At 40.5% G+C, this 284,405-nt stretch overlaps 2 protein-coding genes across 2 annotated transcripts; both read right to left on the bottom strand.

Moving 5' to 3' along the window:
- Window positions 1–16,817: 16,817 nt before the first annotated feature.
- Window positions 16,818–73,537, bottom strand: PTPRB (protein tyrosine phosphatase receptor type B). The gene is made up of 33 exons (XM_074165270.1): window positions 73,439–73,537; window positions 71,753–72,145; window positions 62,949–63,187; window positions 57,373–57,655; window positions 51,321–51,599; window positions 50,715–50,972; window positions 48,878–49,141; window positions 46,186–46,455; window positions 43,755–44,015; window positions 41,322–41,588; window positions 40,186–40,449; window positions 38,930–39,193; window positions 37,706–37,969; window positions 36,717–36,980; window positions 35,576–35,845; window positions 34,678–34,941; window positions 33,580–33,843; window positions 32,916–33,197; window positions 31,428–31,706; window positions 30,450–30,599; window positions 28,952–29,195; window positions 28,133–28,239; window positions 27,521–27,620; window positions 26,107–26,190; window positions 25,975–25,992; window positions 25,787–25,868; window positions 25,285–25,375; window positions 24,001–24,077; window positions 23,051–23,185; window positions 21,858–21,980; window positions 21,439–21,602; window positions 20,064–20,199; window positions 16,818–16,964 (listed from the first exon to the last, which is right to left on the bottom strand). The coding sequence occupies exons 1-33, from the start codon at window positions 73,491–73,493 to the stop codon at window positions 16,818–16,820; spliced, it is 6,642 nt and encodes a 2,213-aa protein (XP_074021371.1). The 5' UTR covers window positions 73,494–73,537.
- Window positions 73,538–75,381: 1,844 nt separating this feature from the next.
- On the bottom strand, window positions 75,382–231,584 carry PTPRR (protein tyrosine phosphatase receptor type R). The gene is made up of 14 exons (XM_074167596.1): window positions 231,398–231,584; window positions 218,713–219,017; window positions 152,395–152,508; window positions 148,954–149,109; window positions 140,743–140,853; window positions 133,869–134,131; window positions 110,450–110,636; window positions 103,441–103,525; window positions 96,542–96,621; window positions 94,204–94,341; window positions 87,336–87,446; window positions 85,994–86,151; window positions 81,934–82,047; window positions 75,382–75,475 (listed from the first exon to the last, which is right to left on the bottom strand). Exons 1-14 carry the CDS (start codon window positions 231,582–231,584, stop codon window positions 75,382–75,384), a joined length of 2,103 nt encoding a protein of 700 aa, XP_074023697.1.
- Window positions 231,585–284,405: the final 52,821 nt, after the last annotated feature.

Here is a 284,405-nt window from a genome sequence, read left to right as displayed (position 1 = left end):
TTTGCATGCCAATTGCCATTCACTAAAAGCAGTTGGGAAAAATCAACTATTAAGGTCTTTCATATAACTGCTTGTTCAGGCACTGACAGCAACCGATGGTTTCTGGACAAAACACTTCAACTATTTGGACCCCACACAGCAGGATCAATTCGAAAAGAGATGCAAGCTGCAAATGTTTTGTTTCAAAAGCAAGCCCCAAAGAGCCAACTTTTGGGCCATTTCCATTCCCTCACTGTGAGAGTAGGACAAATCCAGACTTCAGATAAGGAGCAATGTCTGGTCATACTTATCAGTGCCAGGTCTGCTGAGGTCGGAGGCAACATCCTCTCTGGGATGTAATATTTGGCATTTGCTGGAGGCCTGGATAGTGGAAACCCTGCCAGGGTGTGGGGTGAGAGTACGACCCGGAGCCATCGCAGAGAGTGCTCCCACCTAAGGGCAAATGTGAAACGCTGGAAGGGGCAACCAGTGAAATCTTTTATGAAATTAAAAGGGCTGAACTACATTTTCCTGCACCGTTCCTCTGAAGAATAATGTTTGAGATGATTAAAAATGAAGCATGAAACTGTCAGGAAGTCTGTTTTTAGGCAGGGGAAGACTAGTTTGGAAGGACTGAATATACAGCAGTCAGTCCTTCTAAATGGCAGGTAACCTAGATCCTAACCATTTTTTTTTCTGAAAAATTGGTCTGATCCCAAGGGGAAAAAAAAATGATATGGCAATTCTGGAGTTAGCTAGTGTCCCTTGCTTTTGATGGATTAATTTTCAATCCTTATCGAAAATAGAGAGCATATGCTATGAATCTACAAGTGTCCAGACAAGTGAATCACAGGCTGTAAATGATTCTGGTGTATTTAAAGCAAATAGTGTCCTGTGAACTTTGCCGCTTTTTTACAGCCAAACTGGAGATTAATGGAGACATATATGGGAAGCAATACACTGTAGGAAGCATTTTAAATAATGCCTCGAGATCTTATTAAAAAAATTAATTCAGATCAAGCTGGCAACAAGCAAGGGGAGATTGAAAATGGGCTGAAGAACTGTCAACACAAAGCAATAATGAACAGCGAGATACTGAGCGCAGGTGTGGAGTGAGGTGTCTTGGTAGCTTTATTCATGATATGAAATGGCAAGGTAAAGGGCAAATTAATTGAATTTTTAAAAATATGCCAGATCAGGAGGTTTGCAAGCTCTGGTTTGATGTGCAGGTGATTCAACAGCAAATATGAGGAACTAAGAATATTAGCAGAAGAATAAAATGTCTTTTCTATTCCAGAAAAAAATACAAGGTAATAAATGAGGACTGGAGGGACATAGCAAATATAATGTTTGGTGGGAAGAAACATCTTGGCAAGCAAAAATATGACTGTAAAGCCTTCAGATAGATGCAAGACAGCACTCTGGTGCCATCGCCGCTGGCTAACCCTGGCTTTGATGGCATTTAGCTGGTGTCTTGGGCTGAAACCCTTTTCTCCAGTGGCTGTCACTTCATGATTTCTTGGGGGAATATGTGAGTACCACCTTGGTTTGTTTAACCTGTTTTAACTTATTTGTTTTTCTTAGAGCACAGTGTATTTCCCATTCTTTTTACATGGAAATTGCTCGGAAGTTTAGAGGAGCGTTGCATAGGATTTTTGCAGCAATTTGAGTAGTTTCTGGTCCTTGAGGCTGTGTGTTGGGGAAAGCATGGGGGAAATGGACCTGAAGCCATCACCGCTGGGCTCTGCCGGCTTCAAGTCCATCATTGCGGCATCAGGACCATCACACTGACTTTTCTTTCCAAAAAGCAATGTGTGCTGCAAATTTGTGCATGGCTGCAGAGTTTGCATGACTCAATGTCAATGGGCTTGAGGTTAGGTGGGGTTTTCTTGCAGAGATACTTTGGGAATAAAACACGTAGTCATGCACACAAATTACTTGACAGTAATGTATTTTCCTCACTTAAGGAGATGCATGCATGCCCAAGGAGTTCTTGCTGTGCAAAGTGAGAAAAATTAAAGAAGTTTTAGGTGAAATTCCATATTTCAACTCAGTTTTTAATGTCCTACTCTTCAAATTATGTCTTGACCTATCTTGAAACTTTGTGGGAATTATTTCTTTTTGCCCATAATACCTGTACAGATTTACAGCCCATTTTGTAGCAACAGGGCAGCTAATGTATGGCCGCATAATGGAAGCTGGTTGCAGCTTTAACTCTGTCTTCAAATACGATAGATTGGGAGTTGTTCCTTCCTTCCATCCTGTTATTGGAGTGATGCACATTCTTTTTGATTTCACCCTATGGTTTCCTTCTTAAGGACCCATTCTCCAGGCTCACAAATACATATGTATTGAGTGGTAAAGGGTTGCCAATCTCATCATTATTCTGTGTTCATGCACATTGAACTGTGTCTCTCAATAATTAGCTTTATAATGATCGAAGACATTCTGTACCAACTTACATTCCTCCTCATTTTATTGTTCCTCTCTCACTCCTGTATAATGTTTCCTATGTTGCATTTTCAAAGTTGCTTTTATTGGTAACCAAAAAAAAAAGGCAAAATAAAATTGAAAAGCCAAATTGATTAGCTTTGTATTTATTTTGCAGACATATTAAAAGTAACTTTTTTTTTTAATGTACATTCTGTGCTTTGCTAAATAACCTTCAAGACTGTGTTGCCAAATCAAGCATTGCTATTAGTAATATTCATTATGCAGTTCCAAAACGTTCTGATAATTTGGCCCTCTCCATTTAAACACTACCTATTATCCCCTATGAAATCTGAGAAAAAAACATGTAAGAAGTGCTGCACCTTTTATGACAATGAAGGTCTTGTTTGCTTCCCCTTTCAAGAGAGTACATTTCTGGCAAATGTACCATATTAAAATCTGCTCCATCCTTGGGTGAGGAAGAAGAGGGCTGGCAGCATGATTATTTTTAATAGCATTTCTCAAACAGGGATTTTAATTGGACTATAAGTCTCTTCACCTCTGGGGGAAGTGAGAATATCTTTTACAGGCAGCTGAACTGCTGCCTGCAGAGGTAAGTGTTATGCACAGGGTTGGACGGTGAAACAGAGACGGATATGAAATGCAGGAATCCTGGTTCCTCAGTCTCTACTCCAGCTGCTAGCCCAGTTCCTCCTGCTTTGCTGAAAACATCCGCAGGAAGATGCAGGCATTTCTGCAAATCAGTGGCCCCATTAAATGCTAATAATGCTCTGGGGGAGCCAACTCTGCAGGCCTGGATGTGTGATTGCAAATGACAGTGCTTGCTTCTGCATCCACTGCAAGGGCTGGATGCCGGTTTGGCGATGAAGCAGCAGTTGACCATGCGAGCCGGGGATGGCACTTGTGCGTCCGAAGGAAGGGAGACACCTTTTCCTTCTCTCCCTCCCTCCCCCAGTCACTTTATCCCTGACTGTTTCTCTGAACAATGCCATCGCAGTTTGATCTAATTTTCTTTGAACTGCAGGCACTGCATAACTCATACTTTTGCCTGTTATTGCTTCCCTAAACATCTGCTGTTATTTATCCGGATGGTTTAAACTCTTTATGTTCAATTTATTAGTCTCTCTGAGAATTACCTCCAGCTTTGTGTGGAAATATACTCAGTGGTGGAAACAGCTGCCAGCCGTAGGGCTCCTCTAGCTCCTCTTGTGATGGTTTTCATTACAAGGCGATCTCCGGCACTGTTTCAGAGGGTGGGATTTGATGACCATGCCATTCTCCTGGAAAGCAACAGCAGCCCCATTCAGCACAAGCTAGCACAATCTCTTTTACCATCTAACTTCTGAGTGAAGACATTTTTAATGCTGATCCAGAGGCAAATGCCATTGGCAAACCCCTTTCCTCAGTGATGCTGCAAAAGAGCTCCCCTTCTCCTTTTCCGCTGGGCTTACAGTGGCCAAGAGGCAGTAGTGGGGTCCCACCACATGGTACTTCGCCAGCAGATCTGAGGACGTGGCAGTCACGCTGCCAGCAGCTGCGGCACCTGGTCCTTACCCAGCCCTGCCCCATCGAATCATGCCATGGTCTTAAATGTAAAGCAAGGAGGACAGTGGGAGAATGGACTTACAGCCTCTCAGAGATTAATTAATGATCTACTCTTTTTTGTGTCATTCACTTTTACTTTTCAGCCTAGTGTTAGGCTAAACTGCTTGCTCCAAGATCTTTGTCTTGCCCAAATTCCATATTTCCTAGCATTGACATTTACCGGGAGCCATGGTTAGGTCACAGCAGTTTGTGTGGCAAATTAGACTGGACACAATGTGCAGGGAAAAGCTTGATTTTAATACTTAATTGTGAGTTTCAGGTTGGAGGCTAGAGGGCCATTCATTTCTTCTGGTTAAAGGCCATTGCACAAGCAGCCTTTGAAGTTCAATTACTTCAAGGCCCATATACCACCCAAATCTGTCTGTGTCTCCGCTGTAAGGTTTAAAATGCACCGCTGTTTTCTATAGCATCTTGCATGCCATCTGTTTTCCAAATCGCTTTCCTCAGCTGCATAATTTAATTACCAAGATAAGAACTAGAGGGCAGAGGATATGGAGGTGTAGGTAAGGGAAATTTGGTTGTGAATTCTCTGCACTAAATTCTTCCTTTCAGTGTGCAGGTACTAGAAGATGAAAAGTGGCATTTCAGGAGCAAAGGGGACCTGGTCACACTAACAAGACTGTCACCTTGCCCGTTTCCCTGGAAGAGGTCCATGCAGGGAACAAAGTCCCACCACGCTGGGCTTTCATACACTTGGCATAACACAGGACATGAACCAATATCCATCGTTCTGCTGTCCAGAACGTTCCTTTCCTTTTCTCTGGTCCCCTATTCTTCAAGGCTGGTTCCCAGCTATTGGCCATATTTGCACCTATGGGAAAGCCAGGGTTAGGCCCACATTTTTTTCAAATCCAACATTCTTGTTTTTCATGGCTGTAGGTGGCAGGCTGAGGACAGAGCTGGGTCTGAGCCTTGTTTTCTGAGGGGCAGCCTGATGGGGCTTGTGAGGGGCAGGTCAGACTCTGCCAGAGCAGGTGGGCTAAAGGAGTGGGGAAAGGCCCGAGAAACAAAAAGAGCTATGTCTGACAACCTGTGGCCTGCCAGAAAACAAAACAAAACAAAACAAAACAAAAACCCTCAGATGCTCTCTCCTGCAACAGACTGGGGAGATTAAAAATAGCCATTTGTTTTTGTTGATGACAAGATAATTTTAACACGGATCACTTCCCTGGTCTGTTGCACCGAGTAGCAACAGGCAGAGGGACGTGGGAAAGAATGGGCGGCACAGAGGCCGGAACGGAGGAGGCAGGCGAGAGCCGCTTCCCTGGGGACAACAGCAGCTCACACAGATGATTCAAGTGTGTTTTCCCCTGGTGAGGCTGAGTGAGAAAGGAGGAGTAGGTCCCACCTCGGCACGAGGACTTCCTGGGCAAGGTGCACGTGGTCCTGCTTGCACTGCATGGTCTTGGCATCTCAGCCCCCCCTGCTCAGATCACAACTAGGTCTAGCCCCCTGTGATCGCGCTTTATGGTTCTTCACAGGCTTTTCTTTCATCTGGTCTTGGACAGCGTGTGAAACGGAGAAGGGAAATTAAACAACTGATGTCACCACAAAGCTGGCGGAGGTCTTTGGCGGCTTTACCCTTCTTCCTAGTCACCTTCCCATCCCAACATGGATGTATGTGCATTTTTCCCCACTGAAATGAATGTGTCTTCCCTAGACAAGAGCAGTAGAAGTTCACTCACCATATTTTCTGTCTTTTGTCCTTTTCCTCCAATGGACTCAGTAAAACAAAAAGTTTAGGTCTAATCCCACCAAAGCAAACAGAAATCCATGCTGAAGAATACTGCCAAGTCAAGGATCTGAAATTTTCCTACCTGCCCTGGTTCATCAACCACAATATACTTGACATCAGCTCTTCCTTTTGCTTTTTTTCCTCCTCCATTTTTGCCATTGAAATTCTGAGCCTCATAAAGGCAAGATTTCAGCCACCCTGGGACCTGCCAGTGGGGGCTGGAGTAGTTGCTTGCTCACCAGAATGTTTACAGAAAACTTGTGACAGCCTGACCGGATCTAATTGCCATGATGTGTAAGAAACAGGCCCCTTGGATATTTTTAGTAGTTTCCAACCTTTCTAGCACAGATCTGTAGGGCATTAATTAATTCCAGTTGTCTGCCAGTTCATTCTCTTGAAGTCGGACTCTCACAAATAATTTGGCTCCAGGTGTCTTTTAGATCCAGTGATAAGATAACAGGATGCTGGCATTTATCATGCTTGGTGTCTCGAGCATATCTTTTCTGATCTGTTTGATACTTTGGACGTTATATAGCTCTTTATTGCCTTTGCAAGAACCCACCTTTTTCTCCTAGTGGTTTTGTTACTGCTATTTTAGTCATTGACAGGTGGGAGAAATGCCCCCAATTAACACATGGACCTTTCTATATCTGTCCTTTATTTGCATAATATTTTCTTCCCTAGCCAAGCTGAATGGAGCATTCTGACCATCTTCACTTTGCTTTCTGCATCCAATTATTTTTACTTTGTGTTTTTTTTACAGTGTAGCTCAGCTCATACCAAATCTATTTGGGTACCTTTACTATGTGCCATCTGATCTGTGTTTGATTTTCCAGGAGGTTTGGGCTTTCTTATCTGTAATACCACTAGTCTTTTTTTTAATTTCAGGATTCTTTACTCTCTGTGGGATAGAAAACAAAATTGAAGGGCATTCTTTCTGTGCTGGCTGAGCTACAGCCTCAAACTTGGTCCAGGCAAAAAACAGTCGCGTTTGTGCCATGTATCCAATGGGAGCAGGAGAGACCTCAAGATTATAGTGGGAACAGATAATATTTAAAACTTCTTATAATAAATTTGCAAAGTGGAAATGATTTTCATAACTTTGCATCTACCGGTAGACGTGTGACAACACAAGCAAATAGATTAGAAATATATCCCCATCCCTACTGACGTGTGTGTGTATGTCTATGCCAGGGACAGGAAGAATTTCTAAAGGAGTAAGTATTCCCTGCTGATTCCTTCATGACTGTAGACTGATGTACGGATCTAAGTGCTAGTGTCCTGTGAAGCCACCCAAAGTAGTTGCTTTCCCCTCTGACAGTGCCCAGAGGCCTCTGGCACTATTTTCACCAGCACTTTGTTATTCTGATGGTTAGTGACAATGCTTCAGCTGCAGATCTCTCTCTCGGGCTCACAAGTCACAGGCCTGGGGAAGAAGCAGAACTAGTGTGAGAACTGGGGCTGGGTCTTAGTTTTGCGCAAGAAGGAAGGACTTGACCAAAGCCAAATTTATACTCCTGATAACCCACCAAAGGATTTTTACGGAGATGGTATATTAGCCCTATCAACAGCTTTCTTCTGCCCAGGTTTTGGACCTATGCAGGAAGGTGCACTTGGACATCGCATAGCAAACACATCTCTAATTTTAAGGCCTGGTGCAGACAAGCCCAGTCAAGTGTGTAGAAAAAGCATCCATAAGAGCCAGCACGTGAAACAGGTCTGCTGTGAGACCCTTCCCCGCAGGAGGGGCTGACTCAGCTCCCCCCTTTCTGCCTGTACCCCATCTTTTAGAGAGGCCAGTACCTCTCCTTCAACAATGGGAAAAGATTTGTGGGGGCAGAAATACCTGGGTTTGGGCTCCTTCTTCTCCTGAGAGGATTCAAATTGCCAGTCTCAGGTGGCACCTGGTGACCAGGTTGTGTGGCCTCACCACAGCAGGGAGAGCAGGAAAACTTTGCCTTTCTGCTCGGCAAGAGGTGGCTGCTCCAGCTGCTCTCCTCTATTGATTTGGCACATAAGCAGGCCTGGGTGCTTGAGCACCAAAGACAAGCAAGGACACGGCGTGTCATTTGCCAGGGATTTTGGCATGAGCGCGGGGAAGGCTGTGTACAAAAATGTCTGGCCCAGCCACCGCAGCACTTGCCAGCGACACTCGGTGCCCGGCATTCAGCTGCTGCACAAGGCCATGGCTGTTGCTCCCTCGGCCCGGCTCTTGGCAGCAGTCTCATGCTCTGGGTCCTCTGGAGCGTGCAGATGGGGACTGGAGGGGCAGTGTGTCCCCATGGGAGGGGACGCAGTGGTTGCACAGCACTGATGGCTGGCTGAGCCAGAGAGCCCCCATCATGCGCATCTGCAGTCACGCCCACGTGCTGTGGCCCCACAGCTCAGGGACGGAAGGTCTCAGCACAGAGGGAAGAACCATGGCGGTGCTGAGCCCCAGCTGGGCTTTCTTATAGTTTCTTCTCTCTTTGACCCCTGAAGCTGTGTGCACCCATCTGGAGCTTCTCTGAGGGACAGAACATGCTTCTGCCACCCTTTCCAGCTAGGAATTTGGGTCAGGAGGGGTGGGGAGGGCAGCCTGCAACTGGGCTCAGTATGGACCCTCCCTGTGCTGATGGTGGGGACCCTGCCTGGTTACTGACGGCCCTCGGGGATTTTTGCCTCTTTTGGGGGCCCCAGAACCTCTGCAACAGCAAAGCTGTAGGTGCTAAGGTAATGTTTTACCTGGAGACTTCAAGACTTTGAGGTCTGCAAAAAACTTTGTCCTCTTGGACCTCGTCACCTCCATGCCTGCTTGGTGCTGCTGACTACTCCAAGCCTCCGGAAGCAAGGGCCATCCCCCGTCACAAGCAAAGCTGCTTGTTGCAGTGAGGTTTTGCATGATGCAAACTGACAGTCAGCATCTAACTTGGGTATAAAGAGGAGATCAGGCACCTGCAAGAGCCAGATCCCAAAAAGTGTGAGGCACGCGGAATCACAGAATGGTAGGGGCTGGAAGAGACCTTTGGAGGTCATCTAGTCCAACCCCCCTGCCAAAGCAGGTTCACCTAGAGCAGGTTGGACAGCATCGCATCCAGGTGGGTTTTGAATATCTCCAGAGAAGGAAACTCCACAACCTCTCTGGGCAGCCTGTTCCAGTGCTGCCACCCTCAACGTAAAGAAGTTTTTCCTCATTTTCAGCTGGAACTTTCTGTGCTCCAGTTTGTGCCCATTGCCCCTTGTCCTGTCCCCAGGCACCACTGAGAAGAGCTTGACTCCATCCTCTTGACACCTGTCCTCTAACTATTGACAAGCATTGATAAGATCCCCTCTCAGTCTTCTTTTCTCCAGGCTAAACAGACCCAGGTCTCTCAGCCTTTCCTTATAAGAGAGATTCTCCAGTCATCTTCATATCCTTCAGCTGGACTCTCTCCAGCAGTTTCTTGTCTTTCTTGAAATGGGGAGCTCAGAACTGGACACAGTACTCTGGATGTGGCTGGCAGAGTAGCGGGGGAGGATCACCTCCCTTGACCTGCCGGCCACATTCTTTTTAATGCACCCCAGGAGACCATTCAGAGGCCCTCTTGACTGCAAGGGTATGTTGGTGGTCCTGCAGATACAAGCAGCAATGAAGGGCTATTTGTGCCTGAAGACCCTCACCTGCCAACGCTACTGGGTCCTGCTCTGTCCTGGGCACTTGTGGACATGCACCCAGTGTGGCTGCACACCCAGAGAGCAGAGACAGCACCTGCGGCCACTGCGTGATGAAAATCAGCAGATCAATTCAAAAGGGCGGCCATCAGCAGCTCAGCGATCGATACAGCCCAGCCACTGTGGCGGTGACTGTGGCATCCCTGCCACCTCCCTTGGCAATCAGGCATCCATGCATGGCCTGTCGGCAGCTGCTGCGGAGCACATCCCCCATCCACACGCACCACTGGCCCCGAGAACAGGGAAAGTGGGTCTGGCTTTTGCAGCTCCTCCAAACGCGACATTTTCCACAAATTAATTGGAGTGTTGTTTTTCTTTCTCTCTCTCTCTTTTTTTTTTTCCTTCTTTTGTTGCTGCTGGGGTTTTTTGCACAGGTTGGGGCTGGTATTGTACATGAGTGATGTGCAAAGACTTGGTTAATAATACTTGAAATTTTCCCTTGTGGTATTTGCTGACAGATCAGTATTGTCACGTCACGCCTGCCGTAAGATGTCTGACACCAGCAGCTATTTCTAGGGCTTAGCATCCAACTGATAGTGAAGACCAGGACTGGCAGAAAATGGAAATTATTATCTAGCACTGGTATAGGAAATGATTTACCAGACAAAACAGCCAGCTCACAGGTGTGAAGCCCAGGTACAAATCAGGTGTATTTTATAAAAATAACAAGGTTAAAAACTTGATTCTGGCAATATTTTAACAGGAACCAACCGCCATGTTCTTGCTAAACTAGAAGAGACCCTCTGTGTTTCAGTTTCTGTGCTGTACCTCCTAAAAACATCTGTATTTCTTCTTGCCTGCAATGCTGGCCATGTTTCTCCTGCATGGAGATATTAAATGTACATTATTTTATCTTTATTACTGCTCTTTGTGTCTGCGTTGGCTTCAGGACAGAGTACGGCTCAGAGGTAAGCTTTTATAACACAAAGAGAAAATCTAACAACTCCCTCAGCCTTCAGTGCACATCCCCTCAGCAAATAGCTCACAGTAGAAAATATAAGCTAATAAATCAGTCTTTTAAATAAACAGCATTAACTTGTCCTAAAAACTTCTGATGACAAATAAGGAATAATTGAGACACAGAGTATTGGCAATGAGAACGCTACTGCCAAGCACCCTGAACCCACAGGAATGCTAATGGTTTTTAAGCATTGTGGAGAGCGGGAGGGGAAGAAATATATTTGTCAAAAAGCACGATTCAGATCCTCGGGTGGTAGGCAGGGATGGAGCTCCAGCGCAGTGTTAATTGGTACAACTGCCTGGCAAAATGTCTCTAAAATAACAGGCACTCAAGTTCAAGATGCGCTGCTGTTTCAAATACACATTGTATAACCCAGAGAGGATTTGGTTTATTAAAGGAGGAGGGCACAGAACCGGGGAGGAGAGGGGAACAACGGTATCTTTCCGCATGGGCACTAATCCGGCCAGCGGGCAACAGCAGAGCCCCTTTTCCCCCAACAGGCTGAGGCTTCTGATGAATTTAATGATCTCTGAAGACTGTCTCACTTGAAATCAAACTCACTTATGACCTTTTCTCTGAGCAGCAGGACAACAAAATCCATAATGCAAAGGCAGTCAAACAGAAGATGAGGACATGATTTTTTTAAAATGAATGTTTTATTCATGAACTATTTATAAAAATGTGTAAAATACACTCAAATATATTTGATTTGTTGACTGTAGCTAAAAATATAAAAATATACTTAACAAATGCATAAATTAAATTGACAATAGTGGCACAATTCTGTGTTCACCCAGTGTTTGTTAGGAACACAAATATAAGTAATTATATAGCATATGAGAATGGAATATGTGCTGAAGATGTTTTTCAGACACTTTACTCCAGGCACTGGCAAAGAGTTTATGGCTAACCACATTTCAAAATCATGGGTTTCTTCACTATAAGATACTGCCCTGCTGTAGAGCAACATATATTTAGCTACTTGACATTACTTACAGTATTTATTTAGCTTTCAAATAAATCAAGAACCAACCACATAATCAGGCATATCGACCTACCAGCATCATTGACACGGTTATGTGCCCAAATTCCACAGTCTTTGCTAAATTTAGCTTGTCCCTAGCCTCCAGTATTTCCTGCCAGTCTTAAAAACCCAATCCCAGTCCGAACCAGCTGTTGATCTGTGAGGTCACTAATAACAGACCAGTTTGGCCATAGCGATGCTAGCAACAGGTCAGGAGTTTGACGTCGTCAGGCTGAGAGGGACAGTCGAGGGCAGGGGTACCCCAGTGAGATGTTTAAATATGAAGGTGCACACTCATCTTCTATTCAAAGTTGCAGCCTCCTGGGACCACAGGTCCCAGAGCTCACAGCTCCACAGCCTGCACGGCTGTGACAGGGTCAGCAGGGAAGTGGTTGCCATTTCATGTTGCATTATATTCACACAAACTGCATGTCTGAAGTAAACTGCAAAAAATCTGACTAAAATGTAAGTGCCTGCCATGGGACTGCTCGGCAGCGAAGCTGTGGCTGCAGGAGGCTGTATCTCTGAATGTCAGATGCGTTTCTCCGATCTGTGGCCCTGGGAGGAGATGCTAACATAGTGATTAGATGGTTATTGTTCTCATCCCTCTAGCCCATATATTAACTCCCAGGCTGAGGAGCACGCCTAAGTGCTCATGCACTCCTGCCTGTCTAGTATTTAACTTTTTGCTTTCAAAGTCAAAGCGTAAATAACCATATGCAATACATAATATAAACTTAAAGCTCACACATTTTCTTTTTTCTGTTCTACAACTGAAAGGAAATTCATAGTATATCATGGCATAAAATAATATTTCTGGCAATTTTAGGCACGTATATAAGCTGTATAAATAACCATAGCAGCAGAGAAAAATGTATAAAGTTGCACTTTTATGACATCTTCACAGTATGCCTATTTCTCTCACCCACTTTTGTGTTCCATTAGTAACAAAAAATATCATTTATCAACTCCAGCTATGCAAAATCTTTTTTTTTTTTCTACAATCGGTATTGGATCTTGTAATTGTATTGCACAGATTAAAAAAACATTTATTACAATTTTTTTCCATTATTAAATAACTTTCAATATAAAAAATTTGAATTAACCTAAAAGCCCAACCCTGCAAGTGCTTCAGAAGTGGAATGGTATTCTTCAGGTAAGCATTCCAGTTGACTTTCACGAAAGTACTCAGGTAGCTTTGCGGACAATGCAGAGATTTGCAGGACTGGGCTCCAAGTGTGCAAATCTTAGCTTATGGATCAGTGACAACACCAACCTTGCTTTATAACATTATTATTGGGAAACATCAAGAAGGGAATTCTGAGCATCATTCCTGGACATTCAAAAGAGAAACATCCTCTTCAGCGAGAGATGTCTTTTTCCTTAAGAGTTCTCTTTGCTCCTTCAAGTCCATTCTTGTTACAATAACAATTTCCCATCAGTCCTGTTATTCAGCTTAGAGGCACAGTAAATATAATTAATTATACTGATAAGTAGGTGTCTTATATTAACGAAATGCTACATCGATACTTTTTACCTATTCTCAGTGGATTTACACTGGTTTCATATGACCAGAATTGGCTAGAAAGCAGAACCAGAGCAATAATGTGTGTGTACAGTCTCACGTGTGACCTAGCTAGGCAGAGATATAAAGCTGCTCAAGAGCATTGTGCCAGTGTTTAAGGTCATCTGTCACGTTATTAAGTGACGAGGAGGAAGAAGCTTATGAACTGTGTTCATTATCAGCTGAGAGAAAAGATGAAAATAGCTGTCTGCTAAGACATCATCATTTTGGGTGCAGATTTGTGAACTCTATTAGTGCAGAGGAGGGAGCCGAGAAACAACGTCAAAATAAAGAGCAGAATGATGTGTGTCTTTCTGGAAATGATGAACAACTTGCATACAGAGTATACAATCAGACTTTTGCCCTCAGATCATATATTATTGAGTGAGTTCCATTTCTCTCAGCATAAAAAATGACACAGTGATATATAGCGTGAGATAATTTATAGGGTATATATGGTACGTCTTCACAGCGTAATTGTACTGCTGGTAACTAACAAGGTAATCTTCATTCCTCAGCTACCGCTGCAAAATAAAAGGACTAAATACAGTGCATGTAACACAACAGCAATTTTCATGATGCCCTAAGTTTGGCTCTTATTAGCAGGGTCAATGATCGATCTAAAGCTGCTATGCTTGTTCGTCCTTGCTTGCTAACCTAGAGTCTGTCTAGCAAAGGAAACACAGAAAAAGGGGGAAACGTGCAGAAAATGTGCACGTTTCTTTGTGGTTTTGCTTAGATTTCCCTCTGTGAAAATGGCTTCCACTACAATGCTAGTTCTCTTTTTCTTCAGATCCCACTAAGGGTAGTGAATCTTGAGGTTTGTGTGGGGCCAAAGAGGATGTACAAGATGAAGGAGCAGTATTTTCATACAGAGACACCTGAAAGCTGATAAGAAGGGTGGCTTCTGAGGCACATGATGATATTCAGTCAAGAAAGGATGAGACTCCAGATGGAGTAAGAAGGAAGAGAGACTATCAGGCTGTTTGCTTTTCTCTAGGAAAACTAGAGTGACATGGCCATGCATAGTCCTGCTGGTTCAGCTTTGGAATGATTTAAGAAAACTACGCCAGAGTTGCTTTGCAGATTTCTCCAGCCATCGTCAGGCAGGTGTTCCTACTGCAAGGAGAGTATGGCTCCAGTAAGTCATGGTGAAATTACAGTAGTCTTGGCCCAGGGCCACAGCAGTTCTTCACTTAGGCACTTAGGTGTATTGGTTGGTTCTCTGGAGGCATTCAGAAGTATTCATTTCTCTTCAAAATGAAAACGAAATTTAGGCACTTGTTTTCAGCAGCAGGCTAAGTTTTCTCTAGGCAAAGTATGAGTAGATATATATAAAAGGAAAACTATCAAGTCCTTCTTTTTGTAATGGAGAACGACTGCGTACTGCCTCTTCTCTATTTGCTTGAGGAGCATTTTATCAAGACAAAGAATACCTGAACAGAGCGTTCAAATCAGTCCCTTGAATGAGAAGCCTCTTTGCAGAGGAGAGAGGATGTGCCTAATCCGCTTGGCTGGGCAGGGTACCTGGTGAGTGCTCTTCGATTGTACCTCTTGCTAATCACAAAATGCTTTTGAGTCATCCGGTGATTAGCAGAGTCTTGCCAGCCTACATCCCCTGGTTTACTGATGAGCCTTTTTCTGTTCCAACTGCCCTTGTGGTGGTGACATCAGGCAACATCTAAGCAGAGTAGTCTTTCTATGCGGACATGCTGGGGCCATGCTTTCCCTTTGTGAAAGCAAGTGGCATTCGAAGGAGTTCAACACTTAGGCCAAGGCAGCCATGCGGCTAGCAGCTTAAGGCCGAAGCCAGTTGTGTAAACTTTACCTATCTTTATTTCAATATGTTTATAACCTACTTTTTTAGCTGTTGCGATACAGCATTGTTTTTAACGAGCTATGGAAGTTGCCAGATTTCACATCCTTACAGGTCTGTTAATCTAAATGTCTGAGGCGTTTCCTCGAACACCTTTCTCATGATAATTGTATGTAAGTGAAAATGCACAGACACAGGCTGTGGTCTGATTCTGCTCTCTTAAACCAGTATAAAGAAATTAGGATGTGACCTGTCTCCCCTCAACGCATGTAAGGGGGAGGAAGGTCTGCTAGACTTCACGGCAGCATGTGTTGTTTGATATTTTTCTATGTCACATTAGACTGAAACAGTTGCTTCTAGTGAGGTGGACTTGTTTTGTTTGGCTGTTGATGAGTTCTGTACAAGGTATGTCATTGTGTTATGGGTTATAACCATTTTCTTCAGATCACAAGCAGTTAAGTTTAAAGTGTAGAGTAGCATTGTAATTCCTATACAGGACTACTGTTCCCTTGCTTAATCGTAGCTTATTTCATCTCACAAACACTGAACTAGTTAAAAAAAAAAAAAAATGAGGTTCTCCTTATAGGATTTTTTCCTGTGTGTTACATGCCAATACATAACCTGCCCCAAACGCAGCAGTCCTGTTAGCCCTACAATTTAAAATAGTTTATGTAGAACAGTTCATAAAAACTGTGATAAGAAAAAAAAATAGTATTATCTGAAGCTTAATATTAATATAAACAATATAGAAAAAATACATATTTACATAATGCCAAAATACAATTATATACATTAATATCTATTACACTTAAATTATATATCTTTTTAAAAAATCACCAGACCAATAAATTATACACAGTCTCAATAGAAAGGTCTGGTGCCTTTCTAGTGCATGAAATACATACATTAAAAAACCCAAACCAAACCCCTAGTTAACAAATGTGGTCACAAAAGCAGTTGTCTGTAACATTCTTAGTGCCTTGAATAAACAGCATCTGAAAGCAAGGAAAACTGAGATTAGAAAAAAATTAAACAACCTGGGTGGCTTCACATTCAACTCTGCCAGCTGACTACAGCGCTCTGAAAGGTGGTTGTGTGGCAGCAGCACTGGCTGGTGACTGATGTGACAGTCCCACCTCTGCTTCTGCTAGCACGCCCAGTTTGTGGAACTCAAGTTATTTCAGGCTTTGGCCTCCTCCAAGCCTGCTCTACCTGTTGATGACAACTCTGATTTCTACAGGCTAGATCAAGAAAACTATTTTGATCTCTCATCATATAATCTCAATTCCAAATGTCCAAATTTGAGGAGCTACCGAGATCCTCCTGACTGACTCTGAAAACTCCTACAACCCTTAGGAATCAGCTCTACCAGGACACATAAGCCATCTCTGCTTACACCTTCTCCACACTGGTCCTCCGGCCATGAGAGCAGGAGGTGAAGGGCAGTTCTATTGCCAGGTTTACTACTCTGGCAAGTCTTGTCTCCAGGGGACTGGATACAGGATAGGAAAAAGAGCCCAGAAGGGTGGAGAGCTGGCGGAGAAAGAAAGAGCACAACCTTGGACACCTACATTATCAATTTAAGGCAGATGAAAAACCTCCTTAGGCCACCTATGTGGTCAACAGAAAATAACGGGAATTCAGGACAGAAATGGAACTCCATGAATGACAGAAGAGCCAGTGATCCCAGCCAATGGCCTCAGTGTGGTGTAAACACCGCTGAGGTAAAGGAAGAAGCCAATATCATGGTAGGGAAGGGATTCAGTTTCCCCAGCAGCATAGGAATCAGGAAGTGTGAGATAGGTAAGGTAGGTGCAGAAAGAGATGGTATAATGACTACTAACAGAGGAAATAAAGATGCAATTGCAAGAGTGACAAGAGCAGAGGAGTGAAGAAATGAAAGTCCAGGAAGAGAACAAATATTGATGGCAAAGGATCGCACAGTTTTTCGCCTCAATTACATTGTCAATGATCTACTGCATTTGAAACATTTTACAATTTGATAAACTTGCACTTACCTCTGTGATACTCTGGATTCACATTTTCATATATTGGAAACAAGGGATTTTCTTGTTCACTGCGAAGTTTTCTGGCTCTTAACACATCTCTCACACATTGATGTAGATACACATATTGACACTGCAAAAGAATTTTTTTTAAGTCACTGGGAAATTTTGTAATTTAATTTTCTGTATTGTGAGAAATCATTACAGGCTAACTCCCTCACACAAAATCAAGGGTGATGTTAAAAATGAAAATATACTTCTAGAATTAATCTCCTTTTCACACTATTAATACAAGAAACTTTTGTGATCACTTGTTTTTAGAAATGTTACCAGTAAAACATAAACCAACATAATATGTTCTGACGGATCACGCCACGAGTGAAAGCTCTATCAACTGTAAGACATAATTTGATGTGACGCTGTGTTGGATAGTTACTACTTCTGAATGCTTTGGTATAAAGTCTGTGTAAAAGAATTAGTATGTACAGGGAAGCACACAGAAGAGACAAACAGTTTCCTGATTTTTCTCTCTGAAAGGAAATATCTTCCACAGAATTTTATCACAATATATGAATATTTTATAGCACTTTGGTGAACCCAAATTTTCTGGCAAAAAGCAAAATTTATTTGATCCAATCTATGTTATAAGATTGCTTCTGACTACGCAGCAAATGACAAACTGTCTTTTCTGAAGAGTGCCTTTCCTAGAAGGGAGTTAAGATGACATTCACAATCAAAGTAGGGAGGGTCAGCATGTTATTGACCATTTATCAAATGACCTTGATAGAATAGATTGTTGAATCCCCATGTTTTGCTACTCTTTGTGGTTTACAACATGTCATTATCGTTTTTTTGATTAGTGTAGCATGGAACCCCAAAATTAGGCTGAGCACCTTTATAGATCAAGGTGTACCGTTTTAATATTACTTTCTCTCAAAGACATAATTTCTCCAATAAGCATATGCGTTTTCTCCCTGCACATCTTCTATTTGATTTTCACAAGGGTTATTGCTCTGTGCATTTTTCTCAGTGCTCTGGCTCTGGGAAAGTGAGGATAAAAGCATATACAGCACATACAGCTGCTGTCTCTGTGAAGAAATTCTGCACCCCACCCATCCACCCATTTGGTAGAAAGTTGGCCAAGGCATGGAGACTTCCTTTGGCAGAGACCGTTTGGGACTGAAAGGGTGGACAGCTTCTCTGCCTGTGTTACAGCTGCTGTGCTGAGCCCACTGCCTTTTGAGCTGACAGAGTTTTCTGTTACTCGCCTTTACGTCTCCAGCTGCAGTCTCTTGTCTTAAACAGCTTCAGCCAAGTCTGAAGCAGGGGGAGCATTTTGTTGCTGCTGTTTTACTGTGACTGTGTAATGTCGAGCAGGACGGTGCTGGGACCTTTGGCTGGAGCATGTCACTGCAAACAGTCCTGTCTGCTGGCCTGCGCTCCCCAGTGCAGGGATTTGGCTTCCACCACATCAACAGATGGGGACCTAGCTTTTCTGTCAACCCCCAGACAGATTGTGGAAGCCAAGACAAGAACAATAACACCAGGAACTAGGGTCCTCACACACATCAAATGGAGTTTGTGGAGCAGATCTTTTCTTTCCCCTCTCCCCATCTCCTCTATGTTTTTTTTCAAAGATGTGTAAGAATTACTTCATAATTCACGGTTCGTTGAAAACTTTGAATCATCATAAAACTCCAGGATAAACTGACTTCATTTTCTTGCATGAGGATGAGAGATTATATTGCTTAGGCTCCCAGCTACCTTGATGAAAGACAGTTCCAAATCAGAAGCCATATACAGATGCAACTGACAGTTCAGATTAATAAGACTTGCTGAGAACACAGCAGCTCAGTGGCTGTTCACTGACACAGCTACATGGTCAGTCTACAAGCCCATCACAGCTCAAGTGGGGCGAGTACGTGTGAGCTGCAAAAGCTTTCTGTCAATCTGTCTCTGGGACGCTGCTTGTGAACTATTCCAGTGGCAGGACTGGTTACAAGAGGGATCTGGGTAAGTCTGGAGCCACTGCTCGTTTGGGACAGAAGTGTATGTATTGCTGGCAGTAGCATAGTGGGGTGCTTCTCACTATTGCTGTAGATATTTTGCTCGGGTCCTTTTGACTTAGATGTCACGTCAAGCTCAGGCCAAAGTTCAGCTTTGTAACACATAACTTTAGTTGTCCATAAGCCCGGTGCCAAAGCTAGATTCTTGAGATAGTTGCTTCCAATTAGGGAAAAAGAACCACCCTCCTGAAAGCCTGTTTGCTTTTGCTGACTACAGCTGATGGGAATGTAGAAGGTGAGATGGATCTGTCTCCCCTCCAACAGGAGGTCTTCTGTGATTAAGAGAGTTCCAGGAAATCTCTCTTTTGCATTCCCAGCTAAACCCACGTGTGACTTTTACATCTATCAGGAAGCTCAGTCACTGATATTTTCATTTCCAAATTGCACCAAAGAGCACCATTAGTACCAAGCTACAGGCAGACCCATAAAACCTGTCCTCTGTTAACAGTTTGCAGGGAAAATGTGAAGACTGCCTCCACAACTCGCCTATATTAAATCAGCTCCTAAGTGTTAAGCTGCTATTAGTGTAAAGTGATTTTCTTGCAGTTCTAAAAGCACAGAAAGAAATCCCAAACACGTACGTTTTCTGCACTTTAAGAATAAATGTACTTGCTTCTGCATAGTATGTTAGGAGAATGCTGATCAACTTTCCAATACCGTTAATGAAAATGGACAGAGCAGCTCAATAAAAAATGAACTGCAAAGCCACAAGGTCACAGTGCCTAGAGTTTTAAAATTATGTACATCTAATTTTTTCTGCCCTCCATTCCTTTTCTCTATTATGTCAGCCTATCTGTCTGGTTTAGGCTTGTCTTCCAAGATCATCCCTGAAGGACCTATCTCTGCTCAAAGCTCACTTACAGGACACTTCATTAGCACAACAATGTGCTTGTTAAGTGTCTGCTGCATAACACTGCTGGGGTGTTCGTGGGCCAGTGCCAAAAGGAGAAATCTATAAGAAGCATAGCTACCAACTTGTTACAGTTTGGACCTGCTGTATGAGAGCCAATGGAAACAATCTTGAACTAGAAATTCTCACAGAGCTAAAATATATCTAACTGGTATTTCACAGTGGAGTAGCTGTGAAGTGCTTTAAGAGCCTTTAAGATGAGAGACTAATTATACTGCAGCTGGTGTTGCTGGATTGTAGGCTATCCAAAACTTACCTCTGTCTGAACCATGTGAACCCGGTGAAGCCTTAGATCATGCACTGCTGCATAAATGTCGACAGTGTCCTTTGAATCCAGCTGCTGCAGAATCCGATCCAGTGCAATGAATGTGCCAGTCCTGCCAACACCAGCACTGGAAAAAAAAAACAAACATCCTAAAGATTTAAAAGGAGATGGATCAAAGCATTCACTCTCTTCACGTGATAATTCCGTAAAGATCGGATCTCTAGGGTGAGAAGCTCTTTGTTTAAATGGCATCTCTGGGACTTCAAACACTTTATAGTGGAATTTGTTTAGAAAGGAGGAAAGGATAGTGATGGTAGCAGTATCTCTGCTACTGCCCATACTGCTTTCTGCTTTGGATTAACTCAGTCATCGAGATACACTGAGAGACTGCACCTGACCGTAACTTCTAAACCTCTTCTCTCCAGGGCTGAACCAGTAGGCTTGATTCTAGAAGATCAGTTGACTTGTGCCTTGTGAAAGGGCAGGGTAAGGCAAAGTATCTCACAGACCCCAGCAGCTGAAATGTTGGGAGGTGGGGTTTGGAGACAGGAGGCTGGGAAGCGGAAAGTTGACCTGCCAGTGATACAGTAGACATCTAACATGTTGTAGCACATGATGTACAGGCAGACACAGGTGGTCTAATGTAAGATATATGTCTCAGCCCATATAAAGGGTGGAGGGCTCAGATACTACATTCAGGTAGTACCAGTGAGCACATGGCTTTATCAGAAGATCTGCACAGCACCATGCTGCACTGTCTCTTGCACTCTGTAACCCTATGGCCTGCTGCAGCTGGCCAGTGGATCACAGATTAGGCAGTCCACTTTTGCTTTTTTACATGTGTAAGGGCAGATCAGGGAGCAGAGGAAAAAAACTGCAGCCTTATGGCTGCCAGAGACGGCACAACAGCAGAAGAGCATGAGAAAGTAAGCAAAGGGAGTTTCAGTCAGAACAGGGGGAAAGATGGCTCTGCCAGCTAGTCTCAACTTCCATATGTAGTCAGATTCACCCCTGGGTGAACACCCTTTGCTGATTCAGATGTTGGGCTGCAACAGCAGCACACAGGCAATTTAAGAATGCAAAAGCATGTGAACAGTGGCAGCTGCTAACACCTTTAGTGCTGCCCAGTGGTCCAACAGACACACAGTGGTTCCCTGAGAATCATTTTCGGGGCATCTCCAGGGTGAGGTTGTGAATAAGCGTATGTGCTTTGGGAATGCTGCTCTGATGTATACTGAGACTTAAGCCCATCAGCTATCTCTCGGGTTCTGTGGCTGCCCGTGGCCTAACAGGGATGAATATTTGGGATCTTCCCAACAGTACGCACAAAGGCTCTGTGCCACTGACCTTTTGCTGCTGCACATACCTGCAGTGCACGATAGCTGGTCCTGTGTCTGGGGTCCTGTTGATATAATCCCTTACGGTTCTGACAAACTGGATCAGGGACTGGGTGGTCTCTGGCACACCATGATCTGGCCAGACAGTATAGTGGAAATGACGAATGAGCCTTGTTGAGTCAAGCTGCTCTTCCTGTCAGGATACAAAAGTGTGGGTCATCAGAACAGATGAGAGAGGAGGGGATGCACACAGCATGTACCTTCAGAGCAAATGCTATAGCTGCCACCAGAGATGAGCTGGGCATGATGTAACTGTGCTACAGCAGAACAATCCTTCCTAATTTAGCCCTGTCATTGTTTTTAAGCCAATTTATTAAAGAAATATGACATTGTTTTAAAGCCAATTAATTAAAGAAATTAAAAAAAAAAAAGATGAACACAAACATACACTGCAGATTTTAAACTCTCGTATTGTCCATTCTGGCAGCACTGATTCAGACAGCATCTCAACAATCAGGTCTCCATAGTACAAGGAATCCTGGTCAAGAGGCCAGTAGTGATCACACTTCACCTGCAGGGACACAGAAAAAGACAGATTTAGTGTCAGTAACAGCTGTAAACATCCATCCAGCACTGGCAGAAGCAGATTTCAGACCTCCTGTGCCTGAGGATGAAGGAAGATTGACAGCAGCTGAATTCAGGGAGAGATACCACCTCCTGCTGTGTCAGCTCAACAAACAGGGCCTGGGATGGGAACGGGCTAGGATGGGGCCAGGAAGTGGAAGGTCTCATCATAGATGTTTGTGATGGGGGGAATGGGAAGGACCTCACTGATGCCCTCTTCTGGATGCCACAACATATTCTGCGCCAGCTCTTCTCAGAGCTCTGCTTGGATGACAGCTAGGCCTACAGTGCCCACTTCCCCACCTCTTGCTGAGACATGTCCCACTCAGAGTCAGTGTGCAGGAGGAGACAAGCGGCTGCCTGTCCTGCGTCCATTTTCACAGTCTCCTCAAGAAAAAATGGTAAACTAAAAGGAAATATCCCCATATGTGCCACTAGATGATCGCTACTTCAAGTTGGTTTAATCTTTTTACAGATCTAGTGCCTGTCTTACACAAGGTGCAGGATGTGGTCATACCTGGGGAGGTGGATTGTTGAGACAGCTAAAAAACCTATCTACATTTGCACTCAGTAAGACTGTTAGGTGCATGAGTGATCTCTTTGCTTACTACATCAGGGTTTATGCATCAGAGAGAATTCCATGTATTTAATGATCAACATTGGCTCTCTAGAGCTTACATTTAAAGTAGTAGTTGATTGCAGTTGATGTGACAGGCATTTTTTTTGCTGGTAGTTGTCTTCTGCCTACTTAAAGGGATTATATTAGTACTAGTGAGCAGAAGCATTGTTCCTAACTCTAGCCTTGATGTGCTGCATGATCTTGAGATAGTCACGGCATCCCCACTTCACAGCCTTAATCTGTCTCCAGTCTTTAGATTATACCTCCTACATCTTGCTGTATATCTCCTTGACTGGGGCCTTTAGCATTATTGTGATGCAAATAATAAACATAAACTTTTAATAGATGTTAAAACAGTCATTAATAATATAGAGTAATATAGAAGAGTCACTGCTCACCCGGCCCTTCTCAACACACTGGGTTACCATGACAATATTGTGAACATTTTGTTCCCATGCCATCTTCCAGAACTCATCTTTGGTACCAGGCAAAGGGCCCTGAGTTGCTATGTATTCCCTGCGGAAATTATTGCCCTGCAAGTAAAGAGAACTCCATTAGTTTCCATAAAGAGAGAAAAAAAAGATCTTCTAACAACTGTACAAGCCATGGGGTTGCATCCAGGGCTCTGCAGCAGCAATGCCCTTGCTGGGACAATAGTTTTGAGAGCTAAATTGTTGTCTTGGACCTGGAAGCAGAAGGCTGTCTGGAGCAGAGAGAAGGAATAGACTGCGGCAGTGTATCTAAATACTGTTCCTCTTGTGGCAGTCAAAGCTTTTCTTCATTCTATTGTGTTCAGCACAGTCTCAAGCAATTTTGGATCTACTAGGGGTTTTTGTTTTATTTACTGTTTTTAATAAATTAGCTGAGCTCTGGCTTAAAATCTGGATTGCTAAAGCCACTGCTGTTATCAATCACAACTCTCTGGCAAAGGGCATTATTGTAATCTCTGCCAGTTTCACCATCCTGCAAAGTGCCAACACTGTCAGGATGAGCTACAGCTCCACAATGAGGATGCCACCTGCAGTGATAGCTACAGTTGTTGTGGACACTGTATAAAATCAGTGACCTTTAAAAATGTGTCCTTGGACAATTAGATGTGCTATCTTACATAAATATAGCAATTCAAGAAAGTGTCCTTAAGTGCTGGCTAAATCACTCACAGTTAACTTAATGGCAGCCAGACACAGCCTTTCAGCACACCCACAAAATGAGTTCTCAGACTTTTAGCTCAAGTGAATAAATGAAGGGGGAGGGGAGCCTTAAGCATCCAGCTTTATATTCAGTTTTAGATGAAGGACAAATTACCACTGGAGGGAGGACTGTAAAATACCATCCTTGAGTCACTTACTGGTATGTAGCTTGCATTAATGTAGTCTGAGCAAGGGTCATCGTCCACATTGGAAAGCTTTACTCTTGATGTATCATCTAGGAAGAAATTGATTACAAAAGGCTTATGGCTGGGTCTTAATTTTCAACCCCTCTCCCATTTACAGAAATGCATTCGTGAAAGGACTGGCAGCCTTATTACAAGGATTTTATATGGAGGGCTAATTTAGAGGAATAACTGTCTATATTTGTACTGCCTCTTTCATCCATAAGTGCTGTGGAGTGTTCCAAAGACTAGGAGATGGATGGATGGATGGATGGATGAGAAGGAAGGAGTGAAAATCCAAGAATTCCTCTGCTGAGTTGCATAGGACTTGTTATGGCAACAGAAGAGCCACAAGAGCATCCTCCTTTGACCCCGACAGCAGTGTGCTGTACTGGAGAGCAGTGCCCAGTGCTGCCATTAGAACAGTGGTAGTGCTTCAGCTAACATGTGCGAGCAGGCCAGCCCTCTTCCCTGGGACCAGTGGCATCTCCTGTACTGCAGAGTGGTACAGAGTGCCTAAGCTACCAGGCGACTGATTTGTGAGATAATGCTGTGTTAGATCTCAGTCAGGCCTTGTTTCTTGTACATCGTAGACATGATCCCCAGCTCCGCATGGCAGGCACAACACAGGAGATGCTGTGAGGCTGTGCTCCAAGCGCATACCACATCTAGCAGCAGGGTGGCATGTGGAGCAGTGAGTCAGGTGGTGTTCCTCCTTGATGCACAGCGTGAGTCACCTCCAAAACTGGCAGAAAGGAGATTAAAGGGGGAAACTCTCAACGACAGGTCTTGCCTCAGGAGAAGAGGGCTAACCTCACGCGTGTGTCTTACCATGCAGAACCACACTAGTGCTAGATCGTGTAGTGGGTTTGCTGTGTCTTCTGAAGACGTAAGATTTGGAAAGGTTGTCAAAAAGCACTGAACGGATGACATCCTATATGTAAACAGTCCTACTGTTATTTCTACTACCCTTGTTAGCAGCAGTGACTGAATGCCCAGAATAGCTGGAGCTTTTTCTCTCCAGAATGAATGCTAGTCATTACATCTCTAGAGTGAAATGAAATCACTGGTCTGTGTGAAACCATTCAGGGCCATACATCATCTGCCTCCAAGCACCAGAACCTGAGATGGCAGAGGTATTTCATCTCTGACAGGAAGGAGGGAAGGGATTGGCTGCACTCTCTTTTCCACTAGGCTTGCTGAAAAAAGTGAAAAATAGCTGTTGTGATGTAACATTACACAACCAAACCTAAAACTCACAGGGCAATATATTATTGTATCGATTCTTCCCTCTGTTCTCTGGCAGAAGTGCTATGTCACATGTCTGGTTTCGACCCACATCTTTTAAGTCCTGCAAAAAAACGTAGGAATAAAATGTGCGGTGAAAATAATTAAAGGACAAGACAACACAGAGGAACACAGTGCTTATCAGCTCTCAAAGGCCATGGACAGAGAATGGGTGTTTTTTAACAAGAACAAACTGAATTTAAATAGCTAATCATAATGGTTCAAAGCAAGCACATGGCTGGCAGGTGCTCCAGCCAGATAGGTATCAGGCAGAGGCTGCCAACCAGAAGATGCTATGCCAGATGAAGAGCTGCTTTCTGCATTAGGACAAGTGGAGTTCAGGTCAGACTCTCAAACTCATCTGGATTTGTGTGAATAAGACAAACAGATGCAGGCCTTTCTAACGCATTAACCCATTGATTCAGCCAGCCCACCCCTTCATAAAACAGGTCCTTTGCCTGGATTAGGATCCTACCTCATACTCCTTGGACAGGAGGTAGTTGGAGTCTGCTTGAAGTTTGGTGAAGTGTGCTTCAAAATGACTGACTTTGATCGGACTAAAACATTCAACAGGAGGAAGAAAATCACAGGATGAATCACAGTCACAATTTATCCAGTTGGTTATCAAGAAGCTTTTTTAGGTACTAATTTTTTTCTTTTTACCTGGAAGTTTTCCGGTTCCTAGAAATGATTTCAAAAAGAAGAAATACTTCATTAGTGAGTGACTAGATGTGACTGTTTATCCATGATGCCATGTTAAAACAGTGCTTTTAGAAAAAAAAATTTTGATTTTACCCTTTTTGCCCCAAGTTCAGATGGACTGAGAGTGGCCTGTCCCTGCGAATGCTCAGCCTTGCTGTAGATCTTTCATGACCATTGCTGGAATAAAAAGGAAGGTATTCTGAGTTACCATTATGTTCTCATACTGATAAGAGCTACCAGTAACATAACTTACATTTTTAAGTTGGAAAAAGGAATTTAAGAAAGTCTATTTTGATTTGTGGCTCTGATCATGTGACATTGCTCTTAGACGTGGCACAGAGTTTTCTTGTATTTTAGTTTGGTAACAGTGATGCGGAATGTATGCATGTGCACAGGCAGTAAGACTTTTTTCTTGCTCTGAAACATTCACAACCCAGCCTATCGTTAAGGAAGGTGTCCTGTGTTAAATTGGCTGATTTTCCATATGCAAAGAGGAACATGGAGATACATTTCCAGAGTCTGCAGACCAGGCTTCTACGACATGCCCAGGTTCACAGCAGGAGTAAGTGGCAGCAACACAGCGGGCTTTGGGAAAGCCACAGAGGTGGTACTGACTCCATACAGTTAGTGCTGCCTTTCATCTTCTCACTGCCATCTCCTCCTTCAATACACCTCCCTTAAAGAACACTTTCTCTTTATGCATGATAAGGGAAAACCATACCAGTACTGGCAGTCCTGCTGGCTATATAACTCACAACAAGAAATCACACTGTCTCTGAAGTTTATCTACACCAAAAAACTGCAATGAGATGTGCAAGGTGGAAAACACAACAATCCGCGCTCCATTCATGCCCTATATGTCACTATGTACTGAGACAGTTAGGAGTGCACAAGCCTATACATGCAAAAGCAGACTTTATTTACTATTGCAAAATGCTTTAAATGGATAAAGCTTTTTCCAAAGTTAAGCAAATTATTTCACCATTTAAGATTCATCTATAATGCAAAAATATACAACTATAATTGAAAAAAACAAAGAGAAGTAAAATTTGAACTAATCTTTTGGACACTGAGGTAACGTCACAGCTTAAGATTTTTGAACTGAAATGATAAAGTCTAAACGAACAGTTTCAAGAGTTTCCCGTCTACAGCAGATTAATTTAATTTGAAACATTTCATTTTTGACCAAAGACATTCAGTTTGAATGATAAACCAGTTTTTCAGAAATACTCAGACTCCTGCTGAAAACTAAAAGTTACAAGAATCTTCTTGATATAATCCTGACTAACATCAGTAGGTATTTGAATCAAGAATATAGAGATCTCTTAACATGTAAGTCATTAGTTCTATACTTAGTGTATACAGATGTTGGGGGACATACATTTTATCCGTTGAATAGTTCAGTACATTCCTCCAATTTTACAGTTACACTTCAAATATTTTATTACTTAAATGAATATAATTTGACCTGACCAGTACCAGAAACTCATAAAGGGAATCAACTTACCTAACTTTTTGTCTGCAGACAAATAAAGCAGTAACAGCAACTAACATCACAATCAGAAACAAGCCAGCACTCACACCTTCAATAACTCCAAACAAAGGCTCTAGAAACAAAACAGTGCATTTATGTATCTTGAGGAAAAGATACGAAGAATCAAAGAATCAACAATGTTCAGGGGATATGTTATTATCAGCTAAAGAAAATAGTTAAAAACGAGGAAACGTAAGGCATTTAAACACTTAGCTAAAACCTGGCCTTGATTTTCTGTCCTTACTTTTTCCAAACATTACGCAAAATCTTTCACTCCCAAATACAGCAAAAGAAAGCACAGTCCCACTATATGGGAGTTTGGTTCTCTTGCACTTTGAACTTTTCTTGGGGATAGCTTCACAGAGCTTTCACTGTTTCCTCTACTGCGAGCAGCTCTGTCAAGCAGTCCTCTGAATTTTCAAACCAAGCCATGGCTCCAGCCTCATTTCAGAGCAGCCTTCAGGACATATACACAACAATCTGGTTTTGTTCTACTCCTTGAAAATAGTTCTAAATACAGGAGTGTTCTGAAGCACAATATATAATCATGTGCTACAGTCATTGAAAAACAAGCCTGAAACTAACCTGCCTCTGTAGTGATTGGTAAAGAGAAGAAGGTGTCTGCAAAGAGCGGTTTAGGGAGTTCCTTCGGGTCTTCACTGAAGAGCTGGGTAAAAGCCCGTACGCTGATCCTAAAAAAAAGTACTGTTATAGTTAGAGCTCATCAGACATTCAGAACCAACAGCAGAAAAGTAAGAACTCATTTGCTCCTTAGAGACGACTAAAACCTTTCCACTGATCACAGACAGATCTTAATGCAGGCGCCCGAGTTAAATACTACAGTGGGGAGAGAGCCCAGCGAGTACAGATGGGGCCTCTGGGGTACCCTGGCAGAGGTAACGGATGGGGCTTTGGCTGCTGGCACACACAGCTAACCTGGGCAAAGCTCTGGAGCCTGGAGATGGTGCCACAGGTTAGAATAACCTCCAGGTATTTCTAGCATGTTCCAAAGAACTGGTGTGGGGTAGTGGTGCCAAACAGACTGAATGAGGCATGCATGCCTTTTCCTGTTAAGTAGTCTGCTGGCTAAGCTGATGGTCTTCAGTCTTTCCAAAGACAGATTCAGCAGCTACACGAGAGGTTCCCATCAAGTTGAGGGAAATAAATAAGCCGATTCACTGCACTGAGTTTTGTGCATAATTAATTGTATCATTCCCATGCTAGTGAAGGACTGGTTCATACCTATGGAATGCAGGCATGGATAAAGCTTTTATAAATTCACAGTGAAACAAAAGGACATCGTACAACCCAGTTATTAATCTACAGAAGCTCAAGTGTATCAGGCATCCAAACTGCACCATACCTAATAATGTGACAGAGCACAACTACCAACATAAATCTAACCTATAAGCAGTCCGAGGCTTTAGAGGTCCATCGCAGAATCTTTGCTGATCTGGATCACACTTTCCTCCCAAATTTTCCATTTCTCCTCCAAGCTTAATGTCAAAGCTTTTATAGTCGCTGTCAGGGTTTTCAGCACATCTACTTGCAAAATAATTTGTCTGGTAGATGCGTATGGAGTCATTGTGTTTGTATTCCAGGTAGGAAGGTAATGGGTGCTGCTCATCAGGCTTTGGTCCTTCACTACCTACATCATGTGCAGAGAAAGAGAGAAGGTTCACATATCACAGCCATTGATGTGATGCAATTTGTAAGCTCAAGCTGTTGACAGACATATTCTTATCCAACTTCCTAGCATTCCTTTGAGGCTGCACAGGCTACCTTGTTGAATACAAAGCTAAAGAGGTTAGGGCGCCTTGTTTCTAGTACCAATCTTGGTATTATTTTACTGGGGAACATCAGACAGATATCCTCACAAGAACTTAGCGTAACTTTTCCAGACACAATGCTGCAATAGGCAGGCATGCATTGAATTCAATGCCATGACATTTTTTTCCTGTGCTGTTGGTGGGAATCTCTGTGATCCAGAATCCTGGATCCTATCACCAGCTATTTCAAAAAGCAAGTGAAAAAAAAAAAAATCCACACACTGACAAGTCTTTTGCATAGACAGAAAAGCTGCAATAAGAAACAACAGGAGTCCCCTGAATAGAAACTCACGATAATGTGTAAAAGACTGAGGTAGGCAAAACCATGACAATGAGTAGTCCCTTTCTCAAGGAGCTTCATAACGTGCATAAACAGAGTAGACAGTGGAAATATTATCTGTGCTTTTTCCCCCCTAAGGGCTGATGGACAGAGAGATTAAGAAACTTTCTCAGGGGTCACAAAATATGTCTTGGCATGCCAGTAAATGAAGCCACTTCTAAAAACAAAGTATTAATTGTTGAGACATCCATCTGTTTTGTCACATATAGGTCAACTGCAGAAAGGCAAGTCTACATGCATGCTACAAGGGCAATTTCTGTTCCATTTCACCATGCTGCAAGCAAAATTGTTTTCTTCAGTAAGCAAACACCACCTGGGAGATGCTACCTTTGCCTTCTCAGCAGAGGTTCTCCAAAAGTGTTGCCTTAGTGTTCTCACCTAACATTTAAACTACCTTTTGAGATCTGTGCACAGCAAGGCAGTTTCTTCTGTGTCTGCTGCCAATGGCATTCAACATAAGTCTCCTACTGTGGAAATTTCCTGAACATACGTGAGGCCGCTAACCTAGAGTACAGAAACTAACTACTGCTTCTGGCTCTGCAGTTGCTACTGACCCTCTCAGGAGAAGACTGAGTTCCTAAGTCCTCAGGCTAGGGAGCAGGTATAGATTCAAAACCTCTACGAAACTCAGCCACTAGATCAGAAGCTCCTTTGCTGTGTAGTGATGGGGGTGTACCTCCCTGTGTAACACCTGTAGGCTACAGAGAAAACGGTATTAAATCATGACACTTACCATCGGCCTCTCTCACAACCACAGTAAAGTACTTCACAGCTCCATTGGTATCACTAAACCAGCTGCAGTTAAAAGTAAAGTTGATGGAGGATTTGGTGATCAGCACCTCTTTTTTGTTCACCCGTATGTCTGGAGGTGGCTGAGGGGGACCTGAGTAATTAAAAAAAAAAAAAAAAAAGAAAAGAAAAGAAAAAAGAGAAAAGCATTATCTATGCATTTGCTGTGAGCTAGACCTAGTAAGGGAAATGCAATTCTTAATAAAGCTCAGCTGACTGGACCCAAGTCTCTGATCCTATTCTCTTTGCAATCAAGAAAGTGTCTTCACCTCCCACAGGGAAACTGCCAAAGGATGAAACAAGCCAGCAGTGAATTAACTATAATAACAGTGGCAGCTCCTCAGTAGGAATTCCTGCAGAAGCCCACGTGGAAATGCATTAAAGTCTTGCTAAATCTACAAAATCAGAAATTGTAGGTGCTAAAAATGACACAGGTCTAAGTCACGTATCTGGAGGTCACATAGCACACTCACTGCAGGAAGTTACTTATTTTAAGCACCTAAATTTCTGCTTCCTTTTCCAGAAGAACAGCCCTGAGTCAGCCAGACACAGCATTCAACTATAGAGTACCACCTTCCAGACTGACTGCAGAATTTCCATAGGAAATGTTCTTCATATGACAGAAAGCTATACCTCAAACAGGGACACAGCAGAACTAACCTGGAAAGTGAAGTACATACGGAAAAATCTTCAGAGAACCAGTGCAGCAAAAGTGGGGATTTTAAGGATCTACACTGGTGAATCTTTTAAAAATCTGTATTACTGAAACTATATTGCATTCACCCTGTTTTGGCCACCGGATTACGAGTGCCACGCACTGGCAACTGTGGAGTTCAGAACTCCTTTTGCTGTCTAACCAACACGAGCCATTGATTATTGCTGCTCACTGCCTCCCTTCCCATCAACTCTGAATTCCACTTACGGTCAATCATTGTGATGGTGCTGTCTTCCACTACTTCACTCGTCATGTCTGCAGAATGCACCTTGATGGACACCAGGTATCGCTTGTGGGGAACGAGAGTCATGATATTAAGCAGAGATTTGTCTTTTTCTATCCTTTTAGAAAATTCCACTTCGTGGGTGTCCAGTTTTTTGCATTCAACGCTATACCCATCAAAGTCAGAATCAGGAGGAGTCCAGGAACACGCAATGGCAGTAGAGGTCTGGGGCCGACAATGAAGGCTTTGTATCTTGTCTGGTTCTAGAGGAATGTTGAGAAGTTGAAGCTCAGTGGGAAAAGGGAGAGGCATCATATACTCTCTGCTCACCCTATGGCCCCTAGATCCTGCATCAACCATTTGATCAGAGCAGGAGGCTGGGAGACAGAATTCCCACCTCTCCTGCAAATGTGCACTGCCTGATTATTAGGCGAGGCTGTCTAACTCATTTTAGCCATCTGAAATCGGATCTAGCGACATCAGCCTCATCCGGTTTGTGAAGCTTCAGTATTTACTTGTGAAAACAAGCAAACAAAACTACTTGTTGAAGTCTTAACAAGAAAAGCGACACCGGAAAGTAACACTGGATTTCTAGAACTCTGTTACAACTTTTTTGGAGGTTACATGTGGTCAACGGTATCAGTCAGTACTGATACTGTCATCCCCAGACTGATCTGGTTTCCTGGGTAGCATGTGGTGTGTCCGTATTACTAAAGCATACCACAGAAGTATGCTTTATTCATGTAATATTGGAGCACCATTTATAACATGTGACATGTAACAAGAATGGGATTTCACTTTCAGATGGCAGACATCTACAATTAAGTGATTAAATACAGGTGACAGGTAGCTATGCTCTCATTATAATTAATATGCTGAATGAGGTCTAAAGAGCTACTCAGCTTACTCAACATAGATGTCAAGTTGGAGCTGAATCCCACCTCAAGTGACATGAGGGTTTGCCAAGGCTCAGTTGTTTTAACAATTCCAGGTCACTTTTTCAAATCAGCCTGCTACTGAGGCTGCCAGAGACAGCTACAGATGATATGGATCCACAGACACAGACAGAAACCCAGAGCAGTGAAACACACTGATTCCAGTTTCAAATCTAGTACAGCAGGGTTTCATTCATCCTTCCTGTCTGATTGTTCAGAAACATTTTGATTACTTCAATATCCTACTGTCAGAGAAGTATGGATATTCAGCCTTATTTTACCCCCAAAACTGATTGATTCGGGCTCTGCAACTAAACAGCCCCACTCTGCATGTGAAGATTGCAAACGTATGTCCATTTTCAATCTTTAAACGGTTGACCTTGTGCACAGCAATGGCTTAGAGTCTAGCGGAATTCATCGCCTGTCATTCATGAATTTATTAATGGAAATTACTGACTGCGACAGGAATTGGTAAGCTTTAACAGTTTTGCATCTTCTCCAGCTGAGTGCTGGGGTGCAATGGAAATTGTTACTTACTTGTTCTCACGCTTGCAGCCTGTGACTGACTGTATGTCTTCCAGCTGTCGCCACTGACCGTTCTGACACTGAACTCATAGAGTCTGCCTGGTCGCAGGCCATAGATGATGCGTACTTTTGATTTGCTGCTGCTGTAGGGATTGAATACTGTGAGGGGATCTTTTGGAAGCCACTGCAACTCAAAATCGTCATAGTCTGTCCAGTCTGGAGGACCCAGCCAAGTGATTGATAAAGAAGTATTTGCAACATCTGTAAACGACACAGTGTTTGGAGGGCTGGGTGCTACAAAAAAGGGGGAGGAAAAAAGAAAAGAAAAAAAAGAGATTCTTAACAAATTTTTACAGTAGACAAGATGAAACATGAGTTATTTTCTTCATGTATCACAAAGTGGTTTATATTATCCTGTGTACAGTCAGTTATTGCACCTGCGCCAATGGTGGCAACTTTCACAGACATTACGTGTTCCTGAGCCTTTGAAAGAAACATGGTGCTGAACAAATCACACTCTATTGGTTTAATACCCTTAGAGATATCCTTCATCTTTACACCTTCAGTGACTCTTATAATAAATACTCCCTCAGAATGTCTGTTGCATAGTTGTAAACTAATATGAATTCTGACAGATAGGACTAGACAAAAATCCCAAAGCTTTTGTGTCTTTTACCTGTTCTTCCTTCAGCGTTTGCTGTGTTGGTCAGGTCACCACTGTGAGTCACCACAACCAGAGTGTACTTTCTGCCAGGAATGAGCCCCTGGAAATGCCACTCTTTCAGGTCTTTCCTGTGCCATGTTTCTTTCTGTGTCCCATTTGGGTTGTAAAGATTCAGCTCATAGAAGTCAACATCTCCTGCTGCTGGACCCCAGGTGAACCACAGACTGTCTGTCATGTTTCGGTTGGATGCCTTGAGACCAACAACTGGGGCTGGTACTGAAAAAAAGAGAATGGGTATTATGTTGTGTAGAAGACTGTTAGGGTTAGAAGCAACGAGGTCAAGCAGACCTTACACTTATCCCACAATGACAGCCATGTAATAATCTAGAAAGCCATCACAGCTGGCCAAAAAGCCAGAAAGCATAAGGAAGTATATCTCAATAGTTTGTTTTCTTATTTCGAACTGCCACTGTCCCAAAAAGAAGATGAAATGTTCATAACAGACAGTTTTGCAAATGTTAAGCAGCTTTTTCCCAGTCAGTGTCTGGAAAAATCTAATTCTGAGGCAGCTGAAGAAAGTGCACCACTGTCCAGAGGCAGTGGTACACAGGAGTTACTCTAGGGTGCCTCAGAGGATAAAGAAAGGTTTCACAGAGTGTCAGGGTTGCTACAGCTGCTTAGGAAACTCTGCTTCCCATGTGTGGCTGAACAAACATGGAGCTGCAGCCAGAGCTCCCCATGGGAAACAAGCTTTATTTCACTGGTAGATTGTCTACCTCATTAACCCTACTTGCTTTGCCTTTCTGTCTTTTCCACTCAGACAAATATTGCTTTTAGGATGGGAGGCAGCTGTTTCCTTTAAGGCTTATGCAGCATACATTGGGATGTTCTTCTCCTGACCTGAGTACCTATGAACTATTGCTTCATTTTTCCGCTTGTAACCACATCATTCAGAATTTACTTTCTTCTTTTTCTAGTGCTTTTCATGTATAAGAGCCAATTTTCATATTTCTAATAGTTGCTCTGATCCAGCATGAGCATCAGACCAGCTCATTGATGTCTCTCATTAGCACCACACTGGAGACAGATGATTTTCTTAGATGTTCTTGCCTGTTCTTCCAAAGACAGATGACTCATTAGTGAGGTCTCCGCTGTGTGTAACAATCACCATTCGATACATCCTGCCTTGCCGCAGGTTCTGGAATGAACATTTCTGGAGGTGCTGCTCTCCTGAAATCCTGTCATGAAGGGATTTGTCTGGGTTGTATAGGAAGATGTCATATGAATCGAGCTCCCCTTGTGAGGTGGTCCAGCTGAAGGACAGTCGGTCAGTGGTGTTCTCTGTGACCTTCAGATTTGTGACAGCTGCTGGAACTGAAAAGAATAAACACAAGAGTAAATATCAAAGTGTCTAGACACTAAGCTGAACCTTTAATAAAGTAAGAACTCATGGCTGGAATATACTTCAATTAAGCCACAAGTAGCTAAGTAATGTCAACAGCAACTTTCAGAAGCAAGGGGAAAGCGTTTATGAGGTGCCGCTGAGTCTCTCCAATACAATGTTTGTATTTCTCAGCAGGCCTGGTTCTCCAGCCTGTGCTCACACAGAACTGTCCATTAGTTTCTACACGAAGCGCTAATTGAGTAAAGACTGCAGAACTTGGCTCCAAGTTTAGCGGTGTGTATTCACATCAAATCCTGCACTAAGAGCCTTAAGATTGTGAATTAAAAACTTGATGATAATAAAGCATTCATTTAGTTCCATAACAGATAGACTGAAGGAAGCATTCATCACTTTGCTTTAATATCCTTATTAGGAACCATGGCCACATTATTATGCTAACAAATCTCAGATTCACATACCAAGCACATAACAGGGAAAATGACGCATAAATATCTGGAGTCTGTTCTTATTGGAATCATTCCAGAATCAAGACACACAGATGATTCATGTATTTAATGATATCTGACTGAGGGAGCTATAAATAAACCAAGATGTTCTAATTACCTGTTCGGCCAACAGTTTCTGCTCGTTTACTGAAAAGCCCGCCACTGACTGTCAAAACTTGTATTTTATACTTCTTGCCGGCTAATAAATCTTCAAATTTGTGCTGTTTGGCAGTAGCTGGCTCTGATTTGTTGCTCAGGAGGATTCCTTGCTCATTCAAGAGCAGAATGTCATATCTTTCAGCTACACCAGGAGCTTTCTGCCAGGTTACTAACAAGGAATGACTGCTGTAAGCATGATGGGCTAATAATTCCTGGACCGAGGCTGGAACTGGAAGCAACAATTAAAGACAGGACGTTACCAGGTGAAATATAGAACATTCAATACACCACTGTGAATACAGTAATTAATAGAGAATATCTTTATACATTTGCATTTTCACTTGTGAGAAAAAGGATATCTATGCATGTGTTTGCACAAGCAAATAATTTCTAGACATAAATACAGTCAGATTAAGTTACAGGACATCATGGACAGCTGAACTGAGCATGGAGAAGCAAGAGATATACATAAATTATCATGAAAAGAGGGAGGAGAGTGAGATGAACTGACCAAAACAGTGAAGAAAGGCACGTGAAAAAGAACTGAAAAATAAAGAAGTTGGTGCAAAATAGCAGCACAGAATAGAAAACATAAGCCAGCAGCTGTTGCACAAAGTCAGGCCACAGCAAACACATCTAGATACTAAAGAGAGAAGATGGATTAAAAACAAGGTGTTCCACTGTTTGTGTGCCCTGACACACAGAATATTGAGGCAATACATTCTCTAACAAGACTTGACCATGCAATGGGCTCTGCTAGAACATGGTATTTGACTGCATGGAGCCCTGCAGATGTATGTGTTGGATGGGTACGGGCACCGGACTGGGGAGGGCAGGAATTGCATTTGTCCTGTAAAGGCATGCTTTGGGCTGGGACCTGAACTCCACACACATTTACCCAGGTAAAGCTACTCATGTGACAGATCTCACTGGTATTAACAGAGCCATGCGTAACTACTTGCAAGAGGACTCATACTCTTTGAGACAAAAACTTCTCATGAATCTGAGTCTTCCCATACTCAATGGTACATTCATAAACATTACTAAAAAAGGGTCATAAGACATAATGCAACTTGCTCCTTGTCTCAAAAGAAACGCACTTGTTCTCCCAAAAGCTGCTAAGCTGTTGTGCAAGGTGCCACTATTCGATTGCACCACCACCCGGTACTGCTCCCCAGCTTCCAGCTTGTGAAACGTGTGCTCAGAGACGTGTTTGGAGACACTCTGGGAATCAAGCTGATGGTTTTGCTGAAAGATAGTCACTGTGTAGGAATCCACATCTCCACTTCCAGGAGTCCAGCTCACTTTCAGGCTGTTTGTCAGGCCGTTAGGTGACACATGAATGTTTCTGACCGCACTGGGAACTGGGAAAAAAAATTAACACAAAGGCACCTGCTTACAGATTTCCTGTTTGATTCAGATTTTTTAATTCCTACTTTTTTAATGGTGACAGCAAATGATTCAAAGGACAAAGAGCATTTATATGCACAAGTAATTTCACTTATGGGTAAACACAAGTAAAGTTGAAGACATTTGTGTAGGATTGTGCCATTTTAGAAAAGCAATTCTATGTGTTTACAAGAAGAAAAGTAAAGAAAATGTAAGTTAAACAGAAAAAAAAGTTTGTATGTTTTTTATCTGGATAACCTCCCTCTTCTCTGAATGATGCTTTAGAACACCTCAGAAAATCAAATCTCTTTATGTACACTTACTTAGTAGACATTTTGCAGTCTTAATCTCACCCTTTCATTTTAGGTGTAAAATAGCTTAAGCGATTTAGCTAGAGATACTAAGCAAACAGCTGGCATTCATAGGGATAACAGAAACCCAAACACTGACATCTCAATACCATTTCTATGCAACAAATCAAATTATCTGCCAATAATAAAATATTAGTGCCTGTGACATTTGTTTATTAAGCACAGATCAAGTTGGCTGTAGTACTACTGTGATTTTCAATGAGATCTGCTGTCTTTGTGCCAGTGTTGTGCCAGCTCAAATAAGATCGGATTCTCCCTTGATTTTCTGCCCCTCATTCTTTCCTCTAGAGAAGCCTCAACACATTTTTAAATACCACATTATTTCTTACTTGTCAGTCCTTCTATGAAAGTGGCACGTTGTGCATCTCCACTGATTGTCAAGACAAGAATTTTGTATAGACGTCCTGGAGTCAGAGCTGTGAACCAATACTCCTCAATCGTGTTCCCAAGGAAAATGGGTGGGAAGATCTTCATATCATTGAAGAGGAGCTGAATCTCATATTTATCAACATCCCCCTCAGCCTTTGACCAAGTTACCTGCAGATCTTCTGTGCTCCTGTTACTAAGAGTCAGTTCCTTCACTGACTCTGGCACTGAAGAGGTGAGAAGAAAGATAGGAAACTTCTCAGTACTTATTACCAGATCAACAGCAGAAAGATAACAGTTCTGAATCCATGCTCCTGAGCTAAAACTTTTCATTCAGTTCCCTAGGAAAGCAGTAGATTGCACTTATTTCAAGGGTTGCTGTTTGTGGTCTGCACCATATCTAACACTGGAAGGTCCCATTTAAGAACAGGGAGTCCACAGTCTATCAGCATAAGAATAATAAATAATAACAGAGCCTGCAGGGTGTTTGCACAGCCAACAAAAATTGACTAGGGTCTGCATGTACAACAAATGTGGTGCGAAAAGGCCTGAGCTAGTGGAGACCTGAGGCGAGCTGTCTGTGTGAAGCAGCACCACACTGCGCAGTTCCCAACTCCCGCCAGACGCAGGTCAGTTGTTTTTGCCCAGCGCTACACCTGTGTTAATAAGCTTGGTTTCTTAGCACGGCACATTAGCTTACATGCGGCGCTAGATGAAGACAGGCAGATTTCATCCAGATGACTGCTGGCTCACAACTAGCCACCTTACCACTCTTGCCCCATGCTCTCCAAATCCTGTTCTTGGAGTAATTTGAGTAGAGTGAGGTCTAGCCTATCTTCTTCCTTATACATTTCCATGACCAGAAAAACACTATGTCTTGTACCTTCTGGCCAAGCTTAAGCATAAATACTAAGTTGATCTGGAAATCTGTACGATTTTGGTTTTCAGTTTTCCATGTTTCAAGGTTTAGCTTTCCAAGTTCACACCACAGGTCTCTTGTTTTACTTTCTATATGTCTGTAACTTAAACTTTGGTCATAAACTAAATACTGCTTTCCATAGTTAGAATGACACACAGTCGAAGAGTCACACTCAACATTCTATGTTAAAATCATATGAGATTTTTGAGCAAGGTAAATAGAAAAAAATCCTGGAGCATCTCAGGATGTTTCCAGGGTCTTTACTTACTTGTTCTGCCGTAGACTCTTTCACTAGTTTCATATTTCCCACTCCTTGTGCTGACCGTGACACTGTACTGTCTCCCTGGGACCAGATTAGTGAACACACATTCATTTTCATCCTTTGGGACACTTTTTGTTTGGATGAAGTCATTGTTGTTCTTGATGATCACTTCATAATTATCAAAATATCCAGAGGCATGTAACCAGGACACCTTCAAGTAGTCACTCCTGGCTGAATTGCTGACAGTAAGTCCCTGAACACTTGAAGGGACTGAAAGGAAAAAAAAAACAACACAATTAAAGATTCAGAAAGTAATAACTTCCTGAAGTAACAGGAGTTGCTGCAGTGGACAATACTTGTGGTAACTACCACTTTTCTGAGGAAGTTGCAAAAAGACCACAATGTGGATTTAAGCAATACCCTACCCTCTAAAACAGTAACTGAAGTTTCCAGGCTGCTTTATGTCATATGATAATAGTTTGCCTTTCCAATTTTTGGTCTTTTGGAACTTAGTCAGTTTTGCTTATAGAAATGACTTCCATAGGTTCACGCTAGTCCTGAATTTGCTTCTCCTCATTTAAATGGCTTTCCCTTCAATTTGCATTTACATCATGAGAAGACTAAAATGGCACTAACTTTATGATACTCTGTCGTTTTAAGACTCCTTACCATCTTCTTTTATTCTATTGGTTTACTAAGTGGAAAATCTCAGTCTTTTCAATCTTTGAGGAAGTTTTAAAAAGTTTTCCATCATTATTGCCACCCTTCTTTGAAATTTCTCTATTCCTGTTATAATATTCTTGAACACTGCATTACCAAAACCATAGACATGGGTGTTATATGACCAAAAAGAATAGACAAGGGTGTTATTCATTTATGTGACAGCTTACTAATATTTTAGTAGTTAACTCCTACCCCATTCTTTCAGTGTTTGAGTAAATTTTTGGGGGGATGCTCTGCAGGATATGCTTGAACATCCAAGTAGAGGGGCCAAGGGCAGGAAAGTGCATTAGAGTCAAAACTGATACGTGATTTCTGCTCACTCACAAGGATTGACACATGACTTTTACGCATGCTAAAGTAATTTTGTATGACATAAAGCAGCAGTTAAGGCATAAGAATAAGACTAAGTCTGTAAGTTTTATGGTTTGACCCTCCAACCCCTACTCACACATCCCAGTTTGGCCAGATATTAATCCATCATTGCTAATGGCTATACAACGTGGTTATGGTGACTGGATTCACTAAGAGGCTCTCTTTACCTGTTCGTTCCTGGCTGAAGGAATAATTTTCATACTTTCCACTCTTCGTGGTTATCATCACATTGTAAAGTGTCCCAGGAGTAAGGCTACTGAAGGAGCATTCACTGAAGGATTTGGAAATGGTGAGAGTCTGAACAATCTTGTCATCGTGAGAGAGTGTTACCAAATAATTGTCTACATCTCCAGAAGCTGGCAGCCAAGAGACACTGAGGTAGTCACTGCGACCTGAGTTATTTACTGTTACTCCAGTCACGCTGGAAGGAACTGTGCAACAAAGAGGAAAAACCAGAAGAGCTTTAACTAGCCAATTCCTACTGTCGTGAGAATGTCTGGAATGCCACCCTGCAAAATAAGCAGTCTGGGACTCCTGAGAAGCTCTGCACTGACTCCACTCAGCAGCAGTCATCGGCTTTTTGAAAATTGTCTTTGGTGACACAATCCCAGCACTTCTAAAATCCCTGAAGATGAGTTATCCTCTCGAGTCGCCATTCATCAGTAATAGCGATAACTACTGAGGCCGGTATGAAGCTGAGGCTCATAGAAGAATGTGTTTCATTTACAATGAGTTCTCTGACGCCTAGTGGCCAAAACATGAATGCAATTTATTTTTTCAAGCCAGCAAGGTGAGCTCAAAGGCTCCACACTGCCAGAACTACCATTGCTCAGGTATACAAAATTATTAGGGTTATTACAGGGGCAGACCTTAATCATAATTAACTGCCACATTTTCATAGGACTCTGATGCACTGAACTGACATCTGTAGAAGGGCTGCCCATCAGCTGTCAGAGTCAAAAATATTGGAAGATTTTACAAAATATGTCTATGTATTTTAAGCCTTTTAGTGTTATTCTTTGAAAACTGTTTTTCTTTTTCCTGAAAATAGTTGTTTTCAAGGAGAACATTGGAGCAAACCGCAGAATCCCTGTTATACAGAGTTCATGTTGAAGGCAGAGCAGTTAGCTCCCACAGTGAATCTGGACCCACAGTGTGCCTGAGGTCACACACAGGAATTATATGGCCGAAACTCCTGTATTTCTGAATTCTCAGCCCAGTGGCTTATTCACAAGACCATTCTCTTTAACACATTTAGCTTTTAGGAACTGACAAAAGACGTGCTGGAGTATTTCCTTTTTACCTGTCCTCCCCTCTGCGATCGTTTGCCTTGAAGATATTCCCCCACTGACAGTGGTGACAACAACTGAATAGAGTCCTCCAGGTTTCAGGGGATAAAAGTGGTATCTATTGGTTTCACTGGGAACAGTCTCATTTTTAATGACAACATTCTCATGAATCAGTAGCACTTGGTATGAGTCTACATCTCCCAGCGCTCTTGTCCAGTTGGTGAATAAGCTGTTGGTTGATCCCTCACTTGCCACGGTCAGACCAGTCACTTGGGCTGGCACTGCAAAGAAAATTGTCATAATGTTACTGAGGAGAAACAAAACAAAACAAAACAAGATCCCCCAAATAACCCAAGTTTAGTCACACTGAGGAAGTGCATCAAAACAACATTCCAATTTGCAGCCAGACTCAACAGGACTAAAAATAACCCAACTGTGCACTGCTTCCTGTCTGGTGGGATGTGGTCTATGGGAAACTATCTAAGGCACAGAAAGGTCTTTCAGGCTTTAGCACAGCTTTTCTCAGTCAGAATAAAATGATTCAAGATCAGTGAATGGGAAGAGATAGCATTTCCTAAATACCATTAAACAAAAGCCATCAATTTAGAAAATAACTTGTTTTTTTGATGACTGTTTCAATTATAGTCTGTGTTTTCCATTCTCCCTTTCCTCTCCTATTCCCCATCTCTCATTCATATAAATAGCAAACTAGTTTGATGAACGCCTCAGGCGCAATCATCTATACCCCAGAGAAACGTCAGACCCTTTAATTTTAGGGGTAACTGAGATCAATGAGTTTGGTTTTACTTTTTATGTCAGAAGATCTGCAGGATACTAACTTTTTTGGCATCAAAAGATGAATTAATTGCTAAACAAATAACATTTATAAAAGTATAAGCTTAAATAACTTAGACCAAAAAGGAAAAAGAAAGTACAAAGGGAATGAAGTATCTAGCACAAATTTTACCCAAAATCTTGTTGTTGTTTTTTTTTTTTTAATTTGACAATATTTGGTCAAAGCAAGGGAATACAGTTGCTTCTTTCTAAGTATTTCTGCTTACATGACCAAGCACAACTGAAATCAAGAACACTCTGACCTTACAAAATGTGATTGCAAGCTTCATCTCTTGTTTTGTATTAACTTTTTTGCACACTTAGTACTGGATTAGCAATCATTAGCAAAAGCTAGAAAATTAGGCACATAGCTGAAAAAATGTAATGTTGATAAAAAACTTAATAAAAAATCCCACCTGTTTTATAATATTGTCATAATGTAGTAAGCCCCAACAAGACACTGTGCCACATTTCTGTGCTAAAGGCACTTTTAGTGATACCTCAGGTTCCACTAGAAGCTGACCAATCTGGGATGTATCCAAGACCTATTTCTGTCATATTTACAGCAATATTTTGCAATCCTAGTAAGCTGTCCTACTGCAGAAAAGATTCAGAGGTTTGGGATGCTTATTAAGACCCATGTTCAAATTCAGTGATGTTTGTTCCTTATCACTTTGAATGTAATGCTGGCACGCTACCCCAGCCTGATGTGTTGTCAAGCATTGATTTATACTGGTGAAGTGGGACGCTGTAACCTTTATGCCTGAATAGGCCTCCTAAAGGGGCGCAAGGCAGAAGGAAGTGAAATCCCAGCTATCTAATTGCATAGCAGAGAAATGAAAGTGTAAGTCAAAGGCCTTGGAAGGAGTTACAACATTTAAGTAAGGACCACTATCAAGCCATAGGCATGATTAGATTTAAACACCAGCAGCTTGTTTTTTCCCTGTGCTGTGCCAGACCAGAGCTACATTTTAAGACTTTTCTTGCACTGGAGATTGCGTAAGTCAAGCAGAGTGAAGCAACACATATGGTTTAAAACTTGCACACGTGCACAAAATTAGCACCCTGCAGGGGGTGGGAATGGGACCTTCCTTGTGTCACAGTCATCATCCTGAATAACAGATACAGATTCTGGAATCAGAAGAGCAGAGAAATTAAAAATAAATTTTCAAGGTCACATATGTTTTGTGTCTGTCAACCTTGGAATGTTCTCCCTAAAGCAACATTTTCCTGTGTGGTGGTGGTATTTTTTGTTTCCAGATGATGAATGCTTTGAATCAAGGAAGTGACCTTCCTGAAGATACCCAGTGAAAATTGTTCTTCGTATGTGGAATCTTGTGCTAATGTAGATTGATCAGATGTGACATAATATTTCAGAAAACCGCTTTGCCGGGAATTACATATCCATTTCCCCAAAACCTTAAATAAATACTTCAAGATAACTGACAGTCAGAAACAGGAGACTCAGAAACATAACTTTTCTATTGAGGAAACACAGGTAAATTCAAGACTTTTGAGATTTAGCCACTGAGTTCATTCACTTCACTACAAAGCAAAGAAAGTTGTTAATGGTTAACAGAAGTAAAGATTAAAATAGTTTGGCAGGATGATACCTGTTCTTCCCTCCACTGAAGTCCAGTTGCTTAAAATCCCACTAATGGTAGTGACGGTAGCTGTATATTTTCTTCCAGGTACCAAGTCAGTGAAAGTGAATTCCTTAGCTTCTTTTGCAAGCCCTTTTTTTATGACAGTAAGATCCCTGTCTCCCAGTGAAACCACGTAGCTGTCCCATTCCGCCACAGGGGTCATCCACATGACACTAAGTGAAGATTCATTAGCATGCTTCACACGGAGCTGGAGAACAGGCTCTGGAGCTGTAAAAGTACACAAATATCACAATGAGAACAGGACCTTGTAGTGAACGCACAAACCATATCTCAAGCTGCTGTAAGGAATCTGTTCTGTTAGACAGAAATGTGACCACAACAGAGAATTTGTAATCAAGAGGAGATTCTTTACCTTTCTCTAGGAAGCCAATCTTACAAATCTAATATTTGTGCTACTCTTCCAGTAAAGGCCTGTAGCGGCAGATTTCAGCAATGCATTATGGCTGTAATGCTTAGGTTTAAACTCATGTCAGGATATATATTTTAGCATGAATGGAAATGCAGTGAAGTCAGTGAGCTTCCTCTTGAACTGTAGGTGCTAGACAGGGCTATAAAACATTTGTACCATAAAACAGATCTACACCAATTTAGCTGTAACAAACAAGGATGCAAATTATAGGGTCAGAGTGACATTGATTTTGCAATGGTTTATATCTCTGTCAAGTTGGGAGACACTCCAAACTTACAGTGGTACAAAAGAAAGAATTTGATCGGAGAATTTCTCTGTGTGTGTTCATATATGTGTGTGTGTGTGCATGCATGCACACAGAGGGCATCTGTCACCTAACGTAGTCCCCGATCTGATTTTGTCCATGTTACGTTGAAATAGAATCATAGAATTGTCTAGGTTGGAAGGGACCTTTCAGATCATCTAGTCCAACCATCGACCTAACACTGACCATAAAAACCACCATTAAACCATATCACTAAACACTACGTCTACCCATCCTTTAAAAACCTCCAAGGATGGTGATTCCACCACTTCCCTGGGCAGCCTGTTCCAACGCTTGATAACCCTTTCAGTGTAAAATTTTTTCTTAATATCCAATCTAAACCTTCCCTGGTGCAACTTGAGGTCGTTTCCTCTTGTTCTATCACCTGTTACTTGGGAGAAGAGACTGACCCCCACCTCGCTACAACCTCCTTTCAGGTAATTGTAGAGAGCAATAAGGTCTCCCTTCAGCCTCCTTTTCTCCAGAGTGAACAACCCCCATTTTCCAAGACTGTGGGTTTATCTAAGGGAAAATTAAGTCAGAAGAGGGCCTAATACCTATGCTTCATAACAGGTACGTTATGTACCTGACTGTGGGTCAAACACACTTGTGATATACCCACTCTTGGATATTATTTACTGGACCATGTTCTAATTGCTTAGGTGCACCAATTAAAAGTAACACCATCGATTTAAATTAAGTTATTTGTCATGTATATCAAAGTAAGTAAGAAGAGAATGTGCCTTGCTCTGATCAAGTTGGCTAGAAGTTAGAGAAAGCTTCAGTTCTGTAGCTTCTACTGGTCTTGTCGTTGTGCAATATTAACAAAACGAAGGCCTCGGGGAATGACAGGTAGGGGTGTAGCAGGAAAGGCGCACACAAGGAAGGATGAGGATAAAGTAGGGTGGCCCATTCTTATCTCACATTCTCCAGTGAGATAAGGCTCAGGCTAGAGCCTTGCCTCCTCCAAGTCTTCTTTTCCTCTGAGTTACACTTATTTTGCATTCATAGAGCAGAACTATTAACAATTACATTGCAATTATTTTTTAAGTTTAAAGCAATCAGATATGGCTTTGACTAACGCTGCAAAAGAATTCCACTCACATCCTTGCAGTGTATATGGAATTCCTTTGGAAAGGCTGACTTGAACAGACTAACCCCATTTTCTTTCTGGAGCATGAGAACAAGAACTGAGATGTTATGGAACAGCCACACTAACATACACCTCAAGCAGCTTTGGTTAATACCATTGATACCCTTTACACAGGCTGGGAAGGAAATCAGTTTGCCACAGAAAATACTGATGAACAATACAGGAAGATCTATATTGCTCTCTTTAAGAAGTACATAGGGTGCCTACAATCAGCTATAAAATGTAACAGTGAAATGTAGTACATGTAGTGTAATGCCTCAGTCATGACAGAATGGTGAAATAATTCCCACAACTTTCACTAACAAACACCACAAAAATAACCCTGAGAACTGCTAAAAATAATATATAAAAATATTCCTATTGCTTTCAAGGGAGTTCCTTTTTACTGCATTAATTACTGTATTAATAGAGAAATTAATCTGTGGATTCCCAAGCACTCCTTCTTTCTCATTGTCCACAGAGCCCAGCTGAACATTTTGCACTTTCCCGCTTCCCGGACGATCACGCTGACCTGTTCTCCCCGTGCAGCTGGTCTTGCTCTGCAAATCGCCACTCTCCACAACGACGTCCACGCCGTACTGCCTCCCCGGGATGAGGCCCTCGTCCTGGACGAGGTACTCCGTGGTGTCCTTCTCCAGGGTGGCGTTGAGCAGCAGGGCCGAGCCGTTCCACAGCAGCAGGCGGTACCTCTCCCAGTCTCCCGCAGGGGGCAGCCAGGTCACTCGCAGAGACCTCAGCCAGCCACCACCACCGGCTTTCAGCTCGGAAACTTTCTGGGGAACTGAAATGCAGAGATTGAGAGGGTAACTCTGAAGTGGGGTGTATCTGGTAAGACCTAACTGCACTCTGGCGAAACCTGTCTCGCAGCACAGCTATTGCAGAAGTACTCGGATCAGTTAGAGCAACGGGAGGTATCTTGTTACAAAGGTTGGCGTTCATTTTAGGATAATTTTTACTCTCCCACACACAATCCACTCCCTTCTCACTGTTAGTTTCTGCCATCAGAAATGGGGAACCCTTCTTAGGGCAGGAAAAATCTCCCCCGTGCACTTCTCGGATGCATCTTGCAGTTTTCAGTTAGCTTCCCAGCTGCTTCCTGGACTTAAGTTCACTTAGAAACTGTCGGCCAGTTTCTCAAAGCTAAGGCCAAAACTTCAGCTTCTGTGGGCCAAATTCTGGTCTCAGCAGCAGAAATGCAAAACCTGATGGCTTCTTGCACAAAGGCCTTGTATGTCCTAGTCCCTCCCAGCTGAAGGGCACCAAGACTCAAACTGAAGTTCATTAAAGCATCCACTCAGTCCTGTCCTTCACTTCAAGGGTCCTGAATTTACATGCCCAACCTTCCTGCCCTACTGCTTGCAGGTCACACTGGACCACTGAAGCTTTCTGATTTTCACAGAATAATTAAATACCAACCACACCAAGCAGAGATTGGAAGACAGATGCAGACCCTTAGGTTAGGACACCTGTAGCTCAGTGTTAAGATACTCTACATGAGATCAGCGTTGGAGCCCTGAGACCATCAGCAAGTATTAACCGTAAACTGCAAGGCTAGAATCATGCTCTCACGTTTTTTCTGGCTTAGCTAGTATTTAATTGGTCAGCAACTAGTAAAGGATTGAGAGATACCAGTTTCACTTCCCACAGGCATAGCTGGGTATCAAACTTAGATCTCCCACACGCCAGTGAATATGAGAGATGTGCTTCGACTGCTGAGTGAGTGGATAAAAGCACACAGTGTTTTGGTAGGAAGCTTGGATGTACTTGTATCATAACAGATAAAATTAGACTGGCTGGACATCATTACACCCTTATGGTGCAAAGTTTCAGTCCCTGAGATGTCCATATTCCTTGCCACAACACTCCTAAGCAGGTTCTGCTGCCGTAGGCACCTTCGCAATACATAGTGAGGTAGATAATGTTCTTGGGCACCTGGCTTGCTTTGTGAGTTACAGAGGGATGCTAGGAGTCTAACCCCTTCAGCATCTGTAGACCTGACAGCCTGGATTTAGAAATTTATCTTTAGGCCACACAGCTTCTGCTGAAATGACTCTGTTTCCAAAGCTCTTGGTATCTACGGAAAAGTCAAGGGAAGGAATTGCACATGATCGTTGGAAATGGGACTTCTAGATCTCCAACTTTGAAAGTAACGGGTCTAGGTCACAAATCTGGGGATCAGTGGTTTCAGTGAAGGCCTGAAGCTCTCCCTTCAGATGGAAATGGTAATCTTAAAGGTCTTTAATGGTAGGCTAGACAAACAAAAAAGACATGTATGTAACCAGTCCAGCTTTGTACTTACTGGACATGAAAGGCTTTTCAGGTCTCTTCCAGCTTGCACTGAGAATGGGGTGGCAGCTAGATATGTCAAGGGTGTGCCTTTTACTTGAGATGTTTAGTTGCAGATGATGAATATTCTCTAAAATAAATACTCTGCTCTCTCTCTCACACACACATTTTATAATTTTTGGCTCTGAGTCTACTAACAATTTATGTATGTATTCTTCACCCACTTATATACTTTTTCCCATCTAAATTTAGCTTGGGCTAGGCTGATGTGGAGAAGATGACATGCCTTTGTGGTCAGTAATGCTGTAGGAGAATTATGTCAGGATTTTTCAGGTTCAGAACTGCTACAACAGATACCTGGAAGAAAATTCTACTCCTGAAAGAAGATAAACAAGACATAACCCAGCTCTACCCAGGCTGCCACATGCCTTCCTTAATCCATGCTGTTGGTAGCAAAGACAGCCGAGACGTAATCTTTTCCTATTTGTAGATTTAAGCCTGGAGGAAAGGATAATATTAGACCTTGCAAAATTACTTAAAAATCCATTAACAATTTGACTACATGCGGACCTCCCCATAATGTAACTAATTTTATATACTATGCTGAGTTGAATTCAAGATAATAAAGTTGGTCAGAAGTGGAGTAGTGTGGAACATTTTTGTAACAGACTCACCCAACTATAAGGTCCAAACCTCATTATTGTTTCCTGCTCCCAAGCTATGCTGGAGCTGCTTTTGGCTGCCAGATTAACTGTTGCCAGAGAGTCAGGAAGGGGTACTCCCGGAACAAAATTGTGCTCTTTATCTTATTTTGCCTGGAATCCAAATCATTTTGTCTCCTACAATGATTTTCTACAAGGCCAGCATAGGCAAAAGTAGCATTGGTTACAATGTTCTTACTGAAGCAGAAGACTTACACGTCCTGCCAGTTGCCATCCGATCGGTAAACAGTTCACCACTGACTGTGCGGGCAGTAACCTGATAAAGACGTCCTGGAGTTAGCTTGTCAAAGTGAGTCTCTGTGACCGGTGGCTGTAGAGTTTTGACTTCTTTAACTGATCCAAGATGAGACAGAGTGATATTATAGAAATTGAGGTTTCCTGAAGGTCTTCGCCACTTAACTTTTAAAGCCTCTAAGCTGTCATCGTTAGTCACCGTCAAATCTAAAACTTCAGCTGGGGCTAGAAGAAGAAAGTAAGAAAGAGAATAAAATATTTCCACCACAGAACATGTAAGACCTGCTGCCTCCAAACTGCAACAGTTAAGTTTTGCTTTTAAATGGTTATATGAGATCGAATATGAACGATTGTGCCTGAACAGTGAGAGGGCAAAGCCTGATCACACTGAAACTGAACCCAGACCTGTTTAAGATATTCTGCTGCTGAGAATGGCACCTCTTACGATGACCACTCTCATTTCAGAGAGTAGAAGATCTGTTAGCCATGTCTGCACTCACCCTAGTCATTTTGACTATAAAACAGACCAGGCACATGCTCCTAAGACCAGAGGTGCCTCTAAACATTTTGGTAGAATAAACATTACAGCATCATTGGAGCTATGCCTGATTTATACTAGCGTAGATGGGATTGGAATCAAACTCCTTTATTCAAATGCTCCACCAGAAGAAAAGCACAGCCACCTCCAATATCTTCACTTTTCAGGCTTGGGACACAGTAGGTACTGAAACGGAGGGCCATGCTGCAAGCTAGACAGAGTGCTTTTATGTTCTGAGAAAACCTGTGAGATTTAAAATTTTTGCACCCCACAACAGGAAGAAATAAAAAAAAATCTGAAGAAATAAATGAAACAAGAGAATAATCCCCAGAACAGCCAGTGCTAGGTGACAATAACACTCATCTGTGTGCCCTAGACATCACAATATTGCTTACTTAATATTTAATTACCTCTACATAGTGAGGTTTGTGTAGGATAAACTGCACCTTACGTTTACCAGAAATTAAGGAAAGAAAAGGCATGACCTTGTTTTTGCCTACATGAGTGTTTTAACCACTGGGCTTTAGTAGGATGTCATCTTTCTCTCTATGACCACAGAACTGAAAAGCCTCCCTGGAAAAAAACCCTTCATTTTGAAAACTCTGGTTCTGCAAAACAATACTTCTTAGGGGGAAAAAAGAACAAAACCAAACAAAAAAACCATTCAATTTTAAACTTCTTAACCTATTCTACTTCTCTTTCTTTCAATTCCTTTTCAGAAGCGCAGCTATTTTACAATCCAGAGAAAAAGACACAAGAAATATATTTTTGCAAAACTCACAAGCTCTGCACCTCCCATTCAGCTAAGTAAGAATCACTGGAGTTACACTGTCTTCAATGCTGTGAAATAACCAGGCTATACACTGCCTCAATTCACTGAACAGGTCAGATGAACTTCTCTCACAGGTATGAGGTGATACCATGGCACTTGGGCTCAGACTGTTAACACCTAACTTTACATGTTTAATGGAGCTACCTACATTAAGCAGTGCAGCTAATTTAGCTGCAAACATCCTAAAAGCTAATTTAGCTTCTAACTTTGCTGCAATGGTAACTTAGGGAATGAAATAAGCTTATGGTGTCTCTAGCTCACCTCTATAGCCTTTGGAGAGAAATACCTGCCAAGAGCAATTCAGCCACTGAAGTCTGGCAATATAGACTTGGAACACAAATCATTTATTATTCTGAAATACATCCTGTAATATTATGAGATTATGGCCTTAGCTTCTTGTCCTGTTGTGATGAATTCTGAAATCATACCTGTCCTGACAGTTTGAAAACTGCTGCTCTCCAATCCTGCAGCCTGGGTTATGATAGAGAGATTATACACATGGCCCGCTGTAAGTCCTGAAAAAGTGTAGGAGGTCAGAGGATCTTCTTGGTGAACCTCATGAACTGGGGCATGATTATCCAGCAACACCAGCCTGTAACGATCCACGTGCCCAGAGCCAGGAGACCATGAAGCGTGAATAGAGTCTGTCTTGACACTGACCTGAATATTTTTCACAGGGGACGGCACTGTTGGAATAAAAACCACATGCTTGAGGCCTAATGGTTATCTCCACAATTTCAGCAATTTTGAACATACGTACTTTTGAAATGGATTGAGTTTCTTTAGGGTTAGTGAAAAATCAACCCCAAATTTATGTCCAAATACATCACAACAACATGCCTCCATTCCTAGCAAACAAACCTTTAAGTTAGTCAGAGATTCATATTTTGTTTAGTTCTATGTATAATCAATAGATACTTAGATATCTATATCTTTCCAGGTAGAAGAATTACATATATTTGTTAATTTCAAAATGCAGAACTGCAAAATACTGTAAGTAGCTTTATTTAAATTAACTACAGTAAAAGTCCTACCAGTAGATCCACTTATGTGAAGTTCTGGGGTACTCTTGTTTCCAGCAACTGCACTGAGGACAATGTTGTATTTGTTCCCAGGGATGAGACTGGAAAAAGTGTTTTCCGTTTTTGAAATTCTTCCTGGTATGGAGACTTCTTGTATCTTTTTATTACTGTGATCAAATAATACCAGGTTATACAAGTCCACCTTTCCTGAGGAAGGATCCCACTGAACCTGTAGGCTTGTGAGTGTAGTTTTTTCCTTATTAACTTCAAAACGAGGTGGTGGTAAGGGATCTGTAGTTAAAAAGAAAAAAAAAAAAAAAGAAAAGAAAACATAAACCACTATTTCTTGCACTGGAATTGTCTGAAGTTTTACACAGCAGCACAAAAAAGCTTCCAAACCTCTCCCTTTATATCATCATGTTGCCAGTGCTTTTCAAAGTCTTTTTCTTTACATTTATAAACATACGACTGAAACCTGTCTACAAGAGAGTCCTGCAGAATTCAGAAATGTTACTTCTGGATATATGTGTACACAATCACTCAGACACACACACACACATATAGAAAAACACTTCCAGTTGTGGATGTAAGTAACAAGCTGGGAAATCTGCTGATAGTAAAACTGTAACAACTTTAATAAGAAACAGCCAACATGAAAATCTGGAAAATTACACTCAATGTCTCAGTGTAATGTAACTTTATAGATACAGTGGTACCAATGGCTTCCATTTCCTAGCACTCACTTCAGCATCAAACTTCAGGCCAAATATTTAAAACTTCATCCAGCTACAGCAATTGAGATGGGAGGTTTTAATGAAAAGTGTCAGGAAATCTTAACAATAGGCTTGACTACCAGCTCCACCTATAATATATACTAAGCCACTAAAGACTATTATGCTGGCAAAAGTGAATAGTGGGGGTATAAACTTGTTCCTTGAAGGCAATTGTTCCAATCAGAAAGGTCAAACTTTGGGAGTCAGAAATAAATTCCACCACTATATATGGTCAGATGCACAGACAGATGAAAAAGTTTTAATTTGACCAATAGCAAGAGAACAGTCATGATAACTATCAAGAAGTTTAACTCTCTGTCTGACAAAGTTAGGATAGGGCTGACTGCTCATTAGTCCTGCAAAAATCAACAAAGTCATCAGCATTATTTGCCAAATTCTACAGAAGGAGACAACCCTTAAATTTTTAGAAGCACTTTTACTGTCCTGGGCAATCTGTCTTGTAAGGTACATTAGCAAAGAGAAGAGTTGCGTGCCTAGAAGGTGAAGTTCAGAAAATCAGACTTTATCTAATCTATCTGGTCCAGAAAACAAAACACTCAGTGCTTTGTACATCCGCTAGAACAAAGGAACAATGAGATTGGGAAGTGCCTGGGCTGCAAGAGCCCTGGATGGAAACAAACACTTAAAAAGCCATTTACATTGTTATACAAGTCTCTGCTGGCAACGGTACAACACCGATATATCACAGAAATAAAATATGTTCACAAAGGTATTTTTATACCATTTGATACTATATGAATTAATGTCTCCTGGTCTACAAAGGAGTCGTCCAGAAAACTTCAGGTTGTTTGAATTATATTGCACCTCCATTTTCACTTTGTGTCCATAGCTGCTATAGATACATTTTATAGAAGTGATAGATATGGTTACCTTCAATCCCAACGACATGACTCCCAAATACAGCCTGTAAGCACAGAAACACCCCTGCCTTACACAGGAGAAAAATGGTAACTGAGATACACAAGCCCAGGACTGAGTAATGGGCAATTCCCGACTTCCAGTCTCAGCCATCTTCCTACCAAATCATCCAGTTTTTTCCTAGATTTCCCTTTTCATAAAACAGTAACCTACATTACAAGGCCTTTTCTGAAGATTAAGTGAAGAGAGTTGATTTCATTTTTCTTATTAAATACAAATATTCATTTCTTTGGGATGATATGCAACCTAGAAAATCTTTAAAACAGGCTACACGGTTATTTATATTCATCTTGTACTCTGCCTTTTGAGACAATGATCATAACCATTACATGATTATGGATTATAGGATTATACAGCCTATAGTCAGAGCCATGTCACAGTAGTTGTTCCTACAGACGCCTAATAAATCAGATTTGTCCCAAATAATTTGAAATTTAGAGGGGTGAACACATGGCCAAGCCATGCTTCTGTCATTTACAGTTATATATTACAATGGAAAAATACTCTACCAGACTGTTTCTTGGAAGGTAGAATTTTTGACCTCTTTTCATTCAAATATTTAGACATTTTTCTGACAAAATATGTACTTACTTGTTAGTTCTCTCAGTATAGGTGGCTTCGGTTAGGTGGTAACAAAATACACCACTGCAATATTTTTATAGAGAATAATGCTGAAAATGGCATTTATAACCCTATTTTAGAAGATATATTTGAAAGCAGGGGAATTGCCGAGTTGCTTTTCATGGATCTCAAGACCAGTATTTCACATCTGAATTTCAATTCAGAACTGAAATTCATAAATTTAACTGTAATTTAGGATCTATTCATATACTGTTGTTTTTAACTAGCATTTTAAATAAAGACATAGTCATTCACTGAAAATACGCCGCTGAAATACACAGTTAAGCTGGTGCACAGACATTTGGAGAACTGAGAAATTAAAAAGTATTTTATTTGAAATCAAGCAAGATACAACCCTATTATCTTTTATCATAGAGTAGCTCTCAGTCACAGTAACAGTTTTACTAAGCACACTAAAGTAGATAATGTGAAAGGATCGCAGGTGCATGTGTTGGCCCAACTTTACAATGTCAAGCATGCTGACTGGTTTTATGGTTCTATGTGATGTTTTAGGTATACATATTCAAAAAACAAAACAAAAGGTAAATATTAATCAGAAAAAAATATACAGACTTGTGCCTGCTAACATCTGTAATCTCAGGCTTGCAGGGGAAAATGTATCTGTAGCTCAGAGCTGATAAATGGTGTTATCAGCTTTTTCTTCATTTCCTATTCTACCAAAATAGCACAACTGCCAACACTGTATGTGTGTTTGCATGCCTGTGTATACCTGGCTTAGATAGTGCAGATGTGATCGTATTTTCCATCGTTTTGCAGGACCTATTTCAGTCCTGCTCTAGAGGATTAAATACTTGCCATTTTAAATAGTAACTCATAGATCAAAATTTCTTGAGTAAAGAGACATAACAGACTCCACCCTGGTGGACTAGTGAGGATTACTGTACCAGTATTCTATACTTTAATAGATTTCAGATCTACTCATACACAAGTGAAATAGCAGCTGCTTCTCTACTCAAAGATTCGCGAAGAGTCTCGTGTTACTTGAGAGTTCAGGCAGTCTTGGTGAGCTGTGTACTTACTCTATCGGAATATCAAACTTGCAAACAACATAGACTTAACTCATTGTCATAACTATGATTTTAATGTGAAATTAAATACTCGAAAGGTCAAATTAAGTTAGGGATTTGGTCCTCTCCAAGCCTTCACATTACAACTGCAACCACAGTACACATTATTCATTGCTTTCACCTTAAGTCCTTAATCAGAACAGATCACGCTCAAAATCTGTAACGAAATATTTTGGATTTTATAGGCTTAGCATTTCTTTGTATAAGAAACAGGATGATAAGTGAACTTGTAACAGGAGCAAGCACACGAAAATTGTAACAGGATTGAATATGATCAAAAGTTAAAGCTTCTGAACTAGGTATATAAACAAATCTGTGACTTTATCTGTGTACATTTATTGCATCGGGACAATACAGATGTTTAAAGCCTCATTTTGCAAAAGTAAACACATGAGATGGGATTCCTCTCACTTCAACCATCTAAACTTCAGGTGCCTGGTTTAACCTAGGCTCCTTTTATAGCCAGCGGAGAAAGCTGGGCACCTCCAAAGGACAGCTTAACCCATCTTTCTTAGACAAAGGACTCAGGAGGGGAACCTCTCTGAGTACCATGCTCAGACATCATATTTTCAGACGGCTCATGATAGCTCAGTTCCACTACCATTCAAATCACTGGGAATTTTGTTTACAATATGGCTGAAAATACTGCTCATACTTCCATATTCACAGGATAGTTTCCAGGAACACATGCCTATGGACATTCAGGCTTGGTAGAGCGTAAAACAAAACTACTGACATCAAGTTACAAAGGAACAGGTGAAAAGGGGCTTCCAGAATGCGGGTTTAAAATGCTGCCCCTAGTGGAATTGTACAGAGGAATAATCCTCCCTCATTCTGCATTGAAATGCATAGTATTGACAGTGCAACATGGCTTGTTGACAGGCATAACAAACCCTGTATATTCTTAAGGAAAAAATAAATTCACAAATTTGGGAGCTAATTGTGTATTTTAAACATGATCATGCAATGCAATGGATGTAACTGAATCAAGGGAATTGAGGAACCATGGACAATCCAGGTAGCTGTCTTTGCAGGAAACCTACATGGTTCCTCTGTTCTTATTTCATGCTCTCGACCGATCTCTGCTATACAAAATCCAAACATAAACCTCACGTCAATTATGGTCCAATAATTTGCAGTATTTCAGCTCAGACTTCAATCAAGCTTTTCACTCTGACATCAGTTACATAATATGACTATAATCAGCAGTTTCTTCCAATTCCTTTTATCATCTCATATTCTTGCAAAATCTATTTACTGATTAAAAAAAGTCATAATGACATGTACAAGGTACTGTCTAAATTATTATGTACTAATCAAAATGTGGTCTAAAGTGGTATCTTTTTCTCTACTTCTACGCAACTGCTCAATAATAGATCTCTACTATCCTGCAATGGTGGTGATTTATACCTGTCACCGATAACGGTTGATTTATTCCTTCAATTTTCAAATTACAAATCATCGATATTAAAAACAGCTCTCACGATGCATGACACTGTTTTAAATCACTGTCTGCATAGAAACTATTACTCATTTTTACCGAGTGACATGACTTGTCCTTACCGTATGGCTATCACACCAGCACACTTGTCACTAGACTTTTTTAAACTTGAATTACCAAAGCAAAGTAATGGAGGCTATTTAATGCATCTGCACAGTTAATGCAGATAAAAGGGTCTGACAGTAAATGATGTCTCTGAACCGGTAATTGTTAAGTATTTGGCTGCTGTAATCTTCAATACTAATACCGCAAAATAACCTCTCCGAAGCTAAGATATAAGGAGCAAATCAGGGAGGCGTTTCATGATGGACCTCTTTTAAGACATCTCTGTTTTGTGTGTTACCACCAGTCTGATGTTGGACAATATTATATTTCATCAACTTTAAGAAAACACTAATACAGGTAGGAAGAGTCCAATTCTGCCACTACAGCCAGTGGCCCTATGTCGTTCATTGCCTCACAGCTGAGTTGTTCACATGCACACACAAACACACACGCAGAAAGGCGGCTTTCCTTGGCTGCACTCTGGCAGGCTGCTGGAACGTTTTTACAGCCAGTCATGGACACTGTAAGTGCGCTGCACGCAACTGTGTATCGTAGCACCTGACTGGTTGTATTCAAGGAAAACATACAAGCAAAAAGTTTCAGCCTTACTTTCTGACTTTTAGACTCTGGTTAGATAGAATAAAAGTATAGAAATGGGCTGAAACACTAAGCTGCCCTTGAACAGGATCTGCTTGCCATGAAATAGATTGTATTTTAAACACAATAAATAAGCTCTCACCTGAGGAACTACAATGCCAATAGTAGGAAGGTTTGTATGAGCACAAGGGATGCTACGGGCTACTACTTCTTAAAGCGCTCTGCTGGATGGCAGCTTAAGGGATTGAGGAGAGGCAGAAACGTACTCCCAGCACACACCTACTCTCTCTGCACAGCACCTTCTCCTTTCAAGCCTGCTGGGTTAACTTTAGGCAGTGGGGTAAAGAGACTTCAAACCCAGGACGTTCAGCAAGCCCTGTAAGTTTACAGTAGCTGTAAATGCATCACCCTCCTCCTCCCCGAAGCCAGGGGGGCGGGTAGGAAAAGGCCTGCGTCCCTCCCGTCCCCCGAGCACCTGCCGTGCCGCGCTCCGCCCGTACCTGTCTGCAGGGAGATGTTGAGAGGCTCCCCGTCGGCCAGCGGCTCGATGCGGAGGTGGTACCAGGTGCCGGCCTCCAAGCCCCGCAGGCTGCAGCCGTAGGAGCCGTTGCCCGTGGGGGCGGGCTGGCAGCCGGCCGCCTCCCCGTCCTCCGAGCGCCCGCTCAGGCTGAAGTTGCAGGCGCGGCCGGCGGCGTCCCACCGCAGCCGGAGGCTCTGCCCGGCGACCCGCCGCTCCGTCAGGTTGGCGCTGCATCCCGGTCCCGCCGCCTCCCCCGGCGCGGCCTGCGGAGAGAGCGGGGAAAGCTCGGGGGGAGCCGCCGGGCACCGCCGGCGTCCCCCTGGGCTCGCCTCCCAAACCCGTCCCCGGTGCGTGCGGTGCCGGTGCGGGGCAAACCCGTCTGTGCCCATCCCCTCCGGCTCGGTTGGGACCTGAGAGGGCCGACCCCCCGCACCGACACCCCCCTCCCCCCCCCCCAGCTCACCTTGGTCAGGGCCAACGCCGTCCACAGGGCGAATCCCGCTCCATAGCTCAGCATCGCCGACAGTTTTTAACCCCGAAAACCCTCGCGGGGAGGGGAAGAGGGGAAGGGAGGCGGCAGGCGGTGGGGTGCGGTGGGATGGGGGGGGTGATGAAGAAGAGAAGTGGCCGCGGCGGGCCCCGGGGGCCCCCCCGCTCCGCGGCCCGGGCTCCCCGCGGCGGCCGCCGAGCCCTCTGCCGGGCCGCCCGCTTGCTGCATGCGATCGGGGCTGCCCCGGCCGCCTTCGCCGCCTCCCGGCCACCGGGGTGGGGTGGGGTGGGGTGGGATGGGGTGTGGGGGGGGTTGCCCGTCGCCCGCCCGCCCGCAGTTGAGGAGGAGCGGAGGAGGCGGGGGAGGCGGCGGCCGCTTCCCAGGCTGCCATTCTGACCCGGGCTGACTCTGCCGGAGCCCTTCCCGCCGACTTCCGCAATCAAGAGGCGATTTCCTCGCCCATCGCTGCGGGGGGCGAAGCCAGGCGACCCCCCCGCCGGGACCCGCCGCCCGCCGCCGCCCCCGCGCCCTCGGCGGGGCGGGCGGCGGGTCCCGGGATGCTGCCCCTCGCTCCTTGTGGGTCCCACCTTCCTCCTGGCTCCTCTCCCACCCCACATCCCTTCCTTCCTCGCCGCTTCCTCCCTGTGTCAGCTCTCCCCTGGGGCTTCTGTCCCTCTGCTCCTCCTAGCTCTTGGGGGACCTTCGCCCCCTCAAGCTGGTGCCCTTGTGGGAGGGGGCGGCAGCCTCACCCTGGCTGCATCTCACTCGACGCCGCCTTAGCTAGCCCCATGGCTGCCTCGCCTCATGCTTGCCTTGCTTCATGGCCATCTCGCCTGGCAAGCTGCCTTCTCCTCATGCCTGCCACCCCTCACACCCGCCCTATCTCCTGGCCCACCCTCCTCTTGGCCTCAGCCATCCCTAAGCCGCAATTCTAGCTCCTGTGTCCCAAACATTGACGTTTTTAAGGGTTAGCCATGGACCGCCAAGGCCTCCATCCTCTCCCCCGCCCCATGGCACCATGACCAGAGGCATTGCGGCAAGAAGACTCCCGGCAGAGCCCAACTCCGAACTGCTTCCCGCGGCCCCACACGCGGGCGAAGGAGAAGCCCGTCTGTCAGTGGCCAAGTTATCTCAGCTTTCCGTTTTGTTCCGCATGGGCTTGTGTCCTTGAAACAATTCCTTCCCACATCCCCTGAAAAACTCCCAAGCTAAAATTACACACACCACGGAAAGCAAGAAACTCTCCCTGTTTTCAGGCTGCCCCAAACGAGCTGCGCGCAGCTCCGAATTCGGCTGCAGCCGCCGCACAGCTCTCCATTTCTGTCATGCGTGTCCTTTTCCTTCTTGTTTAGGTTTCAGCCTCTTAAAACTCACATGTATGTGTATGTGGGTTGGTGTAATGGAGAGGAAACATAACCAGAAGGGTTTGGGACCTTCAGATACCCAGACAGACAATAAACTAGTGGCCATGGGGTAAATTTGGGATTACATAAAGGGGGAGGAATTTGACATTTCTTCGATGGGAATGGCATCTTTCTGTACGGCGTGATACATGTGGGATTTTAACTTTTAAAAGCAGCACTGCAAGCAAATTTGCCATTTCCATTTTACTTTTTCCACATTTTAGGGAGAAAAAGGTGCTGTCTTTTAGGGGAGCTGCTGCTTACATCAGCCTATCAAACAAGATACAAATGTCTAAAAAACCTTAACTCTCTTTTTTCTGTTCAGAAACTGATGGTCTGAGCACTTGTGGGTGGTACCTGCACCTGTCGAAACCTTCATCTCTCCCAGTGGAGCCCCATATCTGGTCCTAGCAACATGGCACTTGAAAGTGTTGGGCTTTTTGGATTACTAATAACTTTATGAACATCACCTTAAATGATGACATTGGTTATTATGCTATTTTCAAGCTCATTGCAGAATAAGATCTCTCTTGGAAGAGATGTTTTACGCACTTCAGACAAAAGGAGGGACTGTGCCCCAGAGAGCTAGTACAGTGATAAACAAATGATGGAAAATATGAGGTGTGTATTAGACCTAAACTCGGACTAAAATGACATAGTTGTCTTGTAATCAGTTCAAGGTGAGAGAGTTTTACAGTGTAAATTCAACTTTAGATGATCATGCTTTTTGGACCTGATGGCATAAACCATACCAATATTTTACCAGCAATGGAGAAGAGCAAATCTGAAGGCTTATCGGCATGTTTGGATTACTTCAAACCCCTCGCTGAAAAGGGTAATATTTGGAGTAATCTGCCTTTTCTTGAAAAGTGCAGCTCACATAGTAAGGATTTTTGAAAACATCTGTAATCTGAATTTGCAGGGAAGATATAATTCAGATATGTAGGTGTAAGTTAGTTAAGTAGATGTAAAATGTGAAAGGAAAAAGAAACTCCAAGAGTGCAGACTTAAAATTCAGAAAAGAAATTGAACCTACCACAAGTACAATTTAAAGATTCTTGGAAATGTCTGTCTGTCTCTTCCAGCTAACATAAGATAATGTGTGGAGAAAAGGGATGTTGCTGCTTCTCAGCATTGCCCATAATTTAGAAGTTCCTATTTTATTACTCTTATTCTTGCTATTGTAAAATCTTTGAAACCGCTGTGCTATATTAGTGAGAAAGTACTGGTTTATTAAAGGTCCTGAGACTTCCTTCAGTACGTTATCCAGAACAAAGCTGCTGTCAGGGTAAGGTCTGACACAGATGTCTATGCCAGCACTGGAATAAAACAGGAGGGCTCCACAATTCACTGGTGGCAAGATACTTATGTAGAATAGCCAACATAATACGAATAATTATTTCCAGACTGGTATTGAATAAATGGGCTTTTAGCAAATCAGCAGTCACGCAGCCTTTAACACTTACTGATCTGCGTGGCAAGCCAAGAAACTATTTAAAAAAGAAAAAAGAAAAAAAAAAAGAACTGGAAGTGAGTTTTGGGAGTGGCCGGACGTGTCTCTAATAGCAGGCTCCAAAGTCCCTTTCAGACACTTTCCCAAGGTTTCCTGACTTTTTTTTTTTTTTTTTTTTTAACACCAGCCTCTCTGTGTGTCTCTCTAATCAAGAGGAAATGGGCTTTGCATAGCTTTTGTCATGGCTTGAAAGTGCAAGCTGCGGTTTTACTTGAAATCCAAGGCTGCCCTAAACCAAACATTTTGTTCAATTGAAGTGTCACCGTTGTGTCCCGCCCCAAAAAAACGGGTACGCTCACAGCCAAATAACATCAAGGCTTTACTTCTACAAACAAGAGGACCTAGCCTGGGCAAATGCTCTTCATAGAAAGTATTGTCTTCCTAACAATACTCAGCACTTAGTCTATGTGTTTTCAAAGTATCAAGTTAAATCCGGTTAATCCTTTAAACGTCCCTGCTAGTTTGACAAAAATGTTTTAAACTCCACTCTAAAGACAGGGAAACTGAGAGATGGAGGCCAAAGACGTTAAGCTTGTGTATCTAGATTCAAATGTCCAGACCCATCTGGAGGCTCTAAGGGACAGATATTAATGATTTTTTTTCCTGTGGACATGCTTGGAGTGCTTGTCACCAGGATTCTGGTTTGAAAGCTTTAACCTAAGCAACTTACTCAGTGTGAATCATGTGAATCAGAGGGTGAACTGGGGTAGGAACACAGGAGGCAGTAGCTTCAGTTCAAACGGTGCCATTTCTCTAGCAGTGGTGGGATTATTCAGTAGGAGTGCTGGAGGCAGTTTGGATAATACCGTATTATATAGGACATTTCCATTTGGAGACTGGAATTCTGTGCAGGAGGTATGCATTTGGACAGAGGGCATGGGGAAATTAGCTCAGCCTGCCTGCACCAAAGCAGAGTAATCATATTTTAAAAGAAACATCTCCATCAGCCTGGAACAGGGTGCAGTGCATCCACCATCAGCTCAGTCCCTGCTGCTCATCAGAACTAGAACAGCAGTGTCAGGGTCCGTAAACCTTCGAGTTGGTTATTTGGGTCAACTTAGTGCTGGGTGACACTACTTCTCCTTTCTCCCTGTCTCTAGTGATGTTGTTCATACCAGATTGCACAGATTGCTCTGTCCACAGCCCTCCCAAATACAAAACACATTTTTTAGTCTCATCCACAGTAACACTGACACCCAAAGTAATAACTGAAGCAATATGTTTGCCTGCCCCAATATATTGAGTGCAGTGTGGTCTCCTGGACAAGAAGCCACAGGGAATTTAGGGATTTTCAGTTCTAAACCACTGCTGAAGTCAATGCAGTGACCAATAATGTCCTGCATGCTTTAGCTTGTGCACTTTTTGCCAATGACGATTCCAGATTTGCTCTCAAATTACTAAACTATGCTTTGCCCCCACAAAAAAATGAGACTGGAAACTGATGCAGAGGTACCGAATGCCCACTGTTAGCTATGTCTATGGAGGGGGCTGGCACTCCTGTTCCCCTCCTCTGCCAGGGCTCTTTGTGGTTGGAGAGAGCAGAGATCAAGAAGCAGCTGTGTGTCTCAGCTCTGCCTGTCGGTCAGTAGATAAGCTGACCAGGGTCAAGGACAGGGTTCCTTGTAAGGCAAGTTAAAGCATTCAGATTTCACTTGCTTTGATCTGTAAAACCATGTATGTAATTTTAGGACTCAATTATGCTAATTAAGTTCATAAAACGTACTGCGATTCTTAGAGAGTAATTAGAGCTAGACCCTCACGTCATGCAACAAACCAATGGCAGAGCCTAAGTCACTGAGAGCAGTGAGCCCCAGGCTCCTGTGGCTCCTGCGGCTCCTGCTACATCCATGAGCTTTCCACTGCTCCTCACACATCCTGAGCATTTCCCTCGAGCTTAGAGATTTTCCCAATGCATTGTGCACACTAGGGCTGTGCTGCTGCACAGAGGACGAAGAGCTTTTCTGCAGCTGTGCTTCTAGCAAAGGGCACTATCAGCATGAACAAAGCATCCCATCGAAATAAAGAACAAAGCTTAGTCCTGTAACTGTTTTTTTTTTTTGAGTTCACAGAACATCCACCTGTAATAGCTATCAGGCTCCACAGAGTGGAGCAGGCTTAATAAAAATCAATCAATAATTCTTCTGCCTTACCTCTTCTGTAGTGCTAAAGTACTGAAGAGTAGTTGTTGGAATCCAGGCTCTCTCTGTTACCGCAGATTTCAAGTCAAGGTAGAGGTTCTCAATGAGATTTTTACTCAAGTGTTCAGTCACGTTTCTGATGAACATCTCTGTGCTGCTCTTCAGCAGATTTTCAGGCCCAGAGGTAACAGCGTTTAAAGGGGGGGATGTAGTTCTAGTACTCCATATGGAAGTGTCTGCATCTTGGAGATCTAAGATACGTGAAGGAAAGTAATTAAAAGCAGCTCTACAATTTTATGAACAGTTCTTTATATGCCAATGAATGTGGCTGATGAGTCCTAAGTAGGTTAAGTGCACCTGTCAGTTCTATAGTTTTTCATTTTCAGCGCAAATCTGTATTTTGCATCAATACCAAAGTTTGTGCAAAACAAAAGCAGAAAAAAACATATTTTCCCTGAACATTCATAACATTCTTTTTAAATACAGTCCATCAATGATTCTGAAGTGAAGAGAAAGGTTGTACTTTGTCATTAACACCACAATGTTTTCACTCATAGCTTTTTCACTTGCTGAGTCTATCAAACAGCACACAGTTTCAGCTTTATATAGTCAACTCCACCCCCCCTTTATAAGTACATAGGCCAGACCCTCATCTGCCTCTTGTAGGTGTAAGTTCAAAATACGGCTTTGTTCAAGACAATTTTTCAAGATCATTTGTTCGAGATATTTTTTTTGTTCAAGATAATATTTGTTCAAGATAAGTTCCATGTGCCCACATGGGACATTCCTCTTGCATTTTTAAACCAGTCCCATGCAGAGACCATACTAACCCCTGACTGCTCCCTTTCCGAGGTTCAGCTAACAATCGTATCAGTTAACTGAAGTGTCTGCAAATATAATGGTGGATTTGCTTTTTTAGTCACGTATCCTTCAGAGAACGCCAAAGTTGCAATTAGAGCGCAGGAAAGATTTTACTACACATTTTTCCTCCACATTTTCATGGCTCTTCCTCCCCATTGGTATGTATTTAATATCCTTTCTTTGTGGCTGTGAGGGCAGGGTTCAAGCTGTTGTGGCCTCTACATCTGGTAGCATCACATTTCAGAAAAGCAATTGGAATTACTCACTGGCCCCTTCTCCTCACAAAAAGCTGCCCTGCCATTGCTGGAGTGCAGCTAGTGTGCGTTGGCTCAGCGCCCAAGACACTTTGTCTGTCCTTGAACTGGGGTCTCCAGCATGACAGAACCTTGTTTTGCTGCTGAGCCACTGGGCTGCTTGCCATTTATAACAATTTTAGCTCACAAACCCTCAAAAAAAAAAAAAATTAATGACTGGGTTAAATTGCAGCAGAAACTTCCAAATGTAATTACTTGGTGCGCAATAATGATGTCTTAGCAGGCCAATGTGTGATTACTTCTTACCCAAAGGATCAGTGGGTGAGCTTCCATGAAGACAACATGATGGGGGTTTTGAGTATGTGTAAATATATATGTTAACATGTTTATATAAAGAAACTTGCAGTACTCTCATTTGCATCCAGAAATAAAAGTGACATTGTAAACCCTTGTAAGTGACACTTTAATGCAAGTGTTTCCTGTGCTCAACAGCACAGTGCATTCACCTGGTACACAGTTTTGGATGCTCTTGAAAAGGATTGGTTTGCTGGAGTGGATTGATACCCAGATTAAACGTTTTCCCTCCTTTTATCTAACTGTGCTTCTCTGGGAATAAAAATCTCCAAGTCTCCCATTTAATTACAAAAAATATTGATCAAATATTTTTTCCAAATGAAGGCATTGAAAACAGTACTACAGACCTAGTTCTGCTCTCTCTTACATCTGTGAAAAGGGTTTCATCGAACCCTCAGGTCTGGTCCAACACTGCACGATCACCCTCATGCTGCTGTGTTTGCAGAATCCACTGCAGAGCACCTATGGTGCAGAGTCTGCTGTGGTCCTACGTCACGGCCCCCACCAAACGGACAGGGAACAGTCTGGCAGGGACAGCCTCATGCTCAAGCTGTCTTCACCTGCTGAAATAAACCCATCAGCTGACAAAAGTCCAGCCTGAGCCTAATTCCATGTCAGTCATTGTTCCTGCAGATCTCCTATTTGTCGGGGGTCTCTGAAAGGCTGTGGTAGGCAACTAAAAATGCTAGCCCCAAGGACTTGGAAAGAATTAAGCCTACTGGCTCTGTGCCTCTCAGATATCTCCAAGTTCAGCAGGGAGTAGAACTTACTGATAGAAAGATGGCTAAAAAAAAAGTACATCTGAGTGGTCAGCAGCTGCTTGGAAAAAAAGGCCACTCAATTGGGTTCCTAAATATAGATTTACACACCCAACTTAATAACACATTAAAAAAAAATCTTGGCTTTATTTACAGACAAATAGCAGTGATTCCAACAGGAAGACGTTTGCGTTCCAGTGCAATTGTGCTTCAGGAAAGCTGCTGGTCCATAAAAGGGAAGCTGGTGCTGCCAGCGACATTTACGGGACTCGGCAGCCAGGGGATAACCAACGTTCCTGGTGCAGGAGCCAAGGGGAGAGCTTGACCCTCCTGGAAGCAAAACCCTTGGTCCTCACAAACGTTCCACCAGCCCGAGGAGGTACCATGAACAAGCATCTGGTCACTGCACAACCTGACTCCTCTTGTTAAGCTCAGGGCTACCCTGGGTTTCCAGTTAAAGGATCTTTCCCAGCAAAGACTGACAACAGTCTCTTACCTGTAACCTATGGATGGAAATGGCATGTGCTAAGCACTGTGCCATACCAGAACTTCATATATATATATACCAGCATTTTCCATGTATGCTACGTTGGACTGACTAATAGGGTTCCTATCTGCCCTCACTTCAAGAAAATTGGGATCCAGGTTTATATTCTCTTTTCAAGGAAAGCCACTGTGGTCATACAATAAAGATCCTCATAGACCTTCTTCAATAGCCCTTCTCCAACTTATAAAAGAAAACTGCACATTATAAGACCCAAGCAAACAGATTTATACACAACAAATTTTTAAACCAGAAAAAAACTTACCTCCCATCTGGACATCAGTAAATTACACAGAAATCTCAACAGTGGGATTTTTCAGAAGTGTTTAGCATTGTTCTAGCAGTCTCTTTGGAAATCAGTCATTAAACCGTCCATGGGAACAGAACTGCAGCACTGACACTGACGTTGATCACTAGTGGCTGAATGATATACAGTGTGTGAACATACCATTGTAATCATCAGTAGCACACCCAGGAGAAATTATGACATTCTGACTGAGAGCATATTTCATCCATGGGGTGTCCTGCGGACTGCATCCATCTGCACAGCAGCAGGCTGCTTACGAGGAAAGGAAATCCATACATTTTGCGTGTACGATGAGTAAGAGTGCTGCTTGGTTGTCAAGTACTGAGAACTCTACAGTGCTGCCTTCAGACTCAGACGAGCCGGCATGGTGCAGCTTTCTGAAATAGCTTGCGCCATGTCAATCTGCCTGCCCTATTAAAGTACGGTTTCAGAAAACTAAGGCTGAATTGCTAGTGAAACAGAAATGAATCAGATATCTCTTGTATAAGAAAAAATACTCTGCAAGACTGCATCTAACTTGCCGACAGCAATACTTGAAACTAGAAGGGGTTGTTTGAAGATCCACAGGACAAAATGAATTACCTTTTTAGCTGTCTAACTACTTGTAAATAGGCTGCAAAAATAAAGACTCTATTTTAAAAGCATACTTCAGATTTCTTTTGTACATAGGAGTGTGACAGAAGGACAAAATCCACTAAATGTCCTTTCTTTCCCATTTAATGTAGTCCTTTTAAAAACTGCAAAATCTATGCCACTTGAAATTTTTACCTCCTTCATCTGAAGCGTTGTAGAAGTTAGCGATGTTTGTACCTCATGTCAGAGAGGTCAAATGTCTACCAACTCTGGTCTAATCCTGAGCTGCTCTTTTTCTTCCTTGCTTTTGAAATGCTGAAGTAGCCACTTAAAGGCTCTTTCAGCGCCAGTCCTATCAGAACATCCCAGATAACTATAGTGATAATACCATAGCTCTATCATCAGCCTTATTTCTGACTCTTTGGATAGCCCCAGCTCACCCCGAAGTGGATTTTTGGCCACTTAAAGATCTGGACTCCATTAACTCCGTGGATTACATGTCTACTGAAGAAAACTCAGAACAGGAGCTACTATGTAGACTCCTAGGACCTGGTTCAGTTGCCTAAGCATAGTTACCTAGTGCGATTAAAAGTGCCCTAGGGCATCTGCTCAGGGCTCTCATAGCACCTATGGGACAGCTATGTCTTTCTGTGTAGGCAGTCAGAGGTCAGGTGCGATAACCTAGAGCATCTCAAATGGCAAACAGCACCCATGTTGAGACAAGTGAAATAAGCCCTTCCTTCAGTTGCCCAGATTTAGACATGTAGAAGCTGAAACCCACTCCAGCTTCTACACAGAGATCCATACAAAATAAGGGAAGAGAATGTAATCATGAAAATTACCAGTAGAGTTGTCTGGAATTGGCATTTCTGTTAGCACTCACAGCAGCTGATGAAATAGTAAAGCAGGACTTGCCATCCTCCTGGTCACTCTGGGAACCTGTTTATATCATTCCATTTTTTCCCTATGAAAGTAGCTGAGCTGATTTTGTTCTATACTCTCTGAGCTATGGCTCACTGAGACACAGTTTTCATAAATTTGAAAATTTATGAAAACCAAAGACCTAGATACACTCCATTTCTTTTTACAAAATGTAAAAACACGTTTACCTTTGTGTTTCTGTCAGTATGCTATTGGATTGTGTACAAGGTCTTGTAATTATGTCCAAGGATCTGACATTGATGTCTTTCTTTTTCTAGGTGGAGCTGAGCAAAAGTTGTCAGCCATGTATTGCTTTGACCAAAGAAAGAAGAATCAAGTCCATTTTGGTATTTCATGGGTTCACATAGATGTTGGCAAACTCTTTTACTTACAAAATCCTATAAAATAATAATTCAAGGAGATAAAAATGGGTTTGAGTGATTGTTTTTTAGGAAAGAAGTGGGATCAGCTCAAAGCTGGAATGCAAATATTGATTCTCACTGTTCTAATTTATCCTGGAGAGATTAGTAAAGGTTACACGATCAAAAATCCAACCTGTTGTGAACCTACGGACGGATTGTTGCAGTCATTACAAACACTAAAGGTGTAGAAAAATTAAAGAGATATTAATGTGATCTCAAAAAAAGGTAAGGGTTGCTGCCATTTCTGTGCTTCTTCCAGCTTCCTTGGTGCTCTTCCGCCTTCCTAAGAGTGCCAAGAAGATGCAAGTCTCTTCCCTTACCATGTTCTGCAGTTGCTACTGCTGGTCCGGTGGTTTGGAGCATGCTTGGAGCGTGCACTGCTCTGGTCTCTTCTACCCTCCATCTCACCCACTGAAGTGTCAGCAGTGGGGATGTGAACTCAGTAACCTCAGGTTCTGATATGAAGCAGGCAAACTGGAAACGGGATAAGGGGAATAGAGAAGCTCACATGAAAGCGAATATAGAGCCAGAAACTGGGGTAGAAAAGGAGGAAGGACTGTGGAGGTAACAGTTTGAACATCAGACAGCACATCCAGCTTTGGGTCATGCATAGTGTCTGATATTTTGTCTATTTTAGACTGCAAACAAAACAAGAGATAAAAAAAAATGCTATTTGAATTCCTTGTCCAACTTGTTTTATATCTTTGTAGATCCCACTATGGTTCTTAAGTACTTGGCACATAACAGTAAGTAATAAAACCATTCTCCTCCACAAAATCAGCTACTCTTGAATAGGGCTTTGTCTCGATATCCACAGTTCTAGGGTTTTGCAGCTACAGTTCCTTCAGGAGATGTCCCTACTATGTATGATATGGTAGAAGAGAAATGCATGCAGTGCAGAGCACCATATTAAAAAGCAGTTCATGTCACCTTCTGCATCCAGACTGCTCTACAGGCTGTGTCACAGTCTCTAGATCTCAATGAATAACTGCAGGATACAGCTTGGACTTGTGTCTCCCTATTTGAAGTCATTCTCCGCTTAGTGAACAATCGTTGGTCTGCAATGGTTTTGAGGTTTGTTGGCAATATTCGAGGTGCCACATAGCGTTGCCTCTGTTCTCTAATTGGATATTTTATTGAAACTAACCTACTCAGACCAAGAGAAGCTTTTAAGAATTGCTTACACAACTCAGAATTGACATCAGTGTTAGTGCATTAGCATTAGTGGTGCTCTGGGTACTTTCTAAACAAAAGAAGAGATGACGTTTGTTCCACAAATGTTACTTGGATGCAACAATTTTTTGCTCTTTTCAGTCATCCAGACTTCTACCCCTTTACTTCCCCCATGTTTTCCTCCTCCCTGTTTCCATTCCTGTCCCTTCTCCTGTGTCGTGTGCTTAGAGAAGCTCTGACCCCAGCAGATGGTTAGTGAAAAGGTCTTAGCACTATTGAGACTATTCCACTCTCTGCCCAGAATCTCCTTGTGAATTTGATGAGAACTGAAATCTCACCATCTCAAGGGAGACTGATACCTCGTGTCCCTTCTTCATGTTAGCTCTTTCAGCCAGAGGCCAGATTCAGCCATGGCTCTGTGTGAGAAGGACTGTCTGCTGTTAGATTTAAAGTGATCTCTGATGGAACAGGGGTGGGGTACGTATTTAAACTGATCCTGATTTCCACAAAGAGCCATTTAGGTCAGGACTCTAGCAGAAAATATATATCCAAACACATCTGAGATGGCTGATCTGAAATCCAAATCCAAGCCCAGACTTTATCCAGGCTCAGAAAAATCATACTTGGCATTTGAGTCAGGTCCAGAATAAAAGGTAGTTGCAGCTGTTGGGTTTGGAGCTTGTACTGTATCTGGGCTGATAAGATGTTTGGGATGCAATTCAGTGAGTTACTCCTTTGCCAAAATATAACTATTTTTATGGGTACTATAAAAACAAAGGGTAAATTATATCAAAATACGTTATTAGTAAGGAGTAGAAAAACAGCTATTTCAGCTCAAAAGACTTTGCTCAGTTTTTACTATCTTAGCTAAATATAGACTGGATACGTTATTTTAGGCTGATCCATTGCTGCTCTCACTGAAAGTGGACAGATGTTCTTGGAAAACTAATTTTACACATTCAGCATTGAAAATTTTGACATGCATATGCATGTCAAGACTAGCACTGTGGGCATTAGATTTCATTCCTGTAGTACTTATTATTATTATTTGAAAATTAATCTTTTTGCACTACTTTAACTCTTTATGAGTTTCTTATATTGCTGGAATTCTTAGTTAGGTATTGAGGATCATAATGTCCTGTTGATTTCTTAGCAGAGCTTCCCAGAGCTGTCAAAAAGGAGATAACACAGCGAGACCCTTAAAGTGGATCTACAGGCCTGCCTATGGAGAGAATTTCAGGAAAATTAAGGTAAATTCATTAAAGGACTGATCACAGTAAAGAGATGAGAAGGTGCTTTAATACGCCATGACAATTGTCTTACTCAGTATTCATTGGTCTTAAATTGCCTCTCCTCTGAGGATGATTAAGAAAAGGATGTAAGGTTACTTTAACTCTGTTAAGGCACACATCATCCAGCTATCTAAAGAAAATAACACTGCCTGCATACCTCATCTTAACTTTTCGTGGTGTCTTTGAATAAGCAAGCCATACTCACCCTATACACAGGACTTCAAATGATTTTGCCTTTTTAATCTCTAAAATATATATGAGGGCTGGAATGGCATCTTGGCCAGTTTTCCATTCCAGGATTCTGCAAGCTCTCCTTTCAGACCTCCACTCAGGTGAGTAGCCCTGCTGCTGTGAGCAGAGTTCTGCAAGTGCAAATTTGCTGGAAAGCAATGGTACCCTGCCTTACAATGAATGGGAGGTTAGAAAGGTTAGAAAGAACAAGGATTTGTTTTAAACACTCTGAAAACTTGGCCATATGCAAAAGCATTGGGTCATAAACCGTTTGGTTCTTTTTTTAATTCTGTAAAGACAAGAATAAATTATGTGTTCCCCAATAAAAAACATAAGTCTGCAGGTTTTTCTTATTTACCATGAAGAACTGCTTAATAGTGTGCAAGAAGAATGTCAACAGTACTGTCAGGAAAGATTGACAACAGGATATCAAGTGTTATTAAGCAGTACTCAAACTGTTCTACCTTCCTTTTGTTATAGATATGGAAACATATAACCACACAGGTATATCAACACATCTATAAGTACGTGCACAGACCCACGCATCTCAAAGTGCTATTGCAAGAATTTGAGATTTTTGATTCAGTTAATCATTTTCAGGATTTTGAGTGTTCTTATAATATGTTGCATCTAAGGGCAAAGTGACATTGCAAGCATGTGAATGTGTAAACCATATGTCTGTTCTAATGATGATTTGGGTTAATCAGAGAAATAATTGCACGTGTTGGGTTTTCAGATGTTTTCTTGCTCTTGACAGATTGAATCTGGATTTGTAGGATAAAATAAATAGGGGGGAGAAGGACTTTCACACACCCATAATTTTTAAAAGTACTAGGAATTAGTACCCACAATTCTGTTTAAAAGTGAAAAAGGAAATGAGACAAGATTGGTAGTAGAGCAAAGGAGAGACATCCTGAAAAAATAAAACGGCTTAAAACCCCCACCAGTTGTGACAAGACAGCACTCATCTCAGCTGTTCTTTTTACATTTTTCTGAACTATTTTCAACTATGAAAAACATTTTTCTGTATGAATAAATTATCATAATTTTTAACATTTGAGTTAGCATAAAAGATACATTTTTGTTACCAAAACTTCCAGGATATTTCCCTCAAGGAGTAGCTCACCTTGCTTTGAGCACAGATTTACATAAACAGGTTTTCCCGTCTCGCTGGCTTCTAGCTGCATCCATGTATGAAGGTATTTCTTACTCTGCTTGGCCATTACCTTCTGACCTTGCTTTGTGAGAAAGAGAGAGCTGTTGGCCACCTTCAGGAGCCCATCCTCCTCTTGGCAAGTCCACCTGACTGCCTGGGGACAATCAACAACGATGCTGCGAGATGACAGGGCAGAGCGTGTAGAGATGCTCAGGCACTGGGTGGATTTCACATGGAGGAGCCTGTCATCTGCTGTCCACTGCCACTGCTGGTTGAGGTTGGTCATATTGCACTTTTCCATAATGACTCCTCTCTTTTCTGAAAGACACTGCTGTTTCTGGACATGGATGATCAGAAACCCTTCTGGAAGAGGAAAATTCCAGAAAAATACAATAGATTACACATGGTTATTTAACAAAAAGCAAATTCTTGATGATTTAAAATACATCAGCAAATAAATCTTGCTTCCCACTTTCTATATGTTGAACTTCTCCTGAACTTTCCATGTGTTGAACCTATTTTAAAAAAACCCCAGACGTACAACCCACATGATGCAAGTGCTGGTAATGTAAAGAGTGAGAATGCGAAAAGCAACCTATTGTGGCAAAGGTCACCTTGACCTTCATTAGATATTAGAATGAAAAAAATAATTAAACTGGATATAAAAGAAATCCAAGAACTTTTAACTTTAAATACCAGTTCTAAATACCCCACTTCCCCTGCCTGAAAGCATACAGAGATCTACACAAGACCTCAGTCTTTTTTCTGTTTTATGACACAGTCTTTTTACAATATAATTTACTGCCTGGAAATTGTTTTACTAAAACTCATCGTGTTTCTGAAGAAGACATGTAAGAGTACATTCCCAAATCTGTGTGCCTCTCAGTGCCTGTGCTGTTACAGGAATGGAGGCTCTTTACTGATAGGAAGTACATCTATTTTACTGGATTTACTCCAACACCTCTAGCTGATAGTTTTGTGACCATCCTAATTCATGTTAGATGAGCTCTTTGTGCCACCACACTTAAAGATCAACACCAAACACTCTAATAAAGAGAACTTCAATGCATTAATCAAAATACCCCGAAGTTACCCAAGCAAAAGCTGTACTCGTTACAGAACACGGAATTAGATATTTCAAATGCAGCCTCCCTGCCACATCTTGTTCAGATTTTTCGCTTTTTATAATCTCAGTTACTCAAACATTTCCAGCCTCATTAGTTACAAAGTGCTAAATGCAATGTGTATATTTATTTCCCTTGATTGAGGTTTGTCATCCCCCTGTTTTTACAGACCTGAGTATTTTCTAACTAAGCATCACAGAAAGCTCCTGGCTCTGGGAGTTTCACAAAGTAGGAATGAAAAATAGGAATCTCCCCTTCAAAGAGCTTATCCAAAAGCTCAGCTCCTGGATTGTCTGGCAGGAGACCGTCTTAAAAAAAGATGAGGTATCTCCAGCATAGAAGAAGACAGTTTATTTTCCTTTGGAAAGAAATCTAAACAGAACGGAATACATTGGCCCTGCCCCCCATCCCTCTTGTATGAACCCAAGTGAAGGAGTGACTCGGTTTTTGGAAGTTGCCAGCTGCCCTAGAGGGCTCTGCTCGGCATCAGAAAGAGCAATACAGCGGAGGGGAAGCGGGGAGAGACACTTACCTGAGAATGTCAAGGCAAGACAGGTAGAAACCAGGACGTGAAATAAAGAATCCATTTTCCCTCTAGCAACTCCCCATGCTTCTCTTAAAAAAACCCACCTCAGATAAGTGAAGCGAAGGCTAGGAAGGAAATGTGCCTTCACAGGGGGAAAAAGTCGGTGACGAGCACTTCCTTCTATTCAATTGTTTTGGGGAGTTTTACACCACTTTGTCCTTTTATATGATTCTTCAGAGTTTACAAGTTGCTTTATTTTGGAAAAATACAAGCAAAAGAGAGAGAGGTTTTTTAACACCCGGGGAACTAAAAGAGATGACATTGAATCTCTTTAGACTAGAAGTCTAACAAAAAGGTTTTATATTTTTGTGTAACTCGTTGCTTGTGAAATCTTACAAGTCTGCAGGTGATCTGGATGGTGCTGAATAAGTATGTACTGTATTATGCAGGGAACAGACATATTTTTTTTTTTGTAACTACACATAATCAAGAAAAATCTCAATATTGATATTTCTAACTCCACAAGTTCTAAAAGCCAAGTGGAGAGGGGGAGGCAAGGGGAAGAGGAGGAGGAAAAATCTCTGAAGTCTGCACCGGGTCTTACACAAACTTGCCCCAAGGGATCAAATGATGCTGGTTTTGCCTTCCCATCAGGTAATCCACCTTGCTCCAGGTCAGTGGGAGATTGCCCATGTCCTCTGGATTGGCTCTCCATTGGTCTGAAACCATGGTGGCAGCTAAGCAAATTGTACTTGGCTGTGCCTGTTCATGGGGGTACAAGAGTGTGGGGTGCATTAACTGCTCTAAGAAATAATAGAGACTTCAGTAAATATTTTATACCAACTGTAATTTATTAGCAGTATGAAGCAAAGTCAACATCACTGCATTAAAAACTCATTATACCCTGTAAACAGACCTCCCAGTGCTGTAAGTCATAATGCCAACTTTGCATTTCTCTTAAAAACAAACTCTTACTGAATGTTAAAGGAAACAGTCATAGCAGCATTTTCTTTCTTGTATAACCTGTTGTGGAACAGTTCATATCACTAAAGGCATCTATCTCTTACTGAAAGAGAAAGAGCAGATAAACCACATCAGCAAAAAATCCCGTATTAATAAAAGACAGACAAATATTTAAAATCCTTACCATTTAATATATGCTACAAAGTTTCTTTTAAAAGTGAAATGACTTACACAATTTACAAACACACTGGATCTGGGTCTGTAGCAGAAGCATGTTATAAGACAATCAACAGTATAGGGTAAATACATACACACTGAATAACAGACATTGTGCTCTGCAACTGCTCTGTAAGACAGTAAATACATGTTTAATATAGTATGAAGAACATATATTTCCATATAAAATATTAACTGCTTTTGAATATTTTCAAAAACAAGACTTTTGATTTTTTTATTATCTCATCTTCTTTTTTTAATCCATAATTGAACACTTGCAATTTTAGCAGCAAGAATATTATGTGGCCAAGAAACAAGCTCACCACATAATCAGTAATAGCACTTTACAGTACAGTTGACAGTCCATTCACAAGACAGTTTGCAAACGTTAAAGCATTTATACACTTGATAAACATTTCTTCTGTGGAAGTTCCAGTGTCCATCCAACTGCAGCAGTAGCACATACATACATTCCATATGGCAGATATCAGCATTACAGAATTAAACCCACCTTTAGATATATACGTGAAATCCATGTGTAGTTTCAGTACGGTACCTTCTTTATAAATCATTTTTGGGAAGCTCACAATACATTCATATACAGTAAGGGTCCAGCAATCTCTACACATTTGCCAAACCGACCACAATCCTTTCAGAAGTTGGCCTCAAAGCTGCTCTTGCCACTGCAGTAAACTCCTTGAAGAAGCTGCTGGTAGGTAATGAAAGAAATTACCTCACGAGACTGACATTCGGTTTTACCCTCCTTGGATTCACTCGACAGCTTCTGCAGAAAGTCTGCTTTCATACAGACTCAGTGCATGGTGCACAAATTCATACTGTTCACTGGTCTGAACCATTCCACCCCTGAAAAGGAAACATATTGGAATGAAATGTTATTTCTTAAGAAGGCAACAATTTCCAGCCCCTGCCAACTCCATGACCACCAGATAATACAAGCCCTTTTCTCAATTTTTGACTTAAGAGTTTGCCTGAGTAAGTGAGAAATTTGCTTGAGCAGAAGCACTTTCTTCATAACTTACACCATTCAGCACATGCCCACCATGAGCTACCATTTCTGATTCCATCAGGGTGAGAACTAGAGAAGAAAACATCTGGCATCTACATTGTTTAAATCTACATTTCGAATTCAACACATTCATAGAGAATTTTGCTCAGTCACTTGGGCAAGGAAGGCCAGATACATGGACACAGGATTACCATTGATGGAGCAAGGGAGTATTCAGAATCTGGCCTTTCATTTTCATCCTTTACTAAAAATGTAACCTTTGGTGACCCTCACATCGCCTGTGCAGCAAACAGCTCTTCCTGTCCTCTTTCTAACGCCTACAATGCATCCTGTCTGAACAGCAGCCACCTAAGAAATTTTACAGCAGTGACTCATTTCAGCACCAACAATACAAAAGAGTTTAACTTGACCATAAAAAGGACTAGTTACAGATAGCTCAGATTAGATCCCTGCATTTAATATATTCACCTGATAAGAACCCCTTTTTCAGGTCTAAGTATGAGGACCAAGTCCCACATCTCCAGTGCCAACTGCAGTGTGGTAAGAAGGGGATGATGTCCTACAGGAGGCAGGTGTGATATTTAGTAAAAGTGGTATCATTCAGCTCTGAAATTAAACTGAGTCTCTTTCGGGCAGTACTAAGGTCTCATTTATCATGGAGTGAAGCCTTAAATTTACTGGATTCCACTTTTATTACCTCATCTGCCAGGGTATTCAAATCTGCTTACTCTGCTTCTAAAACCAAGCCCCCAGTTCATCCTCGGTGTGCCCTGGAGCAGCTAGTTACCTCTGGGGGGATGAAAGAGTAAATGGCTGTAGTGGGAAGGAAGACATTAAGATGCGCACTGTATTTGGCTTCAGCTAGATCTTTGTTGAAACAAGCAAATTTGTGGGGGATTTGGATCCAGAGCAATGTTGAAGCCAGGTATCTTACAGGAGAAGGTCTGACAAATCCCCATGTGATCCCTTCAAACCCCCTAGCAAAAAAAGGATCTACTGATACACAAAGCTATATGAAAAATGGTAAAACTGCCTCAACAAGTATTGTCCTTATAGTATTACAGAACACTATCCACAACCATAAAGTCCTTTAATTTTCCTCAGTGCTACTGGATGGTTAAATGGCTGAGGCAAGAAAAACATAATTAAAATAATACCTACTTCTTTAAGTAAGCGATCAGCCCTCTGTGCTCCTCCAGTGAGCTCAGGCAACTGTAGAACACCTTTTACTGAGCTGCACGTCTACTACGATATGCTATTCCTAGGAATTCAATCACAGGCCCTTAAACGGTCCCATCCGGTGCAAAATCCAGCAGCCTCTTAGCTTTGCCAACAAAGACATCCACAAATTCATAACTCTTGGCTGCCTGCTGCCTTCAGCTGCTCTCCTCTTTGCCTGTCCCCTGCCTGAAGATCCAGTGAGAATCTAAAGGTGACAGGAGGGCTTTACTCTGGTCCTCTGTGCTGCTTAGCCTCCTTCCTTCCTCCTCACTGCTGCGTCCTGCCCTGCCCACGCAACCCCTTCCCAGCCAGCTTCCCTCCCTGTCTCCCCCATCAATGTTCCCCCAAGATGTGCTCTAAGGGAGTGCGTTTCCCAGGTTAGATCTGCTGTGTGGAAGGGGTGGAGGAAGAGAACTTATCCAGGGAGAAAGACTTGGCAGCAAGGGCAGGTTAAAACAAATTTGGCTGCACTAGGCTGTTTGTGGGGGTCATCCTTACTCCTTCCTCTTCGGTGCTGAAGTAACACACAAAATCACTGAGAAGGCAGGTATAAGCCTGGCTGGGGCTGAGCCCACTGCTACCGCACTTGGCCTCTGCTCACAAGCACAACCAAGATGTGGTGGTGCTTCTGTACCCTGTATGGGCAAATGAGTGCTCATCCCTGTCAGCTTAGGGGCACCTTAGTCCATAGAGAGGTTCAGACAACTTGGCCCTGTCAGTGCTATTATACCAGGGATTCACAGAACCATAGGATCACAGAATGGTTTGGGTTGGAAGGGACTTTTAGAGATTATTTAATCCAACCCCCTGGCCATGAGCAGGGACATCTTTCACTAGATCAGGTTGCTCAGAGCCCTGTCCAACCTGACCTTGAATGTTTCCAGGGATGTGGCATCCACAACTTCTCTGAGCAACCTGTTCCAGTGTCTCATCACCCTCACAGTAAAAAATTTCTTCCTAATATCTAATCTAAATCTCCCCTCTTTCAGTTTAAAACCGTTATCCCTCATCCTATTGCTACACTCCCTGATAAACCTCACCATCTCTCCTGTAGGCCCCCTTTAGATATTGGAAGGCTGCTATAAGGTATCCCCGGAGCGTTCTCCAGGCTGAACAATACCAACTATCTCAACCTGTCCTCATAGGAGAGGTGCTCCAGCCCTCTGATCATCTTTGTGGCCTCCTGTGGACTCTCTCCAACAGGTTCATGTCCTTCTTAAGCTGGTGGCTCTGGAGCTGGATGCAGGACTCCAGGTGGGATCTCACCAGAGCAGAGTAGAGGGGCAGAATCACCTCCCTCAACGTCCTGGCACCGTTTCTTCTTCTGCAGCCCAGGATACAATTGGCTTTCTGGGCTGTGAGCACACACTGCTGGCTCACGTCCAATTTTTCATCTACTGATAATACCCAAGTCCTTCTCCCCTTTGTTCCTGGGCAAGGCTCACGTTTAATAGCAAGGAATTATCTGTGACCCAAAGACATCAGTTTGTGCAAAAGGCTGCATGGAAGAGTGTTTCAGGAGGAAATCTGCTCAAGGAGGGAGGTTTCCTCTTCCACGTCCCTAGTGCCTAGAAAGGATGTATCCACAGCTACGGCACCTCCGGGTGTGCAGCCTTCGTCCTCTGCCAGCCCACACTGCCAGCAGCCGGGATCTCTGCTTCTTTGGGGCTGTCTGGGGTTGTGCTTGGAAAAAACAGCCTCTGGTACCCTGGGGGCTTGGGGACTGTGACCAGCTCTGCCTGGGCAGCCACAGAGAAGGGAAGGGTCCTTTAGCTTGCCCTCTGGCTTGCTGCTAGTGCAGCTGGATGCAGTCTGCTCCAGAATGAATGTGATTGAGGGTTTGAGATTTTTTTTTTTAACTTGAAGCGATTAGTCAAAACACTTAAACAATGAATTGACGCACACTGGAAACTCTTTTCATCCTGTCTAAGGAGCCAAGAGCAAAGTTATCGGACGTCATTCCAAGAATGTGCCTTTAAGGTTAAGAATGTGCAAAGTTTCTTGATACCACAGTAAGTCTTGAAGATGCCTCACATCAAACATTTCCTGTTTCTGTTGCAAAACATAAAAAATGAACTGGGAAAAAAAGTAAGCTGGGCAGACCTGTGGGCCTATCTTTCTATGAATCCACACCGACAATGGCTGTATCTCCATCCTGGGTCAAGATTTTGAATGGATGGTCATCTCCTCATGTTAGCTCAGCACAGATGATTACTGCCAGATCCATTCACCCCTTAACTTACACTGAACAGCTGAGAAGAAAGTGGCATCTGGCCATACCTTACCTGGGAACAGGTCTCTCCTGTCTCATTCCCTGTTGGAGCTCTATTTTAAACTCTCTTTCGAGAGGGGCTGTTAATTAAATTCCAGTTAATTAAACTATTTTTCAGCATAACTTTTTGCCACCATTTGCAATTTGTCTGGATGCTTGTTTGGTTCTCACTGAGTGTGCTCGGCAATGGGAATGTTTCCGTAAATCACTACAGCATCACGGTGAGCCCTTCAAGCGCAGCTCTTTTCTTACACGGCTTGATTCACTTTGGTAGAAATGTGGCCATGGACCCATCAGACAAAAAGTTCACACACAAGTGGATACCATCGAGTGTGTTTGTTTCATCAGTAGGCCTGCATTTGGATGGTGCAGCTCTGAGAGTGAGCTAGCCTGCCTAGGATCCTAGCGATGAGGTATCAGAGACGAAATGATTCACTGTACCTCTTGGGCAGGTTTCTGGCTCATAGGTGGTCAGATAAAACCATTCTTTTATGATAAACTCTTTTTTTTTTCTGTTTTGTGAGGGCAATCTGATGTACAAAGAATAAATCGGAGCAAGGCTGCTGACCAGCATTGTGAGGAAGACAGCCTCATCTCTGTTCCTGCTCTGCTCCTGGTTGTACCCCATTGTTAATGTTGGCCACGCTGGTAACTGAAGTGAAACACAGGTGTGGCCAGAGCCAGCTCTTGCAGACATATCTAGTGGGATGTTAAGTTCATTTTGCCAGCTTGATGCCACATGTAATGACTCCATCTCACACACCACCTGCCAATAACCACCACGTCAGGAGACTGGGTCATCAGGGGGAGCTGATATCGTGGAGTTTTGTCCACGTAACACTGATACTCACCCACTTTATGAACCTACAATCTAACTGGGCTGGCAGTGGCTACTGTTGTCTTAGGGGTGCTAAGCTCTGCCTTAGCAATCCTTGCTATAAACTGACTGCCAGGTGAGTGAGATCCATTCTGCAATATGGCCAACTGATAAAAGGAAAGAAGGTTACTGAGTTTTGCCCAGAAAAATGGCTTTGAAAATTAAAACACAGATATACTTTTTGTCTCAGGCAATGCCTGAGAATATGAAGACCTGAGGTGCCTTAAGCAAGATCTCTGGAGTCTATTTATATAATCTGAAACTCAAAGAAATACAGAAATGTCCAAATCACAAGACTTAACAATCTTTATAACAAGCTTTGTTTCACTGAGATTGCTGTTACGAATGTTTATATTTGGGTCAGATTTTTATTCTCTTTCCAAGTTTATCCAGGATACTAATATATATAAGAAAGTTCATTAGTCAGACATACTTGATGAAATTTTGTTGTCAGTTATAATGCTGAAAATATGGATTATTTTTTCTATGGCTGAAATAATGACATCAAAAGTAGCGTAGCTGAGATGAGAGTTCGCTTCCACTTCTCTACTGTGAAGTGTAGAAGCAATAAGAAAAAGGTTATCTTATAATAGAAATACTAAAATGGGGGAGAGCACTACAAACCTTTTTCAATAAGATGAACAGATAATCAGAACAGAGTGTTGGAAATTTGGAGTTGATAATTTAAAACAGAGTAAGCATTTTTCCCTCAGCTCTTCCATCTTTTTTGTTGCTGAGATTTTTAGGTCAGGAACTCCCCTTGGAGAATTTTACACTCATGTCGCCCTGTGAGGATCACGTTACAATCTCTGTATGATGAAGGCGCGTGGGAGGGGAAGGCAGAGGAGGTGATCCATAAACATGGTCAACTATATGGATTCTGGTCCTTCTGCAATTTGTTGTTCCAGTACCTTTCAGAGCTCTTCAGACCACAAAAATCCTGTGTTGACCCTTTGACCTGAGCTTTTTTTTGGCATTTGCACCCTTAATGGGTTGTTTCCATTTAAAGAAGAAATGTATGTCAGAAGCAGTTAATGTACTTGCAAGGAGATTATATGATCTGGTACCTACAGCAGGAGAGGAATGAGACCTCTATTCTTGGTCCGACCCTGTTTGTTTACTTTATACAAAATCCTGTTTCCCCAAGCAGAATAAGAAAGAAAAGTACAACCAAACCAGCAGCTTCCATTCTGCACAATACCCGCATCCTCCTTTCCAACACAAATCTCTCTTCAGCCATGGTTTCACAAAACAAAGCACTCTGCAACAATGCTGGCTTACAGTGTTCCTGCTCCCAAGCTGTGAATTCAATCAGGGAATTGATCTGACTTAAGAAAATTCTGCAGCAAATGTCTTGCTATTTTCTTAAGCTGGGCAAGTTTGCCAAACCAATTCAAAAGGACCCCCAGCACAGCTGAGGAAATAGCAACAGCACCAGATCCGGCGCTCTCTGCTGCATAAAGAAACTACACACTGAGTGAGCCTGGATGTCCCTGTCAATTCAGGCTCAAAGACAATCCCTGGCCTCCAGATTGCCCTGTGTCTCTTGTGTCCTAGTGGGATGCTGCAGACAGCAGAAAGCTCTGGGAGGGGAAAAGAGGAGTGCCAAGTGCCCAGCAACCGCAGGGTTGCCATCTCAGGAGAATTTCATTCAGTGGAGTCTCACCCAGTTTTACCCAGAAAACAATATTCCTTACTCAGGATCTAAATACAAATGTTACTTTGAATATTCGGTTAATGCTGTCATAAGAGTCAGCAAAAGTGATGGCAGCCAGTTCATGTAAAGCAACATTCAACTGTGAAAAGGTTTTCAGAATCATTACTGAATCATTATTGAATCATTTCAGTAATGATTTCAGAATAATTTCAGAATCATTAACTGATTTTCAGAATCATTAATTGATTTATGGTTTTCTGGAACTCACCGATCCACTCGTAGCTGGCAGACAATGCTCAATGCATCTACAACTCCCTCTTCCTTCAACTGCTGACAACCAATAGCTGTGGCAATAAAACATCCAGTTCTTCCTATACCAGCACTGAAAAGAAGGCAAAATTTAACAGGGGAATGGAGTCCACAGATCAAAGGAGTTAAGTGGAAAACACTGCATAAATAGGAAAACACTAAAAATACGAAACATGGAATTGCTAGAACCCACAATTCCTGGGTACATGACTAGCAAGGGTAACTCCTCATCTTACTTTCTTAGAGAGAAATGAAAGGGTGCACTGTTCCAGCAGCCCAGTTGTTGTGGGTAATTTGTGAGGCTTACATGTTTCCATTTGCACACAAGTGTACGGTAAGAAAAACAATCTCCATTAGCACCACAACGTCCAAATATTCTCGGTACAGTCCAAGCAAACGATGGAGATATGCACTGAGGTGGGGGAAAATCCCACCTAATGGCAAGTCAGTTGGGCTTTATGTTTGAAGCCCTCAAAGTATACCGGGGTTTTGCTAACCACGCCTCTAACTATGAAGGTAGAAAGGACCTAGAACCATGCTGATGAAGTTAACCCTCTCTCCTATGATTCTGTAAGAGGGAGAAGGATTTCATGCTGTGTCTCTCCAGGTTTTCTTGATGCCTGCTTGGAAACAGCCATTTGGCATTATTTTTACTCCCTGGGCCTCCAACACTTGAGAATCTCTGCCCCACTCTGTTTCTTGCTTAAGTAATGTGGAATTCAGTGCAGCTCATCCCTGTCACGCTTCATGGCAGGAAAATGTGAGGAAAATAGTTAAAACATAGAGTCAGAGATCCAGATCTCCATGCCTGGCTTTATAGTAAATACTTAACCATTTGGTGCCTTGCTTTCTTCATCTCTACAGTGGGTTTGAATGCTACCTGCCTCATAAGAGCACTGCAAGAGTTATTTAAAATAAGGCCAGGAAGAATCAGTTGAGTGTCTCGGATGGAAGCTTGATACATCCGAGTGCCAAGTGTTACCAGGAGTATGTCCATTTGCTACAGCTGAAACAAATTACAACCTACTCACCACAAAACAGAAGATAGGAGTGCTTTAGAGAGTCAAGAGCCCTCCCATCTGGAAGTGAAAATTTCCAAGAGGACTCAGCAAAATTAAATATATGGGGATGTCTAAGCCAACCGTGAGGGGATAATGAGATGTAAAACTGGCAGCGTAAGAAAGGATCGAGTGAGATGAAGATCCTGTGTTGATAGCCTGTCTCCTTGGGCATCAATAACTATGGGATAAAATGTATCCAAAAGGAGGAGGACATAGTTTATAAAGAGGGATTTGGAGAAAGCAATCTAATGCACACCCCCATTCTCTTCCTCAAATATTTTGAAACCCTTGAAAGCGGGGCTAACAAGTTTAAACAATTCAGATGTAAGTGAATTTGGCTATATCGAAGGGTTCTTTTTTCCCTTTTTTTGGGGGTGGATTAAGTGTTCTTGGACAAGTTCTTAATATGTATTAAACAAAGACTAGGGTTTTCTAACATATTTTCTTCCTCAGTTCAGGCGTGCCAGTCCTATCCTATTACATAGCTTTATTTTAGATAGTGCAAGATAAAATTTACATTGTTATTCACTTGCCTGACATTTTTTTCCTGGTATATGTAGAAAATATGGAGAACTACTTACTTTGAAGTATTTTCAAGCAACCAAACGTTCTGTATGTATACTTCTGTTATATATCTTTCTAATTTCCCCTTCTTTTTTAGGAGTTTAAGGTGTAGTAGCTCATTCGTAATGACTGTGGTCTGTTAATTGGGAGTGTGAAATATTGGACTGTTATGATTTCGGGATTAAGAGATGCAGGCAATATGCTTTTTATAGAACTTGTTCATGCACTAGTTGATGAGGAAAGAAAAGCAAAAATTTCCAGCAATAACAGTGTCAAGTTTCTGAGCATGAAAATTTTATCCTTTATTCTCATTTAAGAAACTCTTACAAGTCCTCCAATATGCCAAATTGCTGGTTCTTCTGGGACATAGAAAATGGCATTGTGGTCCAGATTCTCAGGCAACTTGGTTTCAATGGCTAAAGGGGGCTAAATTAGTTTTACATTTGTAGAACATAATTCTGTGTTATAGTTCTTCCTTATTGATTCAATTTAAATAAAAATGTCCTTTCCCTCCATGTTTGAAATCTCTAATTAAAACTTGTATTTGATCCCAAACCACTTAGTTGCCATTAAACCCAAACTTATTTTGATGTACTAACTACACATCTGAAGGCCAGATTAAGGAGATATTTTCCATATTTACCCATGCTTTCAATGAATGACACGAGAGAGGAAACATATACCTTTTCAGTGAAAGCCACTATAAAGTTTGGTAAGAAATGAAAACTTTTCTTCTTTTGGAAATGTGTGTCCTTGGTGTATGTGTGTAATCAGATCTACTGATTTCAAAGATCAAAACAAATGTTTACTCTTTTTCCTACCCTTTTGCAGAACAGGAACTTCTTAGCTAAAATTAGTCAAGTCCTTCTTATATCCTGAATGGGCTCATCACTGAAGTGTGTAAGACAGCACCCTGTGCTAACAGGCTACAAGAAGACATGTACAATAAACTGAATTACTTTTTTTCCACTTGTATCATAGTAAGAGATTATTAAAGCACTTCTGCTTCAGATTAAGATCATTGTTTGAGTGTGCACTGTAATGCTCCTCTGGAAATAGCTGAGAATTGTGCATTTGTATCTGAGGTCCAAATTTAAAAGTGTGCACAGGCTCTCTAAGACCCGGATGACCTCAACTGCAACTCAGACTAAAAGGAAAGAAACTATCCGACTAGGAAACGGAGTGTGAGTGAGTTTACCTATTTTGCAGACCATACTGTAGTGAGCATGTAGATAGTTATCACTGAAGAACTATTAATTTTAATCACAGCCGAGACGATATCTGGGTCTTTAATCATGAATAAACTCCAATTCATGATTAAAAACTTTGTTGTCATATCATTCACCCCGGAAAGACATCCAGTTCTTCTGAAGACCTTCATTACTGAAGATCCTTACTGGATAAATGGGACTCTCAATAGCCATGCACAGATTTGTGGATTACTGAGGGAAACTAAAATTCCTGATAAAAACAGCTGCATAAAATTTGGGAAAGTTCCTTATTCATCACATTCTGGTTTTGCAAAATGATGGCTGGTTCAAATCTGGCTTCTATTTCTCTAAATCTCCAAAATATGGACTTGAAAAGAAGTGGTTGAAGATGAAAAGTTCTGGTTTTGATGTACTTCTAGGAAAAAAAAAAGAGCACTATCCAAACTGTAAGAGATGTATCACCACAGTTATGAGACAAAGCAAGTAAGGAAACATTGATTTTAAATTTTTTTCCTGTTTTGCTTCACCTACTTCTTTGCACCAATATAATGAATCCAGTACTACTCCTGCTACTTAAATTATAACATGGAGCAATGAATCAATATAAAGCAATAAAATGGAATTTAATTAGAATGATGAGAACGACATTCTCTGGTTCATTATAACTCCCGTGAATAACACCCTGCTCTTGAGTACTAAATAATGCTTTGCTCTTGAGTATCAAACCAACTGCCCTTGTGAAAATGTTCACAAATTTTAGTACTGATGTGTTTTGCTCTCCAAATTTGTACCTTATGACTACTGTTCAAAATTGACTTGCTTTACAACATTTTAGCCAACCAGTCACAGGGCACTGCATCTGACTTAGGTATGTAATTATGCAACAAGACTAAAAAGAAAGCAAACCATGAATAAGAAACAGAAAAGAAATAATTTTTCCAGCTGGTCTTTCAAAAACAGAGTTCATTAGCAGAAATGGAGAACGGTTCAGAAACAATTTGCTAGCGACAAGGGAATTCTCTCAAATCCTCAAAGATGAACTGAAAAAGCCAATTAGCATGAAGAGGATCTGGGGAGTTTCACTCTTCCCCGGATATGTTCTTTGTTCAGGAGGAGGACCGTTTGATGTGATTTGCTGTGGCCTTGCTCTGGGCAGTCATTTAAGAGAAAGATTGCAAGTTACCTGCAGTGCACAATGACAGGGCCTCTGCCAGGTGATTCCACCCTGTCCTCTTCTACATCCAGCATGAGCTGCAGCAGAGGCTGAGCGCTGTCAGGGGTCTTGTGGTCCGGCCAGGATGTGTACCAGTAGTGTTTCACACTCCGAGACTGACTCCCTTGCTGAAAATAACATGGAGATTTTATATGCATGCTTGTGGTGAACAATTCTTTTTATTTCTCTCAATGTTATGTTAAAAAGACAGTAAAAATGTTAAGAGAGACTTAACAATTTTTGTTTATTAGACTCGGAGGGTGCAATTGCAGGGGAACAGGCATGCTTCCAGGGACACAGTTGTAAGAAGGGTTTCTGCACCTGAAAACTTAGCTGTTATTTCAGCTATGTAAATTCTACTCTGTCCACCTGACAACTAATTTGCTGACTGTGTTGCCAACTGGGAATTTTCAGCGGTCTGTGTTTGATCAGCAATAAGATCTAGAGAGACTAGCTTGATCTAGGCTTCTGAATCTCTAAATTATTATATATTTCTGCTACCTTTTAAGGACATTATCATAAGGATCTGACTCTAAAATTACAAGAGGATTTAACTTAAAGGTGCAGAAGAACTGCCCTTCTAGATTAATCAAACATTCCAGTTTGTCCAGTTATTCTCTCCGACAGAGGCTGCTACCACTTACTTCAACAAGCCAAGGGGCTAAATAGGGGCTAGGGTAATTTGTGTTGGACGACATGACTTCTGCCCACTTCTCACTGCCTGGGCTGAAACAGAAAACAAATTTTCCCAATTCATTATTTATTGTAATGCTCTGTCAGGAGCAGCACATGATGCAATCTGATAGCACCTAAGTGTAATACGGGGAGTAACTTAGAAGAGGAGCATCTGCCTTATTTTGCACAGTTAATGTTTAGTCAGAACCATGAAAGCATGAAGCTTTCCTTGTGTACTCCTTATATCTTTAGCTTCTCAAATGGGCTATAGATGTACTCAGCATGCAATGTGAGCAGCGTACCTTTTTCAGAATGATGCTACGCTAGTTCTTTCATTAACTAAAATCCCTTTACATCACCTTGGCAATGCTAAAAAGGCCTCAAAGCAAATGTAATCCAAGAGAGTGAAACTTGCACTCTTTTTGAAGCTTTTTTTATTGCCAGCATGATAAAAAGCAGCAATCCAGTAAGCGTTCCAGCACTTTGGTCTCAATCATACCTTGCAGCTGTGAGCTTCGTAGCTCAGTTACTCCTCCTGTAAAAATTTATGCCCTTTAAAAAAACCAACACTTTAAATTCATTTAACATTAAAAAAATACAGCATTTGGAACAATGCTTCTCAGATGCAGATTGTTACCTTTATTGTAAGCTGACGGACAGTATAGTTCTCGCATTCTTGCACACCGTTAACAAGGACTTCAACCTTCCCATATATTCCTCTTTTTTCTGGCCAATAGAGCACGCATTTCTGGAAAGCAAATGTCAGTGGTCATCAACAAACTGGATCCTGGAGCCATATTCATATCTAATTTTTATGCAGAATGTATTTCTCTGGAAAGTTCAGATGAATTCAACCGAGGTGTTATTCACCTCAGAAGCATTCCTAAATAAGATACTGCAGGCCTCTTAAAGACTGACTTAGGCCTGGTTTTCAGGATCTGAGTTTTTCAAATACAGATCTCTATCACTGATCACTTTGAACAACTGGTTTTATTCTTAAAAGCTCAATTAAGTTCAGTTAAAGGAATTATTTTACACATTCAAAATTAAAGATTTTTTTCCTATAATATTCTTTAATTCATAGAATTAAATTTATAAAGTTTACTCTTTCCAAAGGAGATTTCTTCTGAGCAAGACATTTAGAATTTTTCCTGTCCTCATAAGACTTTTTATGCTCTTTACTCTCCTGAGCTCTTATAAAACAAAGCATGTAAATATGCCCTTAGATATTACTGAATTCAATGGGACTTAATCTGAGTTGCCTACTACATAACTTACTGGAAAGGAGCATTAAAAAAAATCCATCAGTCTTGCTACAGCTACACAAAATTATATATAGAATTCTTAATAAATCAGCAGTGTTATACTACTTCAGGACTGTATCTGACAAGCATATACTAAAAAGGAGGTGAAGAAATACTATGAACCATCTTATTTTTCCTCTGCAATAGTTTGCTTATCTTCAAGTTAACTGCAACTTCATATTAATTTCCATAAAAGTATCTATAGTCTACCTGAAAGCAAACTTCCCTACTGTATAAATACTTGTCTAAAAATAGAGTATAAGAGTGTAAGGTGTTTGAAAGCCACATTTTATGAAATAATGCTGGCCAATCTGATCTGTTCATCAAATAAAATAAAACTCTAACAATTAAGGAAAACCTTCTTTTTAATATCCAGTACACAGGTTAAAAAAACCCACCAAGATAACAGACAGTTCTACAATAATAGGAATCCCAGAAAGAACTTGTTTGTATTTTCTCACAAATACTTGCTGAAGAAACTGGTATATATTTAGACAGTAGCCTACATTACACAGCAAAAGGAAACAATCTCTTTAAAATAATTAATTGCCATAAAGCATAACTCCCAGTAAATACTGCTAAAACTGATCCAGAAAAAAATATCAGTGAAATGCAAGGCTTTACCACCAGGTGTGATCTTTAAGCTTCTACGCTACTTGATAACCCAATAGCTGACTGAACCGAATCATCTGTGTTGCATAAATACTTTTCTAAAAATAGATGCTCATTACCTTAAGAGTATAAGGTGTGTGAAAGCCACATTTTCTGAAATAATGCTGGCCAATCTGACTGGTTTCGTTCAAATCCTGTCTTTTGCAGAATTACTCGAACATCCTAAATTTGCTGTGTCCCCGAAGACATCAAGAAGGGCAATAATATACTCAGAAATTTGTATGAAAAAAAGTGTTCACAAGTTCCACAGTCCCCCCATGTGACACATATAGCAACTATCATCTGCCAGATCTGCAATTCATGCCCCTCCCTGGGAGTGTAGTTTTCAGTGCTAATATGGGAAAAAGAAAAGTCTAAATACACAATTGTACCCTGACAATCAACAATAGTTGAGTCAACCCTTGAGACTTCTTGATAAATGTGAGCATGCAACACTCACTACAAAGCCTTCAGGCACTCCAGAAGAGTGTTTTTCTTGACTCTTTCCCAGAACTGGAATTGGCAACTTGCTCTGGGTGGACAATGAAATGGGGCTGTTCATTAAAATAACTTTCATTTAACAGTCCGTCTACATTTAGTGAGATACAATGGATTATTTTTAACACAGTCTCTGTGCATCTTTTTAAAATACCGTTTGTTACTGCTTTAAAAAATAGCCTTGAAAAAAGAGCTGAGATCAGCTGGTCCAGGTACTTCTAAGACGACAGAGAGTTGGAGGAATTAGCATTTTTGGAAGTCAATTGCGATAAAGGGATAAAGATGAAGGTGGGAGGGATAAACGTATCAGACAAACAAAACCAAATATAGAAAATCCAAAGAGCATCAGCAAAAAAGAGTAAATAGATTCAAGCTATTGCTTGAACCTTAGAGAAAAATCCACTGGTCTTAGGTAGGTGTGTTTTAAACCTGTTCAAAAGGCAAACACAATGGTTAAGAAGGTTGCTCTCTAGCCTCATGTCTGTAATCATTAAAAGCTTATCGCCTACGGTATAAATCAGAAAAAAGGAAGAATTCACTCGTTCTTAGTATCATGTAGTCCTCCACCTCCAGTCTTTGTGCTGGTCCCGACTCTATTCCATGCTGTTCTTGCAGACCACATAGTTTCCCTTTCAGCATATTCATATATTACAGCACTTTCTAAATAGGTCACATATTTTGTGAGTTTGGGATTGAATGTACAATCCTCTGTGTAGTCAGCAAACATATAACAGCTATGAGCAGGATTTTTCAAAAGATGCTTAAACTCAAAAAAAGAAAAAAGTAAAGAAAAAAGAAATCCTAAAATCCTAACCAACTTGCATTGAAGCCAAAAGCCTGGGAATCTTCTTCCTTTCATGTGGAAAATCTCATCTTCCTGCCATCTCTCAAAATCCCCCTTGGATTCATTTACATTGGTTAGATTTTTGCTAAAAATGATTATTTATTTCTGATCTGGTCTCTGACCTTTTTTTTTTAAAAAAAAAACAACCAAAACAACATTCCCTGACCCGAACAGGAAGTTTATACAAGAAAGAGTATCTCACATGACCTTTAATTGATTTCGGTCTTTGTCCTTACCCCTGTGACAGGGCTGCAGGCTGAGACTCTCTCCATCCCCTGTCTCCTTAAGTGCCCCATCCTGCTCCCACCAAGCATGTGCTTCATGGAACCTCTCCTGAGATGGATCTCCATAACCGAGTAGGGTCTGGCCCTGCCTCAGACTGGGGCTGGCATCTGCTATTTGCCATGGTCCATCTGTGCTAAGGAACACAGGCTTTTTTAATTTCCCAGAAGTGCTCCTGTTGCAGCCTGGTCCCCCAATTCTGCTGAATGGAGGAAGGCTCTCTCAGCTGACAGGTCATTTACCTGCTTTACTTTCCCTGGATTTGGACCCTCAACAAAATTAGTTTAATAATTCTCAAATATTTGTGAAGTTGCTTTACTTTAGCTCCTCTTCTTATTTATTTTTCCATATAGCCATGCTAACAAATTTACACATTAAATGTCCCAACAAGCAGGCCAACACACAAAAATAATGAATAATTACAACAAAGCTTCAGTTCCAGAATCCCTTTTTACTCCTGACCTCTATTTACTGTCACTACTAACTCAAGCATGAGAAGTATACTTTAAGAGGGCTTGCAGGATTTGCCTTCATATACTAAAATCCTCAAAGTTAGGACCAAATCTTCTTCAGTTTTTCCAAAACCTAAGACATATCTATGGTGCCAATACTCAAATTAACTAATAAGTAATCTTCAAAGAAGCTTATGTGAATTCTGTAAAAGGCAAATTCCAAATTCCAAAATCTACTTTGCTATGTGTAGATAAGGGTGCCTATAGACCGAGGGAAAAAATGGTACATGAAAAATAATATGAGCTTTAAACAGTGAGTTAACAGGATTGTCCTAGATGATTACTGACAACAGGATTTACATTAGCTGAGCTGAATAAACACACATTGTTTAATTCATCTGTCAGTAGTAGTTCTTTCTTCTTGCATAATGCTGCATAACATTCTTCATTTGTGCTTTCCAGAATCTGTTTCCTGGTTAACAGGTAATGTTGCTAGTAAATTTTGAAGGCAAACTAAGTGCGTATTATCTATGGAGTACATAGCATAACTACGAAAAACAGCTGATACAACTGAATTCTATAAACTTCTCTATAAAATTATATATAAATCTATAAAACCCTTACACTCCATATATTTGTCTAATTTTCATTCCTCAGTTGTCTTGACTAAACTCAGTAATATATGAAGCTTGTATGTGCTTCATGGATAAAGCTTTCCAAGATGGTGTCCTAAAATATTACTACAGAATTAGAGATTGTCACCTTCAGTGGGTGATTTATCTTATTCTCTTAGAGTGGTATGGATCACCCTCTGGAGTTGACTACTGCTCTTCAGTGACCAAGGAGGGCACCTAGACCACTAGATGAGATGTGTTATTCCTTGTATTAACCCTAAAATTATAGCCTAGAATGCCAAGTTTCTCACTACTTATTCAGGCAGAAGCTCCTTTCCTGTGGATTCTCCTTGCACAGGTAGATTTCCAATCTGTTCAGATATTGTGTAGTTTTGAGGACTGGATTTACAGATTCTGCTTAAAATACTCACAGCACCCATAGTTCCTTCAGCATTATTCTTGCTTAGAAATCAATCTCCTTTTTTTAAAATCAGAGTTCAAAATGAAAAAGAAAGAAAATCCAATAATTTAATGCTCCAGGGTTTTTTCATACAGCTGAAATGAGTATTTTGCTCAGCACTCTACTTTCATGTTGTATCTTCATCCATCTTGTAAAAAGTGTTACCACAGTGAGTCCTTAATCTTTTTTTCATCTGATGGAAGGAAGTAACTCTATAGAAATCTTTGTTTATCATCACTTCATACAATTCCCATTGTTATTGCAAATTCATCACATAAGCATATTGAACTAGGACACTAATGTCCCAAATAATTTCACTTAGGCTAAATAAATGAATTAATTCTTGAGATTAAGGTTTTTCTGTGTCTCTCATTTGAGAGCTCCCTCATTATACATTACTTTATACATTATAGTACATTATAGCTCAAATGGAGGCTGACTGATGTTATACCAACTGGAATGAGGCCTATACCTGACAGTTAGATGTAGGGCTTTATTTGTGCAGGGCTGGACATGGATCAGTGGATGAATACGCTTTCAAATATGAAGGTATTTGTATGTGTGCGGCAGATGTACCTCCCTGAAAACAATGGAAATAAAGCAGACCACAGAGAAGAAAACATATCAAGTGCTATTGTGCTAAATAACATCTGCTTTTGTCTTCTCTAAAGTTTAACAGTGAAATTAATATGCTGAGCGTAGCCACTAGCTAAGCTGCTTTCTTTTCAATAGCAAGCAAGGTTTCAGGAGGAACTGGCTAACGGTGGGAGAGTTCTTAAGGTTCCTAGACAGGGCAGGACAGCTTGTGCAAACACAGCCTCTCTATATAGCCTGGGAACGACTTGAGATTCCCCACCCTTTCTATTAGGAGGAAATTACCACTGCCAGGCCACAACAATGCGGATAAACACCAGTGCCTAGAGCCTGCGTAACTCAGGTAAACACAGGGCTTCCTGACATGATGGAAACCACTGGGCACTTCTTTCAAGTCATTCTTCTTACACAGTGTCAGATGTGAGTGTTTAAACAGTCAGCATTTCCTCAGTGAAGTTCTTATTCTTTTGGCCAACTAGGCCGGGGTAAGTTTTCTACATTTTCAGGAGTAATCTTTTTAATGTAGGCTTCTGGACGTTTGTTTGAACAGTCTAGTGCAAAATGGCACCTGGTTTGGAAATACGTCTTGGGATATTTTACAGGACCAATGTACTCTTTACATACAGTTTTCTTAAAGTCCACTGGATTTTAAGTTCATGTTAGAAGCCCAAACTCACAGTGACAAAGAGCCAAGCAGTGGTCAGGGAAAAAAGAAAGAACAGTATGTTTACTGAGTCCATATTTAAATGGACCAGTGAGTTTGAGCCCTGGGAACACACTCAGGATCTTGGTCCTTTGATCACTCAGACTGGGAACTTTGCCTGAATAAACTCTGTTTCTCTATCATCACATGTACCTGAGTTTGAAGAGCAGAGGTGTGAGTGGAGCAGGGGCAATATGGCCTTGGTGCTTACCTGGCAAGGTTCTGAGACTCAGTTGAGGCACTCACCTGGGGCTGAGAATTGCTACCAAGTCTAGCAGTTTGGATTCAAGAAAAAAGTCAATCTCCTTCATGTCTGTCTCTCTCTTGCCCACAAGACCTGTAAACCACTTTTTTAACATCCAATTTTTCAGAACAGACCTTTGCGTTGGCCCTCTACATGGGAAAGTGATTTTCATTCCTAATGCCTGGCAGTCACAAATATGGACTCTGGCATTATCAAGAAAAGCCTGGCAACAAGTTACACGAATACTAAATAAAGCTATTGAGATGTAATTGGGAATCGACCCAAAAGTCACAGCATGTGTATCAGGCAGTTAGGTGGCCATTAGCAATTAAAATGCGATTGTGATCTCTACTTGGTACTAAGGTAAAGAGCTACATGTTTCCATTCTGGCTAAGTACCTCCACGGTATTGTCATTTGGGAGTTCAAACTGTATTTCTGGGATTTCTGATTTGTAATATCTGGAATGGATTCAAAACCTGCCATTATAGCAAAGTGCAAACTTCAGCCATGTCAGGAAACCTCTAATTTTAACACTAACCATCTATTCTTTATATACCAGAAAGTAACAAGAAGTACGGAGGTGACCAACAGATAAATGAGGTGTTTCTTTAAAAATTATGAAACCAACAGCACAGATCTAGAAAATGGAATTCCTTTTTGTCTTTTTTAAATACATCTCTTATGATTGCTATGCAATTGCAATTGGTATATTTGGATACTCCAACATTACTTTCCACATTGCCCATTATCAGAGTATTTAAGAGCCAGTTATGTGCCAGCTTCCTTCCATATCTGCTAAGGTTCTTTCTACAGTACACAGCCATAGGAACAATTTCTCAGTTTGGCTAGTTGTCATACCTCATTTTTTTCTTTCAGCTTTGTGATCATAACAATGACAGGGCTGTCTTCTTGCCAAACCATCTGCCAGAAATCATTCACAGTATTAATCATTGGTCCCTGAGTTGCAATGAAAGCCTTCTCTTTACCTCCATATCCCTGGTTTAGAGACAGAAACAAAAGTATTTACTTTAAATTCATGTGGTCGACCAGAATTGCAGGTGAATCTTCTGAAAGAGCAGAAAAACAAATCTGGACTTAAACAAAAAAACAAACAAAAAAAAGAGTTATTTGAACTGAAAGCAGTTATGACTAACAGTAGAGCAGATCAGAAATTTTTCAGTAGAACAGTTTTTCCTCTAGAAACTACTGATTCAATGGACTGAAATGGTCCTGAGAATACATCAATCCCTCTCAAATTTCCCTGCTTACTTGGCCTGTCCTAGCTCACTCTGTTCTTCAAGTTGTTGGGGCTTTCCACCATCCAGTAGTACTTTAATCCATGATTTATATTGCTGCAGTGTTTACAAGATAGTTTACAGCCAACAAGTCACAGGAAAAAAAATAAGAATTATAAAACTAGTTTCTGCAAAGATTCATGACAGGAAAAAAAAATTAAAATACAGGAAGGCTTATGGAGTCAAAGAATCTGCTATGCATCTTTGCTAAGGGAGAAGCATCTTTATGAGACCTTATAGGAGGAACAATATACCAGTATAGGGAGTCCCAAGACACACAAGTGTACAGGAGGGCAAAGAAAGGTCAGGCAAACTGGGGAAGCAGAGGAAAAGGAAAGGCAAAAAGAAATGGGAAAAACAAGAGACTACCTTCTTATTTTTTGGGTGAGAAGTAGAACTTGTAAGTTTGTACAGTGACAAGGTGCCCAACAGTAATTCAGATCAGGTGATCCTGGCAATGTCTGAAGGGGATGAGTGAATGGAGAACAGCTGGAGGTGGTGCAGGAGCCTTTAGTCATGGGTCTTCCTTTTGGGTGCCTTTCTCCCTGACAACTGTTGCTCATTGCATGAACCAATGGGATAAATCCTCAGCTGGTATAAACAATCCTCCCTCTACTCACCAATCTGCCTGAATATACTTTGTCCAAGAGAGGTCTGTCAGGATCCTAGCAAGCCCAATGGTATTGCATGAATAGATGAGAAATTTCATTTTATCACTGGGTTGTATTTTTTCCTGCAGTTGCTAACAGTTCAGCTAGTGTTAGCAGTGGGAGGAATCACCGTATGTTGTCCTGAAGGGTGGTGGTAGGGTGAAAAGGGAGACCTCAGGGGACTCAAAACATGGCTTGGCTGAGGGAAGAGTTGTTCTCCAAAGAGAACTGCTCTGCTTAGTTACACCGTGATGTCTTTTGTACAAAACACTGAAAGTACAGGATGTAAAGTGAGGCAAGCTAAGGGATGTGGGGGATGTGTATGACTATATTCATGTACTGTTATTTAAATAAGCAACATCACTGTAGAGCTCTGGAGAAAAATTTCAGTTGCACTATTACATTTATTCCAGCTGAGGATCTGGTACATAACTCTAATCAAAACATTTAATTTTGCAGGTAGAGCACTAGATTCCTAAAACATGACTGAAGTAACTTAGTAGTCTAGTCAGCATACACTGTGCCACGGGTTCAAGAAAGCTGTGTGTGTGTGCCATCAAGGATTATAATATAGCTGACACTTAGAAATAATGCTTTCCAACAGGGTTCATGTTGGTAAAGTCTTTGTATCGTGTAATCATTCAATATAGGGAGTAAAATGTGAATGAAGGTGTGTGCTGGTGCACATGTGTAATTTAACACATCCGCTTATGCTCCTTTTCACAAACTTGTTACAGTATTTATGTAATTACTTAACCGATGATTTCAGGACTATCAATTGATATAATTATTAATGGAAAAAACCCATCACCACTGAACTTGTTTGTGGATAATATGACTGCAAGGAGCAATCATACAGCTTATACTCCTGTTGACTCTGATCTTCTCTATACCAAAATACTGGTATCTCTGTCACTGTTAAAAGGTAGCCCTCTTTTTCTTCCTATAAGGCAGTAGGACAATAAATGGTAAATACTGAAGTAAACAAACAGTAATGCATGTGTTTCTTAATGTTTTTTATAAACTATTTGATAAATTGTTTTCTTATTGCAACCATTGTAGTACATTCATGGCTATGTGGGCTTTGTTACAAACAAAACTATTTCTATCACATCAATGTAGACAAAAAGATTAGAGATTACCAACAAAGATGGGTAGGAGTAAAATGAGTGGCACCTTGGCAAAATCAGCTATTCACGTGGAAAATCAAATACCATCTCAAAAGTACATGAAGAGTGTACATTTACTTACCCTAATGTAGTTAGCATTTATGTAGGTACTCAAGGAGTCAGATGGATTTTTTGGTTTCAAGTACACTCTGCTTAGAGGATCTAAGAGCACAAGGAAGATGGAAATTGAAAAGAAAACCCATCATTAAAAGATTTCTATAGAGAATGAAACACTAGTTGAAGAAAATAATCTATTGTTATTCAGGGTTGTTAAGGACTAAATCATTATGCATCAAATTCTTCCCTCTGCAAAGGATCATCATGTGTAACTGAGGTACATCTGTACTGCACAATGTTGGGCTGTGTAGAAGTATCTCAGCAAGCCGTGGGCTTTAAAGCCACACTATCAGGTCCAGGGAATGATCAGTAAGGTCTACTCTGCCTGTCTTGAGTAGCAAGCCGGCCTGCCTAAATTGTCTCTGAAACCTGTGTCATACCATCGTATGATGCTAGATAATTACACCAAGTCCTTTTGATTCAACTTTGCTGAAGTTGTACTGTTCCAATGACTAGAGGTGGATTTAAATTAAGAAAAGCTCCCTCTGCCTCGGATGAAATCAGCTATGTGCTTTTATACTGATTTAAGTTCACTGTAAGGGGCTGGACTAGGTAATCCATATCCTTCCCTTCAGTCCTGTGTTGTCATCTGACACAATTTGTGACCATTCATGTATACTAGACTGGAGACGCAATGTCAAAATACAGGAATATTTTCCTTCATGCTGTTCTTTCCTTCACTGTCTTGGATGATATAGAATGGAGTGAGGGACAGTTCTTCTGAGTACAGAGCTGAGGACTACTAAATCCCTCCTGCAAAGGAAGTTTTTGCTTGCTCATTTGTGATTATGTGATCCCTCATGTATTACCCTTTTGGAATTAAAGCCAAAGAAATTCTCAATTACACAGCGTAACAGAAAGGAATAAGGAGGAGTGAGGTGCCTATGTTGTGGCTGTCTAGAGACACACTTGACTCTCTTCACACCTTTTCTGAAAAAATATTCTACTTTAAACAAAATTATATGGAAATATTTCTATACCTATAAAAATAATCGTTTCTTCTGGTAATTTGCTTAAATAATTAAATAGAAGCAGCAGCTTTTTGACAGTATACAGACACTATAGGTTTCAAAATAGCCTCTGCTTTGCTGAGTGCAATCTAGGCAATGTGTTTAAAGATACATACACAGATGTTGAAATGGAGAGTGGTAAAAAAATGTTATTTATTATGTGGTCCTGCTGTTTACACAAGAAATATATAATTGATGTACTTAGGCTGTAGCAAAAACCGGTATTTTCAGAGTTGCTTTTGGATTTCTTTTGTCACTTTTCATCCTGTTCCTAAGAACAAGATAAAACCTTTGCAAATCAAAGGAAGAGGAGGGATGATCCCAAGCATACTTTATGTCCTTTTCCCACTGGAGGTCACAGGAGCATCTTGGACAGGAGTCCTTTGCAGGACCCAGGCTGGTGTTTTGAAAGTGTGTTCCTTAAAATGTGCAAATGAATGCATGACTTCTAGTTCAAAGTCTGGGCATGGAAGTCCTGTCCTCTGTGTTAATAGCACAACATGAACTCTAGTTAGGTTGTGTTAAAATCTCTTTGTACTAGCTTTCCCAACTTTTTCACTTACAGCTTTTTTTTCCTCTTAACAATATGAGAACAGGAAACCTCTCATTCCTTTTCAGCACAGAGTGATTATTAGCCATTTCCACAAATGCCTCAGGCTACGTGGCCTTGAAAAAACACTCACTTCCTCTCGCTCACACAATGCCTCTGATTCTGGTGTAGCTTGACCCCTACCTTAAAAAACCTCTTCCAAGCAGACTCAACATCCAGTTTAATTACCATGTCTTGAGATAAATCCCTCTGTTACTAAAGAGCAGCTAAATCAGTTCTACAGTTTCTCGAGACCTCCTTCCAACTCCAATCAACGAAACAAACACTGCTTCCAAATGGGAATCTTTTATAAATTAACAGTCCTGATCAGTTATGAAATAGGCAAGTGCTGTAAACTCAGCTCTGAAAGGAGGAAAACCTGAGTGCCACTAAAGATCCAGAGCCACTAAGCAATCATCAGACACAAATGGAAGTAATTATCTTCCTCCTGAATGACAAATACCTTGGAGGTAATTATCTTTTCCTCAAGGATGGCAAAGTCTGAGAGTCTGAAGCTACAGCAGAAAGACACAGATGGTGGCTGCAAAGCTGTATTCATCAATGTTTGTAAAGCATCTTGAAACGCAGCAGAGCTGTTAAGCACTTATAATTACTAATAAAAAATGTCTCCTACAATTTTGACTGAGGCAAAATTACTGCTGTTTTCTTCCACGTATCTAGGAAGTCTGGAATAGCTCTCCCATTAGGGTAGAAGAAGCTTCCTCTAACTCCATCTTTAACAAATTAATATTGGCCTGATTTTAGCAGGCTGGAGGAATAGAAGGGTGTTACAGGGGCTGTAGTTTGCCACCATAAGACTGCCCGGCATAGGGAAGAAGCTGGGCTGTATGGTGGCACTGCTGGACAGCTTCCCCCGCTGCCATTGATACTGGAGGTTCATCCACACCATGAACACCACTTTGTCATGAAGACCCAGGGCTTTGTCCCATTGCAAAAGCTGTATTTGTTGTATGGTGGGTATGATGAGCTGTGGTCATTTTTCCTTCTTCCATTTCGACTGCTACTATGTCCTGAATTCTTTAGGCCATGGGTATGTTCGCATTTGCAGCATTTCCAAGATAAGTAATTTGTTACCCCTAGTCCAGTCCTAGTTGCCTTACCAACAGTAGGACTGAAATACTGTGAGAAGGGCTTAAGGTATTTCTGTTTTGTGAGTAGGAAAGGAAGATGAAAATTTTGTGAGTGCTCTCACACTTGCAGCCCAAAAGATTATAAATCTTTCAGATATTGAGACCTTTTGAAATTCATCCACCTCTATTTCTCCTGGTTTTGCTTGCAGTTTATAAATGAGTTACGAATACTGGTATTACTTGGTAAACATTGTAACACACAACGTGGAAGAATCATACCAGACTGCGTTCCCAGTCTCTGCCAGGTGGGGAATAGGCTATTAGACTTGCAAATAATACAACTGCCTCAAAACACCTCATGTATAAAACACTTGTAAACTATGCATCATGTTTTAATCTCATCTGAATCATTCCTGGCACTTCCAATATGATCCAGGATTTCTCAATGGAAAACTTAACAGATTTATCATGGTGAGTGCTTCCGCATTTTAAAACATGCTTGAGCATTACAAAATAAAGTTTCATTCACGCAAAGGGAATCTTTCTTATCTACTAAAAATAAGATCTGCCTAATATCCATTTGCATTTTAACTATGCAGTTTAGCATAGATCAGTTATTATAATACTGGCTATTCACAAATATTATAGACGTTATCATACTGGTGACTACAAGGACACACATTGTCGACTCACATGGATATACATAAAAGATGTGATGAACCCATGTTGAATTCCACTAAGATTAAGCAGTTTTTCTCTGTCTGCTTTGTAAATATGATTTTTCTCTTTAGTCTTTGAAAGCCTGCTGGTGATCCTATTGCCTTCACTAGGGAGCAGGACTGGAGCAAATATGACTGCTTGTAGTCAGGACTATAGTGCAAGGGAGCTTGAAAATTCTAAACATCAAGAGAAAGGTTTTCCTGCATTTGTCTATAAGCTTGCATAATGAAGTGCTTTGTTCATATGATTTAGATTTAATTTTCCCCTTTTTTTTAGCTGGAGTGCCAGAGCCAGTTTTAGCACAAGCACTTCAAGCAACAGCTTGTGGATTTGTGGGTCTCACCTGCCAAGTGCTTTCTACCTTCATGTTACTGTGAATCTGCCGTGAGTGTTTTCATGTAGGCTTTTGCCCTGAGGGTACTCTTCAGAAAGGGGTAAGGAATGACATCCAGGTACCGTGGATGTCTTGCACACACCAAGATACCCACAGTATTAAGATACTTGCTCCTTTGTAAGCAAGAGCCCACACATGCTCTGAAGCACCGCGGGAATTCTGCTTCTGGTTTGAGGTGGAAAAGTGAGACAGGAAGGAGAAAAGATAAAGGGCTTTGAAGCGGAAGTCCTGCTGCGGGGACATGTAGTGGGGACATGTAGTGGAGACACGGGGGCTGCCGGAGACAAGCAGGCAAAGGTGAGGATGTGGAGTAAGAGGATGAGGGGGGAGCAGCAGTGCTGGTGTTCTGCCACAAGGATGTGGCTGTGGTGAGAGACTGAGATCTGTGTGCAGGACTGGGAACTTGCTCTGAGGGAGTGAGAAATGCTGTAGGTGGATGGCAGAGGGAATGCAGTTGAAGATACGGAGCAGGGTTTAACAGGATCCGTGGGTGGGGTCGCAGTCAGGAGGAGGGGTGGAAAAACAGTGATTCTAAGGAACTGTTTAGCCACTTGTCTCTGATCCCACACTGTCGCCTCGTTAGTTGTATTAACGTATTACTATAAAGCAAATAACACTTAGAAAACTTAAAGAGGCATCCCAGTGTTTGCATAAGAGCGTTGCCTATGTTATACTGCAACTAGAAATGTAACATTTCCTGTACTTTGTAGTTTTCCATATAGAATAATTTTCATTAGGCATTCTGTTTATTTCATATGAGTGTGTCTGGCTGGGTAGTATCTCTTAACATGAACCTGCCCTCATGCACCCTGTCACAGAATTATCTTTTAGAAAATGAGAACATCCTCCACAGCGCATAGGGTGGAGCTGGCAGGACTGGACATTTTTAGGAGATAATCCATCAGCTAAAACGTCACTTGTCACCACAGGTGCCCCGATTTGGGAGACGCACCCAGCGCTGGGAATGGAAAAGCTGATGCGGGCGTACGAAGCAGCAGGTTGATATCATCTCAGCAGGAAACCAGGAAGGCTGTTCTATTTAATCACTCAAATCGTTTCCAAACCCTCTCAGACTGGGTGTGGGGTGTGCGAGTATTTATTATGAGCATGTGCCTCAATCCTCAAAATATCTTCCTTGAAACAGCCTGGTGCTAACACACAACAGGCCTTTTGATTTCTGTCAAAGATGGTTACAAAGTGCCTGTCAGTGAGTAGCTGTGGTGCACCGCGGCAGCGTGCTTGGACTGAAAATGTGCCTCGGAGTTAGCGGCACGTCCCAGCTAACTGGAGGTGAAAACACAAAGGCATGCTGGTTCTCAAAGCTCATCAGCATCAACCACGGCCCAGATCTCGTGTCCCAATTCAAAACACATGCTGCAGTGAAATAGGACTCATTGCATTTGCAAGGCATTGCTGAAGGTGAATCTGATGGTGGCTGGGGCAGCTCGGACGCGAGATGCTATGGGAAGGGAGAACTCCTTCCAAAAATCGGCCCGTCAGGCGGAGGGAGGCTTGGCGATATCCTGGCTCCACTGCAGCTGATGGCTGCAGTCCTGCTGTCGTCAAAAGGGTCAGGATTTCACCCTCCATGTACATCCTGTTGACACTGGGCCAGACTCCAAGGGATGCTGAATTTTCTGATTACTTAGTATATAACTTGCATTCAGTTACTTATTTTCTTTAATTCCCTTCAACATTCCTCCATTGAGCTCAGCTGCACACAGCTATTGGTTGCAGTAGATGAACTAACCTTGAAGTCAATGGGAATATTACTGGGGGCTGAAGGGAAGCAAGAACTCCACAAGAGTTTGTTTCCCAGCTACGTATCACATTTCTGAGACTAATCTAGTGGCTGAAGGACATCAGTTTTCATTAATTTAACTGCAAGGCCTTTGTATGATGTGAACAAATTACAATGCATTCAGGGTCGCCGAGGAAAATCTCGTCACTTAAAGTGTGTGAATTTGCACGACTAACATATAACATAGGCCTACAAGGACATTATAGAGATGATTAGAGAACAAATTTCTAGTTGATAGGATATGCTGTCATTTTAAAAGTAATCTTCATTCCAAACCTAAACAAAGGGATATGTTTACATTTTTCTGTGGGAGTGTTCTCCAACATTTTGAATCATTGAACTTTTTCACTTTGGTGATGTCAAAATTTACAAAACCTCAACTCTTCATGTCTATATTTAGTGCAATGTTAAAACTTCTGCAACCTATTTTGAAACTGAAACCAAAATAAAATTATTAATAAAAGAGAAATGGAATATCTCATTATCCACCAACAAATGTTATGCAGAAAAACGTGTATTTTGAGGGAAAACTATTCCACTGAAAAGTTTTCAGTCACCCCTAATTATAATGAAGCGATTGTTACTTGGTCAGAAATAAGGAATTTGGGCCAACAAAAATACAGAAGCAGTATAGCAAAGCAGTAACAAGTTTACAGCAACAATGAGGCAGCACTGTGTTAGGGCGGTTTTCTTACTAATGTAAACAGATTTCCACAAAGCCAGTTGCTGCATGGAGAGTTAAAAAAGTACTCCAGGGGACTTAAGAAGATAGAAGTCCACTACAAGAAAAGATAGGATGAACTTGCTTTTTTAAGTCTGGGCCATTTAATGTTGGACACGATCCCAAGTAGCTTGACCCAACCAGAGAGAATTCAGTGACTGCAAGTTGTGCACTGTGATAGAGGACAGTCTTGGTCCTCTCGTTCTCCAGACTGGGGGAGCTACTATGAGGCATGGCAGATCTCTCTCTACCCATCTTCCTGAGCTGTCCTCCAGAGAAAACCAGCATGCACCCAGGTTGCCTTTCAGTACATGGTTGGGATGCTGTCAAAGTGTGTACCTACTAAAGCATCCAGTAAGACTTCTGCATTCGCCAGTCCTACAGTACTGGGCTTTTGTTGTGTTTCTACATGGCCTATAAATACACTCGTGAACAGGTACACAACAATCAAAGATAAAGACAGCTAGATTTTCACAGCAATATGTTCTCAAAGCAGGACTAAATGTCATAGTAGGAAACCATGGGCTAACTCACTTACTTGGCAAAATTGTTTTATAGCGGTTTTTAGTTCCGTGACTCGGGATGTCAATTTCTTTGGGATCCACAAAATTCATTGGTATTTCCTATAAAAAATAAATTAAATCAGATTGGTGTTTCCAAAGGAGGCATGCAGGAAATTATCACCAGAAGGCCATCTGCTGTTACACAACTGTCTTTTGACATCAAAGTTATTAAGAAAAAAGTGGTTCCCACCTCAAGCCTGTCAACACCCTTCCTTTAATAAACACAGGGAGTTGCATATTGAAGGGGTGACTTCCAAGGAACACTTCTGATGAATTATTAGAAGCAAAGTTTTTACAGGATTAGGAGAGAGGTTAAAATGCACAATAGTTCTAGAAAAGTGGAGTTGAAAAGTGCAGTACTGTAGCAGAAAAGCACAACATTTTACATAATTGGGGGAGGAACTTTCAAAATAATTAAATATTAATATATGGCAAACATTTTTTTAATTTTGTGCAAAGCCCTTAACAATGTCAAAGACCTCACTTGCTTTTTATAGAAACTACTAGAATGAAGTGTCTTAGCCTTTCGCATTCAGTGACTCAAGTGTAATAAAAATCTGAAGTAATATTTCTCTTGATTCTCATTTTGATCTTTTAGTGACTGATCCACATTGTCTTCTTTAAATATGCAGATGTGCAAGTAACTAATGTGGCAGTTTGCTTGAAGTTCCAAAAATTGTTTGTCAGCATGAAAAGTAAAAATCCTCCAATTTTTCATTGAACAAAATGTTTCAATTGGTATAAGGGGCAGGGGGAGAATAATTCTGATTTTGAGGTCCTGAAACATTGTTAGTGTTCTCACAGTTGAATAAAAACAACCCTTTGAAAAAGGCAAGATGAAACAAGTAGGGTGTTTTTTTTTTCCTGATTGTGGGGGATGTTTTACCAACCACAACAATCTGTCAAAAATCACATTAAAAATGCTTCAGTTGACTCAAAACTCCATTTTTACTGAATTTTTTTGGCCTCAATTATTTAAATTTAAGGGTAAGCTGGAATTTGATCTTCAGTAAATTAACACTTCTACTTAAAAGCACAGTCATTACTAGAGACTTGAACACTTCATTGCTAGCCTGGTATATTTGTCCAAAGAGACAGCAGCATATTAAATAATTGCCTCTTACAGACACATAGGAACATGAGGACACACAAAAGGTATGATCCTACCCTATTCAGTGCAAAATCCTTTGACTTGCACCACTGGAAAATTTACTTAAGGATTTTCCTCCAAAATCAGCTGGTTTCTACCTCCACACGCCTCAGGCACAGATGAGATGCATGGCCACTGTCCTTCAGACCCAAGCTCTGGTTCTGTCTAGCATGACTGGCTGCTGCAGGATATTTTTTAGAGGAACAGGGAGAAGGCTCCTAACAGCGTGCCAAGGATGCACCCAACAGCAGATCTTTACACCAAGCAGGGAAGCTACCCTCTTACTTTTCTGGTTGAAGAGAAGGCAAAATTAAGTAAAATTTATATGGGTCATAATGAATTGCTTTATTTCTTTTCTGCTTCCCAACTCAGCTTCTGGACATCTTATTACATAAGACTGCAACTTCTGTGTTGGTTTTTATTTTTCTACCTTAGTAGTGTTTAGTGGACCTTCTTTATTCTTCCTCTCTTCCTTACTCAGTTTCTTCCTCGATCTCTTCCTTGCTCTTCAGCTGATGCCTCAAAAGAATGACTTCCTGCCTCTCATTTCAGTCCAGCCAAAGCGCTACTGCTAAGGTACACCTTCCTTGAAGGTGTTTCACCCAACACTTTTTCAGCTCCTGGTTCTGCCATCCATATGATGCCTGCACTAAGCACAGGAGTTTCTCACTTGTAAGAATCCATTCCTGCATAAACCTCATCTCCATTCCTTCAGGTCAAATCGTCTCACCTCTGTCCTGCTTCTGATGCCCCTTCCTCCTCCATGGAACTACAAAATGAGCTCCCACACCCCCCTCATTCCCACCTCTGACCTTCACCCCTTCCCAGTGATGATCTCTGTGAGACTCTTCCCCTTGGCCCTTGGGCTCTGCATTTTACTGACTGGCTCTGGTACAGGCTAGTGGCTGACCTAGAGCTTCCCTGGTTCAACTCTGGCTTAGTGTAAACACGATGACTGCATGGCTTCTGAAAGGTTTCCCTGCTGAACTGTATATGAACTGAGAGAGAGATATATGTTAAGCCTGTGTTTAATGTGATCTGCATCTGTCATGGAAACATCTGATGGAAAAAGATGTGTGAGGGAGAGTCCTCTGCCTGCACAGTAAGGGATGGTGGTCAGAGCAGCTCTTCCAGCTGCCTGTCTGTCTCCCTCTTGGTGCCTGCTGAAATGTTAAGATAGTTCATCAGTCAGTGAGTTACTGACAGATGCAGAAATGCCACTGAGCTGAAAACAGAAATGCATTTCTCTGAGCCAAAAAAGTCAATCAATAACATTAATAACTTACATCCTGTAAACATTTTCTAGTCAGCGGGCTCCTCCCAGTAGTAAGAACTTGTGGGGACAAGAGCACAGACAGAAATCTGACAATGCACCATGGATCACAGCCACAGACAACTCACTTATTCTGAAACTGGCTGTGAAAAGCAAGTGATTATTCCAGAAAAAAAATCAGGATATTGTGGGCATAAAGTTCCTGCTAACATGGGAGAAAATAAGCCCAGGAGATTGCAAATAGCATGAACATGTGGAAATTAGCATACAAAGTCCATAGTTATATAGGCAATATATAGATTTGTTTTATTAAACATATATACATATATTATATAATTAAACAATTACAAATAATGTATAAGATGCACACATTCATATGCTCAGTTGCATGCATACAATTATAGATGCATATCTATATATGCCTTTGTTCATGGGCTACTTCATCTCTCTGAGCAATACTCTTCTAATAATATTAGAATCATAGAATCATAGGACAGTTTGGGTTCCAAGGGACCTTTAAAGGTCATCTAGTCCAATCCCCCTGCAATGAACAGGGACATCTTCAACTAGATCACATTGCTCAGAGCCCTGTCCAACCTGACCTTGAATGTTTTCAGGGATGGGGCATCTACCTCTTGAATTCTATGGAAAGCATCCTTAACTTTCTGCCAGCTCTGTTCTGCTTCTTTGTCCCTGAGGGCAATTTCCCAGGGGGTCCTATTGAACAATCCCTTGAAGAGCTGGAAGTTCGCTTTCCTAAAATTCAGGGTCCTGACTTTACTCTTCACCTGACCCACATCCCTCAAGACTGGGAACTCCACCAGTGCGTGATCACTACAGCCCAGGCAGCCTCCAATCTTGACATCACTGATTAGCTCACTTGTGTTGGTGACCATCAGCTCCAGTATCACATCCCTTCTGATAGGGCTGTCTATGACCTGGCTTTAGACGTTATTCTCAGTGCACTCCAGGAGTCTCCTGGATGGCCTACAGTTCGCCATGCCACTTTTCCAGCAGATGCTGGGGTGATAGAAGTCCCCAAGCAGGATGAGAGCCTGGGAACATGATGCCTCATGTACCTGGAGTAAGAAGGCTTTGTCTATAGGCTCCCCTTCATGGGGTGGCCTGTAGTAGACACCAACCGCAAGGCTCCTTTTGTTGCCTCCCTCTCTAATTCTTACCCATAAGCTTTCAACCTGCTCGTGGCTATTCTTCAGAGACAACTCTTCATACTCTATCCATTTTTTGATGTCAAGAGCAATGCCTCCGCCTCTCCTTCCTCGCCTGTCCCTTCTGAACAGCCTGTTGCCATCGATATCCGCACTCCGGTCATGAGCTTCATCCCACCAGGTTTCAGTAATGGCAACTACATTTGTAATAACAGCTATTCTGGCTCACATTAGCCTTTAAACGCTACAACTGTTCTACACTCAAAGAGATATGATTTGAGTCTCTGAAAGCGTTCAAGTAAATGTAGGAAATTTAGGAAAATTCAGGCAGATATTCATTATACCCATCTCTCCTTTTTTATTAGAACCAAATTTTGTAGATTTAACAATCTGGCACTTTCCCATGCAGGATTCCGTTTTCTGACATTCCAGTATTTCAGGAATAATGTATTTTTCTGCTCTGTCACCAGCTTTAGACATTCTGTCTTTTGAATAGCTACTAGCTCAGGCTACTAAAGAAGTATAAGCCGGGTAATTTATGTTTCTTCCTCCTTGCAAATCAGGTATGTTCTCCCAGGTAAAAGTAGCCAACTGTTTTTTCAGCATTAAAAAAAAAAGGAAAATAGCTCTTTTTTCTTGATAAATATTATGGGAAAATATTTTGATGGTAACTTACCATTTTTTACAATAAAAAATTAAGTTAATACCCCCTTAATTGTTAATCAAAAAATTAAATGTTAATTAAAGAACTAAACCTGAAACCACTCATGCTTCAGTTTTCCATTGAAAACTGAACATTTCTCCCCTTTTTGCACACTTGGAAGGTTTTCATGGGAACTAATAATTTTAGTCTCAAGAAGACTGTCTTATTTTATTTCTTTAGCTACATAAAACAAGCTGAGCGAGCAGAAAGAGTGAGGGTTATACACTGCGTTCTTTGCATGCCTCAAGTTCCTACTAAAGCTATTATGTCTAGCAAGGAAGATATTAAACAGATACTGTTCAACAGCTTTATCTTAAAACACATTTTAAAAAATGGTTTAAAGATAATGACTTATCTTTTCAATAAAATTCTGTGAAAACACTGAATGGGCAAAGTCATGTTATGCCACCTTGAGGGACAAATGAAATGTCTCTATTGCCCCAAAGCCATGCAAGGATGCCATGTGAGAGGATTTGGGTAAATAGGATTCTATGGAGGTGCCAAGTTGTCTGTACAAACTGACTCCTAACATGGGGGGGGGTTAAGCATGATGAAGGTATTTCTTCTGGCTTTCATGCCTAAGCAGCAGAACAGCAGAGAACCAATGGCATAACTGGTACCCTCTGATAGCAGTTGGTAGCAGGGCATCTGAGGGAACTTAGAACAGGACAAGCTTTACTTTGTGTTGCACTGGCCACCTGAATAACTGGAACCTGAATAATTGCCCCATATTCATCTTCTCCTTGCTATCATGATTTTATAGGCTTCTGTTAGAGCCTCTCACAGTCTCTTTTCTAGGCAGAACAGTCCTGTCTCATCTAGTATCTCCTGATACAGGAGCTGCTCTAGTCTGTGATTACGCTCACTTTAGTTCTGTATGTGCTTCGAGATGGAAAGATCAGAGCAGCATGTAGTTGTGAAAGCAATATAGATTATTCTGATGTCATAAAAATGTTTTCTACATTATTCTCTAGTTCTTTTCTCAAGATTATTAGCTCTGTACTTCAGAATCCACCAAAGTATCCAAAACTGTTTTCTCCCAAATGTAAAACATTTTATATAACAACCCTGAATTTCCTCTGCCTTATCACCATCATAAAATCCTTCTGTAATTTCTTTGAAGTCTATTTTTAATTTTACTACTCTTAGTAATTCAGTGTCACCATCAATTTTTGCCACCTTACTATTTATTCCCTTTTCCAGATGAGTTAAGAGTATCCTGGTCATTATCAGCTCCAGGATAGATGCCTCTGGGACTCCTATGGTGACCATCTCCTTTTATTCTAAGAAGCAACCAATCCTTCCAGTGCTACACTGTGTTGATTATTCCCCATTGTATTGCATTTGTCCATATATTTATTGACTTCTTTCTTTATTAGAATTCCTTCCAATTTCTCTGATTCAAACATCAGATTTCTAGGCCTGCAGTACTCTGGGTCTCTTCTGGAGCCCTTCTGAAGACCTCCTGTTACCTCTGGCCCTCTGATTCCTCAGCTGCTGGGTTCCAAGTGCTAGGTTACACCTGCCCAGTTTATACAGCAATTATTGCATATATGAACTCCTTTAGGATTCCTGGGTGAATATTAGCATATTCCAGTGGGTAGATTTTAGTCATTTTATTGATTTATTCTAGAATCAATTCCATTAACGCTTCAATATCAGATAGATGCTCCAGTCACTTGTTTGAATCTACTCCTGCCACAGAAGTAGGAAATTTTTAAGTTCTTCTGTGATCAACACAGATGCAAATAGTACAGTCACTTCTCTTCTATTGCTTCAGCTTCTCCAAATCCCTTTTCTACCCTTTTGATCATTTATTGCGCTCTTGCACGCTTTGGTAAACTTTGTGCTTTTGATCTATTTAGAAATGAAGTTACAATTATTTTTTTTTTCATTTAAAACCTTTTTTGGCCTGCCTTATTCAGCTTTCACGTTCAACTGGCTTCAGTTTATGCTGTTCTGTTTCCCTTGTAAAGAGTGTCTGCTTATTTCTAATAGCTTATTTCATCTGGCTGTTTTGCAATGCCACTCTTTTTCAGGTCTTCTTAAAGTAATAATGTGTTTTCCATGACTGAGTTTTCCTGCTCTGATTTGTTTCTACCTGGTCACTGTCTTCATTTTAGATTTTTACCCTTTTAAATATTAAATACATTCATAGGATGCTTCAGGTTTTTTGGTCTTGAGCATATTAGGCTTGCTGTATGGAGTGCTTGTTAAAGATATTTTAGACCGACTGACTGTGAGTGTCCCTGTTTACTCCACAGTAATTTATAGTGACTAAAAATTTAATCTTCGAGTTGCAACCATACTTGATGTTTGCACGGGAATAAACAAAATCTACAATTATTACTGTGTTTTCTGTCATCATAGCCTTTATGATCTCTTTGAAACTGTCAGTGTTACAGTCCTGGCTGTTTGCACTGTAGCTCTAATACGACGTTTATCCCATCTATGAATGGGACTTCAAACCAAGAGGAATTTGTATTATCCATGGATATAACTGAGCTACTTATCTGTCTTTAGTGCATAAACATAAAACACCACCTTGGAACTATCTTATCTGCCCTTCAGAAATTATTTGTAACTTGTTATTAAAGTGTTGCCCAATTATTCCTCCCCCCCCCCCCCCCAGTTTCTGTTGTGTCGATTATGTCAAAAATCCTCATTTAGAGCTTGTTGTTAAACTCACCATGAATTCTGTTTGAAGCAAATGAGAACACGCAACTGCTTCTCGAAGCTGCTGCCGTGTCAGGACGCGACCAGCTGACTGTAGGTATTCCATCGCTACTTTTTCTCGTGGGGTTGGCACAGCGACGAAAGGTTCAACACTTCCCAAACTGCTCATATCCAAAGTCAGTGAGACATTGGAGCCTCGTCTGTGTTAGAAAATAATTAAAACAGTTGTATCAGATCTGTGTTACTGTAAGTTCCACACACATGCAGCTGATCCTGAGTTATTTATGCACCCTGACTTTCTGTATAGTCGTTGGGAGATTTGGGTATGCAAAGACTGAAAGACTGATTTTACTGGAAACACTGGGTGGCCAGAAAACCAAGACTTTATATACCATCTTACCTCTTGAATCTATTTGGATTATTCTTAGAAGTAGAAACTGCTCCCTATATGACACTTAATCTTTATGGATGTCAAACATGAAACTGATATGTTAGTAAGGAAGAAATGTTTCACAGAAAAAAAAGGGGATATATTTCTAACTGATACATATAACCACCTGGAAATAAATTCACAGTTATGTCAGCTGTATGTTTAAGAATCTACTCAAATTAAATATACAAAATGGAGGGGAAAAAAGTGATAAAATCAGCAGAAGTAAGTGGAAAGGCAGTGCAAACATCATAACCACCAAGACTGTGGACAGTGTCTCATGTTAGGTAGGAGAGAAGGGAGAGGCAAAAAACCACAATAAACGAGCTGTATCCTGGGAGGAGGAATGGTCACAGACTTAGAGGGGTTATCTGGAAATGCCAAACACCTCTTGCAGGACAATCAAATTAATCAACATTTCACATTTCTACAGGAAAATGAAGTTGGATTTAACAACACTTTTGAGTCATGAAAATACAAATAAAACACACCTCTGTGTGCTTGATATGAGCACTACTCTTTTGTTGCTTTCTCCAAACACCACTTAAGAAAACTGTCTTTTTTTATAGTTTCAACCCATTGATAAACGTTATCTATTCAGCCCTTAACTTTAGACATATTGATTGAAATAAATCCATGCTCTGTGAATTGTGGTGACTAAACACACATTTGTAGGCATTAATGAAAGTTTTTGTGTTTCACTAATCAGAAATCAGCACTATAGTACTGATCTGTATCTGGACTACAGATGCCCAGCTCAGTGTAAGTGTCTCTAACATTTACCAAGCAGCTCTGCACATATCGAGATATGACAATGCAAGTTTTATTCCTACCTCTGCACATTATCATCTCTCCATTAATGTATGCTTACAGGGGTGTTCTTTAAGCTCTTAGGTGCTCTACCATGCTCAGATATATACAACCACAACATAAGATCTCTGTCTCAAGGTTCTCCTAATAGTCGTCCCACCACACTAGAATACAGCTCTACACCTTGCCTATTTTTAAAATCACATATGCCAGTGATTAACCATTTACTGGCTAATCAACTATCTGGTGACTCCAGTTTTCCTGCTAGAATTATATGTGGTTGGGTGCATTTGTTATCGGCAGAAGAACTCCTGCTGGGTGAGTGTGACTGCTCACCACTCTGGACACTGGGTTGCTGTTAAGATACACCTGTCCCTATGACAGTAATACCACACATTGTTATAAATATCATACAGACATCATCAGATAGTATCTGTGAGGCAAGTACTATTAATAGTGGGGGAATGGTTTCCTGTAGTCTGCAGCAAAAGTTGCTTGTGTTAATACTTGCTTTTTACTGCCCTTTCACTATTTACCATTGGCCCACAAGTATTTGTATGCACACATATTTGAGCAAATTACTTGTCTTTTCAGGCACTGTGACTCCTTAGTGCAGGTGTTGCTGTGCTGTTTTCTGATCTTGTTCTGACACCAGAATAAGTAGTCTTAGGGTTTATTGCTTTCTTCTTTGTTTGTAACCATATGAACATAACACCTTTTTTTTTTTTCTTCTGACGCAACTTTGATGCACTTCCCTTCCTCTTATACATGTCAGCAGATCCTTCAGTGATTTTATTTTAAATTAAACCATTTCTATCATGTCAGTCTGCATGAATAGAAATGACTCCAGTCACTCACCCGTCGCTTAGCAAAACACACAGCAACAATGGCCAAGAGACAAGACCACCTGGTGGAATCGGTGAATCTCACACTGTACCATAGTGTCTGTAAACCTATTTCAGCTGAGGCAATGGGTGGGTGATAGCAAGAGCTTGGCTGCCCGGGCCCGCAGATGGTAACAGTGAGTCAGCGACAGAAGCAGAGGTGGAAGAGGCAAGATGGAGCCAAGGTGGCCACCTGCCTCCAGGGGTTGATGAGGACAATTTCTGTTGGCAGAGGGAAGTAAGTGGGGTATGATTCTGCTTATTTTCCTAGGAGGTAGGCTGAAGTGAAGTAGCATCCCAAGTAGAAATGACTAGTAAGTGATATATGCATAGGCTCCCAGTAGTGCTCTGTGGCTCGCTACATACCCTGCGTCATACAAAAGCCCCCGTCAGTGGTGCCAGTGCTCATACCCAAATCCAGAGCCGTGACAGCCTGGGAGGTGGGCATACTGTGAGCTAGCTGCAGTGGCCGCTCTCTGCTGGGCCCTGCGGGAGAGTCCTGGCTCAGGTACCCATCCTAGCTCCCAGGGGACTGCCCCCGCCTGCAGGGGAAACCAGTCCCCCAGCACTGCGCAGGTTCTCAAGGAAAACATCCTGTTACAACGCTTTCTCATAAAAATCCTCCTACGAAAGCACCTCTTCTGACCACAACTAGCAATTTATTCCGCGGAAAATGGCAGTTCCTCAAACAGGTGGCTCTGAGAGTGTATATCACAAACTCAATCTTTTGAAAGCAATCCAGAAATCCACAGAAGAGGTATGCAATGAACACCTCCAAAACTGTTTAGGATACCTTTGTTTGAGAAATGGGTAGCAATTTAGACCCAGACATACTTCTGGGACAGCCTACTGAGATTTCCTAATATAGAGGAAAAGTATTTGCATTGTTCAGTAACAAAGTACAGTGAAAATGTTAATATTTTCTTTGGCTTTTACATTGTTATAACTGACGGTCTTGGCAAAAAGTCTACTTCCTTTTTAACAACAACAAAAAATATACCTGATCTAATTATAACTTTGAGTTTACATCTTTTACCATTTATGGGGATTATTGATGAATACTGATGTTGAGAATCAAGTAACTTACTCTGGAAAGAAGAAATAGTTTTTAGCTGCATATTTTATATATCAAAAGCTACACATTGACTAAAAACTGAAGGCAGGGCAGAAAATAACTACCTAAAAGATAGCAGTTTTTTTAGAAAGTCCATAAGAGGATATACAATAGATAATAGCTCTAAAGGTAGTTCTTCCATAAAAATGGGCACCTCAAAGAACACTTTTGAAGAAGTATGCTTCAGTTAATAAAAATATTTTAATAATGTTTACACTAGCAATACTAACTATTGCCAATATTAACATTCATCATGCAGACTTCTTTATTGCATTCAAGACCATGCTGAGGAATAGGGCTGAAAATGGGACATATTGCCTTGTCTTGAAAGATGAGGGAGGACCTGAACCTATCATACGCTTGTATGTCCTTATAGAAGATGCTTAATCTCAGGTCCTGCTCTGGACTCCTTGTGTTCTCTATGTTCCTCCAACAGCTAAATTCTTTACTTTATGTAGAAAAGAGTAAAAATCAACAATTCACTTCGTTTAGATGTGGTGTTGGGGGATATGATATAGGGGAGAACTTTGTAGTGTAGGGTAGATGGTTGGACTCGATGATCCCAAGGGTCTCTTCCAACCTGGACGATTCTATGATTCTATGATTCTTTATTACTGCCTGGGTGAAAAGAGGTTAGGCAGTGAGCCCACCTTTTCCCACCTTATTGGAGGGACTGCACAAGGCTGGCCATGGAGCAACAAAGAGATACCGCGTAAATCAAAGCCCTTTTTTGCTAACTGTCCCTTGTCTCCAATAGGTTTTGAATCAAGATATCACAATCAGACCAGTGATACTTCAAGTCAGACAACTCATTTTTCTTGGAGATATGTATATGTATTTCTTGACTACACACAGGTATCTTTCCATTTCAAACTAGAGAGATGGAGCCATACAGATGGGTTTCCCCCTAATTCTGAATACTTACAACCCTTTTCTACCTTCTAAATAACTTTATATTCTTTATGTTTCCCATGTTAATAGTCTGTGCCAAATTAAAGAAGACTGTTATGATACACCTCCCCCAGCATCCCCTCGAAGTTGTGCCTTGATGGGGAGGGGCACCATGGGAGTAATCTGACAAATTGTAAACATTTGTGACAACACTGTCATAGAATCATAGAATAACAGATCATTGAATAGTTTGGGTTGGAAGAGACCTTTAAAGGTCATCTAGTCCAATCCCCCCTGCAATGAACAGGGACGTCTTCAACTAGATCACATTGCTCAGAGCCCTGTCCAATCTGACCTTGAATGTTTCCAGGGATGGCACATCTACCACCTCTCTGGGCAACCTCTTCCCGTGTTTCACCACCCTCACTGTAAAAAATTTCTTCCTTATATCTAGTCTAAATATACCCTATTTCAGTTTAAAACCATTATCCCTTGTCCTATCACAACAGGCCTCCTAAAATGTTTGTCCCCATCTTTCTTATAAGCCCCCTTTAAGTACTGAAAGGCTACAATAAGGTCTTCCTGGAGGCTTTTCTTCTCCCTCAGCTTTTCTTCACAGGAAAGGTGCTCCATGCCTCTCATCATTTTTGTGTCCCTCCTCTGAACCTGCTGCAATGGGTCCATGTCTTTCCTGTGCTGAGAGCTCCAGAGCTGGACACCACATTACACATTACATTAAAATCAGCATGAGACTAACTCTTCTGAAGTTTCACCAGCTGGGACAGCCACCTCATCGCTGGGTACATGAATAAGTGCAATCAGGAAACCACTTGTGTCTGTGTATTGTCTAGTATCCCAGAGGGGGGTCTTACTACATACTCACAGCCCTCTTTTCAATTGGGTAATAGGAACAAGTCCACTGATGAGAATCCACTGGCATATTTTTAATAATACATTTATAGAAGCAGATTTTATTACATACCATGATAAAAAAAAAAAAAAGAAGATTAATTCAATGTTTGTTTGAAAACTCTGAAAAGGAAGCTCCACCTGTCCACCTCGGAGGGCCACCAGGTTACTAATGCCTATTAATCATTAGCAAGGTCATTTCCAGGTCTTCCCTGACCCTAAAATTAAGCCATAGCTGGTGATTATGAAAATCCAATTACCTGACACGTTTTCCCAATTGTTTATTTAAGCTGGGTAATTTCTTTAAATACACATTCCCATGTTTATTCAGCACTCCTGAAAAATGCAACGCCCAGATTCCCGGTCCTTGGCTTTTCATCCTCTCTAGTGGTTTTGGGAGCAGCAGTGGCGGCTGCTGCCCTCCAAGAGCCATTGCCCTCCGACCCCGGCATCACAGACGCGGGAGGCGCTTCCTTCTGTGCCCTTGGTCCTCTGTCCCTCTGCCGAGCTTCTGCGCAGCCGAGGCGGGACCTGTGTCAGCCACACAGGTGGAAGGAAGCCATTAATTAGCGGGAAGAGCAGCACTGGCTGTGGCTGCTGGGGAGGGACTTCGCTTTGGGTCCTCAGATCCCACTTGCACCAGGGCACGCTCCGCAGGGCAACTCTCCCTGGGTTTTACTGCAGGGATGATGGGAGAAACACCACAATTCCCCTGTGTGTTTTATTTCTCTAGTGGTCACAGCCTGGGTCTAGACATGGGTCCTGATTCTTTTCCCTTGCTGGTCCATCTCATCAGCAAATGCACTGAATTCAGGTGGATTTTGCACTGCTGCAATTGCACTGGGAGAGCATAATTAGGCACATGGTTTCCACCACTTACTACTTTACCAGTGCCAGACTTCATTTGCTTATCTAGCTTTATGTTTCAGTAGAGTAATTCAAAGGAAAAGAAAAATTTGTAAAAAGGGACAATGGAAAAATATAAGTTTCTGCTTTCCTGCTGCTTTTAGAAAAATAGCTAAGAAAAAACATGGTCAAGTAGATGAATAAATGTGATACATCAAGCTGCAATGGGGTGTGAAAAGCAGAGTAAATCAGAAAAGGACACAATATCGTTGTTGTTAATCCTGTTAATCCTTTGGCAAACAGTAACACAGATCTAATATATGACTGAGACATTTCTTCACAAATCCAGATTTATAATATCCATTACAGTCAGTCCTCAGAAGGTTGAGATGACTGTCATTTGAAGTGAAATATAATTTGATAAATTTTAAAGTAACATTCATAGTTAAATAGTTGCTTCTAACAAGCATAAGAACAGTTTATGTACTTTTCAGAAATGCTTATACATGAGCCTTGCTCTGTACACGCTAGCCTGAAACACATATTATCACCTTGTACTGCTGATATAACAGTATGCCTTGGGAAAACAGGGCTGAATGAGAGTATGGTTGCATTCATGGGTATGGTAATCTCTCGGATTTTTTCTGACCATCAGCATGCTGTCTCAAACAAATCTTCTAAGCATGTGGTAAAAATCCAATATTGACCACCCAAACTTGAAAAAAGAAGATTCATTTTTTTCTTAGGTCTACGTTCTGTTCTTGGAAATGTACAGCTTGTAAGTTTTGGGTTTCTGTTGTGCTGCAGCATATATTGGAGATTATTCCGATAGAAATCCCCACAATTTCTGGTAATATACAATACCCATGAATGTAATTATCCTCTTATTTACTCCTACTTTCAACAAAGGTTTATCAATATAATCAGTAATAGTCTGAGAAAATAATGAATAAAAAATTCATTATGTAACTACATGAGTGTCATCCTAATATATAAATATTTGCACATAGTACTTATTGCATACAATGTACTTTTTTATTTTTACACTCCTAGGTGTCCTATGTAGCATTGTTATATGGATGCTATGCATATGCTATATGCTGTGTTTGGCAGATCTGTGATGAAAACTCAGTTTAGCAAATGATCTATGCTTTGCTTGCTGACAATTTCAGGTTGCAGTTGGTTTTCACTTGAACAAGTGCTGCAGCTCTTAGGATCTCTCTCAGACCTGGGGTTATTGATACTTTTAAACAAACTAAACCTATATCACACCCAAACTGTAGGTATTTAAGAAACATGTAGACACGGCACTTCAGGGCATGCTCTAGTGCCCAAGACTGTTGGTTTGTGTCTGGTTGTGGGTGGTGTGGTGTGTGGTTGTGGGTGTTTGTTTTGGTTTGGTTTTGGTGTTTGGTGTTCTGGGATTTTTTGGGGGTTTTTCTTGGTTTTGGTGGGGTTTTTTTTGGTTTTGGTTTTTTTTTTTTGTTGGTTGGACTCGATCTCAAAGGTCCCATCCAACCAAAAATATTCTATGATTCTGTGATACTTGAGAATCAGAAGGTGCAATCAACCAACAAACAAGGCCAAGGAAGAATTAGTGTTAGAAGCAGGACTAAAACCCCAGGTTCCCTAAGTCTGTGTCATTTATCAAGTTACCTTAAGTCATTTTGCAATCAATTGTCATAGGTACTCTTTTCCAAAGGTAATTTCTCTTCAGCTGATTTCAACATTCAGGATCACTTATGTCAACCATTTACTTAAAAAGCAGAGGGATACAAACTGATTTTGATAGAAAATTAATATAAAATGACTGATTTACTTTGCATTGAAGGATAATATGCATGGTGGCTAGTCTAAATTGATACAGCCCGATACCTTGAAGGACCTGTTCCACTCAACACATTTTCCAGCAACTTTGCTATGCATGAAAATAAAAAATGCAAAACTAGAGTTCCACCTTCAGCATTTGGTTGTGCAGGTGGTCAAAACTTGGTCTTCCCCACTCTTCTGCTATCCCCTGACATACCAGTGCTACTTAAAACACCAGAAGTTACCTACTAACCTCCTGTCATGCTTAGGAACAGTGGACCTCCCTATTTCTATAGGGTCCTGGCCTCATTTTGAAAGCCTCCGATTTTTCCTCTCCAGAGAGGAGATCCTGGACAGACAGGTAGATATTAGCTCAATGTTTCCACAAGCTTGCTTAGAAATTCAATCATTATAATATTACTGGTATTTATAATATTTCTAGTCTGCCTCACAGTCATCTGCAGCCAAGACGAATCCTGCAGTCATTTGTGTGGGCAGCCTGATCTCACCAACCAGAGGACCTCATTTACAGTGCAGAAGGAGTAATCTGGCTATAACCCTGAAGTTAATACCTATCACGAGAAAGCCATAGACGGATGATATTTAAGCTTAGTACTACAGGAGAGGCAATAGGATGAACTATGCTGATCCTATTCTATTATGCATTTTCTTGGAAAGAACATCTGCCATTTCTGCTCATGTTTGCTCTATCACATGGCTCTCCTCATAGTATTCCAGTATCGCATTATTATTTTTTTCCACTTTATTTGCCACTTGAAAAACTGACGCTTCCTGCCTCTCACTCTGAGGAAGGGATCTGGAAGTAATGACAGCAAGCTGTGTGCCTACTGAAAGGAGAAGAGGAGGGATATATGGCTGCTGTGAGGCAAGGTTTCGATTCCTCTGCAGCCTCCTAGCTACAAGAAACTTCCTGGCAGCACCTGGCAGCATCCTCCAGCCCTCTCTGAGTCCATAAAACCTGATCAGGAGCCTCAGCTATAAAGTTTAAATAGCTTTTCTGGAAAGTGGAGGCACTTCATGTTCTCTCCAGAGGGTCTGATCTTGTTCCCACAGCCCCAAGCGAGAGCAGGCCAATACCTCTAGCACTAAATTGCAAACAATTCTCAGGATCTACTCGCAGCTCGGCATGTCAAAATGAGCTAAGGAAATGGTTTTGACAAGTACTTCTGGACTAAGTTTTAAGCAATCAGTATCTGGTTAGGACAGGAATGGCTCAATATCCTGTAGAGGAAAACAGCTGACATGAGAGTAGTTTCAACTTTCCCTCTTTTAATCATGCTTTCTAATGTACTGCCAATTCACTCCTGTTCTGCCCTCGATAAGGCTACGCCGCTCAGCTACGGGAACTGGCTGTTCAAAAACGCAAAGCTTATACAACCTCCCATCTTTTCCTGTAGATTATTTCTACAATCAAATTGCATTTTGTCACGCAAACTTCTCTCTCCAATAAAATTTGAATGGTAACATAAAGCTCTATTTCTGATTCATATTCACATATACATGTTTTCAGCATGACTGAAAACTGAGTTAAATGTTCAGAAATAAAAATAAATGAAGATGCTAATTTCTTATGCTTATTTGAGTTGGTTTTTCAGAGCTGAATAAATGGTTACTAATGTATGGTTAATTTGCTTTGGTAGAGCTTTAATTGAATACAGTCTTGTTTATTGCTATTATTATCTGCTTGCATTACAGCATTACTCTATTTCATACTGGAGGCCTCATTGCACAAACATACTGGATGACCTGTTCTCTCTCCAATTAATGCACACGCTAATTTAAAACAAGCTACAATGAATATAAACAAAAGAGATTAAAAGAATAAGGAAAGAGAAAAGAGAATGGAGAGGAATAACAAATAGCTTCTAGGGCTGCACAGATTAAACAAATGCACAATTTAATGAGCTCAGAAAATGCATTTATTGAAGGTAAACCAACAAGAACTTTTAAAAAATCCTACGTATTCTGTCTGCTGTATCTTTTGCTTGAAAATTAGAAAAAAATAATCAATTTGCAAAATACTTTTTATCACACTTGTATGAGTTGCCCCTCGGTGATTTTAGCTCATAAGTACCTCCATGGTGCCTTGGAGAAGCTGTAGCCAGATACCATCATTTCCCATTTAGATCTCTTGTCCAGGTGCAAAGCCTGATTACTTTTCCCAGCACACACAAGGCTCACTTTTTTGCTGGGCGCCACAGCATGCCCAGAGGGTGCTTGCCTGCAGTATTCAGAGAACTGTAGCCTATCTAAGCAAACTGATCTAATAAATGAGAACAGAGAGGTACAACACTACAGTAATAGCTTCTAGGAAGTGTTTTTTTCAAGACATTTTAACTGAGTTTTTTTGCTATTTAGTTGGTCAGCCCTATGGTAAACAAATAAATAATGGACTGATCTTAGATTTTTCAGCTTTTAGATGAAAAAAAATGTGTGTTGTATTTCTTTTTCATAACAAGAGCCTTATCAATAAGTGAATTTAGCTTCATGTGTTCCATACTAATTAATCTCTTAAGCACAAACTCTACATCCATCCTGCACCTGCTGCTCATTTAAGGAATACATTTTATAACCCTTAAATCCAAACATGCAAATATATAATCTATTCAAGCATTAATGTCCTTCAACACTCTTTCAATCAAAATTGGCTGACCTGGAAAAATCATGAGTAGGAGTATTCTTAATGTAAATGGACAGTATCTTTAGACAGTATCAGTGAGAGAAAATTATTTTTTATTGTGACTTGAAGACTAATCAGTACAATGAGTTCTTTCCTGGTGAGTTTGCCATTTGGGAAAGACAGGAAGGAACATCTGGGAAAAGAGGCGTTTACTACACCCTGTCAACCTTAAGATAATAAAAAAGGACATTTCTTGTTTATTTGACTTGGTCTTCATTATCTTTAAACTACTGCAAGTGTCACACAGAAGATTTCTAAGCGGACAAATGAATTGTTAGTGCACTTTGAAGAAATTACTGAACAGCAGCAGTTCCTGAAGAATGCAAAACCTCCAGACCCACACCATTGCTCAACAGAGCTGCGCCATCTATGGACATTCCTAAAGGCAGCCAGCAAAACTGCTCCACCCAGTCACACAGTGGACAAAGCATCTAAGGCTGCCTGTACAGACTAAAGATCCTTTTATCTTACACACTTCAGAAAGCACAGCCCCATTTCCAGAGTGACTTACGTGCTTAAGTTATACTAAGAGTTGATGGGATTTAGGGTCTTAGAGACAAGAACCATATATGTGCACTTAGGTCTGCCATTTGGCTGCTTCTGAAGTTTCCAGAGCTGACACCTAAGCTAGGTATATAAACCTTTCTCTCTTCCCAGCTTTTTCTTCTTGATTCACTTTAGTATTGTGCCTTTCCAGCCTTTCTTTCTCTGGGAAGGCTTGCTCGAGCAAGTATATTGATGTGTAAAGTGCCTGGATTCCCTTTGAAAATGAAGTTCAGGAAATCCACTTAGGCTTGCGATTTGAAATGGAGCAATGCTTGAATGCTTTTAAAAGACAGCTGTAAATGTCTGCAATACCCAGGTGTAGTTTATCTTGCACTTCAGAGATTAGATAGATTTTTAAAAGAGGTATTGCCAAGTCCCATTTAGGGCTAAGCAGCTGATGAGGAACAGACAGGTAAGTGACCTGGAGCTCCTTTCTACAGAGGTAAGTAGGTCCCTTGAAGCCCACTGCCTGCCTTCATCAGAGATAGTCCTATAGGGGAGTGCACAGGCTGAGCTCTAAAGAAGGAAAATGCATCTGTACTTTTGTCTAGAGATGAAGTCATGGACCAGAGGGAAGGCTTTCTGGATCTACTCTTCCTCATACACACCATCAGTGAGTCAGTACAGATTGGAAATTTCAGAGTGAAATAATAATAATTGCTTCAGATTCACGGTTTTTATTAGCAAAGGATTCATGGTATTATGAAACTTAAATCACTTGATTTAAATTCAGTTTTATGAATTTGAATAGAGGAGGGAAATTCAAGGACTCTGATAAAAGCAGTGTTTCTCTAAATGCACATTGCATTACAAAATAAAGAGAAAGAAGAAGTCTTATCTGAAAGATAAACTGAACTCCCTCCCAATGCCACCTCCACCCCATCTATCTCAGTACAAACGCTCTCAACACACAGGGATCCATACAGCTAATAATGTAACACAGGTTAGATTAACATACATTGAAGGGAGTGATGTAGAAATATGAATGTAAATTTGGCGTACTATTTAAGACCAAAGGTTGACCAGTATCCTGTTTTCAACAATGGCCAGCAAGAGGAGGTTTAGGGAAAGAACACAAGAACAAAGTAAGCAGGAATTACTGATCACTTAATTAACACTGTTACTTATTTTTAGTATACCCTCCAGCTCCTGGCAATCTGTAGTTTAGGAACATCCTGAACCAAAGTTTTCTTCCACATCTTTGTGTCTGGTGTCTTCTCTTCTGTGATTTTTCCTTCAGATCGCTTGCTTAGCCCACCTTATGACCTCTGCACTGTCCCAGGACAATGAGCTCTGTAGCTGGGAGCCAGGCAGTAGTGAAGACTAGACATGGGGACAAGAGGGGTATTTAGGCCATCTACATTTGGGAAAAACCTTGTGATGAAGCAGAAAACATTTATTTTATTCTAATATTATTAGTAAATTGCAAATGCATTCTCTGTAGCCAGAGGATTACCTTTGGGATTAATTACAATACCAGCTTTCTGCTTTCCACAATGCCGCCTTCTTTTGCAGACCTATTCAGTATTGTGCTCTGTGGGCCAAATTCTCTTCCCAGATACCTCTATCAATCCACAGAGGCAAAACAGGCTGAACAGATTCTAAAGTGAAACAAGACCATGCAAATTGGATTTATTAGCTGTTGTGTACTTTCCTGCTGTTCTGATTGTTTTCCTTCATTTGTTGTAAGGCTACGCTGTTACATCCACTATCAAATCCAGCGAAAGGAGCTGAGAAGCCTCTGGACTATGCAGCAGTGCTCCAGTGGAATTTGCCAAAACTCAGGAAGGATTTGAGACATCTCAAAGACAGGAGATGCGGCTGCCAGGGGGACGGTGGGAAGTGGAAGGTCAGGCTCAGCTGCCTCCTGCTCAGCACCGGCCCCATCTCTTGCTGGAAGCACGGCTTTCCAGGGAGCTGCTATTGGTCACCTTGAAGCATCGGGACTGAGTTCCCTAGAGAAACATTGTACTTAACGACATTTTTCTGTGTGGGAATTATATACAGTACTTCCCCTTCTGATGCCTATCGCATATTTGAGCAGTTATTTGAAGTCGCTGTGTTCTGTTTTGCTCCTGTTATCAAATCACAGTATTAACATAACAGGGATAATTATAGCTACCATAAATTAATAACAACAATACACACAGTTTGTTAAGCATCAAAAGTATATTCTTTGATAGGGAGCATAAGGGAAGTCCCTGTCGCAGAAAGAAATATCACCATCGTAGCTTCTTACAGACTCTACCAGTTAGAAAAATGAACGAAGAGTTCAAGAATCCAGGTATTTCATGAAGGTAGGGCACTGATTTGCAATATGGTCTTGGATCAGTCACTTAACCAATTAATGTCTCACTTGCCTTACCATGAGAATAATGAGAAGAGCTCCTGAGGTATGTTGGCCATACTCAGCAAAGGTTCAAAGTCAAACCAAACTGATGCACCAGCTTGAATGTGATGGTATCAAAGCAGACAAACAACTCTAGTAAGAACCTGGCTGAAATGTCAGTGTCGTATGAAATCAGCTGCTGCCTCTGGGCAGTATTTCTTGGCCTGAGCCATTCTCATAGCATACTCTGGGCATCCTCATCTCTGCCATGATGCTATTGCTTCTCTATTTCCTGAGGCTTGCCTGATTGTCCGTACTCATCTCCTACTTTGTCTAATGCTTAGATTGTAAGCTTTTTGGATAGAGAATAACTTCATCTGTTTGTGTGTATACAGAGCCTTGCAGAGAGGAATCCTGATCTGTGACTGGGGATCTTGGGTACTATATTAGCAAAAATGCTAAGGAGGATTTCCCATAAGAGCTGAGAAATAGCCTGACCCACAGATTTACATGCAGTATTCTTTGAGGAAAGGCGTATTTGCAAATAAAGGACATTTCTGCTAGCAATGTTGAGCTTTCTGTATATACTAGCTCTGACTGCATAAGAGATCTCTGGTGAATTTCCAGAACTGTTTCTTTCTGAAAAGTAGCAGTTTAATTAGTCAACTGTCATAATTAATAAGTGTTCTCCTGACAATGCACAGAAATAAAATGAATTATGATTGTATTCAAAGAATAGATTCATGCCCTGGAATACTAACTGATGGCTACAATATAAGCTGGACGCTTAGTAAGTACTGTCCAGTACATGGCTTCCTGCAATTCAAAGATATACTTGGGCATTTTATATTGCAGTTTTGGACGTGCTTTGATGTTTTTCTTTTCTGTCTTCCACTGTGTTCTGTGTCTGTTCCTAACATTTTAAATTAAGGGGAACTGAGCTAAATTCAGCTTTAGGCTACCCTGCAGAACAGTTTACCAGAAGGAATGGCATTATCAGTGAGAAATACATTTCAAAAAAAGGGTAGATTTAGACCAGATATAAGGAAGAAATTCTTTATTATGAGGATGGTGAAACGCTGGAACAGGTTGCCCAGTGAGGTGGTAGATGTGCCATCCCTGGAAACATTCAAGGTCAGATTGGACAGGGCTATGAGCAATGTGATCTAGTTGAAGATGTCCCTGTTCATTGCAGGGGGGGTTAGACTAGATGACCTTTAAAGGTCCCTCCCAACCCAAGCTATTCTGTGATTCTATGATTCAAAACAAGAGGAAAGGTGTATATTTCTGGTTTAATTTGAGGCATTCGCCTTTTTTCAGACATTAATAGGTGCATTCAAGGGGACTTCTACTTCTAAAAAACCAACCTTTTTTGTAAAATTGAAAACCCTGTATATCTGATAAGGATGCTCCCTTCTACATCAGTTGTTTGTTTTACTGAAACCAGTACCTGTGGGTTCTAGTCAAGGACTCATGAGATGCAATCTCATAGTGAAACTGGTTCTCTTCTCCCTCACTTTGTCCCTTAGAATGGCTTTTCCAACCTGCTGATGTGAAAAGGTGATGTATTTTGGTGTAAATGTCCCAGATGGACAGATCCTGCTATGGGCTGAGCCGAGATACTTGGAGCATTCAAGTTCAGTTAATGTGCATCTCCTCACATTCCCAGATGTCCCACCCTGCCTGCACATTAGGACAGCTGGTGAAGCAGTCACAGAAACCCTGCCTGGGATAGTCAACCACAGCAACGAAGCAGAAGCAGTGAAGAGCTGAGGAAATCAGTCACTGGAAAGCTGCGTCAGAATTTAACCCTCTGACCAAATGGTGCTTAAAATCCCAAACCCGCTGCTGGACAAGACAAGGGGATTACTCACACAACTCAAATTACTCATGTGGCCAGGGCAACAACAGCTTGTTGGATCCTAGGCCTAAGAATCATTTAAATATTAACATGGATATTTCCCTTCAGTTTCTTCTGCTGTGTGTTGCTTTTCAAAAGATCAGCTGGACGAATCACTGCAAAACCACCAAAACTGTCTACCAGATGGCGGCCACTGATTAATTTGTCTTAACTTAAGCCAAAAAGGAAGAAAATGCGATGGGTGGAGCACTAAAGACAAGCACAATCAACATCCGACCAAACAGGGTTTCCTGTCACCTTGGGAACGACACTGATTGGCACTGCGGTTTCCTGTGTACAAGCTAAAACCAGTAGCAACTGGAGTAACAAGAATAAACGCCAGATAAGAGACCTGGGAATACAATAAAATTATTACAAAATTCCTGACTAAATCTCACAAGACAGAAAAGGCAAAACCAAGGGTAGGCATGGGCAGCGTGCTAAACTGAGCACTCCCCAGCATCTGGGAGGACCATGAAGTTGCACCAGAAGAATTTCTCCAAATAAGGGTGGGCTAATTTGACCAAATTATCCACTCCCAGAAATGAATGTCACATGCTTTGAAGAGCTTTTAGTTCTTTGCAAGAGTAAAAGAAACAGGAGGCACTACAGACACAGGGAAACAGATTGTGGGTGTAAATTTGGGCAGTGGCACATTATTATTTGCATCTATTTATTTAGATCATAACTCCCACAGAGATTTTCTTCAAAGAGCTCTGAACCACAACCAAAACACCTTCTAAACCAGCCAGGAGTCAAACAGTTAAAATACGGTTTTTAAAGGGTCTTTGTTAGGCTAGTGCCTGAGTTCACTTCCCCTCCAGAGAAAGGGGACAATTCACATTCCTGCCCTCTTCCTACACTGCAGATAAGCAAAGACGTCTGCAATGGGTTGGACAGAACAGACATTTGTGCAACTCAAAGGTCCAGTGCTTGCAAAAAGTTTACAGAGTGACTGTGCACTAACAGAAACACTACACGAAGGCAAGTTGGAGGTAAAGCATTAATCTCTCTCTAGCCATGTATCCCCGTGCTAAAACAAACCCCTCAGGCACTAACCTCACAGACCCTCAGAGCTGGATCCCACTTCATGCTCCCCTTTACTTTGACCGGTTTCTCCCACCTCAGTAGCCCAAGGTTTTCAGCCCTTGCCCTTACCCTGTACCCAAGATGCAGGTGCCAGCAGCCACGGCGTGGCCTTCTGGCTAGTTGAGATCGCCCAAGGGGAAGGGAAGCCACAACGTTGGGCTGTGGGGAGACCCTACACCAAAAGGAGCATTACTAAAAGGCACAGCCCATAAGCAGCTGCCCACAATCAGGACTGCTCCCCTCATGTCAGCTGCTACCCCAGCTGTGTGCTTCTTCATGTGCAAGCTACATCTAGAAAAAGAAATTAAACAGTGCCAGGAAACAATTCCAGGCACTGAAACTTGGTAATCGATATTGTTATGTTTCAAGCCTTGCAGCTCTGGGTTGTTTTTAAGCCTTTGCCAACAAGAGCGCTCCAAAGCAATTCACTGGCACAGTTTGGGAACCAGCACATGCACAATCGATTCCCAGTAGGCAGTCTGCATCCAGCCCCTGCTCTTTTGGAGGTAAAGGGAGCTTGGCAGTATGTACACAAAGTAATCTCTGCTAGCTGGCCTCAGTGCCGTATTTCTGGGGGTATTGAATTCATTAGTGCATCTTACAGACCAGGACAGAATACAGCTGAGAGGTCTGCCAAATGAGAGAAACGCATTTTAAGGTCCTTCAGAAAGTGGTGCAAAGATTTTTTATTTTTTTTTTTTTACTGTATTCAATCACTCTTCTTAAATGCACAAATAGTAGCACGTAGGACTTTTCCTGTACTTCAGGTTAAGTACTTAATCTTTGCTACATCTCCTGAGATGGACACGCCAGCCAGGCAGTCTCTACGCAGTGGTTAGGAGTGCGGCTGGAGGAGGTTTATGTGACATGTCCGAAGTGCTCTTCTAGTGAGTCTGTGGCAGAGACAGACTGGAGCACAAAAATTCCTGCCTCCCCCCTCAAACTCGGTTTACCGGTCCCTGGCGCTTTACAAATTCCTTCTGATAGGCTATCACCCTAAAATTGTTCTCCAGCTAGTGCTTTTGTGTTGGCACATAGCTGGGCTTTGAACAATTAGACTGACATTTTCCTGAAAACAATCCCTAGGATTTAAATTAAGAATGCAGAAAGCATATTCAGCTCCACACAATAGGGTAAATTTATCCTCCAAATCTATGCAAAGCTAGTATATTTTAGCCAGGAAATTCAAGGCCTCTTCCTGTAAATATATTAAGTTCCCATGCTTGTGTCATAAACTACAAAACCTGGCATGTTTACAGTAGTCCAACTGCAAGGTGCTACTCTCTGAGCATTACTTGGAAAGATTACTCACAATGGACGGTTTTATATAAAGATAACAGATCAGCAGCACCATAATTATATTTGCAGCAACTGTGCTCTGTGATCTAAAAATCAGAACAGAACCAGAGATAATTGTTAGAAATTTTTCTCATCTAGTAGAGCAGAGATTTGGTTGAACAGTGATATTCTGAGATGCAGCTGCCGTTATATTAATGAAGCAAAGAGCACATCAGGTTTTTTATCATGTTTCTAACATCTCTTACGAGGTTGAACGAGGGCATTTATTTGGTATACAGTATTGTTAATATAATGATTCATTTTAACAGATATTGTTTTTCTAACACAAGAAAAAAAGGTATTACAATTAGTGTTTGTCATCCGCAGTATTTGTCAACCAGATGGCAATTGACAGGGCACAGAAATCATTAAGGTGGCCGTAACAATAGTTTAATTTGTGTGTCTAGGCAGAATAACTAATAAAAGAGAATAGTCATCAATATTAACATAGGAATTTTCCTCCACCTCCCAAGGTGAAGCCCAAGCTGTCCATGATTTTCTCTGTAACGGTGTCAAATACAAGATGTTTCTGAGGAAGGATGCCAAAGGCAGACAGAGAACAATAACTGCTCTCATTACTTGTGTGACTAGAAGTGTGAGTACCTCTTGCTAATACATTCCTGACTCAAACTTTACCTTTTTTGGCAGTGGGTTCCACAGACTACTGTGGGTTATCTGAAAACATTTTTAAAATTTTTTTTAAAAATGTATTGCCTTTATTTTCCATCAGAATATCTCTTTTTCTCATGTTATAAGGAAGTGGACAGAAGTAAGCATTTAGCAGCTTTATAATGCACATTATTTTAACTTTTATTTCATTATACTTACAGTGAGCTATACTCACTGTATTTCCACTGAATACTGATTGGAACTGGAGAAAAGAATTCTGCTGCCAATTTACAGGACACTTCAGGATGGTAAGAGAAATCTCACTGGTTACAGTCTACCTGTGGCATAGGGTTTTCCAGTATTGCTCTGCTTTGTGGGAAAAAGTAACATCACGCTCTGTTCTCACAGAGTTCAAGCCAAGATTCAATGCTATCTGTCTGGGGGGAGTTACATTTGACATTGATTTAGGTGATTTTCCTCCTACTCTTCTCTATTCTGATGCCTAGTGATTTTCTCTAGAGGTTGCAGACTTGGTTGCACACTTAGAGTAACCAGCGCAGTGTATGGCTGAATGATGTCGTGAGCAGCCCTCTCCCCTCCGGTTTTGCTCACATTGGCATTGCCTGCCTTCCCTTTCCTAGGGTATCTTCTGTTTTCCCGTGTCCCAGCAGTGCTTCCACACCATTGCAGAACTCTTTTATTTCACATTTTAAAATATTTTACTATTTCACTTATCTGCCAGGTTTTCACTCTATTTGCCAAACTTTTTCCCTATTATATTCTCCACTCTCTTGTATTTATTTGCAGAGAAAAAAAATTAGCACCGAGCACATGTAAAATGTTACTTGGTCTGAACAAGAGTCCTGCATGCCCCTAGCATCTCCCTTTTAGACAGAATAATAGTGAATATGTAAGAGATTGAGAAAACATAGTGTTGTGATTTTTCCCACTGATTATTTAGATGTAATAGCCGCAGTTTTAGGTCTTTGTGGCTGGGATAGAATACAAATGCTTGAGAAGAATTTCCAAAGCACTGTTTGTGTTTTTTAACACACGGAGTAGAACAGCTTTCCACATTTTCTTTTCTTCCATGTACTTTTGCATGCTATGCTATCGTGCTATTATGTTAGATAGTAACTAGTTGGAACAAAACAGTATATTGTGCACTAGTTACTTGAAATACAATTATCCTAGTCACAAATAATACCAAAACAAAGACTCACAGCAGCGGTGGCTGGGGAAAAAGTAAATCCAGTTGTAAAACAAGTGAATACTTTGCTAGTGTGGTAACTTATTTATACTTATATCCTCACCATGCTCAGATTTAACAACTCACTGCTTGTTCTAAGAGCTTTCAATGCTTGACGTGTCAGAATGAAATTTAAAATATCACATCCCACTTCACTAGATTCTGATTTTGGCTAAGATCGTTCATATCAAGCTGAATTTTGGGCCAACCAGCAGAATAAAATGAAGCTTTACTCTGCTGAAGGAAAAAGTATATGTTATTCATATGAAACTATAAAAGCCTAACTAGGAAAATAAACCCTGATGCAATATTCATGGATATGCTTAGGGACAAGAAAAAGATCATTTGCATCTCAAATTCAGGTGTTGGCGCTATGATATTGTGACAGTTCATCACTGAAGACACCCACAGAAGAACAACATTAGCTCTCCCGCTCCTCCGGTCAGTTAACAGCACTGCGTGGGTTGCCGATGGAGAATACCTTTGCTGCAAAGGAGCAGCAGTTGTAAAAACACCAGAAGAAAGCAACTCAGAAGCATTCTGGACTGAACGATCTGGAGGATGCCAGGAGGCTCTGAAGACAGCCCTTCACTTGCCTGCCCCAGCATCTGTCATTAATTGTCATAGCAAGGGGTCAGTGCCTTTTTGTTCTAACAACACTTTTACCTCCACACCTGCCGGTCCATCCTCCGCTCTTGGCCACCACCCCTCCCTCCCTTCCCCAACCGCACGCTGCAAGTGGACAGACATCCCTGACCAGCATCCAGGGCAATAACTCGGCTCCTGAGGCCGCTGGGCCAGCTACCACCCTGACTACGTGACCACCTTCCCTATTCCAAGAGCTACAGCCGAAGAGAAGATGCTGGCCACCCCGACGCCAGCTCTGGGGAGACTGCGGCGGGTGCGGGGGGGGGGGGGGGGGGGGGGCGGGGGAGTCGGGGACGGACACACGACATAGTGCCGCCCACCGGCTCTAGGTGTCACCTCTAGCTGTCACCTCTAGGTGTCAGCCTCCCCGCGCCCGGAATCGCTCACAACTGCACTCAGCAAGACACCAAGCATCGGGGGGTGTTTGTGTGCGCGCGTGTGTCACGCACAAGTCACCTGCGGCGTTCTGCCCGTTAAATGTTGCACAATCTGCTGGAGAAGCTGTGTCTTACAGTAATCGCTGAGCAAGAGCCTTTCCAGGTACGCAGCAAAAAACATACATGGACTTGGCTCTTGTATTCAGAAGCACAATACATTTTAAGAAGCTGGACAAACTACCAGAAACATTTTGATCTACGGACAGCTGTCCATTAACAATTCCTCTGCCTCTGTCCCAGCCAATGCTATTCCTATTAAAAATGGAAATGTTGAGAGGGCCAGATGCTGATCTGGTGCTTTGTGAAAACTCAGTTCCACCATATTTTTGCATTTAGATGTGCTCCTCAAAGCAACGCTTCGTGTGCAGAGCAGGGAGAGCTTGAAAGGCAGGCATCATCCGGCTTTTCTGTCCCATCCTTCAGTGACACTGCCACAAACTTCCTGTCTAGACTGCTGGGCACAGCAGTTGGCACACTCCCTGGTTTGGCCCACGGTCCACTGATTTCTTTTTGAAGAGATCTGGATCATACCAGGCATTTCATGACTATGGATCAAAGTTAAGGAATCAAACCAAGGAGTTTGGATAGTTAGAAAATACTACTCAGGAACCACTGTCAAGTCATCTGGCCAAAGGAATCTCAATACTAAGTTTGTCAAGGAGCCCCCGTATCCACCATAGCCTGCCAAGAGCTTCTTCCCCTGGCAGAAAGCAAAATCAGGGTAGCAAACATTATTGAATGGGTGCCCCCAGGCTGTAGCTATGAGCAGGAGGGGACCTCCAGGCTTGATCCCACCACATACTGACAGAAAAAGGGCTGCAGGCAGACTGTTTTGTGCATAGTGCGCTGCTTGCAGTGGGCAGACCCATGCCCATGTGTAATGAGGATGGCCCAAGGTTGCCTAGTGCAATGTTGTTGTGGGGCAGAAAGGTGGAGAGTGGTTTTAAACTGTCTGCATATCTGATCATTAGATGAAGTCTGAGGCAAAATGTGTTGCTGCATTTTTGCTTTTTGCCTCCAATGCTTCTGTGTGTCAAAATGTGTGTAAATTTTTTATAGTATAGGATATAGTCATTAAATAAGAAAGATATATAATAATGGCTGCTTATTTCAAAGGAAGAGAAGACAACCTATTGCCTAAAGTTCTCTGCCTCACATCCCCAGACCTTTGTATCACTGAGCTTGAAATAAACTTAAACCACCATTTCTTAGAAGTGGGCTTGGGCTGATAAAGTGTAACTCTGTTAAACATGACAAAAAAAATCTGCAGAATGGGACGTTATCACAATTGCTTTTACTTTTTCACAATGGCCCATTAGTGTTTTTTTACAGTAGAAACAGAAGTGCTCCGTTCCTTCAACTTCTTTTTCCTTAGTAATAAGCTGAAACACCTATTTTATTTGATCAGACATCAGGCTTAGTTTCCTCTTTGTATCTCAGCTCTCCATTTTGACACATCATCCAAAGGATGAAATTTGGTTTTGGAATATTAAATGCTGATTTCCTATCTGTGGTGGTGGAAATTAAGATCCTAGATCAATAGTTTTTATTTTCTTTGTCTGAGCAATGGAAAAATTTCTTTCCCAATCCTTAAGTACAAACTCCCTCTACAAATTCCTTCACCCCAGTCCCTCTCAACTATTACATATGCTATGTTAAGTGCTAGGTATTATAAACTAGCTATGTGATCCCCATGATCATGTGCTTTATTTTTAGGGTCTTGTAAAATGAGAGCAATTACCAAAACGTATTTATTTGCTTCCTCCATTCCTTATTTTTTTAGCTGCAATGATATCACTACATGTTTTTTGACAGCCCTGCCTCTAGGCAGCTTTTACTCATGGAAGAATCAATCCCCCTCCCTTAGCTCTGTCTGTGCCTCATAAAGTCATTGATAAAATCTCTGTCATTGAAATCCCATGGTTCAAGCTGAATCAGGGTTACTGCTCCACTCTGGGAGCCCTCAGAGACGAGGCTCCGCTTGGTCTCCCTTTCATTCTGATTTCCCCGTCATATCTGCGTGGCGTTTGTTCTTTCATGTATCATCTGTGCCACGGTAGGAGAGTTCAGTCGCAAGGCTCATGCTACGTTAGTTATTCAGAGCACTGATGCTTTATGAAAGCGGCCTGCAGCCATCAGGCAAGAAATTATATAGGTTTCTAAGAGAGGAGAGACAGATGTCAGCGTGCATTCTCCTGTGGGAAGAATAGCTAGTTTTATAAAGAGAGCACTGGCCCAGTTTTTGAAGGTAGAATGAGCAGCAAGGTGTGGTGCCCAAGTATTTCTAAGGAGCTGCACACAAGGGTCAGTTTCATTACTAATCACTTCTTTCTCTTTTTTGTGAAGCCTGTAGACCTTGGACTGTATTCCGACCATCACAGAAAGCTAGATTTAAGAAGAAAAATTATCTAAAGGTGATAATGGAAACACTGTATGAGATTGGGAAATGCACTCAGTTCGTGTAAATATTCCTTCATTCTAAGTTTCCCACATGCTAGGGACTTCCTGACAATGAGAACGTCCTTTGTTGACAAAACATAACCAGCCCTTGTGCCTCTTGCCAGGATCTCCAGAATCAAAATAGGAAAAAATGAATGGAAAATGAAAAATGACTTCTTTGGAGTGATTGTTGGAAAGGGGAAAAAACAAATTAGCAAAAAGAATTCCAGTACTGCAGTTAATCTCAGCCCAAACTTCTGGACCTTCGCTCATATGAAAAGAAAAGGAAAGGAGAGAATACCCACGAGACAGATATTAACACACCGAAATCCCACTTCTCAGATGTCTGTATGACAAAGTCTCCCACTTATTGACAGAAGAGACACATACAAAATCATGCAGCATGAGTATAACAAAGCAGAATAAATCCTGAACATGCCCAGCACCATCCTACCTTTCCTGGAGCCCCACAGGTTTCATTCTGAAAGGAGACGGACTGGCACACAGGGGAGGTTTGAGCTCAGGAACACATTGGCCTTGAGGGTCCACTACAACATTAACAACCTTTGGAGCCTGTTCAGGCTGGACCATGCTGTTGGTGGTCTTATATTCGGACTGAGCTGTTGGCAGGGGAAGGGGGGAGAGGTGGATCTCTTGCTTCTTTTCTTTCTCTTGTCTCAGTGACAACTGGATCTTCTCCTTTAATCTGTACAGAACCTACAGAAATAAAAAGTAAAGTCCAATCTCAATTCCCTGGTAAACAAGGCAAGGAAAGTTCACAAATGCTGGATAAGATTGTTATACGTGGCTTTCATTCCTAGAAGGTAAGCCACAAGTTGTGTTACATGGCGTTTCCCGCAACAGGATAAATATTTTCATTACATAAACCACAGTGTGTACACGTGGGCGGTAGAGATTTTAACAGTTCTCATTGTGAGCCAGTAATTATTTGTAATACCAGCAGTTGTATTATTAAAGGGGCAAATAACATAGAATGGAAAATAGTTAACTGTGAAGAAGGAAATACTGATAAACAGAATAATTGTAGAAAAATTTGTAAGAATTTTAACACAAGAGAGACAATGGCACAAAATATTATAGATGCTTATGATATGTCCAGATACATGTCTCTAATTATAGCAGCCTCAATTTGTTTTAGAGCAGATGTTCTTAATAGCTCTTACTCATTTTGCATGGAGCTGATGGTTGAACAGAGTAACTAGGCCACCTTTGTAATGGTAGGCTGCTGCTACTCTGAAATACTCCTCAGGATAAGGATATCGCTCAATATCCTCAGAGAAACATAACCTGTTCTGGAATAAAACTGAGGCAATGCATGGCACATGAAGGTATTCAAGCATCTGTTCAGAAAAGTGTGTTTTGCAAATCCCAAGGCATTGACGTCTGAACATACTGTAATACCAGGATTCTCGGTCCACCTATTGCTTATGAACTTGGATGTCAGATGTTTGCAAAAGCATTTCTGAAGTTGTAGTGATCCTCTTCCACTGAAATCCACACTAATGTTGCTGTACACAGGCTTAGTGAGGACAGGCAGGTAGTGTGTACTTGGTAACGTCACTCCAGAGGAACCTGTGTTACACCTGTTTAACACATTTTATCTCTCTTGAGGGGAATGCAAAAAATTAATTCTGATCTGTAGCTGTGCCATTTTCAAAATGTGCCTTACAATCTATGAAACTTAAGAGAATTACTATCGTAAGTATGGTGTGCGGAGGTGGGTGAAAGTCACATACACAGGTTTTTAAAGATATCTGCAGATACTCTTATACCTTCTGCCCTGCTTATCTGTGTCCGTAAAACATTCGAATTGAATCCTGGTTTGCAAAGCCGTGAAGACAAAGCCTAGATCAAAGCATTTTTCCGCTGCAAGTCAGAGGCTCTTTGACAGCTGTTGCCTTGCTAGCACCACATAAATATCTATTGCCCCATGGCTTTCCAGTGAAGACTGGATATATGTGATGGATTTGTTTTTTCAAGGATTAGCATTAGAGGTTTAGCTGGGAACTGACCTAATGTCATTAGCAATATACCCATTAAACAAGACTTAGCTACATAAACCATCTGTTCATTCAGAAGAGTTTAGAATTAGATTGCATAGATAAGATAATCTACTCTTTGACATTATTTTTCAGAATAAACTGCCCTGCTGTGAAGCAAGGACAGAGCTATCAGTAAAGATAAACCAGGGGCTTGAAATATTTTAACCTTCTTTTCCTCCAGTGATTGCTTTGGTCTCATTTGTTTCTGGTAACCCACAGATATACAGCTCAGACATTCACAGTCATGACAACGTAAAAAATGGATGACTATTATTTCATATCCTTTTTAATACTTTATTATTAGAGCCTAGGAAAAAGATAGCCTGTCACCAGCAGAAGTTGAAAAAAAACCTAAAGAACCACATTTGATCTAAGAGCTAACATGCTTTCCTTAGAAAGTATGATTAGGCACGTCCATTTTTTAACAAATTCCAGGTAAAAGTCAAGCAAACAGAAATGGCCAAAAAGACAGAGGTCAACCCAATCAGCAAGCTCTGCAAAGGGAACAACTTAGTTATATTTCAAATCAGTTTAAACACATCATGGATGGGAACAGATATGAAGCCCCTAAATTAGGAAAATTGACATTTTACTAACACCTCAGAAGATTCATTGTGCCTCAATCAAGAGGCATGGAACAATGGAACAACATGAAGTACTAGTTTCCAGGAGACACAGGTTGGGTCATCTGTATTTTTTTTTTTTTTTCATATATTAAGACTAGGGTTCAAAGCCACAGTCCAAAAGGAAAATAACTCTTCTTTCTGCCTCCTCTTTGACTCAGCCTATACGGAAGAAAGACAGGGTGCTGACAGCATGACATTCACTCCTTATATCTCTGCTCAGACTTCTGCAAAGGAAAGCTGACACGTTACGTGCTAGCTTGGCCAGTACCTCCTACCTACCCATTCAAAATACCAGTGGAAACTGCTTTTATTCACCTTCAGAGATCTGACAGGAAATCCCAATGAGATAACTGTGTCTCCAGAACAAAGATCTTGGCAATGGTTATGTGGAGCACTGGTTCAAAAACTCATCTGTCCTAAAGATATTTAGGACACCCAGGACTATTTAGTAAAATCTTCCAGAAATCATGAAAATTAAGACAGTTCACTCTAATTAAAAGTGTTCTTTCTAACAAATACTTAACAACACGTGTGTGAGGCTGTGTGCGTATCTCTGCATGAGCAGAGCTATTGTGTGAGTGTATACATGAAAAGAAGACCGACTAATAAAATTTGCTCAAACCCTAGGGAAGGGATAAAAGAACAAAAATGGGACAGGTGTTAGTCATGTTGTTTGATGCATTACTGGGAGCCATTTGCATACCATGATTTGAACACACTATAAAAAGTTCTACAAAAGGAGCATAGAAGAATTCAGACAATCTAGAACTAGTTTATACACAAACCCTCTAACTTCAAATAGGCTTAAACACTCTTGTGATATGATTAAAATATGTACTGTTAATTTTGCTTTAAATCTTTAAACTGGTAAAAGCTTAATTTGATGGGCTGGTATTAGTTCATTGTACATATTCTATCAACAAAGTGTCTTCAGAAGTCCTGCACCATTTTATGAATCCTGAAACTTGTAAGTTTAATAACAAGTGGTAAGTCATATGAAAACTGGATGCTGAAATGCTTTTTTTTGTTATTCAATATTCTTCTTGTTAAAGAAATTCCAAAATACAGTCATGAAGATGAAAAAATATTTATCATTTAAGTAACTATCTCCCCAAAACATCAAACAATTGTTCGTAATTCATAAAACAATGGAGACAGTAGTAAAAATTTAGATCTTCACAATTTGTTGACAAGGCAAAGTTCATTGAGCGATAGATTCATAGAACAGTTTGGGTCAGAAAGGACCTTTAAAGATCACCTAGTCCAACCTTGCTGCTATAAGCAGGGACATCTTTCACAGGCCAAGTTGCACAAAGTTCATGTCTTTTGTTATTTTAAATGAAAAAAAAATCCTACTTCTTGATTATTTTTTTTAGTGGGAAGAAGAAAAACATTTAGAAAACCCTCTTATCACAACTAGTTACAAATATTTCATAATCTGAAGGTGATACTTCCAGACTACTCAACAGATACTTATAGGTACATACACGAAAAAAAAAAAAGGGATATGCAAACATACAGGTTTATTAAAATAGGCAAAATTAGTAAGAAAAATAATAACAAATAATTTAACCTACTGTCAAATATTGTGTTATTAAATTTGGTGATGGCTCAATTTTTTCTCTATGTAAAATAAAAAATATAGAGACCTGTTTCACACGTAGGAGCTCTGAAAATATTTATTCTTACTTAGTACTTTGCTTAGCATACTTTATAAGCGATGTACGATGTTCCCAGTGGAAGTGGGCCCATGGGGCCCCCACTGATGGGGACAGCAATGAGCTGCGTGTTGGCTTCCATGTATGGTGAATCCCCCCTGCAGTCCAAGAGGCTCTCACACCATGCCAATGAGGACTTGCTGAGTAAATATATAGAACAACCTCAGAGGTATAATTTACAAGTCTGAATTTAGCTCTTGTCCTGCTGATCTCAGCAATGTTCAGCAATACTCTACACTGTAGATTTTTATGTATAGAGGCCAGATATTTGTTAAATTCTAGCCAAGCAGTAAGAAGCCTCAAAGCTGCTAATGCACAGTGTGCTCTCAGCACAGGGAAGCATCATGATTTGCAAAACCCAGTTAAAAGACAGAGCTGCACATTTTACAATTTCTGTAGAAATTACACAGAACAAAGCGCTGACACTGACAATTCAGCTGCTTTACACTGAGCACTGTTGAACATCACAACCACCACTTAAACTACTTCTTACTCCACGCTCTAAAGGACACTTCCAAGCCACTACAGATGCAGTCTAAGCTTTCTGCTTTTGGACCCTCTAAACTACAAATAACCACTTATGGACAAACAGGTTTCTACCCTGTAACTTTACAAAAGCAGAGGCATTTTGGTTGCCTGATATAGTTGCTACAGCCAAAGGCACTTAGGATTGGCCCCAACACCTTACGCTAAACCTGAATGGTCTGATAGACTGCAATGGGTGAATTTGAAATACTGAATTCCTACTTTTCATAAATCTGCCACTCTGACACATGTAAGGTGGGATGAAAAACAATGTGTGTTGCTTGTTACCCTTATAGATTGCACGTACTCCATGTATCATCAGGTCAAGGGAAAATTTGAGAGTGTCCATTTCCATGGTCTAAACAGTAGCACACGTAAAGATGGAGGTTGGACCTGGGAGGGGACAGAAAGGCGAATGCCTGCAGAAAAGACCAGGGAGTTCAAGGGGTCTACTAGTCTTTACCTCTGCCCTAACTCCAGATCAGCTATATCCAAACTATTCCTGACAGACACTTGCCCAAAACCTTAATGGGTGAAAACTCCCAAGCTTCCCCAAGCAATGCACTCCAGGGTGTAGTGACCTCTGTGATAATAAAGTTCTATCTAATGAGTGAGCCAAATCACCCTTTCAAAAAACCTGCTTCTTTTCCCATCCACAGTGGAGAAAGTATTATCTTCTTCCTTACCACAGCCTTCGAAAACTTTCCATGTTTGAGAACTATCACATTTCTTCTTTTTTTCTCTTATTTTCTTTCTCATAAGTAAACCAAATTATTTCATGCCTTCTGTATCTCAGATTACTCGTGTCTCCTCCCTCCTGTAACTCACCTACATTTTTCACAAGTGTGAAATGTACCCGCATGAGACCACATAGCATGAGTGAGATGCGATACTAACCGAATAATTACCAGAGCCAAGTCAAATGCAGATCTTAGAGAACATAGCCTCATTTATACATCCCAGGTCAAGAACTGTAATTTTTGCAACAACATGGTGTTACTCATTTACTTCAGTGTGTGGTCTGCAGTACTGCTGGAACCCTTCCTGAAGAACTGTTGCTTTGCCATGTATTTCCTACATTGTTTTGATGCACATGATTAGAGTTCTTGTCCCTTCTGAGCAGCATTCTTGTTCCTTCCCATCTTTTCTCCAGCACCTTAAGAATATTTTAAGTTCTGATACCGCCCTCCGCAGTGTTTACAATTCCCAATGCCATCTACGCATTCCAAATAATTAAAATATTGTGCAGTACTGGGACAAGAACAGACAGCATTTTCTATACCCTTCCAGTTAAACAGTCAGTAATGACTAAAATACATGCTTTTCCAAAGTAAAAAGTTTGAGTAAAAGTTATTACTTCTAGAGTTACCCTCTTATTTTTGAATGATATGGCATGGAGAAATGTAGATGACTAGGAAGTAAAAGTTATATAAACCAACAATTTTTGTGAGAAAAAAAAAGTGTTTTTCAAATCTTAGGGAGACTTCAAAAGCTTAAATAAGATTTTGTTATAAATCTGATAAATTAGTATCTTCAGCTTAGACATTCTTTCCATCTCAAGGCTGCAGGTGGGAAATCCATCTAGGTTAAAGTAAGTTAAATGTATTTGAAAGCAAAATATCTTAAAAAAACTCCAAGATACTATGTGTTCATAAATGCTGAGAATTGCCATAGAAATCAGTAAACCCTTATATTTATGCACCACAGGAGAAACACACAATTCAGAGAAGGAAAACATTGGAAAAAAAATGCAAAAATTATCGTATGAAAGTCAGTGGTGGTGTAGTGTTGTTCATCTTCTATGTGGCCCTTGCACATGTCATATTCAGCATATTAGAATTATGTCTAATGCCCTTAAACCTGTTCACTGAACTCATACAATGTGAATGGCAAAATTATTAAAAATATGATCACTCTTCCATGTACTTACTAGTCATTTCAGTTTAAAAATTGTATATTTGATACATCAATACTGACATGCACTAACAAGTGTGCATTGACAATATTGTATCAATGTGGTGTTGTTTTTACTATCCAATAAAACTGAAATACAGGCAGCTAATGCAACTTCAGGGATTCTGGGGACCTTAGTAAGAAGGTTGAGAAGTCATCACTCATGTCACTACACAGTTACTCTGCAGATTTAAGAGCCCATTATTTATTTCTTCAGCTTCCTTCTAGTTACGTTTGTCAACTGGACTCAAAATATATCAAGAAATGGTGTTCTCGAAACTTTGGCTTCACAGCATTATGAGAGTGATCAACTCTTACCTTGTAGCTAAGTTTTTAATAGCTTTGAGAAAACACTTCTCATGTAAAGAATGTGTGACTCTATCCTTCAGACAGAGAAAAGCATGAAGTAAAGAAGAGCAAAACAAGGTAAAAAGGAAACTTACCATTAAACAAGTTACTAGAATGACAAAGATGCTGAGAAATATGACAACCGCATAAAATCCTTCTTTGCTCCAGATTTTGTCTGCTTCACGCTGGCCTTGCAAAACATTTTTCTTTTTTTAAGCAATAAAACAGAAAGAGGAAGAGAAAAAAAGTTACACAGCAGCGTGCGCAGATTAAATAGCTCTCGTCAGACATTAATCACCCTTCTCAGCTTTGTCACAGTTCACATTCCACAGTCTATGGCACTCACTTTGAACGCTGCTATTTGCATACCCACCTGGGCTACGCACCCCGCCTGCACTCTGTGTGCCTGTAAAGTGCGACCCCAGGGGTCTGAACGCTACCTGAGATGATCTGAGACCTTCTCAGTGGCTGCAGAGATAACCCTCCACCAGGAGTCATGGGCTGATTGAAGGTAAGCAAACAAGACCCGCGGTCTCTCTTGGAAACTGCCTGGCTCAGCAGGTAAAAGGGCAGCATGGGCTGCGGGAACCGCTCGCCCTGCCTCTTTCTCCCCAGGGCTTATCTCCCGCCCCAGCACCCACGCACCAGCCTCGGGACTATTTACACTCGACACAGGAGCGAAGAGCAGGTGACGCGCCGGTTTGCCTTCGTGAGCCGGGAAGCCCCGACACCGTCACCTTTTGAGTACACGCACAATGACATGTGCATACATAAAAAATTCTGACCACCCTGAAAGTAATCTCGTTATCCATCTATCTATAATTCTGATTATGCTTAAAGTAATCTCATTATCTTGGAGTTCCTGCTGATAGTACAGTTCTAAAACAGCTGTGCACTGAAATTTCCAGAACTCCTGGGGAACCCCTGGAGATTAAGAAATAATAATAATTGTAAAAGCATTGATTTTTGACTTTATTGCAGTGTGGGGACTTGGTTGGGATATTAAATTACTAGAATTTCACTATGTTTCCACACAGAGATCTGGCAGTAGAAACAGGGTACATGTACCCTCAGTCTAACTGCAATATATCATTTAGAGTCGAATATGTCATCTTGTGCTTCCACAACCACAGTTCAGTAGACATTGCTCTCCCAATTTTCAGCTACTTGCTTTTCTTAATTCTGTATTTTCAGTACAGTTCTCAGACTAAGTAAAAATGACTTTCTTAAATTCTGGTTTCCACTGTAAATGTTCAAGGAGGCCTTGGTGTTTCCCTTTCGCTGAAATTCCCTAACGGCTTTACTTAATCTTCTCATTTAACTAGTGAGTTGTCTTCCCATTTCAAGGTGGTCTTTTTTCCTCCCTGGGGATATTGTGTAAGAGAACTGGTAGTCTTCCAAAGAGGAAAGATTTACTCCGTTTAAAGATGAGTGGCTGCTCACTGGAGCTGTGTAACTGCAGGGACCCTCTAGCACTTTACACACTCCAAAGTCTGGTTAGCCACCGATTAGTCTGCTCTTTTGAACAGTTAATGTATCAAGCCAACTCCTTGTGTCCATCAGCCTCCCGAACACAGAAAGTTCTGATGACACTGAATTCATGTCAAAAGGCTTGTTAAGGAGGAGGAGATCATGGCCTGAGGAAGAGAGGACAAGTTGATGAAAACCTGCTGCATACTGGATCCTGATATGGTTTTTATGGTCTTCCTTTCAGCACAGGTTTGTGCCTTGCTTGCTTTGAAAACGCAGATTAAAGTCAATGCAGATGCAAGACAATTCACAGATTATAGGGATGGAGCACCTCCCCTATGAAGACAGGCTGAGAGAGCTGGGGTTGTTCAGCCTGGAGAAGAGAAGGCTCCGGGGAGACCTCATAGCAGCCTTCCAATATCTGAAGGGAGCCTACAGGAGAGCCGGAGAGGGACTCTTTGTCAGGAGATGTAGTGACAGGACAAGGGGTAATGGTTTTAAATTGGAAGAGGGGAGATTTAGATTAGATATTAGGAGGAAATTCTTTACTGTGAGGGTGGTGAGACACTGGAACAGGTTGCCCAGGGAAGTTGTGGATGCCCCATCCCTGGAAGTGTTTAAGGCCAGGCTGGATGAGGCTTTGAGCAACCTGGTCTAGTGGAGGTGTCCCTGCCCATGGCAGGGGGGTCGGAACTCAATGATCTTTCAGGTCCCTTCCAACTCTAACCATTCTATGATTCTATGATTCTATACTGCCACAAAATGCAAACATTTAGAGAAGAATTTGATGGCATGGTTAATTTACAGAAACTTGCTTGCTGAAAAAAATGCATGTGTATAACTGGGAGTTGACTGCTTTAGAACTGAAAGCATAATAAAGAAGAGTTTTCTTTGGAAGTCACAGCCCTAGGGACCAGAATGGAAACCCTTTACCCCCTTCTGCTAAACTACAGAAACAGACCTTGTAGAATTAGTGTATTTGTGCATGTGTGTGTAATAACGCAGTGTTTCACGATCTGGACTTAAAAGGATTGCAGGTAGTGACAGTCTAACAAGGTTTCTAAGTGTCAGTCTTGTGTTTAGTCAGCAACTTAAAAACCAGGGTTTTCAAAGATAAGCTGGAAATCTTGCCAAATACTTCTGCAAAATTTGTTCCTAGACATATTCAAACAGCGTTGCTACTTGATGGGGTGCAGCTCCCTGTGCAATCTGCTGCCTCAGCACAGCAAGGCTATTCTGCTGTGCTCACAGCACAGGACTCAGGTCCCAATACTGGCTCCGAGCCCAAATCTGCAGCTGCTCCGCACTCGGGACTGCTCCTGTTGAGCTCCATGGGAATCCCACAGCCACAGCAGCAGCTGCAGCTCTGGCCCATTAGCTATAAACTGATTGACCCTGGGTGGGTTACCTGATGGCTTTCTGTGCTTCAGGTCTCTCAGGAGGAAATCTAGATAAAAAGCAGGAGTTGAAGGAGAATTGGCCATGTTGACCTTTGGTAAGTTAGTAAATGGGGTTTTTTTGTACCTCTTCACTGAAAGGACAAATACACTAAAAAACAGATGAAGAGCTAATAGGATTTTTTGACTTAATGGGTGAGAGACTTAAACTAACTGTAATCAATTTGTGTCACAAAACTTTTAAAATATTTTATAATAGACTTCATATACATAACTGAGTCTAAGAGAATTAATCTCTATGATGTTTGTCTAATGGTACATATCTTCAGGATATGTCTTCTCCTGATTTGTCTTTCTAAAAATAAAGTTCAAAGAATATTAATAAATGCTGTAAAAAGGGTAAAAAAATGTATGCCACAAATTAAACATATCTCACACACTGTTTTGAAACACTTTAGTAGTATCTTCACCTAACCAAGGAAATCTTTGCCCTGGATCTAACTGCGAGGCAGCAGAATCATTGCTTAAGCTGCTGCTTAATGAAAGAAGAGGCTGTGACCTACAGTAACCGAGTCATCTCACACCCACGACGATAAGGAATTGCTTTCTGAAACGTCAGTGCTGCTCATTCAGAACTTTGTTCCTTGGTCTGGGAGAACTGATAAGAGGGACAGCCATGCTCACTACAAATTGTTGACGCCCAGGAAACAACCTCGCAGGACGGCCAAATACTAGGCAAAAAGCAAAAAAGAGAGAACTTTGGCCCATGACCATAAGCAATGAGCCTCCTGAACGGAGATATGCTGTGTATCAATTCAGTGATGTTCCTCCACATTTCTCTCACTCATTTGGGAACCTTTTCCTGCCTAAGAATCCACTAAGACTTTTGGAGAGGGGGAATGTAGCACTGCCATCAGAGGGCAGGAAGATAAACTCGAACTAAGCTGCAAAAAGCCACAGCTGGAATACCAGAGCTGGTGGGAGGGCAGGGGAGTTCCAGTAGTTCAGGCACCATCAGGTCCCAGAGCAAACCTGGCTACAGGGAGGAAGGCTCATCTTCATGTACCTCATCAAGAGCATCAACCCCTAGTGTTGACTCCATTCCCTAAGGAGTCTCCACAAACAGGTGAGTCATTCAGACAGAATTAGCCAGGTTAATTTAAACAGCTTTAATTCAGCATAATTCAAGGTGGGGAAGAATCAATGCATTCTTAATCCCATACTGTCACTACCCTTACTGAAGAGTGCCTGGACAGGTATCTGCTTTGCTCTGAACTGGAACAAATGTGTTTTGAAAGATGATTTTTTTTTTTTCTTTCTTTTTAATAAAGACATTAAAATTCCACTCTGGCTTTTCTGGTCTTATTATGGAAACGTAGTGGATTATTTCTGCAAACAAGTAAAATGAGCAGCCAGCTTTTGTTAATGACAAGAGACATTGACCTGAAATAGTCACTGTAAAATCTGCCAAGGTATCAGGAGCTGCCAGGAAAGGTAAGTCTTCACTGGAAAATAGCTGAATTTGCAGATTGGGTCAGTTAACCCCAATTAGTTCCTTGGGCTGAAACACTAATGGAAGCACAGCAAGCTGTAGTTCTGAGCTCAGAGGAAAGCTTACAGGGAGCTGGGGATCAAACTTAAGATGAAAAAGGGTTCATCAAAGCTCACACTGAGTTGCCTTGTTTTTTCTACTATTTTAACTATGTTAGCTAAGAAATCGCTTCCACTTCACCGAAAACATGCAGGAACGTGGGTGACATTTCATATTCCCAGGACACTGGATAATGGCCACTTAGTGTCTCCCATGACAAAGCCTCCCCAGAGGCTCTACCTTACACACATGTGCGATAAAGTGTTGTGATTTCATGTCAAAGCTGGCAGGCCTGCAGGGCTCCTGTCCCTGGTGCGGTGGTCTGGGTGCACCCGTGCAGGTGTAACGCTACGTCTGCCTCGCCTGATCACAGGAGCATGTCCTTGTCCTCTGCTTTGTTCCTGGGTGCCTCTGTCAGTCTAGGTATTTGTAATTTCTAAGCTATCGGTTTTGATCACTTGTCCTTACAATGACTTACGGTTTCTGTATGCTTTAAGTGCATGATTGCTTCCTTTGATTTCTTCTCTAAGAAGTTAATATCACACACTTCAAAGGCAACCAAGAGAAGCCTTGTGCAAGGAGGCTGTAATGGTACATTTTGGGATTGCATAATTTTGGCATGAACTCTGGAAATTTCTCCTTTAGCACCACATCTCCCAGCTGGCAGTTAGCTTATCTCTCAAACAACAGTAACTCTTATTTTACTTACTGTAACTTCAGTTATTTTTGTCATTCAAAACCACTTCAAGTTCTCTTCTACTCTACTAAGGTCTGAAATCCAGTAGCATTTTCTTTTTTCCTCTGAGCACAATTTAAAGACATTAGGAAGTCAGGATTCCCACACCATAATAACATAGACTGCCTGAGTCATTGAATTTAGTCCCACCGACAAGCACCAATTCAGTAGTTTGTTCTGGGGAAGTCTGCTCCTGGCTCTGATATACACCATGAAGCAGAAAACAATCCTAAATCCCACTTCAGACACAAACTTTAGACCATAATAAAAGAGCAAATGCTACAACTACAATAGGCCATTGGAAGAGAAAGGACATATGGAAGGTATTGCCATTGCCCTGGATCCCTGAAATGGTAACGACTCCATTAAATTAAATTTTCACATTCCCACAGGTACATATCCTGTTCTACACCAGGCAGCAAAGGACTCCAGTGGTTTCTACAGTAAAGACATATAGGGAATTTGCTCTTTAGGTTATTGCAGAATAGGAAACTAGAATATTAATTTTGAGACAGGCAATTTAATTGAAGATAGACCAATCAGTGGTTAATGCATCAGCAGATGTGAACTGGCAAATTATTACTGGAATAAATGGAAATGTAGTTCCGGTCACCTACATCCACTAAGACTTTTGCTGTTTATGGTATCGCACGGGCTGAGACTTTAAGCAGAGACCTTCAGTTTTCCATTGGGTTGTGTAGAGTTTTCCTACCACAATCTTGGTAAAGTTTCTTAGGGCAGGGTAATCTCCCCCACCATTAACCCTCTACAGCTGGGGGTCTAGTTTAAGCTAAGTCTTGTTAGAAAGAGTCAACCAAGCAATCTCAGGAAAGGTATCTCAGAGGTAGGACGAACTGCCTGCTGAACTTATCTCTCTCTTTCTATTTACTGTAGAGAGAGCCAGTAGACTTTCAAGCCTTAGGCAGCTCATGCTGAAACAATAAACTAAAAAAGGAGACAAATTCCAGTCCTAACACCTCTGGGTCAGCCACCTGCCTAGAAAGATGCAGATAATGCTTCCTTTCTGCACAGATGCACTGATAGTGTGCATGCAATACTGGTTGTGAAGCATTCAGACTTTTTGGTGGAAAAGTGTACAATTTATTAGCTCATGATTTAATGAGGATTGATAGCTCAGGAATACATATACACAATGGGTAAAATAGTATGTTGAAATTATGTAAAGCTTTGTATAACTATGTCTTCCTTCAAAGGTTTGCCTGTTTTGATTTTCTTTGCTGTGGCTTTGGCACAATTTGTTCTTAGAGAGAAGAGTAAATAACTGGTTAGTAGCTGAGCAAGTAAAGATTATATGTTGCTGTCTTTGAGCTGCTCTTTTCTGTGAAGTCTTACACACGTCAAAAATGTATTGAGATCCAAAAGGAATACCTATTAGTGTAAAGCTGCATGATCTTTTTAGGATCAGAGCCTTGGCTTTATAATCTGCTAGCAATTGAAATATTAAAACATTCTCTTGTTTCTCCCACAGTATTTGAAGGAGTTACAGTCTGCACAACTTTCATTCTAATAATCCTTATCTAAATGATTCTGGTTGTTTACTTTTTTTTTTTCCCCACAGAGAAAACTCAAATATCTGAGCGCTCCAGATTATTGAAATGTGTCTAATCAAGATGAGTTCTTGAGTTCAGTGCTGGTTTTTTTTTTCCAGTATCTTTTCATAGTTTGGTGACATTTCTGCATTCATCTATTATGCATGTATGTTCTTGTCCAATGTCTACCTGAAGTGTTATTTGCAACTGACGTACTGGAACAGAGAATTTCATCTGTCACAACCATCAGACTCATATGTATCAGTAACAAAGGAAATTCGAACCTAAAGGAAGCTTAGCTCAGGTCGCTGATGGGTGATACAAAGACCTGATTTGATGTTTGGGCAACACTGCTTGGCTTTGTCTTGTATTAGAACAGCTAAAACCTGAGAATCCACTCATAGTGGCAGGCTGCTGTAGTAAAGCATGTAAAATTGCATTAAACTGGCCTTGTTTTTTTATTTCATTTTTTGTATCAAAGATGTCTTCCAGATTTGTAAACAGAGTTAGAATACTTAAAATGAGCAAAAGTATTTCTAATCAGTAGAAATACAGGTAAACGTAACAGTCAGTACTAACTCAGCAATGGCTCAAACATAGGTTTGGATGTAAAAAAACCAGCAGAAACTCTTTACCCATAGGGGGAAATGGCTCATTAGGACCTCTTCTTTTTTTCCGCTTTTTTGGACATAGACATCTCCTCTGTCAAAATGGCAGCTTCCATGGAAAATGCCAATTTTTGATAACGTGTTTGAAGTTACTCAGACCTCACACCAAATTCTGAGGGTCTTTATATATAGGTTAGGGCTTCTAAGACACTACATGAAATGCAATGTGATGTGACCATGTGTATTAGCTAAATGATTCCTTTTTTTCTTTCCAAAAAGCGTTTGCTTTTTTTCATTTGCTGTGCATAGCTCAAGTGCTTAGCCCAGAATTAGCTGTCCATCTTACTGGTAATGTCTGGGACGCTGTGGAGATGGCAGTGCAGTCTCTGCTTTGAAATAGATTTTTTTTTCTTCAAAAACGGATGTAGTCATACAATGACAGCTACAAATTTTATTTTTGCCCTCTTTTTGGAGCAGGTAAACAAAATAAATTTCTCACTTCTCCTGAGAATAGAAAGAAGCATGGGTAGAACGTACAAATTCAGTTTTTCAAAATCTTATCTTACACAAGTTACACAGGTATTAATGATCACAACTGACATCTGCATTCCATTTATCTCTGAAAATTGTTATACCTGCTGATCCGCATCAATAGACCAAAAGTTCTTGGGCCCACTTCTTTTAAGGCGATTTATGCATGCTTAGGAGCTAAACTCTGATTTCAATGGCAGCCCAGCTGTGTGAGGAGAACCTGGATATTAATGCTTAAATAGCCTAATGAAGCGCTATTAAATTATTTAACAGGGCTAGCTGTATAATTGCCTTATAGCAATAACGCCGACTTAGATTACATATTTCCTGCCTCATGCTTGAGAACCTCAGGCTGGAAAATACCAGGGATACAATAACTGCCTAATCTGTAACAAACTACAAGTCAGAAAATTGATAACCAACCTCAGGAGAGACCTCTGTTATTCCAAACTGGGATAAACTCTGATGCAAGATGTTGATATTAAGGGAACGCAGTACTTCTTCAGATGGGAGCGCCTCAGAGATTCCTGCCTTTCTGTTCAGTGGGGACACAAACAGTTCCACACAGTTCTTCTTCCCCTAGGAAAATAAAAAAAATGCAGACTCATAGGAAGGGTCTGAGATTAGATAATCTCTGCTGTCTATAGATTGTAACTATAAATCCAAAGCCAAGAGTATGGAATATAAAGGCGGCAACGTGCTTTGTGAGGGGAATACACCTATTCCTTGACTCCTTAAATCCCAGGTGCATGAAAATGCAAATACCATATGTGGTCACATGTGCTTTGTCTCATTCACTATCAACAAGGTACCCTCTTCCTGAGTCTAGTACCATTACACAAGACAGGTCAATGTAACATGGTGAGGGGAGGAAACGCAGGATGGGGTCAAGGGCAAAGTGCCAGCAGGAAATTTCGCAGCTGAAATGCAGCCCTGGTTTCGAACGTGGTCCTCAAACAGGAATGCTTAGTATAATGCTGTGGTATTTTGGCACTGCTTTCCTATCCCATGTCAAGACACAACAAACACATACCACAACAAAGTATAAAGTCCTTTTAGTCAACTGCAGAGCAACTGTTTAAAATGGCACAACAAAATGAAAGGACCAGAAAAGTTTTGTTTCTATTTAGTGAGTAAGTTGAGAATGCCTACTCTCCCCTCTGTTAATTCCTGCCCTGATGTCTTTGATGTAGTCCTGGTAGCCCAGGGGGTGCTGCATTAGAGATGTCCATTATGCTCACTCTGTCTCAAGGGAGAAAAGGAGAGACTGCCAGAGAGTTCCTCTAGTTGTGATAGACTAGGACAGCACCTGAGACCAGTGCTCCAGACAGTGCTGATGGTGTGGGAACTCAGGTTCCCCAGGGCCGTGGCCAACTTAGCTGAGGCTATGATGTAGAGTCCAGACCTGAGGGGTTACACACACACAAGGTAAGCATGGATCGACTACCCGCATTGCTGCCTGCGCAGGCAAAATTCTCACTGGTCTATTTGTTTGCTGTTCATCATTATGGGATGGGAGAGAGCAGTTCAAACTGGGATAATCCTGGTTTCCCCTGCCTCCTTCGCCTCACCTTGAATGTGAATCATAATCTTTACTGAAGTGAAGAAAGAGACATCTTTTGCTATTCTTAAAATATCTAGTTTTGCATTCAGAAGTAGAGCTGCAGAGAAAAGGGTGCTTTCAAATCTGTTTACCCTAAATCTGCCCTCTGTGGTCTCATATGTGCCGCCAGTCCATCTGCTTGATAAGACGGGAAAGGACAATTGCTGCTGGTGGACTGGGCATTTTTCAGTGGGACTATTCAGATAAGCAGGGTAATAAGGAGTGAAAACAGACTTAGAGGTCTGGAGCATCTGTTCATGGCAGAGATTTTTGTCAAGCTGAAGAAGCTGATTTGAGGCTGTGGTCCTACTGGGTCTCTGATGTGGGTAGGTGGCTGGTTCTGGGTGCAGGTGGCAGGCACAAGGCAAGGCTTGGTGAGGACACAGCATTCCCAGTGTTTTGTGCCTCCCCTGTTTAGGAGCTCCTCTGCCCATTAAAAGACCTTTATGGGAGGAGGATTTACTAGAAATGTTAAGGAGACACTGGAAATGCCCAGTTAATATTTCCTGGCACACTAGGCATTGTTACACATAAGAGTCTAGCAGGCCCTCTGCTCTCCCTGTGCCTAATCACATCCTGGCTGGTAGGCTCCTGATCACTTCTGAGTGCGGCTCACTTGGGAGGAAGTCAGCTTAACTCACTTCAGTCATCCAAACTAACTCCAAAGTCAACAGAGGGAGACTGGCATCTCTAGAGAATGATTTAATCCATCCTAAAATAATCAGGATCTCAATGCCTCTCCTCCTCCAGTTACCCTTCTCTATATTGCTTTTCCAGGAAGCCTAGATGAGTAGCTTAGACTAGGCTGAAGTGAGGTGAGATGAATTTTGATGTGTCCTGCTTGCTTGCCAACGTTCTGCATGAGAGGAACTGTCTCATGTTAGAAGGATGCAAAGTGGGAATAATGTCTCCTAAGAAATAGTTTTCTTCCTTGTGAATTCTGACTGTGTGGAACTTTTAGAGCAAATGGGGAAAAAGTTTGCTTTCTTATATCACTTAAATATTAACTCATAGCAGACTTTTACAGATATTGAGAAGACTAATTAAAAGTGCTTACTGTATTCTGAGCTATAGTCAGGTACAAAATGATGCTACCTCTTCCCTGAGATCACAAATGACAGCAGAAATGGAAAAGCTATGGAGTCAGTGGGAAAATAAATGGCGTATTTCTTATGCTTAGTTACATAATTTCTACAGAGCATAGTAAGAAAGCTACTAAGTGACTTAGTATGTTGAAATACACAACCCAAACTCTGGAACATTTCTTATTGTGCTTTTCTCTGAATATGTCTTTCAACCTTTCATTCTGGTTAATGCAGGGGACAAAGGATCACTTGTCACGAATGAGTGACATCCCTGGAGAACATGAAAAGGGCTACATTGCATTCCCGTTGATCTTTTCCGCTGTACTTCTTGTGTGATCCTTTCTCACAGAGACATTATTTGAAGGAGTTTTATAATCCTTCTTGATGTATACAATCCTATCAAGGTATCAAGGCAGGAAATACTTCTATGCTGAACCTGTCAGTTTTCTTCCCTATTATTCAACCTGCATGTAGAATAAAATAAAATAACTCTTCCTCCCTCTGCAATGGGTTTTTCTGCTTCATGGAAAAACTGTCATAAAAAGACAACAGTGTTAAGACTGCATGCTCTTAACCGTACACAGAAAACCATACAATGACAACTGCTTTTAAAAAGTCTTTGTTGCTAGAAGCAAATTTGTCATCATCTTTTGCAAATATGATACCATAGCCTACAAGTTCATTTCTGAGCACAGATTGTTATAGCTGAATAGGAAAAAATGAATATTAATATTGTGAGAAGACATTTAATTTACTAATGGAAAGTCTGAGGATAAATTGTGAAGAAGCCTTTGGAAGGCAGAATCCCATGTATTTTTTGAGCAATATTCAACCTTTGAGAAAGAAAACATGAATAAGTGTTTCTTAATGAATGTCATGTAGAACTGCATTGGGATGAAAACTAAGGGATAAGCAATCTGCTTATGAATAGGACACAAAAGAGATTCATCTGACAATTTTTCTCTAGACTGTAACTAAGAATGGTTTCCTTTCAAAAGAAAATTTAAATCATTTTGTAATGGAGATCTATTCTTCTGTAGTGCAGTTAAAAAAAAATGGAAAAAAGTATTTTTCTGTCCTATTTTATTGCACTTTTCCGTAGTGACAGGAAAATAAATTTAAGAGAATTCAAAATAACCAGGTACATTTTATTATACACAGCCCTTTTGTACTTACAATGAGTCTGTTGATATGAACTTGCTGAGGTAACAGTCCCAGCGCTGCTGCCACTCCTTGGCGAAATATCCGAAGCAATGTGATATTCAGCTTGTTTACATCCATTTGCAGTGTCTGAAAAACAAAACCAGTTCAAATGAACTCCTTGCTCAACACATTCAGTTCTCAAGATGACTGATCTCTGGGACTCGTCGCTAATTGTTTTTTTCCCAGAACGATAATCTGTGCAATCTAATTGCATCGCAATAAAGAATAAGTCGAAAGGAAAATTTAAGCTTCTTAAAAGCTGCTTGTTAACAAAGTACCACCTTTCCTCAACTACATTCAGAATAGGTTCCAGCAGTTTTTGGCTAAATTCCTTGGACAAGTCACAGTGTTCAAGAGAACACAATTACTACATTAAAAATTAAAGTCAAGAGTTAAACATCAATTCACCTTTAAAGAATGAGATGTTGGATTTACACAATGAAGATTTGCTTTGAATATTATCTTAGCATTTCTCCCTGCAGGTGAAGAATGAGTCAGACATAGTGAAATTATACAATTTTAATTTTGATTAGCGGTTTCTGAGATCAAAAAAGAAACATTCTGGATACATTCCACATGCTTGAATTTCCTAAAACTTCCTCACATGAGTCAGAAAACACTATAATTCTCAGCAGAGACCAACTATATCACTGAAGCATTTTCTTTCTCTGTGTTAGAATCACAGTGAAATTTAAATGTTTCCTCAAGTTCAAATCCTTCCTGTGAAGTCAGTGGAATTTTACCCAGGAAATAATTTAGTTTCAAATCTTCGCTGATGCCTGGTGGCCCATATTTCCATGTAGTACTTTGGGGTCTCCTTCTTTGCTGCCATATCCCCTTTGCAGAAAATATGTAGTAGAGAAGAGAAGGAAGAGGAGTGTGAATGTCAGATGGTCCCAGAAGGCTTCCAATGTTTCTGGCAACTTCTGACTTAGGAAGTTAGTAAGTTCTGACTGACCCGGTTGCCTTGAGCTGAAAAAGATTTTTTATTTTATGCTTCCTGTTTAGAGCTATAGGGTAGCTTGTTGCTCTGAAGAGCCAAGCAAAATATTCTTCCTTCCTAAACAAGCTGCATAAAGAGAATTAAATAGCCACAGGTCAGACATCACACTGGGAATATGGTTATGGACTAGAAAGAAAGGTGACTTTTTTCTCAAAGAAAAATAGCATCACGTATTTTGACTGTTGGTCTTTATTTATCAGTATTTATAAGTTATGATGTAAAACCATAAAATATTTGCTTTCCTTTTCCACTGTCAATTTTATTTTTCCATCAGTACTGAGTGTTTGGGGTTTTTTTTCCTCCTTTTTCTTATTTTTTTAGATTAAAGAGATTGTCAGGTCTTGATGCATCAACCGAGATCTGCTCTTATCACACAGTTGAGCTTTAATTCAGCTGGAAGTATTATAGGATTCTTCAATTTAAATCACTCTTGCTACCCTGGCATTTTCAAACTGCAAAATCTTCGCTTTGCTTCTTCTTGAATTAGACAGGTATCCTGAGTGGTTACAAAACTGCTCCAGCTTTGTCACTGAAACAGAGAAATGTCTTGAGAGGGGACTTATGGAGATCTAACAGAGCTGAGCATCGTTTCTTCTGTTCCCCAGATTGCCTTGCTCCGGCCATGACGCACCTGAGCAATACAGCAGATGAGAATTGGTTTGGAGCTGTGAAGCCATCACTACACTGAAAGTCAGCAGCCTGGTCTGAGGATCCTGGGTAAATGAGAAAGGGAGTTGTTGCTGAAATAGAAAGGCTGTCATGAGGTTCCCTAGAGATCTATCAGGATGGTATAAAGAGTGTGAAAGTGCTTGTCTAAGTCAGTGGCCCTGAGTTATGGGGATAATGCTAACCATTGTTACTGAGCAAAATTAGCAGGCATAAAATCAAAATACATTCACTTAAACGTACTTGAGCCAGGGATTAGATTACATTAATAGAGATGTTGTTAAATAGTGTGTTAAGAGCTCACTGGTAATGACACAGAAATGAAACAGGCAGAAAAATATCTGGCTTCAGATGAATTAGAAGATCTTAAAGAGCCTATAAAAAAGTAACATTTTTTTACAGATTTAGTATGCTTGGATTGTGGTTCATGATATCAAGGGAGAATAAAACGTGGTGAAACTCCATTATTTTCAGGAGAGTCACATTTTCTTCTACCAAGTCTGAATTTGGTCCACCATGTCCTATAACAAATAATCATAAAAGGCTGCACAGTGTGTCTGTGCCTCTGTAACAGCTATATTGTCCTTGGTGGTTCTGGAGGAAGCCTGAAGACCACAGCAGCATCAGCCTGCTAAGACGGCTCACCTGACCTTGCAGCTGGAGATTTCAGGACCCTTTTAGGAAACCTTCTAAATTGGTGGGAAGAAATTTGTCCTTAAGCCTCATCTCAGGGTGTAATAAAGATTTTTTTTTTGTGGCTATTCATCCAAAAAACCCCCCAAGAAGTATCTGAGGAAGAAAAAGCTATATTTTTTGTAAGAACCATGCCTTTCTGTCTATCGAAAGGATCTGCTTCTCAACTGCTGGTGTTAGTGTGAAGCTTAGTTCATTGGCAATTACAGCAAAAAATAAGTCACTAGTAACACAGGCCACTTTTTTCTATACCAGGCAGTACAATAGGGTGCATTTGCCTCTTCCTATCAAGAGGGAAGTTAGCAATACAGAATCTGCCACTTTAGGAATGGGATTTCTAACTTGATCACTGAAAGAAATGCTTGATGGGACCCCAAGAGCACCTGCTTTAGAGTGAGCAGCACATCACAAATGTGCTCTGTGCTCTCTGTTACCTCCTTGTTTGTACTGGATTCATAAAAGCATAAAGCAGGAGTGGACCAGGCTGGACACACAAGTTCGGTATCCTGTGGCCAACTCTGGATGCTTATGGAAAATCATAGGAATAGGGCAAGATTATACTCTTTTCCCAAGTTTCTTCTTACAGGATCCAGGTTGATTTATGCCCACTCAGCACTAAAAGGAAATGGGCCTCCTTAAGTATATGAATGTTATCATGCAATAACCCATACTGACCTTATCAAGGTCTGGGATGAAGGCAACACTTGAGGGTATTATATTCTCAACTCTGGCATGTGCCCTCCTGAAGGTGACTGAAATTTAAGTCTGACCTGAGAGTCTGGTACAAAACTGGCTTTTTGCAAATTCCTAACTATGGTAATTTTTGTTGAGAAAATTTAGTCAGAGAAAGAAAAAAAAAAACGAAAGAAAAAAAAAAAAAGAAAAAGAAAGAAGAAAGATAAAGAAGAGAGAAAAAATAAAGTCCTGACTACTCCTAACAGTAGAAAATTTCTAAAACATTACTAAAATTTAAACATTTTAATATTCATGTGCCATTCTGATGGCATGCCTAGATACTGTGTTGCCTATAGTCCATAAAGGTAAGAGATTAAGATATAAAACTGACAATGGATGAACTAAAAATGCAACAATACCTGTACATTAGACAAACAATATAAACTGTCATTAAGAGAATCACTCCTAGAATGGAAACCTGTCCAGCCATTTACAGGTTATAATTACACAGACAAAATCATTACGTATTCTAACACCCCCTGCAATAAAATGTGAAATTAACCCCTGTAAAGCAAATCCATAGAAATAAATAAATCAAAGCATTAGCATAGATAAACAAGTTATGTCTTACTCTGTTCCTCTAGTTGCTCCTTTTGCTTTGGAAAAGAAAGGGCTGAAGCATCCCAGTTAGACAGCACTAATCATTTACCCTTTGCTCATCTGCAGTGTTTATCATGGATTGCAACCTGCTCCCCGAGGAGTTTACAATTTTGAGTCCGCTACCGCTGTTGGCAATAGTGGCTTGTTGAGCCTAGAGGAGAACACCCTGGACGACTCATTTCCCTAAGCAATTAGGATATTGCAACTGTAGCGACAGTTTCTAGGTTTATCTGATCCAAGCAAAAGAGGTAGTTTGAAGGGAAGGAGTTTTCTGCTTGTAGTAGAAAATTTGGAAAGACAGAGTTTCAGGAAAGGAAACTCAGCACAGAAAAACACCAAAGACCTTTCACAACTGAGATCCTACAGGGGCTTTTTGATAAAGATTTTCATGTCAAAGAAACAAGAATTCCCCAAATGAAAGGATAAATGTATAATACAGTTTCTGAAATAATATTTTTAGGATATTACAATAAATTATAATTTGTCAACTTCTGCTTCTCAAGAAAAATTCAGAGATACCTCCCCTTCTTATCTTTTCCTTATCATCAGTGATATCCTTTTTGCAATGAGCCTCAAATATACCATTACTTTTCTATACACTGGTTACTTCTCTCTAAACTCTACCTGACCCTACCACCACAGGTGTTTTCTCAAACCTCCAGCTAATCTGAATATTCAGGAACAAAAATAATCAAGAATGAACAAGGTTAAAGGTTAAAGTATAAGTCTTCATAATACTTTTGTGAACAAAGACTAAAAGTAAATCAGCAAATTATAGATTCTAGGAATTTTACATACTTAAGGGCTACTGGGTAGTAAGTTCTATTTTGTGCTAAATAAAACCAAATAAAACCAAAGAAATGCAACTCTAAAAATGAAAAACAAAATAATCACCCCTATTTTCTCAGGCCAAACAAGAGAAATCTCAGAAAAGAGTTGTCTTACCTGCCTGTGCTCCAATTATTTATTTAACTTTTACGGAAGTCACCAAAAAAGCTATTTTGTGCAAGAGGGACTTTGGCGCTGGACTGTGGCCAGGTTGCAGGTCCCTCCATCTGAGCACCCTGCTCTGCTGTCTGCACAGTGAGAGTGTCTACAGTTAATTAGTGTCACTGTCTTTCATCGTGCCACCCTCATCAGACAGCCTCAGCTGTACAACAAAAAAGGATGTACTTGTCAGGAAGTAAGGTGAAAGTGTTGGAGTTGTATTTGTACAGCTTGGGTACAGGACTACAAAAAATCTGGCAACAAATTGGCAAAAAAAATACCTGCATTTTCCATTTTCTTCCCCTAAAACACATTAGATTTGCCATCCTGTTGCCATTCAATGATTTGAGATCACAGCTGCATTGGACATCAGGTTAGCTCCCTTGGCTGGCTCAGGTGGCCTAAGACACGTCCACAGAAGATTTTGGGTTTTATAATATTCTGTGTGTCAGGACTCACAGCAGGTTTAGCATCTCATTTAGTCCATGAATCGCATGGGAGCCAGTGTGTCCTCAGTTTCTGATGCATGTCAGCATTACGCAACTAGAACAAAGCATTTTGCCAAGACGAGCCTCCAAAGGCACTTTGCTCCAAACCAAACTGGTGTCTGAGGTGGCATTCCCTCCTCTCCCATTTACCTCTCCATCTGCAACGCTATTTTATTCAAGAGGAGAAACCTGCCCTTCTGTGAAGTCCACATTAAAGTTTGAATTATGTCTGTAAACTAAGATAAAATTCTCCTGAGTATAAAATCAATTATTCTTGGTGATTAATTAAAGGAGTTTCATGTTTCTGTGTATTACTAGTTGCCTGCAGTGACCTACTCAAACTTTCGTATGTAATGTCTTTCAGTTAAAACACAATGTGACTAGAAATATAAATATTGGGACGTTTAAATACTTCTAAGGTCAGAGAGCGATTACTGAAAAATTGTAAGGGCTATTCTACAAAAGTGTAGTGAAAATCACCTGAAATAGTAGAAAAATTACAGGCATATGTTTCAATTTACAAGAACCAGTGAAAAGCATTGAGAAATACTCTGGACCCGGAGCATGCTTCTTTTTAAGTCACCCGTTTTCTAATGAGGAGACACCAAGTCCGCAGAATACGCAAGTCTGCCAAACAGTTCCAAATTTCACACGTAGCCTGTGAAAATTTAAGTGTGCAGAGTATTTGGGTGATGAGAAAAAGAACTCTAAATTTGCGCCATATAAACATTAAGAAAAAGTGATAGCAATGGGATACTTTGATTGCTTTGATGACTTTGATTGCTTCAGTCCTGGTAAGTCCAGGGAAATTTTTGATATTTGGATGCTGCTTTTCAAGATGTGACATTATACAACTTCACTCACATTTTTGCTAGAGAAAAAAACCCACATCTTTTACACAAATTCTTTGTTTAAAGTAAGCATAATATTTCCTGGATTTATACATTTCTCATATAGCATTAAAGAACAATTTTGACTCGATCAATTTTTCATTAAAGCATATACATTTAAATATTTATTCATCTTAGGAGCTCTCTGAAAGAAATCAGAGACAGAAGAAACACTAATGGGAAATATAGGGTTAATCTAATTAGTTAAGACCACTGTATGGTCTCCCCCCATACTGATTTTCAAGTGAATGTTCATTAAAATATGAGAAAATCAGAACTTATAAAAGGAAGCAGTCTTTCACACACTGCAATTAATCCACAGCCCTTTTTACCACAGGAAGTTGCTGAGGCCAAAACAGAAAAAGGGGCAGAAAAAGGGCTGGATGGTTAGATGGATGTTGAAAGTCACTAATGTACCTGAAAACCGTACAGAAGAGATACTACAAACCTTATCATACAGTTGAAGCCAAGCCTTGAATTATCAGAAACCAAAATGAACCCTAGTGCAATAAAAGGATAAGTTTCTCAGTCTGCTATCGACAGGTTTGGGTGCTGCCCAACAACTTGGACTAAATACTGGGTTTCATACAAGTCCTGTTTGCACGTGTAGGTACCAACTAAGGATGTTCCCAGAGACTGCTGCATCGCAGAGGACAAAGATGCTGTACCAGGTGTTGAGGTGAGGCCAGGGCACTCTGCTGGCATCCACAGTTCAGACTGGCAAAGCTACTCTGGAGATGGGTGGGTGATATGACTAAACGGATTTGTCTCAGCTATGTGACAGATTTACACTTCTTTTTTCAGGGAGAAGAACTAATTCCTCAAATGAGATCAGCTGATTTGGGGGTGATTTGACCACTTCTGTAGGAAGCACCAACACAAGAGTGAGAAATGCTCCATCTGTGAGGTCTGGCTTTTGTCCAAGATTCCCTCACTGAGCTTTTACATGCACTTGGGCAGTGAGTCAGTCAGCTATAGAAAGACTCTATGACCTTCATGGATGATTAAAGTGTATGAGAATGCATTCGGCCTATTAAGGACAAGGTTTGTTAACGCCTGTCTTCAAGAGGCACACTTTGATTTCTATCAGTCCTATGTTTTGCATTAATCTCTGGGCTTGAAGTCTTCTAGCAAAGATAAGGGTCAGCTCTTTCAGTGTCATTTGACACCATTGTGTCACAAGATAATGTGGATGTACTGATCACATCTAATGAGAAAACACAGAATAGTCTTCTGTCTTCTGAAGGAAATCTCAGAAGGCAGTTTATTTCATTCTATTGGCTTCTGGGTCATTCCTGTACAACAAGGTGATGTAGTCAGTGGGGTGACAGTCTGAGAGTGTGGGTTAGACTGTCCTCTCAATGCTTATTGTACGTATTTCTCCTTTTCCTTTACCTCTTTCCTATGGTATCATTAATGCATTAATCATGTATTACATATTTTGGAAGTCAGAAAGTATGTATAGCTTCCAAAAACACCTAATGTACTACACATTCTATGAGATTACCATCCCACAGTCCCACCTCAGTAGGGGAAGAACCTTTTCCAGAGCCCAGTAAAGTTAATAGGACCTTTTCTGAGCCGCAGGGTTGTGGAATCCCATATCCTAAATGGCCATGGGATGCATGCTTGCCATTGCTGAGGCGGTGTAAGAGAGAGGAAGGAGAGGTTATCTATCGTCCATGGCACACAAGTTCAATGCAGCCTTGTCATTTAATAATACCAGTACCAGGAGGTCTCTGGACTGTGGGATCCCTTTGGAAGGGGGAAAGAGAGGGTCAGGAGGCTGCACTAGTTCTGTTGGACTTCATGGCTGATTTTCAAGAGCTTCTTTGGGACAGAGGGAACTTTCTGCTTCACCACCTTGTGGAACTTAAGTACCTAGTAATGGAAGGAGAGAGTTTTCTCCTGCATGTAGAAGTATACTATTATTTTTTTAAAAACTGGTCACAATGATACTATATCTATTTTAAAGAGTCCTAAGCTGGGAGCATTGGAATTACCGCACATTGATTACTAGTAGGGACGAGAGGCCGAAAATTTGCTTATGTCTCTGGCCTCAGCAAGTCTGCCTCAGTTAATCTGCCTCAGTTCTATGTCTGTAAAATGGGGACAATAGTACTTGACTGTTTCACAAGATTTTATATATTTTAGTAAGAAGATGGGGGACAGATACGTAGGATGGAACTTTTCAGCTTCTTTCACAGATAATTTTAACGTTCCCCAAAAGCTAATTCCTGTCTTTTTTTTAAATTGGTGCTGCATGTCTTCAAGGACTGGGTTTTACTTCATCAAAAAGTATTTCAATTTTCTTAAAATAACAGCTGAAGTTCTTTCAAAGCTCTGATAGTTTTCTAGGCTTTTTCCTTCCTCCATCCACATCTCCCTGCCCTCCTCCCTTATGGTAGACAGTTGAAAAGGCCAAGATGATGGAAAAGCACAAGACGATACAGAGAGGTGGAAACACAAGGAGAGCTGGAAGAGCTCAGCTGAACACAATTTCAACCTTTTTGTTCTTTGAGAGGCATGTATAATGAGCTCCATAAAATTTTTGTATCTGTCCTTATTCAATATTAGCAAAAAAATTATTCCTTCCATTACAAAAGAAATGCATGCTGCTATTATGTCCGGTACGACTTTTATGCACAGCATGATTGTACCAGTCACATCCTATTTCATCATCCCAAAGCCAGTTGTAATCCTCAGAGCAAACAGACACTTTTGAGCGTGTTCAGCACAGTGCTTTATAATTCATTTGTTTCTTCTGCCCAATTATTAAATTTCTAGGTACAGCCAGCGTGAAGCTCTAAATGCCAGAGAACCAGGATTGTTTCTCCCTGTTCTTTTTGTAAAACCTTCATTTCAGCTAGTTTTATGTTTCAAACAATTCTTAGTTCCTGAAGTTTAAATTCCTATTACAACTTTGTAAATGGTCCTCAATACATCAAAATGCCTTCCAGAAAAATGACAGACATAAAACCACCCCAAAATCATCCTTTTCATCTTCAGAATTTTAAATTTAGTTTGTAGCAGACATATATATATATGTGTGTATATATATGTAACCTTACAAATTAATGAAGAACAAAACTAGAAACCCAAGATAATACAGCAACTTCCACATCTTTCAGGAATGGATGTGGCCAAAAGACTCCCACTGACTTACTCTCCTTAGTAACCTTTCTCTTTGCTTTGAAAATTAAAGTAAGATTTCAGTACTGCTGACGTCCTAGCTTTCACATGCATTTATTTTCAAAGACAATTTTTATTGGTAGTTTCAGATGAGCAAAATCTGCCTGAACACGCACAGTGGGAATGCTGTAGAAAGAGGCAAATGCTTTCCTTTTTTTTTGCATAATCATAGTTCCCTGCTGTTCCTGGGTGTATGAAGAACAAAATTTGAAATACATCTGAAAAAAAAAAAAAAGTCTTAAAATACATTTAGCTCAACCAGAATCAAGATATTTACACAAAAGACTGTTCTTGTGTGATTCCGGATTGCAGCCTGTGTCCCAGGACAGTCTGGATTATTTATCCACCACAGTTAAGATTTTCAAAGTAAGAAGCGATTCTTACAGCTCAACTCTTGAGAGATCAGGATCCTGTTTTCAGGAAACAAATGCCCAACAACATTTAGTGTCCAACTCTTTAGTGTGATGCAATTCACCAGCATGTTTTGGGTCTTTATCTGCCTTCAACCTCTTGGCCTACTGAAGTTTGCTTATAGCTATTGTCATCACCATAATAACACATAATTGGAATAAAATTTGTATTACTGACTTCCTCCTACCTAATTAAGCACTTCAAATACATATAAACCAAGTGCAGGCAATATAAGGCACCCTTGTAATTTCTGCTTTAATATTCCTTTAACTATTATGAACTTGAAACAAAGTTAAGCAAAATCAAGCAAAATCCTCAGGGACCTGTGCTTTTTCTTAGACAAAACTTGCATTCCTTTGGGTTTTATCCTGTCATGGATTCATGAGAGTAGATATGTGCCTTTGTCTCAAAGTTTTATCAAAACCATTAATGATTGGTTTTATTTGACAAAGATTGGTAATGATTTGACAGGCTGAGAGAGTTGGAGTTGTTCAGAAGAGAAGAGAAGGCTCCCACGAGACCTTAGAGCAGCCCTTCCAGTACCTAAAGGGGGCCCACAGGAGAGACGGGGAGGGACTCTTTATCAGGGAGTGTAGTGACAGGACGAGGAATAAAGGTTTTAAACTAAAAGAGAGTAGATTTAGATTAGATATTAGAAAGAAATTCTTTACTCTGAGGGTGGTGAGACACTGGAACAGGTTGCTGAGAGTTGTAGATGTCCCATCCCTCAAAGTGTTCAAGGCCGGGTTGGATGGGGCTTTGAGCAACCTGGTCTAGTGCAAGGTGTCCAGTTTCACGGCATGGGGGTTGGAACAAGATGATGTTTAAGGTCCCTTCCAACTCTAACCATCTATGCTTCTATGATTGTGTGTGAATGCTGTAAGCTCACTGGAAACTGGAAAGCAGATGAAAAGACAATCTCATGACATTGGCAGCTCTCTCAGGATCTTTGACCTCCTGAAGCTGCTAATACTGACTGTATTTTGGAGGCTATGAGGTACAAATTCCCCTTCTCCCGAGCAGCTGGGAGGACAAAGAATTTTCTTCTTCTGTCTAATACTGAACAGAGAAGGCACAGCTTAAGAGAAACCACTAACACCAAATCTCACTGAAGATTTAAGGAGTGTTTTACCTCAATGATTCTTGTTAATGTTAATAACAGTATTGTAATTTTGACCAGTGGCTCAAGATTTGGTTTTCCGTCTTCGGAAATGTAACACATATACTGTGTCCTGAATGTCCTAATATAGGGCAATTTTTCTGATTCAACCATTAGATAAGAAGTTTTAGAAAATGGCTTTCAGTCGAATTTGGGGGACTTTTCTTTAGAGACAACTCCACTTGTGAGGTCAAAGATGAAGAAGCTGTGCTGCCTTGTAATATGGGATAATACTGCTCTAAAATGACTGTGAGGCAAAGCCCAATTCATGGATCTTCAATTTCTTTCTTTTATGTTTAGGATCAGAAGAGCATTCTGTGTTCAGCTTTTTCAAACAAGTAACACAGCTGTCAAAACCAACCTCAGATGCTTAGAATGAGAAAAATGCGTTTTTTTCCCTTTTGTATTCAGAATTGATCACCCTTAAAAGAGAATATTAAAAACTGTTTGCATGCGGTTCTCTCATTCTCACACATACAAAAAAGCAAAATAATTTATAATCCTTTCAGTGAGAAATAGCAATTGCAAATTTGGTGGGTGAGGTTTCCTTTTCCTTTTTTTTTCTTATTTTTCAACAATATTCTTTAAACATACAAGAATTAATCTTCCAGATTTCCCCAAGTGACCACAGACAGTGCCATTTGTGTTTGGGAGGTACTGCTCCTCTATATGAATGCAGCAAGTGCACTATTATGCATATCTCCTGCCTCTTTCCTGCACTCTGGCAACCCAGGAGATTTTGTGGCTGTTTTGTGGCTGCTGCCCTGTGCAGGCAGGAAGAGACGTCTAGGAAGAAATACCCAACTTCTCAGAAACCGAGTGTATGGCTCTGATCCAGAGCAATATCTGTGTTATACCTGTCATATCAAAACACAAGTCCTGCAAATGATGTCAAGAGGGCTCACAGACTTCATAAAAAAACCAAGACATCTACTTTATTCCCCAGAAAAGAAGTACAGCGATAGCATCTCTGCCTCTTAATAAAAGGTTGTATATGCCTTCTATGTCAGTTGGTATACAGCTAAAACTTAGAGCCTAATTTTATCAGTGAAGGTGTGTCTACTTAAACAAGTTCAGAAGCGTAAAAGCAAAACAAAACAAAAAGCTATAAAGCCTCAGAAAAAGGGGAAGAGCATGACTTAAATTTGTATATTTATGTTATACTTGTTTTGACGGTATTGTGCAGAGAAAGACAAGAATTTCATTGGAGACTGTGACTATTTTCTGTTTTTTATACACAAACTCTAATGGTAACAACTGATTTTTAGCTTATTCTGAGAAAATATCTCAATGGTCTATCATTTACAAGATCTTGTTCTATTTATCCGTGATGACATAAATCCATTTTGCAAAGGGTCCTAACCGGCAAATGCTTCTGAGAAGAAAATCCACTGACGTTATCCTACCGAAATTCATACAACTGCTTGGGAGACACAGGCTGTTCCCGCGGCAGCTCTGCACCCAGCTAAACACAGACGTGCCAGGTCTGCACAACCACTGGTCAGCACACAGGAGCAAACTCAATTAATCCCATCAGTGCTGGACAAAACATGCTATAGTCTCTAAGATGCAGATGTGAATTTACTATGGAGGTTGAAAGAGCTGTATTTACTACACTATCCTCACTTTACAATTCCTTGCTGTGTTTTTCCTTCTCTTTAAACAGTGCTGGCAAATCACATATTTTGGACTGCTCTCATGTCCCATCTCTGACTCCTCCAAAGACAGAGGAGCCACAGTGTTGTGCAGCCATCGAATGCATACATTATGTCCATTCATCTCCTCTCCTGTCAGCCCTGCACAGCAGAGTACCTGTCATACAACTCAGCCCGAGGGTGTAGTCCCACTACATGACCCAACATGATGGCCAGAGGTGTACAGCGAAGGGGTTCAGCCCCATTTCTACTATAACATTGCTATCGTGGCTTTGCATACAGCAGCAGCAAGTTCAGCTTCACCAGAACAAACTGGATCAATTGTGCAGGAGCAATACAATTGCTCTATATATGTGCTTATAGGATTTCTGGACATCCAGAAACCATCATTATCACTTGACCAAGACAGTAGGTCAAGCATGTTACCTCAATGAAAAACGTGGTAGGTTACTGCTAATGTGGTAGTTGATTGCCAAGGTTGTTATGGTTGGCAGGGCGCATCCTTAGTCTGTCAACTAATCCCTCCTCTGCCTTTTTTCCGAGTTAGAACTAAACCAAACAAACTTGCCTTTTCAGCTCCATCATTAGCTTTTGTCTACAGTACTGGTGGAATGCTTGTTTCACTAGCTGAAACAAAGCTGAACAAAAATAATGGATGATAAAATGGAACAACCCCACACTGGGATGAACAAAAAAACATAAGATTAACTAAACTGCTTTTACAGCTTCTTATTTCTGTGATCTTTTTTGCCATTCCCAGAAATATGCCATTCCCAGAAAACCTTCCAGAAATTGCACAATTAAATGACTGGAGGGAAAAGAAGAAAATAAAATTTAAAAAAATACTCCAAACTATCATTTCCTAAAGAAATCTGAGTGTTTTAAGCAAACGAAAGAGCAACAGGAAGGTAAACATTCTTAAATTTTCTCTGTCATAGTAGCAAAAAGGTTTTCAAAGTGTGATTTTTTTTCAGTTGTGATTTTTCCACAAATTGTTACTGCAAGTAAAGACAGAAATAAAATCAGTGAAGCTGAATGTCGTAACTGAGACCTCTTTGCCCCCAGTTATTTATCTATCTCTTGTCACAGGACACGAGAATATATGAGGGAGAATTCTTTGTTCAACTCCATAAACATTTGCTTCATATTTTGTTAGGCAAAACCTACTTAATAAAATTCATCTGCCATTCAACCAAGCCATTTTATCCTCCCATCAACACAGCCTGCTGTTTTAAACAGACCTATGTCTGTCTCTCAAGAACTTTCTGGTATCTCTTATTTTTCTGAGAGCTGATCAGCTTCTGCTGCCAGGGTAACATTTATGTGCACAACTTCAGGCATCTCATTTTGACCTGCCTTAATTAGGGTTGTTTTTAAACCAGCTGAAAGGAAAGCAAATCCCATCCATTCAGTGCCAGCTATTCCTGCGGGTACATAACCAGTCCCAGACTTCCCTGAGGTGCATTCCCCTGGGAGAACATTGCTGGTGGGCAGCGGCTCTTCCTGTGTCCTACTATAAAAGGAATGTACAAAAGGGATGCTTTCATCGTCATTACGGATCTGTGCAAAGAGGTACATAAAGTTACGTTGCGCAAGTGAGGCAAAGAGCAGGATCTGCGTTCAACTTTGTGTTCAACAAGAGCTCACTAGCCCCCTGGAAGACTGGAGCAGTTCCTGCCGAATTACTTGGTGTGCGTTTACTGAGAGGTATTTTAGACAGCTGCAACACTGATCTAACCAACGGCATGAGTTTGTAGTACATGGTATTGTTGTTATTTGTATTAACATCTTTCCATATGGTAATTTTATTTCTTCCCTTATGATTGCACACATCGTATTTCCTGGGTAAAGTCTTTTTTGTCAGGCAGGTATAACACAGTCCAGGATAGTGTCTCCTCTGCTACATACAGAATTGCTTGTATTCTTCCTAAACAATTTCAAACACACAGTGAGGGTTTATATCATGTTGGGTGACAGGGAGAATAAGGATGTGAGGAGAAAGAACGCTAGTTATAAATAATAATTCTCAGCTTACATTTGCAGTTCTTTTTATGTGGGTGCACCAAAAGATCTAACAATGAGGATTAAGAATATTCATTAGGTCTGAAGAATCAGAACTGCATCACGGCAAAGTGCTTACCTTACAAATGTGAAGAAGTTATATAATGTCAGTGCTTTAAGTAAAAACAAAGATTTGGACATCCAGCATAGAATTCTGGTCAACATCCCTTGCTATCTCATTTTGCAGGGTTTGGGGTTATTCTTTATACTTTAAGTCAGAAAATGTTAGTGTTCTAACTCTAACAAAGATCCAAAATTGTAAGATTGACATAGATTTTAAAGTGCAGAAACACAGGACTTCCCATATATATTTACAAAGATCACTGAATCTGACTTATTTTTATGTACTTCATCATGTATGTTCTTTTCTGTTTGAAGCTTGTATTATATACCATTAAATATTATTCTGTTTCACTAAGAGCAATTTTTGCAGTTAATTGACATCTTAATATATTACATAACTAATATGCAAAATACAAAACAAGCATTTAAATTATTTGCATAACCTGAATAAGATGGGAACTTTGTCATGTCAGCTGAATGGTGTCTTTTTTTATCTAATATAATTTGAAAAGGTATTTATGATTCACCAGTCTTTTAAAGTTAGACTGTGATTACAGATTCCAAGCTGTAATCTTGCGACTAACTGTGAAGTTCTTAAATTTCATTGTCTTTCTGTACCCTGCCTCTTCTCCTCTGTCTTTTGCACTTACAGTTCATATACAGATTAGACAGATCATCGAGCAGCTCACAAATGAGAAAAACACATTTGCAAAAATATTTTGCAAAATGCAATGAATAAATAATAATTTAATTCCATTTTGTAGTAGTCTAAATAGACTTAATCTTCTATTTGAACAATCATTCTGTAAGTCAAAAATCCAGATCTTCATTCAGTGACTCAAACCTTTTTAATATTTTGGGGATGATTTAGTAAAAGAAAGTGGATTATACATCTACATAAGAAAGCTGACAATTTTTGTCATTTGAAGATGTTTTTCACAAAACTTTTGTGCAAGGAACAAGCTGCTAGTTGACAGTCTCTATATCCTTATGGAAGATAGGACTATTTAGATGCATGAGACTTTTTAAGGCCATATCCTTAAGATATTTATGCATATTTGTGTATTCAAACTTCAAGCACAATAGAACACATGTACAGCTTTAATTATTAGTAGAGCATATGGTTGTTTACTTTAGACTGAACAAGTACTACATCCGGATGTAAAGAGAAGAAGCAGTGCCATTCTCAGTTCAGAGCTGAAATAATGGAAGGGTAGATGGTGAGAGCTGGCACTAAGCAGTAACAAAGTGGCTTAGAAATTTGGAAAAGCGGGAAGAGAAATGGGAATTCAGATTTAATGTTATGAATCCAGTTTGCTTCCCCAGTGGGAATTCTACATTCATCTTTTCTTCCAACATTCCAATTTCATTAAATAAACTTGATTAAGGGGATAATTTCACACCATTAGTGAAATTTGCACTTCTGTAGTGCTGTTAGTTTTGCTTTTCTGGATATGAGTTCTCTCTCTATAAAAAGGTTGTAAATCAGGTTTCTTAAAGAGCCTCATAATGAATATAACCTCAGGCTGGGCCTGCCATCTATCCACAGAGCAAAACCAGTGGTGGGCTGCTCTGAATTCTGAAAAGAGTGACCGTGGCAGTGCTACCCCAGCCTAAGGCTCTTGTCTTACATATCCCACAGATCTGGAAAAGCTGGTCTGCCCATGACACCTCCAACTTGTAAATGGCTCTGCTGAGTATGGCCACAATTAAAAAGCCCCTTTAAGAGAGACAAATACTTTTTGAGCTACAAATATGCTCTGGACCTCTAGGAACGCCTGGTGCACTGCTTTCAAATCCAGAGAGTGCTGACATCTAGACATTCCCCTTTTATGAAAACCCAAAGTGCTTCCTCATGAAGAAAATTGCAAAGCCTGTGAAAAGACTAGAAATAGAATAATAGAAATTATGTTTCTGTGAAGGAGGCTAATTTTATCCCTTTAGATAACCATATAAATACTGTAACGAGAAAAATAAAAAGTCCACATGAACTGCTGGCAATGGCAAAATGAAGAAAAACTATCAATATCTAGGGCCAGTAGACTTAAGTCTGTTTAAGCATTTTTGTTTAAATATCAACAGGGATACTCATTGAGTTGGCAAAATTTTCATTATGATAGAGAGAAGAAAGAAGGAACCACTTCTAGAGATTTTTTTGAGGGATAAGAAATTAAGGGGTGATAGTAATGTGATGTATATTGTATATATTCCATTCCAAAAGTAATCACATTGGATGCTGAAAGAGCAAGTGGAAAGGTAAACCTGCAAATATGCTGGAACAGATGACCTCTTTCAGAAAGCTGCTCCTAGCTCTGTGCTAGTCAACATCCTTATTAGAGGTCTGTTGAGCCACACAAAGTCATGCAGAAGCTTGAAGGTAACACAGAAGATTGAAGCTAGATAAGAATCAGGGAACATGGGATAAATAATAAGGTAGGTCAGATGCACCGGATGATTCAGGTGAAGCTCACCTGAACATCATGTACTTAATATTGCTAAACTCAAGACAATACAAATCTTGGAAAAGCATATGTAGTTCATCTGCAAAGAAATATATTTTTAGAAGGAGTGACTCAGAAAGTGAGTCAAGGTTCATATCTGACAACCAAGTGAACAGATGCTCCCAGGATAACATGCAGGCTAAGGTTATATGAATACAATCACTACTCAACCTCTGAACCGACTGGAAGCTTTATCGCCACGTCAGAGAGGTGGTAAAATTCAGTTATTATATCTTGTATCTTGGTAATCAACAGAGAGAACTACATGCGAGCTGTCATCTTCTACCACTTTTCAGTTCATTAATGTCTCATTCATGCTGGTGAGCAGGAGCAGGACCACGACCACACACATTCACATGCACGCAGCTTCTATGGGAAATGGTGATTTTGTAACTCTCCAGCTGCTTCCAGTTCTGTAAACACTTATTGACTTTGTTTCTGCTAATGAGCTGAGACTTACCAGGTGACACAAAACACCTGAGGGGCAACCTGCACAGACTGCAATTAACTCTTGGTTCCCGTTTCTGTTATTTAATTAGCAACATCAATTTTGAACACTACACACGCGGATCACAGAAAATACAGGTAATTACCAACAGTCATCAAACCTTATTTTCTAAATTACATGCCAAAGATAAATGATTGTAAAGTACAAAAATAATGTAAGCAAAACATTTTTTTATGCTGTGTCTCTGCTGGATAAGCTGAGCAGTGCCTCATGTTAAATGATAATTCCTACTTCTGTCTAGGGTTAGCGGACACAAATAACAATCTAATAAGAACCGTTCTCCTCTGTGGAAATCTCAGAATGTGTTTTCCTACAGAACCATGTAAAGATGCAGAGTGTGCATAGAGAAATGAGTTATGCCTCGGGAGCACCATTTACAGTTTTTGCTTCTCTAAGTAGACGTACACTGAAGAGGGTATGGTGCTCAACAGCTACTCATGGATTTAATGTCCCTGTTTTACTTTGGATCCTGTTTCACCTGCCTGCAACTAATGGGTGCTTCATACTCCCTGGTCCAGAGCTTTTAGGAGTAGTCCATAAATGCATAACCCTGAACACTGAAGTGAATATCTATGCCAGAAAAAGCTCTTCTTTCAATCCTATGGTCATGTAACACAGAAAACCTAGGAGCCAGGTCTATGCTTACAGGACTATACTCCCTTCTATGTCATCAAAATGAGGAAAACTTAGTTTCTCAGGTTAGCTCCTGGCCTTAGACCTCACAGAGGCTAGACACTGTAAATCAGCAAGTGCTCCAGGTTTCTTGAGCCTGAAGTAAGCCAAAGCTGGGGGAGAAGTGCAGGTGCCTTTGGCAGTGGCAGAGGTTTGATTCAGACAATGGCTCTAGGCTTCTGCTGAATTGGAAAGACTATAGCTGTGAATGAAAGGGATCCTTATTCCTGCTGAACTGCAAAACACAGAGACAGCTGTGATCTGGGACCCACTGCTGTTGACACATCCACCAAAGTCAACAGTAGTTCACCCCTGTGAAGACAATGTTGCAGTTCCTGGAACTTGATGGGAGCTCCTGAAAAGGAATTGCTTAGCCTGGAGAAGAGAAGGTATAGGAGGGAGCTTGGCAATGTGCACAAATATCCCAAGGCAGGGAGTAAAGAGGACCATGCTAGGCTCTTCTCAGTGGTGCCCAGTGACAGGACAGGAGGCAACAGGCACAGAAATGAAACACAGGAGGTTGCATTTACATCTACATCCAAGGAAAGACTTTTTACTGTGAAAGTGGTCAAACAGTGGCACAGGTTGCCTGGAGGAGTCTCCAACCTAGAATTTATTCAAAACACAAATGGAGAAGATTCTGAGTAAACTGCAGGTCTGAGGGACCTTACTTTGGGCAAAGCGATGGACTACACAATCGCCAGAGGCCCCTTCCAGTCTCAACCATTCTATGATGAGAAATCAAACATGACATTAAAAATTAACCAGAATCAGTGGGTTTGTTCTGTGCATTGTACCTGTACTGAATACTTAGGAGCTACTTCTCTCCTAGAATAAAAATTTGGAAGAAATTCTATAAGGGGAAATGACACAGACTTTTTCCAAAGGGAAAAAGTAAAATCAGTAAAGTAAGAAAGTTAAAAAAATGTTTGTTTCTTTCAGTAAGAAACTCTCTGGCTTGCTGTTTAAGTGTTTGATCCAGATCACTTTCTCAAAGCTACAGGGTTGATGACAATAAAACAATGAGAATCTTACTTTTGTATCTAATATTAAACAGCTGTGTTTATGAATAAGCACAGGGCACAGACCTGCCAAGAACAAGAGTGGCATTTTGCAATAATTTTCCAGAGCGGCTGTTATGATTGTTCAAGGAATTTGAGTGCTCCTATTAACTTCCACAGAATTATTCACGTATTCAGCATTATGCTTCAGCATTTTGCTGCCTTGCTGCTTATTAGCCTTTTCCTTTTATAGAACACTTATAACAGGATCATGGATGGTGCATGGTATACGATGGTCCCCATCACTATTCACAAATCTGTTATGCATGTAACACTTTAAGGAGGAAGGCACCTCCTTCATATCCCTTCACAGCATTAAATTTTCTGAAATATGTATTCTATTTCATGCTTAGTTGTGCATAAATTGGCATAAAATCTTAAAACAGCTCTCATGAAATAAAATTAAAACATTACTTATACTGTGCCAGCACTTACATTTTACAACAACTGAGGCACACAGCCCTACTGTTTCTGACCAAGCATCCAGCTCTCTCAATACTGTGTCTTATGCACAGCCCTAAGTAGATATAAAGGCAAGAGTAAGAACAGGGCAAGCATATGAAATCTTTCCCCTGCTACTAATGCTGTGTCAAACCACTTTTGGTTTGGGGGATTTTCTGAGCCTACTGTAGTTTGCCATAATAATAACCTTCAACAGATCTCTCTTCAAAGTTCCTTCTGTAAACCTGATTAAACCTCTTGCACCCACAGCAACACTGGGTAAGGTCTACTGATCACTGTCTGGAGAACCACCTTCTTCATCTGATCTGAACCTAGCTCCTTCTGAGATGGATGAAGCTGTCATGTGAATTGGAGGCAACTTCACAGTGCAGCCATGATGTGAGCTGGGGCACTGAATGCACAGGTTAGGTTAGGCTACAGAGCTGCTCTGGGCTGTGCTAGTGCTACAAAATTCTGAATCCCTCAAAAAAACCTCAGAACATGCTCTAACATTGTATGCTCCACACACTTTATTGTGCTTCAAGTAAGTTTTCTTCATCCAGTTTCAAAAAACACTTTTACAATTAACTATTATTGCAATATTTCACATTTTCTTTTCTACATGCTTTCTTTTAGGATTACTTCTAAACAATAAAAGCATTTTGTCGATGAATTAATTATTGTCATAAACTGTTGCAAAATTCTGACATTTATTTCAAAAGAGAAATTTTGTCATGTGTAAGAGGTTCTAAACAGCTTGAAGAAAGCCACGTAAAACTCTCTTTCTCTTTAGAAAGTGGCGATAATTAAATAAACTATGTAAGCAGGAGTTTGCAGTTACTGAACTCAATAGTGGTGCCTCCAATAGCTTCTGTAATACAGGTATTAGTCCTAGATTTTGCTTCATTCATTAGGAGCATAGCAGGAGAGCATATGGAAGCTGCAGGAAGGCTATCTCCTTAAGTATTGATATTAAAACCTCCTCTTTTTTCCCCATAGAACTTGCTAGAGACCAAAGCACTCTGCAGAAGCTGTCAGATTGGGATAAGCTTCTGAGCCTAAATATGATTTGAAGTTTACTTAGTTTCCTGCCTTCTACCTGGCCAGTGTTTCAGATGGAGGGCCGTAAAGGTGCCAGGTAAGCACATGGTTTCAGACAGATTTTCTGCTTAAACATTTCAGACCACAATCATTTCCCTCTATAGTTTATGGAAAATGAGACCCAGGTTGCCAAAGACAGTTGTTAAAGCTGGTGCTTGTTCTAATTCAGTCATTACACTCTGAACTTTGTTTCAGCAGAATTACTATCATTGCAAGGCTGGACACTAACAGATTGATTTTTTTTTTCATTCTGGAAAGGACACATTTTGGCATGCAGATCTTTTAGACAAAGGATGAAGAGTCGCATGGGATGTGCTTTGAAGACAAGAACTCTCTACATAATGGCATATGATAAAAGCTATCCCCTTTTTTGGGAGTTACAGTTTACTCTTCTTCGCCCCCTCACCAGCTGTTATTCCTCTGTATGTGAAATGCATCCAAATCACTTCAGTTATAAAAAAAAAAAAACCAACAAAAACAAAAAATCAAGTTAAGAATAGAGCAATTCCAATACATGACAACCTGATATCCAGAAAAACAGTCACTTTAGTAATTCAACTGATCAAGTCAAACACCACATTGTTAGAATTTGATTAGCAGCCATTGCAGAGATTGAGAAATGGCACAATGGAGCAGAAAATCTCAGCTAGCAGATGAAGACAGAGCTGTAGCTTGTAATGTTGCCTATCCTTCCCCTCCACGTCTGTTATAGCCTCTAATGGCATAAGAAAAAGATATCTTTCAAAAGTGCATTTCTGTATATTTAGAATAATTTGAAAATTACCCATGCACTGACTTTGAATGCACAAAGTCCTTTCGAAAAGGATACAAAGTTTTCATGTACAATTTAGTTATCCACATTTTCACATAACTGCAAACTATTTCAGAGAGATAAAGATGACAACAACCCCATGTCCACAATGACATGGTGTCTTTGCAGTATCAGGGATTGATAAACGTTTTGTCAGTCAATTGATACTGAATAAATAAACTTTAAATGATGAAAAATAAAATATAAGGCCATTAAATTACTTCCATTCACCAGGGCTGAGGCCTAGAGAGTACTTCGCCTAGCATGAAACATGAGGAGTTTGCAACAGGAATTTATCAGCGTAATATTGTTTTGATTACTGTGGGATATCACTCTTGTGCTTTAAGCTCATAGAAGATTATTCATAACTATATCAACATCTTTGCAAAAATAGCACAAAAAGAGCTGGCTAAAATGTATATTATCTTGTTCCACATAAATAAAAATCAGGATAAAAATCTTTGTTTTGATTGTGTATGATAACAGCTCTCCACTGTTAGCACGTATCTTTGCTACCAACTTATTATCACTTAACTCCTACTGCTCAGCTGTCTCTGTGTGTAACGTACACAGAACATACACTAACAAATTAATCTCCATAACAAATGTGTTTTTCCCATCTGTCAATATCTTGGTGGGAGAAAATCAAGGTTTCAGAGAGACAAGCTTCAGAAAATTATGTCCCAGAACACTTAATCAATAACTTGCCTCCAATCTGTGGCAATAATTATGCAATATTCATTATCCAAAAGCCTTCATCCAGGCAGTAAACACTAAATAGCAATTTAAGTTCTAAAGATGTAACCAGCTTTCTAACCTGGATGAGCACCAGCTGAACAGTATGCTTGTTTCCACTGCAAGACTCTGGCAATAACAGACACGTTGCGGCTCTGGAAAAAAACTTTCAAAATATGGGATATGACACTAAAGGGCTCTGGCAAATGAGCTCTGGAGAACTTGAGGGCTGGGGTGGTGGGGTGGTACACTTGTGATGCTACTACTCCACACAGTCTACTCTGCCCTTCTTCTGCAGAAGATCTGATCTCCTGCCTGGGCTAGTGGAACAGGACTTACAGCCCAGTCACACATGGTGCAAAGATGGACTTCTGGGCCATTGAGAAAAAAACACGTAGGAAGGCAGGCTTGCAGTAGGATGCTGGACAATGAATTCAGTAGCCGAAACACATGAGCTTGTCCTATTCACTGCTTTCCATCAGGAGGGTTAAATACAGGCAGCCATGATAACATTAATTTCAGCATTTAAATCTGTCAAAGCCTGAAAAAAAAAGCTATCAGTATCTCCTGGACCAAAGTCATTATTATTAGAAAATAAATCAAACATAGGCTTTATAACCAAAGTGTGTTCAAATAGCACACCAGGAGAGCATATTCAAGAACTGACTATGCCTGATGGGTTTGGATGCCCCTAAGCACATCTGCAGTGGGGTCTGCAGCTTGTTGCAAAACCCCTATATAATAGGGAGGTAGCTGGCAGATCTAGAAGCATGTGATGCTTCCTGACTGTCCCTGAGACTGACACACAAATGCAGTCCAAAACTACTATATCAAAAACCATTGTAAATCCCACATAGTGATTAACCACATGAATCTAAATAAAATCTATGTGTTACAATATTTCTCCCACCCAAAGCAGGCTTTAAAATTTTCAAGTCATTTGCTGGTGTAACATCACTTTTTTGAGTAGCTTTCTATATGTAATGAATATCTGAACTACTAGTGAACTTTTAAAAAGATCCAGGTATGATGTTCATGGATGCCATTATTTTATTTTAACAATTAATACCTTGAGCCGTCGATTGCATCATAAAATATGAATTGGACAGGGAGAGGAGTTGAGATGTTCTTTTTTTAGCAGTTGTACAGACCTTCCACTATCTAAATAAACATGATGGATTCAGGGTGAGGAAACAAAAAACAAGGGAAATTATTAAAAGAGTGAGAGGTAGAGATTTGGTTTAATGATATAAAAATGAAACATGGAACTCCTGAGATGCTTTGTTTTTGTAAAACTGCAAGGTGTGGGAGGATAGTCATTTGTGGCAAAAAGTTTATGCCTTACTGTATCTCCTGACAAGACAGGAGCCTGTAATTCAGAGAGATAACAGTGAGTACCTTTCATCTAAAAGGATGTCTAAGTACATTACAAACTGATTTACAAACTATACACAGTATTAATTATACACAATGCTGCCATTTATCACAGAAATTCAGCTATCAGTGGGAGCAACAGAACAAGTAATGAAGGCAGGAAATACAGAGTACATGCTCTATCATCCCCACAGACCCATGCTGTGTGTTTTCCAGTGAATCTTCAGCTTTTTCTAATGGTCATGATGAATAATGACCTGCAATAAAGGCAGGCAGTTTAAGTTCTGCAAGACGGAGCTCAGCAGGCCTGAGAGCTGCCCTCTTTTCTGACACATTACATGTAATAAAAGACAAAATGTTTTGCCGCATGCCCCCACTTTGCTTGTCAGCCACTGAATCATGGATGCCTGTTGCTATTGATACCATGAGAGCAGTTATCCTTCCCGCTCAGGTGGAAGAGGCGAGCATTTTGGACTTCAATATTTCTGTTCCAGTCTTTGCTGACTGTAGGGTTGCAGAAATACTCAATTCTTTCATCTGTCTGACAAACTGCATGAATGAAGTTCAAAATCGCAGATTTTTACTTCCCACTGAAATGAGGAATGAAAAAAAGCATTTCCTACTAATGGACATTTTCCATTTGGCATGTCACTTTTGGGCACTTACAGAAAAAATAAAGACAATGAAAAGTTAGATGTGGTCAATGTTTCCACCTATACTGTAAGAACAAAGCAGCCAGAAGTCTCCCATGGGAAATGCAAGATGTAAGGTCCACCACTCTGCTGCACTTGTGGATGGGGGAGCTAATTGTCATCTACAGGCTCCCAGGAGAAAGTGACACCCACAGGTGTGAAGTTAGCACCCTTGGTGAAGGAAATCCTGATCTCTCTTTCAGAAACGCCTCCATTTTATATAAAGCACATTCAGTCAGTAAACAGTAGGGAAAGATAGTCTAGCCTGGTGGTTAGGATGCCAACAGTGCTTGAATGCTACAGCTGCTGTTCTAGTAAACCTCTGATTGGCTCACATTGGTTAAAAACATTGTCAAGGGAAGACAATGGAAGAAAGCTTCTAATGCAGAAAAGCAGATAAGTCCAGAAACTAAGTTCAAAATCCCCTGAAGATTAGGAAGGGTCTCCATACCCTGGGAAGTATTCTAGAGACTCGGCTGCTGCATAGAGGGGATTTTCTGTGTTCTCTTCTTTGCCCTTCCCACCACTATTTATTTTTTTTTCAGTCAAAGCTACTTACTGAATTAGACCGGAATGTGAACTCTCTTTGGGATGACGTTTTTGTGACAAATTTATTGCTTAGCAAAAATATTCGAGTCAGCTTTACTGATTCTGGTTCATTCTGAAGTGGGTTAAAAACGAATCTGTCCAAAAGAAAAGTGATTTTTGGACATCCATATTAGCCTTAACAGTGCTGATATAGCTAAGAATTTATCCTCTTATTAGCATTTTGTCCGGTGAAATGTGAATTCGTCAGGAGAAACTGGGAAGAAACAGAATTTTTTTTCTCCACTAATCACTTCCTCAGAGAGAGGAGTCTTTCTGAAACCTGCTGGTAGAAGAATGCATTTCCTTAAATAAACCAGAATAACAGGCATTAACTTAAATACACTATTCTAGAACACAAATCAATTTTATATTAATAGGACTGAACTTTTACAAAAGGGAAAGATCTGCATTTTAAAACTAACTTTTGCTATGAACTTTTTACTTCAGTTTAAGATAGTGCTGCTACCTTGTATAATCCCCGCAGGTGAAACCAGAGGATGAAAGTAAAATGTGTCTGAATAAAACCTGGAGCTGCAATATATTGAGTTCTGCAGTGTTACTTCACTTTCACAGTTAATTATTACTGTTATTATCTCAGCAAGAAATGTTCCTTTATATTTGCATGCTACTTTTATCTATTATCTTTAATTGCCTGGCTCACTTTAATTATTAGCCTGGGAAATAGGGATGTCAAAGAAGAGTCTCTTAAAACAGTGACTGTGCTAAACAAATGAAATTTCCTTAGCTGTCAGTGCATTAAAACCACTTCCTGCAATTATTCCATCACTTTTGACTTTGTTTTTGAAAATATGCTTTCTGGACTTACAAGGTCAAGAATAATCCTCCTCAAACATGAATGAACTTCAAGTCATGCAAAGTTGTCTTCCTGAGCTTTGCAAACAGTCTCTACTATATCTTGTAGCATGAACTGCTACATGTGTCTTCCTAGGATACTGGCTGAAAATGTCACCGTTGATATCATTAACCACTGCTAAAATTTTTACTTTCTTGCTAATCTACTTAAGCCAACAAGTCCATGTTCCTGCATGCATTTTAGATGCCAAAACCCATTCTGCTCCCTAGCTGGCTGACCCATAACCTCCCAGAAAAGTCTATACAACAGTCTTGAATTTCTCCATATAAAAATGAGAATGACTTAGAAAGACATATTAAACAAAAACAACAGAGGTGGCACTGTGATGATCATTTCATCCTCATTCAAGAAAAGGAACCCTAAAAAATCCAGAGGAACAGCTACAGGGTTGTCTGCTTGCTGTTGTAATGAAGTAGCTGGGACTGTTTAGTATGAGGAAGAGGAGGCTGAGGGGAGACCTCATCACTCTCTACAACTACTTGAAAGGACACTGTAGAGAGGTTGGTGCTGGTCTCTTCACACAGGTAATTAATGACAGAACAAGAGGGAATGGCTTCAAGTTCCAGCAGGGTAGGTTTAGACTGAACATTAGGAAAGAATTTTTCACAGAAAGAGTGGTCGGGCATTGGAATGGGCTGCCCAGGGAGGTGGTTGAGTCACCATCCCTGGATGTGTTTAAGAGACGTTTAGATGTGGTGTTGGGGGATATGATATAGGGAATAACTTTGTAGTGTAGGGTAGATGGTTGGACTCGATGATCCCAAGGGTCTCTTCCAACCTGGATGATTCTATGATTCTATGATTCTATGAAGTGATACAGAACCCGGCCTTGCCACTGGCTTGCAGCGCAGCATCTGCCACTTTGGCTATATTGAGTTTGACAGATGAAAAAAAAAAAAAAATTGAAAAGAAAAAAGACCACCCTTTCCTCCTAGATTTGTTTAACTGCTCATCTGCTCATACCATTTGGCCAGATCTTTGGGTGGTGAAAGTGGGCACGGAGCCATTGATAAGGGTTTGCTGATTTACAGTGCTGGGGGATTTATCGTTCTCCAGTCATGCCAAAGCACAGATCACCTCAGCGCCCCACACTACTTCTCTCCCTCATCCAGCCTCTAAAAACTATCTTTAGGTCAGTGAGTGAACGCACTTGCTTTTCTTTGTTTTGAACATGTTCACAATCAAATCTATTAGTGCTGATTTAATAAAAGGCATAAAAAAGATCAGGCAGAGCTCCAAAGGAACCGGTGAAAGATTTCACAAGTATGTTAAGTTCAAACATGGGTCCTTGAAAAACTGATTTTCATGCTAATCTTTCTGACAACCAGACACGAGCTATAGATTTCCTTTTTCTAACTAGACTCTGCGAAGGTGAAGTATTCACCTTATGAGAGGAGGACAAAGGAGCTGTGATGTTCCTCCAGCAGCACTAAAGAGAAGAGAATAAGGCAAACAAAGCAGAAAGTACAGATCTGTTAAAAATCTGGAACCAGAGCTGCCTGAATTCGGTCAGAATCTTTCCATGTATGCTGATGGATTTGGGGTAGGCTTGTATTTGTGAGCAAACGTGACAGTAGGAAAACTTCTATTTCTCCGTCAGAGAAAAAGCTAAAAAGCAATTCACAAGGTGTGATTTACTTCTGTCAAAGCTCTTCACTGTGTATATCCTCTCTGGTCCATTCCCAATAACTTTAGACATCCCTCCTTTTTCAGATGCAAGCCCCTGTTGCAACCTGCCACTTCTGTGGGAGCCTTCTTAGGGGCAAGGAGATTGTTTATAGACAGCTGTAATGTTAGGATTTAAATCACTTTTGCATAAGCCTCCTAAAGTCTATTAGTTTATGAACTATGGACTAAGTAACAGCCTGCTGGTGGATGATATTACGCTACATGGCCTCACACAGCCTAATGGAGTAAAACGTGTGCATTTCATATGTGGTTTCATATATAACATATAAATTGGATATGTAACTTTTTAGACTATTTTATTTTAGACTATTTCTAGAGTATTTTCTTCAATATCCTTGTGATCTAATAAAAACAGTGTCCCTGAGAACAAAAAGACGCTTTTACTTATAGGAGAGAAAACAGAAACTCAGAACATCTTGCTAGAATGCAGATTTGATTAAAACCCCACAGAGGATGCTGTTTATGAAAGGGACATATACCAGACGGGCTCAATTTCTTAATAAACTGAGAGGAAAAAACAGAGGAGTGATTTTTCAATTAGTTTCAGAATCAGTTTGGGACCTCTCAATTACACTGATGTGACACTGAACTATACTGAAATGATAAACAGCTACAAGTAGCTGCCTGGAAATAGATGTACCTGTTAGGTCACTGGGCTAGATTTGTAGTTAGTGTAATTTCTCTGAAGTCAGTAGTGCTATACCAGCCATATATTTCATTCATCATGTTTTACCATCTACACTTCAGTTTTTGGAATAATCAGACATACTGTGCGTGGGGGGCATATGGTGCAGTTGCAAACCAGAAGATCTGCCCTGAAACTATTTTTGGTTATTTCCCTCTCTCCTGTCACAAAATCAGAAATCTGTAACAACAAATACTGCAACTGAATGGCTGTGTCTTCTGTTATGCTATGCTGATGTACTCAGGGATATTAATTCAGTACGCACAATAAAATTCCTGTTTAGCATTTTTCATGACACTAGATGGTAGCGTCAGTGCATGAAAAAATAGTTCTCTCTATAGTCCTGAATAGGAAGATATAAGACCGGAAAATGAGCATAGGCACTCATCTAGCGTTTACTTTCCACTGGCAAAAAGTAGAAAAGTGGACTTTTTTAGACCCTTTCTAACATAAACCAGTAAATTATTCCTACTAATTAATTATTTACAAGCATCAGAAGTGAAAGCTTCCCATGAATCCTCCTTATATCTTTCAAAATGTTTGTATTTTAGAAAAAGGATAATATATCAATTCTTCTAAAAATGACATTTAAATAAGTATATTATTGCCAGCTTCTCACTGGCAATAGCAGTTTCCAAAATACCCAAGTGTATCATTGCACTGCTCTTCTGCTTAAGACAGGGTATTTTTAATTTTTGAGATTGTCTTATGAAATATAAAACCCTGTCCCTATATGGGAGAAATTTAACTGCTCCCTCTCCTTTTCTCTAGCTACAATGATCCCTACTCTTCCAGATTTACCTAATATTTTAATGGCAGTAGGAAATATCATTGCCCGCGTATTCCCTCTCCCTGTCTGCTGCATAACTGTATCTTTCCCTGCAACTGGGAGACAAAAACACCTCTGTGCCAATTAGCTTTTCAGGTCTTTTTAGGTAAGGGAATCATGCCTAATTGAAACACACTGTTACAGTTGGGTTGCTTGCAAGTCGTGTCAACACTAAAGAGGATGTGAGGTTACTGATCAGTTATCCAGTGGGCACTGCCCGTTATTGAACATGCAGAGAGACACTCTAATAGTAAATGTGTCTCTATGCAGCATCTCATCATAGCTTTTGAGAGCTTGGTGAAGTAATTGTTCTTTGCTGGCAATAGAAATGTGTGTTAGATCATTTATCCATATTATTTATTTTAGTAAAGAGCCCTAGGAAATAAACTATTCATATAGAAATAATCCAGTGACTGCCAGGAAGGGTTCACTGTTAAAAGTTCCTTGCCTTAAAAATGTTTTCTCACAACATTTGACTCATGCAAATTTAGAGAGTCCTTGGAAAGGCTTAAATCCTTCCTTTATATTCTCAGTTGGAATCAGGTTTAGAAACTACTGTTATAATAAAAATGAAATCACTTTTTGAAGGAGAGGCAGTTTAAGGCCACTCTCTCAGAGATGGAAGATGTTGTGAACGGTAACCTCAACCTCTGTTTCTCATTGACATATCATTTTTTGCTCACCATCATCTCAAACGTTATAATTACGGTTGAGTGCCAGATGTTTCCTTCTGCATGGGATCACCTTTCCCATTACTGACAGCAGCTTAACTGACAACTTACGGACACTAGTTCATTTGTATTATCTTCTGCTTTTTCAAGTTCTGGGAGAACCAGAATGCCACAAGCAAGTCAGGAAACAGGCATCCTCACTTAGAGGAAGGTTTCTTTCTGCCTAACACTCTCAGGTATAGCATGAATTATGTGCCAAAGCAGAAAAGCTGATGACTTTTTTGCTTCTCCACTTTCCATTTTATCCTGTATCATCAGAGATGTTCCTATTATTCATTTAAACATCAGGTCCATAAGACTAGAATAACTGATACTTTTTCTGACAAGCAGAGCTCATTTCATTTATTTTAATCTCTGCTAATACCTGTGCCCTTCTCATTACCACCCACATTCTCTCCAGGCTAGTCGGAGGATCGCCCCAGTCAGATGTGAGATATCGACCTATATCTTGTCATGAATTCAGTTTCTTACCAGAGACTTGCTCTGCCGTAAGAGAAAAGGGAATTCATTCACTAATGCAGGAAGCATTAGCATGTGCAGTTATATCATCTATAAAGAATGAACTTCATTAACACAACCAATAGAGAACCACAAAACCTTTAAAGAGCATCTGAGTTCCTTTTTCTTTTTTTTTTTATGAAACATTACCATTGATTTACTTTCCCAGATGTACTCCTTGTTAGAGTCTGATGGGCAGCTTAAGTGTTTTATAAGAGGAAGAAAATCTCAGAAGGTTTTATTTCTCTGAGGATCACATTTATTTGCAGATTTTTTTCTATGATTTTTTCCTGTCTCTAATAATATCACAGCACTTGTAATAAAGAATGATGTCTGTCCTATATCATGTCATGAGTAAGACACTATGCAGTTAACAATTAACTATTAATGGAAGTGAAGATTTGAGCTTTATTTGCTTTTTTCCTTTCTGTTTCTGTGTAGTCATGCTGAATTTAGTAACACGTGAGAGCAACTCAGCTTGTGCTGAGAGGCCAAGACAACTCTTTAAATGTATGCAATACATGTTTTCCTGCTGAAGCAGACAGGTTCAAATAATAATGTTATGTCTCACTTGGACTTCCTTTTCTTAGCAGGTAATATAACTCTTGCACCTTTCAATAGCTTCCTAAAAAAGTAAACCATTTTGCAGAAATATATTCCCCAGCTCACTGCAGAACTGAGCGGGAAGAAGAATAGAGAAAAACACAGACATTGTTTCAAGGTGATTCTTCACGTGACCCTCCTTGACTGTCTGTTTTCACATAGCTTTAGGATATACACATACTTACGTGGGAGCACTGAAGTAATTCATCTGACAGATGCTTACCAAATTGCTACAGAAAAGGTATACAGATAACACACTGTAGGAAAACACTTTTGAATAGGATGATACACAAAATTTGATGGAAAGGACATGCAGTCCAATCATGGCATGATTTGGGAGGATACTGGAAGATTTCCTAGTGATTTTCTATGGAATATACGGCAAAAATGGAAAGGCAGTACACAGTGGTGTAACACAGCAGTGTAAGATCCAAAATGAAGAATATCTTTGAACAGACAAAGAATTAAAACCTTTATAGATAAGCAGCTTTTTCACAGGGGTAAATGGGGAAGACTGAATTTCTTTAACATGCCTCCTGTGGTGTCAGAGGAGGAAGCAGCACATTTCCTCATAAAAAGTCTTTGGAGAGAAGACAGGAAGGACACAATGAATGACCTTTGGAAAAGGATGGTGTGGATGGACTGGCAACCTCCACTCATCTACTGATCTCTGTCAGCTCTCAGTTTGTGTGGTGAAGTAAAAGGTCAAGAAATTTAGTATTAATCATAGGGAAGCAGTATAGTTGAGTCACATGAATAAATCTGAAAGGAGTAGAAAAGAGAAAGGAAATGAGGCAGTATAAAAGCCGTAAGATAAAATGTAACATGGGAAGGAAATGATAGAAAAGGACTAGAAAGAAGTGACCTCTAGTCAACGAGTAATGCAAAAACAACTAATCTCATACCACCTGATCTTCAGTAAAGAAGCCAAACAAGAAATCTCATGTTCCTGAAGTGATAATTTTAGTGCTTTGGGTTTGTTTTTTTTTCCTTCTGTTACTTCCTATCCAGCACTACCCCATATCTTTCCTGCAGTAGCTGCCCCAACATCTGTTCTCACCTTACACGTAACTTCTCATGCCAGCCTTGTATCCCAGTACTGAGACAATCCAATGAGAAATTGACCTCCTCAAATATCGGCAGAGGGATTAATTGCTGAATAAAATCCTGAGGGTGCAAGAGATGAGCTCACCTTGCAGTAAAGTAGCTGTACGCCATTAATACCATCAGAACATTTGCCACTGAATTCACAGAGTAATGAAACAAGTCCTATAAAAATGAGATTTGCGAACACACTTCTTTTACAGAACAGTTTGTCCCATATCAGGGGGAAGTTTCATCTCTGGCAGATTTACAGTAATGAAATTTTTCTGTGACCTTTTACTCTGTCTCTTTACATTACAAATAAATGTTAACATCCTACTAATTTGGATCAGTCTGGCCTTCCTAGCCGATATTCTCCTAATATATTTAAAATTTTCTAGGATGACACACGGTGGGTGGCTTTCTTTGCTCTGAAACAGTATGTTTTTCAAATAACTATTCACTCTGATTCATCATTTTCAGCCTACCAATGAGATAAGCATACACTGCCCGTAACTGTTTACTTAGCTTTATTACAGGTAAGAAGGACAACAACCAGCAATAAGTGAACAAATATTTGCAAGCTATGGTTACTGCATAGGAGTTCGTGATCACAGCTGGGAAGACATATGAACTTTAAACAGATAAAGGCATGGTAATGGAGATTATATATTAATAGAACTAATTTACTGACCAGGCTGTTCATTTCATTCAAAATACATTGGGAAATTCTAAGCATATCTTCCATAAAGATATCTGAAATATACCGCAAATATTTTTTTTTTAAAAAAATCCAAATAAATTAATTGGTTTCCAAGAAACATTTTCATTAGAATTTTTATTTTTTGCTAAACTTTCTGCAAAGAACTGCTGATATTTCTGAGTGAGGTTACATTTAAAAAAATAGTTTGTCACATCCTGGAGGTTGGAAACTGCTCACCTATGTTATATTATATATATGTGTTGATTTATACACATATATATACACATACGTATGCATGTATATATAATTGTACGTATGTATATATATGTGTGTGTATATATAAATATATTATATATATTTAGAACTAGTTTAACTACTGGCAAAAAGATTTTGCTATGGTTTTGTCTTAGTTTTGCTCAAAAAGCAACCTAAAAACTTGGTCAAAACTCCCTGACAGAATAAATTATTATTAGGAAAGGCTGTTTCACTAGAACACATTGCTTTTGTAGATTTCCCCCCTCAAATTATCTAAACTCTGTAAAATTATAAAGACATAATGCTTTACTCAGAACAAAAAGTTCATATATCCACCAACTTGAAGGCTGAAGAACACTAATTAATTTATCTTTAATGACCTACTAAGAGATCTTAGTCATGAATACCTGTATACTACATATACAAAGATTAAAAAAAAAAAAAAAGAAAATCTACAAAATTTCTTTCTTACGCCCAATAATTCACAATTTTTCTGCAACTTACCAATGGTGTCTACAAGAGCAGAGCAACCTTTTGACCCTCACTGCCTTCCAGAAGGCTAGAAAAATATCTGTATGCTTTTTGGGCATATCTGTCCATATAAACTCTGTTGCTGCTGCCGATTCTGTGGAATTAGTGCAGCAAGGATACTCCAGTTCAATAGCCCTAGTTCAAAAGCCTTCACATTTTCAGATTATTCTGTTCCGCTCCACATGATTTAATGCATGGAGGATAACATAAAGGCCTTGGGGAACTATTCTATCTCCTCACTGCTTGTGCGATACTGTAATGCTAATGGGAGTTACATGTGTGTATCCAGGGAAGAATACAGGATGGTTTTTAATATGATAAACAAAGAGCAACCTAGAAACAACTTAGTTTTTACTTCAGTGAAAATTTGCTGTGTACATTTGAAGCATAGAAACAGGAATGGATTTTTTAAAAATCACTACTCTTTGAGCATTGTGCCTGTAAAATTCTCTACCCCAAAATAATTAGGGTGTGGGAAATCTGATTTGGCAGACTTTTTTTAGGAAAATTAAGTTTATTAAACATTTTAGAGGCTTGTACCATAACAACTATACCTAACTATAATATCTATCATTGACTATAAAAACATCTACCTATGAAATATGTATATATAATGTGTATAGCTACACATACATGTTATATGGGGAGTTACATAGGACAGGACAATTAGGTGCTATTTTGAACAAGGAGACTTTGTGCTACTTTGAGGAAAATGTGCTGGCAAACCATGTAAATGGGAAGCTGCTTTGGAGAACAGTTTCAAAATGGATGATGCCACTGAATGATGCCATGCACATACACACATGCACATATGCGTGCATACAAGAGACAGAACATACTAAATATTGGCTGTATTGCTTTGAATGATCACCTCTTTTCCCTACAATGCTGAAAATTTTACTTTCATAATTCCAGCATGCATGTAGATACAAGGGGTTTTTTTGTACAAACTGATCTTTTCTAATTATTCTATTAGATATGTGTGACTATGCTGCAAATCGGATCCAAAAACACATGCATAGTTAGAAACAGAAAGAAACTTCTTGCTTTGAAAGCCTTAAATACATTTGTATAATTTGCAAGCTAGAGAAACTCTAAAGTAGAGAACATATTGTATGAAGACTAGCTTTGGTTGGAATTCTTTTATCTAGTTACCAAGGCAAGGCCAGGAGTTAAACAAGATAATGTGACTTCCTCTGTTTCTGAGGGAATTCTTTTCTGTAAAAGATACAATTATTTTTAATTGAATTCATTTTTAAGTTCTTACCCTGCTGTTAGAAAATTTGAAACAGGATCACAAAGCCGTTAACAAAAATTCCAAAAATAATAATGAAAAGGTCTGCAAATCTGAAAAATGTATGGGTTTTTTGTTAAATCACAAGTATCTTTCCACTGCAAACTTTTTGCTCAAGAGAGATTGACCTGAATCATTCATGTGAAGCCGCCCTGCAGAGCAATTCCCCAAGTACATGATCTGCCAGAGCACATTCCTCAGAGGCCATACACTAGTCTTTGACTGTAACTGCAGAATGTTGCCTTGTCTGTAAAACCTCATGCTTACACTCACCTTCTTCACATTGGTATTGGCACTGCAATGAGGTAGAGCTGTCAATATGGCAGATACAACTAACAGTTCTTGGGAAAGGCAGAAACTTCCAGGAGCAGTTGGGAGACCTAGAACTTCACTAATTTCTCCACGACAGACTCTGCAAGATGAGCTATAATTTAAAGTGGTTTTTCTTGTAGCTTGCTTGCTTTCTTACATTTGAGAAAGCATACAAACTCTAATATTTGAAAGTTTGACATGGAATCACGGAATCACAGAATTGTCGGAGTTGGAAGGGACCTTCTAGAGATCATCTAGTCCAACTCCCCTGCCAAAGCAGGATTCCCTATAGCACATTACTCAGGACTGCATCAAGGCGGGTCTTGAAAATCTCCAGAGAAGGGGACTCCACGACCTCCCTGGGCAGCCTGTTCCAGTGCTCTGTCACCCTCACCGTAAAGTTCTTCCTCATATTTGAATGGAACTTCCTACGTTCCAGCTTGTGCCCATTGCCCCTCATCCTGTCACTGGGAACCACTGAAAAGAGTCCGGCTCCATCCTCCTTCAACCCACCCTTTAGATACTTATAAGCATTAGTAAGGTCTCCCCTCAGCCTTCTCTTCTCCAGGCTAAAGAGTCCCAGCTCTCTCAGCCTTTCTTCATAAGGGAGATGCTCCAATCCCTTAATCATCTTTATTGCTCTACGCTGGACTCTTTCCAGGAGTTTCCTGTCCCTCTTGAATTGGGGAGCCCAGAACTGGATCCAGTATTCCAGTTGTGGCCTCACCAGTGTAGAGCAGAGGGGGAGAATGACCTCCCTCAACCTACTGGCCACACTCTTCCCTATACAGCCCAGGATTCCATTGGCCCTCTTGGCGACAAGGGCACATTGCTGGCTCATGGGTAATTTACTATCTACCAGGACCCCCAGATGCTTCTCCTCGGAACTGCTTTCCAGCAGCTCTACCCCTAACCTATATTGGTGCCTGACGTTCTTCCTCCCCAGGTGCAGGACCCTACACTTGCCCTTGTTGAACCTCATTAGGTTCTTCTCTGCCCAGCTCTCCAGCCTGTCCAGGTCACGCTGGATGGCAGCACAGCCCTCTGGAGTGTCAGCCAGCCCTCCCAGTTTGGTATCATCAACAAACTTGCTGAGGATACACTCTGTCCCCTTGTCCAGGTCATTGATGAATATGTTGAATAAGACTGGACCGTGTACTGACGCCTGGGGGACACCACCGGTTACTGGCCTCCAATTCAACCCTGCTCCATTAATCAAAACCCTCTGAGTTCTGTCACGCAGCCAGCTCTCAGTCCAACTCACTGTCCCCTCATCTAGCCCACAATTCCTCAGTTTCCTAATGAGGATGTTATGGGAGACAGCGTCAAAAGCCTTGCTGAAGTCAAGGTAAATGACAACTGCTGCTCTCCCCTCACCCAGACAACCAGTTATAACATCACAGAAGTCTATCAGATTAGTCAAGCATGATTTACCCTTGGTAAATCCATGTTGACCACTTCCAATAACTTCCTGTTCTTCAACGTGTTTGGAGATACCATCCAGAATGAGTCGCCCCATTACCTTCCCGGGGAACAGAGGTGAGACTAACTGGCCTGTAGTTCCCTGGGTCCTCCTTCTTGCCCTTTTTGAAGACTGGAGTGATACTGGCCTTCCTCCAGTCCTCAGGCACCTCTCCTGTTCTCCATGACCTTTCAAAGATGATAGAGAGTGGCCTAGCAATAACATCTGCCAGTTCTCTCAGCACTCATGGGTGCATCCCGTCAGGGCCCATGGACTTATGGATGTCCAGTTTAGCCAAGTGGTCTCTAACCCGGTCCTCCTCTACTGAGGGAAAATCTTCCTCTTTCTCTTCTCCCTTGCCTCCAGGGTACAGACGACAATATTTTCTTCCTAGTGGAGACTTAATTTTTCCTCTTTATGCATCATCCACACTCAATATCATTGGAGCAGCTGAGGGCACTGGGGTTGTTTAGCCTGGAGAAAAAGATGCTTGGGGAGACCTTATCGCTCTCTATAACTACCTGAAAAGAGGCTGGAGTGCAGTGGGGTTGGTCTTTTCTCCCAGGTGACAGGCGATAGGACAAGAGGAAGCGGCCTCAAGCTGCACCAGGGGAAGTTTAGACTGGATATTAGGAAAAATTTCTTCACCAAAAGGGTTGTCAAGCATGGGAAATGGCTGCCCAGGGAAGTGGTTGAGTCGCCATCCCTGGAGGTACTTAAAAGACGTGTAGATGTGGTGCTGAGGGACATGGTTAAGTGGTGGACTTAGCAGTGCTAGGTTAACATTTGGGCTTGTTGATCTTAAAGGTCTTTTCCAAAATAAATGATTCTATGATTACGTCAAATAAGGGACAATTCATGACAGTGCAAATGAAACCTAGAAATTCCTTTTGCCCAGCAGATTTAGCTGATGGAGCTGATGATCTACAGACTGCTGGCATTGGCATTTATAAGCTCTGCAACTTGGTGCCTGGCAGCTTGGGGATGTTTCTCAGATCACTGCAAACAGAACAGCTCCTAAACTTTTCCATATCATGATATTAATCTACAAGAGCAAAAAAGCTGTCAGCCCCAGAAGAGCTGGATAACATATTCTGTCTGAAATTTTTCCCATTGAAAAATAACCTGGTCTTATTTTTTACCAAAGAAAACAATATTCGAATGTTTTAATATGAAATTTATAAGTAAAAAACAAAAACAAAACCCAAACCAAACAAATTGGCAAATTTGACCTTATTCCAGTTGGAATTCTACATTGATTTAGTTTTGGAAAACAAAAACTATGATACATTTCTTTCCCCCTCTAATTCTTCATTCCCAGTCCAAGTTTATTGCCATCAACTGGAATAGAAGAAATTATTTCCAGCTTTGCTATTTATTTTCATTTCCTTTCCAGTTTTCCTATTTTTCTCTTTGTGCTTTGTATATTTTTCTTACTGCTTATTTAACTTATCCAAATCATATCAAGTTTTTAAGAATTACAGAATACAAAATGCAAGAAAGATGATTAAAAATCAACCCTGAGCAAAGCACAGGTACAATTCTGCTGAACTACATAACAGCAAAAGAGAAAATAAGAAGAAATGGTAAAAATGGGAGGTGGGATGGTTGAAAACTAAAATTAAGTTAATTTTGATCTAACAAATATATATAATTTTCTATAGAATATACAGAATGTTGGACAAAAAATAGAAGAAAAAATTTCAAGGGTTTTCCTTCAAAAAAGGGAAGAATAAAAAAAAGAAAAAAGGAAAGATATACAGGAGTTTAAAAGCATGCCCCATTACCTTTATAATTAATATCCTTTGTGAGAGAATTGTTACAATTTATAATCACTATTGCTTAAAGAGATTCTCTGGTTTGGGATGATTATCTGCGGTGTTAACTACCAATCTCGGCAAAATACCAAAAGGCATGTAATAGCATGAACAGGGTCTTACCAATCATCTCTTTCTCATAGTCTTCTCTTTTTTCCAAGAAAACATTGGAGATGATGTGAGCTTTGTGAAATCAAGATGCTAAGGATGAGGAGAAGGATTTCCTTGTCTGTGTAAGACTACAAAAAATAAGCTTTGACCTCCCTGATCTGCCTTGTTAGCTGTAGTAGAATTCAGTGCTGAACTCTCTGTTATTCCAACAGCTTTAAACTGAGCACCATGAATTAATCATGAATTTTAAATTTTGACTGGCAGAACTGAAAAATTAATTTTTTAAAAGCAGATGGCAGCCTGTAATTTCATGCCTTGCTTTTGCCTTACCTGCAACATCTGCATGCAGCACCTCCTCTGCAAATCAAGCCTTTCACTCAAAAAAATAATAAACATATTTATAGTCTGATTCACAGTTTTACCAATAGTTTCACTAAAATGTTTTTCTTAAATTGTCATAGAAGCAAATGTAGATTTGTTATTACATGAGGCATATCTCATAATATCAGATTTTTATGGTTATAGAGTCATAGAGTCATAGAATGGTTAGAGTTGGAAGAGACCTTGGAGATCATCGAGTTCCAACCCCCCTGCCATGGGCAGGGACACCTCCACTACACCAGGTTGCTCAAAGCCCCATCCAGCCTGGCCTTAAACACTTCCAGGGGTGGGGCATCCACAACTTCCCTGGGCAACCTGTTCCAGTGCTTCACTACCCTCACAGTAAAGAATTTCCTCCTAATATCTAATCTAAATCTCCCCTTTTCCATTTTAAAACCATTACCCCTTGTACTGTCACTACATCTCCTGACAAAGAGTCCCTCTCCGGCTCTCCTGTAGGCTCCCTTCAGATATTGGAAGGCTGCTATGAGGTCTCCCTGGAGCCTTCTCTTCTCCAGGCTGAACAACCCCAGCTCTCTCAGCCTGTCTTCATAGGGGAGGTGCTCCATCACAGAATCACAGAATCACAGAGGTTGGAAGGGACCTTTTAAGATCATCTAGTCCAACCAATGAAAAAAAAAAAAAAAAAAAAAAAAAAAAAACCAACACAAAAAACCAAAAACAAAACCACCACACACGCAACCCACACACACACCACCACACCACCCAACACTAATCCATATTCCCAAGCACTATGTCAACTCCTCTCTTGAATACCTCCAGGGATGGTGCCTCAACCACCTCCCTGGGCAGCCCATTCCAATGCCTGACAACCCTTTCAGTAAAGAAATATTTCCTAATATCTAACCTGAACTTCCCCTGGCGCAACTTGAGGCCATTGCCTCTTGTCCTATCATCTGTAACTTGGGAGAAGAGACCGACCCCCGCCTCTCTACAGCCTCCTTTCAGGTACTTGTAGAGAGCGATAAGGTCTCCAAAAGACTCCATAAGGTCATCCCTCTGATCATCTTTGTGGCCCTCCGCTGGACCCGTTCCAACAGGTCCATGGCCTTCCTGTGTTGAGGACTCCAAAGCTGGACACAGTATTCCAGGTGGGGTCTCATGAGCACAGAGTAGAGGGGCAGAATCACCTCGCACGACCTGCTGGCCACACTTCTCTTGATGCAGCCCAGGATGTGGTTGGCTTTCTGGGCTGCCAGTGCACGCTGGTGGCTCATTTGAGCTTCTCATCCACCAACACACCCAAGTCCTTCTCCTCAGGGCTGCTCTCTAGCCATTCTCCGCCCAACCTGTATTTGTGCCTGGGATTGCCACGTCCCAGGTGTAGGACCCTGCACTTGGCCTGGTTGAACTTCATGCAGTTTGCACGAGCCCATCTCTCAAGACCCTGTCCAGGTCCCTCTGGATGGCATCCCTTCCCTCCAGCATGTCGATCATGCCACCGAGCTTGGTGACGTCGGCAAACTTGCTGAAGGTGCACTCTATCCCACTGTCCACGTCTCTGACAAAGATGTTGAACAGCACTGGTCCCAGTACCAATCCCTGAGGAACTCCACTCATCACTGGCTGCCAATTGGACATTGAACCATTGACCACAACCCTTTGAGTGCGGCCATTCAGCCAGTTCCTTATGCACCAAGTATTATATTAATGCTATGTTTTTTGTAAGAGATGGATTCATAACGAAGGATCTGTCTTCATAAAGCAAAGCCAGATTCAACCTACTGAATGCATTACCCGTGACATAATGCCGACAAATCTGCACTGTGATTTTCATTTTAAGTGTTACGGCTTTAAGGCGATATCCTGCATATAAAATTTCTATTCTTCAGATCTTCTACAGTACCCAGTGTTACAAGAAATTAGTTTCCTAGAACTCTGATTTTAACGTAAACTGCATTTTCACTCAAATCTAAACACATTGAATTAATTTCCAAAAAATTGAAGTGAAAACCAACCTATGGTTTTAGCTGTGGACTAAGAATTATCTGCAGATAATACAGAACTAGGAAACACATACTATATTTTTTTGTCAAGTTTCTTGCTATTGAACTCAGCCATGTCATATAAATCCATTGTAAACTGAAACTATAAGAACCCAGAAAGATAGGCAATTCAATCAATATCTTTTCTCCATGAAACTCAGGGAGTACAGATTTTCCTTGATGCTAGTGTGAGAAAATTCACTTTGGAAGCATCTTTTCAGATATATTTGTATATTGTTTTTAATTTTTTGAAGGCTTTTTCCTTTCTGAGGTCATTACTGTTGTATTTGAGAAACTCACAAACTGTTTATGAATGTATTTTTGCAGCTACCTGTGTATGTGGCAAACTCAAATAATATCCTGACTGAATGGAGGGGAAGTCAAGGAATAAACAGTCAAGTCATGCATAAACTCTGTTCTGGAGCCGGTGACCAAACTAAGATCACTGTGGGCAGTGGCATGGTCTAAACCCTATTCTACATCAGAAGGAGCTCTGGGGGAGGACCCTGCTTGCTCACTTATGCTTACTCCATTTCTACACCCAATACAAAAAAGGGAGCTATTGTATCCTCATTACTTCCTTCTAGTAATTTAGGGATTAGGGATGTCACCCAAAGAAAAAAGATGTGGATCTAATATTCTCCTTTTCATAAGGAGACTTTCAAGCCACATTTCCCAAGAATGAGTGCTGTCTTAACAAGCCTGAGGTTATTCTAGGACTTCCACTATTCTCCATCCATCCTTTTGAAGCCACTTCAGTGTATAGATAAGAAGCCCAGAGTTTTGAAGGGAGAGATAAAGAAGAAATGTGACTGTGACTCTGCAATTTAGTGACTGCTTTAGGCAGAGAAGGAGGCAAGTCCTAGATTCTGTTCCCTGTTTTTTTTCCAGTAAATATTTAGCCATACCAGTATTTGGTATTTTTTACTTAGTTACTAACAATTAGCAATTCTTTCGTAGAAAATAATAACCAAACACATACAGAAAGTACTCATTTTTAATTTATGAGCAATAAAGCAACATCTCCCACTGGGTACCGCATCTCATTTTATGCTGAAGCTCCTGAACAGAATTTCATTCCATCTTTTAATGTTTAATACATTTCAGAGAATTAAAAATGAATTTTCCTCTTATTTGTGATTATTAATAAACATATACTATTGAACATATATATATAATGCAACAATGTTGATATCCTGTTTATGACAGAGGACTTATTTTGCTATTTTATTCTCTTGTGTCTCAGGATATTTGCTGGCACCATTCACACGTGTTGAAAGAAGAAGAAGAAATAGGTTTTATAGCCACATGGTCCCTTCCTATGCATCAAATGTCCGCAAATGCCACCTGCTGAGTCACAGCATTTTCAGGTGCAATGTAGAGAAACCCAAATAGCTTCCTGAAACATACAAGTTCACCACAGCCATGGCCACTATGCTATGAAGGCCACAGTGCTTCCCAGACCTGATCTGGCTCATTTACAGCTAGTTCTTTGCAATAGGCATCACAAATGTGTCCTTATTTGCTACTCTGGCTTCTAAGGGGGCTATGTGATCAAACCAGCAAGCGAATGCTCAGGAGAATAATTTTTACAGAGGTTGAAAACATGTAGATGCTTGGCTAAAATGTCTAAGAGTGTGGTAGCCTCTTAAACATGAGCGCACCTTGACAGATTTATGGCTGTAGTCAGAAAAAACGTGTGTTGGGAAGCTGCCCTGTTCCAAAGGCAGGAGGCTCTGGGGCAGAGCTCTGACCCTCTCAGAAGAACATTCTTATCCCAACCTCCTGCCCAAAACTGAATCAAACAAAGTGTTTGACATGGCCATGGTTATCCAAGTAAACTAATATTCTCCCACATGCCACCCTCTCGGGTACCACTTCTGTCACAAGTTTTTCACCTTTATTATTGTAGCACAACCAAAAGGCAGAGGTTGAAATTGAAGTAAGTGGAAGTTCAGCTTGAATGAGTGCTACAAGATTAGACAGATGCACTTTTGTTTTATTTCATATTATTATGTGATATGGCAAGTCATAGAAAGAAAAGCAATTAAAGAACCAGGAACATTTTGTTCAGTTCAGCTACTCTGCTGAAGGAAAGGTTTTTCCTGGATCTTTGCCTTTGTGAATACATTACATCTATCCTGGACTGTGATCCAAATGTTACGAGAAATAACTAATAAGCTAAGCTAGGAGAATTGCCTTTTTCATTGTGTAAACAACCTTCAAGCACTGTTTTGCAAAACTTATGCACAAATGCTCTAAAATACCAAGATGCAATTTAATAGACTTAATATTGTTTGTTGTTGATGGAGCAAATCCAAGTGTAACTAAACAGATTAGTTCGCTGAAAATCAGGCATTAGGTTTGTCATTGAAAAAGCATATCATGGGTGCTACTAGCCCTTACGGGAAGAAAGAAAGGACAAGACAAGAAATGAAGGCTAGCTGCATCCTGAGCAGCTCTCGTGGTCTGAGGGCTCCATCAGTGAGCTCTCATGCAGAGCTCAGTGTCACACTGACCAACAGCCAGTACCATAGCTATCAGAAAGGCATTCTGGCACCACAGATGTATCCCAACCAGCTATTCAAAACAAAAAAAAAATGTAGCTGTCCATGCCCACTGAAATCTGAGAGCTTCAAGATGACATACTCATGGTCATATTCATAAGACTCAAAATGACAACGTATAAGCAGACAGGGCTCGTTCAGTCCCTTCTATGTTCCTTGTTCATCTGCTGTGCTGCAATATTACACTCGTTGCTGGCCTGTAGCTTTCATTTTCATACATACTGAGGTCTCAGTCCTGTCTAGGCAGAAACTACCAATGAACATGAGCCTTTTATCACCACACCAGAAATGAGCATACAGTATCCGTATTATCCAAGATCTTTTTTTCCATTTTAAAGGCATCATATAGATAATACTCAGTGTTGCTGAATTGTTCCACAGTTTTTCTAGCCATATTTTGACTTTTCAATAGCATATAAGCTACTGTTAACCAAATGTTAATGGTTAATAGTAATTTAAAACTATTCCTCTACTGCCTATATTTTTCCCTGACTTCAAAAATCCACTGTCAACTCTCCTCATAAAGCTCTACCAGATTAAAGACAGGTGTTACACTCACTGTCAGTAAACACAATTCTAAGAAGTTACAGTAAGAGGATTTTAGCTCCTCTAAAAAGAGTGTTACGGAAGCAATTTTATTTAAAAATGGCATTGCCGACCAAAACTTATCCATGTTTGCATGATATACACTTTATAGAAGATTAGCACAATTATTATAATATTTCATAATTACCATCATTGCAGAATTAATCAGTGCTAATTTGGTCTGTAAACTGAAATTTTGCTCATTAAAAGCACAAGACATTATGAGCAGTTTCAAGAAACTACAGACAAAAGCCCTTTTATTACATTAGCAACACACTGCTTAAATAGAGTTAAGTCACAACTTGGTTACTATACCTTTGCCTATTTTATACCATTCCTTCTAGGTTTAAGCAAAAAGTCTATTTAGAAAGTAAAGGTACTTACGTAATCAGACTTCATTACTGCCTCTACAGTAGGTGGTGTACATTCCTACATTCAAATAAAGGAAGTTGTGCAAGAAATTTTGTTGTCTCTATTTCTTTTTCATGTAATGCCTTCCCCCAACACATGCAAGCAGTTTAAGAAACATGGTACTTTATGAGATTAAAGAGCTAGAGATAATCCAGGAAACTGCAAATAAAGTAACAGGATTAAGTTATATAGTTAGCTCAGTTGACTGAAATAAATTTAGTTGACTGTTGGGCTAAAATGCACATAAAACCTTTTAATTCCCCTAAAACTTCTTCCTGAAAGCTTCTTTACATTAATATCACAGTACATCACAAACTGAAAATACTTTAATAAAAATAAATATATTTAGGAGAGAAAAAAGATTTAAAAAATAAATTGCTTCTGTATTGGTCTACGGATTTGAAAATCTGAGTAGCATTTTCTAATAGTCAGTCTTGGAATAAACTTTCATGCCTTGTTTACTGGGCTGTGGCAGTAAACATTTTTTGTTATTATTTTGTTTGATAGCTTGCAATCAAAAAGTCAAAAGAAAACACTTAACTTTCCGTGCAATATGCCATTTTGAAATACATACACACAAACATACCTAAATACAAGATACTTTTTTATGTAATAAATATAAAGTGTTAGTGATATCTTCATTTAGGAAAGGCAAACTCTTAGTACATTCTCCAAGACAGGGATGTCTGCTGCTTTCAAAAAGTGGCTTATTTTCTCCAAATTAGTTCAGAAATTTGTTCTTTCTGACTCCCTTCCTGCCTCTTTTAGCTCCCACTGATTTCCCCTTACTTAATTAAGCGTACAGTGCTTAGACACCAGAAGGCAGTCATCTTATTAAGACAGAATTCCTACTGATGAATCAATCTATGTAACTAATATGAAAACTTATGTAACTGCTCACCAATCGGTAAAGTCACATGCGTATAATAACAGACAGAATCACAAACATTGAAAAACAACAGAAACCATATAATTTGCTCTAGCACCATTATCAGAAAGCACTTTTAATGGGCACTAAACATAAACCTGGTTTTAATAAGGATTTTTTAGGCACCATTAATTTTTTAAAAAAGCAGAAGACAAAAGAATTGCCCATATATAAATTCATACCCATTCCAAAGAAAATCTTCAAGGCTATGTACCTTGCAAAAGTTTGTAACTGCAGTTAAAAAGCAACAGAGTGGTTATAAAACCACTATTAAAATCAAAGATTCTAATGAAGTAACACATTGTCAAACATAGAAACATCTACAGAGTCACAACTACAACTATAAAATTATAATTCTGTCCACACTTTTAAGTTAACTTACAAGGGCTAAATACAGGATGCATTCTTGCGAATATGCACCAGCATAATTCCATGAAACAGGACTACTCTTGATAATAGATGGATGGGTTTTGTTTGAGGTGGAATTTCCACGTGTGTATTGCTTAGCAGATGCACAAGATTTGGCTCTGTAAACCTGAAGTTTGTCCATGCTAATCTGTTTCGATTCTTGCAAGAATACCTCAGGCCCAAAGCAAGGTCTACACAACAGCTCCCAAGACACCTCAGATCAGCTTAGGGATGTCAACACTGCAGAGTGCTTGGGTCTGCTGAGTGTCTCTCCTAGGCCTTCCCAACACAAACGTCTTGTGCCCTTCCCACACAGCCTTAGCCACGAAGCCCTCTTTTGATTCCTGTCATCATCCACTAGCTCCTTGTAGCAAAAGGGAGAGGAAAAAGTTACCCAGGTCAGCCATTGGAGCACTAGGTACATGGCCTTTCCCAAGAGGTGTAGCTCCTTTGTACCCCAAAGGAGGTCACTGCAAGCTGAAGTGCTGCTCCCTGCCTGCAGGTGTCTGTACCTCCGCATACCAGCTGTTGGCAGCACGAGGCCCTCGGCGGAGAGGGTGTAGGAGGCCAGGAAGCCTCTGTGGTCAGCTGGGCCTTGGCCACCTGTAGTAACTGGCAAGATACGCAATAGCACACAGGTAGGGAAGGTCAGCAGATCTTGCCAGGACTGCACATCACCAGCCTGGACTATGCCACGGTGGCACTGACACAGAAAATGAAAGCAAGACTTGGACATGGATCCTGTGAGCAGGTGGCCTGCCACCATTTATTGCCGCCTCTCTCCCCAAGGATAGACACCAATGGAGACCTGTCAGAGTGAACGGCTGGGGTGGGACCTCTCAGTCATGCCAGTGACTTGCTCCCAGCAGGGATTCAGATGTTCTTCTGGTGGCTTAGTCACCCCGGGGAAAAGGAGGACAAGGTGTCCTGCCCGTGTCGTGGCATCGCTAAGAAGTCAGGTTATGTCTTCGAATTGGCTACGATGCTTAAGGACACACATGTTGGCAGACTTGCCCAATTCCCACTGTGAGTATGGTCAAGTAGATGGTTATCTACAGATTTGAGGGCAGTAGCCTATCCTCACTCTAGAAGAGATACAGTCCTGCCGTAGCCCCTAAACATGCATGGACAGCTGATAGCATGCTGCAAGCCAATGGGGCAGCTGGCAGAAATGATGCACCCTGTATGAATGCAGACACCATGACTAGAGTCTGCTCCAATAGCTCCTAAAGTTAAAAGCAATCTCTGCAAAAGCCACATTCCTTCAACTCACTAGTTCTGTCAGTTCTAGTAACTTAGTCTTTTATAAATAGAACATATTGATTGGTAATATTTATAGGACTAATTATACTTACATATATAAATTTATATAAATTACAAATGCAAGACATCAACATTTATCCTTTCTACCATGTAAAGCATGATAAAGAGAGTTTCCCAAGGGAAAGAAAAGCACACAAAACCGAGATGGCAAGTAGAAACTGAAAAGTGAATTCCTGTAATTAATTTTCATAACTACTGGTCTCAAAAACTGTTAATGTAATTGCCATTTATTCATGATCTTATTACACAGTGGTTAACAGAGACTTGGGAAATACATACACTGTGTGTAAATTGCCGTTAATAAAAGCAATTAGACAGTTGAATGAGTACTGCTTATTACCACCTATGAGAACAGGGACATCTGGTGGACGATATTGTTACTTGATTTTTTTTCTATGTATTTTCTATGTATTAGGACATTTTCCTCCAAAACTCCACAGAGTATAAATTCAATCTTTTCAATGTACTACACTTAAGAAATACTGCATATTTTTATATGGTAAGTGACCTTTGACATGTACACCTTACAATAAATTAATCTTAAATTAATATCTACTTTAATTGTGGTAACTTTTTTATCGTATTTGAACAGACATTAATTTAGTTTCCTTTAGTCACAACTCATGCGGTAAACATGAACCTTTTCCAAGTGAAAATACATGTTTTTCTACAACACTTTATCAAAAATAGCAAAATTTAATATTGGGCTTATATTTTGGTCCCAAGTTTAAATGGGATTTTCAGAAATCACTTATATCATCATTTAATTCCAGGTCTCAATTACATGGGTGTACATGCTTCACAATAATCCCCACAGCACCTGAATCCAGAAGTCTGTGGAGCACTGCAAAAGCAGGGCAACCCTACGCCAACAGCAGGAATGTTCTCTAGTTGGTTATTCCTAGCTTAACACAAGCAAATATGTTTAGAAATACTCAGTGAGCCACAGCAGTTATTTGCCATGACTGAAATAAATAATAACACTAAATAAACACCCAGACCAAAACATCTGACTAAAACCAGAGTTAAGAACACCTGCCATACTGTCACAATATATGGTGAGATGATGCACATTACAGTTCAAGAAAATGTCTGTGTATCCACAATGTTGTCAGAGATCTGGTAATGGAAAAGCCTTGGGCAAAAAAGGAGCGTGTACAGCAGAAGTGAAGCCTATCAAGGGAACCAAAGAGAAGTGTGGGTTAAGAAACATGTAAAAATGGAGAGGAAAAAAAGATCAGTGAAATGCTTTGAGGCTACAAGACTAAAGGAAGGAGCAGAAGACAAAGGGGAAAATAAAGACAAAGGTGAAGGTGACTAAAAAAAAAAAAAGGCAAGCCCAGACCCTGTTAGTAGCCTGGGGTAAGAGGAACCACTGAAGAGATGCAAAATGAGCATAGAACAGTAGAGCATAAGAATGAGAAGGTGTGAGAAGAAGAGACAACACCAAGTTGAGAGGCAGTGTTGATCTTCTTGAGGGTAGGAAGCTCTACAGAGGGATCGATGGGCCAAGGCCAAATGTATGAGGTTCAACAAGGCCAAGTGCTGGGTCCTGCACTTGCGTCACAACAACCCCTTGCAGCGCTACAGGCTTAGGGAAGAGCGGCTGGAGAGCTGCCTGGCAGAAAAGGACCTGGGGGTGTTGGTCGACAGCTGGCTGAATATGAGCAGGCAGTGTGGCCCAAGAAGGCCAACAACATCCTGGCCTTTATCAGAAACAGTGTGGCCAGCAGGACTAGGGAACTGGTTGTCCCTCTGTACCCGGTACTGCTGAGGCTGCACCTTGAGTACTGTGTTCAGTTTTGGGCCCCTCACTCTAAGAAAGACACTGAGGTGCTAAAGTGCATCCAAAGGACAACAAAGCTGCTGAGGGGTCCAGAGCACAAGTCTTATGAGTTTTGGCTGAGAGAACTGGGGTTGTTTAGCCTGGAGAAAGGGAGGCTGAAGGGAGACCTTATCTCTTCCTACAACTACCTGAAAAGAGGTGGCAGCAAGGTGGGGGTCGGTCTTTTTTCCCAAGTAACAAGCGATAGGACAAGAAGAAACAGCCTCAAGTAGCGCCAGGGGAGGTTTAGATTGGGTATTAGGAAAAATTTCTTCACCAAAACAGTTGTCAGGCATTGGAACAGGTTGCTCAGGTGGAGTCACCACCCCTGGAGGCATTTAAAACACACATAGATGTGGTGCTGAGGGATACAGCTTAGTCATAGACTTGGCAGTGCTAAGTTAACAGTTGGCCTCAATGATCCTAAAGGTCTTTTCCAACCTAAATGATTCTATGATTCCAAAAAGGGATGAGTGCACAGCAGAAGTGTGCAGAAGACCAATGTGGGATGCCAAGGGAAAAAGCAGAGCTTCATTTCCAGAAGCTATAAGGGGGCATGATCAAGGAAGGTGAATTTAAATTATTTTTCCAAGTTCAAATTTATTAGGAAAGATTTGGGGTTAGATTAGATATTTGCCCTATCCTCACCTGAAACCCAAACACATGTTAAAAAAACAAGAAAGACAAGACAAGGGTTGGATGAAGAAAGGATTAAAGGATTATTACAACTTGCCCACAGCAGAGTGAGAGAGGGAGTAGATGAAAGAACAGAATCATCAGGGACTGTTTGAATGGATGTTGAGACAAATGTCTTAAGTAGGCACTACAGACTAGGTATTTTGGGGGCAAGAACTCCAGCAAACTTATTACAGGAATGAAAGAGAAGGATAAAAAAGGGTAGAGAATACTGCATGGTAAGCACTGAGTGGTTTGCCAAAACAGAAAAGGATGAAAAAAAAGGAAGGATGTATGAAAACTGCAGCAATGTTCATCTGAATCAATGCATTTGAATATGTTACATGCCTGATTAAACGGAGAGAAATACAAGTTTTATACTGGGCAACATAAAAAATATTAAGGAGTTAGGACTCTTATTCTCATAAGTTTCACATCAATTCACATCAGTAGTATTAGGTTGCAAGTCCCAGTAGAAAATATAATTCAGGAAAGAATGAACAATGCAGAAGTAACATAGTGCAAGTTTGGCTGAAATAGTTGTCTAGTTGATATTATGATTTTAACCAAATGATTCCCGATTATATATGGAGAATTTTTAAAAGGCTTCCATGGATAATAAGTGATCTTTCCAAACAGAGAATAATGGAGTGTTCTAGATTCACCACACTAAAGTTTTATTCATTCCTTTCTGTTTATGTAACCTGTCTGGTATTGCCACTAAAAATCAGGTTCTGTCTTCCCGCTTTACCAGATAAAGCACATGGACTGCATGTGGCCTTATCTCCCTGTACAGAAATTCTTGTCTGAATTTTTACTTTACAGTGTTTCCTTCAACTTTTTTCTTTTCTCTAACAAGGATGGAGAAACTCCCTGCTATTTAGGTTGTATGAGGAACTCAGTATAACCTTATCAGGATAATGTGTTGAGACTCGTGCCAATACAGCGCCTCCTGATTTTGTACAGGCTCTTAGCAAAACAGCAGCTATTCTTAGCTGCTTTCTCCAGCTCCCGTCCTCAGAATTTCTTCTCAAAACTGAGTGTCTTATACTGCTGAAAAATAATATATTGCTGATAATCTCACTAAGGGCCAACCTGCTCTGACCTGAAGAAGATCGATTTACTTCAAACCAAGCAAAGATCTGCGGTCAGAGCTTTATATTGACTATGAGAGACTTCAGCTCAAGTACCCGATCTGTATATGCTTCAGAAAAAAAAGAATTATTGCTTTGTCCTCTGTATGCTACATGATTAATTGAATGACTAGACTTCCAGACAAATCTTTCTCCACCAACACCACAGACTCCACTCAGTCCAAATAACTAAATAAAAATTGATCTGAAGAGCGAAGTATTTCAGTGTCTAAAAGAGACTTGGCCTTCAGGAACTCCCATATACCGAAGGCAAGACCAATCTCAAGTGCACTGAAAACAACCCCTGCATGAGCCTGTCTCAGATCTATCCTAAAATTTAAACAGACACCAAATAACCTGACTTGGATGATTTAACTAATTTCCTCCTTGTGAGTCTTGGCTACTACCAGGATGTGGTAAAAGAGGCACTTGAACCTAAACAACCTTTGCAGCTCTGTGCCTTGAGCTCTAGGATCTTGGCCATTTTGTGATGCATGACTCTCATTTTCTCCTTGACTCCCAATTAAAGTGTCTAAATTGTTCCATTTTATCCCAGTTATTTTTTTTTACCTCAAAAATTTACCTCAAACCTCAAAATTCTTTAAGAAGAAACTTTGCATTTGGGATACCTCTGCCTTGACCTTTTGACTCAGAAAACTTAGTTTTGGTGATTCTTGATCAGCCTCCTGTACGGCTTCAAGGAATGGGTGATCCATTCCGTAACTAATAAGCTGTTAAAGAACTAGTTGGCAGTTGATGTGATATCGAAGTGAAGGTATTTTTGTATTCCATCAGCCTCAAAGTAATTTTGAAAGAAGTCCACAATTAGAAACAAGGGAAAGAAAAAGAAAGCCAAAGATAGAGGCAGTCAGTCAGCCTCCAGGCAGAATAAGATTTAAGAATGCAAAGATATAGCTTATAAAGCCAAGAAAATAAATTACTATGTATTGCAGCCAAAGATTATAGTCAATGCCTTTCTATTACAACTGAAGAAACTACGATAACAGTAACATGGCCAAGAGAGCAAAGGTCAATAGCAGCAGAGCAGTGGATGAAGAAGGTTATAACAACATTAAGTCAACAAAGAAAAGCTAGCAGCCTTTGCCAAATTTATACAACTGTGTTTGGCAAAAGCTGGGATCACTGGGACTGGCAACACACAAGACATTAATGAGGCCACAGTGATTGAACAGTCCTTTCAAGCAGCAGATACGTATTTTTGATGTATTTAATTTCTTCAGTGATTGATCAAGAGATGAATACGATGAATAGGCAGCAAGCCAAAAGCACTGGATTCTTTGTTTAAAGCCTCTTACCTTTAAAGAAAAGAATTTATAGGGCTGTGCTCATAACAGATGAGGACTTGTCAACTGGCAGCCCATGAGTCAAACAGGGCATGCAAGGAAGTTTTGGCTAGCCCCTAGGAAAGCCTACAGCTGTAAGCTGAGCCAGTTTTACAGTCTACTGAAGGTAATGGTAGAAAGCAAAAGTGAATTTGATGTGGGCCAAGAGAATGCACTGCCAACCATTGAACACACCTGGCTGGCCAGCCAAACAAACTGGTAGCATTATAGAAGAAGAGAGATCAATTGTCTGAGAACAAGAGAAAGAGTTTGACTGTGGGTAGGACATTGGGAACATCTGAGTCTGGCCTAGAAATATAGTCAGTGCTCAGTTGCCCTTGGATTTTTGTTTACTGGCACATGAATGTGGAGACACCAAAGCTGCCCTTAAGCAGTGGTAGCTCAGAGTCAGGAGGACACCACAACTCAGCGCTGACGTTGATCCTCCTACTGTTCTGCAACATATTCCCCAGCACTGGGAGTCCAAGGGACTTTTTGGCTAGAAATGGCCAGCTCTGTGCATTGATACTAGGACTTGGCTAGCAAGCCCTGAGAGATGCAAGCTAACTCTGTGCCCAGTACATCTACATCATCATCTTACTCTGTTCTATTGTTAATTTATTAGGGTTTTTTTCATTACCACAATATTCCTTAGTACCTCACTTTGAATAATGAGAATTAATTATAAAAGCATCCCACTCTAACTCTTAGACAGAAATAAATACGATCCCTGAAAATAAGCTGCCTTTTTCTTAGCATATTTACCATCACCACAAAGGTGTGCTCTTCATACTGAATAATATTATTGTCAGACTGAATCTTTTATATTTTTAGAACCAATACTGTAAATCCAGTTACCTGTTAATTTTTTTTAAGATATTTTAATGAAACAACAATTTGACATAGACATGTATCACTTTGGCAAAGTAAACTTGTAGCTTAAGCTTCACGTTCATTTCAGCATGCATTTTATGCCCTTACTTTATAAGAGTGCTGCAAAATGTTTATTTTGGCCATCTTCTTAATGAGATGAGATTCCAGGGAGTAAACTACTAAAGGTGATAAAAAGAGAGTTTAAATTAGTGCATTTAAATATAAGAAAAGTAAAAAGAAACAAAGAAAAATGTATTTTCTGCAGTGTTCCCTTGTTTCTACTGGCAAGAAGGAGTCTGCATAGAAGGAACTGCCTGACACAGGTCCTCTAAATTTCTGCATTTGAAAGAGGAAACAAGCTTACTCGCCATTACTCTAAGAATAGCCATCTTACTTTTGTTACTGTACCATGCAGCAGTTTGAAGCATTTGGAATTGTTTGAACAAGACAATACTGAGCAAATTAAAGTAGAACGCAAATGATTTTCACTGACCAGAGGAAGATAGTAATTAAAATAGAAAAAATATGACTAAAGTAGCACTGCTCTGCAAGTATTTTTAATATATAAGGCCCTCAGCCTTCTAAAATCAATTAATGCTTTAATGAAAGTTGTCTGTTATCTGACTAACAAATTTAGTTTTTCTAATATCCAGCTACCCCGGCTTTCAACTAAGACTCAAAGAGCCAAGAACTGATGAGAACGGACATCATAAATGATTTATGAATGTCCTACTTTGTGTATGGTACATTTATTATTCTACTTAATGCATCCATATGGTTTTCTAATTCATTCATTACTGAAAGCCTCACATTACAGTTATTTCATTAAAGGTTATATCAATTTTCAGGCAGATTCTTAGGAAGCACATTTAAAAATTAAAGCTACAATCAAATTTTTGATTTAGCGTATGGATTTCAAATTATCTATCTACTTAATTATTGTCCTATTACCTATTTCTAGAGGGGTCAGTTGTTGTTGGGTTGTTTTTTTTTTACAATTTTCCTGATCAACATTCAATAGCTTTCTTGCTATTTCATGACTGAGGTGGTATTTTAGATTTTCAGTTAATGTTTCCTTATTGTCCCAAGTCCCATCAACAGTTTCTTGTTACAACCACAAAAGTATGTATAGAGCACATCAGAGAGGTCTTCCTACAGCTAATAATCACCCTCCTTCCTCCCAGCCCAGCCATCCTTTAACAGAGTATTTCTACCAGGGTCAATCTAGAGACTCTTATAACTAAGTTTCTGTCATAGTAGGCAATGGACAAAGCGTAACTAGTGTAGCTATAGCTTAAACAAAAAAAGAGTGGAAGAAAGAGAGTAAGTATTTTTAATTTTCAGGTTAATTTCTATTGCCTGTATAAACTTTTACTGTGCCTAATTAGGCAGAGCCTCAGCATCCTGTAGCACCATTCCAGAGAAAGCCTATGACAGAGGTTTTGGGGACAATGTCTGCTTCATGGTTATTTTTTTTAATTTTCATGATTATTATTATTCACTATCACTTTAAGACAAGGAACATATTTCTATAGTGTTTATCTTTATTTTCCTAAAGAATGCAAAGACTCTGAGAGGGCAGTATTTAAGGTCATTCTTGCACTAACCCAAAACATTTGTGTTTTAACGATCTGTCAGCTCAGAAGCCTGCACTACTATAGAACTACATGCTATAGTACCTGAAATTAAACTGTTATAACATGAAATCATTTTTTTATTAATAATTATGAAATTGGAATATATCTATTTGTAAAGGTTAGCCTCCAGAGCTTGGTTCTTAATTAGACAATACATTATGTGTTGCACAAAGAAAGCATATCAGCAACAATTTGGCTAAACAGTGCAGAAAGACAAAGTGTTGCCAGAACACCACAGGACTGTAACAGAAGCGATCCTTATTTCTTTCAGTGTGTTTTCAAAAAGAAAACAAGATTACTAGTACAATTAGTGCCAGAAAAAAGATAACCTCTTATTCTAAAAACACCAACAGGAAAATGGGAAAAAAAAAATTAAATTCAAACAATGACATTGTGTAAATCAACTGAAATTTACTTTAGCATATTGTAAATGTAAAAATCTTGATTTATATTGTCATTGATTTCTATGCTACAGTTTATTACACAATGACCATTCCCAAGGAGAATGCATATCCTCAGCCAAATCTGTACAAAGCAGACATTCCACTATTATTCTCCAACAGCTAATAAAGGCTGAAATGTAAATCTGTTTCAATTCATGCTTGAATAAACATAGATATAACATATGCTGTCAACCACTTTTCTACACTACTCAACACTACTATTTTAGCAGTTTTGATGTATACCCACAGTACTCTTCATGATGCTTCTACCACATACTCAATTCAAAGCGCTGTATCCACTAAAAGTATTTTCCACCAGTTTATTGTGGTGCGGAGCCAAATAAGAATTAGCTCCCTTACAAATTGTCAGTCATGACTGACCTTCAGAGAAAGGACAGCAAAACATGACTTAAATGCATTTAGCAACAAGACCACAGACAGACAAAGACTTTGTACCTCTCTGCTTACCTCGCTGAGTTATTCCCCTTTCCATAAACTGTTTCGATACTGAGGTGACTGAAAAAACATCATTCAGTTGACAGTTATGTGATCACTTTCAAACTCCAATATCCTACCAGCTTATGCATTTCATTTCAGAATTCAATATTTATTTTTTGCAAAAGAGATGCTGGAGTGCAGTAATACTCAATCTATGAAGCATTTTTAAATGTGTGCTCAAAAGATCATCTTCTGCTCTGTAATAAGGTTTCTCTGATTCAAAACATGTTTTAAAAATATCACATATTAATATAGCGATGATATAAAAAATATTATTTTTCTTTTTCAAAAGGAATTTGTATAAGGCTTAATATTTAAGGGGTTACATACAAGAACACATTATGAACCATCTATTGAGGAACTTTATAGAACCTGTCATTTTTCCTAACAACGATGTCAGAAGTGAAGAACCAAAAGGCTGGTTCTTCCAGAGGCTGAATTGCCAGATCCAACAAAACATTGACTGATAAGGAAATACATGCTGTCTTGCTGTCTTTTTATCTGAGTGCCCTTTATCTGCCTTTTAAATGTTACTGTAGGGGACTTAGGTTTTCACAAAGATAGCTCTCTGAGGGCACTAAAAAAATTTAAGAAAAAAAAGAGAGAGTGCTTCTTCAGTCTTTATTCCTAAACGCTATCAACAAAATGCTTAGATGGGAAGTATGTGGGAAGTAGTCACTGGTTTGTTTATCGTTGGGTCTCATGACCCCAGTAGGGCCATTTTGTTCATTTATGATTTTGGACATCAAGCATGTGTGATCCCAGTGATAGCAGCTGGAACTCTGTGTGCTAGGAGACTTTTCCCTTTCCTTAGTCAAATTTAGGCAGTAATAGGTTTCAGCTCACTTGTAAGAGGAAAACAGCACATTGATAGTGGTATAGCAATATCCTGAACTTCTGCTGAAACACAAGCCTGTCTGGACTGATCAGGGTAACGGAGTCAGTTCAGTTCCAGCTGGTAAGGAGCTCAAGGCTACCTCGAAAGCCGAATGCTGAAACACCCAAAGTGCAGTTCGGGCATTGTCATAAAGAAGCCAGAGAAAGAGCAGGGATGTAAAATCCACTGTTGCCTAAATCTCTGGTCTTTTCTCCTGGAATTCAGTAGAGCATGGCACAGAAATGGCACAGAAGCCTATTTCAACCACAGGAACAAATGGTGCCATGTAAGTAATAAGGAAGCAGCGGGGGGGGGCTTGTTTGTTTGCGGGGTTTTTTTTTTTTCTATATTTCAGAGACCAAATCGAAACACATAGAAGAAATTTGTACTGGATCAGCCCAAGATGAACACTTCTCCGAATTTTCAGTTGGCTGAAAAAATTCATTTTGGGTCAAACAAATCATTTCATCTGTGAGTATGAGGTAAGTGGTACTCTGTGCACCTTAGCTCAGCAAATAGATCATGTGAAATGAGAAAGATTTAGGTTCAGTTTTCTCCTCTATGTCCTTCAGAGCAAGGCTTTGAGCCAGGTCTCTCATTAGGGTATACAGCCTTTCTCTCACATTTGCATTCTCCTGCATCTCTGAAATATCTTGAAAACACTTAAGCAAAAGTGAAGATCTTTGATTTGGCTGCAACTGTGGCTCAATTCATTCCAATTTCATCGAAAATTCACATTAAAAATCTCTGTTTTGCAAAAAAAGAATTTAAAATAATTGTTTAAAAATTATCAATTTATAAAAATCTTCCTAGAGGACAAAACCCAGCAATTCAAAGAATGGAAAAACACAGGCAGATTTCTTTCTGCTACACCCAAGTAACTACTTTACATCTGGGACTGGTCAGTTATAGGAACATATAGCTGAAAGAAGTATGGAACAGCTGACACCTTCTTACAGATTAACTGCACAATGCTAACTGTCAAGAAAACTTTAGCCTTTATTTAAAAGCATATAACATGCCTGCTCCGCATATGCAGTTTTCATTTAAATTGTGCAGCTTATAAAGAAAACTAAATGACTTCAAGAAACACCTCCCCTTCACTAAAAAATGCAGGAAAAAAACACCTTTGAGAATCTGCGCAATTTGTGAAAGATATGACTAGCTTTTGTGCAAGTTTAGCATCCCACCGAATGTGACAGAAATTAACCCCAAAGTTGCCAGCAGTAAGCAAATCCATTAAAGCACTAGGTTGCTGAATATCCTGTTAACATTCTGTCAACATTTTGCAAGTCAGATGACAAAAAAGTGCCGTAAGGAGGTTTTAGTGCATGTTACAACCTAATGCAATCTTTCCTGTTTTCCACAAAGCCTGACAGCAAACACAATACCATGATAATGGTTCAGCATGCAATTATCCCTGCTGAAGTGCACAGAAGGAAGCAGAAAGCAAATGAGGCCAACTAATGCAGATTCTCCAGATTTCTTTGTGCAAAGGAAATCCAGAATGACAGAGCTGCAGGCTACTAGGTCTATTTGCAAGGCTTGCTGCAGATACGTTATGCCTAGTATTGAGAAAGGATTTGAGAAAGGACTAAGGTAATAGTGAGCATCAGCCTCATATTAGAAGGTGGAGTCTAGAAGCCAAATATTGTGAACACCTAGTGTTCAGCGTCAGGATGTAAAGTGTAATGGGACACAACAGTGATTTTAACAAACACACTAAGGCTACTGACTGATATTGCGCACTGTTGTAACGTGTGACTAACATTTAGAGTTTGTTAGCAATTCAGCACTGTAATTAGAATAAGGTCTTAAAACTTCACCGCTGATGGATGGCACTTGTCCCCTGTTGTTCCAAGCATCAGATGAATGCATTTCCAGCAGGAAAAAAAGTGGTGGGAAAAATGAAATAAAATATAGGAAAAAAATAAGGTAGATGAGTTCTGGGTCTTGACTCTGGTAATTAAACCTGATGCATCAGGAAACGAGGAACTGATGGATGAATAAACTTATATGTGTAAGGCCATGTGAGTAAGCAAGGAAGAGATACATCTTCCCCAAGTATGTAGTATGAGCACAGTTAGACAAGAGGATAGAGCAGTACTTGTGGGATGCATTTGACGTGTGTAAAAACAGTTCTGCTGTGGTTTTACAGCCTTATGGTTTTCAGCTATCCAAAGTCACCTAGAAGCAGCCCACCTACTTGAACTGTGCCTAGATTTGGAAGGGATTTCCACATTGGGGACTCCTTCCAGAGGGGGACAGAGGGCCCAATATGCCGGGCAGACCCTCCTCAGAGGGAAGTCTGCTCTCTTCCTAGTGCCCAGGTGAAGGACGTCACCAGGAAACTTCCTGGTTTAGTACGGTCCTCAGATTATTATCCACTATTGATATTGAATGTAGGTGCAGAGGAGACAGCGACTCGAAGCTCAAGAGCTATAAAGAGAGACTTCAGGGAGTTGGGAGGCTTAGTGAAGGAATCCGGGGTGCAGGTGATTTTTTCGTCACTCCCTCCGGTGGCAGGTAATGATGCTGGGAGGAGCAGACGGATCAAATCAGTCAATACATGGCTCCACGGCTGGTGTCGTCACCATAACTTTGGGTACTTTGATAGTGGGTTGGCCTATACGGCACCGGGCTTGTTGACAGGAAATGGAAGATGCCTCTCCCAAAGGGGGAAGAATATTCTGGCCCAAGAGATTGCGGGGTTGATTGACAGGTCTTTAAACTAGATGTAAAGGGGGAGGGGGGTGATAACATCAGGCCTGTCCTTGAGGCTCCTGAGGCAAAAGGAATCCGGAAACACAGATAAAGCACCACAAAGGAAGGCCACCTGAAGAGCAACACAAAGGAAATGGAGCCATTCCAGCTAGTAAGTCAGCCCCATTGGGCGCACAACTGCCTTTACACAAATGCACGCAGCATGGGGAACAAGCAAGAGGAGTTAGAGATGTACGCACGCCTCCAGGGCTATGATCTTATTGGCATTACTGAGACGTGGTGGGATGGCTCTTATGACTGGAGTGTTGGAATGGAGGGTTACAGACTCTTCAGGAAGGACAGGCTGGGCAGACGGGGTGGGGGTGTTGCCCTCTATGTCAAGGACCAGCTGGAGTGTGTGGAGCTCCACCTGGGGATGGATGGAGACCCAACAGAGAGCTTATGGATCAGGATTAAAGGGAGAACAGGGGCAAGTGACGTTACAGTAGGGGTCTGCTACAGACAACCAGATCAGAGTGACAGGGAGGATGGGGCCCTCTATAGGCAGATAGAAGCAGCATCGCACTCGCACACCCTGGTCCTCATTGGGGACTTCAACAACCCCGATATCTGTTGGAAGGACAACACAGCAGGGCATGTGAAATCCAGGAAGTTCTTGGAATGCGTTAATGATAATTTTCTTCTTCAAATGATCGAGGAGCCAACAAGGAGAGGAGCCGTGCTGGACCTTGTCCTTACCAACAAGGAGGGGCTGGTGGGGAATGTCAAGTTCAAGGGTAGCCTCAGCTGCAGTGACCACGAAATGGTAAAATTCAAGATTCATAGGAAAGCGAGGAGGGTGTGCAGCAGCTCGTTACCCTGAACTTCAGAAGAGCAGACTTTGGTCTCCTGAGAGATCTGATTGGCAGGGTAGCGTGGGAGAAAGAACTGGAGGGAAGAGGGGCCCAAGAAAGCTGGTTGGCATTCAAGGATCGCCCCCTCCAAGCTCAGGAGAGGTGCATCCCAAAAAAGAAGAAGTCAGGCAAAATAGCCAGCAGGCCTGTGTGGATGAACAAGGAACTGCTGGACAAGCTCAAGACCAAAAAGGAGGCCTATAGAGGGTGGAAGCAGGGACGAGTAAAATGGGCAGAATATAAAGAAACTGTCCGAGTGGCCAGGAACCAGATCAGGCAAGCGAAAGCCCAGGCAGAACTAAATCTAGCCAGGGACATCAAAAACAATAAGAAAAACTTCTACAGATATGTCAGGGACAAAGGCAAGACTAGGGAAGTTGTGGACCCTCTCCGGAAGGAAACGGGAGACCTGGCCTCCCAGGATATGGATAAGGCTGAGCTACTGAACAACTTTTTTGCCTCAGTCTTCACCGGCAAGGGCTCTAAGCACACTGCCCAAGTCACAGAAGGCAAAAACAAAGGATCTGTGAATGAAGAACTGCCCACAGTAGGAGAAGATCAGGTTCGAGACCTATTAAGGAACCTGAAGGTGCATAAGTCCATGGGACCTGATGAAATCCATCCACGGGTCCTGAGGGAGCTGGTGGACGAAGTTGCTAAGCTGCTTTCCATCATATTTGAGAAATCGTGGCAATCTGCCAAAGTTCCCGCTGACTGGAGAAAGGGGAACATAACCCTGATATTCAAAAAAGGAAAAAAGGAAGACCCAGGGAACTATAGGCCAGTCAGCCTCACCTCTGTGCCTGGCAAGATCATGGAGCAGATCCTCCTGGAATCTCTGCTAAGGCACGTGGAAAATAAAGACGTGATTGGAGACAGCCAACATGGTTTCACCACGGACAAATTGTGCCTGACAAATTTGGTGGCCTTTTACGATACTGCCACAGGCTTGGTGGACAAGGGCAGAGCAACAGACATCTGCGCAACCGCATCTTGGGCTGCATCAAGAGAAGTGTGGCCAGCAGGTCGTGCGAGGTGATTCTACCCTTCTGCTCTCGTGAGACCCCATCTGGAATACTGTGTCCAGTTTTGGAGTCCTCAACACAGGAAGGACATGGACCTGTTGGAACAGGTCCAGCGGAGGGCCACAAAGATGATCAGAGGGATGGAGCACCTCTCCTATGAAGACAGGCTGAGAGAGCTGGGGTTGTTCAGCCTGGAGAAGAGAAGGCTCCGGGGAGACCTCATAGCAACCTTCCAATATCTGAAGGGAGCCTACAGAGCCGGAGAGGGACTCTTTGTCAGGAGATGTAGTGACAGGACAAGGAGTAATGGTTTTAAATTGGAAGGGGGAGATTTAGATTAGATATTAGGAGGAAATTCTTTCCTGTGAGGGTAGTGAAGCACTGGAACAGGTTGCCCAGGGAAGTTGTGGATGCCCCATCCCTGGAAGTGTTCAAGGCCAGGCTGGATGGGGCTTTGAGCAGCCTGCTCTAGTGGAGGTGTCCCTGCCCATGGCAGGGGGGTTGGAACTCGATGATCTTTAAGGTCCCTTCCAACTCTAACCATTCTATGATTCTACGATTATTTCAATATAAAACATGTTGTTTAAACAGGGATCCGCTCCAGATTAAGACCACACTAAATGTACATGTCTGTGTGCATGTATGGATATATATAAATATGTAAGTAGTCAGTGTGCAGTTGGTGCTTCAACTATCATGAATAGAAATATTGTCACTACAGGGAGATACTCAGCTCACCCTGAAGTAGACATACAGGCTATGTTCTACTGGTAGATTAAATTAGTCTGGTACTGTTCTTTGGCAGAAAACTGATGTGGAAATGGCCTGTGTCAGTACTAATCTGCAAAACAGGATGACCACATCCAGTCTGACTATTGGATATGGTCTCTGACCTATATGAACTCTCTAATCATCCAGAAACTGTTTAGAAAAGTGCTACATAGCTTAATAGACTACCAATAGGCCAGTTTCCTACTGCCTGTACCAAAGCGACCGAGTTCACATGTGGATATCTATTTATAGATACATACATTCATGTGCTTTACTCTTCCGCTGAATCCTCTCTCAAAGCACTCACACCTGAAGCTCTTCCTTGTGCTCTTCAGTATGCTTGAAGGCAGATGGCTCAAACATTGGTGACAAAATAGATGTAATGGTATAGCAGGGCTATAGTCCTGAGGCATTCAGCCATACACAAAATGCCATGGAAAAGGCAAAGCTCTGTGCAGCTGACTGTGAATCCTATGTCCTATTGACATTAGCTGAGAGAAAACCTAATTAAATCAACCCAATTCAGTAACACTCATGTAAATCAAACAAAAGTGATGTGCTGAAATTTAGGCTACTGTACAGCGCTCTGACCTTTCTAAGCAACAGAGATAGAGACAGATTTTCACATTTATATAAGAAGGTATATAGATGTAGCAAACTGTGAAAGGGAAAATCCTGATATATTGAGGAAGTTTATTACCTTTACATTTTTGAAACACACCACAGGATACAAGAGAAAAAAGCATCTGAGGAGCTTGGTCCAACCTTAGTACAACACACTTGTGTGCCTGAGAGAGACTTTGGACAGACCAAACTATATCAGGTTGCAAAGGATAATGCTTTAGCAACTCCATAAAGTGATACTTTAGACTTCGTCTGAGCTGTAACTTTTACAACAAGTCCTTCTGCTTTACGTTCAAGTTCAGTCCTAACTATATATATGTATGTATGTATGTATGTATGTTTGGGTTTCTTAAGAAGTGTGTTAGACAGCAACATTTTTAATCATAAGTGGTTATCTACAGACCATTTCTACTTCCCATGTACTACCTTGACCTTGGCACTGCTCACATTCAGTATTGGGAAGACTTGGAATAAACACAAACAAACATTTGGAGAACTTGTTCATTTCACTACTAACTCTCTAATATGTTCGATGAGTGTATAGTTTCTGAGAACCAAAATAAACCCATACAAACAGAAAACTCTCAAGTATTACAAAAAAATTATGCAATTCCATATGTTAATGAAGCAATTTTCAGATGAGTTGGTCTCACGTCATTTAGAGAAATAGCTTCACAGAGCATATGGTTAAGCACTAAGGCATTTATAGAACAGTCAAAATGCTTCTAAGAGCTCTGGATTGTCCTCACTTCCCTCAACAATGTGCACTGAACACACACATACCGGGTAACGTGATGGAAAGCCTTCAGTTACATAAAACTCACTCCCAGAAAATTAATCTCTCTTTTTCCTACCTTAGGCAAACAAGCACTACAATTTCCCCAGGTTCAGTAAAATTACTTCTTAACATGCATTCTTTATTGATAGTCACAAAACATCATTTTTTGACACAATACCTGCAGAATTCTTGGCTTTATAGCACTCTGCTGTGCATTGGCAACATTTTGCTTGTCAGATGGTCTAGTCCTTAGCACAAAATGTAACCTTGTAATAGTTCTACATTAGGCATCCATTCACCCTACCTCTCCACCTTGATCATGAGAAAATGGACTTTGAGTCACTGAAATTAGATTGAATTCAGTTTCCTCCCCTCTGCAGAGCTGCAACAGCGTTGATTTATTTAAAAAAAATAACCCCCGTTGCTGGCTTTCATACTAAATCACAATGTGCACTAGTCATGTAACTGGATTACAGGAAGCATTAACACTAGCAATTGCCCTTTCAAGTTGAGCAACCAACAACATCGCTAAAGGCTGGAACAAAAAGGGTCAGCCAGGGCAAAACAGCAAATGTTGCTGCTCGCCCTATATGATAAAAACTGAAAAGCAGCAACAAGCAGTAAGTGCTGCTTCGAAACAAAGAAGGAGCAATACGCACACATTCAAAACAAAAGAGACTCCCTTGGCAATGACATTAACATTAACATTACAATCTACTTAAAGTGAAATTCAAGAGGTGGGAAAAAAAACGTTGAAGTGCAGAGAGCTGGAAGGAGCAGGGCTGTGCTTGGATTATGGCAACCACCCTGCTGTGGGACAGCCGCCCTTTGGAGGAAGACACCTTCAAGATTTCTTATTGTGGGATTAGTCCAGTGAGATGTCTGACTCTCAGCACTTCGGCTTTAAAGCATGTGCTTCCCCAAAGGCTTTTTATCAGAAAGGATGGCATTAAAAAGAAACCAAAAACACTGTCCTTCAACAAATCCAGGGACAGCCAAAGATCCCAAGTAACAAACAGCTTTCATGTCATGATTAGCTCATGCTGTTATGCCCCCCCTTAAAGCACATATGGTTCTCAGCCAGAACAGAAGGCTTCAGAGCAGCAGCTCCATCTTAGAAGTGCAGTGGCAAAGCTTCAGACCGAGGTCACTTAATGAGAACTTAATGTAGATTTAATAGATCTTTTTTTATGTGACTGCCAACTGAAAATCTGCCTCGTGCTTTTAATGCAAGCCCAGAGCCAGTCAGCTAAAATCAGGGTAGCCCCGGAATATTTTGCAGGATTCTTCCATTGCAGGTTGAGGACTGTGGGTTTCCAAAAGTGTGCAAAGCTCTACTAAAATAACAGGCCATAGGTAACAGCATCATCTAATGAAAAAATGAGGGGCCGTGCATATTCCCAGTTCCTTGCACTAACAGAAAGGTTTCACCTTCACAGGAGGTGAAATAATGCTTGCTATGGAAGAAAGACCATACCTTTACTATGGAGTTGGCCCTGCTGGTTTAGGCTAGCTTGGGGCCTAGATGTATCCAGCTTGCTTGGCAACTGCTCCTCCTGATCAGTATCATTCAGTATTGGGACTCTGTGTACAGTTGGCATGTCCCCAGTGAAAAATTGCTGTCAGTACCTTTTCTTTGCTCTGATACGGACACTTACATACAACTGAACTGACTACGCTAGCCCTCTAATCTCAAATTAGGAGGTCTTGTTCATGTGGGATGCAACAAGCCCAGAACACAGCTTTTTGGAGTCTAGTTCTCTGATGGTATTTTTTAACTGTTAAAACTTTGATGTTAGACTAATAAAATTACTACCCTTTTCTTTCCTGATTATTCTTTTCTGTGTCACTAGTCTTTATTGCGTTTGGTGCATTCATGAGGGCAGAACTCTAGAGGTACCAACAGTACAAATAACTCGTATGTGATTCTGAAACACTTTGTGTGCTAACATGCCCTAGTGTTGTATGCTCCATCTTCTTTCCTCGTTTGTAAAGGCCATTTTCTTTTAATCTACCATCTTCTGTACAGAGTAATTTATAGAATTAGGCAAATAGCTGCTGACTGTAATTAGTCACATTGTTTCCATTTAATCTTTATTAGTTCTCTCTAAGGAGTGCATGAGCCATTATGAATGGTTGTTCTTCCCTCCAGGAAGGAGAAGGATAAGCCCTGTGCTCTTCTTCATAATCAAGCAGGGCTACCTATGCACCAGGGTGAGACAGAGCAGTGTCTGCGCAGAGCATACACAGACTGTGCTGCGCACTCCAGAGAGAACAGACAGCTCTACTGACAGTATGCTGCTCCACTGGCATGAAGGGTTAGGATGCAGCAGGGTGGCATCAGTATATGATTCCACTCACATGCCCTCCACTGCAGGAGGGAGCACTGCCATCACTTTTCTGAGAAAGGGATAGATCACACACAGTTAACTGAAACGGGAAAGTCCCAGACCATACCTCCCAAAAGGAGCACATATGCCTTACACCAACAAAAATACAGTTCTTATTCTTTGCAAGAAACAGGCTTGTTCTCAAACAGCTACGTAAGCATAAGGGTGGATTCACTGCAGAAATAGAAGTGAATGAATCCTTTGCATCAGCCTTTTAAAATCTCCCTGCCTCCGCTGAATTGTTCCCTAAAGTACATTTTCTTGCACCCTATGCAGAACAAGTTTAAAATCCATCCAGCAAAACTGGTGCAAATACCAATCAAGACAAGAGGATTAAAGGCATTTGAGGCAAGTTCTTTACCTACAGAGAGGCTATATTCTGCACTGGTTCATCAGATTGCTTGTTGATCATAGTGAGGCTATTATGAATGCAAGTTCTACTAAAGTGAAGAACTTCAGGATGTGTGGCCATTATTTAGATTTAGATGATCAGTGAGGCAGTGAAATATGAACTTTGGATACCTCAAATTACAACCTATGTCTGTATTTATCTACAGGCATATGTATTCACAAAACAACTCCAGAACTCAGAAAAAAAAAGGCACTTACCACAACAATCACATTTGTTGCAGGAATAGGAAGATTTTCCACTTCCAAATCTTCACCAGTCATGGCTAACAGATTGAGGGAGGGGTCATAGGCAGGTCTGGGGAAGGTTGATTTAACAATTATTGCAGGGTGCAGCTTGCTTATTTTGGTGAGAGAAGAAGAATGGAAATTTTGTTTGGAATTCTTATAACTGTCTGTATCCAGACTTTTCTCCATACTTTGCACATGGTGATAAATAAACACAGGTTTCCCACTCTTTCGATGATGAATTGCCAAAAAGTGGTCATTGTCTCCAGAAAAGCAGCCTGCAGAAAGAGAAGAATAAGTTTAGAATGTCTCTCTTGGATATTCTGTAGATGGTGCTGGAAATCTGATGAGATTTTTGGGTTCAGCAAGATTTGGAAAGAATATTTGTGGAATACAAGAATTCCCTTAAAATCCCACAATGCAATTTCTATAGCAATAGCTTAACAACTCTAGAGAGAATCTACTAAGTATGTGAAGTGTATCACATTCTTAAACTCATTTTTTACAGGTCTTTAAAAAATGTTATTTATACTTCCAGCTAGGATTACATTTCAAAAATGATGTGCAAGAGCAAAGCACATGCTGAGTCAAGTCCAAGTTTTGTATTGGTATCAACTCCAGTAGGAAAACATATGCAGTACACTTTTGGATTTATTTAATCAACCAGTAATACCAAAGATGAGAATTGCTTTGATCATCTTTTATATATGGCGACTTGAGGAGAAAAGGCCAAGAACTAGATCCAAAAATCAGACTTTAACATGTAAGAAAGAGAAGAAAGGTAAAGCTCAGATGCCTGAGTCCATAATCATAATTCTGCATTCCCTGTTATGCTGCCATTAACTGTTTAGATCAGCAGGCCTTATAGTCCCGTGTTCCAACTCTTCTTATGACCCAGCCTACAACCAAGCATTGCCTGGCCAGCCAATGGAGCACCTGCCTCTCCATAGAGGAAATATGGGTGTGTGGATTTAGCCATACCTTGGTGTTGGGTACGAGAATTCTTTTAGATTACATGTTTTTAATAAACTGTTTATTAGTAAAAAATAAGTTTTCTTTTCATAGCCAAAAATACTTCCTAATGATGCCTTTATAAAAGGAACCAGAACTAAAGTTTTATTTGATTATTTTTTTTAATGGATGAAACCTAGTGAATCTTCAGTTCCATTGTGAAGAACAGAACAGCTACAACAGCCCAGTTCAGCTCCCAGTCTGGAAGTCAGGCTGTCCCTCTGAGCAGGAAAATAGGCAAGGATCAGCTCCTTTACAGATAAAAAGTAACCAAAGCTGCATTAGTCACCTCCTGGAAAAGCGCTCTAACGAACCCACTGTGGTACAAAAGGGACTTTCTGTTCTAAGAGAAGTGAACCTGGAGAGCTCACTCTGATCAGCCTGGAATTTCCTCTTCAGAAGCTGTTGGAGTTAACGGCAATGTTGTATTTGTGCACTGATCTTTAGTTTAAAAAAAAAAATAATATTAAAAAAACCAATGTTATTTTAATTCTCATAATGAACTGTGAAGAACAGCTCAGAACCAACCACATGTTTCAATTCAGGTTGAACAAGAAATCATTTTGTTCTATTCAGACTGATTTTTGCTTCTGATTTTTTTTTGCTTCTGTAAGCAAATCAAAATAGTCAGTCATTTGCACAGCTCTACCCAGTGCCCTTAGGAGATTTCAGTGTAGGTAATTACATTCTGTTGACCTAATTTCCTCATGAAATTTCGGTTAGGAAAATCAAGGACAATACCTTATCTGTGCTATAGTATTGCTATGCATCATTGAGAAATGCATTCTCTGCCAAAAGCAGGCCCATGTAAGTAGGCAGTGAAGCAATTCATAACATACATGAGCAGAAAATCAATAGGAAGAAGACAGAACACAGAATTCTGCATCTTGCAGTACACTTAGAGATCTTCCTAGTATAAAGTACGATGCTAAACCTAAAGCTACTCTTTTAAATGGTAAAAACAAACACTGACAATTTCCTAGATGACCACTGAGGTCACGTATGTTGTCAGGTTTTGATTGGGAAGATCAGAGCAGCAGAAAAAAAAAGGAGAAACTGCAGAGTATAGTCTTAAAGACAGATGACTTTCAAAGCTTGTTAAGCTTGCTGGGATCTCATTAAGCTTTGTGGGGGTTGGCTTCATTGACAAAATCCTGAGGGATTGAGAGAGTTGTGTGAATGGCAAAATAAAAACAAGGAAACATCAGAACTTCTCATAGTCACCTACTTCTAGTCACCTCTTGTTGAATTTATTTTCATGGCTCCTTCACAGACAACCAAAACTGATCATAGCTAATATACAGGATTGTAACTAAAGAAATATCTGGTGTCTGTTGTTCCTCTTTGCTTCCTTCATTCCTACTCCTTTGTTTTTAGGGAATCAAACCCACTGAGCTTCCCCTGCAATTCTTTATATTGCATTTCTTACCCACTTTAATATTCCAAACTCCCCTTTTATTTCATATATTTTTATGGAAAGAAGAAGAATGAAATAATATAATTAAGTATGAGCCCAAATTCTTCACTGACTACTATTAAGGTAAATCCCAAGTATGACTTCAGAGTTAATCCTGACTGAATCAAGAGTAACACAGAAAAACCTGAACGGCTGTCTTATTTTTGATAAACCAATAGTTAAAGGAACTCCTCAAAAAGCTCGCCTGGTGATTAATCTCAGTACTTTTTAACAGGAGTATCACCATTTCCCACTAGATCCCAGCAGGCTCGCTTCCATTAGAATGCTAAAAATCACGTCAGTAACACAGGTCCCTTTACCGAACTCAATACATGGTCCACCACAGCAGATTTTCAAGATGGGCAACAAAACATACTTTAGTAATGGCCCATCCTACAGAAATGAGAAATTAACATGTCTAATTACACAACATACTCTTTGCACTCATACAAATATATTTTTACCAGGTGACAGTGCAGAAATTCAAATACGTTCCAAGAAAATTACTAGGCTGAACTTGGTTTTCTGTGAAGTCCACATAGTCCCAGCAATTTAAGTAGGTTACCCATATTTACAGGGCCCCATGTGAAAAACTTCATTGATCTTAGCAGACTATGCATAAGGCCCTAACCATGATCAGACTTAGGCTCCCAGACTGCTATGGATGCTTCAGGTGTCCCTAATAAGTAGGCCACCCTTGATACTACAGGGGAACCTAAAGCTTCCTCTTAATGTGATGAAGGGAGAAAATGTTCCTTCTTCACCCCCCAAGCATCATCTCTGAACACAAGCAGTATGAGTCAATGAGACACTCGGAGAAGTCAGTCATTAGAAACACCAGCACTTCTGCTGCACATCACCTTTAAATATTGCCGGCCTCCAGCCCTTAAGAGAGAGAAGACTGGGATTCCTGTATTAAGTTCTGTACCTATACAGAAAAAGCCAATACTCCTTTGTGGCCCCTGAGGAAACCATCAGAAGCTATGAAGAACTGAAGTACCACAGTATGATAGTAAAAAGTGATTTTGGTGTCTTTTAAGCTTCAGATATCCGAACACACATGGAAATTCAGAAAATGGTGCTTAGGACAAGGCTCAAAAAATAAAATTCCTAGAAGTGTCTCTTCCATAGGCTTAGCAAACTTGATCCTAAAGTGAATTTTGATATTCTGCTCACACTACCCTGTTTGAACTCTACTTCACCGAATTTTCACTGAATTTTTAGAGTTGGAAGGGACCATAAAGATCATCTAGTCCAACTTCCCTGCCGAAGCAGGATTGCCCAGAGCATGTTAGAGCATGTTACTCAGGACTGCATCCAGGCGGGTCTTGAAAATCTCCAGAGAAGGGGACTCCACAACCTCCCTGGGCAACCTGTTCCAGGGCTCTGTCACCCTCACTGTGACACTGTGAGGAAGTTTTTTCTCATATTTGAGTGAAACCTCCTATGTTCCAGCTTGTGCCCGTTAATACTTCAGACTACATACTTCAGAATGTAGTTATTCATGACTGACTTGTAATATTCAACTAGTGCTGATATCATCCTTTAATGAAAACAATTTTATCCCTTCTTCTAAAATTCCCTCCTCTCAAGTGCATTTACAAAGAATTATAGTTTATTCTGCCTTGGCATTGAGGAGAACAGACAAGATGTTTAGAATGTGATTCCATGCTATTTCTTCTAATCAAAAAGATGCTGAATCTTCACCTGTTTCTCAGATAGGAATAGCTATTTTTATGTCAATGGAAAATTTTATTACATTATTTGTTCCAAAATGAAGAACAATCAATGGCTATTTTCAAACCCACATCAGAACTTCTCAGCAACAGGTTTGTATCTACCCTTGCTCCTGGAAGACAGCCTATCCTTCCTTCATCTAGATCATCTCATGCAATAACCTTTCCTAATCCCTTTAGTAACATGTGCTGCACTGTGGCTTGATACTGGTATGCTTTGCTGATTCTTTCTTCCAGTTCTTCTGTCTGCACAACGTTGATAATGGTCACCGCTCTTTCTTAGGCTTTGGCTCCTGATGAATATTGCTACTTCTTCCTCTGTTCTTACCTACTGATTGACTTTTCTTTCTTCCTTGCAACTCCTCACATGCTGCTGCTGTTTTTCCTTAGATTTTTTTAACAAGAAAGTCTATTTTGATCTTGCTTCCATGTTCTTCCACTGTAACCCCCCCCCTTTAATTTAGCCTCTCCTTTACAACAGTACTCTCCTTCCTCAAAATCTCAGATTATCTTTAGTCTCATTTCCAGTCCCTGGAGCTTTGCTTCTAGAAGCTCTACCAACTGAAACACTCCATCTATTAATCAAGTGCAACAAGAAGCTCCAGGGTGATGAAGAATGCACACTTTCTACATCTTGAGCATCTTCACTGCTTGTGCTAATTTCAGTATTTCCACCATTGCTAGCAGTTGCCGTCTTTGTCTTCATCATCCTTCCTGGAAAGGAAAATCGGAAAATCCCTATGACACTCTGTTCTGCTGGTTCCAGCTGTTCTGCTTGCTGGTTCCAACGATATGTTCACTAGATTTTCTTAGTTGTCTTCAAAAACATAGAAGATTCTGTCCTGAATTAAAAAGAAAAAAAAATCCACTCTACAGAAAAATGATGGATAGCAGGTCGGTAAAAGTCTATGTGAAATACCCACATGGTCCCAGTATATGGAAAGCACAAAAGTTTCTTATGATAATAGATGGGTAAATCACAAAAATGCTAGATAGTACATGCTGCTGAGCCTGTTTTACACTACAAATGTATATTACACATGCAGAAATGAAAGCCTATAATAAATAGTAAATCTGATGTGAAAGATGTTGTGGGCACTTTTGCCTGTCCCAGCTGGCCTCTGCTAAATAGAGAAATCCCAAGATTCTCTAGACTGTCTCGAATCCCTGAATAGTCTCAGACAGTTGACATTTTATTTTAAAGCAACCTGCCAGAAAATTGTTCAACTCCCAATTCCCAAATATCTTCACTTTCTGTAAAACAGACAGAAAAAACTTCAAGATAGTCAAGATCCATTAATAAGGCAGTAACACAGTAGCATGGCTTTCTCTTTTTAAAAGATAATAATATCACAGATTTACAGATTTTTTAATCTCACATCCTCTAGAGCCAGAAACTAGAATTTCATCCAGCCGGAACAGGAGAGTCCTAGTGGGACATAACATTCTTTTGTAAACCTGATAGGTCCAAGATAATGGTGTCTAAAGTCTTGATGTAAATCTGGAAAAACAATTTGAGGTCATTGTCTCAAGTCTTATTATTTGTTTTAATCTGAACAAATTAGATTCATAATAAAGTATGTTCCTGATCATTCCTATTTTCTGTAACGAGTTTACTACTTGTAAGTAGTAGAGTCACCCCAAATCCATCAACAGAACTGCTGTGCTGCACCTGATTACTAAATAAAATGCACAAGCGAATATAAAGACATAGTGTATATTTTAAAACTCACACTTAATACTATAACTAGTGCTATAACACTGAAATCTCTTTGTAGTTACAGATATCTTGGTACATTACACAGCTTGATATTTTCACGCTAACAAGCTAGAAATTGGAGGAAAAAGGCAAAAAAATGTAGAGTCGTTTCATAAGGGAAAAACATGCTGAAACTTGACTGATTGGTTTCAAAGATAAATTTAATTCAAATACAATTTGAGTTACAGCATTTTATGCTGTTGCTAAATAATTTTCTATTTTCAGTAAAAAGATTTACTAAACTTTGGTAATGAAATTTTGTATGCTGAGCTCCACATGCTGTTTTTCTTTCTATTTAGCTTATTGTTCTGAAAGATGTTCTTTGCCCCATACAACCTTTCTTCACACCCTATAAACCAGCCTCAGACTTTGGATAGGCTTGGTCTTTGTCACCTCTTGCACAATGGTTCATCTCTTCTTGAACAGCCACCAAGAGTCACTGTGAGAGGCAGGTCAGTGTACTTATGCAGACCATTGATCAATCCTCTCCAATAATGCCAATGTTCCCACAGATAGGAGATTCATTGTTTGTCTCTTTTTAGTCCATTGAGGTGGAAACGGACTCACAGCCTGAAAAGCAGAGTTTGTAGTTCTCTCTTGTAGATTTTGGCCCAGAGGAAGGGGAAAAGAAAATATCTCTTAGCTCCTGTGCTAAAACGCTTAATATCATGCTAGCCATTTATGAGCACGGCTCTAACTCTATTCTCTTTGTGAACCCCTAAAACCAGTTTTCTCAAGCTCCAGATCTGCATTTTTACCTATTTCTGAACTGTTGAGAGCATGGAGTCTTCAGTGCCAAGCCTGTGCCCCAACTCTTATCATCCCACACCTGCACTCCTCTACACCACATTCCGTGCCTGCACTCTCGGTGTCTCTGCTGTTCTACCTGGCCTGTGTTACTGCTATCTGTATAAAACTAGAGTTGCACCACACAAAGTTAAAGAAGAGTAAAACAGATATAGATGCTTGGACAATTAGAGAAACTGTTGGCAGAGCTAAACCAAGTAAAACAGGCAGTTCAAGGAAAGATCGATCAGAGCTGGCTTGTCAAGCCCCCGTCAGGAGACCTTGCAAACTCAATAAAAAGCTTATGGCTTTGTTATTAGACAAGGCAACACCATATTACAGGGCTACAAGGTCACAGTCCTTCAGAAGAAGGATTCTGCACTTTCCTAGCTAGGTCCAGTAATCAAAAAGCCAGGCCTGTTGCAGCAGAGGAACAGTACCCATGGCACGTCAAAATTCAGAGCAAGTAACCTACGCCAGAGCTAACCAAGCACAGAACAGGACAATTGTAAAAAATTGGAAAAATATTTTGATTTGCCTTTAACCAAAATGTTCAGAACTTTTGACCAAAACAAAAAATTCAGCTAAAATCAATTCGTAAAAAATGTGTGTATATATATGTGTGCAGGTGTTGATACAATTCAGTTTTCTGTGTGTGTGAGAGAGAGCGCAAACACATGCACACACATGTGAGAGAGCGTGACAGCACCCCAGAGAGGGAGGGAGTACACACAAGGGAGGGAGTACACACGAGAGGGAGGGGAAGAGAGAGATGATTGCAAGGAATTTTCTTCCTTTTCTAATAAGCAATCTGCTGAAAATAGAAACAACTGCAAATTCATTTTTGCTGAATTTGTCCCTTTCAGTAGGGGAAAAAAAAAAAAAAGCTCTGACCAGAAATATTCACAGCTACAGTGAATCTGAATTAAGCATGAGTGGTATCTTTCTCAAAAAGGCACTTTGCATCTCGTTTTATGGGCCTGTTGCCTGATATGTCAATAATGAAACTGGATATCACAGACCATTGATTTCACTAGGTCTACTCATGTGAATTGAGAGATGACCCATTGGTCCCAAAGGCACTTAAGTATTCTGCCATACTTATGCCCTGGCACTAACGTGCTGTATAGTCTCACATCAGACTTTTTTTTTTCCAGAAGGTGTGAGAAAATACTGCATCAATTTGCTAATTTTGTGATTACTGTTATTTTCCAAATTAAAGTTGTGGCTAAATTCTGCTATATAATGTGGATTTAAATGTATAGTATCTCCATGCAATATATAGTATCTCCACAGAAATCCGTAGCTGTTATGAAGGAAAGTCAGTTCAGTCTTACAGTTTTCGCTGGGTTTTTGGGGTTTTTTGGGGGTTTTTTTTGCAGTAACACTGCTCTAGGAAATCACACTGAGGATTTCTGAGCAGATCTTATTAAGGTTCTCCAAGTGCTTATTCCAAAGCCATGCTGAAAATCCTGCAAGACAATGACTGTGCTTTATGGAGTAAGAGTCCTACCACTCCTTCTAGTCCCCCACATCAAGCCTTATAACATCCCCATGGACAGGGACCACCACCAAACACAGCCACCCACTGTTATCTCATTAGCCTCCTTCAAGAGACACAGACTCCCCCAAGAGCCCAATTCATGGTTTTTCAGCAAGTCTCCTGCTTCACTCTCCAGAGAAGCTGGAGCCAGCCTTTACTGTATAAGATGTTTCAGTCTTCTCATAATACAACAAATAAAATTAGGCAGGGATTCCAAGATCACAAACCTCCATGATTTCATAATGGATGTACTGGACAAAAGCCTATCATAGAAGATGATGGCTTTCAAAATTATGAATAGCAAGAGTTTCCTCATGTGAAAACATGACGAGTCTCTCTTTCCAACTAAAAACTTCTCCCCCAAAAAAAGTCAGATACTGAATTATAAAACTATTTCTCCCCAACAGAACCTTTAAAGAGATAGATGACTACCCTCTGATTATCCATGAGTCTACTAATATAAGGCACAAATGTCTATTCTAGTAAGAACACCCACGCAAGGCCAATAATATGTTTTCTAAAGAAGGCAATTATAAGTACCAGCTTCATTTAGATTAGGTTAGTGTAATGAAGCAGAATTCCAATACATTTTTAAAATCAATAGGTCCTTCACATTTAGTCTAAGTGTATTTAGAGGCTAGCGTTATTCACTCATTAGTATGAGGTGACTGAAATGGATCTGATTGCGAATGCATTTTGTGCAGATCTCACCTCAACCGTAGAAGTACAGTCCCAAGATTTTCTTATTTTTTGTGACAGAGCTAGGGCATTTTTTAGAAAATAGGCCCCCCCAACCTCTTTAGAAAATAGCCCTCCCCAAGTAGAAACCTCAGTCCACTCTAGTCATTTCCAACCATGAGAATACCACACAGTGCATATTTGACCAGGAAAGCTGAAGTACTAGTTTCTGCCCAGGATAACTTAGTAAAATCACCTTGTGGACTTTGCTAACAATTAACTGAGAACCAACCTAGCATATTTATAATATAATGAATTCCACTCAATTGAGTGTTATTTTGTGGTCAAAGAAATTTTGGGTTTCATATCAGCAATCCCCATGTTATTACAGCATTGCCCTACGAAGATAAAATGCCACTATTTCCTACCTTGAATTTTACCTGATTCAGCTGACAGGCTTGGGGAACAGATTCATCAAGAGGTAGAAACAAGGATAAAATGAGGTAATAGAAGCCCTTAGCAAACTAGTGTAAGGCCTTTGCTCAAGAAACATGACTTAGATGACCTGAACAAATCTTCAGTTGTTAACTCCTTGCTTTTCCTGGACCAAGGTTTGTTCACATCTTAAAAGCAAATTCTGCAAAAATGCTCTCATAAAGAGTAAGGTTTTTTTCTCATCTAGTTGATTTTCCTAGCCTATTTCCTGTGAATATTTAATTCATAATATATTTTAATTCTCTTCACAAAATTTGTTAAAAAAGAAAATGAGGTGAAATAGTTAATTAGTTGAGTAATCTGGATGACGCAAATGGCTCTAATTACAAGTTAGTCTAATGCATCACTTTGTGTTTTTGCTACTGCCTGCCATTCTTTTACAAGGAAAGAATGCTTCCTAGTTATCTTGGGAGACATTAGTTTTTCATTGCAAGAACATGTATTAGATCATACCTACTAAAAAAGAGTATAACCTGAGCTGCCTTGCAGTCTCTCATGCAACGCATAATGTAAGTTGAAGGTTCATGCTGACCTGTAATCAGTCGCTACAGATTTAGGTCTTCATCCAACAGCCAGTTCTATAAAGGTTGATTAGTTCACCTGCTGCACTCAGCAGAAGGGCCTAATTCTGTTTTCAGAGATGCACACAGAAGTGTCTTTTATTTCAGCAAGTTATATATGGGTATAGCAACACCACAATTGGATTTAATTTTCTGTTTACACAGCTGTCATGCTTTATTGGAATCGGTATCTAAATCAGCTTAGTAAAATGGTACCTTTTTAAGTACATGAAAATTCCCAATCACATTTTTGACAAGAATATTTTCCATTTTTTGTGTGAATACATACGTGGCTAATGTAACACAACCATAGTAGAATTGTCTTTCCATAGCAAACCAGATTTGCAATATGACATGCATTACCTCTCCATTACAAAGCACTATTTCAACACATTACAGAATGACTATTTTTTCTTTTGCTGTAGCATTAGCTCAAGTAAATGTAGACTTATGTTTTCTCTAAAATCTATTATCACCAACTAATATCAAGGGAGATTTTGTTAATGTTTGATGACAGTTTCTTTAGCATTCCCTAGAAGCATGCCTCATGTATATTCAGCCCCAGAACAAAAAAGCCAAGCAGTTTCCATTGCATTACAAAAAAATTGACATTCAGGATATAACTTGTGACCTAGCACTAGTGACAAGTGGAATGCATTTTCTGATTCGACACGAACCAAAGCTGCAAAATCACTGTCAATAATTCATAAGTTTAGGCTATACATAAAAGATGTCCATAGTGGTAGCCTGTGTGAGACCAAATTTTCTATTTGAATCAGATGAAACAGAGAAATCTTAGCAGATTAAGCTTGCTATGTTATTTCACTGTTGTGACATCTTTAATGACTTCCAATGGGAGCAAGTTGTATGCAGCCCTGCCTTCGAGGAACCACAGCTCTTATGCTCAGTGGGAGTTGTGCCCAATATGCTAAGGTTGAATTCAGCTCCTGTCCATCCTCTCTGTTGCCTTCTCCAAAACAATTATTTTCCAAGATTGCCCAGGGAACAAAGTAACACCCTATCAACATCTATTTTCCTCTCTTTTTCTCATAAGTAGAGACATTTTCATAATAAAGGCCAAGCTTTGTTTGCAAGCATTCCCAGTTACTTAATGAAACAAGTAAAACTTAGTAAGGAAAGTAAATGGCTACTGGCAGGACATAAACCCATTTTCCATTAGTAGGGTAGAAAAATGAAGCACATCAAAATTTATACGAAGTCCACTGTTAACAGAGGACACATTGAGATTAGCAGGCATGTTATGTCAGATAGAGGCTGTACAATGATTTTATACAGATGATCGTTTTAATACATGCTGTAAAAGAACAATCTAAAAGCAGCTTAAGGCTTTTATTAAAATGGATCACGAAATGCTCCCTATCTTTCAGTCAATAATCTCTTGCACACATGAATATAAGGCATAACAGCATGAGCTTCCTAACTATAGATATAAAGGAAAAAAGCAGCTGAGATTTTATGAAGTGTAGCCTAATATTCCGGGGCAATAAAATACCAATAACTGAGGCAAACCACTTCTCCCGACAACAGCAAACAAAAGAATGCAGTGCCTGCTTCCTGCTGTCTTCACATAAACAACTATTTTCATAACACAGCTTATTTGGGGGGGGGGGGGCATACATGTTCATGCACTGCTTCCACATTAAAAGGAACATGAAGTTCAATTATTACTTTTAATGATTCTGACACAAAACAATGCAAATTAGTTGCATCTTTAAAATCTCTCCTAAAACCAACATTCCTGCGAGTGAAAGAAACGGTACCTAGGGGGTGTATGTAGTTGTTTTCCTTAATTAAACTTCAGTGAAGTTAAAAGCAGAGTGCAACAGCCATTTTCTACTTCAGAAGTAGCTATGCTTGCTGTAAATGATGAAACAAAGAAACTCTTCAACTTTGCTAATTCAGAACTTAATTCAATTATACAGTTACCCCAGATTTCATTTCCTTCCTAAGAGTATATATGCTTAAATCTGCACAGTGGAGAGAGAGAGGGAGTCTGAAAAATAAGCAGGTTTTTCATATTTAAGAGAAGCCCGAGATTTACACCAGAAATATAAGCCACAACCATCAGAACGAAACTGGCAGCAGAACTTCATGTACGTACTGGGGCGCTCATCGCTCACCGCATTTCTGAATGAGGCACACGTTTTGCTCGCCAAGCAGAGAGAGGATTTATCCCCGCTACAGCCCAAACGCCTGCTGTCGCAGCTGAAATTCCCCTTTCTTAAAAAACCCTGCTGCCACGAGCAAATACAAGTAGCAACGCCTCCCCCCTCCCCCCTCACCATCCACCCCCTAAATAAATTTTACAAATAGGGGGGAAAAAAGAAGTAGAAAAAGGGATAAAGAGACGCGATTTTCTTCCGCTGCCCCGGCCAGGTCCGCACGACCCGAGGCCGGAGGGCTCGCCCGGGGCGGCCGCTGTCCGCGGTGCTGAAAGGCGCTCGCGCCGGCCGCCGTTACTGAGCCCGCCCCCCCCTTCCTCCCTCCCTCCCCCTTCACCCGCGGGGGGGCCGCCCCGCCACAACAGGTGCCCGCCGCCGGGGGCAAGCGGCTGCCCGCCGCCTCCTTCCCTTCCCCGCACCGCCGTCCGACCCCGGCCGCCAACCCGCTCACCTGCGGCGCGGAGGTGGAGCAGGAGGCACAGCGCCCGCAGGCAGGCGGCCGCCCGCCGCATGGTGCCAGCCGCGCTGAGGCGAGGCGAGGCGAGGCGAGACGAGGCGAGGCGAGCCGGGCAGCACCGCGTCCCGCTCCCCCCTCCCCAGCCCCCGTCAGTGAGCATGCCTGGGAGCGGGCTGCGCATGCGCAGCGCCGCGCGGGGCGGGAGGGCGGTTGGGCGGGCGGTTGGCCTCACCTGCCTCCTCGGCGCGGGGTGAGGCGAGGGGAGAGGCCCGCCGGCGGGGAGCGGCGGTGACCGGGGTGAGATCAACCCCCGCCCCACCAAACCCCTGGGAGATGGGGTTGTGGGAGGGCGGCAGGGAGCCGAAGTGTCCGGAGATGAGAGGCGAAGGGAGAGATCTCCAGTTCCAGCCGCACGTACGGGCCGGAGGCGAGGGGGGCAGTTTCTCCCTGGGCTCCCAGCCGAAGCGGCAGTCGGGGCTCGCTGCTGCAGCCAAGCGCTGGGTTTTGCATCTCCCCAGTATCGCAGCGCTGCTGAGGCTCGGCTCAGAAGATCTGACGTGCCTGGGGGGGACTTGGGCAACGTGTGGTTTTGTGCTTGCAGCGGGGGCAGTCCTCCCCTTCAGTATGCTGTGAGACACGTTGTGCTGTAAAATAAGCAGTTAGCAAAAACTGCCTGACGGAAATCGCAGCGGATACAGAAATAAAGTACCATTCGCTTGGGATCCGCTGAACTCCAGGCAGAGGTTCAGACCAGACTGATGCAACACCTACTCGGGCAGGAGACACTTAGGAAATTTGATTACATGGCTATCAGAGACCCACATAAAAAGGCCAAACATGAGACAGCCCTGTAACAAGATCATTTTCTACAGTCGAGTTTAATTGATCCAAAGAGTCACTGGAGGCTAACCTTGAGAGGGAGCGGCAGATGTGTCACTCGGCAAGTGATCCGACAGCCTACTGCTGGATGTGGCAAGCAGCGAACGCGCACCGTCAGGTCTGCGGCTGAAATGGTGCGTCCTAAGTAGAAAATAACAAAGGAGACTAACAGAGCTTGCTTGCTTCTAACTAGCTTCGAATGAACCTTTGTGCAGAAATTTTCTTCATGTAAAGATGGGAAAGGCTGCACAGGGCCCAATATCTAGATGCAATGGCATGTGTGACTGTACGTATGCAAATGAGCTTCCTTTGCCAGCCCCCACACTGCTGTTCACATACGTATAGACAGTTAGGTCATTTGCTTGACAGCAACATCAGTGAAAAAAGGCTCGGGTCGGAAGACAGCACTCAATCTTGAGCTCTGCCCGAAACGGGGAATTAAAATGATCAAGGGGATTTTTGAACAAGGAGTGGTATTTGAGCCCTGTCACCTCAGTAATATCTTTTGTAGGTATTGTGCCTCAGGTGCCCTGCTAAGTCGCGAGGTTTCTGCTCCTTCCTCCACTGAGATGATAATTTGCTGTGGGTATATACAAATTGCGGCACATCCTGTTCTAGTTTAATCCTACTAGTTCTGACTAGTAGAAATGAAAGCAAAAAGAAGTGAAAGAAAGCAGTCTATCCGTGCAGTCCATGCCATGTGTGCCCCCGCAACTGCAGTTCCTGTGTGCCCAGGCCCCAGAGGTATACATACCAAGTAGGGGGCTATACTTCCGTCTGTAAGTTGTGCAGTGCAATTTACAATTTTAGCCAACTCCTAGGGAAAGACACAAGAAAAATTTGCTTACATCCTCTGATGTTTTGTTATTGTCCACAAGTCATCACCCTTGTGTGTTCTAGGTAAGGATTTAGGGTCAAATATGTCAACAGGGTAACTCCACTGAAGCTAATGGTATTGATTTGTCCCCGTGTGGTTACAGATGAGGCAGCTGTGGTTTCATATGATTGAGTGCTGTAGCATTATCTACTCACCTCGCTTGTAGAGCCCTGAGGCACAAAGACCAGATGACTCACCACTACTCTGTTAAGAAAATTGTTTTCCACTGGGGAAATGTCTTGAGATACGGTTTTGAGCCCACATCCAAGAAAACATTTGGGCTTCCAGCTCATACTTAAGCTGAATTCAATGGGAAGATAAGACTGAATAATTTGCTGAATTTTATATCAATGCATCCTTTTTAAAAGGCAGTCTCGTCAACACAAAATGGAAGCATTACTGTGGAGTGGGAAGCTGTTACACAGAAAGTGAGCTAACACATGTTGCATCAGCTTGAATTCTCTAGCTTCACTGATTTATTTATTTAACTCCCAAATATAGAACATGTTATTAACAGAGTGGAGATCACTAGTGTGTGGCTTACTCTAAGGGAGTGTATTAAGTCTAGAGCTGAATTAAGTGTTCAGCTGAATGCTAAATATTACCAATATTTATAAGTGAGGTAATTAGTATGGGATATTGCTAATCCTTTTCAGTGTTTTTTCCATTGTACCTTCTCTTCTGATGCGACAGACAGCATGCTGCTGAGAAGTCACACTTGATATTGGTTGCAGTTAAGAGAGACTGGTCCAAGTGTTAGAGTTCTTACTATTTTCCTCCCCTTCACACTGAATAGTCTGTTTTCCTTGCCTGGGAATCGTTTTGCACTAGACTTCCATTGACAAATTGCTTTGAGAGGGACCTAAAACAATGAAAGCCAAATTCAAAACCAATCTTCAGTTTAATGGGGCAGTGATACATAGATTAGCAAGCAGAGAATATATCTGGAGAGAATCACACTTTTGTCTAAGATTAATAATATGAATGTTCATATCTCTTGTCCCTTGACAAGCTTCAGCAGAAAACTGAAGCACCATGTAGTAATAAATGAAAGCAGGTTGGAGGAGGAGAAGGGGTGAATAGGAGGTTATATGCGTAGATCAAAGGATTCTTTGGAGACATGAATGCAAATGAGAAAAATAGCTACTTTTTGGTGTGTGCGTATGTGTGCATAAAGCAATCTCAGCAGAGGAAAGCTCATGACATGTACAATTAGATCTCACACTAAATGATATTGCTAGGACGGGAAGAGGAGTTGCTTTAACACAGTGCGGAAAGGTAACTGCTACAGGAAAAGTGTCAGGCTTGTGTCCTGAGAGATTGCCTGTGGGCAAAATCATTATTGTACCAATGCAAATACATCATATTCCTTAATGAGTATTGTCATTATAGGGTTACAGCCTTCTAAAGGGGTCTGAGACTTTCCAGTGTATTTTTGGCAGAATCTCTAATATAGACATGAAAAACTGACACTGACTCAGCTGAGAGACAACAAAACTTTGATAGCAAAAGGGAGAGAGAGAGAGAGAGGATGCAAGAGTATTTTATTCTCTGAGCCAACACATTTGTGGCAATGTGTGTAGATCTGAATTTTCAAGACCATTATTTAGATTTGAGCAAGAACGTGTTATAATTTTTATATAATTTTAATTTTTCTTTTTTCTAAAGAAGTTGACTATAGCTTAATTGGAAACAATTCACTCCAGTTTTGGTGAAGCTGTTTGGAAATATTCAAATAGGTTAAGGGATACCTGACCAAAAGCTGCCTGTTAAAGACACAAGACAGACAACTGTTAATCCCTAATGTGAGCAGCTAAAGTACTGAACAAGACTTGTAAGGGGCTGGGGTAGCCCTAACCAGTACTGAGGGCAGGACATCAGTACTTGCAAATGCACTTAGCCATGCTGATTACTTCCCTTCTGGCAGCCAATGTCATTCATGCATTTAGATTGCCAGCGAAGTCATGTTATTTTCTTTCGACGTGAAGATATATAGCTCCAGGTCACCCGCTTTTCAATGCAGTGCCCAAAAGCTGTGGTGTCCTACAGTATCTTCAGGAGTTTAAAGCTGCCGATAGAGAGGAGAAATGAAGCTGGCAGTTCAGATGCTAGTTATGGCTTTCTTTGTATTTTCCAGGTGAAGGAGGAGAGGAGTGAATGTGATGTGGAGCTGCTTATTCCTACCAGGTTGATGATAGTTTGTCTCAGCATTTTGCATTTAGTGGTAAAATACTTTTAAACATATTTGAAATAATAAGGATGGCTATTTATCTTCTTGCCCATGGCAAGGTCTTTTAGCACTGTTTCTATCTGAAGCCTAATTGTGCAAATGTGCCAAAAACGTCAGCTTTGCTTTCTGCTGTGCTGCATTAGCTGTTCCATTGTTTTGCTTGAAAGTGGGACATGAAGACACAGGTCAAAATATTCCAAATATAGGCGTGGGATTCACTTCACCTAACCTGAGACATCTCCAAGGTAGATATCTTCCTCTGAACTAGTCATGCTGAGATCTGTTTGTCATCAAGAGAGAAATAGGAAGTCCTAGAGCATATTTCATCAGACTTGTTTTAGATGTCAACCTTTGGATGAATCATATCCCAAAATGATGATTTTTCTCCACTGACAGTAATGGGAATTTAAGATAATTAGCTCATATAAATATGAATACACTTTCTTACAAAGTTATTCACCTGGACATTTTTCTAATTCCTACTTGGCAATATATTTGGTTTTGAATTGGTGATAAACAACCCACCACAACGACATAATCAACAATTCTATGTTAGCAGACACTTTTGGCTCTCTCTGTCCAGGTCCATTCATAGCAAGTATCTGTAACAGCAAGTGGCAGCTCTGATTTCAGACAGTCCAGATACCATGTTGCTATTTTATCTGATTTCAAGTTCTTCTCTCTTTTATGCTATTCATACCAGAGGGCAGTAAAGATATCATCCTCCAACGTTCTACCAGAGGCATCAAGATTTATAAAGTCAGGTACTTGAAATTGCAACACAGACAGAAAAAGGCGTAAAAAGAAGTTTCGGATTATCCTTAAAAGACCTTTAGTCAAAGCTAGGAATATATGTCTTGAACTATATTTATTTGAATAGTCAGTTATTTTACATCAAAGTAATCTAATGCCTTTCTCATTAAATACTGGTAAAAAAAACCACAAATACATGCGTGTGTACTAATATGCATTTAAATAAGGAAGGCAAGTTACCCATGGTTACTAATAACTACACAGCACATTCTAAATGATGCAGCTGTGCTTGAGATTTGAAGTAAGTTGCGCAGTACAATTTATACACTAGATTCAAACCTCTCAACACAGAAGTAACTAAATTTGTGTAGAGATAATAATAATAATAATGAACTTCCATGTCAAGTGACTCAAACGTCAGGCAACTCTGATCTAATCCATAGATGCCAGTTCAGGTTCAGATAAGGTGAGGGAATTCGGGCATTTGTCTATTTGCAGTATTAGCCTTAGACAGTTTACTTTGATGTTGTATTTCAAGAAGTGTACCATTCCTTGAAATAGGAAATGAAAGAGAAATCAGTCAAAACCTTATTAATTGAATATGCAATTTTGTGCAAAGTTTACTTTCTTTCCCTACCCCAAGTAAACAAGACCAAACTGCCAGTCATCTCTCTCAGGCTGGTTTAACATTCACTATTTTCTTGTATAAGTACAAAGCTTGATTTTAATAAAAATCTGCCTTATTTGGCTGCCCATTGGCTTTTCAAACAATGTTTCTAAAACTTATTTGCAACTAGGAGTTGAGGTTTTAGTGCATCAAAACCTGCAGCACCTTAGGCTGGATGACAATGCAACGTTCTTTGATGACTATAGCCTGTTAAGGAGCGATGGAACCCACCTGACTAGAAGAAGCAAGGGAATCTTTGGCAGCAGGCTGGCCAATTTGGTGAGGTTGACTTTAAACTGAAGGATTCAGGGGGCAGGGCCCAAAATGGCAATGATCATGCCATTGCATACAACTGGAGAATAAGCCAGGCCAATCAGAACAGAAAAAAATGTTCCTTAGCTGTCTCCCAAGACAAGAAGCAGAAGATCAACCACCTCAAGGGTGTGTATGGCTATAGTGGATCTTCTTGCACCCCTCCAGGGAAACCTGCATGCTCGACTCCCTCTCTGAAATGCCTGTACACCAACGCACGCAGCACGGGGAATAAACAGGAAGAACTAGAGAACTGTGTATGGTCACAGGGCCTTGACCTTATTGCAGTTACAGAGACATGGTGGGATAGCTCACATGACTGGAATGCTGTGATGGATGGCTATGTACTCTTTAGGAAAGACAGGCCAGGAAGGTGAGGTGGTGGAGTTGCTCTTTATGTGAGAGAGCAACTGGAATGTATCCAGCTCTGCTTAGGGGTTGATGGAGAATGAGTCGAGACCTTATGGGTAAGAGTTAAGGGGCAGCGTAATGGGTGACGCTGTTGTGGATGTTTACTACAGACTATCTGGTCAAGAAGAGGAAGTCGATGAGACCTTGTCGTGGTTTTGGCTGAATTTACCAAAACCGGACCGGCAGATGGCCCTTCCCCCCCCTTCCCCCCCCCCCAAAAGAGGAGAGAGGAGGAGAAAGAGATAAGGAGATTCAGAAGTTTAGAATGAACTAAACTACTTTAATGAAAAATTAATATTAAAATAAAAATAAAGAAGAAAATAATGAAATAGATACAATATATACAAAACCGTATCAAGCTCCCAGGATGACAGTCACATCACCGGCAGGCACTGGGGAAGTCCCAGACTGGACTCAGCGACGAATGGGAACTGGATTCCAGCTCTGGAGTCAGGAACACACGGATCGGGATCAAAGGCAGATGAACAGACAGAGTCCTCTCTGGACGTCGGCCATCGCAGGAAGGGGCCGACCCTTTGATCCCTCAGCCTTTATACTGAGCATGGGGCAGATGGGATGGAATACCCCAGTTGGTCAGGTTTGGGTCACCTGTCCTGTCCACTCCTCCCCACCGATGTGACCCCTCTACGTTTTTTCCATTTCCGACCCTCTAAGGGGGCAAATAACGAAATTGGCTGACCTTGGTTGTTATAGCAATAAGTATAAGCAAGGGCCTCCCTGCATACCGTTCCTTGGCATGGAGCACAAACATTGGTCTTATCATTCTGAGAACGAGCAGTTTTCTCCACAATATGCCGTTAATTTCAGAGAGTTAGAGGAGGCCTAGCTAGGATATAAAGTTACAGAACAGAAAATTGGTTCGGTTTTACTTCAAACCGGGACAGACCTTCTACAGACAGCCAAAAGTAGCCTCACAGTCACAGGCCCTGGTTCTTATGGGGGACTTCATCCACCATGATATTTGCTGGAAAGTCAACACAGCCAGGCATGCATAGTCCAGGAGGTTTCTGCAGAGCATTGATGATAACTTTTTGACATGAGTGGTGGAGAAGCCAATGAGGAGAGGTGTACTGGTGGACCTTGTACTAACAAACAAACAAGGACTGGTTGGGGATGTGAAGACTGGGGACAGCCTTGGCTGCAGTGACCATGAGATGGTGGATTTCAGGATCCTGCATCAAAGAAGCAAGGCAATAAGTAGGATTGCAACCATAGACTTCAGGAGAACGAACTTTGGCCTGTCTGAAGACCTACTTGGAGGCATCACATGGGTTAGGGCTCTAGAAGGTAGGGGGATGCAAGAGAGCTGGTTAATATTCAAGCACCACTTTGTCGAAGCTCAACTTGGTGCATCCCTATGAGTAAGAAATCAAGCAAAGGAGGCAGGAGACCTGCATGGATGAGCAAGGAGCTTCTGGAAAAACTGAAATGGAAGAAGGAGGTTTACAAATGTGGAAAAAGGGACTGGCCATTTGGGAGGAATATAGGAATCTTGTCAGAGTATGCAGAGAAGCAATGAGAAAGGCTAAGGCCCACTTGGAATTAAACCTGGCAAGGGATGTCAAGGACAATAAGAAAGGCTTCTTCAAGTACATCCACAGCAAAAGGAAGACTAGGGAAAATGTGGGCCTGCTGCTGAATGAGGCAGGTTCCCTGGTGATGGAGGATACAGAGAAGGCAGAGTTACTGAATGCTGCCTTTGCTTCAGTCTTTACTGAAAAGGCCAGCCCTCAAGAATCCCAGACCCTGGAGGTAAGAGAGAACTCTGGAGAAAGGAAGACTTTCCCTTTGTTGAGGAGGATCAGGTTAGGGGTCATTTAGGGGAACTTGACACTCACAAATCCATGGGCCATGATGGGATGCACCCAGGAGTGCTGAGGGAGCTGGCGGATGTTATTGCTAAGCCATTCTCCATCATCTTTGAAAGGTCATGGAGAACAGGAGAGGTGCCTGAGGACTGGAGGAAAGCCAATGTCACTCCAGTCTTCAAAAAGGGCAAGAAGGGAGGATCCAGGAAACTACAGGCCAATCAGCCTCACCTCCATCCCTGGAAAGGTGATGGAACAGCTCATTCTGAATGTCATCTCTAAGCATGGGGAGGAAAAGAAATTTATCAGGAGTGGTCAACATAGATTCAACAAGGGGAATTCATGCTTGACCAATATGGTGGCATGCCTGGCTGGAAGGCGAGGAACTTCTTTCTCTACCTGCTCCTGGCAGTGTGAAGGAGAAACTTAAAGAGAAATATCAAAACAAGTATGGGTGGGAAGGAAAATACTGGCAACATAAGACAGCACAGGCATTAATACTCTGTTGCAGTCTGATTGAAAAAGGAAGAACTGAAATACAGTAGTGGATGAGGGAAAACACAAAAGGTGAAAAAAAGTGGTCAGGGAAACAGGAGGAGATACCAATAGAAGCATGAGGGTCTGTGGACGGTAAAGTAAACACTATAGTTTGGAAAAGAATGCCAGATTCTTTGTGGGTTGAAAAAAAAAGGTTCCAATTTGCTGAGCAGCAAGTAATTTTATCCAAACAAAGAAATAAACAAAGCTCCCCTCTGCAATTTATGATCTGGAGAAATAAAAATGAGAGGCCAACATTTAGTAATTGTTTCTCTTAATGCCAGTCTAGGGACTTTAGTCCTGTTTTCCAAGTCACATGGGCTCCCTCAGCAACACCTAGGGAACACAATGATTAAAGACAAGGAAAATTATTGTGCTTATTAACCATGACTTTTTAATTGATAGAAAAGGAAAAGAAAAATTAAAAACAGAGCACAAGTGAAAGGAATGGCTATTTCATTGTGATTCTTTTTATTTATCTTTTCTGTGGAAAGGTCTTAAGAAAGACCACATCACTGAGTGTGGTCTAACCATATGGAGTCCAGAATATCTACTTCTTCCAAGTAGCAGTAAGTCTTATCTTAATGTAGCATTAGTAACAAAGGTAGCCTATATGTGGATCAGTAGTTACAGCTGAGGATTGATCAAGCCTATGTAATGTATAACAGATAACCTAACCTGTAGGGTTATAGATGACCAATGGACAGGAATTTTAAGTCTTATAAAATCTGAAAAGTTCTTTTATAAAAATAAGTTACTTGGGGAGTTGTCAAAAATAATAATAATCTAAATATATCTCAATAGTCTTATATAAAAAATAAATCTTTCTAATATTCTCTGTTCCCCTTAATATTTTAATTAAAATATTATTTCATTATCCTGGTAGAAACTTCAAAATAGCTGTATCAATCTAATTTCTTGGCAATGCTTTACCACTTTGTCTTTCACAGGACAATGCAGTCTTGTCATCATATTACAGAAACATTAATGAAAAGAAAATCAGTATTCCCAAGCGGTGTATTACAGCATTTTTGCTTCACCATTCTTTTTCACTTATCTGGCTATTTCTTCATTGGTATAAGCCAACGGACACACTATGAAAATTGCAGTAAATTTGAGAATAGGAACCAATGCTTTCTTTGGTGACTTGTTTTATAATCTCATTTTTTTATAACTTCAGAAAAGGAGGAGCCCATCAGGTCAGAAGTGTGGGCTTCTTACTGTCTGCAGACTCATTATCTTTGTCCACCCCTAATACACTTTTGACGTGTTTCCACAAAGCTGTGTCCACCTTTGCTACTAATGTGTCACTACTTTTTCTTTTGTTTCTAGAGAGAATAATCTCTTTTTCTTTTAAAGTCTAAAATCTTTCTGATACTCAACTCTGCCATAAGGTTTATTTTCTTGCACATAAAGTTTTTTCAGCCTTCTGAGACAGGCCTTGCTCTTTCCATGGACATGCAATGGCGGTCTAACTCTTCCTCAGTTGCTTTTTCACTTATACTTGCTTTTACACTTTATTAGTATGTAAACCACTTCCAAAATATTATTAAATCCCTACAAAGCACAAAGCTTTTAATGCACTTTCCAACTTGCAGAATAAAAAGAAATTGTGTTAAAAATTGAAGAATTATACATTTTTGTCTTGAGTCTTTAAAAAATATGTTTAGTGGCTTATGGATAATGTATTCCATCTTTTAACACTTGAAACCGATCCTTAACTAATGAAGGATGAGGTATTCCTTTTTTTAACCAGGGCCCTTACTACTGGAAAGTAATTCCCCGAAAACCTAACCCATCAATACATATTTTTATTTTCTCCAGTCATCACTGGTATAAAAATAATCACAAATACCTTTTCAAATTGAGAGACAGACTCTGGCAAGATTGGAATGATTTAACATTACAATTTTACTTATAACCATCTTTGAATCAATATTGTTTTTTCCTACACTTTGTTATCAGAAATAGTTACTAAGCCACAGTCAAAGTGCATCACTCGTCCTCCAGCAGCTGGTACCCTGAGAGGGAAAATAGCCTACAATGCTCAAAGTGTTTCAGGTCGTAGAGGACATTGTCTGTGTAATGATTTCAACTTGTTGTTGACTCTTGGGAATCTGTATAATTCCAAGTTATTTACAAAATGCAAACTGAAGAGAAAAAACATCCGATATGGAAGTTTCAATGAAACATTATGTTTACACTTACACAGCCAAGCCAAATACCACATTGTTCAGAATCTATTGCTAAATCTTACATACTTTTAAACCAGCTGAGAATGGCTAAATACAGTCTCACTGTTATAGCTCTGTCTTTTTTAGATACAATCCTATGTCAGACCTCTCATCTTACTTTTTAATCTGACAGGAAGCTGCATTGGATTCCCAAATTAGTGTCAAAGAACCCTTTCTTGGACATTTAGCATGAGGATAAAACAAATTCCATCCACTGTTTCATCTGAAATATGATCTCTGAGGAGACCATAAACTAGATGTCCTAGGAGCAAGGAAGGAAATAGCAAAGCACATGCCTATTAACTGCTGAAGATTTATTCTTAAAGCACTCAGGTTTTCAAAGACCTCACCATAAGATAAATTTTCTTAGGACCTGATCTCAGTCCTTTTGCAGTACCTTTGTCAGATTGTTGGTGGTGTAAAGGGGAAAACCGCTTTTGCTCTCCATGTCCTACAAACACTTTCTATCACATGGCTGTGGCTGGCCCTCATAACCCAGCTGTCACACAGTCTGCCTCTTGTGTCATGTTTCCACTGCAGCTCTTTCCCTCATTAGAGCAAACTCTTCAGTAGATCTCTGCAGAAAAGCCTTTGCTCCAAGAGGGATCAGACAAGACTTGAGAGACAGTCTGTGTTGGTGGCAGCGTGGTTATAACAGGCCACAGTACTATTCTAAGAAGTCAAGCTCCTTTTCTGGACACAGCTACTGTCTTCCACAAAATTAAAAGTGTCTGGCTTGTAAACATTAGTAAAGATTCTAGAGGCATGTTTGACTCTGCTGCAGTGTTACAGAAGTGTTATGGTAGCAAAGTCAAATGCGCAGAAAATGGGAAACATCAAGATTAACTTTACCCGGAAAACTTTGCTGTGGTTCTGTTGTGCCTATCCATTAAAATGCAGCTTCCATTAGATGGCCACATACTATGCTTTCCTTAAGATCAAACAAGAAGGAACGTAATACAATGGGATAGCCTTCAGATTCTATTCCTGACATTTGAGATATTTGCACAAGTTTTCTTCAAATGTGTGCACGCTTCCAGCATTTGCAGTGAGGAAAAGAAAAATGAGATAAAAGAAAAAAAAAACAAACAGTGTAAATGCTATTACACAGGAAATGATAAAAAACTCATATTACAGTGGGGATTTCATCCATTCGAGTAGCTTATGATAAGACATTTATGTAAAAATAAACTTCTCATCCTCCAGTTTTAGGAACTACATAGCATATAATGTAATGATTTAATTACCTTTATTTTTCCACCAGTCCAAGCCTTCTCATCATTATTACTGAGTTTTTCAAATGCTGGCGGATGAAAGTGATATCATGAGATAATTTAGGTGTAAAAGGATTCTGCTTTGTTAAGTTGGCCTAGATGTAGAAAAACTGTTTCTTTAAACTTAAATTGGTTTAAAAAACACTGCTGAATCTGGCCTAGTATCTCTCAGAATACTAATAAAATATATGTTATTTATATAATATAATACATTATTGCACCCTGGACAGATGGGATTGGATATACAGTATTTTATGACACAGCTGAAAGATCACCTCTCCACTTTTTTAAAGACCCAGTGCTGATGAAGTGTCCAGCTGTGGATGCTGATGGAGTGCTGAAGAATTCCAGTTTGGTGTACATGTACCTCAAAACCATTTGTAACCCACAAGTTCATTGTGTGATTCATTGTGATCTTTGAGAATTGTTCCTTTACAGCAACATTTCCAGCTCTTTTTGACACCCCTTCCTCCACCCAGGGGTCCTTGGAGGATCATCCCAGTCGTCACTTATTCATAGTGCAATGTGAAATGAATAGTATTTTTAGTTCAAAAAGCATTTTATTTTAAAGCTCTAACATCTTTACTCTTACACGGATGTGTCCACACACTCTCATAGTCCTGGGCTGGACCCCAGTAGGGAAGGAAAGTGCAGACTTTACCTGATGGATGAATTCACACTAGTATCTGGGGAAGTCCCCCCGGCTGCAAGTGGAAGTGAGTATGGCTACATGCCCTGGGATCTCCAGCAGGAGAAGGCAGCTGTGAATTCTGTTGAGAGCTTCCCAGGAGCCCAAGAACAGAAAGTGTATCAGAAAAGTGCTGAACTAATGAACCACTTAGACTTTGTGGTTTCCTGGCTGATGCAGCTCCTGACCATTTGACAGCTTGATGTTTGTCTCCCAGGCAACTCTGCTACCACCATAATTCCTCTGCTACAGCAAATCTGTCCCAGGGCACATACCTGGGACATTTTATTTTTCGTGCTGAAGTCCCCTCTTTGAAGTCAACCCACTTCCTCACCGTTCTGGCTTACAGCTACTTTGCAATTTGTATTCATTAGACCCTGTCAGAGATGAGCAGCACATGCAGTTGAGATTCAAGAAACTGTGAAGTTCAAATAGCAGAAAAACAAACTAAGCCCAAGTAGCAAGAAAGCTCAGTCTTAAAGATGACCTCAGGGAATGCTCAGTATCGGTCAGGACGCTCACTAGATGTCACTGTTCTCCAGAAATAAATGCATGAGCACTTTTTTCTGGCTGTAAATATAGTGGATCTTTAATCAAGTAGTGCAGCAACTTGTATTTTCAGAAACTGAGCTCATCTACAAAACTTCCATAGTTAAGCAAAAGGTTTCTCCAAATGCCGTACTTCACTTGCACAGATTTTCCTCTCACCTCAACATAAACCAAGAATAACTTCTCTCAAAATTGAATAGTGATCCTGGTTCATGGCCATAGAGGAATCCTGCCATTTTTCAATCTTTTAGATAAACATACTTTATAAGATATGTGCTTTAGAGATGGGGTGATCTTAAAATGAACAATGCAGTACTTTACACTGCCTGGCTGCATGTGTACTTAACTTTTTTCACTCTGCAGATACAGAGAATTGAAAGTATTTTAATGAAAATTTTGTCCAAGTGCTTAATTTTGGGCACTTACTTCACGTCTGAATTAGAAGTTTGTTCCTTAGGCTCCCTATATGATCACTGGAGAGCAACTGGGTCTCCCATAGTGATTCAGAAAGGAAGCACAATTCATGTGCTTCTAGAAGAGGTTCTCTTTTTCCAGTGAGTACATCAGCAGCTTAGGGAGAGATGGCTTTCCTTACCTGAGCACATAAAGTGATATGATTAAAATTTGGCAGTGCAAATGCTCCCAGAGACATTGGACTGGATTGTACCCATGTATTTTAATTTAGAAATTATACTACTAGCAAGAAAACAGACTGGAAGAAGAGGCAGAGGAGTTGCTAGTGAGGTAATCATCTGTGAAGAGGATAACCGAGTTAAATCAGGCTGTGACAATCTACGTTCTTTAGAAAATATTTCAGAACATTGTATGTTCACAAGCAGGCTACAGCATGGAGTCACTAATAACTGCCAGATTTGGCACTCCTTTCTTTGTGTTTGCTAAATCAATAAACATTGGGGAAAAATTCCAACCCACTAGTCACCCGAGTGTGTCCAGAGCATCATTAGTGCATAACAGCATGTTTCGACATGGGGGGTCCCACTGCTGACTTGAGGCAGTTAGCTTAGGTGCTCTGACTCACCTCATGCAGAATCTACTGCTCTCCAGTGACTCCTTTACTTTTATATAGAGAAACTAGGCTGTGAATCGCCCTCAAGAGTACAGTTCAACAGCATTTTAAGTTGATCTAAGTCAGTGGTGTGGCAAGTCCCACCTCCACCTCCAGCTAATACATTCCTGTTCTTTCTCCCTCATGTGTGGTAGGTGGTGAGCTGATTCAGCCAAAAATTAATCCAGAGGAAAAAATCAGATTAATTTTCTACTTGGGATAAGCTCCCTGAAGAGACTTGATGATTTGCCACAGGGTTAGTGCAGGGGGGAAACATGGGAATGTGCCATTAGGATGATAGAAGGCAAGACCACAGTTGCCCTCACATAGGTTTGTTCATGCTGCTGGGGACCCACTCCTTTAAGTAGGTGCCTAATGTAGCCTGTGCAGGGCAACGTGAGTTCCACACCCCCTCCCCTCCCTGCAGCCTCTGCCTTCATTCCCCAAATACATCTCCTGAAGTGTAAAACTTCCAGGGCAGATTCTGGCTCCTGGCTCTTATGAGATAACAAGATTTTCTCCAGCACAGCATGGAAAGGGTCTCTGTCAATGAAGTGAGAACCTTGGACTGAGTGGAGAGGACAGTCACATTCCCTAGAGAGTAAAACATGAAAGCACAGCTAAGTTACATGACAGAATAAAAGAGCAGTGATGCATATTTCTGGGTTGCTATAACTTTCTCAAGGGCATCTTGGCTCTCAGTCTGGTTACAGATTAGGAGGATGGCAAATGGCTTGGAGATATCTTTTGTCTTTAGACCCAGTGCTAACCCAAGTACAGCTTGCACAGATCAAGGGAGCTCTCTCTACATATTTTAAATTATGCAAAGCAATTAGTCTTCATTAACAGCTTGTCTAATTTAATTTCAAAGGATCAAGCTGTTTCCCTGTTAGATGACTGAAGTAAAAAAAGAAAAAAAAAAGCACAGAAACTTCAAACCGGTATGTGACTGCCAAGTGTATATATCAGCTAAACTCAGGAGTCATTACTACTTACCTCAGCTTGTCATCTGGTCTCATTTTGTCCAGAAACTTCACATCATTCTTGACACCATATCAGAACATTTCATGGATGGTCTTTTGCACTACAAAGTGCCAAGAACTATGGGAGACTGATTCTGTATTTTGCTAGAAGCCACTAGGAGAAAGACAAAAATCAAAGCCTTTTAACTAGCCCATAGCATCAAGCGTCTTATGTGAATTGAAATCCCTGTCGTGGAATTTCTCAAAGAAATTCAAAGATTTCATTGAACTTCCTTAGGATGAAACTAATAAGTCTGTCTTTAAATATATGACCAGATAGTTGTCAGATTTGGACTGATGGATGCCTTCACCAGCCACCTCTAGATTTTGTCTGCAGGATGTTTGGTTCTAAGAACACATATTCACAGTAACATTAATTCATAGGCTACAAGCAAGCAATTCTCTACTCTTCTTATCCATGTCTGGGAGCCTATGCTACGTAAAGATATTCTGTCTGGGAATATGTGTCTCCTTGGTTACACTTCATTGCTGAGAAATAAATGCTAAATTCAGAGATTTTGAAGCCAGCAAGCATTTGCCAGAGACTTAGAAAACTCTGTGGTTTGTGATGCAGGTATTTATCCTCACCTGCATTTAAGAAGGCTAAAAATGAAATAAATGCTGGGGCTTTTTCCCAAGAAAGCTACTTCTCTGCTCAGATATTACTGTATCTATATAAAACTATATCTAATAAAATGGAAGTCATTCAATAAATAAGCATAAGGAGGAGCGGGAGACAATGAATTTTCTGACTGTGGTTCACATTGCAAGAAAATGGACAATTCTGCTTTGTTATCCTACCTCTATTTGTTCTTAGAGAGCTTGATGATTTCTCATATTCAGGGGACCTCCAGGGGTGTGGAGGAAATTGATAGAAATAAAAATTTGGGTCAAAATTCACTAAGGTTAATAGGACTGGAGCAGAAAAACAGAAGACAAGGAAAGCAAGACAGAAAACAAGATGGTCTTGGAATATCAACTGGGATGTGAGGGTCATGGTCTAAATCCCTCTGGTTTGCAGATCCAGCAGAGATTTGACCCAAATTCTCCTATTTCTCCAGACAGTGCACTGACAAAATGTGCTAGGTGACTTCCATGGTCTTTTGCTGTAATAGGTTCTTTTTGTAAAAACACTACACATTTCATGGGTGTGCCTCCCAGGCACTCATTTGCAAATAGAATATTTGATGGAGTTCTTTAGTCCATCATAATAAAACACATAAAAAGTGTGAGTTATGTTCTGTGCCACAGCTTCTCACCTGTTCTTAGATTCCCATTATGCTTTGGTCACAATATTTCAGTCCCTTGTAAGTGGTGTTGTTTCAAAAACTATTTTATTTTATTTTTTTTTTAGAAAAACTGGGGACTTACGTGTTGTGTGAATAAGTAGCTGTTTGGCAACCAAAGGGTTCCTGCTTGTTTTCATCTCATCATCTAAGGTGCAGTTCAAGAAGGTGAGAGGTTGTTTCTGGCAGAACTTTGACCAAAATATTGCTTCAGAAATCCCATGAAATAAATTTCAGGAAAAAAATGAAAGCACTGAATTTGTGAGAACTGCAGATGCAGGGCCATTAAGGCCTCATTGTCTTCTTGTATTTCAAGGAGGTCATGCATAAGAGGTGCTTTTTACTGCAGTGGCTCTTGGTAAACAATCTAGCTATGGAGCTTCACCCCTGAACACAAAGAGGAAAGGAGTTACCAGCTCTTCTGGAGGAGGTCATATTAGCATGGGGGAAAAAAAAAGTAATCATTTTTTGGCCAGCCAGCCAAGCCAAATGCCAAATGAGGATTGTGATCACTCTAAGTTTCTTCTGCTGTGAATGCATAAAAAGATGTGCTTTCAAGGGCCTTTCCTACCATAGCTGGGCTACATTAAGGGTAGAAAGAGCTTCTTATCCCCCTGCTCTTACTTTAGAGAGAACCTGAAACTGGCATGTTCCTCACTAATGAAGCTCTGTTGGATTCTTTACATCACATGAATTCAAGCTACATTACCTGCCCCTCAATACTTGCCTTGTTAAGCAACAAGTTCAAAGGGAGCATTTTCTTCTCTATAAGTATTGAGGCAAAGAGAGATTAAATAACTCATCCAGAGTCACCCAAGGAGTCTATGATTGAGCCAGAAATTTAGGCAATTCCTATTCCAGCACTTTAAATACAAGGCAATATTACAATTCCCTGTAAAGCTTTCATGACTTGTTCCTTGTTCTGTTTTAGTTTCAGATCACTTAAATTGAAGATTTTGGAAGTAGACTGGTTTATTAGAGCTTATTTGAAAAGAGTAAGTTTGACAGTCTAAATTAGTCTCTGAGTATCACTTTTGGTGTTTCTTATGCATTTGCCATCTTAAAATTGTGGTACCACTTCACAATAGAAAAAAGATTTCCTTTTTTCCAGTAAATCAATGCAGATGATTGCTGAACATGTTCCATTGGCAGGGACAAAATTTTAATTATTTCTTTTTATTATGAAAATATTCACCCTTTGGTCTTCTGGGAGGAGAAGGTTGTGACTGAAAGATGATTTTCTTGGCAAACCAGCAAACTCTCCATACTGCAATTTTTCCTTCCTCAAGCCCAGATGCTTTTGGGACTTTACAGTGCTGCCACTTACACATATGAAAAGGGCTATCCTCTCCCTACAGGCTTCTTGTGTTCATTGTTCATTGATCCAAGTACCCCTGTTCTTGACTCTGAACTCAAGGCTCCCTTTGACAGTGATTGATGGCCACCCTCTTACAGGAAGAATGACTAACTCCAACCTGTGAGTATTGGAGGCGCTACAGAATGTATCTGCTGTACTATTTATTTTGGGAGGCGGACATGTGCCCACATTTTTATTCTTGGAATAAACATTCTGACATTTTCTGGCAGGTGTGAATGCTGTAACATACCAGCAGGCAGAAAAAAATTAAAATGACAGCTTCTAACCTCTCTGATGGAAACAAACTGACTATTGCTGATGTGAAAATTGTAAACCCTCACCAGATTCCATATGAATTCTATCACTTGGAAAGCCAGATTTTGATCTTGAGGATCCCCCAGCAGACCAAAATGAGATATCCATTTTTTTTAAATGGTGCCTACTTGCTCTTCTCAACCAAATCCAAACCATGAGACAACTGTATAATGAATTATGTAAATTTTAGACCTTGATGTAATTGTGGCCAACTTATTTTGCCAATAGCCTGAAAAGATTAGCCCTAATGTCTAAGTGACAGCATGCAGAACCCTTCTCAAATCTCTTTCAGCTGTCATCTCATCAGAAGTGCATTGATGTAGCAGGTCTGATGTGAAGGGGTAATTTGACTTCTTATTCAGTTTAAGATCATCAAAATTTAGCCTTAATTTTACATTGCTTTATTCCAATACTTGCCTAGAAATTAATATAAGAACTTTTAAAACAAATATTTATGAAAACCTATTATAGTTCCTTCCACATTATCTGATAAGACATTTCTTGACTATGATGTCTTAGAAGTTAACAGTATATGGAGAAAACATTAGAAGTCACAGATGGGAAATATTTGATCACACATATGTATAATTGTAGGATATAAACATTAACAATTTTAATTGTCATTGGTTCATAGAGAGATAATCTCAAATTTTAGATTAAATGAAAGTTTGGTATAACTCAAATCTTCTGGTGTCAACCAGGACAGTACAGAAGAAATGAGTCAAAAAACACAGCAGTCAAATAGGGAAAAGATAATAAATTTCAGTGTATTGGGCAGAATAAGAAGAGTTATGTATATATTGCAAGAAAGTCTTAGGTAAATTAAATTTTTCCCCTTACCATATGCACTGTACTAACAGCTATTTCTACTACTCTACTACTCAAAGAACATTTTGATTGTGAAAAATCGCAGCTTAGAAATTAATCTACCCCATATGAGTCTAGCAGTATAAGTCAATAGTTACCCATTTTGGACAGCACACACAGAACAATTTGTCCAAAAAAAAAATGGCCATTAAAGCATTTTAGTGCTGTAACACTACCGCAAGAACAGGGCATCCTTAGAAGCCAAGAAAGACTGAGGTGTCTAACTGAAGGGATGCAGGAGTCCATCACTAACCTATTGCAGTACCTCTGAACTGCTCTGTGCCTCAGTTCCCCATTTCTGTAACCATCATGCCTTTTCGCTGTGATGCTCTTCAAGACCTGTGGTTAAAAAGCAAAAGAAGAGTTGAGATTTAGTCTGGGGACTGGTTAAGTCCTGTTTGTATAGCATTTCTGAAAAAATACAATTTCCACAATGTGTTGCTATTCATATGTGACTGAAGAATAAATAATCAATAATGAATAGTTATGGGTAAGAACAAATGGGCTCATCTCTGCACAGATGCCTTGTTCATATGCAAATTATTCATATGCACAAATGTCTGAGTGCACAACTGAGCTGAAAAATATTTAGGACTTGAATGAATGCAGGACTGCCAAACCACAGTGTCAGGCCACCAACATTCATGGCATTGGTATAAAATCAAAATATTAAGAAATACTACATTTTTTGTTTCTTTTTCTTGGTCTTCTGGTTTTTGAGCCTGCCATGATCATTTTTTCCAGCTTTCCTCAACAACTAGAGCCATTCATAAATGGAATTCCTGTGTTCAACCATTAAATTGTTAAAAAATGTTGTGGAACATAATTTCTAAAAAAAAAATAAAATTAAGTATGAAAACATAAGCATATTTCATTCTGATAATGTTGAAATACTATTAATTTGAAGTCCAGATGAACTTTTTCAGCTTTATTAATATGGGAAGATTGAAACAACTTTCTCTGAGAAAAAATCATTAAACCTTGATGATGTTATATTTTCCAGGTGCAAACTGTACTGGTAAATATTTTTTTATCTACACAGGTGAGATTTAGAAGTTGATTTTTAAAAGTAAAACTGACATTTTCACTTTCATGATAGCAGTCTGAACTCTTTAAAAATAAAAAAATAACTAAACCAGAAGAATTTTATATACTGAAGAAATCCATAGCATTGTTGAGCCTTCATATGCTTCCTTACTGTACTTCAACATTATGCTGAGATAAATATTACCATAGGGTCAGGTGCAGCTATACAATGGAGAAGAGGGATCTTTCCTTCCCTATCTCCATCATTTACACTAGCAATGTGGCACAGTCTCCCACATCACTGCAGATATCCACAGGCTCTGCAGCACCTGTCATTTAGATCTATGCTGGTTTTTGTGACAATTATGCAGCCAGATTTAGGAGATCACAGGATGATTTCCTATCAGGTCGCTGGTTCAGCTGCATGATATCGGGCAATTTGTTGCACTGCCTCTACAACAACCAGCCACCTTAATGATCACAGGTCATCCTTTAGTTGCCACCACTACCAGGACGACATTCATTCAGGACAGCAACAAGTGCATGAAACCATCTTCTCATCAAGGGTGTCAATCAGTGCTGCCTATGTAGCCAATAGAGAGAAATGCCAACATCTAAATTAGATGGACTGAATTACAGGAATTATGGAGGCCTATATTATTTTGCTTTACTGTGTTACTTCTCTCTCATATCTCTCTCCCCACCTGCATAGGGATCCAAATGTGACTTCCTGGAGAGCAGAAAGTTTACGTTAGTCACTGCCCTCCTTAGTGTAAACACCATGGTACTGTATTCCCTAAGTCAGACATGCAGACCTTCTGTATACAGCCTGCTGAGACCTTTGTCTTCTCCAAAAAATGAAAATTATACTCAAAGGCTTTCTTAAGAGTGAACATGCATCAGGACACTTGCTCTATCTGTATTCTGCATGTGTTGGAGTGGTAGCCTGCTCTTAGAGCCTCTAGATACTACTGTCAAAGGAAGACACCCAGTCTGAAAAAACAGAAAGCTCTGTGGCTAACACTGAAGACAGAGCTCAAGCAGTTTTCCCCAGGAACAAGTTATGCCTCTAGCAGTTCTTATTGAGTACTGTAAAGCAAACATTTATACTGGCTTTTCTTCTGCATTTACATGGGCTGTGTATTCTCCATGTGCACTACAGCCAGCTAATCTGAATGGAACAAAAACATTTGTTTTTCTTCACATTTCTCTATATACCAAGCCCTTCCAAATAAATATTCAGCCGAAACCTCTTGTGCTATTAGGGAAAACAAATAAATCAGATGAATGAATTCATTTGAATGCCAGAAAGATCTATCATTTCTGTGTTCTAAGAATATCCCGCAAACAATTAAATGTTCATGTAACAGAGGCAAGCCTGATAAAATAATGAGTCTCTCTGGCGCCAGCAATAGGACTGGCTAAAAGCCAGCAACAGACTAGCATTTAAAACCCTACAGAAAATATAAGTGACCCCAGAATGGATAAACTGAGGAAGAGCTTCCCTTTGAAGACCCTTAGCAATTCACCATGCTGAACGCTACTTTAGTCTTTGGCTTCATTGTCTGGCTCAAACTTGCAGATGAATTTCCAGATTAATTTTGTGGGTCTTTACAGCCCAGCAAAAATTAACCAGACATTTCAAGCTTGATTTTGGCTTTAGATTCAGTCTTTCTTGCACTGATAAAAAGTGATAAGGTGATGGAGAACTGGGAATTTCCCAACATATGGGTGGGCATGATACTGGATACCATAAAATATATTTGTTTATATCTATGCCATCTGTGCCTTTGGGTCCCATGGGCATGGGACCATTCCACATGGGAATGGCCCATTCCACAATGAAGCAGTAGGCAGGAATGAGCTTATGCCTTCACAGCCTGCTACAAGTTATGCTGTCATTTGGCCTTTGGTCCAGGGATCAAGAAACAGAAGAGGTTTTCAGGGCAGCCTGGCTAAAGAAAGGATCTAACTTTTGGGATGTGCAACCCTCTAAACCAACTTCATATACTTTAAAGTAGTTTTACAGGCTTGAACTGCCCAGTAACGTAAATTATAATAAGCAATGGGATTACAGGAGTTTTCTTTCTTTTAAAGAGTCTTAATCATCCTCTTCTAGCAATGATATTACCATTAACAATAGCTTAAGTAAGCCAGCACTATTACACTGCTACAAAGAAGAAAAGGAAACAAAGAGGCTGAGACGACTTCTTTGCAGCCACTGATCGTCACTTTGCAACTATTAAAAATCACCTCTATTAAACAGACATCACTCTTAAATATACCCAAATCAGTATCAAAAAAAAAAAATCTTGATTCTAGAGTGTAAGTAAAACTGAGTATTTTTAATATTCAAAATATGCAATTAGTCTTCATTACACACTTGCCAATTTTAATTTAGGAAGAAAAAGCTGTGCTCCAGTTATTGAACTGAGACCTTAATCTCATTTGAAATGCTTTAGGCTTAGGGATGAAACTCTTTCTTCTGCCTCTTGACTTCCTTCTAACTCCCCTATATCTAAATGGAGCCCTCTCCCTCTTGCTCTGCCTTTTCCTCAGAAAGGAGGAGGGATGCCCTCCAGCCCTCGTGGGAGGAGCAGGACAGAGCAGAGCTCTTCTCTGCTGAACATTTACTGATGCACCTGTGTGGTGTGGAAATACAGATGAAGCCCTGGCAGGGTGCCATCTCAGATTCTGCTTGGAAGTTGATAGGGAAAAGGGAACGGTAAAACATCTAAGTTTGTTGAAAGGATTGCATGTCTACTTCTGCACAAAAATGTCATTCTTTAATTGCACAGCATAGGTGACTGGGGCACCATCACAAAAGGCATTAACTGTTCAGCTAAAGCAGGAGGAAGTGCAAGCACACAATTGGTCATGTGAACTCAGCCTCCCTGTAAGTACAACTGTCCTGCAGATAACATCTGAATGGCTACCACAAAAGCTTGCCACTTGAACAGACCCCTGTTTTCACAATAAAATCTTGCCTTGGGAATCCACCCTGTATCTGCCCCTTCTTCTTTCAAACAGAACCACATGGATAATTTGCTGCTAATTCACTGATAACCCAGACTAAAGAACAAGTGCACACACATAGGTTTTCTCCCGTGCTGCAGAATGTTTCTGTGCGTGATGGGACTTCTTCATAATAAAATGCCTTAAAACAGTGTCTGACAAACAGAAAAAATGTATTGTAATGTCCAAGTTTCTTATACATCACGTGATGTTTTTCAGGCACTTCATCCTTAGTCTTTCATAAACACTAAAGTTCAGAGATTAATTAGGCTTCTTGGTAGCATCTTACAGCAGAGGTCACATACCCCTTCCTTGAGGGATGTAACCCTTCAAAGTGAGTAAGTCCATGTATTCTGACCCTTCCAAATAAAATCACTCTCAATATGTGTCTATATATTTCTAGCTGAAATCAAAGACTGAATCACAATAAACACCTTGCTGTTTGGGACACTTTGTTGTCTGATGTGGTATCACAGAGATGTTGTGGACCTTTGGAGTTGAGACCCAGTGGTCTCATGTCCGTCAAATTGGAAGTAATATTACAATTCCATCAACTTCTCCTTTTTTCGGACTGCCACTGTGATTTACTGGGAATGATTCATGAAAAGCTGTTCGCTGGACATTATTTATTTATAGATGTGTTCTTGTTGACCGATTAATATGTGATTTGTTATCTTAGCACACAGAAAGATAGCTAAAACATATGTAACATTCAGCAAACATAAATTGCTACAGCCTGAGCATTAGATACCCCACAAGCCAAAAAAAAAAAAAAATCTCCAATATATGATTTGTCAAGAAGCTATTGACTTTAGAGATGTATAATGCATCCTACATGCTGCAGCTTAGGTCAGAGTTAATATCTGCTTGTAAATACTAGTAATAATTCCTGGAGTCATATGCTGTTAGTGTAAATGGTGAGACATTGTGGAATTTTTTTTTAAATTTTTTTTTTAGAGCATCTGTCTGAAATCTGTGAATGACATTTTCTTCAGTTTACATTAAAGCAAAATCAAGAGAATCAATTTAAACATCTGACTCCAGGTAGCATCTTGGTATAGTGTGACATACTGTAATATCTGAAAGAAAAAAGCATTTTTAAGATGATATGGTGTCCTCAGAAATTCTGAAAGAATGGATAAAGCTTTCAGCATTGCACAGTGAGGCAATTCTGTAAATAATGCATGATATTTTTAGAGAAATAATACTGTAAGTTAACACGTATCACTTCCATTCATCAGCAGTTTGCTGCTGTATATGCTGTACTTGTTTCTACTTACTGCCCACAAAGTGTAGATATTTTTCATGCAATATTTAACAACTGGTAGTGTTTTCACAAGAGAGTAGTATTTTCTATAAAAACAAAATGTAGTAATGCTGGGTACCCTCAAATTTTAAAAAAACTAAAACATAATACTGCCTAACAGAATTTGTCCCACTTTTTTTTTAATCGAGAGGAAAATACTGTTTGCAGTTACAACATTTCTTCAAGGTTATTTAAGTATTTGAGTGTTTTGTTTATTGTACTGATTATGACTTGCTTTGCCAAACCTAACAAATTTTAAGTCACTGCTTTGATAGTCTACCATTCCTTCTGTTCGACATGTGGTTTCTCTAGCATATGGATGTAATATTTCATATTCCATTTAATACTTCTTGTTAAAATTCCAGTTCTCCTGCAAATCTTGGTTCTTTCACCTTCTATCTGTTCTGCTATATCCAATCTGACCCACTTATGACATGCCCAAGGCTGTCATAACAGTCTCTTCTAGATTCTTCTGTTAAACCCTTATTCAGATCTGGTGAGATTTCCTACATTCTTAAGAAGTTAGCCATGTGTGTATCAACTTCTTCCCAACAGGACTAGCATTAAAAAAAAAAAAAAAAAAAAAAGAAAAGATACACTGTCTGGAGCTTTTATACCTAAACCTGGTAGGTACCATCAGTATGAAATGTGATGCCTTCCAGACGTTTTGGAATTTCTTGCAACTGTTGAGTCAATTCTATGATATTCGCAATGACAAAATCCAGAAAGTCGTCTTCTGAGTACTTTCTTGTGGCAAGACTTAAGGGCCTGATCCTGCAACATATTGAGTATGTCATGGAAGGTCATAAATACCCCTAAATCCCACTGAACTCAGAAGTTAAGAATGAAATTTAAAAACTGTATGAGATCTTTGAGCTTTCACAGCATAAACTCTGGAGCATTGGTAATTGAGGATATTCTGCTTTTGGAGACATATGTTACACATAGTCACAACAGTTGAGGAAATCAGTATATTTAGAACAGGAAATCCCTTTAATGCACATGCCAATTAGATCAGAATTCTCTTTGAGGAAAAACATAGCTAGATTAAGAAACATATTGGTTTCCAATAGTCTTGATTCTTGAGCAAAAACATCTGCTAACAATGCTAATCATAGTAGAAGGAACATCATAATTAAAAATGCATTTGACATCCAAAAGTTAAGATGCAAAGTAAGGATCTCAGCTTTTCTGGAATCACTTGGAAGAATAAAATGTTTTATCCCTTACGTGATGTCCTGATTCAGAACCAAGAGTCCCAGTGATTCTTTACCTTGAAATGGACACATTTGTTTTTTTTTCTCAATAAAAACAGAAACAAGCCCTGTGTATTAACCTAATAAATTACATGAAAATCATTGTGCAGTGGCAGTTGCTCCCACTTCTTTTTTTTTTTTTTGTCTGTAGCTTTCAGACATGGTGGAATTTTCTCACCAACTGTCCAAATTGCTGCTTCTATGTATATTTTTTAATGATGTATTTCTGTGACAACTATTTGAGCAGAAACAGTCTCCTCTGCTGTTCTCAGAGACTGATTTTTTCAAGTGATCCACCAGAAACATACTTTCCAGTCTTTGGATTTGGATTTCCAATCCTATGGCAAATTTAGCCTTTAACTGACAATTCATCCTGAAATATTTAGCAAGTATTTCCATAGAGCAGAAAATGGTAGGATTTTACCCTTTAAACTCCTGTGTGTTTGATTGATCTCATTGTTTGCAATTTCTCAGATGAATGTAAAATTATCAGGTGCATCCCTGACTTTTCACCACTGTATATTCTTCTGTTTAGATGTGCATTATAAATATTTCAGGATTTCTTTAACTGATGGCTGATGTAATGAGCTTGCTCATTATTTCTCTGTGTTTCTCTGCTGATACGCCCTCGGTCTTCACCCATGTAACATACAAACAACAAAAATTATGGTTGTAGCTATTTTTTAATAACCTCCCAGTTTTCCTGCATCTATTTTATGCATCCTCTTTCTTTTCTGAAGTAATTTATAGAAGTGATTAGATTTCACTATTGCCTACTTTATTATACAAGCCTGTCAAGGTCTTTTCTAATCACTGCCTTATATATTATGATTAAATATTATTCTGTGCTCTAAACCTTTGATTGAAGTAGGAGAAAATAATGATATTTTATTAGAATATGAGATTCACAAGAATGTAAGTCATTTGGACTTATTCTGGCAATTTCCATCTCTAAAATTTGGGAGACTCAGTATACTTAATTCTTCCAAAGCTTTCACTCCAAAGAGATAGATCTCTTACATTTTAGAATTGTTTCAGGCTACAGTTTCTACAATGTATTATCATTTGTGGAAGCTAGAGGTGTGCTGTGGTCCTTCAGTTTCACCCCTGAATTTCTTTCCGTATGGCATTCAGACATGAAGGTTCATCAACCTGTTTGTCTCTCTCCTTGCTGTATATTGGCAAGTTGGCAAATGGATAAAAAGCTGAGGTGGTTTCCATAATTTAACTTATTTATAGCCCATAAAATTAAAAAACTTTCCCAGAACTAAAGCATTATAACATTGTCCTTTCAGATCTTTACAATATCTGATTTTTTTTTAAGCCTAATATATCACCATAACACGTGGTTACTTTTGACATTAACATTGGACTGACTGTCCACAGAAAAGCAGGAAGTAAAGATGCATTGCTAAATTTTACCAGAACAAAATTAATCTATTCAAATGCCTGAAGCATGCAAGCTGGTGATGTATTATGTTACTCTGATAGGGTGACCTTGTACTATTGACAGAAAAGGAGGAGTTCCTTCATAACATCAAACTGCGGTAAAATTAACAAAAGACATAACAAGATGAGAAATTTATCTCCTAAAAAGGCAAAACCTCAAATCATTGATATCCTGACTATCCCTCTGATGGGAACAGAGCAGATCAGCCATCTTGGTAACAGATGTGAGAAATATGATCTTCTTCCTACTAGAGAATGGACTATGCAGGGCTTCTTCATCTGTTTTCATTTCTTCTGAGGATATGGGAGGGCTTCTCTGCCAACTAAATGAGAAATAGAGAGCTCTATGGTTTTTCTGAGCTAAATTATTGTTGCCTCCCTTCGGGTTGCAATTTTTATATGTAAAGTGCTACATTTATTCAAGTACTTGCTAGCATGTCAAAAGTAGTATAAACTTGGAAACAAATACGATTTTCTCTCAAATTAAAGGCAATCATGTTTTGCCTTTGTTGAGTGTTAGTTATAGCATCTTTTGGATCCACATGATCCCATTTAGCCTCTCATTAGTCCCTTTTCAGAGACTCTGTCTCCCACCTCAAAAACAGCGAAAGACAGATTTTTGATAAATAGTGGTTATGTTTATATATGAGAGGGAGACCTCCAGGATGTTGAAGGACTGCACGATAGTATAGATTAATCAGTTTTCCAGAAAAAGTCAAGAAGAAAAGAGGAGAAAAAAGGTCAGGCACCTTTTCTTTTTACATTACCTGTTGTTTTCATAAACAGTGTGTTTCTTTCCTACAGTCAGTTTAAGAAACAGCATCAGCAGTGGTCTCATTCTTCAGTTTGTCCATGTTGTTCACTACTCATGGTCTGACAGATCATCTTCTTCCTAAACACTTGGGCCCCTCCAAACACAGCTAACATGACATGGCTGCAAGAAGTATGCAGAAATCATTGGGCTCTCTGGTGGTTCCCTTCTCTGACCACTGCTTGCAGAAGTTCAGCAAGTCAAATACAGATTCAGTGAGTAGTCTCAGGACTCAATTAAGTTGACTCAGAACAGGCACAGTGCTGTCTGGGTTACTGTAGCTCAATCACCTGGGGCTGTCGTACCTGTAGGAGATTCATACTCGCCTGCAGGATAAACAGGATGCTAAACAGGCACGAGATCCCTATGTTTAGGCAACTGATTCTTTAACTGTCTGTTCTCTCCTCTTCCGCAAAGCCTTCAGTGAAAGATTTGAAAAGTATTTTCTCAAGGGTGTTAAATATCTAGCTTCTACTTATGAAAGGAAAGATGACATTAACTCAAGTACCAGAGAAGGTGGTGAACATAACTTTAGCCAAAGCCTTTGGACTGGATCTCTACCTCTTACAAACCGATAGATGAATCTCCATTATATATGAATAGACTGTATAGATAGTCTAGACAGGTACGTAGGTTTTGGGATATACTGTGTCCTTATGAAAAGACACTTTTGAACTTGTTCCACAGCAGCAATCTAGTGCCTGGCAGGGTTTTGGCAGCCAAGGAACACAGCTGAATGTTGAGCCTGTATCACTGATCCCACCCTCAAAGAGACTCCCCACTTCTGGAAAGAAAGATGATTCCACTCAAACCTCCAATTTATGTCTAGTGTTGGCCTTGCTGGACTCCACGGTTTTGCTCCCCCAATGCCTCTGCTGTCTTTAGCACATCCATGTTTGAAAAGTTTTAGTAACTTGGGCACAGCGATGACCAGACTGCTTCAATTCTGGCAAGTCTCACTTGTTCACATGGCTCAACACCTGAAGTAATACCAGGTACACAGGGGAGTCCAGTGCAGGGACTCTTAAACTGGTTCTGTATGAGCCAGTTCAGGGGTGGAAACTATCACACTGACTAGATTTCTGTGCGCCAGAGTGTTGTAACACCCAGATTTTCCTGGGTAACAGACAGCTGATGTCAGTGATGCTGTATTGACTTAAAACAGCTGGGGATCTAGTCCTCCATGTGCGATTGCAGAAAGAAAATATGGAATGAAGTTTCAGAGGAGATTAAATGAATCCAGAGTCTAACCACACTTCAGAAATTTTGCCAGACTCATTTATTCGCTAGAGTACATTTTATCATAACCAGAACACCTCTCATTCTTCCCCCAAAGAACACTCCATAGCAAACAGTTTTCTAGAACATAAAAAAGACAAGAGCCAGAACCTCCATAAGGTCTACCAGAGAGTTCACTGCTGCCCCCTAAGTTACATGAAAAGGGTTCAGATAGTATGGTGGCTGACAGCACACATCCCTAAAATAAGATTTATGCTATACCTCAGTTCAGGAAAGGAATTAGAAAGAGAGATAACAGAAGTGTAAACCCACAAAATAAAAAAAAAACAACAGAGCAACAACCCTCTTCCACAAATAATTGTATGTACTTGAACTGTTAAATTGATCAAATCTCCAAAGAACATATGCTGATATCTCTGTTTGATAGCTAATGTGTAATACTCCAAAAATAGTAACATTACTGCAGCCATCTGCAGCAGTCTCTTCACTGTCATTGATGCTCTCTTCTACTGCAGTTTAGGGTTCTACCGCCTTCCTATAGCTTAAAAATTTGTTGCCCTCCATCTCCTCTTCTGAACGTTTCCGTTATCCAATAGCAGATCCCAAACCCTTATTCCTATTCAGTAAGATCACATACAGTGTTTTACTTACTTTGAAAAGTGTTGGAGGGAAAGAAAGATTTAGTTTGTCTGAAATGTTCCTGTTTCCAATGAGAACTTAAATACTCTGATTTATTGTGAAACAAATACAATTTAAGAAACCAGTATGTAGTGAAAAACCTAAAGTAATAAAGGGAAAAAAAGTGGAGCCCACTTTTTTTTTTTTTTTTTTTTAGTAAATAAAGCAGATAAAACCACTGTTAAGATTTTTTTTCTCTCAAGCAGCTGTATCTGCAATACAATCTCTGCTTCCCCAGTAACTAACAAAGGCAAGAAATGAAGGCAGAAGATTCTTTATAAAAAAGCTGACTTCCCAGCTGTGATCCATCCATCACTAATATTTAGCTATTTACGTGTTAGATAACCAGTTTAAGCTACTTGTCTAAGCTTCCGCTGCAGTAACCAAAACAGGTGGATATTTACTTTGAAAAATTCATACCATCCAACTAAAACACCTTTCTCAGATTGTCCTAAACTAGTCCACCCAGAGATAACCCTTAACATTTCTACATTTAGGTATTAACATACTTAACCATTAATGAATATTTATCGCTACTAAAGACTTTGTTCCTGGTTAGCACAGACCAACAGGAATACTTCTCTGTAACCAAAATAGAGCTAACTGTGTACAGAAGCAGCCTAAGACCAGAGTTGGCATTCATCTCACTTAATTACCAATGCCTGTGTCAAAGCTCGTTATCTGGTCTTGTGTTGTCTCCAGTAGGGGAAAAAAAAAATACAGAAATGTAGGCTGGAAGGGGTTTACAGGGTGTCTTCTAGTTCAAGAATATCAGCAGCACTAGATCAGGTCAGCACTGGCTTTGTCTTGAAAATGTCCAAGGATGGAGATTTCACAACCTTTCTGGGAAGCTTGTAAAGTGATTTCCAAAAAGTCACCTGTGGGGAAGCGTGGATTTAGACAAGTCCTCCAATCTGTTTTACATGGCCACTGCAGAACAAAGGAACTGCTTCTCAGCCTGGGAGCCTCCAGGGATTTTGTCAGCCGTGGGTGGCTGACATTTAAGGTCTGGTGGGACAAAGCTGATCCCAGTTAGCCAAGTAGCATTTTGTCTATAAGTGAGACTTAGGTCTCCGAATTTTAGATATTGAAAAGTCCAAGTGTTGAGTCTACGATCATCATACAGGCTCCCTCCTCAGTCAGTGGAGAGATGTTTCCAAACAGTAATTCAACCTGTCCTAAGACAAATGTCTGTGAGGCGGAATGAGCTGCCCTCAGGAGAAATGCTCCTTTTAGCTATGTGGAGGACATAGAACAATTTAAACTATAGGTCTATGTTTCAGATATTTAGGTATTTTTGAATCAGTCAGAAAATTAGGAATAATAACTTCCGTTCCACGCACATATATGTGTGTATGTATATAACAAACATTACAAAGTTTGGTTATCATATCATTAAAAATTATAGCATTTTAACAAGGCTTTGCATCTGCAGAAAAAAAATCCTGTGCTAAAATACTGCTCAGACCATAATTTTCCAAAAATCTCCCTCTTTAAAGAGATCACAGGAGACTCAATAATAGAAATGAAATGCCTCAAGGTTTAATTTATATTTTCTACTTTTTCCATTTGCAGGAAAAATACCAAAAGCATAAACACCATTTCTCTGTAACTATTTAGGGCGTTGCACAAACTTCTTAAGGAATTAAATTTCAGTGTGCATAGATTGTACAGCAAAAAGAATCCAGTATGCAATGAAACATAAGCAATGCATGCTAAGATCCATACTTATGTCTAGAATAAAATATAATTTAGTTTTTTAACATTTAATAATCCAATAAGACGAAGCCAATGCTTTTGTAGCAGCTTTAGTCACTCAATTGGGGATAATCTAGTTAAAGAAAATATATTTAATACAACTAGTGAAGATTTGTAAAAAGGGTCACTAAGCAAAACCACAATTTATTATTTCTTTTCTATGAAATAATTGCCCTCCTATTTATCTAAACTGCCCGATTCTGAATGCTGCTACTGCTATTTTCAGCCTCTGTCTCATTTAGTACAGATAATGCAAAATATTTTCTTTCCATTTAAATGAAACAGGACCAGTTCATGACTTCAAGGGAAGGAGGGAGAGAGGGAGAGAGCGAGATATTCACAATAGCTTCAAAACAGATGCTGCTAAAACAAGCAACAGCAACATGGCTGTGACACCTCTGTTGTAGACTAGAAACACTGCACAATGTCTAAATGATAATTCTGTTTCAAGGAAGAAGGCCCCAAAATCATATCTTTTATGGCTGCAGTCCTAATTACCGTTCCTTTCCTTTTATGCCCGATGTTTGTTCACATAAAATGAAGACAACTAGGTCAAGCATCATTAAAAATTTTGAAATTCTTCTTAAATAATTCTTCTGCCAATAGAGTGCTAATTTTTTCTAGCTAATATAGACAAATAGACTGCTTGTGACCCAGGTCTTGGCTGGCAGTTTGTAGCCTGGATGTCCTAACGGATGTACTAATGATTGTTGATGGAAACAGGACATGAAGTAGCATCCCTTTCACAAACCATAAAGATCTAATACTCAGTAGAATAAGCAACAGAGTAAAACATTTTTCCAAGCAATCATTTTAAATAGATACAGAGTTTTGGATGCTTATTTGTGGTGAGCAGTTTCCTATACATTGTGTGACAAGCTCAGTCACTGACCATAGGATATAGAAATAGCTGTGGTATATGCAGAACTACTTTGTAGACAGATGTCAACTGCCTGGAGCCTCTCCTTAAGCAGCAGAGTACACAGTGGTAGTATCCAAGTCACTGGGGTTTGGCTGGTTGATGTTGAGCTCTTGGTTCAGTCAGGTTTTTCAGTGAACTCTTCACCTTAGTTTTAGGACTTTTCCTTTTATTTGGCCTGTGTATTAGTACTAAAGATTTATCAGCCAGCCCTGCTGACTACCCACTGACACCAAAAAACCTCAAAATATTATACTATTACATCCTTTTATTTTCATTACCAGATAAATAGATATTTTCTGTTTTCCTAGGTTAAGTTTACATTTTTCTCTATTTCCTATGGTCAGAATAAGGATCATAACTGCAATCTTGATCTTCTAGCTCTGAACAAGATATCAGAATAAGGAGAGCACTACTATCTCTGCAGTTACTTTTATCTACTCCCTATTAGATCTTCCTGTGGATTTACCAGAAATCACAAAACTACCCTTGGGCATGGTAAAAATCAAAGGTCACATTAGGGCTTTCTGAAAAGCAGTAATTCCAGCTGATGAAACATACCGAGGTTTCAAAGCCTGTTCTAACATGAACAAAACCAGTATCTCCTTTTAGACTAGGATGAAGAAAACAAATCTATTCCAGGAGACCAGGTGGGATATTGTCTATAACCTACAGATTAGTTACTCACTTAAGACAAAAAAAGAAGAGCCAAACTCAGCTCTCCACAAGTAACCAGGCAGTGAAACAGTTGAATTTGAACTTTCCTCCTTCCAGATAAATTTTTTTCTCTCCCTGATACACTCCTGAACCTGAGAACCTCATTAATCACATTTTCAGAGAATACTGGTATGTTTTACGAAACGCTTTGGTTTTAACAAAATAGCCGTCATGGAAGAAAAAAGTTAATTCAAGCCTTGAAGCAACTATAGCTGCAGAGAGCCGAATTAACTGCCCCTCAGATGTTTGGCCTCCTATTCTGCACACAGTTGCCCATGTCAAAAAGCAGTCATACAAGGTTATAGGTTCCAGTCAGACAGGCATCAACATTTCAGGGTGCACATAACAGAATAGTTGGGGGGTTTTCAAGCCTAAGTATGTTGGGATGCCAGATCAGCTCAGTGCCTGTCCTTACTTCAGATTTATGGTCAGCACGTCGAGCCAGTAGTAACAAATGAGGGCTCCTTCAGCCAGGCAAATATTCACACCTGATGGCTCAGCACTAAAATACAGCCATACTTCCAGGGTTTAATTCACACTAGACCTCAGCCACACAGGACTTCCCAGCACTACAAATCATTGGCACTTTTGACAAAGGCAGACTTGGTGTTTTAATATTGCATTTCTCCTTTTTTTCCTTTCAAAAAGTTCCAGTAAAACGGGATGACAACTGCATATTTTGCAAGGTGAAAAAAATTATGAGGATATGAGAATTAAATTACTTCACCAGAAGCTCTATCAGTCATGCTAATCTAAGTATCAAATTTACCTATCCCTTTGATAAGGGTGTGGAGCCATTTTAACTGATTTCTGAAGGAAGCAAGGTTGTGCTCAGTCAGTCCTCTTCGTTTCCTCTCCTATAATGTTCAGATCAGTTTTAGCCTAATTTGATATTAAGATAAAGGTTTCAAAAGATATGAAAAAATGCTGCCAAACATAGGAAAAAAAATCTTTGTATTGTGGCTGCTGATAATCAATGTGGATTCCCCTGTGTATAATAAAGTATAAGCTTGTGCCTCATATAACTCATTGAAAAATTTAGTCAACTGTAAGAATAAAGTGATTGGAAACTGGGCTTTTGTAGCTCTGGCTCTTAGGGAACTGTATAGATTTTTTTGAGAAACAGATATTAGATAAAGAAGCCATACATGTAAAGTTCTGCTCTACTGAAAGTTTATAGACAGTCTGCACAGGTATCTTTGGTTAAGTATATATTCTTTAGAAACAACATTTGACACTATCAAAGTTCCCATGAGGGATATGCCCAAGAAAGCAGTGACAGCACTGAACTGATAAGAGCTTTGTATTCGGTCTAATCGCCTAATTTACAAGGCAACATTTCTAAAAACAATAAAAGCTACGAGGTGCAACATTTCACTGATAAAAGGACAACAATCAATAAAGGTACTTGCACATACCCTGAACACTATTTGGCTGAAGTGCAGATATTTATGCCATGTTGTTTGTCCTCTTTAGGTGTTGAGAAGCTAAGAGAGCCCACTTCTTGTGGGTTTTTTCCCTCCTAGAATACTCCAAAAACTGTGTGATTTCACCTCCTCCATGAGATTACATCTCCCAGGATGCAGGATGGTCCTGCCATTGTCCAGCTGGGCTATATCTTGCAAGTCCTCCTGACTGTACTGCAAGGCAGGAACATAGCTCAGCTGGGGAAGCCAGCCACAGGGAGGAGAAGTAGGAGGTTTTCACGCTACTTCTCTCCTAATCCACTGTCTTAGCTTATTTTAACTGAAGTGTTCTGGTTTTGATCAACACTCCCCAAAACGTTCAATTTGGACATGTTTTATCAAGGAAAAGTTCACATTTTTCCCTTGCATTGTTCATGAAGAATATCAGTCAACACAAAGTCCAGCTTTTCATCTAAAACAATTCCAGCAGCAAAATGGAAAGCTGTGATGTAAATCAGGTTCCTTAGTTTTCCCACTGAAATGAAGAAAAAATTATGTTTCAGGATTTTGAGGAACAATTTTTGAAATACAGATAGAAATGATAACAAGAAATAGAAAATGCAGTATACCATCTTTTAAAAATACTCGGTTTCAAAAATACTGTTTTAAAACTACATAGTTTCAAACAACAGTATTTGTCAGCAGAAATCTGTGAATAGATTTAGTTAATTCCAAACCGTATTTTTAATTGGTCTGCTGAACACTTTCTGCTTTTATAAGGAAGTAAGGGTAGGAAATATTTTCCATCTCTTCTTAGGGGGTTCATAAGGCTTGGTGTGTTGCATATTCACAAAGACTGACAAATTATTCACATTTAAGTTTTATTTAATATTCACTCTTTACTTTTCCATCCTTTAATGTAAAAGTATTCTTTTAACAGATTTTAAGCATATCATATGTTCACATTAAATCAAAGGAAATTCCTGATCATTATAGTTGTAAACACTACTACCACAGAGTTTTCATGAACTAATGCATATTGTGACTTTAATTTTAATAATACGTAAACAGAAACCCAGTTGCTTCTTGATCACCTTAGTAAACTCAGATAAAGAAGTATCTGCTATGCAGTAACCAAGCTTATTATGACTCACCCTCAAGACAATTCATATCTCTTTGTATTCATAGTTTATGTATAAAGCATATTTTGCTGTCTTTAGTAGTTCATAAATCTTTGAAAACGTTTATTGTTTTTGAAACGTTCTCCTGCTCCCTATGTTATACAATAAATTAGTTGCTAATAAAAAAGAGTTTGACTCAGCCAAGATGGTAGTGAAGTAGTGGCTGTTGGGCTGCCAGTGAAGGCTTTGGTTCCCAGGCCTCCAGCCAACACAGACTAAGCAGATTAAAGAAGTAACGCTCAGTGTTGATGAAAGATGGGAAAAGGTAGGACTAAGATACTATCTCTTTTTCCCCTTTTTTATGTTAGCACCTCATATGCAACTGATAGGTCCTAAAATACAGAGAAATACGGAATCAGTATATCATAGACTCTTAGCTTCCTCCTAAAGAAACTTCATTATCTAAAACTGGGTTACATGCAAACTTCTTCTACATTTTGAAGTAGCTCCCTTGCCTAGCACATGGTATCACTGCATCAGTTCTGTTTTGTAGGAATATATAATGGTGAGGTGGATATTCCAAACTCCAACTGAGCCTTTTCAAGCAGAAGGAACCTGTGTTTTTCTCCGTTGGCAGGCCTAGCATGTCCTTATGTGTACTTGGGGAGCACCACCACTACAGCTGTGCTGGCTTCCAGCCATCAACCTCCTAGTTCACAAGAGAGGATTTATGGACTCTCTTGGATTCAACCCCATTCAAACTTAAACATGAGCTTAATCCCAGTAAAGTCAGTGGTACTTAAACACATACAGAAAGCTAAGCATGGGCTTGCAAAACAAAAATGGTTACGGGAGAAGAACTGTATGGTTTCTACCGCCTTCTGCTTTGGCTCCTCAACCTTCAACCAGGTAGGTCCAACAATAGCTCCAAGATCTTCTGGCCAACCCTTAATTCCTACTCTTGGACAAAGTTAACATTTATTTTAGTTTCATTGCCAAATCAGAGTAAAGTCTAATTTGAAACGGCAAAGTACTACATGGAATGGAATTTCCTTCATCTGCCCAGCTCTAATAATGACTTAGAATTGTAGTTTAAGTAAAAGATAATGATATTTCTTTTAAACTAAACAACCCTTGTTAGCAAAAGTAAAGGGTCAAACTAGAAGTGGTGTTGCTTCATGCTGCCCAAATGGGTAATAAAATGCAATTATTTCCCGCTCAAAGTGCTGTGATGACTTTTTCCACTCATTTATGTGGTATCCCAGTACGTGTTCCCTGAATGTGCAGAGCAGAGGCATTCTGCTATTCTGCTGAAATATCTCTGCCATGAGATTCCATGAAAATTCACACTTATCTACTATAAAAGTATTTCTCTCTTTTCTAGCTCAAAACTCTCTCTTTTTTTTTTTTTTTTTTTTTTTTTTTTAACAGAGCTCGGTAATTTTCATTCTCTCTCAAACTGAATTTAGGTGACACATTTAAGCAAAACTATGAAACATTCAAGATTTGAGATTTTATATCCCAGAAACTAGGGAAACTAGTGCCATGTATGAAGAATGCCAATGTATTTAGTGCTCTTCTCTGGTGAAAGTAAAGGGGCCTTGTGAGATGCGGAGAAGGTATGATTACTGTTGGAAATGTGTTCTCAGTTGAACTTTCCACCTTGATTAAGGCAAAATACTTATGAATTAGGGCAGTAGAATAATATAACCACATTGCATTTCTCAGTTAACTGATTATGCAAATGGCCTTCAAGACAGATTATAAGACATGAATATACATGGTTTGCTATCAGGCTGTTCTTGATCAGAATAATTTATTTAAGGTTATAAATATCAACTCCTGGTCCTCGTGTTTCATACCGCTCAGAATAAGGCAGAGTAGCTTGTGGACTGTAGCCCAGTTCAACCCAACCTTTAGGTTATGTATGAAAAGCCTTTAAATTAAGAAAAAAATTGTTAATACTGCAGCAGTTTTTTTGGTGTTAAATCCTCCTTTTGTAGGGAAGGGAAGTGAGGAAGAGGAAAGGTGATACAGCACCATCTTTCTGCCACTCAGGCTTTTTCCCTTTCTCTTTCTCCCCTACTTCTGGAAGATACCTTCCACCCCCAGAGCTGACCTATGGTTAACCCTTTGGGACAGCACAAACCAGCTCCTACTGAAAATACTGAGAATTTTGTCATTATCTTCAGAGAAAAAAAAAAAACAAAAACAAACAACCAAAAAACAAACACCAAGATCTGGGATTCTCTGATTTTATCTAGTCTCATTTTGCCTGATTTTCACGTGTGAAGCAAGTTTTTCAGTTCTGTCATGTTTCTGATTTCCTGGTGTGAATTTTGTCTTCTCTAATTTGTAGCTCTTTCACCTTATTCCCACTCACAACCTACTGAAGTAGTTACTCCTCTCTGATAGCATTACTTCACTATTCACATGTTTAAATATTTTTCCTCCCTCTTTCTTCCAAAAATGCCTTTCCCAAGCTGTGTTTATTAAAATCTATTAACCTCTTTCAGTTGCTTATATGTAATTGTCCTTTTAATGATCTTTTTGTAGTCACTTTTGTTCCCATTTGTATTGAAATATACATATACATACATGTATGTTTATTTTATTTTATTTTACTTTATTTTATTTTAAAAACCCCACAGACTTAAAAATGAAATACTTACACTGGAGAACAACAGAGGCTATGTGCTAAAGATTGATAAAACCCTGATCTCACCTGCAACACTCATTACTGTACAGAAATCATTGTTTTAAGAGCAGCACACATCTCGTATTAAATTCATGCCTAATTTGTTGTGGGGGATTATTCCCTGTTTTGCCCCTCTTGGTGCACCCTCATGCATTGTGCCTTTAGCCAAGCACTGGTGCTGTCAGAGGCCTCTTTTCCCAAACACATCCATATGAAGCAGGGATAAGGCTGCTGGCTGGGACAGCAGAGGAAGGCCAGAGTGCTCAGTCGTATGCGTTGATGAGAGGGAATGCAAAAGACCATGTATGTCACCTGTCAGACTTCACCTACCACAGCTGAAACATCCTTCTCAGCTGTTTTTTTCTCTCCTGCAGGGGATGTGTGCAGCTAGCACTGGGTGAAAGTTAGTAGGCAATTTCCTGACAAAATGGATTTTACTCGGAAACTGCTGACTCACTGAAAATAAAGCTTTTCACAGTGTGTGTCAGCTTCAATGAAACAGTGATTGGGAAAGCGTTCTCTGCTCGAGGATGGAATTTCTCCTCAAAACTACAGAGGACCACCACTGAATAGCCAAAACCCTAGCTCTTGCAGTAGTCTCCTAAGATGAGGGAGGTCTGGGGTTCAAACCCTTGCTCCAGCCAGATTCTGCTCACCAAGCACAATGATTTGCAAGTCCAATAGCTGGAAAATGATGAGATGATATCTGGAAGCAAACCTTTAATTTTCTACACCTTGTCATCATAGGCAACTGCAGAAATTTGCCCTATTGAGGGCCCAATAATAATTTTCACTTGATAATGCATGTGGAATTTAATTTGCCACTACTACACATACAGTTGGTTCTGTTGCATTAATAGTTTATATATTAAAATTATATATCCATGCCACAGTGCTAGAACAGGCTTCCCTGCTTGGCTCTGGAATGTATTGTTAAATAGAAGAATATTTCTAAATAATTGGCATAATAATAACTACATTAGGCTACTCGGGCACTGTTCGGTTTATTTATTTTACAGTCTTCAAAGAAATGCAAAACACACTGTGATAGAAAACAAAATCTGAAACCTCTACTGTACTTCAGTAATCCCTCCGACATGTCAAACATAGCAGATTCTGCTAAATGACTGCATGGCTCCTGCGCCTTCCCAGCAGTTTGTCAAATAGTCTCTACAGGACATTTGTGTGTGATTAGTTACAGGCTCTGGGAAGGCAAAACTCTCCCTCGGCGTGTCACCCCAGCAGCAGTGCCACAGTCCCATACTCCCGCAGTACGAATTGTAGCACAGTGGGACCAGAAAGGAGAGAGACCGCGCGCTCTTGACCTGAAGTCCCAAAGGGTAGCCTGCAACGGCTTTTTATGGCAAGGGTGGTTTTTATCACATCTATTTACCCACTGAATATATACCCACTGAATATATACCCACTGAATTCATGGTACTAAGTTGTGGATAAATTTTCTTATGTGTCTAACAACCTCATGCACTAGAGGTAGATGTGCATAGGTATCATTTCTGTTAACTTGTGTTTGCCAGTGGACCTTACCCAACCTGGTATAGGTTGAACCTCACATTTGCAGAATCTAAGCCTTTGATCGGAACAGGGCAGTCTAAGTGGCTAAAAGTCTTGTATACGTGTTTTGCCTCAGTCTCGGTGGTTTCCATTTAGACAGTACTACAAAAAAAAAAAAGGTAAAATCTATCTCAGCCATAGAGCTAATGAGGCTTGGACATGTAATCCTCACTGTACAGCAATGACGATCTTCTGTTTATATACCAACTTTTATCCAGGCAGATTCCAAAGAAGTACACAAAACTGTGTTTGTGTATAAAAGACTTCACCCAGTGCAAGCCTGCAGGTCCCTCAGGAGTGGAGCTCTGCAGCTGTTTAAACAATGCACAGCAGTACACAGCAGTTTGGAGAGGAAGACTTTTTCAGGCTGAGGTTGGAGCATCAGTTTAGGCTCACCCTCATGAGCGTTTGATTGCAGAGGTATAGCCAAATGCCACCTTCACAACAGAACTTGGGTGATGCTCTATTCCTCCTCCTCCTGTCTGCCACAGTGGAAAGGAAGTGTTGGGCAGCAGGAGCAAGGACTTTTCTCCAGTAGGCAAAGAGTAGTTACGTGGCTGCATGGCCTCCCCTGCAATCCTGACAGCTCCTCTTCCCAAAGCTGGTCTAAGGGAGGTGTCCAGGCTGAGGCAGGAACACCGATGCTGGGGTAGGAGCACCGATGCTGGGGCAGGGGCACCGAGGCTGCTGGCTGTCCCAGAGTTGCTCCGTGAATCAAGGCAGCAACCCATGCAGGCAGGAAACAACAAACATGACGGTCACCCACGTAAGCACAGTCTGTGCACCCAGAGCCTAAGAGCTTGGCTGTGCTATGATGCTGCCGTCACAGTAGGGCCTGTCCCAGCACTCTACTGCTTCTCATATTATTAAAATACTTTTTTGCAGTATTGTGGGGATCCTTAGACAAGCTCTTATCTGAAAGTTGCTGGCTCCGCCTAACTTTACTCCCAAATACCTGGTTGCAAACAGCCAAGTTTGTGTACAGACAAGATGGAACATGTATGAGGGTTAAGGGGATTGTTAACGAAGTGATCCTGCTATAGTACTGTAAACTCAATCTTGTAACCATACAAGCTGGGCTACTGAACTCACCAGAGGAAGGAAGAAAGGGAGATCAGCCCCTGGAGCTCATTCAAATTAAGGTCCCAGTTCTGCAACCATATTCCCTAATGTTAATAGGTTTTTCGCTTGGGCTCGTGTTGGCAAACGGGGACTTGGTTACGCACTTCTGATTAAAACTAAACAGAATTTGACAGTGCAACCTTTTCCTTATGGTAGACACATACAGCTGTATGCCAAATATGCAAGATAAAAGAATATTACAGAACTGAAACAGCATAAAAATAGGTTACAGTAAGCATACATTTTTATAGCTACATATTTTTTCCAGTCGATTCCACCCAGTCCATCTTTCTTCAAATAATTGTCATTAATCAAACACAAATATAGGCCCCATGGGTCTAACTCAGATTTAAAGCTAAGCACATGTGTAAGTGTTTGTTGGTCTGGAGTCTTAGTTGTTGCAGTTCTATTGAAAAACATTCTACAATAGATTTTTTTCCTCCACCTCCCCTCCTCCCACCCAACAAATCAAATTACAGAGGGATTGATCTAATCATTTTGAAAAATGTTTTCATATCTCAAATATAGTCTTACACCACCAAAAAAACCCCCAAAAAAATAAACAGAAGAAATCTGCTTTTTCCATTGTCAACAGCAGACACCGTCAAGGGTCTTGCTTTAAATTTTGCAGATGGACAGCAGCTACAGCGACATGCAGCGCAGCGACGGCTACAGAGAAAGCAAGTAAGCTCATAAAGCATCGGCTCACACGAGTCAGGAAAAGCAGGAGCGAAGGTTCAGGTTGGTTGCTGCTCCCTTCAGCAGTTCCTCCAAAGATGCCAGAGATAGAGCAGCTTTGTGAGAAACAGCAAGTGCCGCCAACCTTTACTCTGAACTGTCAAAACAAACCCCACGCATTTGCTATTGCCTGAAGAAGTCTTACTGATTTCAGTAGGATTCTTTAGGGTTACAAAGGTGGCTGTGCTTTTGCACAACTCAGTATATAAAAAGTTATATTCTTAAGTTTTTGTGTGTATACACATGCTTATATTTAGACTTATACATATTTAGGTTCTGTGTACACATACATACCTTACATTCACATAGATACATAGGGGAAAATTATTTCCCAAACCACAGCTAAAACGGAACAAAGAAAAAGCCCAAAGCCTGATAACCCTTGTCACCCCGACAAACTCAAAGAACCCAAGAAAGCAGAAAGAAACAAGAGAGCAGAATGTGGCCCTCCCCATCCATCATAAGGAGTCTGGACTATACCCTTACCATGGTCCCAGGCTGTAATAGCATCCTCTGCCACATCTTTTTGTGAAAGCCTCCTTTCTGCAACATGCTCCAGGATTTCACATTCCTCCTCTCCGCAAAAGAGCCTTTGGATACACAAAGTCAACCAGCCCTTATTATTTTTTTTTTCCTTTTCCAACATTCTGTGACACGTACTTTTGTTTCCAGCTGCCCCATGACTTATTGTATCAAGAAGATCTGCCATGTTCCCATATCCCTGTGATAAACCTTTCAGGGAACTCTGCATTTTGGAAATGCTGCTTGTGCTGAAGTAGAGTTTTAACATTTTTGCAAAAACAAGACACATCCATGCTACTTTAACTCAATCTTGCCCTTGAAGAAGGATCTGTGGGGAGAACATTCCAGCGTAAACTCTCCACCTTTCCTTTAGGAACATAATGTTAGATTGACAGAGGGAATACAAATTTCCAGAGAAATAGCAAATAAGTTTGCAGGTTCACGTGGTCTCTTTTCCACACACCTTCTGCAAACCTCAGACGTTACTGGAATGGAAGATGAATTGCTCAGGTTCTGTGAGATCAAGGAGCAAGGCCCTCCATGAGGAAAAATTGTGTAGAGGGTAAGGGTTGAGGTATGCCTCAGTTCTCAGTTATCTATTTTACTACAAACCAAACACAAGAACAGAAAAGGACTTCTTAATTTCACTCTTCTTCTTCCCTCTTCTTGTAGTAGGGGGATTCACTTTAATTCTTTACAGCTGACCCAGCCTTTCCACCCTGACAATCTTTGTGCAAAGTTTACGGCATGCAGCTGCAGTCCTTCTGCTCAGGGCAAGAATGTTAACCCTTCCCCTGACAATCCTTGAACTGGTTATTATATACAGTCCATCACACGAATCTGATTTGAGACACCACCAGATGGTTGTTATTTAGGTGAAAGCAGACCCAAATAGAATAATAGTCCAAAACACTACAGGGTCAGTTACTAAACTACTAATTTGTGATCAGAAGTTGGAAGGAAGAAATATGTTGGCATGGAGAAGGGGCACGGATGAGAACTGTTTGTGTTCGCTAGTCCCTTTGCATTCCTCCTCTTGAAGAACTTTCAAACCAAAGCCGAGAGCTTTTTCTTCCATTAACTGTCTTGTTTGGGGGCTTGGGTCAGGTTATTATTTTTATTTTTTTTTTTAAATGAGTTGTTCTGAAACACAAACCTTTTTAAAGAAAGGTTGAACTTAATTCACAGCGGAGCCAGAAAAAGACAGCCAACCTTTCGCTGGCACTTCTGCGCCTGAAAAGGGAAGAAAATTGACACCTGGAAATGCTGACATTTCGGAAAACAAATCTTACCCGTTTTGAGTACAAGTAGGATGCTGGCAAACAACACGATATTGAAGCAGAGGAATGTAGGAAAACTTACAAAACAAAACCTGAGAGGACTATTTAGGAACAAATAAATAATAAGTGTGTTGAGCAGCACCGCGGCTAATGAATCTGTATCACCACGTTTCAAGTCACGGACAGAACTTGGTAGATACTGCTTATCTTTCCCATTGTAACAACTGCACAGGTATTAACACTGATGCTTGAAGCTGTTGGACTGTTGAAACTGTTGGATTTATACTGGTTTACCTCAAATCAGCGTGATGGTTTTCCTTTAGGGCTTTGCAGATAGTCGATATTTCAGTTTGGACCAATTCAGTTCAGACTGGACTGAGTTTATATTTTCTTTGTTTTACTTTTCTCACCAAAGTGAGAAACCAGAAAATTTCTGCTTTTCAGAAAATAAAACAGGTAAATAAAATGAAGAGCAAGTCCCCTGATGCTGCTGGAGGAACCTCCATCTGTTCAGTCTGGAGCCAGCCTGTCCCTCACTGCAGGTAGGTGAGGCCAGCACTCCCCAACTGACCGTGGCTCTTGGCGGGGACACAGTGGGGACATCCCCCTCCCATGGGACACTGCAGCACTTTAATCTTTCTGCTTGACTTCTCCCCTCCTTGCCTCGTCTCTCCCCCATAAGCCTGTGTCTCACTGTTGTGCTGTGCCAGAACAGGGCTACAAAGATGATTAGGGGTCTGGAGCATCTCTCTTATGAGGAAAGGCTGAGGGACTTGGGTTTTTTTAGTCTGGAGAAGAGAAGGCTGAGGGGGCATCTGATCAACGCCTATAAATACTTAAAGGGTGGGTGTCAAGAGGATGGGGCCAGTCTTTTTTCAGTGGTGTCCAGGGACAGGACAAGAGGAAATGGGCATGAGCTTGAACATAAGAAGTTCCACCTAAACATGAGGAGGAGCTTCTTTACTTTGAGGGTGGCAGAGCACTGGAACAGGCTGTCCAGAGAGGTGGTGGAGTCTCCATCTCTGGAGACATTCAAAACCACCTGGACACGTTCCTGTGCAACCTGCTCTAGGTGGACCTTCTTTGGCAGGGGGATTGGACTAGATGATCTCCAGAGGTTCCTTCCAACCCCATATCATTCTATGATTCTGTGATTCTGTAACAGCCCTGCCACTTCCAGAGTGAGGGCTGTGCCGACTGGTGGTCATGCCTTCACCTGGGAGGAGGAAATGCCGGTTTTGATGATGGGGATATCTGCCCACCTGGGGAACACTGGGGTCACCAGCCAGAACAGTCTGAATTAAACAACCAGTATATTTTTTAAACAGCTTTTCCTGCAAACTGGATAACTTCCTTTTCAATCTGCTGTACTTGGGACAATCTTCTGTTCCCTGTACACAAAATATTCACCCCTTTTAGCATTAGGCTCCTAATGAGTTAGCTCAACTAATGTCTGAATCACTCTCTCTCCAATGTTTATAAGAGAAGACCATCATAACCAAGCTTCTAACACAGAGCACCAGCTAAGCAGCAGGTAGGACTGGGGGAACAAAGCCCAAACGCTTCCTTTGCTGCATCTTAGTGGACGAGTCCCTTTTATCTGACCTGCTCTTCACCAGTGTCCATATACTCTCTTACCTACTGTCATTCAGCTACCGTCTTCAGTTTATAAACTGTCCAAGAAAGCTACTGATTTTTGAATAATAACCTGATATGTAGATCTATGGTACAAATACAGAAAGATGTATTATGACAATGTTTGGAATGTGAAGGCAAATAAAATAAAGCCCAGACATTAACATAATATTTAGTCCAAGCAGAAGACAATTGGAATTGATTTAGTTCTTACACTTTAATATATCATATATGTATATAAAAGGAATGCTTGTAAATCAAATATGATTTGCAAGCAAAAAATCCCAGGAACAAATCTGTGGCACTCTGTGCACTCATACGGTGGGTGTATTTTTGTTCCATAATGCTAGCCTTGTTAGTTGGGGCTTTTTTCCTTCTTTTTGATATTATTGTACCTAATGTGTTCTTTTTAATAGAAAACTCAAGAAAGTTTATATTGTAGGAGCCTTTCCTGTGCTAGCAAATGACAGAAAGGGCATCACAATCATTTGGGGCCCCTTCAGCTTAAACAGTACTCGTGCTAGTTATTTTCAAAAATACTATCTTTAGTAAATAAACCCATATACTAAGGTTTTCAGAGCCGGAGCTTTTGTGGGTCATACCACAGAAACAAACTTCCTCCTGAACCTCTTTTTTCCTATCAGGTTATTTGCATTTCATCTAGCTATTTATGGAAAAAGTAACCAAAATCCTCCAAGCCTGTCACTGGAGACCAGTTTCCCAACTCAGTTGAAAGGTAGCCATATCTGTGTGTCTGAAATTTCTGCAAGGGTAGAAGGCTTTGGTTTGTTTCTTGAAAGATGGGATTGTAATGGAAAATAGTGTTAGGCTAAAGAAATAGCACTGGTGGTATAATTTGGCAGAAAAATAAAGGCCATCCAAACAAAAGGGTTTGCATTTCTGGAAAAATAATTTTAGTTTTGTGCCAACACTGTCTGGACTGAGCAAAAATATGATTTACACCTTTCTAAAACCTTGAACCCATTGCCAGAAGTATGCAAGAAAAGTCAAAATCCTAAGGAGTAAATTTCTTGGGCTGCCATTTCCAATGAGTAAGTTTGATAAATAAAACTTAATTTTTACATCTGCCATGGATTCCGGGGTATGATTAATAGCTCGAACATTGTGGCCAGTAGCCAATGTATGTATGTGATTACAGCAATCTTAAATATAGTACATTTTGCATAAATATGCCAAAAAAGAGTATAAAAAACACTCCATGCATGCTTGGAAAAAATCTTGTCACAGTGTCAAATATTAAATCCTTATGAAAGTTAAATACCACAGGCATCGTTAGGCGGAATCACAGAAGCATGGGGTGCCACTGGCATCGGCTCAGCTTTGAGAGCTCAATCATTGAAAGACCATTTCTGTTCGTTTTGTTTTCTACGTTTTGTTTCAGCTGATTTGCTACATATGCTAGTGAAAAAAAAAACCCCACCCAAACCTCAAGCCCCCTACTTTGACAAAAATACTGTGTTAAACTGGTTGTCTTTCGAAGTCACCCGCCAGAAACAAACAAAAAAGTTTTTTAAAATGTTGTTCATTATACTCTACTAACTCTGATTTTGTGGTCAGCACAGTTTCCCTCTCCCCTCTTCAAGGGACATCATGTTCTCACCTGTGCTGACAGCAGCAGGATGATAATAGAGAATGACTAAACTCTACTCCACTTGCACCACAGAATTACTCATTTAATGGCATTTTTACCAGGGAGAGTTCACTAGGATTTCAGAGGAAACACAGGATATCCTCCAAATCCCTATATCTGCAGGGCAGGGAATTTTTATTCCTCCTCTCTCCTTACCTTCATGCCATTGCTTTCTCTGCTTCTGCAGTCCTACTGCTCTTGGCTCTTCCTTCAGCACCTCCACCATTCCTCTGCTCTGCAGGGGAAAACTCTGCACCAGGGGATGAGTTTTAGGTAGGAGCAAAAGGGGTGGAAGCTCCTCGAAGTTTAGAGCTTAACTAAAGCTTGCTCAAGCCAATCAGTAATTTTGGCTTTAATACCAGCCATGTGGTTTTAACAACTTTTTTAAAGTGAAGATAGACACCAGGTTCCCTATTCTGCCAAACTGTTCAGGGCAGAAATTTTTGCAGAGATGCACAACAGCAGCTATATAATGGAAACTCAATTGCAACCTTAACTTTTCAGAGAAGGGAGGAAGAAGTACCTTTCTATTAAAGACTATCCCCTGCCTTCTTCCAAACGGGTGAGGTTTCACCTGCTATAGTTACATTCCTTACCTAATTATGTTCTTAAGCAGTAATTACCTCTAAAAGCAGGGCTTGGTCTGCTCTAAGCAGTGAATTCTGAGCCAACATTTGTATTAAGCAGTATTGACATCCAGTGGAGAGTTAGAATAATTACAGGCATGCAGATAACCAAGCGCAATCGTCCAGTGTACATTGAGTTCAGCTTGAAAACCTCCCCAGCCACTGTCTTCCTATAAAATGTAGCTCTTAATCTTAGTGTATTCTCTTTGTTAAGAAAAACTGGAATAATATCATACAAAGTCTATTTCTCTGTAAAGGGTTTTCTTTTGTGTAGAGTTTCCTTTTCTTCCCCATAGTTTTCCTTTTTTGTTACAGTTGTTCAAAAGTAATGTCTGGGCTGCAGGCACTGTTGTTTTCTATCAGAAAAAAGACATTGAAGCACGTGTCTGAATATTTTCCAGGACACATAAAAATGTCTTTGAAAATAGTATTATCGTGCAATTTAAACTCAGATTTGGAGCCTCAGTCCTGATCGTGTTTTCTGAAGGTTCGAGAAGATAGGCACGCACAGGCTGTCTGAGTACTTTCTCATTGCAGTGGAAGCAACGTGCATTCTGGCCCTTGCAATAAAGGAAGAATCAGTATGAGACTTGGAGGAGAATTTGGTGAGCCATCTAACAAAGTAACGTTCTTATCAAGAAAACTAATTTGAAAATGTCCACTTTCTCCTGCAAAAGCTGTTGACTACTCATCATAAAACTAACCGCTTGTCAGCTCTCAGCAGAGCAAAAACTGAACAACTTTTGACAAAAGTGGTGAAGATCAGGTAAAAATCACAGTAAGACTGAAACAAAAGAAAAAAAGGAAATGCAAATTGTACCAACGCATTTTGTATGACTAAATCTTCTGCCTTTGTACCTGTCTTCTCTTTCTATACATCAGTAAAATTTATCCTGGGACACTGGAGATCTCCAAACATCAGCAGTAGAAAATAGAGAGTACATCCACCGGTCACCAGTCAAAAATTTTCCTTCTTACTCATATGGCCTGTGCCATCTGAGTTGCTTGCCTTTACTTTTGCTAAAAGGCATTCACATTATAGAAAAAAACCTCTTGTGTTAATTCTGGCTCCAGTGAATTTGCTGAACATCTGGTCCTGATGTAAATGCTTAAAACTGCAGAGGGCAAGGTGTCCAGCAATGTAGATGCAGATTTGGGGGACTGTTGTATATTGCCTCCCAGTGTACACTTCAGAAAAAAACAAGAAAACAGATATAAAAAGAAGGCATGCTGCACTGAAGGCACTGGTAGTGTCCACATGCTTTTGCGACTCCAAGGCCTCTGAGGGCAAATGTCTTAGTCTTGGACAATACCCCGGGGGCTTCATAATAAAATGGGACTGCTTGGAGGGAAAAAGCTCTGGTTCATGTACTCAATACCTCACCCTCTGGTGTGCTCCCTTACACTGTCCAGGTGACCACATCATTAGCTCTCCACAAGGATGACTTGAATATGGCTATGTTCACCTCAGAGCCCAAGAAAACTGGTGAGACTTTTTTTCAAAGAGTTGGTAATACATGTGAAGTATGTAGCCACCTTGCTTGTGGGGCCAAAAGCATTGCCGTCAGGACCACTTATGTCACAAGAGGGTCTCATACCAGGACCTCAGTGAAGAAAAGCTATGTTCAACAATGAGTAGAGAGCTACCTGTAGAGATACAACGTGGGCTGACAGGTCTGAGTCCACATGGACCGTGAGGGCGAGTGAAGAAGGCTGCTCATGACAGATGTCTAGCTCTTGGGCAATTCCAGCAGACAGCATAGGCAGCATGTTTCAAACAGGTGAGGAAAGCACTAAAAAGACCATTTCAGATGGGATGCATGTCATACAAATTACTGTGTCCAGGCTGAATCCACCTGAGAGGCTCTGAAGTTACTACTGAGATCTGAGGTGCAGATGCCCATGGGAGATCCTCACTGGGGAAGCCTTCGTGACTGAACTAACAGAATACTTGCTGAGAGCATGCCTATATGGCCCAAAGCCACCACTCTTTGAAATAAGGCCAAGTCTGCAAGATTCCTTGCACAACAGAAGGTGTGTCTATGTATTTCTCTATACATCTATGTGAGTGTAAAATGTTACTCTTTTTGTGAAATTGAAGTAACACCTGATATTTTTGCTGGTAACTGTGCACATGCTGCTGTTTAATTCTCACAATATAGTCATCTGGTGAGTTAGATCAGAGCATTTGCTTTTTCTACCACCCAGATTGATTCGCCTGCATAATTTAATTGTTCCATCTGCCCTTTACCTTAACATTTCTCCTTGACACATCGAAGAACACTAATTTGTCCCTACTCTTCATTATGTCTACTTTTTCTGCAATAAAAAAGAATTCCATTTACTTTAATATATTAATTTATTTGTTGCATAATTGCTTTTCTTGGTTTGTCTTGTAACTGTTCTGATTGCTGACTTCTCTCAATTAGCGGATTTCCCTGGGATACGTGGAAATACGAATGACGGGAAAGGCACTACAAAGACCTATATTAATAGAATTTCAAGTTTCCAATTAATTTGTTACATTTTGAAGGAAAAATTTGTAGGAATTTACAGGGTTCATAAAACATGTAAATAAAAGTCTGTGTATGAGACTATTTTAAAAAACCCACAGAGATATTTGAGAAAGAACAACAAGCCACAAAGAATTTTTAATTTCTAAATTAAATTTTAACAGTAACATACCAGCTAATTTTTCTGAAACTCAGGCTAGTTGACTAGCAGGAACATACTGAGGTTTGGCCACCACAAGAGGTCCATTTCGCTCATCACAGACCCAGGCTGCAGTGCTGTCCACTGCAATGGAGAGTGTCCTATTCTACTTGTTTTTTCAAACCTTCCTTGTTCGTTAGTGACATTCTCCAGCTTTCTGCTGAATTACAGTAGAAGGGAGCTGCTCGAGCAGACCCGGCACCAAGCACAGCAGTGCATCCAGCTGGCAGGGGCTCCCTGTGGCCGGCTGAGGCGAGGGGGATGGCAGGGGGGTCTGGCCATGCACCTGTGACCCTGGGAAGAGAGGTACCAGCACGGGAGCTGGCTCAGCACACAGCCCCTGCGGTGCGCCGGAGAGTCTGGCTCAGGGTTTCTTAGTGGAAGAGCTGATAACTGCTTACATTACAAGAAACCTTTATCACAAGGGGCTTCTGCGCTGATATTGCAACAGCGTGGGCGAGGAGCGGGAGACACTGCCTTCTTCCCTACTCTTAGAAAATTGTTAGACATTAGCAGCACTGTGGGACTAAAAATCCCCACGTCTGTTTTTGGGATGCTTTGACTATAAGGGGCTATATACAGCTCTTTATCTCACACCACCTAAGAAATACATGTGTTTTGGTTTGGTTTCGGGGTTTTTTTTATGGCACATCTGAATCCCATTGTCTTTGCAGTAAAATATATATCGAAGACAAAAAAAATTCTGTTTGAGCCTATGTACTGGCTTTCTTCAGAGTGTGCAGATGCCCACAGTGAGAAATATCTCTTTGCAAAGAGATATTTGATATATCTGTTTGCAAAGAGCTTGTGCTTGTGTAACCATTGAGTCTGCATGTACAGAAGTGAGTAGTGTTATTCTGTAATCAATCTTTTTGCATATTTCTTAACCCATTTGCAGTTGTCATAGATTTGGTTGTAGATACGGCAATATCTACTGTAAGTTGTCCCGGTTTGAAGTAAAACTGAACCAATTTTCTGTTCTGTAACTTTACATCCTAGCTAGGCCTCCTCTAACTCTCTGAAATTAACGGCATATTGTGGAGAAAACTGCCCGTTCCCAGAATGATAAGACCAATGTTTGTGCTCCATGCCAAGGAATGGTATGCAGGGAGGCCCTTGCTTATACTTATTGCCATAACAACCAAGGTCAGCCAATTTCGTTATTTGCCCCCTTAGAGGGTCGGAAACGGAAAAAACGTAGAGGGGTCACATCGGTGGGGAGGAGTGGACAGGACAGGTGACCCAAACCTGACCAACTGGGGTATTCCATCCCATCTGCCCCATGCTCAGTATAAAAGCTGAGGGATCAAAGGGTCAGCCCCCTTCCTGCGATGGCCGACATCCAGAGAGGACTCTGTCTGTCCACCTGCCTTTGATCCCGATCCATGTGTTCCTGACTCCAGAGCTGGAATCCAGTTCCCATTCGTTGCTGAGTCCAGCCTGGGACTTCCCCAGTGCCTGCCGGTGACGTGACTGTCATCCTGGGAGCTTGATACGGTTTTGTATATATTGCATCTATTTCATTATTTTCTTCTTTATTTTTATTTTAATATTAATTCTTCATTAAAGTAGTTTAGTTCATTCTAAACTTCTGATTTTCCTTATCTCTTTCTCCTCCTCTCTCCTCTTTTGGCGGGGAGAGAAGGGGGGGGAAGGGCCATCTGTCGGTCTGGTTTTGGTAAATTCGGCGGAAACCACGACAGTTCACATTGGGAGGGATTCCCAGATAGTTGGGTATAATTTCATATGTTCTTTAAAGAAAGATCCCCAAAGGAAAGTTACATTACCTGTAAGGCCTCTAAGTGAACCCTGATCAAATGATTTTTGATTATTTTAGCTATAGCAGATAGACTACCTGATAGCGTCTTGAATCCTTCTCTAGACATAGAGATGGAAGCTCTCACACATTTTGTAAAAGCTCTGAAAGCTTACGACAGTCTAGCAAGAGAGTGATGGAATGGAACAATCATTTACTTCTGGTCTCTTCAATATATGGCACATAAAAGAAAAAAAGTAGGCTGAGCCTACTTTGTTCATCAGACATCAGGATTTATGATAAGACTAAGGTCAAGAATACTATCTTCAGTATATATACTTATTTGATGAAGCATTTCAAAATTCTAAGGTCTAAGACAGGTTTGAGGTGCTCAGTTTTGAGGGGATGCAGAACTACACTGAACAAAACCTCTCTGTGCAACATCATGAAGGAACTGCCTCTGTAGCTCTGAGAAATTCATGGGGAAGTGCACCAGGGAGTTAACTCAGTCTCACAAGAATTGAAAAGGAGATGGATGGACACAAAAGAGGGGCTAAAACCAGAAACTATAAGTCACTTCTATAGTGTCTAGAGCTAAGCTGAATTTCCGAATGCTAGAGAGATGGTTTAGAAGTTAGCTTTTGTGAGTAGGTCTCCTACTTGCCATAGGGATCTACTTTGAAGCTTACGTACACTGAATTGTGAAGTTATTTTGTAACATTTTGTCTTCATCTTTAATCTCCAGGACATGAAATCCCGTGACTCCATACAACTCTCGCATTTGACTCAAATCAAGAAGTTGTGAGTAATAATGATGATTGTTAACGATGGGGACA

The sequence above is a fragment of the Numenius arquata genome, chromosome 2 (assembly GCF_964106895.1).
Source record: "Numenius arquata chromosome 2, bNumArq3.hap1.1, whole genome shotgun sequence".
Lineage (NCBI taxonomy): Eukaryota > Metazoa > Chordata > Aves > Charadriiformes > Scolopacidae > Numenius > Numenius arquata.
The sequence above is the reverse complement of the archived record's forward strand: the minus strand, read 5'-3'. Positions and strand labels throughout refer to the sequence as shown.

What these genes read in the sequence shown, in the direction of transcription:
- PTPRB (XM_074165270.1), bottom strand. Translation starts at nt 73,493, where the DNA reads ATGGATTCTTTATTTCACGTCCTGGTTTCTACCTGTCTTGCCTTGACA. An exon ending in CTTCAGCCAGGAACGAACAG is followed by an intron (nt 39,194 to 40,185) that starts GTAAAGAGAGCC and finishes TTTTCCTTTCAG; the next exon opens with TCCCTTCAAGTGTTCAGGGA. An exon ending in CACCATCACAATGATTGACC is followed by an intron (nt 30,600 to 31,427) that starts GTAAGTGGAATT and finishes TTAATTACTCAG; the next exon opens with GTCCCCCTCAGCCACCTCCA.
- PTPRR (XM_074167596.1), bottom strand. Translation starts at nt 231,584, where the DNA reads ATGCGCAGCCCGCTCCCAGGCATGCTCACTGACGGGGGCTGGGGAGGG. An exon ending in CTATAAAACAATTTTGCCAA is followed by an intron (nt 96,622 to 103,440) that starts GTAAGTGAGTTA and finishes TTGTGCTCTTAG; the next exon opens with ATCCTCTAAGCAGAGTGTAC. An exon ending in CCTGTCATTGTGCACTGCAG is followed by an intron (nt 82,048 to 85,993) that starts GTAACTTGCAAT and finishes CCTTCTTTTCAG; the next exon opens with TGCTGGTATAGGAAGAACTG.